We start from the raw sequence: 288,358 nt of genomic DNA, 5'->3' as shown, positions 1-288,358 counted from the left end.
GTTAATGTTGTTTCCTTTGGGTTTTTATACCAGTCAAAATGTTCAAGTCAAAGCTGGTTTTTGTCTTGGACTGGTCCAGACCTGATCTAGATGACTTAGACTCTGCTCCTAGTCTCTTGTGATCCTCATGAATCCCAGCAATCTCTTTGGTTTTGTTAATTAAGCCCGTCTCTGATTTGATTCTTCATTTCTGTTTGTATCTTTGATGGTCACTGCTGTCAGTCAAAAAGGTCACTTTTGTAGCGTGTCACTTTGGAGGGTCGGCATAGTCCTGACTTCAACTGCACAAGTCACTACTAAAACCTCTATTTAAGTTGGTCTGTTACGTTTTTAAAAGAGCGGCGATGCTCCTTACTCTTAGGGTCACGCATTCCTCAAGGTGCCAGGTGACCCGGCGCCAAGACCCGCTCGTAGCTTTCAAGTCGGCCTGAGAGCACTTCAGTCTCTTCGATATGCAAATGAGGTCGGGCCGAGCAAAGTCCGAACAAAACCCGACAGGTGAGACGCCGTTCTCTGTCGTAACGGTGTGCGGTCATCTATATGTAGCGCTGATGTTTGTGTAGCTCCTCAGAGTACCTTAGACCCGTAGCATCCATGTCACCATGAGTTTTCCTGAAGATGTTCCCAAGTTCTGGTCCAAACACCAAAACGAAGTCCACCTCTTTTGTTCGGAGACGTATTTAGCTTTGATTACATCCATTTTGCTAGATTAGGTGTTCTTTCACATGTCAGCGAACCACGAGCATGTTATGCAACTCAACAAATGCTGGACCCCCATCCCTGTAGACCTGTACTGTGGACAAGTGGACCCCCAACTCTGCTGTAGCCTCTTGCCTCACGTCAGAATAAAAACCTGTCAACTCCTCTCAGCATGTATTTGACTTCATCTTGTCGCCAACACAGACGTTTTTTAGAAGAACCGCGTGTGGACTCTGTGTGCACGCGTCACGTCGCTTTATCAGCCCGATTACGTTCGAGCAAACAGAACCAGAATTATTCCCCGCGAGGGCATGTTTGTGGATCAATACGCTGCATTGATGATTTCATTTTGAGCAAACAGCAGGAAGCTAATTAGCGCTCATTAAGGATGTCAACAAGCAGTCGTTGGACCGACGTTTCCTAGAACCGGTCGATGGCGCCACTGGGAAATGTGACTCAGAGGCCGTAAAACGGACCGGGACCAGGTCGATAACCTGAACGCTACAAGAACGGACGCCCCGGAGGTCTGAGCAAAGCTCACAGGCGGTGGTAATCCAGTCCGGACGCTGCAGGTCTCTCCAGTCAAGAACCGAGAAGAGCAGAAGAACTTCAGCAGGTCAGTTTTTACTTCTCTCCTCCACGACTGTTTTTTTTCTGGACTGAGCTGATTTTATTATTGCAACCTCATAGCAAGTATGATGTATACAATCTATGACTACGTACAAACTACTACCAGGTACATGCTACATGGAGGTCATATACAGTTTTTATCTGCATTAAAACTGTGTATTGTTACTGATAAACTGGTTAAACAAGGAAAAATGTCTCCCTCTAGTGGCTGAAGACAATAACCCACATACTTCTTGTACAGTCCTTAAGTGTCAGCATGAAAACAGTAGACCACTGACAGGGTAAAACAAATAACCTACTTCTAAAATGGCGCCAAGGAACAAACTTAACGATTATTAGGTCACTTAAAACATATGCAAATGTTAGCATGCTAATGTTTTACACTAGCATTTTTTGCTAATTTTGTAGTTTTTTAACCAAATCAACGATTTTTGGCGCCGAGCTAATGTTTATTTAGAGCTAAAATCAGTAGACGATGTCACATCGTCTAATAATTTTAGTTACTGTAGCTTTTTGAAGTGTCCCACCGCTTTACATTTCATTCATCCGTTCATATTCATGCTTCCACTTTTCAGCTCTCAAACATTTCCACATTTATTGGGTTGAAATGTATGCTAATGTTAGCATGCTAGCATTTTAGTAAATGTACTTTTTAACCGAATGATCATGGATCTTTATACTCGGTGCTATCTTAGATGTACGCTAGCTGTTCCTCTGTTAGCATGCTAATGTCACTATGCTATCACTTTGCGCTCACATTTTAGCTAGTTTTGTAAGTTTTTACCAAAAAAGTATGGATTTCGTTTCTTGATGCCATCTTTGAAGTATGCTAGCTGTTCCCGTGCTAATGTTATATATGTAGAGCTAAAATTCATAGATTATGTTGCTTTGCAATGTTTTTAAGTCTGCTAACTCTTCTAAGGACACCAGCATTTTGCATTTCTAGATTCATACATATTCATGATTTAGCTTTTCAACTTTCTAACATTTCCATGATGATTAGGTTAAAACATATGCTAACTTTTTATTTAAATTCCTTACTTTTTAACATAACAATCATAGATTTTATTACTTGGTGACCATTTTAGAAGAGCGCTAGCTGTTTGTTAGCATCCTAATGTCTTATGCTTGCATTTTAGCAAATTCCGTACTTTTTAACCTAAAAATCATGGATTTCATTACTTGGCGCCATTCTACAAGTATGCTAGTTGTTTGTTAGCATGCTAAAGTTTTATGCTCGCATTTGAGCAAATTTTGTACTTTTTAACTTAACGATGATAGATTTTATTACTTGGCGCCATTCTACAAGTATTGTAGTTCTTTGTTAGCATGCTAATGTAAACATGCTAATGTTTTATGCTCGTGTTTAGCAAATTCTGTACTTGTTAACTTACCAATCATGGATTTTATTACTTGCCACCATTCTACAAGTATGATAGTTGTTTGTTAGCATGCCAATGTCAACATGGTAATGTTTTATGCTCTCGTTTAGAAAATTCTGTACTTTTTAACCTAACAAGCATGGATTTTATTACTTGGCGCCATTCTAGAAGTATGTTAGTTGTTTGTTAGCATGCTGATGTAAACATGCTAATGTTTTATGCTCGCATTTTAGCAAACTCTGTACTTTTTAACCTGCCAATAATGGATTTTATTACTTGGCGCCATTCAAGAAGTATGCTAGTTGTTTGTTAGCATGCTAATGTAAACATGCTAATTTTTTATGTTCGCGTTTAGCAAATTATGTACGTTTTAACCTAATAATCATGGATTTTATTACTTACCACCATTCTGAGTATGCTAGTTGTTTGTTAGCATGCTAATGTAAACATGCTAATGTTTATGCTTGCGTTTAGCAAATTCTGTACTTTTTAACCTAACATTCATGGATTTTATTACTTGCCACCCTTCTACGAGTATGCTAGTTGTTTGTTAGCATGCTAATGTCAACATGCTAATGTTTTATGCTCGCGTTTAGCAAATTCTGTACTTTTTAACCTAACATTCATGGATTGTATTACTTGCCACCATTCTATGAGTATGCTAGTTGTTTGTTAGCATGCTAATGTCAACATGCTAATGTTTTATGCTCGCGTTTTGCAAATTCTGTACTTTTTAACCTAACAAGCATGGATTTTATTACTTGCCACCATTCTATGAGAATGCTAGTTGTTTGTTAGCATGCTAATGTCAACATGCTAATGTTTTATGCTCGAGTTTTTGCAAATTCTTTACTTTTTAACCTAAAAATCATGGATTTTATTACTTGGCGCCATTATAGAAGTATGCTAGTTGTTTGTTAGCATGCTTTATAAACATGCTAATGTTTTATGCTTGCATTTTAGCAAATTCTGTACTTTTTAACCTGACAATCATGTATTGTATTACTTGGCGCCATTTTAGAAGAATGCTAGTTGTTGATAGCATGGTAATGCAAACATGCTAATGTTTTATGCTTGCATATTAGCAAATTCTGTACTTTTTAACCTAAAAAGCATAGATTGTATTACTTGGCGCCATTCTACAAGTATGCTAGTTGTTTGCTAGCATGCCAATGTAAACATGCTAATGTTATATGCTCGCATTTTAGCGAATTCTGTACTTTTTAACCTAACAATCATGGATTTCATTACTTGGCGCCACTCTACAAGTATGCTAGTTGTTTGTTAGCATGCTAATGTACAAAAATGTGTATGTTTTGTGCTAGCATTTTAGCTAAATGTTATATATTTTAAGAGCTAAAACTGACTTTGTAACCCCTTGAAGGATGCTAACTTCATTTTACATTTCATGTGTTCAGGTCATGGCGGTCATGTTGTCTTCAGTGCCTCGCTTGTTGTTGGTGCTGTCGGTCCTCCTCTACCTGGGCACGTCACTTCCTGTCGGGTAAAGTCACATGACCAAAAGGTCTTCACAGGACAGAGTAGTGCGAGTGAAAATGTTGCCGGCCCTTTAGGGATGAAGACGAAGGCGCGCTGGAGAGTTTCCCGACTGGGAGGAGACGCCTGAAGGCACCGTGTGACGAGTCTGCGGACGACGCCCCGCCGGAGCTCGCCATCAGGTGACCTCACAAACACTCACGGGGAGGTCACTTCTCGCGGGTCAAGGGTCACTCATGGAAGTGATCGGCGTTTCAGGCAGAGCAGGAGGCAGCTGGGCGACATCGAGTTCTCCAACAGGTACGCCGAGTTCCTGCGCTCCAAAGCCAAACACATGTCCATCTGCGCCTTCCTGCGCCGCATGCAGGGCGTCAGCCGGAGGTGAGTCGCGCTCCATTTCTACCCAAATGGGAACCGGTTCGACCTAGCTTGAATATGTTGATTCCGAGTTAAGACCGTTATAGAAAAAAGTGCTGACTCTACGAGTCGTCATAGCAACTGTGGATAGAAAAGGTCTTTTTTATTCACTTAGTTGGAAGTGAAAGTGTTAATCTGGGATTATAATGAGGGGGGGAAGCCATTCATTTAAATATTCAATTAAGTGATAAATACTATAATTACTGACAATACAGTGTGTATGTATATACATATATATATATATATATATACATATATATATATATACACACACACATACAGTGGGACAAAAAAGCATTTAGTCAGCCACCGATTGTGCAAATTCTCCCACTTAAAATGATGACAGAGGTCTGTAATTTTCATCATAGGTACACTTCCACTGTGAGAGACAGAATGTGAAAAAAAAAAATCAAGGAATTTTAAAGAATTTATTTGTAAATTATGGTGGAAAATAAGTATTTGGTCAACCATTCAAAGCTCTCACTGATGGAAAGAGGTTTTGGCTCAAAATCTCACGATATATGGCCCATTCATTCTTTCCTTAACACAGATCAATCATCCTGTCCCCTTAGCAGAAAAACAGCCCCAAAGCATGATGTTTCCACCCCCATGCTTCACAGTAGGTATGGTGTTCTTGGGATGCAACTCAGTATTTTTCTTCCTCCAAACACGACGAGTTGAGTTTATACCAAAATGGATACATGGATGATATAGCAGAGGATTGGTTGAATGTCATGTGGTCACATGAAACCAAAATAGAACTTTTTGGTATAAACTCAACTCGTCGTGTTTGCAGGAAGAAGAATACTGATTTGCATCCCAAGAACACCATACCTACTGTGAAGCATGGGGGTGGAAACATCATGCTTTGGGGCTGTTTTTCTGCTAAGGGGACAGGACAATTGATCCGTGTTAAGGAAAGAATGAATGGGGCCATGTATCGTGAGATTTTCAGCCAAAACCTCCTTCCATCAGTGAAAGCTTTGAATGGTTGACCAAATACTTATTTTCCACCATAATTTACAAATAAATTATTTAAAATTCCTACAATGTGAATTCCTGGATTTTTTTTCACATTCTGTCTCTCACAGTTGAAGTGTACCTATGATGAAAATTACAGACCTTCGTCATCATTTTAAGTGGGAGAACTTGCACAATCGGTGGCTGACTAAATACTTTTTGGCCCCACTGTATATACACATATTCATATATGTATATATACACATATGTAAGTGTGTGTGTATATATAAATACACATATATGTACATATACACACATATATACATATATGTATGTGTATATATACAGTAAACACTTATCTATACATGTATGTATGTGTGTATATATATACGTACTGTACATCTGTATGTGTATATACAGTATATGTATGTAAGTGTATACATTTATACATACATATGTACACATATCTATGTATAAATATGTATACATACATATGTATATATGTATGTGTATTTATTTATACACACACACATATATATATATATAGATAAATAGATAGATACACACATATATATATATATATATATATATATATATATATATATATATATATATATATATATATATATATATATACACACATTATATATATATGTATCAAACCAACATACATAAGGGGTTATTGCATCAACCATATGTTTTTTGTATCCAAACAACACAGCAAGACTGAACTGTCAAAACAAACACTCACACACACAAAAGTCTCTATGGTGTGCTCCAAAGCATTAACCACCATGTTGCTATAATAAAAAACATGTGTCTGGCGAATTTTTGTGGCCTCTTGTGGGCACTGTGGAAGTCTGAGAGTGTGGCAGTGATTAAAGAGCATAGACTCCAGCTCCCAGTCACTGCTAGCGTTAGTAAAAACCAGCGTTGTGCGGCGATCCTTCATATGCTCGTGTCTTCGGCCGGTCCACTTTTTAAACTTCTGGAAACACACGGCAACGCGTGCGCCACCGTGGTGCTTGTGTGCAAGTAGTTCCTGTGTAAGTCCACAGCAAATCTCTCCATCATCGCAGGCCGGAAGGAAACAGACAAAAGTTGCTCTGAGCCGCTTGGGGGCGGACACATTGTTGTGTGTTGTGCTTTGCAGCAATTTGTTCGGAGACACGGAGAAGGTGACGGTGCTGATGAAACAGTTCATGTGTCCCACCTCCGTCCTCGGCTGGCCCTCTGACCTGTGAGCTCGTCCTCCCTCCGGCTGTCCCCTTTCACACATCACCAATAAAGTGTCCTTGGTCACGCCCTGCTGTGTTTGTCATTCACTCTTCCTGCTTGATGTTGTTTACTCGTGGACCCTGCTCTTTAAGGACAAGACCGTAGACTATGACGTCATGTGGCCTGTCAAAATAAAATAAGAAGGGGTGTCCAATTAAATAAAAATAATAAAGATTTTTTCAAAACATTTTTTTACCTCTGGCTCACCGCAAGTTTGGTCCGGGGCACCCAAAAGGATATCAGTCATAAAAATGTAAAAAATAAGTAATATATTATCCATCCATCCATTTCCTACCGCTTGTCCCTTTAGGGGTCGCGGGAGGGTGCTGGAGTATATCTCAGCTGCATTCGGGCGGAAGGCGTCGTACACCTGGACAAGTCGCCATCTCTTCATATAATTTTTTTTAAATTAAAAAAGCTAAATTCTCTGGATCAACCTTAATTAAATCTATCGACATAATGCCTTTTATGTTTTTTAAATGTTTTATATACTTTTGGTCAAAACCCTCTTTTTATTGCAAACACATTAAAAATGTAATATTCCCCATAAAATTTGTTTTAAAGCGGAATATTTGTTGTGAAGTAATTGCTGCCTTAAATATGTCAATAATTTATAGCACTGATTTTAATTTTTTTTTTAAAACACACTAAAATTCTTAAAAGTGTTCAAGTTAAGTCATAACAATTTATTTGATTTTATTTTTATTTTTTTTACTTTAACACTTACGTTTTTATTTTTCTATATTTTTTGTTTTTGTTTTATGTCCTTTTTATCAAATACTTAGTTTTTTCATGTCAAACGCATAAAATATGCAATCCAAATTTTTCCACTAATATATATTTAAAGTGAAATATTTGATGTAAAGTATTTGGACCCAGAATGTGTCAATAATTAATAACAACTTTGATTTTAATTCATTACTATTTAAATGATAAACTATTAATAAGTTTAATAAACTGTTAAAATAACCACACAAGAATTCTGGAGGATCTAAAAGGGTCCCCACTCATAAAAGTGTTAAAAATAGGTCATCATTTTTTTTCTCCATTATCACATCGATTACATACATTTTATTATATATTTTTTGTTTTATGGTCCTTTTGACGAATTAAACTTATTTTTTTCATATGGCAAAAACATAAAATATGCAATATTTTCCCCCAAAAATGTTCAAAGTGTAATATTTGATGTGAAGTAATTGGATACCTGAATATGTCAATAATTAATTACAACATTCATTATTAATTAAAATAATTATAATAATCACACAAAAATTCTGGAGGATCCAAACGGGTTCCACTCATAAAAGTGTTAAAAGTAAGACGTACATTTTTTTCCCATTATTGCATCGATTATTAATTTTTTATTTAAAAAAAAAAAATGTATGCTTCTTTTGACAAAGAAAATTAAGTTCTTTCATTTGTCAAAAACACAAAATATGCAATATTTTCCCCCCAAAAATTTGAAAATGTAGTATTTGATGTGAAGTAATTGGAGCCTTAAATATGACAATAAATCATAATAAAACATTTTTTATTTTTTTTAGATGACTCAAAAAAAAAAAAAAAACACCCACCAAAATTCTCGGGGATCCAAAAGGGTCCCACTCATAAAAGTGTTAAAAATTGGTCATCATTTTTTTTCCCGATTATCACATCGATTATATACATTTCATTATATATATTTTGTTTTTTTTTGTTTTATGGTCCTTTTGACAAATGAAATGCCTTTTCTTAATACGGCAAAAACATAAAATATGCAATATTTTCCCCCAAAAATGTTCAAAGTGTAATATTTGATGTGAAGTAATTGGAGCCCTGAATATGTCAATAATTCATTACAACATTCTTTATTATTACAACAAATTAAAATAATCATACAAAAATTCTGGAGGATCTAAAAGGGTTCCACTCATAAAAGTGTTAAAAGTAAGACATACATTTTTTTCCCTTTACTGCATCGATTATTTTTTATTTTTCTAATGCTTCTTTTGACAAAGAAAAATGAGTTTTTTCATATGTCAAAAACACAAAATATGTAATACTTTCCCCCAAATTTTTTTAAAGTGTAATATTTTATGTGAAGTAATTGAAGCCTTAAATATGTCAATAATTCATAACAACATTGATTTTATTTTTTTTAAATGACTTTAAAAAAAACATCCCACTAAAATTCTCGGGGATCCAAAAGGGTCCCACTCATAAAAGTGCTAAAAATAGGTCATAATTTTTTCCCCATTATCACATAAATTATATATTTTTTTCTATTTTTGTTTGTTCATTTTATGCTCCTTTTGACAATTGAAACTTATTTTCTTTCTATGGCAAAAACATAAAATATGCAATATTTTCCCCCAAAATTTCCAAAGTGTGATATTTGATATGTAGTAATTGGAGCCCTGAATATGTCAATAATTCATTACAACATTCATTATTATTAAAACAATTTAAAATAATCATACAAAAATTCTGGAGGATCCAAAAGGGTTCCACTCATAAAAGTGTTAAAAGTAAGACATAATTTTTTTCCCATTATTGCATCGATTATTTTTTTTTTTTTTTTTTAACGCTTCTTATGACAAAGAAAATTTTGTTTTTTCATATGTCAAAAACACAAAATATGCAATACTTATCCCAAAAAATGTTCAAAGTGTAATATTTGATGTGAAGTAATTGGAGCCTTAAATATGTCAATAATTCACAACAACATTGGTTTAATTTTTTTTAAATGACTTTAAAAACCCAAAAATAAAACGTCCCACTAAAATTCACAGGGATCCAAAAGGGTCCTACTCATAAAAGTATTAAAAATAAGTCATAATTATCTTTTCCCGTTATTGCCATCCATCCATCAATTATATATATATATATATATATATATATATATATATATATATATATATATATTTGTTTTTGTTTTTGTTTCATGCTCCTTTTGACACAGAAAAGTTTGTTTTTTTATACGGCAAAAACACAAAATATGCAATATTTTCCCACCAAAATGTTCAAAGTGTAATATTTGATAAGTAATTGCCGCCTTAAACATGTCAGTAATTAATAACAACAGAGCCTTTATTCACGTTTTTATTTTTTAATGACTTTTAAAAGATTAAAAAAACATCCCACTAAAATTCTCGGGGATCTAAAAGGCTCCCACTCATGAAAGTGTTAAAATTAAGTCATACATTTTATTTTTTTTACTTTAACACTTCAGATATATCCGTCAATTGCGAGTAGTTTTTTTTTTAAATAATTTTTTGGTTTGCTTTTTCATGGCAAACACACAAAATATGCAATATTTTCCCCAAAAAAATATGTCAAAGTGTAATATTTGATTGAAAATTTGAATATGTAAGTAATTCATTACAACATTGATTTTAGCTCATTATAATTAATAAAAATAATAATCACAAAAATTCTGGAGGATCCAAAACGGTTCCACTCATAAAAGTGTTAAAAATAAGTCATACATTTTTGTTCCCCATTATCGCTATCCATCTATCCAATATATATATTTTTAGTATTTTTTCATATTTTTGTTTGTTTGTTTTATGCTATTTTTGACAAAGAAAACGTCGTTTTTTTATATGGCAATATTTGCCTCCTTTAGTCCAAGATTTTTTTTAATTTTTTTTAATGACCTTTTAAAAAACAAAACATTCCACTAAAATTCTTGGGGATCCAAAAGGGTCCGACTCATAAAAGTGTTATAAAATAAGTCATATTTTTTTTATTTCCCATTTTCGCGTAGATTATATATATTTTTTAGTATTTTTTCTTTTTTTTTTTGTTGGTTTTATGCTCCTTTTGACAAAGAAAACTTTGTTTTTTATATGGCAAAAACAAAAAATATGCAAAATTTCCCCCTTTAGCCTAAGATTTAAAAACATTTTTTTTTTTTTGTCTGTGACTTAAAAAAAAAAAACATCCCACTAAAATTCTCGGGGTTCTAAAAGGGTTCCACTCATTAAAGTGTTATGATTAAGTCATACATTTTTTTTTTTTACTTTAACGCTTCAGATATATCCGTCAATTGTAAGTTGTTGTTGTTTTTTTAATAATATTTTGGTTTGCTTTTTCATGCCAAACACAAAATATGTAATATTTTCCCCCCAATATATATCAAACTGTAATATTTGATGTGAAATAATTTAAACCTTGAATATGTAAATAATTCATTACAACATTGATTTTAGTTCATTTTAATGAAAAAATAATAATAATCACACAAAAATTCTGGAGGATCCAAAAGGGTCCCACTCATAAAAATGTTAAAAATAAGTCATCCATTTTAGTTCCCCATTATCGCTTATCCATCTATCCATCATATTTTTTTAGTATTTTTTCATATTTTTGTTTTATGCTCCTTTTGACAAAGAAAACATATTTTCTTAATATGGCAAAAACACAAAATATGCAATATTTCTCTCCTTTAGCCGAAGATTTTTTTAAAATTTTTTTTAATGGCTTTAAAAAAATAAATAAACTTCCCACTAAAATTCTTGGGGATCCAAAAGGGTCCCACTCATAAAAGTGTTAAAATTAGGTCATTCATTTTATTTTTTCACTTTAAAGTTTCAGATCTATCCGTCGATTGTAAGTTTTGATTAAAAAAAAAATTTTGTTTAGTTTTTTTTTCATGACAAACAAACAAAATATGCAATATATACCCCCCGAAATACTTCAAAGTGTAATATTTGATGTGAAATAAATGGATCTTAAATATGTCGATAATTCACAACAACATTGATTTTTATAAATTATTATATTTTAAGCAAAGACAGTTTTTTTAATTAGAGTCAACATTAAATTTTTTTTATTGTTACATATCACCTGTTTGATCTTTTGTATCCACTTTTTTTAATCATTTTTTTCTAATAGTATTTTTAGAATGTGTCCTATGGGCCGTTAAAAAAATGGCAACAATTTGGACACCTCTGTGCTGAGTTAGCATGTTAACAGGTATCATTTGCCAAGTAACAAAATATTTGACACTGAGATGTATACCTGCAAATAAACAAACAAAAAAAAGCTAAGATGCTAACAGTACTACGCTAAAAATACCATTCTTACTCTTAGCATTAGTGAAATACCAACATATATTACACTGATGTGTATACCTGCTAGATTAGCTAAAATTTTTTTTTTTAAAAGCATGCTAATGTTAGCATGCTAAAATGCTAACTGTAACGTGTAGTACCAAGTTCCTGGAACTTTAAATACACAGACATAGTTCCTTCACGGCCTGTGCAAAGAGCGCACATAAATCTGTTGCTCGATGACTAAAATAATCGATAACTTTAGCTCGACAATAGAACGATATCGGTAATTATCGTGATACACACATAATCGATATCAATAAAACCGGAATCAAAGTGACATTTGAAATAATATATTTTTCTCCTAGTCCCTTCCTTTGTCATAAGTCATAGAAAACATCAAGAATTATCGATATTGGTCGATATAAAACAGTGGTATCGTGATACAGTACATCTGCAAAGTCCATTTTTTTTTACCGCCGGCATTAAAGCGTCTTGACGCTTATATGGCTCCGGGCAAACATGTGCACGTCACGCGTTTTATTGCAGGGAAAAGTCCAGAGCGCTCGTAAAGCTGATAAGCCGAGGACACATCCAGAGAGACGGACCAGACCAGGACAACTTGAGGAGTCATGTATGTCGTTCCTGCGAAGACATTCTTGGTATGGCTGCTTCTCGGCGGTCTGCTTGTAAGGACCACCCAGACCCAGGACAGTGAGTACTCGTCTATTTCTTCGGACTAGTGACAGAATGTCTCTAGAGGAAGGTTCTGGCGTCCTCGTTCTTAGGATTTTGTACCGACTGTAGTGGTTCCTGTTATCTCAGAAGGTCTTGGACCGCACTCGTCAAGCAGCTCCGAGTCTTCCTATATTCATGTCCTTCTATGGTTGAAAGGTTCCGTCTACCATCCGGCTGACAAAATAACCTGTGACAGACTTTGGACTTGGCTGATAATAAACTTGTTTGAGAAGAACGAAAGCTATTGAAGTAATCAAAACATCAAAGTCAAACATCTTTGAATTTGGGTCAATCTGAAGTTTCCCTCTTGCCGGTCCCCACTTTGTCTTAACCCTTCCCCTCGGATCTTAGAATCTGGTGCCCTGAAAATAACGTCCCTAGGAATTCGGACCTCAAATCAGATGCAACAAATGTTTGTTTACATTTGTTGTCCCGTCGTTGATTTCTGACATCGTTTCTAGCATCTTAGATCTCAGTATTTAGTGAGGTACCCGAGCTCCCTTGGTTTCTAGGGATGTGCAGACCTAAAACTTGGTCCTTCTCCTTTAGCCGACGGAGGAATGGGACACCACTGGATTGACGTGAAAGTGCAAAACCGAGTGTTGAGGGCTAAGAGACGGGGAAAGGTGAGAATTCGGATTGAGCCTTGAACTTGACCCAAAACCAGTGAAGTTGGCATGTTGTCCATCCATCCATCCATCCATCCATTTTCTACTGCTTGTTACTTTTTGGAGTGGCGGGGGGTGGCTGCAGGAGCCTATCTCAGCTGCATTCGGGCGGTGGGCGGGGTACACCCTGGACAAGTCGCCACCTCATCGCGGGGCGTTGGCACGTTGTGTAAATGGTAAATAAAAACAGAATACAATGATTTGCAAATCCTTTTCAACTTATATTCAATTGAATAGACTGCAAAGACAAGATCCTAAATGTTCACACTGAGAATCATTTTTTTTTTTTTTTGCAAATAGATTAGATTAGATTAGATAGTACTTTATTTATTCCTTCAGGAGAGTTCCTTCCGGAAAATTACAATTTTCAGCACAGTCCTAAATAATCATTAACTTAGAATTTAATGGCAGCAACACATTGAAAAGAAGTTGTCACAGAGGCATTTTTACCACTTTGTTGCATGGCCTTTCCTTTTAACAACACTCAGTAAACGTTTGGGAACTGAGGAGACACATTTCTGAGTGGAATTATTTCCCATTCTTGCTTGATGTACAGCTTAAGTTGTTCAACAATCCGGGGTCTTTGTTGTGGTATTTTAGGCTTCATAATGCGCCACACATTTTTAATGGAGACAGGTCTGGACTACAGGCAGGCCAGTCTAGTACCCACATTCTTTTACTATGAAGCCACGCTGTTGTAACACGTGACTTGGCATTGTCTTGCTGAAATAAGCAGGGGCGTCCATGATAACGTTGCTTGGATGACAACATATGTTGCTCACAAAACCTGTATGTACCTTTCAGCATTAATGGTGCCTTCACAGATGTGTAAGTTACCCATGCCTTGGGCACTAATGCACCCCCGTACCATCACAGATGCTGGCTTTTGAACTTTGCACCTATAACAGTCCGGATGGCTCTTTTCCTCTTCCTCGTCCACAATTACCAAAAGCAATTTCAAATGTGGACTCGTCAGACCACAGAATGCATCAGTCCATCTTAGATGAGCTCAGGCCCAGCGAAGCCGGCGGCGCTTCTGGGTGTTGTTGATAAATGGCTTTGTCTTTGCATAGTAGAGTTATAACTTGCACTTACAGGTGTAGCGACCAACTGTAGTTACTGAACAGTGGTTTTCTGAAGTGTTCCTGAGCCCATGTGGTAATATCCTTTACACACTGATGCCTCTTTTTGATGCAGTACCGCCTGAGGGATCCAAGGTCATGGGCATTCAATGTCATTTCTCCAGATTCTCTGAAGCTTTTAATGAAATTAGGGACCGTAGATGGTGAAATCCCGAAATGTCTTGCAATAGCTGGTTGAGAAATGTTGTTCTTAAACTGTTGGACAATTTGCTCACGCATTTGTTCACAAAGTGGTGACCTTCGCCCCATCCTTGTTTGTGAATGACCGAGCCTTTCATGTAAGCTGCTTTTGTACCCAATTTATGGCACCCACCTCTTCCCAATTAGCCCGTTTACCCGTGGGACGATCCAAACAAGTGTTTGATGAGCATTCCTCAACTTTCTCAGTCTTTTTTGCTACTTGAGTCAGTTTTTTGAAACACATTGCAGGCATGAAACTCCCAAATGAGCTAATATTTGCAAAAAAAAAAAAAACAAAGTTTACCAGTTTGAACGTTAAATATCTTGTCTTTGCAGTCTATTCAATTGAATATAAGTTGGAAAGGATTTGCAAATCATTGTATTCTGTTTTTATTTAGCATTTACATAACGTGCCAACTTCACTGGTTTTGGAGTTTGTAGTAGCCATTGATCTTGGACACCATTCATCAGTCAAGATGGCGCCAGTTGCAAATGACAGATTGCTTCCTTTGTAGGCTGCATTTGAAGACCTAATCCTAAAACTGCTCGCATGTAGACACCTCGCCTAGCGTGAACGATGTAATGGGAAGGGTGGACTTGGCATGACTTCATCAACCGTCTTTATCACTTAAACCGGGCTGACTGAAGGGTGCGGAATAGAGGACCAAGAAAACCGTACTGATACAAGTATTTCATCCGGGTCTTCTACCAGTCTGTGATGCTCGTGAAACGGTGAGCATCAAAGAGAACAACCTCGTGGGAGACCTTGTGGAGACGATCAGACTCAACGAAATCGTAACCCTCTCGTTGGTAACTTCCTCCGACAACTCCTTCACTCTGAACGGCAACCAGCTGTTGGCTGCCAAAGTTCTGGACTACGAGGTAAGCCACGGCTAGGGGGGCTGCCACCGGCCGGGACTCAAGCTTACACTTTGGGTTTGTTTGCAGACTTCCAAAAGTCATGCGGTCAAGTTGGTGTGCTTGCAAGGAGGCACGGGTTTGCAGGTAAGCCACTTCCAGCATTGACCAAGTCCACAAATGTATGCAGGAAGAATACCTGGAATGTTTGTGTCGTTGTCTTAACGGACCACATTGCCATGCAACATAATCAAAGTCCAATGCCAAAGTGACTTTTCAGGGGCGTTGTGGTCTTTGAAGTTGTTCCTTAGAATCTGATGAAGGCTCAGTCGACTTCTGTCATCCATGCTTCTTTAAAAGCAGCTGAAACTGCCAAAGGTCCCTCTCGAGATTCTCGTTGAGGGTCCACAGGAGCTGAATGAGGTTCTTACATGACAGTTTTTGATGTCAAAACGAGGGTTTTGTAACGGAAGCCAGACAGTGTGGCTGGGCCCGGTGTACGTTGGTAAGCCTCACTCCCTGACAACTTCAAAGAGCAATGCTGGCTATCGAGATGATAGCTCAGGCTCGGGCTCGTTTCTCATGCCGGTGACCAAGGTTCAAGTCCCGGGCGGAGCAGAACGCTTAAAGCCAGGGACCGAACCAAGTGGGTAAGAGCTTGACAAAACAAAGTTGTAGGGATAAGGTCCAAAGGTTCCTCAGTAGATAAGTAGAGGTCCTGGGTTTTTGAGAATGCTTTTAGAGGTTTTGTTTTTACTCTTTAAGTTGAGTTTCGGGAGTATCAATGAAATTATGAAGTAACACAAGTTGTATGCCTTTTTACAGCTCACCATCGTCATTGTTATAATCGTGGTTAATGTGAACGACAACCCGCCAACATTCGGAGCAAACACTTACCCGATCAATGTCAACGAGGTAAGCCTCTGATCACTAAACATCATTCATGTTTCGTTGAATTTGAAGTTCATGTTTCTTTCTCAGCTCATTCCTGTAAACACGCCTATTAATGAACAATTTCCAGCCACTGACAAGGACGAGAACACGGAGCTCTTCTACACGCTGGTGTCAAAAACCGTACGTTGTTGTTTTTGATCACACTCCTCCCTCAGTTACTAGGAGGTTAAGAGTGTTAAGCTTTGGATTTTAGTCACCCTGTTTGATGTTTCTGTAGAACTACTTTAGACTGGAGTCACCCACCAACCCAGGACTCGTCATCCAGAATGTTCTGGACTATGACAAAGTCCAACGTGCCGAGATGGTCTTGTATGCCCAGGTGAGGAAGTCTCACTGCTTTTTTTCCTGCTAACTGCTCTCAAAGTTTGTTCAATGAGCTGAGACGACTTTGGCTAAGACTACAAATCCCGTTCTTGTTTTGCTAGGACACACCCTTGGCAGAATCTGGTGGCAAGGAGTCTTTCACCGCTACCACCACCATCCAAGTCACCGTCATTGATGTGGACAACAGGCCGCCTTGGTTCCGGCCTTGCACTGTACACATAATAGCTGGAGCCACCATCTGCCAGAGTGCCGGCTACACCAGTCGAGTAGTCTTAAATGAAATGGAGGTGAGTCGCTCTCAGAAAACCACCCAACTACAAAATACCATAGCATGCCAATCAAAGAACAAGCATTCAGTTTCACATCGGACTTAGATCTTAGATCCGAGGGTCTCAACTAAGGTTTATATCCTCCTGTGTTACTCCTCACACCAGGCTGAACCGTTAACTTTGAAGCCGGGTCCGCTTTACGCCATTGATGGTGACACTGGGATCAATGAAGCCATAAGATACTCATTCCTGAGCGGTAAGGTGATTCCATTCTTGTTAGTACTTTTCAAACCAATGACTGGGGGCTCGGGGTCTATGGCTCACAGGAAACGAAGATGGCCTGTTTGAGATTAACCCAATCACTGGCAACATCAGCATGTCGAGGGCGGCTGATGTGGTGGAGCCGATCTCTCTCACAGTTGTGGTGACGAATGAACACTCACCAGCTTTTTTTAAAACACAAACTGGCTTTCGGGTTTGTGACAGAGTCAAGCATTCAGTTTTATCGTTTTTTTTGTTTGTTTCTCTACCAGGCCGCTCAGACACCAAGCAGCTCTCAATTTTCAACCACCAGCCTCACCATCAGCGTCCAGGTAAAGAGCCTCCACCGTCCACAGTTTCAGAAGGTTGAGTACGAGGGTGTGGTGTCTTCAGTTGGCGCCATGGCAACAGACCCAGCAAACAAGGACGAGCCACTGAGGCTCGTTGCCTTGGACGAGGACTACGCGACTATGGGGGTAAAACAAGGACTTCACACATTTCCTACTACCTCAGTTTTTGTCTGTGCAGATCCATCCAGGTCATATATTTCCCAAAAGGATGAACTGATAAACTCACGTGTATCTCTGATCCTTCCATTCTTGCCACCCTAGGGTATTAACCCCAACGTGGTCTACCACGTTAAAGGAAGTGACGACTTCTCCGTTATCAATGGCTACTTATTTATGACCAAGAACCTACCAGAGGCCCAATTAGCTCTACAGGTGAGTTTGTTTTTACTTTCAAATGAGTTAGAATAACAGGTGCATACCTCAAAAAAAAAAACCTCAACCTGCAGGTGGAGGCGGTGGACACTTCTAATGACGAGAAGGCAACAGCACAGCTCTCAGTGGAGGTGAAATCAGGTACGAAACAAAGCTCTAACGGGAGGTCAACCATCCATTATTGTCAGGTTGTGGTTAGAGGCATCAAGTAAGCTGTCCACCGACCATGCCATCAAAATCTTAGTCCTCTAAATCGACGGGAACACTGATTCCTCAAAGTATACGAAAGAACTGCAACTGGTAGAGTGCTACATAGTCCTGTGGTTGGTTATTCAGAAATACATGTTTTTCAACTCAGTCTTAGGACAGCTCTTGGAACAAGAACTTTAAAAAGCAATTTAGTCCGAATCTACATTAGAACTCTGTTGGTAGGTGTCTGCGGCTGGTCATCAAAGTCATTATAGTCTCAGGGCACGCAATCGGTCTCAACTGGACTGTTTGGTTTGTCCTAGAAGACGATTCGCCTCTCATTCGAGTAGACTCCATCATTTCATCTTTATAGATGTAAATAGGTCAGATCTAGTCTTAGACTTAGATTGTTCACATCTAGTGTTAGATTGTTCAAATTTAGTCTGAGACTAGGATTGTTCACATCTAGTCTTAGATTTGGATTGGTCAGATCTAGTCCAAGGTTTGGATTGGTCACATCTAGTCTTAGATTGGTCAAATCTAGTCTGAGACTAGGATTGTTCACATCTAGTTTTAGATTTAGATTGGTCAGATCTAGTCTAAGGTTTGGATTGGTCACATCTAGTCTTGGATTTGTCAAATTTAGTCTGAGACTTAGATTTCTCACATTGAGTCTTAGATTTAGATTGGTCAGATCTAGTCCAAGGCTTAGAATGGTCACATCTAGTATCTGACTTAGATTGTTCACAGCTAGTCTTAGACTTAGATTGGTCACATCTAGTCTTAGACTTAGATTGTTCACATTTAGTCTTAGATTGTTCACATTTAGTCTGAGACTGAGATTGCTCACATCTAGTCTTAGATTTAGATTTTTCAGATGTAGTCTAAGGCTTAGATTGGTCACATGTAGTCTAAAGGCTTAGATTGGTCACATCTAGTCTAAGGCTTAGATTGGTCACATCTAGTCCAAGGCTTAGATTGGTCACATCTAGTCCAAGGCTTAGATTGGTCACATCTAGTCTTAGACTTAGATTGGTCATATCTAGTCATAGACTTTGATTTGTCACATCTAGTGTTAAATTTCAATTGGTCAGATCTCGCCCAAGGTTTAGATTGGTCACATCTAGTCTTATACTCAGATTGGTCACATCTAGTGTTAGATTTAGATTGGCCAGATCTCGTCTTGTACTCAGATTGGTCACATCTGGTGTTATATTTAGATTAGTCAGATCTAGTCTAAGGTTTAGATTGGTCACATCTAGTCGTATACATAAATTGGGCACATTCAGTCTTGGATTGGCCAAATCTAGTCTGAGACTGAGATTGTTCACAACCAGTCTTAGATTTAGATTGGGTAAAATCGAGTCTAAGACTTAGATAAATCACATCTAAACTTAGACTTAGATTGGTCACATCTAGTCTTAGATTGGTCAAATCTGGTCTGAAACTAAGACTGCTCACATCTAGTCTTAGATTTGGATTAGTCACATCTAGTTTTAGAGTTAGATTTGTCATATCTAGTCTAAGGCTTAGATTGGTCACATCTAGTCGTATACGTAAATTGGTCACATTTAGTCTTGGATTGGTCAAATCTAATCTGAGACTGCTCACAACTAGTCTTAGATTTAGATTGGGTAAGATCGAAACTAAGAATTAGATTGATCACATCTAGACTTGGACTTAGATCGGTCACATCTAGTCTTAGATTGGTCAAATCTAGTCTGAAACTAAGACTGCTCACATTTAGTCTTAGATTTGGATTGATCACATCTAGTCTTAGAGTTAGATTTGTCACATCTAGTCTTGGACTTAGATTGGTCGCATCTGGGCGGTAGAGCAGCCGTGTCAGCAACTTGAGGGTTGCAGGTTCGATTCCCGCTTCCGCCATCCTAGTCACTGCCGTTGTGTCCTTGGGCAAGACACTTTACCCACCTGCTCCCAGTGCCACCCACACTGGTTTAAATGTAACTTAGATATTGGGTTTCACTATGTAAAGCGCTTTGAGTCACTAGAGAAAAGCGCTATATAAATATAATTCACTACTCTTTGGATTGGTCAAATCTAGTCAGAGACTGATATTGCTCACACCTAGTCTTGGATTTATATTGGTCAAATCTAGTCTAAGGCTTAGATTGGTCACATCTAGTTTTAGACTTAGCTTGGTCACATGTACTATTGGGATTTTATTGGTGACATCTAGTATTAGACTTAGATTGGTCACATCTAGCTTTATATGTAGGTTGGTCACATCTAGTTTTGGATTGGTCAAATCTAGTCTGAGACTGAGATTGCTCACATTTAGTATTGGACTTAGATTGGTCACAACTAGTCTGATGATGTCTTCTGGGACAAACCGAACAGTCCAATGGCGATCGATGGATTGCTGAGAATATGTCTGTGGGTCTATTCTTCCCACGCTCCGATTCTCAGTTTTAAACAGGATGGGGTTTTTCTTTGGTTTATGCTGACGGGGCCACAATCCAGTCGGACAAGGGGTGTCACCATTTCGTTCCCGAATCAAAATCACTCCAGAGGAATCCTGCATCCATTTACTTTATCACCTAATCCCAGGATCACAAGGGGAGTGTGGAGTCTACTACAGTTTACGTTGGCTTTACCCAGAACTGAACATATCGGTAGCAGGGGTTCCAGAGGAGTTATGATGACATAAAATCAGTTTGGACCACTTTAACCACAACAAGGATCACCTTTTGTGTCCATGTCGAGAAATTCTCTTAAAAAATATATAAGAAGAAGATGATGAGAAGAAAATATTGTAAAATGAAGACCAAACTCACATGGCATTTGAGGAAAGTAGGGAAGTAGGAAGCTCATGTTGACATACCTCATCGTTACAAAACAAGACAGCTTTACTCTTGGCAAGGACTTGGAGGATGGTGACTCTCCCTGTGCTCAGAAGCTTGGCCAACAGCATTAAGCCTGAACATGTGCTCTCCTCTCAGGTCTCACCACCACAGCTTTGCCTTTGAGCACCACCGACATCATAACCACTGAAGAAGCGGTGTCCACCCCTCACCCCACTACTCCCACCGACGGCAGCATCTCCACTGCCAGCTCGACCACGGACTCCAGTATGTCCACTGAGGGCACCAGTCTAACAACTAGTGTCAGCCCGACTAGCCAAAGCTTCATGTCCACCACAGACCCTTTGGACACGGGTCCAACCACTAATCCCAGCTTGACCAGTGAAGGGAGCACGGCTCACCCTCACACAGGTGTTCACATGTTTTGTCTCACTCGAGAGGTGGTGCCCCACTAAGCAAGACATCCTTATTGTTATAAAATTCATACCACACATAGTTTTCAAAATGTATTCAAGAGCTGCCCAGACTTTAAAGTGACCAACCACAGGACGTTGCTAAGTAGATCAATCTTAAAATAGAACTAACTTTCCAATCTTGTCCACATTTTGCTCATGTCACACAGTCTTTGGGCAGGTTCAACTTCGTCTGGAATCATGGATGTCTTGTCCCAATCTGAAAAAAGTTCTGATATTGTTTCTCCAGAGGTGGTGAAGATCCCTTCAGGGGATTTTAGAACAGAAGACATGGCGGCACTAGGCGCCACGCTGGGAATTCTTCTCTTTGTCTGTCTCGTGGTCATCGGGATGCTTGTCTGCCGCCTTCAGAGGGGTAAATCCGACTGGAGGAAAATCCATGAAGCCAATGTGTTCCGAAGCTCTGTGAGTACAATTATGCCTTGTTTCCACCAAACGGTACAGCCGGTTTGGTACGCTAAACATTTTTTGGACAACTTCATTACAAAAGGTAGTCAAATGGTATGCTTCACCTGTAGGGGCGGACCAACTGTAACAGGGGCCAGCCAGTGTGGCTATGCCAGGTGTACCTTAGTAAACCTCACTCCCTGACAACTACTAGAGTAGTCCAGCCTGGCAGCCAGCTCTGCCTTATAGTTCAGCGCTCAGCATATTGGCCTCTCACAGGAATGACCAGGGTTTGCGTCGCTGTGCCAAATTGGATAAAGACACGGGCTGGACCAGCTGGGTACATTGGTGCCGTGACCCGGATGAGAATGAGGTGTAGGGGGATGGCTGTAACAGGGGCCAGCTGTACGTTAGTAAACCTCACTGCCTGACTTAACCGAACGACCAGGGTTCTCATCCCTCTGTGGAATTGTATAAAGGCAAGGGGCTGAACCAGCTGGGTACATTGGTGCCGTGACCTGGATGAGAGTGAGGTGTAGAGGGGTGGCTATAACAGGGGCCAGGTGTACAGCCGTAAACCTCACTACTCGATTTAGCTGGTGGACCAGGGTTTGCGTCCACCTGCAGAATGGGATATAGGCACGGGGCTGAACCAGTTGGGCAGATTGGTGGTGGGACCCGGATGAGAGTGAGGTGTAGGGGGGAAGGTGTAACAGGGGCCTGGTGTACATTAGTAAACCTCACTGCCCGACTTAGCCGGGCAACCAGGGTTTGCGTCCCCCTGCGGAATGTGATAAAGGCACGTGGCTGAACCAGCTGGGCAGATCGGTGGTGGAACCTGGATGAGAGTGAGGTGTAGGGGGGAAGGTGTAACAGGGGCCAGGTGTACATTAGTAAACCTCACAGACTGACTTGGCCGGAAGACCAGGGTTCGGGTCCCCCTGCGGAATGGGATAAAGGTACGGGGCTGAACCAGCTGGGCAGATTGGTGGGGGGACCCAGATGAGAGTGAGGTGTAGAGGGGTGGCTGTAACAGAGGCCAGGTGTGCAACCGTAAACCTCACTGCCCGACTTAGCCGGTGGACCAGGGTTTGCGTCCACCTGCGGAATGGGATATAGGCACGGGGCTGAACCAGCTGGGCAGATTGGTGGTGGGACCTTGATGAGAGTGAGGTGTAGGGGGGAAGGTGTATCAGGGGCCAGGTGTACATTAGTAAACCTCACTGCCTGACTTAGCCGGAAGACCAGGGTATGCATCCGCCTGCGAAATGGGATATAGGCATGAGGCTGAACCAGCTGGGTACATTGGTGCCGTGACCCGGATAAGAGTGAGGTGTAGGGGGATGGCTGTAACATGGGCCAGGTGTACGTTAGTAAACCTCACTGCCTGACTTAACCGAACGACCAGTGTTCTCATCCCTCTGTGGAATGGTATAAAGGCATGGAGCTGAACCAGCTGAGTACATTGGTGCCATGACCTGGATGAGAGTGAGGTGTAGATGGGTGGCTATAATAGGGGCCAGGTGTACAGTAGTAAACCTCACTGCCCGACTTAGCCGGGCAACCAGGGTTTGCGTCCCCCTGCAGAATGGGATAAAGGCACGGGGCTGAACCAGCTGGGCAGATTGGTGGTGGGACATGAGAGTGAGGTGTAGGGGGCCAGGTGTACATTAGTAAACCTCACTGCCTGATTTAGCCGGAAGACCAGGGTATGCATCCGCCTGCGGAATGGGATAAAGGCACGAGGCTGAACCTGCTGGGTACTTCGATGCCGTGCTCCAGATGTGAGTGAAGTGTAGAGTGGTGAGTGTAAGAGGGGCCAGGTGTACGTTAGTAAACCTCACTCCCTGACAACTTCAAGAGTAGTGCTGGCTAAAAGCACGAGCTGGCAGCTCAGTGGTAAGCACACTCGCCGCTTACACAAACGACCAGGGTTTGCGCCCCCGTCAGGAATGGCATAAAGGAACAGATTACTGTACCGTTAGGTGGAAAGTTGGCTAAAATCTATTAGTTGCGTGATTTTTTTTTTTACCTTTCTTGCTGTTTCCACAGCTGGGCCAAGGCTTAGGAGGCCAGAAGGAGGGCATCCAGTACACCAACGAGGCTTTCGAGCACGATGAAGACGGAGGCAGCGTAGGCTCAGGGGGTCCAGACGTTGTAGTGGGAGAGGAGATTCAAGGAGGAAGTGCCGGTTTTGCCCTCAAGTCTTCCGCAGCACTGAGCAGCCTCCTGGATGATGACCTCAGCCTGACAGGCTCCGACAAGGCCGACAGCGAAAAGGAGGTGAAGCCCATCCTGACCAAGGAGCGGCGCATGGAGGAGGGCTACAAGGCGGTCTGGTTCAAGGAAGACATCGACCCCAACGCTAAGGAGGAGGTGGTCATCATCCCGGACAGCAGGGAGGACGACAGCGAGGAAGAGGACGACGACCCCACCCCAACTAAAAGCTCCAAAGTGGGCTTCACCGAGGCCGACATGGACAGTGGACTCGGGGTGAAAATTGACGACCCGGCGGAAGACTCTGAGGGAGACGAAGTCCTGGACGTTGATCTGTGAGCGCAAGGAGGGCGCAGCAGGAAACGGCCACAATAAAAGCTGATGACTCGTCAGCCGAGTCCTTATCGAGCACGAATCAAAAAGTCTTTGTCATTAAATAGCCTCTGCTGATAGGACGCCATTTTAGGCAACCAGCTGATGTGTTGAAGTCCAATCGAACTAGCAAAGTTTGCTGTCAGGGAAGCAGGAGGTGAGGCACTTATGCTCTTTTTTTTCGCCTTATTTAAGGTTCTAGTAGAGTGTAAAAACATGTTGACTTTATATGCTTAACTGTGTTTCATTGTATCCTTTACTTGTATTTACAATCCGTAGTAAACATAGTCTAAACATCGCAAAATGCCACAAATTAAGTCAGCCATTTAGAATATTCCACTCCCAATACTTGCTGTAATTCCCGTAGATTGACATCACTGTAGTAACGCTTCTTTCTGCACTTTGACCATATTATTAGATCAGTCATTCTGGAAATACGTAAAAATTAAAAATACATTTTTTTTAAAAGAGATGTGCTGTCGAGTGTGGTGAATTCCATTTTCTTATACAATTGTGAGCTAGCATGTATTTCTATTTGGTCACAGAATCCTGCTAAAGAAATATGCCTTTAGATTACTTAAGGTGCAGAAGCCCATTACAGTTTGTCCAAAGAGTGGGGGCCCCTTGCCCCCAGGACATTGGGGAACTTAAAAAGATAGCAGCAGTTGGATGAAGTACTGGCTGTCCAGAGTCGAGACCCAGGATGGACCGCTCGTCGGGACCCAGGATGGACCGCTCGCCTGTATCGGTTGGGGACATCTGTACGCTGCTGATCCGCCTCCGCTTGAGATGGTCTCCTGTGGACGGGACTCTCGCTGCTGTCTTGGATCCGCTTGAACTGAACTCTCGCGGCTGTGTTGGAGCCACTATGGATTGAACTTTCACAGTATCATGTTAGACCCGCTTGACATCCATTGCTTTCGGTCCCCTAGAGGGGGGGGTGGGGGGGGGGGGGGTTGCCCACATCTGAGGTCCTCTCCAAGGTTTCTCATAGTCAGCATTGTCACTGCCGTCCCACTGGATGTGAATTCTCCCTGCCCACTGGGTGTGAGTTTTCCTTGCCCTTTTGTGGGTTCTTCCGAGGATGTTGTAGTCGTGATGATTTGTGCAGTCCTTTGAGACATTTGTGATTTGGGGCTATATAAATAAACATTGATTGATTGATTGATTGATTGATTGGATCTTCCGAAGAAGTGTAAACACAATAACGACAACTGGTAAGAGCCCCCACCGGTAGGAGTAGATATCAGTGGTTGGCGGTCACCCCACTCCATTGAGCGAAGTGACAACGCCCAGGTGTTTCCCCCAGGACATTGGAGAACTTAAAGAATAGCAACAGTTGGATTTTAGGAAGAAGTGTAAACACAATAACATAGCCTATGTTTATGGAAACATAGGCCATAAAAATCTCTCATCTTAGATGATGGCGCCACGGTTTGTAGGTTTGGACAAAAAAATAGCTAAAAAGCTACCATAAAATATTAGCATATTTTCAAGATGGCGCCATGATTTTTAGGTTTAAACATAAAAAAAATGAGCTAAAAAGCTGGCATAAAATGTTAGCATACTTCCAAGATCGCAACATGATCTTTAGGTTTAAACATAAAAAAAATTGCTGAAAAACTACCATAAAATATTACCATATTTTCAAGATCGCGTCATGATCTTTAGGTTTAAACATAAAAATTGAGCTAAAAAGCTAGCATAAAATGTCAGTCTACTTCCAAGATGGCAACATGATTTTTAGGTTTTAACATAATACATTTTCAAGAAAAAATCTACTATAAAATGTTTGCATATTTCCACAATGGTGCCATGATTTTATAAGTTTAAACATAAAATAAATTGCTAAAAAGCTGCCATAAAGAGTCAGCATATTTCCAAGATAGCGCCATGATTTTTAGGTTAAAAAAAAAAAGCTAAAAGCTAGCATAAAATGTTAGCATACTTCCAAGATAGCGACATAATTTTTAGGTTAAAATAAAATAGCTAAAAGCTAGCATAAAATGTTAGCATAGTTCCAAGATCGCGACATGATCTTTAGGTTTAAACATAAAAAATTTGCTAAAAAACTACCATAAAATATTAGCATATTTTCAATATCGCGTCATGATCTTTAGGTTTAAACATTAAAATTGAGTTCAAAAGCTAGCATAAAATGTTAGTCTACTTCCATGTTGGCGACATGATTTTTAGGTTTTAACATAATCATTTTCTAAAAAAAAAACTACCATAAAATGTTTGCATATTTCCACGATGGCGCCATGATTTTATAAGTTTAAACATAAAATAAATTGCTAAAAAGCTACCATAAAGTGTCAGTATATTTCCAAGATAGCGCCATGATTTTTAGGTTCAAACAAAAAAAAAAGCTTAAAACCTAGCATAAAATATTAGCATACTTCCAAGATAGCGCCATGTTTAGGTTACAAAAAAAATAGCTAAAAAGCTAGCATAAAATGTTAGCATAGTTCCAAGCTAGCGCCAGGATTTTTAGGTTCAAACAAAAAAACAAACTAAAAAGCTAGCATAAAATGTTAGCATATTTCCAAGATGGTGCCATAATTTTATAAGTTTAAACATAAAATAAATTGCTAAAAAGCTACCATAAAGTGTCAGCATATTTTCAAGAAGGCGTCATGATTTTTAGGTTCAAACAAAAAAAAAAATAGCTAAAAAGATAGCATAAAATGTCAGCATACTTCCAAGATAGCGCCATGATTTTTAAGTTCAAACAAACAAAAAAAAGCTAGGGAGCTAGCATAAAGTGTTAGCATATTTCCGAGATAGCGCCATGATTTTTAGGATCAAACAGACATGAAGCTGCTAAAAAGAAAAAAGTGTTTTTGAAGAAGTTTGCAAACACGGTCATGGAAAACGAGACTTTATAAACAACAACTTCTATCCACAGCAATCATTTTTATTAGCATTTTATTATCTTATTGAGAAAAATACATTTGTATTCATTTATCTATTCAAAAGACAGTGACTACTGCCCACTACTGACACCAGCAGGAACAATTGAGTACTGCACAAAAACGAGACGCCTATTTTAAAACAGGCGTGTCCACACTTTTTCCACTGAGGAAAAAAATTAACAAAATGAGCTAAAAATCTGGCATGCTAACAGTACTCTGTTAATATGCTAACGATACTTAGTTAACACTAGCAGAATACCAAAATATATTACTCTGAGGTGTATTCCTGCTACATTAGCTTAAAAAGATATCTAGCATGCTAATATTAGCATGCTAAAATGCTAACTGTAACGTGTGTTGAATACCAAAATATATCACTCCGAGGTGTATTCCTGCTAAATTATCTTAAAAAGATAATCTAGCATGTTAATGTTAGCATGCTAAAAATGCTAACTGTAATATGTGTCCAATACCAAAATATATCACTCTGAAGTGTATTCTTGCTAAATTAGCTTCAAAAAATAATATAGCATGTTATTGTTAGCATGCTAAAATGCTCACTAGCGTCTATCGAATACCAAAATATATTACTCCGAGGTGTTTTCCTGCTAAATTAGCTAAAAAAAATAATCCAGCATGTTAATGTTAGCATACTAAAATACTAACTAACGCGTGTCGAATACCAAAATATATTACTCTGAGGTGTTTTCCTGCAAAATTAAATAAAAAAAATAATACAGCATGGTAATGTTAGCATGCTAAAATGCTAACGCGTGTCGAATACAAAAACATATTAGTCCGAGATGTATTCCTGCTAAATTAGCTTCAAAAAATATATCTAGTATGCTAAAATGCTAACTGTAATGCGGGTCGAATACCAAAATATATTACTCTGAGGTGTATTCCTGCTAAATTAGCTTAAAAAAAAATCTTGCATGTTAATGTTAGCATACTAAAATGCTACCTGTATCGTGTGTTGAATACCAAAATATATTACTCTAAGTTGTGTACCTGAAAAATGTGTTTAAAATGCTAGCCTGCTAACATTAGCATGCATCAAATACCAAAATACGACCGAGGTGTACAACTACGAAATTAGCAACACAAGAAAAAGCTAGCATAACAACATTAGCATGCAAACAGGTACCGTTTGTGAAGGTAAAAAATTAACACCTGCAATATTTGCAACAAAAAAAAAAGAATCTAGCATGCTAATATTAGCATACTTTGGACACGCCTGGTTTAAAAGCAGGATTGCACTAAAATAATACAAATGTATTTCATTTTAGCAGCAGCAGGAAGTCTAAAAACACATCATACCATCAGGGAAGATCCCAAGAAGGCCGTTCAAAAACACAATTTGAGAAAAAAAAAAAAGACTTTGCATAAGCTATAAGAAGCTGCATTGTTCTAAAAGTACACACATTAACAATTAAAGTGCTTTTAAAAAGTCCAACCTTGAAAAAGAGTGAACTATATGTTTTGTTCACTTGAAAGTTGAATAAACTCCGAATGTCAATCTTTGGGCAACTAACGATTCAATTTGATTCCGATTCCATTCAGAATCGTTTCTTGATTCAAATCGATTCCGGCATTGTATTATTTGCTATAATAATAACTAGAAAAAATTACAGCGGAAATTGTGATGGCCATTTTTAGGTTTAAATATACGATATTAGCTAAACAAGCTAGCATAAAACGTTAGCATGCCGATTTAAGAGACGTTATCATACTTCTGAGATGGCGCCAAGAATCAAAATGAGTGATTTTTAAGTATAAATGTACAAAATTAGCTAAAAAGCTATCATAAAACATGAACATGCTAACATTAGCATGCATATATAAGACGCGTTAACATACTTGTAAGATTACACCAAGTATCCATGTCCATGATTTTTGGGTGTAAACATACAAATTTAGCTAAAAAGCTAGAATAAAATGCTAGCATGCTGACATTAGCATGATGATTTATGACAAATTAGTGTACTTCTAAGATAGCGCCAAGTATTAAAATGCAGTAGTTTTTAAATGTAAACATACGAAATTAGCTGAACAGCTAGCATAAAACGCTAGTCTGCAGACGTTAGCATATTTACTAGATGGCGCCGAATACATAAAAAACATGATTTTTAGGTATAAACATACAAAATTAGCGAAAAAAGCTAGCATAAAACATTAGCATGCTTATACAAGAGATGTTAACATACTTCCAAGATTGTCCCAAGTATGCAAATCCATGATTTTTGGGTGGACATACATATTTAGCTAAAATGTTAGCATGCTAATGTTAGCATGACGTAAAACAAGTTAATGTAAATGCACCAAATTTTAGGTAAAAACATACAAAATTATTTGAAGAGCTAGCGTTAAATGTTAGCATATTTCCAAGATAGCGCCATGATTTTTAGGTTAAAAAAAAGAAGCTAAAAATCTAGCATAAAATATTAGCATATTTCCAAGATAGCGCCATGATTTTTAGGTAAAAATAGAAAAAATTTGCAAAAAAGCTAGCATTAAATGTTAGCATGCTTTCAAGATGGCACCATGATTTTTAGGTCCAAACAGAAAAAATTTGCAAAAAAAGGTACCATAAAATGTTATCATGCTTTCAAGATAGCGTCATGATTTTTAGGTTTATACAGAAAAAATGAGCAAAAAAGCTACCATAAAATTTTTGCATGCTTCCATCATAGCACCATGATTTTTAGGTTCAAACATAAAAACATTAGCTTAAAAACTACCATAAAATTTTAGCATACTTCCAAAATGGGGACATGATTTTTAGGTTTAAACATAATACATTTTCTAAAAAACTACCATAAAATGTTAGCATATTTACGAGATAGCGCTATGATTTTTAAGTTTAAATATAAAAAAAAATAAAGGGAATAAGTGGTAGAAAATGGATGGATGGATAGCTAAAAAACTACCATGAAATGTCAGCATATTTTCAAGATGGCACCATGATTTAAGGTTCAAAAGAAAAAAAATTGCTAAAACGCTAGCATAAAATATAAGCATATTTTCAAGATAGCGCCATGATTTTTAGGTTAAAAAAAAAAAAAAGCTAAAAAGCTAGCAAAAAATGTTAGCACACTTCCAAGATAGTGCCATGATTTTTAGGTTCAAACAAAAAAAAATTGCTAAAAAGCTAGCATGAAGTCTTAGCATATTTCCAAGATAGCGCCATGATTTTTAGGTTCAAACAGAAAAAATGAGCTCAAAAGCTAACATAAAATGTTAGCATGCTTCTGAGATTGTGCCACAATTTTTAGGTTCAAACAAAAAAAATTGCTAAAAAGCTAGCATAAAGTGTTAGCATATTTCCAAGATAGCGTCATGATTTTTAGGTTCAAACAGAAAAAATGAGCAAAAAAGCTTACATAAAATGTTAGCATGCTTCCAAGATAGCGCCATGATTATAAGGTTCAAACATAAGAAAATGAGCTTAAAAAGCTACCATAAAATGTTAGCATGCTTCCAAGATGGCAACATGATTTTTAGGTTGAAACAAAGCAAAGGGCTAAAATGCCATTAAAGTCCAGAAGAGGTGACTTCCTGTGTGAGAGCTTCCTGGTGTTTGGAGGAGGACCACAGTCCGCTTCCTACGTCTCTGGGATGGCGGCGGTAACCATGGCGACCATCTTCTTGTGCTGGCTGGAGATGAGGTGGAAGGCTTCGTCGCGGTTGGCCATGGCTCCAAACACCAGGGGCTAGCGACACACAAACACACACACACACCGGTTATCATTTGGAATGGGGACCAAGTTTTTGATCATGACTTGTGGGGACCACCCTTTCTACAGGTTGTGGAGGCATAAAAAAAATGAGGTAAAATGGCCACTGCCCAGTTAGCTCATACACGTCTTTAAATCTCTGGATTGATGAAGTAATGTGCTGATCGTACTTACTGGGGACCCTGGGGAAAAAGAGTTAATATGGTTCATGGGGATCACAAAAACTTTTTTAAAATCACTTGGGCATCTCCAGAAAGGATCTGACTATCATTTGAAAATGTTTCCCTTTTAGGGGACCTGTGTTTGTGTCCCCACACCGTCGGAGGTCCCCTAAGGGTGACTGTGTAAACAGAGCGATGTCCCCATTAAGTACGCATTGCCAGAACAAACAGACACACACATAAACACACACACACATAAACACACACACTGGTTATCATTTGGAATGGGGACCAAGTTTTTGATCATGACTTGTGGGGACCACCCTTTCTACAGGTTGTGGAGGCATAAAAAGATGAGGTAAAATGGCCACTGCCCAGTCAGCTCATACACGTCTTTAAATCTCTGGATTGATGAAGGAATGCGCAGTTCATACTTACTGGGGACCCTGCGTAAAAAGAGTTAATATGGTTCCTGGGGATCACAAAAACTTTTTAAAAATCACTTGGGCATCTCCAGAAAGGATCTGACCATCATTTGAAAATGTTTCCTTTTTATGGGACCTGTTTTTGTGTCCCCATACCGTCGGAGGTCCCCTAAAGGTGACTGTGTAAACACAGATATATCCCCATTAAGTCGGCATTGCCAGAACACACACACACACATGCACGCACACACACACACGCATGCACGCACACAAACAGGTTATTATTTGGAATGGGGACCAAGTTGTTGTTCATGACTTGTGGGGACCACCCTTTCTACAGGTTGTGGAGGCATAAAAAAAATGGGGTAAAATGGCCACTGCCCAGTTAGCTCATACACATCTTTAAATTTCTGGATTGATGAAGGAATGCACTGATCATACTTACTGGGGACCCTGGGGAAAAAGAGTTAATATGGTTCATGGGGACCAAATTTAAAACATTTTGCATATTTCACACACATTTGTACGTGACTACTGAGGACCTAAATGACATCTCCTGCAGACAAACCACCGTTGTTATGGGGACCAGGTGGAAGTGATTAACACAATACATGGAAGAAGTGTGAGCAGAGCAGCGAGTGCAGTACCAGCTACATCCCGATGAGGGGGCTGCTGTGCAAATGTCTCGCACTCAAACTAACCAGTAAACATGTTTTATGGGCCTAAGCTTAAAATTCACATAGGCATCTTCAGAATGGATCAGACTATTATTTTAAAAAGGTTTCCCTTCAGGGCAGTCGTCCCCAACCTTTTTGTAGCGGTCAACGCTTGAAAATTTGTCCCACGGATCGGGGGGGTTTGGTTTCATAAATAAATACAACCATGTGTGCTTACGGACTGTATCCCTGCAGACTGTATTGATCTATATCGATATATAATGTATGTATTGTGTTTTTTATGTTGATTTAATGATTTAGAAAAAAAAAAAATGTTTTTGTTTTTTTTTTATTTCTTGATGGGCCCGGTACCAATCGGTCCGGTGGTTGGGGACCACTGCTTTAGGGAACCTGTTTTTTGTCCCCATACCGTCAGAAGTCCCCTAAAGATGACTGTGTAAACAGAGCGATGTCCCCATTAAGTCGGCATTGCCAGAACACACACACACACACACACACACACACACACACACGCACACACACACACACACACACACACACACACACACACACACACACACACACACACACACACATCCAGATGGAGGCTGCAGTGCGGCCTACAAGGTCTCACCTTCTGGGTGGAGGGTGTTGTTATGGAGATGCCCATGCCAAAGCCTTGGAGGACGGACAGGACTTTGTACTGTGGGGGCACAGGACTTGACTTTGATGGTGAAGAAGGAAAGACGGAAAGAATGAAAGGAGACGAGTCCATTACCTTCTGGATGTCCACGATGTCCAGCAGCTTGATGACTTTGTTCCTCTTGGAGGACGAAGACCTGGAGCACTCGAAGCACAGGTGGCTGACGGTCAGAGAGGGGGTGGAAGGGGGTGTTTAGTACTAAATACTTCATAGTATTTAGTAGCACTTGACTGAGTACTTTGTTGTACTACAGTGTTTGTGTCAAGTACTTCTCCGTGACGTAGAGCACGCCATGACGGATGTAGTCTGTGGGCGTCTTCTTATCACGGTTAATCAGGCAGCAGCGCCAACCGCCCTCACACGCTGTCAACACAACAACACTTGACTATTACTCCATCCATCCATCCATCCATCATCTTCCGCTTATCCGAGGTCGGGTCGCGGGTGCAGCAGCCTAAGCAGGGAAGCCCAGACTTCCCTCTCCCCAGCCACTTCGTCTAACTCTTCCCGGGGGATCCTGAGGCGTTCCCAGGCCAGCCGGGAGACATAGTCTTCCCAACGTGTCCTGGGTCTTCCCCGTGGCCTCCTACCGGTTGGACGTGCCCTAAACACCTCCCTAGGGAGGCGTTCGGGTGGCATCCTGACCAGATGCCCGAGCCACCTCATCTGGCTCCTCTCGATGTGGAAAAGCAGTGGCTTTACTTTGAGTTCCTCCCGGATGACAGAGCTTCTCACCCTATCTCTAAGGGAGAGCCCCGCCACCCGGCGGGAGATACTCATTTCGGCCGCCTGTACCCGTGATCTTATCCTTTCGGTCATGACCCAAAGCTCATGACCATAGGTGAGGATGGGAACGTAGATCGACCGGTAAATTGAGAGCTTTGCCTTCCGGCTCAGCTCCTTCTTCACCACAACGGATCGATACAACGTCCGCATTACTGAAGACGCCGCACCGATCCACCTGTCGATCTCACGATCCACTCTTCCCTCACTCGTGAACAAGACTCCTAGGTACTTGAACTCCTCCACTTGACTATTACTATCATTAGTAATAGTATTAGTATCATTACTCTCATTATTAAGAGTATTAGTATCATTAGTACCATTATTAGTATCATTACTATCATTATTAGTAGTATTACTAACATTATTAATATCATTATTAGTATAATTATCATTATTATAATTGAATGTATTCTTCAATATAGTTGTTCATATTGAATGTAATATAATTTATATAATGATTTATGTGTATTATTATTGAATACAATAATTATTTTTGTATTATCATCTAATGTACTAATTGTTATTGAATTTATTATCATTGAATATAATTATAATTATTGAATGTAATACTATTGAAATTCCTATCATCAAATACAATCAATCAATCAATCAATCAATCAATCAATGTTTACTTATATAGCCCTAAATCACTGCTTATGATTTGTATTTATTATTATTATTGATAATAACTATAATATAATTATTAGTATTATCATTGAATACAATTATTAAGGTGTTTATTCTTATTGAATTATTATTGCATTATTATTATTGAATCTAAGCATTATTATTATTGAATGTATTATCTAATATAAATATTACTATTGGAAATAATAATAATAATAATTTTTGGATTTATTAATAATATTGAATATAGTCATTATAATTTAAAATAGTAATTATTGAATGTGTTATCCAATATAATGATTATTAATAAATTCAATAATAATACTTATATTCACTAATGTATATAATGATTGTATTTATCACTATGGAATATAATATTTATTTTTATGTATTATTTTTAAATATAATTATTTGTGCGTGTATTACTATTGAACATACGTATTATTATTATGGAATGTATTTTTATCCAATATGAATAATATTATTGAATATAATATTTATTTATTTATTAGCATTATTGAATATAATGATTATTAATATATTAAATAATCGTTACATTCAGTAATGAATATAATGATTGTATTTATTATTGACTATAATAACAATTGCATTGCATGTATTATTATTCAATGCAATAATGATTTTGTATTATTCTATATAAAAAATATTACTGCATGTTATTATTAAATATCATTATTTGTGTGTATCATTATTGAATATAAGTATTTTTATCATTGCATGTATTATTATCCAATATAATTATTGAAAAATAATAATAATTATTGAACGTATTATCCAATATAATGATTATGAACATGATGGTGTATATTACTATAGAATATAATAATACATATTTTTTATTTATCAGAATTATTGAATATAATTATTATTATCCATTATAATGATTATTAATAAATTAAATAATGGTTACATTTGTTAAAGAATATAATGATTGTATTTATTATTATTGAATATAATAATTTTTGCATGTATTATTTTTCAATGCAATAATTATTTTGTATTATTATTCTATATAATACATTTTAGTGTATTTATTATTACATATCATTATTTGTGTGTATTATTATACAATATAAGTATTTTCATCATTGCATGTATTATCCAATATAATTAATATTGAAAATATTAATTATTATTGAACGTATTATCCTATATAAGAATATGATTGTTTTTATTACTATAGAATATAATAATTCTTTTTGCATTTATTATTCAATGCAATAAATATTTTGTATTTTTTAATATTCTATATAAATATTATTGTATTTATTATTATTACATATAATACTTATTTGTGTGTGTATTATTATTGAATATACTAATTGTTATTATTGTCACCTGTCAGTGGAAGTTCACTCTCTGGCAGGTTGAAGACCTCATGGAAGGCTCCTCTCTTGGTGCTGAAGGACCTTCCTGCTCCCACGTCCTCCCCAGGAGGAACCTAAAGACAACAAAGGGGATTCAACAAGAACCAGAACCGGGCTGGAAGATCCAATAAGGACGTGCACGCCTCCAGCAGGTGCTTCGCTTGTGTCACATGACCACAACACAACCTTACCTGGTCACACTCAGACAGCTAGGAGAGAAAATACAAGTCAGAAAGATGGCCACACAAAAACCAGCGACGTGGACCAGCCTGGACCAGAACCAGGTCACCTGGTCTTTGCCGTTTTGAGGACTGACCCGTCGGGATAGCGAGGGGTCGCCACGCTCCCTCAGCTGCAGGTCTGTGGGCAGGCTGGTCCACACGATGTGAGCCGTGTCGTAACGTTCCCGCAGTTTGGGACAGCTCCTGAAGATGAAGTTGATGATGAAGAACTTGACGCCGGCAACCACACCTGGAAGGAAGGACATCAATCGTCATCCACGTTTTACGCGCACTAATTGACTGAAAGAGAACGCACTTGGCGCCATGATGTCGTGTTTTGGATGGCAAAATGCATTTTTAGACAATATGATTTGCCTGAGCGGCTAGGAGACCCCGAGAGTTACAAGCGGTTGCCTTGTGAAGTGAAGTATATTTATATAGCGCTTTTCTCTAGTGCAGGGGTGTCAAACTCAAATACAGAGTGGGCCAAAATTTTAAACGGAACAAGGTTGGAGAAATTAACCTTTTAATAGGAAACCAAACAAGTTTTGCATTAAATATTGAACAAGCAAGGCTTATATAACTTTAGTGACATGCAAAATCCAGTTTCAAATAATAATAATAATTATAAAAAAATATCAATGGCATATCAAATAAAATTTAAATAAAAATGGTATGCCTTTTTTTCTATTTGCAATCTTCTGAGGTAAATATCAAATTTTTTCCACAGGCTGATCATAAATTTGAAAATAAAATAACAATAATGAATGAACCAAACATTCAAGCCTTGAAGTAGCAAGAGAAAAGGCATGAATAAAAAGTTAATTATTGGTCAGTTTGCTGGAAGTTTCCCGGAAGAGTTAGTGCTGCAAGGGGTTCTGGGTATTTGTTCTGTTGTGTTAAGGTGCGGATGTTCACCTGAAATGTGTTTGTAATTATTGTTTGGTGTGGGTTCACAGTGTGGCGCATAATTGTAACAGTGCTAAAGTTGTTTATACGGCCACCCTCAGTGTGACCTGTATGGCTGTTGACCAAGTATGCATTGCATTCACTTGTGCGTGTGTGGAAAAGCCACAAATATTATGTGACACGCTGTTAATATGGAGGAAAAGTGGACGTGACGACAGGTTGTAGAGAACGCTAAAGGCAGTGCCTTAAACATAGTTGTCCAGGTGGAAATCGGTAGAAATTCGGGAGAATGGTTGCCCCGGGAGATTTTCGGGAGGGGCACTGAACTTCGGGAGTCTACCGGGAAAATTAGGAGGGTTGGCAAGTATGAGTATTAGCAGTGAAGGCGGGCCAGCTCTAATGCTAAATTGATATTGCCTCAAGGGCCAAATTAACTTCCACGGCGGGCCAGATTTGGCTCGCGGGCCAGAGTTTGACACCCATGCTCTAGTGACTCAAAGCACTTTTACATAGTGAAACCCATTATCTAAGTTACATTAAAACCAGTGTGGGTGGCACCGGGAGCAGGTGGATAAAGTATCTTGCCCAAGGACACAACGGAAGTGACTAAGATGGCGGGAGCAGGGATCGAACCTGGAACCCTCAAGTTGCTGGCACGGCCGCTGTACCAACCGAGCTATACCCTGTTGCCTTTCCATTAAGAAAAAGAATGGAAAGTTTGCTGGTTTCAAGAAATATAATGCTGAGCGCATGTCATCATGTCAAGATAATGGCACTGGTATTTACTTCATTTAAGAATATTTTTCAACATATTGCGAAAAAAGGTCTCATTCTTTTTTCTATCAAGAAAAAGTTTTAGTATCAGTGAGAATATACTTATTTTAATGTATTTTTTGGGTTCATTGAGGGGAGCTCATTTTACTTGTTTTTTAAAGTCTTGACAAGCCACATTTTTTTGTTCCATTGGCAGAGATAATTTTCCTTAGTTCCGGTAAAATACCCCTCATTTTATTTTATTTTTTCCTTCTTTTTGAACAGTGACTTATTGCAGTTTATACACGGCAAAAACTGAAATCTAAGTAGAATTAAATATTGTATTTATTTGAATTGCCGCCGGAGCGCTAATTAATTTAAAACCTCTTAGATAGTACTTTATTTAGTACTTTATTTATTCCGTCAGGAGAGTTCCTTCAGGAAAATTAAAAGCACCGTAACACAACAGAACAAATACCCAGAACCCCTTGCAGCACTAACTCTTCCGGGAAACTTCCAGCAAACGAACCAAAAATTAACGTTTTATTCTCACTCCTGCGCTTACCAAAGGCATGGGGTAAAAGTAAGCATGCGCTAATTATTTTAAAACCTCTTCTCACTCCGGCACTTACCAAAGGCATGCAGTAAAAATTTGAGTGCGATGTAAGCTTGGACCTTAAAACCTACTGAATAGCTCTTAATCATCAGCTTCCTCCATTTTAGAAATGATGACAGGGGAAGTGTCACTTGTGAAGTCAGGTGTTGGACCAGGCGGTAATACTAAGCATGCGCTAATTATTTTGCGAAGCGAGTTTGACCCGGCAGTAATTCAAGGCAGGCGCATACTATATGCCCTGCGGCAATTCAAGGAAATACTGTATCTCAAATATGGGTGATATTTGCTTATTTTCTGTCTGATCAGATACTTCTTCTCATAGTGTTTTACTTGTTTTAAGGGTTTTGGTCCGAAATTATCTAAGATATTACAGCTTGTTGCTGAGATTTGATGACTTATATTGAGTCAAACATGCTAGAAACTAGAATATCAACTGATGCAAAGCTGTATCATCAACACTCACAAGTATAAATCTACTTTTTTAAAGTAATTACTTCTTACTTCAAGCATGAAAAAAAAATCATGATGCCGAGCGCATATCATTATGTCAAGATAATGGCACTGGCATTTACATATTTAAGAATATTTTTCAACATATTGAACAAAAAGGTCTATTTTTTTTCTAATAAGAAAAGTGCACTTGTTATTAGTGGGAATACCGTATTTCCTTGAATTGCCGCCAAGTATATAGTATGCGCCTGACTAGAATGACTGCCGGGTCAAACTCGTTTCGCAAAATAATTAGCGCATGCTTAGCATTACCGCCGGCTCAGGATTAACGATGGGTCAAACTTGTTTCGCAAAATATTATTTTTATTAGCGCATGTCTAGAATTTCCGCCGGGTCAAACTCGTTTCGCAAAAATAATTAGCATATGCCTAGAATTTCCACCGGGTCAAACTCGTCACGTCACGAGTGACACTTCACCTGTCATCCTTTTCAAAATGGAAAAGACTGATTTCAATAATTTGAAATCGCATTAAGGGAAGAAGATTAAGAGCTATTCAGTAGGATTTAAGGTCCAAGCTATTGAATAGGCTAAAAAGAACAGTAAGCAGCTATGTTTTATTAATATACCGTAGCTGCGTGTGTCAAATATGAGTCATTAAATGACTCCCGCCTCCTGGTGGTAGAGGGCGCTAGTGATCCTTCTTACGACTACTCGGCTGCAGAAGAAGTGACAACAAGCAGCAAGAGTGAGCAGCAATCTTTTATTTTTTCCTCTAGCTTGCACTTTTAACATGGAGGATTACATATAGAAAATAAAACAGTTTTCGAAACTGGACTTTCAATCGAATCAGGAGGTAATAAAGCAGGAGTAGGGAACCTATGGCTCTAGAGCCAGATGTGGCTCTTTTAAAGACTGCATCTGGCTTTCGGATAAATCTTAGCTGACATTGCTCAACACAATAAGTAATGAATAGTTCCACTGGTAATCAGTGTTAAAAATAACGTTCAAAATATAAAAAACTCTCATGCATTTTTATCCATCCATCCGTTTTATACCGCACCTGTTGAAGAAGTCAAGAATGGTAAGAATTATTTTATTCATTATTAGTTTTCTTCAGAATAAAAATTTTATTAAAAAGAATACCGGACGTGTTATACCCTAATGTTGGTTTTACATAAAAATGCAGACATTTAGTTGTATTCAGTGTTAAAAATATATTATATGGCTCTCACGAAAATACATTTTAAACTATTTGGCTTCCATGGCTCTCTCAGCCAAAAAGGTTCCCGACCCCTGTAATAAAGGAAGATCTCCATCGAGACAGAGAGACTTTTAAAACTGAAGAAAGATAAGGAAGACTTCTATAAACAAGTTATCGATTCTTTTGATCAGAAGGAGCTGCTGAGCATGGACTTCATTTTTAAGTAAAGGTAAGACCATAATAACGTTTTTGTTTTTTTTATTAAATGTGCTTTTCATGATGGTATCCTTACATCACACTCAAATTTATAAGCGCAGGCCTAATTTTACCGCGTGCCTTTGGCAAACGCCGGAGTGAGAAGAGGTTTGGAATTAATTAGCGCTCGGCGGCAATTCAAGGAAATACGGTATACTTATTTTAAGGTATTTTTTGCGTTCATTGAGGTGAGCTCGTTTTACTTGTTTTGGAAAGTCTTGACAAGCCGAATGTTCTTGTTCTATTGGCAGATCATTTTGCTTAGTCCGAGTAAAATACCCCTCATTTTTATTTTGTTTTTTTCTTGTTTTTGAACACTGACTTTTTGCAGTGTATAGTTTGCTGGAAAGGTGTGAGGGAGGAGATAGGGACGTACCGATGATGAGTCCCAGCACTTTGTAAGGCAGCAGGCAGGAGGCGATGAAGAGCACCCACAGAGCCACGTACAGCTTCTTGGTTAACTTAGGCTCCACCCACATGAAGAGACTACACACACACACACACTGTAGAAACGTGACAGGTCAACCGGGTCAGAACCGGAAGCGGAGGCGGGCTCACTTCTTGATCTTCTCCAAGATGTCGGCCATCCTGCCGAAGATGTTCTGAGGAGGAAACAAACAAACAAAAAAAGACGTCAAAAGGTCTTCCGGGCAGTTTGTCACCAGCGAGGGTCACCTGAACTTTCTGGGCCACGTGCAGGACCAGCTGGAATTTCTCCGTGACGGTCAGGTCCTCCCTGGGGGGCTCCTGGAGAAGAGGAGCCGTAACGTCACACACCTGGCGGCTGACAAGCGCGGCTGAGGTGTTCCTACCACGGGTTCTGAGATCTCCGGCACGATGCTCCACTGGATCCGCCAGCCCCTTGAGAGCAGCGCACGCACAGTAAGAACATGACAAGGGGGCTTCTCAAGTGGGCGGGGCTCTGCTAAATCACCTGGCGATGAGGTAATTTAAAGAGAGGCGGAGGACGGCGAGGAACAGGAACATGGAGATGGTCCATCCACGCCACGTTGCATACATGTACATCTGCAGAGAGCACGCACGCGTCAGGCTAGGCCATGTAAGAGCTTGCAGTTTGCAGCTAGGAGTTAGCATGTGGGAGCTAGTAGTTAGCATGCGGGAGCTATCAGTTAGCATGTGAGAGCTATCAGTTAGCATTTGAGAGTTACCAGTAAGCATGTGAGAGCCAGCAGTTAGCATATGAGAGCTAGCAGTTAGCATGCGAGAGCTAGCAGTTAACATGCGGGAGCTAGCAGTTAGCATGTGACAGTTACCAGTAAGCATGTGAGAGATAGCAGTTAGTATGTGGGAGCTAGCAGTTAACATGTGAGAAATGGCAGTTAGCATGTGGGATCTAGCAGTTAACATGTGAGAGGTAGTAGTTAGCATGCGGGAGCTAGCAGTAAGCACGCGAGAGCTAGCAGTTAGCATGCAAGAGCTATCTGTTAGCATGCAAGAGCTAGCAGTTAGCATGCAAGAGCTAGCAGTTAGCATGTGACAGTTAGTAGTTAACATGCGAGAGCTAGCAGTTAGCATGTGGGAGCTAGCAGTTATCATGTGGGAGCTATCAGTTAACATGCGAGAGCTGGCAGTTAGCATGTGGGAGCTATCAGTTAACATACAAGAGCTAGCAGTTAACATGTGAGAGTGAGCAGTGAGAATGTGGGAGCTATCAGTTAACATGCGAGAGCTAGCAGTTAGCATGTGGGAGCTATCAGTTAACATACAAGAGCTAGCAGTTAACATGTGAGAGTGAGCAGTGAGAATGTGGGAGCTATCAGTTAACATGCAAGAGTTAACAGTTAGCATGTGGGAGCTATCAGTTAACATGTGAGAGCTATTGTTTACTATGTGGGAGCTATCTGTTAGCATGTAGAAGGTCTCAATTAGCATGTACGAGCTAGAAGTTAGAATGTAAAAGCTAGCAGTTAACATGTGAGAGCGAGCATTAAACATAAGAGATAGCAGTTAGCATGTAGAAGCTGGCATCTAGCATGTAAGAGATAGCAGTTAGCATGTAGTAGTTGGCAGCTAGCATGTAAGAGCTGGCCGTTATGTACGAGCTGGCATTTAGCATGAAAGGGCTAGCAGTTTACAGCTAGCAGTTAGCATGTGGGAGCTATCAGTTAATATGTGAGAGCTAGCAGTTAGCGTTTGGGAGCTATCAGTTAATATATAAGAGATAGCACTTAGCACGTAGGAGCTGGCAATTAGCACGTGAGAGCTAGTTGTTAGCATGTGAGAGCTAGCAGTTGACGTGTAAGAGCTTACAGTTAGCAGCTAACAGTTAACATGTGGGAGCTATCAGTTAACATGTGAGAGTGAGCAGTTAACATGTGGGAGCTAGCAGTTAGAATGTGGGAGCTAGCAGTTAACATGTGAGAGCTAGCAGTTAGAACGTGGGAACTAGCAGTTAACATGTGAGAGCTATCAGTTAGCATTTGAGAGTTACCAGTAAGCATGTGAGAGCCAGCAGTTAGCATATGAGAGCTAGCAGTTAGCATGCGAGAGCTAGCAGTTAACATGCGGGAGCTAGCAGTTAGCATGTGACAGTTACCAGTAAGCATGTGAGAGATAGCAGTTAGTATGTGGGAGCTAGCAGTTAACATGTGAGAAATGGCAGTTAGCATGTGGGATCTAGCAGTTAACATGTGAGAGGTAATAGTTAGCATGCGGGCGCTAGCAGTAAGCACGCGAGAGCTAGCAGTTAGCATGCAAGAGCTATCTGTTAGCATGCAAGAGCTAGCAGTTAGCATGCAAGAGCTAGCAGTTAGCATGTGACAGTTAGTAGTTAACATGCGAGAGCTAGCAGTTAGCATGTGGGAGCTAGCAGTTATCATGTGGGAGCTATCAGTTAACATGCGAGAGCTGGCAGTTAGCATGTGGGAGCTATCAGTTAACATACAAGAGCTAGCAGTTAACATGTGAGAGTGAGCAGTGAGAATGTGGGAGCTATCAGTTAACATGCGAGAGCTAGCAGTTAGCATGTGGGAGCTATCAGTTAACATACAAGAGCTAGCAGTTAACATGTGAGAGTGAGCAGTGAGAATGTGGGAGCTATCAGTTAACATGCAAGAGTTAACAGTTAGCATGTGGGAGCTATCAGTTAACATGTGAGAGCTATTGTTTACTATGTGGGAGCTATCTGTTAGCATGTAGAAGGTCTCAATTAGCATGTACGAGCTAGAAGTTAGAATGTAAAAGCTAGCAGTTAACATGTGAGAGCGAGCATTAAACATAAGAGATAGCAGTTAGCATGTAGAAGCTGGCATCTAGCATGTAAGAGATAGCAGTTAGCATGTAGTAGTTGGCAGCTAGCATGTAAGAGCTGGCCGTTATGTACGAGCTGGCATTTAGCATGAAAGGGCTAGCAGTTTACAGCTAGCAGTTAGCATGTGGGAGCTATCAGTTAATATGTGAGAGCTAGCAGTTAGCGTTTGGGAGCTATCAGTTAATATATAAGAGATAGCACTTAGCACGTAGGAGCTGGCAATTAGCACGTGAGAGCTAGTTGTTAGCATGTGAGAGCTAGCAGTTGACGTGTAAGAGCTTACAGTTAGCAGCTAACAGTTAACATGTGGGAGCTATCAGTTAACATGTGAGAGTGAGCAGTTAACATGTGGGAGCTAGCAGTTAGAATGTGGGAGCTAGCAGTTAACATGTGAGAGCTAGCAGTTAGAACGTGGGAACTAGCAGTTAACATGTGAGAGCTAGCAGTTACAATGTGGAAGCTAACAGTTAACATGTAGGAGTTAGCCTTTTGGAGCTAGCAGTTAACATGTAGAAGCTAAAAAATAGCATGTAGAAGCTAGATGTTTGCATGTAAGAGGTAGCATTTAGCCTTTTGGAGCTAGCAGTTAGCATGTAGAAGGTATAAATTAGCATGTACAAGCTAGAAGTTAGAATAGGATAGGAGCTGGCAGTTAGCATGTAAGTGCTAGCAGTTAGCATGTAGGAGCTGGCAGTTAGCATGTGAAAGCTAGCAGTAAACATGTAGGAACTAGCAATTAGCATGTAAGAGTTAAAGTTAGCATATAAGAGTTGGCAGGTAACGTGAGAGCTGGCAGTTAACATGTAAACGCTAGTAGTTAGCATTTGAGAGCTAACAGTTAACATGTAAGAGCTAGCAGTTAGCATGTAAGAGCTACCAATTAACATGTAGGAGCTAGCAGTGACCATGTAGGAATGTCCCGATCCAGGTTTTTGCACTTCCGATATGATACCGATGTTGTTTTTGCACTTCCGATCAGATACCGATACTGGCCTATCCGAGCATGTATTAAAGTTTAAAGTTATTTAACCTCGTTAGTTGTCAGATTCATGTTGAAAAGTGGTTTTAGTACTCTTGATAACAACTAGCCAGCAGAATTAGGTGCGTTTGAATGTATTCAAGGATAAACACAAAATAGACAAAATTATACATGACAAACAGAAATGGCATCATTAAACAGTAAATGTTTAAAGTGGAAAATAATGCTTTAAACATTATTTTAAAAAAAGCAAAACACACATACAACCTGAGTGGGATAAAATGTCTATAACTCAGCATCAATACTTGCTCTTGAACAAGTGTAAACTTAAAAAAAAAAAAAAAACTACGGTATCTACACACTCCTTTCAATTGTTTGCCCCAGTCAGAGAGGGCAAACAATTGGAGTCCTAGCATAATGGGGAGATTCTTTCTAACAAAGACGAGCACTTCAAGATGCTCAGGTGTCAGTCTGCTCCTGTGTTCATCAATGATGAGTGAGGCTGTGCTAAAAAGCCTCTCACTCTTAAGAGTCATTAAAATGTCTTACAACTTTACCACCACGCTTTACTTTACTGTGGCATGTTTTGCGCTCCACCTCTTCATTTTTTTCGTTTTGTAGGGTAAAATAATCCCACACATCTGACATTTTTACCAGTAACTTTCACATGGCCGTCTTAACAGTGAGGACACATACATGTGGATGTGTTGAAGGTGTGCTGGAAAATGCGGGACGGAAATTAGGGAGCAGCAGAAAAGTGGAATGTATTATTTAAATCGGTGCGTTGAAAAACACGGACCAGAATTTTTTTTAAAACTGGATCTGGATCGGCATTTTCCCATGCCTTGCCGATACACATTCTTTGGCAAATATCGGCAGCCGATCCGATCCAAATATCGGATCGGGACAACCCTAGTAGTTAGCATTTGAGAGCTAACAGTTGACTTGTAGGAGCTACCAGTTAGCATGTAAGAACTAGCAGTTAACATGTAGAAGCTACCAGTTAGCATGTAGGAGCTAGCAGTTCCCTTTTAGGGTTAGAGTCCGTCTATGTCCTGTCTGACTTTAAAGATCATTCCAAACGTCCCCAGAGGATTACAAAAAAACGAGCTCTGGATCAAAAAAGATCCCCTAAACAACAATTTGGAACAGCAAGAGACCGTAGGTCTTTGGACTCACAGTGAAGGCGATGGCCGACGTGTAGACCGAGTACCAGCTGGAAAGGGCCGACAAGTCCCTCATGAAGTTCGTCACGGGTCTCAGTCCTCTCTCTGCGCACAAGGAGAAGGAGCAGGTCTGACCTGGGTTTATCTCACCTGGTGTCCTGCACACCTTCACACGTTCATGTTGGCCAAATGTGAGGTCATCAAAGTGTGTGAAGATGCACACTCGTTACTCACTGAGACGTCTCATGTTTTCTGTCAGCCTGCAAAGACACAAATAAATCATTTGTTATGACTGTGAAACATCTTCCCCTCATCCCAGGTGGAGTCGCGGAGGCAGCAGCCTAAGCAGAGAAGCCCGGGGGATCCCGAGGCGTTCCCAGGCCAGCTAGGAGACATAGTCTCTCCACCATGTCCCGGGTCTTGTCCGTGAGCTCCTACCAGTCGGAAGTGTCCTAAACTAGGACTCCATACCAGTACTCAACGGTAACAAGTTTTGGTGCTTTTGTGTGTTCATGTGGCAATAAATGTTTGTTCAGCTTATTCCTTATTTTTTCCAAAAGTTTTTTTAATTTTCTCAAGTCTTCTTGTTTTTCCAAAGAATTTTCTTGATTTTCCCTAAAGTTGTCTTTATTTTTCCAATAGTTTGCTTCTTTTTTTATTAATGCTCCTTATTTTCTCTGGTTTTCCATTGTATTTTCCTAATATTTTCTCAATTTGTTCTCAGAAAAAATAAAAAAAATTCTATAATTTTCAATTTTATTTTCACAAAAGTTTTTCTCCTATCAAAAATGCTTCCTTAATTTTGCCCAAAGTTTTTGTTTTAATTTTTCCTCATTTAACCAATTTACATTTTTTATTTTCCCAAATGTTTCTTTAGTTTGCCTGAAAGTTTTCTACATTTTCTCAAAGATTTTCCCTAATTTTCCACAAGTTTCCTATTTTTCTTAAAAGTTTTGCCTTTTTCCCCCCATAATTTTTCCTTATTCTCTTAAAAGTCTTTCTTATTTTCCCACAAGATTCCTGAATTATTCTTAAAGTCTTCCTTATTTTCCCCAAAATGTATCGCAATTTTCCAAAAGGTTCCCCTTTTTTCTCAAAAGTTTTCTTTTTCCCCTCCCAGGTTTCCTGAATTTTTCAAAAGTTGTCTTTAGTTTTCCAAAAGTTTCCTCATTTTTAGCAGGGTTTTTTTCTCCTTAATTTTCGTTAATTTTCCCAAAAGTATTTTTCCCACCAAAAGGTTTCCTTAAATTTCTCGTGAAAGTTTTCCTTATTTTTGCAATAATTTCCTCCTTTTTGGTAAAATATTTACTTATTTTCTCTAATTTTCAAGTTTATTTTCCCAAAACTTTTCTACCCCCCCAGAAGATTCCTTAATTATACCCTAAGTTTCATTTTTTTCCCCAAATTTTACCAAAATTAATACTACATTTTACCAAACATTTTCCCTATTTTTCCACACAAGTTTCCTGTTTTTTTCAAAAAGTTTTACCTTTTTTTTTCTTCTAATTTTCCGTTATTCTCCCGAAAGTTTTCTTTATTTTTCCACAAGATTTCTTATTTTTTCTTAGATTTTTCCTTAATTTCCCAAAATGTATAAGAATTTTCTAAAAGGTTCCCTTGATCTTCTCAAAAGTTTATTTTTTCAATAGTATACTCAATTTTATGAGAGGCTTTTTCCAATTTTCCCTTATTTCCCCAAAAGTTTTCTTTTTTGCCTCAAAACTTTCCCAAAATTATTTTTCCCCAAAAAGGTTTCCTTAAATTTCTCTAAAGTTGTCTTTATTTTTCCAATATTTTCCTTGTTTTTAATAAAACATTTCCTAATTTTCTCAAATTTTTCAACTATTTTCCCAAAAGTCTTCAACCCTTTTAAAGTTTCCTTAATTTTACCCATTTTTTTTTCTAATTTCCCCAAAATGAATCATACATTTTCCCAAAGATTTTCCCTATTTTTCCACAAGTTTCCTGTTTTTCTTGAAAGTTTTACCTTTTTTTCACTAATTTTCCCTTATTCTTTTGTAAGGTTTCCTAAGTTATTCCACGAGATTCCTTATTTTACCTTAAAATTTTCCTTAATTTCCCAAAATTTATCTGAATTTTCCAAAGGTTCCCTTTATATTCTCAAAGGTTTTTTCTATTTTTCCAAGTTTCCTAATTTTTACCAGAGTTTTTTTCCTATTTTCTCAAAAGTTTTCTTTTCCCCCCAAAAGTTTCCTTAATTTTCCCAAAAGTATTTTTTCCCCGAAAAGGTTTCCTTAAATTTTTCGAAAGTATTCCTAATTTCTTCCAGACGTTTTACTTATTGTCCCTAATTTGTCAAAAAAAAAATTTCCTCCAAAAGGTTTCTTTAATGTTCCCAAAAGTTGTCATTATTTTCTTTTTACCAAAACAATTCTTTACTTTTCTAAAAGTTTCCTTAACGTTTCTGTGAGTTTTGTTCTCGTCAGTAAAGTAGTCTTTGCCATTAAATTGAATTTGGCAGGCCTGTCTTTTGTTGCGCCCCACAAAGTGCTAATACGGTAAGCATTGTAGTTATTACACAGTAGCTGTTTGATTGTGACGTACATCTTAGTCGTAATTTTCATTAACACATTTGGAGGTGTTGAAATCGCCATGTAAAATCACTAATGCTAATCAGTAGCATGTGTATGGCAAACCCAATGTAAATTAGCATGGAGCTAGTGGAGCCTAACTCTTGAGTGCTTTCTATCAGGCATGCTTGCTTTGTTGGCATGGAAAATTACAACACGAATACTCTTGTTTACCCGCCAAGTGTTTAGTCTGCAACTAACAACGTATGGTATCGCTTGGTTTGGCGTGAATCAATACCCGTTCAGTACCAAATTGAGTAGTCAAGCCCAGTCAAGATGGGCGCTCACCTCCTGGCACTGAGCTGCTCGTCCGGCTCCGCCACTTCCTCCTCGGGCTGGAAGTTGAAGTCCTGGAAGTCGACGCCCAAATAGCGGAGGAGCCACCTCTGGAAGCGGGAGTACATGTCCTCCTTGTCTTTCTCTGCGGAGAAAATACAAGCAGAAACTTCTCCACCTCGCCAGCATTTCAACTCTGGTGCACCTGAGGCTCACCTGCAGCGCCGAGGGCCTGTGGAGGCGGAGCTATGGGAGCGGCACCCGTGGCATCTTCAAGTCTGACGTGTTGACAGAGAAGGTTGGTTTAGGTCAGAGTCGGACATCGACTAATCTGGCCTTGAAGGCGGCACCTGCGACTCATGTTTTTGATCTTCTGCTCCAGCTCCACGTTCCTGCAGTGCTCTTTCTCCAGCGCCTCACGCAGCGTGTCCACGCTGTTCTCTTCTTCTCGGAGTTTCCTCAGCTCCTCCTCTGTGTTCACAAGGTCACGTGTCACCAAGTCATTGCACAAAGCAGTGGTGTCCAAAGTGGCCCCCGAGCTAATTTTTTAAAACATGTAAAGATGAAAACTTTCTATGTTGACCCGAATCACACAAACCTGCCATGCAGGCTGTTCTTTTTTTAAGCTGTCCTTGCTCAAAAATGTCTTATTTTTAACACTTTTATAAGTGGGACCCGTTTGGATCCCCAGGAGTTTTAGTGTGATTTTTTTTCCCCCCCAAAATTGTCAATGCTCAAACAATAGTAACGAATCAAAATCAATGTTGTTATGAATTATTGACATATTTAAGGAACCAATTATTTCTTTCATTAAATATTCCACTTTGAAATAAATTTTATGCATTATTTTTTTATTTTTTTTTAATTTTGACAAAAAGGGCATAAAAAATACTTATAATTGACCGATGGATCTGAAGTTGATCTAGAAACTGAAGTTTTGAAAGTAAAAAAAATATTTAAAAAACGTATGACTTTTTTTTAACACTTTTATGAGTGGGACCCATTTGGATCCCCAGGACTTTTAGTGTGATTTTTTGTCATTGCTCAAAAAATAATAACGAATCAAAATCAATGTTGTTAAAAATTATTATTTAAGGATCCAATTATTTCACATCAAATATTCCACTTAGAAATTTATTTTATACTTTTTTTTATTTTTTTCTCTTCAACAACAAGGGCATAAAAAACATTAAAAAAAATTTAAATACAAACTTATAATTGACCTATAGATCTGAAGTTGATCTAGGGACTGAAGTGTTGAAAATAAAAAAAATATAATAAAAATGTCTGACTTATTTTTAAATCTTTTATGAGTGGGACCCGTTTGGATCCCCAGGAATTTTAGTGTGATTATTTTTCAAATTGTCATGGCTCAAAAAATAGTAACGAACCAAAATCAATGATGTTATGAATTATTGACATATTTAGGGATCCAATTATTTCACATCAAATATTGTACTTTGAAATATATTTTATACTTTATATTTTTTCTCTTTGACAAAAAAGGGCATAAAAAAACATTTAAAAAATAATAAAATACAAACATATAATTGACCAATAGATCAGAATTTGATCTAGGGACTGAAGTGTTGAAAGTAAAAAAAATATTTTAAAAAAGTATGACTTATTTTGAACACTTTTATGAGTGGGACCCGTTTTGATCCCCAGGAATTTTAGTGTGATTTTTTCCTCAAATTGTCATTGCTCAAAAAATAATAACGAATCAAAATCAATGTTGTTATGAATTATTGACATATTTAAGGATCCAATGATTTCACATCAAATATTATACTTTGAAATATATTTTATACTTTATATTTTTTCTCCTTTACAAAAAGGGCATAAAAAACATATAAAAAAAATAAAATACAAACATATAATTGACCGATAGATCAGAATTTGATCTAGAGACTGAAGAGTTGAAAGTAAAACAAATATTTTTAAAAAGTATGACTTATTTTTAACACTTTTATGAGTGGGACCCATTTGGATCCCCAGGAATTTTAGTTTTAATTTTTTTTTTTCAAATTGTCATTGCTCAAAAAATAATAATGAATCAAAATCAATGTTGTTATGAATTATTGACATATTTAAGGATCCAATTATTTCACATCAAATATTCCACTTTGAAATATACTTTATGCATTATTATTTTTTATTTAATTTTTTATTTTGACAAAAAGGGCATAAAAAAAATATACTTATAATTGACCGATGAATCTGAAGTTGATCTACAAACTGAAGTTTTGAAAGTAAAAAAAAATATTTGAAAAAAGTGAGACTTATTTTTAACACTTTTATGAGTGGGCCCCATTTGGATCCCCAGGAATTTTAGTGTGATTTTTTTTTTTCAAATTGTAATTGCTCAAAAAATAGTAATGAATCAAAATCAATGTTGTTATGAATTATTGACATATTTAAGGATCCAATTGTTTCACATCAAATATTCCACTTTGAAATACATTTTATACTTTACATTTTTTCTCTTTGACAAAATCATGGCTTTTGAAACTTGGCGCCATCTTAGAAGTATGCTAACTCATTTTATGTCAGCATGCTAACATTTTAAGCTTGTTTTTTTCCAATTTAATTTTGTTTGTTTAACCCTGAAAATCATGGCTTTTGAAACTTAGCGCCATCTCTCTTAAATTAGCAACCTATCGTTTTATACTAGCATTTTATCTATTTTTTTTATGATAATTGGGGCTATCTTGAAAGTATGCTAACTTTTCGGATATTTATCATGTTAACATTAGTCAGCTCACATTTTATGCTAGCTCTTATCTGATTTTTAACCTTCGAAACTAAAAATCACGGCTTTTGAAACTCTGCGCCAACTTAAAAGTATTTTATGATGCTAACATTGCACAATAAAGATAGCATTGTAAAATTAGAACAGACTTTGAAATAGACAACCAAAACTCACGTAAGAAGTGTTTCTCTAACAAGGTGATCTCGAGATGACCTTTGACCTCGTTGAGATCGGTTTTGGGGTCCTCCTGGAGGGCAGGGGGTGTTCTGGAAAGGACCTGGGGGACACAACGGGTTCACTACCAAGCACCCTTCCCCCGCCCGCTTGCTAAATTTCACAGGGCCCCGCGAGGAAGGAGCTTGGGTTCCCACCTCCTCGTTGCATTCTGTGTCCGACGTGCTGGGCGACTCGGCCGGGTCGTCCCCCCATCTGTGGCTCCAGTTACGGATCCGGTCCAGACGCCTGCGCATGCTGAGGCCTGGCGCTGGCAGCACGAGCGTCTACCTGCCGAGTCACACGGACAGCAGACTAAAGATGAACACGAATCACCTCCATCCACTTCCGAATTCCTGAACCCCCATGCATCCTACTTTTGAGGTGGGAAGCGAGGCATAACTAAAGTTGTTTTGGTGGAATAAACTCCAGTCCATCCCCGTGTCATCAGCATGTTCCGCCCCGATTCGTGCGTCCATGTTTACAGTAAATACGGTGTCCCGCAGGGGTCAACACTAGGTCTTCTGTTCCTTGGCTTTTGCAGTCTTCCAACGTTTGTTTACACGACATCACAGGTGTCACACTCAAAGCCCGGGGGCCAGATATAGCCTGCCACATCGTTTGAAATTGTCCGTCACTTCATTTAAGTGGACCGCCATGTCATTCAATGTGGCCTTCCGTGTCATTTAATGTGGTCCGTCATGTCATTTATTATGGCCCGCCATCTCATTTATAGTGGTCCGTCATGTCATTTATAGTGGTCCGTCATGTCATTTATTGTGGTCCGTCATGTCATTTACTGTGGTCCGTCATGTCATTTATTATGGCCCACCACCTCATTTATAGTGGTCCGTCATGTCATTTATTGTGGTCCGTCATGTCATTTACTGTGGTCCGTCATGTCATTTATTATGGCCCGCCATCTCATTTATAGTGGTCCGTCATGTCATTTATTATGGCCCACCACCTCATTTATAGTGGTCCGTCATGTCATTTATTGTGGTCCGTCATGTCATTTACTGTGGTCCGTCATGTCATTTATTATGGCCCGCCATCTCATTTATAGTGGTCCGTCATGTCATTTATAGTGGTCCGTCATGTCATTTATTATGGTCCGCCATGTCATTTATTGTGGTCCGTCATGTCATTTACTGTGGTCCGTCATGTCATTTATTGTGGTCCGTCATGTCATTTATTGTGGTCCGTCATGTCATTTATTGTGCGCCGCCAAGTCATTTATAGTGGTCTGTCACGTCATTTATAGTGGTCTATCACGTCATTTATTTTGCCCGCCATCTCATTTATAGTGGTCCGTCATGTCATTTACCGTGGTCCGCCATTAGATTTATTGTGGTCCGGCATGTCATTTATTGTGGCCCGCCATGTTATTTACTGTGGTCCGTCATGTCATTTATTGTGGTCCGTCATGTCATTTATTGTGGGCCGCAATTTCATTTATAGTGGCCCGCCATGTCATGTATTGTGGTCCGTCATGTCATTTATTGTGGTCCATTATGTCATTTACTGTAGTTCGTCATATCATTTATAGTGGTCTGTCATGTCATTTATTGTGCGCCGCCAAGTCATTTATAGTGGTCTGTCACGTCATTTATAGTGGTCTATCACGTCATTTATTTTGCCCGCCATCTCATTTATAGTGGTTCGTCATGTCATTTACCGTGGTCCGCCATTAGATTTATTGTGGTCCGGCATGTCATTTATCGTGGCCCGCCATGTTATTTACTGTGGTCCGTCATGTCATTTATAGTGGTCCGTCATGTCATTTATAGTGGTCCGTCATGTCATTTATAGTGGTCCGTCATGTCATTTATTGTGGTCCGTCATGTCATTTACTGTGGTCCGTCATGTCATTTATTATGGCCCACCATCTCATTTATAGTGGTCCGTCATGTCATTTATAGTGGTCCGTCATGTCATTTATTGTGGTCCGCCATGTCATTTATTGTGGTCCGTCATGTCATTTACTGTGGTCCGTCATGTCATTTATTGTGGTCTGTCATGTCATTTATTGTGGTCCGTCATGTCATTTATTGTGGTCCGTCATGTCATTTATTGTGCGCCGCCAAGTCATTTATAGTGGTCTGTCACGTCATTTATTTTGCCCGCCATCTCATTTATAGTGGTTCGTCATGTCATTTACCGTGGTCCGCCATTAGATTTATTGTGGTCCGGCATGTCATTTATCGTGGCCCGCCATGTTATTTACTGTGGTCCGTCATGTCATTTATAGTGGTCCGTCATGTCATTTATAGTGGTCCGTCATGTCATTTATTGTGGTCCGTCATGTCATTTACTGTGGTCCGTCATGTCATTTACAGTGGTCCGTCATGTCATTTATAGTGGTCCGTCATGTCATTTATTGTGGTCCGTCATGTCATTTATTGTGGTCCGTCATGTCATTTACTGTGGTCCGTCATGTCATTTATTATGGCCCGCCATCTCATTTATAGTGGTCCGTCATGTCATTTATAGTGGTCCGTCATGTCATTTATTGTGGTCCGCCATGTCATTTATTGTGGTCCGTCATGTCATTTACTGTGGTCCGTCATGTCATTTATTGTGGTCTGTCATGTCATTTATTGTGGTCCGTCATGTCATTTATTGTGGTCCGTCATGTCATTTATTGTGCGCCGCCAAGTCATTTATAGTGGTCTGTCACGTCATTTATAGTGGTCTATCACATCATTTATTTTGCCCGCCATCTCATTTATAGTGGTCCGTCATGTCATTTACCGTGGTCCGCCATTAGATTTATTGTGGTCCGGCATGTCATTTATTTTGGCCCGCCATGTTATTTACTGTGGTCCGTCATGTCATTTATTGTGGTCCGTCATGTCATTTATTGTGGGCCGCAATTTCATTTATAGTGGCCCGCCATGTCATGTATTGTGGTCCGTCATGTCATTTATTGTGGTCCATTATGTCATTTACTGTGGTTCGTCATATCATTTATAGTGGTCTGTCATGTCATTTATTGTGCGCCGCCAAGTCATTTATAGTGGTCCGTCACGTCATTTATAGTGGTCTATCACGTCATTTATTTTGCCCGCCATCTCATTTATAGTGGTCCGTCATGTCATTTACCGTGGTCCGCCATTAGATTTATTGTGGTCCGGCATGTCATTTATCGTGGCCCGCCATGTTATTTACTGTGGTCCGTCATGTCATTTATTGTGGTCCGTCATGTCATTTATTGTGGTCCGTCATGTCATTTATTGTGGTCCGTCATGTCATTTATTGTGGTCCGTCATGTCATTTATTGTGGGCCGCAATTTCATTTATAGTGGCCCGCCATGTCATGTATTGTGGTCCGTCATGTCATTTATTGTGGTCCGTTATGTCATTTACTGTGGTTCGTCATATCATTTATAGTGGTCCGTCATGTCATTTATTGTGCGCCGCCAAGTCATTTATAGTGGTCTGTCACGTCATTTATAGTGGTCTATCGCGTCATTTATTTTGCCCGCCATCTCATTTATAGTGGTCCGTCATGTCATTTACCGTGGTCCGCCATTAGATTTATTGTGGTCCGGCATGTCATTTATTGTGGCCCGCCATGTTATTTACTGTGGTCCGTCATGTCATTTATTGTGGTCCGTCATGTCATTTATTGTGGTCCGTCATGTCATTTATTGTGGGCCGCAATTTGATTTATAGTGGCCCGCCATGTCATGTATTGTGGTCCGTCATGTCATTTATTGTGGTTAGTCATGTCATTTATTGTGGTCCGTCATGTCGTTTAATGTGTTCCGTCACATTTGTGTGGTCCGTCACGTCATTTGATTTGGCCCGCCATGTCATTTATCTTGGTCCGTCACGTCATTTATAGTGGGCTGTCACATTTATTGTAGCCTGCCACATTAATTTTAGTGGTCTGTCACGTCATTTATTGTGCCTCGCCAAGTCATTTATAGTGGTCTGCCACGTCATTTATCGTGGCCCACGATGTCATTTATAGTGGTCTGTTACGTCATTTATAGTGATCTGCCACTTCATTTATCGTGGTCATTTATTGGGGTCTGTCACGTCATTTATTGTGGCCGCCATTTCATCCATTGTGGTCCACCGTCTCATTTATCGTGGTCTGCCAAATTCATTTATAGTGGTCTGTCACGTCATTTATTGTGGCCGCCATCTCACTCATCGTGGTCTGTCGTGTCCTTCAATGTGGTCTGCCACATCAGCTATTGATGCCCGCCATATCGATTATAGTAGTCTGTCTCGTCATTTATTGTAGCCTGCGATGTCATTTATAGTGGTCTGTCACGTCATTTATTGTGGCCGCAATTTCTTTCATTGTGGTCCACCGTCTCGTTTATCGTGGTCTGCCAATCCATTTATAGTGGTCTGTCACGTCATTTATTGTGGCCGCCATTTCTTTCATTGTGGTCCACCGTCTCGTTTATCGTGGTCTGCCAAACCATTTATAGTGGTCTGTCACGTCATTTATTGTGGCCGCAATTTCATTCATTGTGGTCCACAGTCTCACTTATAGTGGTCTGTCATGTCATTTATTGTGGCCTGCCAAAGTCAGTTATAGTAGTCTGTTACGTCATTTATTGTGGCCCGCCATCTCATTCATTGTGGTCCGCCATCTCATTTATCGTGGTCTGTCACGTCATTAATTGTGGCCCATGTCAGTTACAGTAGTCTGTCATGTAATTTATTGTGGTCCGCCATTTCACTTATCAGTCTGCCACATCATTTAACGTATTCCGCCACGTAATTGACGGTTGCCCTCATTTCATTGAGGGTGGCCCCCATGTCATTCAACGCGGTCTATCACATCATTTATGTGGTCCGCCACTCTAATTTAGTGGCCCCCTGAAGGCAGCCATTATTGCAAGTGGCCCTCAATAAAAAAGTGAGCTAAATGAACATCTTGAAGTTGCGTTTTAGCCCCAGTTAGCAGTATGGCTACTAGGTTAGCCTCGGTTTTTGTCGCTGCGTTGCCTGCGAACCAAGTCTTAGCATGAAGCTGCCGCTTTATACGCACACAATGTTAGGAATGCACTAGATTGTGTCAGCCTCATGACAATTACCGTATTTCCTTGAATTGCCGCAGGGCATATATTACGCGCCTGCCTTGAATTACTGCCGGATCAAACTAGCTTCGCAAAATAATTAGTGCATGCTTAGTATTACCGCCTGGTCAAACTCGTGACGTCACGAGTGACACTTCCCCTGTCATCATTTTCAAAATAGAGGAGGCTTATTTCAATACCAGTAATTTGAAATCGCATAAAGGGAAGAAGATTAAGAGCTATTCAGTAGGATTTAAGGTCCAAGCTTACATCACACTCCAATTTTTACTGCATGCCTTTGGTAAGTGCCGTAGTGAGAACAGGTTTTAAAATACTTAGCACATGCTTACTTTTACCGCATGCCTTTGGTAAGTGCAGGAGTGACAAGAGGTTTTAAATTAATTAGCGCCCTGGCGGCAATTCAAGGACATACGGTAGCCTTAATGTTAGCAACATTATTAGCACTATAGCTACACAAAAACAAACAGTATTTGAAGTAATACTAGTAGTTTTGCACAAACTCAAAGAACAATAACAAACTTATTTGATAGCGTCAATGCAAAGTTGTCAAGTGTAACAAACGTCGTGGCCTACGTCGGTGTCAGCCAATCACCTTTGAGCTTGACCACCTGGACACACCTGAACTCTCAGAAGCAAAATATGTACCAAAAAAATAGAACAAAAGTACATCGCTCCGTCACACAAAGTTGGGAATTCTTTACCTAAGGCAACCCCCGGACTCTCTGGAGGGAATATTAGTCCTCTGGAAGCAACAAGTCCACGAATGAGTTTGAACAGGACGAGCAGATTCCTGTTTGACCAGTTTCACCGTCAACCATCATGGCAGGGGGCCGGGCTGTGACGTCACACCCACACGGACGTCATCACGTCACTAATAAAACACATTTATTTTTGTTTTTGGGGAAGGCGAATATGTTTATGAAACATAACTTAATTTAACAGCGTTTGAATATATTTTCTAAAATCTAGCAACAAAAACAATACGCGGAGTTATGTTTGACTTCCGGTGAACAGTAGGTGGCGGCGGTGAGCGGACACATTTCAGTCAAGTCAAAGAAGAAAAAGCGGCAAAAAGGCGGAAGTCCTGTTTTTTTTTAATGGACGAACTTTTCATCCGGCGAGTTTGTTTTGAAGTTAAAGTTGGTGTTTGGGAGTGAAGTTACACTTGCAAAAATGGTCTCCACCATCCCCAACTTCGACGTGAGGCAGGTATGATTTAACCTGAAGCGAAATCTTTAATTCCCATTAGAGGCTTCGAAAAAAACGACACAAAAAACATTATCGTCTCTGACTAATGTTTTGTACAATCAAAGTCTATTAAATATGTGTTCACTGTGTTTTTACTATTGTATTAATTGAATAAAAGGCGTACTCGAGTTAAAACATCTTGTTGTTATGTCCACCCGTAGATTTGTAAACCGGAAGTGGTCATAAAAGTTGTCCTACAAAAATACAACTTCCTTCCATCCACAATGAACAATTACAATTAGGGTGGTCTAAACTTTATAGATTTCACTACACTAAAAAACACCTTCAATTTTAATTGGATAAGACACAAATTTAAAGACCCTACTTCAACTTGGAACTTCAATCAATCAATCATCCATCCATCTTCTTCCGCTTATCCGAGGTCGGGTCGTAGGGGCAGCAGCCTAAGCAGGGAAGCCCAGACTTCCCTCTCCCCAGCCACTTCAATCACTCAATCAATATTTATTTATATAGCCCTAAATCACAAGTATCTCAAAGGGCTGCACAAATCACATGCATGCATGATGTGTTGTTGCAATAAAAATAATAAAGATTCTTTTCACAGAAGTTGAGGACATGGTCAAGCCCTCCCTCTGTGTGGCTTCCCCTTTTTTTATAAGCCAGGCAGTAGTTCAGACTTATAGCTAGACCTTATGTGGGCTCGGTGATGACTATGAGAAACCTTGGAGAGGACCGCAATGGATGTCGAGCGGATCTATCATGATATTGTGAAAGTCCAATCCATAGTGGATTTAACATAACCGTGAGAATCCAGACCAAAGTGGATCCAATATAGTAGCGATAGTCCCGTTCAAAGTTGAGCTAGCAGGAAACCATCCCAAGCGGAGGCGGATCAGCAGCGCAGAGATGTCCCCAACCAATACACAGGCGAGCGGTCCATCCGGGGTCCCGCCTCTGGACAGCCAGTACTTCATCCATGGCCACCGGACCGGACCCCCTCCACAAGGGAGGGGGGAACATAGGAGAAAAAGAAAAGAAACGGCAGATCAACTGGTCTATTTGAAGGCTAAAGTATACAAATTAGTTTTAAGATGAGACTTAAATGCTTCTACTGAGGTAGCATCTCAAACTGTTACCGGGGGGGGCATTCCAGAGTACTGGAGCCCGAACGGAGGAAAACGCTCTATAGCCCGCAGACTTTTTTTGGGCTCTGGGAATCACTAATAAGCCGGAGTCTTTTGAACGCAGATTTCTTGCCTGGACATATGGTACAGCAAGATAGGATGGAGCTAGACCGTGTAGTATTTTATATGTAAGTAGTAAAACCTTAAAGTCACATCTTAAGTGCACAGGAAGCCAGTGCAGGTGAGCCAGTATAGACGTAATGTGATCAAACTTTCTTGTTCTTGTCAAAAGTCTAGCAGCCGCATTTTTTACCAACTGTAATCGTTTAATGCTAGACATGGGGGCACCCGAAAATAATCCATCCATCCATTTCTACCGCTTATTCCCTTTGGGGTCGCGGGGGCGCTGGTGCCAATCTCAGCTACAATCGCGTTACAGTAATCGAGACGAGACGTAACAAACGCAAACTTCATTTCTCATCATGTATTTTCTAACCTTGAGCGTTTCCACAGACGCGGAAGGAAATTTTCACAACAAAGTTCTACAGCTGAGTGATGTATCAGATGTATCAGATTGTTGGTGGATTTAATTTGTACCTTTCCCGTTCATATTTCAGTGTTTGTTGCACTCGATTGTAAAATATGTCGATCGAAAAAGGGTGTGATGTTCAAATTGTGTCAATATTCAGTGTTTTATCGTTCATAGAAAAAGTAAAAATTCCGTTACGTTTTTTAAGGCGGTCTGTCATAACGTTTTTAGCGTTCAATCAGACATTATTGTGAGGTTTTGTATTAGTGTTCCTAAAAATAGATATACCGGCCCCAGAACACATTTTTTTCTTTTACTGTTGCCCCCGAGTCAAAATAATTGCCCCGGCGTGGTGAAAATTCAGGAGGGTTGGCAAGTATGCAATAAAGCAGGCTGACAGTATTCTGAAATACCAAAAAGAGGACACATATATGCGTGCCAAGGAAAATTTGCCAATGATACTTGAACTTGTTTTATAAATAATGTATTTATTTAAATAAAGCATTTTTTTTCTCCTCTGTTGACAGCAGTGTTGGCGCTAGGAATTTTCCAAATGGGGGCCCACGGATCCCATCAAGTCATAAAAATGGGGCCCCACAGTAAATTTTTTGGGGTCCCACTTTTTTGTAAGCGTTTTGAAAACAAATGATAAACGTATGCCTTGTCCTGTTATATCTCAGATTCTATATTGTGTTTTGGAAAAAGGTTGTCATAAACATTTCTTAATTCATTAAAAAAAATAATTAAAAAGAACAAGACAAATTTCTATGCATATTTAAATGTATTCAGTTCTAAACATTCATTCACATTTTTCTTTCCTTCATGGATCTAAACTTTACCGCTGCTGGTAGTTTTTTCCATGTTTTTATTTAATAAGTTGTAGGTGTATTTATTTCAGTATAAAAGTGTAAAAAGTGTTTTGCTCAGGTCATGAAATGATGATAATGGTGTGCCAGGGCATATACAGATTTTATATTTAACGCTTTAATCTCTGGAGTCTACATTAACTTCAGATCTATTCCTCCTTTCAAAAATGTTTAGGTTTTTTAACGTTGTTTTGTGTGTGTGTTTGTTTTCTGCCCTTTTTTGTCAAACAAAACTTTTTTTATGGCAAACACACAAAATATGCAAAATCTTTCACAAAAATATTTTTCAAAGTGGAATATTTGATGTGTAATCGGGGTTGAGGTGGAGGGGGGAGTGTAAGGGGTAGCGGGGAGTGTATATTGTAGCGTCCTGGAAGAGTTAGTGCTGCAAGGGGTTCTGGGTATTTATTCTGTTGTGTTTATGTTTTGTTATGGTGTGGATGTTCTCCCGGAATGCGTTTGTCATTCTTGTTTGGTGTGGGTTCACAGTGTGGCGCATATTTGTAACTGTATGAAATTTTTGTGTGCCATTACATCCCTAATATATATATATATATATATTTTTTGTGCATTCTGTTTTAGTTACTTTGAATTTAAAAAAAACTCATGCTGTTTTGTACTGTTTTTGTACTTACTTTGATTATTATTTTCAACTTTTTGTAAATGTTGAAATTTATAAATAAAGGTTTATAATAAAAAAAATAAAAAAACTTCCATCAATCCATCCATTTCCTACCGCTTGTCCCTTTCTACTTACTCGCAACACATGATAGAGTAGTGACCGTCCTAATTTAAGGAAAAGGGAGATGTCATCCTTATGAAAGAATGCCATTCCGAATCATATTTGTGGTATGCTTGTGTGTGCAGGAATTTGGTCAAAGCCTTTCCTCCATAATTAACTTAGAAAAGCTGTTCTATCTTGCAAAATAAGAGAAAATGTGATGTATTATGAAACACTGATGTTTCTACAAAGTAGAAATATTTCTTAATAGTCCGGTTGAGTCATAAGACAAACCCCAAAAAAAAGCTCTAAATGTGCTATTTTTGCAGAAAGATGCCGATCAAGCCTTGGTCGTCGCCATCTCGTCCTCTGCCGTGTTCGAGGCTGCCGATGAAGGTGACGAGGTGCACGGCGTGGGCGTGGCCTTCCTACTGCTGCAGGTGAAAGTTCAACATGGGGTCAGAGGGAATTTATGACTTGTTAACAGGTTTTTGAGGACTGGATGAAGGCAACCTTCGCCGAAATCAGTCGTAGACTCTTTTAATAATTAACGTTTTATTCATGCACTTACTCTTGCTTCTTCAAGGCTTGAATGTTTGATGCATTCATTATTGTCATTTTATTTTCAACTTTATTATTAGCCTTCGGAAAAAGTTTATTTTGATATTTACCTAGGGGGTTTTTCTCAGTCGTTCATAAAACGCCTCTCTCCGTTGATTTCCCCCCCCCCCCCCCCCCCCCCCCACCCCAGGCGTTGCAGAGTGTGAATCGACGTCTTCTGGCGGAAAATCCCGAGGAGTTGCTGCTCTTCGACGTGCTACTGATCACCACCGACAGCAGGGGCCAGCGGCAGAGCGCTCGCATCGTCAACAGCACCAGACATTACGGTCATTCATCGTCATCGATTTTAGAATCTTTCTACTCTGCTGCTCTTCAACTGGCCTCGTAAATCGCAGATTTTGTGCTGTGAAGCAAATTTTCTTCATAAGAAACAATATAAATATGTATAGTTGGTACCACTGCGATGAGGTGGCGACTTGTCCAGGTTGTACCCTGCCTTCCGCCCCATTGTAGCTGAGATAGGCACCAGCGCCCCCCGCAACCCCAAAGGGAATAAGCGGTAGAAAATGGATGGATGGATAGTTGGTACCAGCCTCGACAAATATATTTTATTGAAAGTTTTTACACATTACGATGCTCTGCCCTCACAAATGATCCGAAATCACAAAAATGTCGAACTTTAACGACCACATTGCTACAATAACAAACACTAAAAAAAACATTCAATCTACTAACAGTACATTATAGCAGGGGTTCTTAACCCTTTTGACCTCAGGGCCTAATTGTTCCACTACAGAGGGGTCCGGAGCCCACACAAATATTTATTGTGAATTCGAAATCTTTCTCTTGATTTTAATCACATTCAATAGTTATATCTATTAATTCAACACATTAACGTGGGCTTCACGGTGGCAGAGGGGTTAGTGGGTCTGCCTCACAATACGAAGGTCCTGCAGTCCTGGGTTCAATTCCAGGCTGAGGATCTTTCTGTGTGGAGTTTGCATGTTCTCCCCGTGAATGCGTGGGTTCCCTCCGGGTACTCCGGCTTCCTCCCACTTCCAAAGACATGCACCTGGGGATAAGTTGATTGGCAACACTAAATTGGCCCTAGTGTGTGAATGTGAGTGTGAATGTTGGCCCTGCGATGAGGTGGTGACTTGTCCAGGGTGTACCCCGCCTTCCGCCCGATTGTAGCTGAGATAGGCGCCAGCGCCCCCCGCGACCCCGAAAGGGAATAAGCGGTAGAAAATGGATGGATGGACATTAGGCTCTGGTCAGGCTGATTAGAAAAATTAATAGAAAAAAAAATGTACATACAATTATGTTTAATTTGAATAAATCATACTAAATTAATAAGTTATTTCAATTAACTGTCAATAAAATTCACGTGCAAATGAAAATATAGCTTCACCACTTTGGTCATATTTTTTGCACTTTAGAAACTTCTTTAGCGCCAGACTGCTTCTTTTTGTTGGATATTGTCATTGATGCCACAAGTGGTGGAAAAGTGTATTACAATAATATACCGCTGTGGCCCATACGGACCACAGTTGAGAAATAAGATATTTTTTGGTGGCCCTCTAGGAGGCGCTGTTTTCTAAACCAGAAAAATAATAAAGAACACGGCAATTCCAATAGGGTCCTTGCGGTGATTGCTCCACTGCTCGGGCCCTAAATATAGGTATGACGTTTTGTCCTAGCTTCACAGCTAATTGTTTATGTATACATCTAAAAGTAGTGAAATTTGATACTTGGCGCTATCTTAGAAGTACGCTAACTTGTCCAATGTCATCATGTTGTGTTGTTGTTAGCATGCAAAAGTTTTATGCTAGCTACTTAGCTAAATTTGTATGTTTGAACCAAAAAATCATGGATTTTGATGCTTGGCACTATCTTGGAAGTATTCTAACGTTGCATATTTTAGCACGCTAATATTTGCATTCTAATGTTTAACGATAGCTTAATGGCTTATTTTGGATGTGGCACCATCTTAGAATAATACTCTTGTCTCTTATATTAGCGTGCTAACACTTTTCAGCGAATTGTGTATGTTTACACTTAAAAATAGTGCATTTTTAATACTTGGTGCTATCTTAGAACTTTCTAGAAAAGTCTGGTCATGGCATGCTAATGATTAATGCTAGCTTAATGGCATGCTAACGTTTAGTGCTAGCTTAATAGCTTATTTTGGATGTGGCACCATCTTCGAATAATGCTAATGTCTCTTATATTAGCGTGCTAACACTTTTCAGCGAATTGTGTATGTTTACACTTAAAAATAGTGCATTTTTAATACTCGCTGCCATCTTAGAAGTTTGTAGAAAAGTTTGGTCTTGGAATGCTAACGTTTAATGCTAGCTTAATAGCATGTTACTGTCTCTTATATTAGCGTGCTAACACTTTTCAGCGAATTGTGTATGTTTACTCTTAAAAATACTGCATTTTAATGCTTGGTGCCATCTTAGAAGTTTCTAGAAAAGTCTGGTCATGGCATGCTAACATTTAATGCTAGCTTAGTAGCTTATTTTGGATGTGACACCATCTTAGAATAATGCTAATGTCTCTTATATTAGCGTGCTAACACTTTTCGGCGAATTGTGTATGTTTACACTTAAAAATAGTGCATTTTTAATACTTGGTGCTATCTTAGAAGTTTCTAAAAAAGTCCGGTCATGGCATGCTAACGTTTAATGCTAGCTTAATAGCATGCTAATGTCTCTTATATTAGCGTGCTAACACTTTTCAGCGAAATGTGCATGTTTACACTTAAAAATAGTGCATTTTGATACTTTGTGCCATCTTAGAAGTTTCTAGAAAACTCTGGTCATGGCATGCTAACGTTTAATGCTAGCTTAATAGCATGCTAATGTCTCTTATATTAGCGTGCTAACACTTTTCAGCGAATTGTGTATGTTTACACTTAAAAATAGTGCATTTTGATACTTGGTGCCATCTTAGAAGTTTCTAGAAAAGTCTGGTCATGACATGCTAACGTTTAATGCTAGCTTAATAGCTTATTTTGGATGTGGCACCATCTTCGAATGATGCTAAAGTCTCTGATATTAGCATGCTACACTTTTCAGCGAATTTTGTATGTTTACACTTAAAAACAGTGCATTTTGATGCTTGGCGCTATCTTAAAAGTTTCTAGAAAAGTCTGGTCAAGGCATGCTAACGTTTAATGCTAGCTCAATAGCTTATTTTGGATGTGGCTCCATTTTAGAATAACGCTAATATCTCTTATATTAGCATGCTAACACTTTTCAGCATACTGTGTATATTTACACTTAAAAATAATGCATTTTAATACTTGGTGCTATCTTAGAAGTTTCTAGAAAAGTCTGCAAATGGAGGAGTTTCGGTTTGTAAATGGAGCTTGCACTGTATCTATTGGCCTACATTGGAATGCTTTGAGCGTCTTTAGGACCCCCAGTCTTTACTTTTTTCAGTATATGAAGAAGCAGTTTACATTTATGTGTTTCTGTGGCAGGTTTGGAAGTCAGCAGGTTCTGTTTTGCCAGCCAGGACGACTTCATTGAGAGTTTGCTCCAAAACAAAGTGCAGCTTTTCCTGTCCACACATCAAGATGAGGTTTCACACGCCTCCCAAAGAGGTACCAATGTATGAGGACTACTGAGACTCTCATTTCCAGTAGTCATGAAGGCCACACGGCAAGTGTGTCTCTTTTTTTTAAATCATATTCTGAAGCATTATAGAATTACCTCCCTAAATGTGGTCTGTTACGTCATTTAATGTTGACCTGTCGCTTCATTTAATGTGGTCTGTCACTCCATTTAATATGGTCTGTCATGCATTTAATGTGGTCCGTCACTTCGTTTAATGTTGACCTGTCACTTCATTTATTGTGGTCCGTCACTTTTTTTAATGTGGTCCTTCACTCATTTAATATGGTATGTCACTTCATTTATCGTGTCCCGCCACGTCATTTAATGTGGTCCATCACTTAGTTTACGTGGTCTGTCACTTTTTTAATGTAGTCCGTCACTTAATTTGTGTGGTCCGTCACTTTGTATACGTGGTTGGTCTCTTTACTTAAAGTGGCTCGTCACTTCATTTAACGTGGTCTGTCACCTCATATACGTGGTCCGTCACTTCATATAACGTGATCCTTCACTTCATTTAACGTGGTCCGTCACTTCATTTAACGTAGTCCGTCACTTCATTTAACGTAGTCCGTCACTTCATTTAAAGTGGTCCCTCACTTCATATAACGTGGTCCCTCACTTCATATAACGTGGTCCGTCACTTCATATAACGTGGTCCGTCACTTCATATAACGTGGTCCGTCACTTCATTCATCGTGGTCCGTCACTTCATTCATCGTGGTCCGTCACTTCATTCATTGTGGTCCGTCACTTCATTTATCGTGGTCCGTCACTTCATTCATCGTGGTCCGTCACTTCATATTACGTGGTCCGTTATTTCATATAACGTGGTCCGTCACTTCATTTATCGTGGTCCGTAACTTCATTCATCGTGGTCCGTCTCTTCATATTACGTGGTCTGTAACTTCATATAACGTGGTCCGTCACTTCATTTAACGTCGTCCGTCACTTCATTTAACGTGGTTCGTCACTTCATTTAACTGGTTCGTCACTTCATATAACGTGGTCCGTCACTTCATTTAACGTGGTCCGTCCCTTCATATAACGTGGTCCGTCACTTCATTTAACGTCGTCCGTCACTTCATTTAACGTGGTTCGTCACTTCATTTAACGTGGTTCGTCACTTCATATAACGTGGTCCGTCACTTCATTTAACGTGGTCCGTCCCTTCATACAACGTGGTCCGTCACTTCATTTAACGTGGTCCGTCCCTTCATATAACGTTGTCCGTCACTTCATTTAACGTGGTCAGTCACTTCATTTAACGTCGTCCGTCACTTCATTTAACGTGGTTCATCACTTCATTTAACGTGGTTCGTCACTTCATATAACGTGGTCAGTCACTTCATTTAACGTGGTCCGCCCCTTCATATAACGTGGTCCGTCACTTCATTTAACGTGGTCCGTCCCTTCATATAACGTTGTCCGTCACTTCATTTAACGTGGTCAGTCACTTCATTTAACGTGGTCCGTCACTTCATTTAATGTGGTCCGTCACTTCATTTATCGTGGTCCGTCACTTCATTCATCCTGGTCCGTCACTTCATATTACGTGGTCCGTCACTTCATTTAACGTAGTCCGTCACTTCATTTAAAGTGGGCCGTCACTTCATTTAAAGTGGTCCCTCACTTCATATAACGTGGTCCCTCACTTCATATAACGTGGTCCGTCACTTCATTTATCGTGGTCCGTAACTTCATTCATCGTGGTCCGTCTCTTCATATTACGTGGTCTGTTACTTCATATAACGTGGTCCGTCACTTCATTTAATGTCGTCCGTCACTTCATTTATCGTGGTCCGTAACTTCATTCATCGTGGTCCGTCTCTTCATATTACGTGGTCTGTTACTTCATATAACGTGGTCCGTCACTTCATTTAATGTCGTCCGTCACTTCATTTATCGTGGTCCGTAACTTCATTCATCGTGGTCCGTCTCTTCATATTACGTGGTCTGTTACTTCATATAACGTGGTCCGTCACTTCATTTAATGTCGTCCGTCACTTCATTTAACGTGGTCCGTCACTTCATTTAACGTGGTCCGTCACTTCATTTAACGTGGTCCGTCACTTCATTTAACGTGGTCCGTCACTTCATTTAACGTGGTCCGTCACTTCATTTAACGTGGTTCGTCACTTCATTTAACGTGGTTCGTCACTTCATTTAACGTGGTCCGTCACTTCATTTAACGTGGTCCGTCACTTCATTTAACGTGGTCCGTCACTTCATTCATCGTGGTCCGTCTCTTCATATTACGTGGTCTGTTACTTCATATAACGTGGTCCGTCACTTCATTTAATGTCGTCCGTCACTTCATTTAACGTGGTTCGTCACTTCATTTAACGTGGTCCGTCACTTCATTTAACGTGGTCCGTCACTTCATTTAACGTGGTCCGTCACTTCATTTAACGTGGTCCGTTACTTCATTTAACGTGGTCCGTCACTTCATTTAACGTGGTCGGTCACTTCATTTAACGTGGTCCGTCACTTCATTTAACGTGGTCCGTCACTTCATTTAACGTGGTCCGTTACTTCATTTAACGTGGTCCGTCACTTCATTTAACGTGGTCGGTCACTTCATTTAACGTGGTCCGTCACTTCATTTAACGTGGTCCTTCACTTCATTTAACGTAGTCCGTCACGTTAATTGCGGCCCTCAATAAAAAGGAGTTTGACATCCCCGATGTGCTTGGTCTTGCTCAGGTGTTCTGTCAGCGCTGTTGGACCAGCAGACGTCCTTGTGTCCATCGGAGCAGCTCAGAGTCTTGTTCTGTGGCGACGAAAGCCCGACGCCGGCAGACAGCCAAGCTGCTCAGGTATCGTCACACACCCACGGGCACCTCGACCAGCGTTCACGTTCTGGCGTCCCACAGCATTTCTGGTGTCGGTTGGGGGCCATGCGGCGCCGGTTCGGCGTCTTCGACAGTCCACTCAGCATCATCGCTATGACGTGCCGCGGCGGCAGGGACCGCTGCAGCGACGCGCTGAAGACGCTGCGTTCCCACGACGTCAGCGCAGATGAGGCGTACTGCCTGGCGGGAGCGCCCCGCGGCCCCATCCTGTCTGTGCTGCGTCCTCACTTCCTGCTCGGCGGCCTGCTGTGATGCTGCTGCGTTGTCACGTGAGCACCTGAACACACCACCCCTCAATGTCACATGAGCACCTGAACACACCATGCTCATGCCACATGTTAATACCAATTATGTAATCCTCCAATTCTATTGATTTATGTCCCTATCTTTGAATAAAGCCTCAAGAGGAATATTTGCTCCTTCAAATAATTATTTATGAATATTTCGTCTCATAAAAAACAACATAAAACCATTGCAAACTTTTGAACTCGAAAAATTAAAGATGATCTTTCATGCACATATGCATACATTCTTAAATAATTCAATATTTTTATGTTAATGCAGTCCTTCTCAAATAGTGGGTGGGTGCAGTGCAAAGCCAGGGCGTGCTTTATCAGTATCACGCTTGAAAAAGCTGCACTCCAAAACGTGCTCGTTGTAGCCATTAACCCCGACTTCTTCATTTTGAGTTTGAATTGTATTATTATTTATTGAGTTTATTTAATTAAATTTTTCACTATCAGATAGTTCAAGTCTGTCAAAAATGTTTTAATAGTTTAAAGTGGAAATGCACTTTTTTTTATTTTGCCTATCATTCACAAGCCTTATGTGAGAAAAGAACACATGTTTTTTAATGCATTCTAAATCATAAATAAAGGATAGCAAAAGTCAGCTAACCATTCAGCTAATGGGAGTCACTCTTTTCTGCCCATGAAGCACTTAAAAAACATCCCACAATATTATTATATTAAATTATATACACGCTATAAGTATATATATATATATATATAACGTAGTAACAATAATAATAACATGTAATATTTACATAATTTGATCATTTTAAGCATTCGGCAGTGCATTAATTTCACACAAATAATCACTGCTTAGGGCTCAATGCAGGCTTTTTGAGAAACAACAAACATAATAAAACATCACATACTGTTCAATGTCTGCTCTCACTTGGATGCCGACTGTTAGGATGTTCATATATTCCTGTTAACATGAAGAAGGACTCTGAATCCTCACGCCTTTTCATCTCTTTTTCGCCATTTCCGGCTCCAAATTAGATGCCAAATGTGACCAACTTGTCAGAGTATGTCCTCATCCTTCTACTATCCAGGTGAGAGGCATTATTTTTATAATCGAGAGTAAACTTTCACGAACTCCGATGCGAGAAAGCATCTCACCAGCTCATGATTGCTAATACTTGTTAATATTCAGGTCACAACATGTAAAGTTGTTTGTATTTTTGGCGTCTTTTTTTATGTTTTTTTTAAGGACTTTATGGGCTCAATAGTGTTCTCCATTGTAAGCAAACTTTTATGTAACTCTATTAATGAGTTAGAGTGCAATAAAAAAATATACATCCGTCTTCTTGTCTCTCATACTAATTGTAAACAACAACAGACAAAATAGAAGAAAAAAAGAGCAGTTCCCATTTATTAGATTTTTGTTTTACTTTCAGGGAAATATATGCACTTTAAATATTTTCTGTTACAGACTACAAAAACATGTTAATAAAGGTTTTCTTTGTTATAAATTGATCCATAGTTTTGTCCTTTCTTTTCTTTAGTATACAATGTTATGCTGAGGTGTACCTACAACAATGTTATAGGCAAATTATGCTATTTGTAAATGTTGCTAAAGACACAAATATATGCAGAGGTGTACTTATAACAATGTTAAAGACAAATGATACAATTTATAAATGTCAATAAAGATACAATGTTATGCAGAGGTGTACTTATATCAATTTTATAGACAGATGATACTATTTATAAACGTTAATAAAGATACAATGTTATGCAGAGGTGTACTATTACAATGTTATAGACAAATATTAGTATTTATTGTTAAAGATACAATGTTGTGCAGAGTTGTACTTCTAACAAGGTTATAGACAAATTATACTATTTATAAATGTTAATAAAGATACAATGTTATGCAGAACTGTACTTATAACAATGTTATAGACAAATTATACTATTTATAAATGTTAATAAAGATACAATGTTATGCAGAACTGTACTTATTACAATGTTATAGACAAATATTAGTATTGTTAAAGATACAATGTTGTGCAGAGGTGTACTTATTACAATGTTACAGACAAATATTAGTGTTTATTGTTAAAGATACAATGTTGTGCAAAGTTGTACTTCTAACAATGTTATAGACAAATATTAGTATTTATTGTTAAAGATACAATGTTGTGCAGAGTTGTACTTATTACAATGTTATAGACAAATATTAGTATTTATGTTTAAAGATACAATGTTGTGCAGAGTTGTACTTATTACAATGTTATAGACAAATATTAGTATTTATGTTTAAAGATACAATGTTGTGCAGAGTTGTACTTCTAACAATGTTATAGACAAATTAAACTATAAATGTTGATAAAGATACGATGTTATGCAGAACTGTACTTATTACAATGTTATAGACAAATATTAGTATTTATTGTTAAAGAAACAATGTTACGCAGAGGTGTACTTATTACAATGTTATAGACAAATTATACTATTTATAAATGTTAATAAAGATACAATGTTATGCAGAACTGTACTTATTACAATGTTATAGACAAATATTAGTATTTATTGTTAAAGATACAATGTTGTGCAGAGTTGTACTTATAACAATGTTATAGACAAATTATAGTATTTATAAATGTTAATGAAGATACAATGTTATGCAGAAGTGTACTTATTACAATGTTATAGACAAATATTAGTATTTATTGTTAAAGATACAATGTTGTGCAGAGTTGTACTTATAACAATGTTATACACAAATTATACTATTCATAAATGTTAATAAAGATACAATGTTATGCAGAACTGTACTTGTTACAATGTTATAGACAAATATTATTTATTGTTAAAGATACAATATCACGCAGAGGTGTACTTATTACAATGTTATAGACAAATTATACTATTTATAAATGTTGATAAAGATACAATGTTATGCAGAGGTGTAGTTATAACAATGTTATAGACAAATCATAATTTTTATACAAGTTAATAAAGGTGCAAGTGCTATGCAGAGGTGTACTTATAACAATGTTATAGACAAATGGTAGTATTTATAAATGTTAATAAGTATACAATGAATGCAGAGGTGTACTTATAACTATGTTATGAACAAAATATACCATTTATAAATGTTAATAAAGATACAATGTTAGCAGATATGCGCTTATAGCAATGTTTTAGACAAATTATACTATTTATAAATGTTAATAAGTATACAATGTCATACAGAGGTGTACTTATAAGAATGTTATGGATAAATGATACTATGTATAAATGTTAATAAAGATACCATGTCATGCGGAGGTGTACTTATAGCAATGTAATAGACAAATGATACTATTTGTGGTTGCGGTGGAGAGTTTGGGGGCGTGAAATGTATTTTTCTACGTGACCGAAAATAATTGAGAAGCATCGGACATGTCTTTTACTTTAAACAAAGATGCATCTTTGTTTAAAAGAAGTATCTTTTATAAAGTGAGGTGTTTCTGTGCGTGCGTGCGTCACAGACGATGTCGCACAAATGAAAGCGTGTTTAGTGAAAAGAAGTTCCTCTGGGGCAGACGACCGGATGTTGACTCAAGTGCAATGGCGCCTCTCGTGTGCGCTGCCAGGCCCTGCAGGCTGTGACATTACGACGCCAAACACTGACCACTAAATATGTCTGATGGAGAACACGCGCTTGTTTTCTTTTCTCTCATTGCCTCCATTAAGCCACATTCCTTTGTTGGAGTCTAATGAGATTAGAGAAATTCCATGAAAATCAAATGCCACACGCTGGAAAACCCTGACACAATCATTGACCTTTGGTCGGCCGCGCTTCAAACACCACAATCACACACATTCCGCCTTTGCACACATCATTTTTTAATTAGAAATTATTCTCAGTCTGCGGGATTTTCATGCAAGAAAAGCGCTGCGTCACCAAGATACAATCGTTGCAAACTGTTTATGACGTGCGTTAGTTTATCCAAGTCGACATCCAACCGTTATTCCATTTCATCAATTAGATAAAAGCATTGATTTGTGTTCCGTTAACTTTGGTGAATCGCTTTATAAGTGTACTAATACAAACTGATCAAAACCAAAGACGAATTACGTTATGGTAAAAGATGCTGACAAAAGGTTAAAGAAGGTTAAAAAAAAAAAAAAGGTCAATAGATAGATAGATAGATAGATAGTACTTTATTGATTCCTTCAGGAGAGTTCCTTCAGGAAAATTAAAATTCCAGCAGCAGTGTACAGAGTTGAGATCAATTTAAAGAAAAAAGTAAATAATGGGGGTTTAAAAGGAAACTAAATAGAGAAATATTACAAAAAGAATAAAAACAATGGGAATAACAATATAACAGTAAAATAAGAATATAACAAGACAAAGTAGGCAGTAGTGACCATGTTATGAAAACGTATTGCACTGTTAATGTTTTGCATCCCCTGTCATCCTAATACCCCCCGTCACCCGTCCCAGAGAGGAGTTGTACAGTCTAATGGCGTGTGGGACAAAGGAGTTCTTGAGTCTATTAGTCCTGCACTTGGGATGAAGCAGTCTAGCACTGAACAGGCTCCTCTGGCTACTGATAACGCTATGCAGAGGGTGACTGGCATCATCCAGGATGCTCACTAGTTTGTCCACAGTCCTCCTCTCTGCCACCGTCACCAGTGTGTCCAGTTTCATTCCCATTGTAGAACCGGCCCGCCTGATCAGTTTCTCAAGTCTGGAGCTGTCCTTCTTAGATGTACTGCCCCCCCCCCAGCACACTACCATGTAGAACAGAACACTGGCAACCACAGACTGGTAGTACATCCACAGGAGTTTTCTACAAATGTTCTACAAATGTCTACAATAGAAGGTAAAAGAAGATTTTTTTGAATAGAACGTGTATATAGAAGAAAAAAAAAGTTAAGAAGGTAAATAAAATTGGAGGTGAAATAAGTTTTAAAAGTCAAAAGATGGTAAATAGAAGGTAAAATAAGTTAAAAGGAACGTCAAAAGATAATAGAGGGTAAAATAAGTTAAAGGTAACAGGTAAATAGAAGGTCCATTTTCTACCGCTTATTCCCTTTGGGGTCGCGGGGGACGCTGGCGCCTATCTCAGCTACAACCGGGCGGAAGGCGGGGTACACCCTGGACAAGTCGCCACCTCATGGCAGGGCCAACACATTCACACACTAGGGCCAATTTAGTGTTGCCAATCAACCTATCCCCAGGTGCATGTCTTTGGAATAATACTTCAAGAAAATATGAACCTAAGTTCATAAACTGTGAAAAGAAATGCAACAATGCAATATTCAGTGTTGACAGCTAGATTTTTTTGTGGACATGTTCCATAAATATTGATGTTAAATATTTCTTTTTTTTGTAAAGAAATGTTTAGAATTAAGTTCATGAATCCAGATGGATTTCTATTACAATCCCCAAAGAGGGCACATTAAGTTGATGATTACTTCTATGTGTATATAATTGAATCACCTGGTTATTTTTCAACAAGTTTTTAGTTATTTTTATATCTTTTTTTCCAAATAGTTTGAGAAAGACCACTACAAATGAGCAATATTTTTGCACTGTTATACAATTTAATAAGGTATGAAAGTTAAACAAAGGTAAATAAAATAAAAGGTAAAATGAGTTAAAAATATATATATATAAAAAAAAGGATGAATAAAAGGTAAATAAAATAGAAAGTAATAGTTAAAAAATATTTATGAAAAAAGGCAAGTCGAAGGTCAAAACGTAAATAGGAGGTCGAAAAGTTTGAAAAAAAGTAACAGCTAGATAAATAGAAGGTAAAAGATAAGAAGGTATGAAAGGTAAAATAAGTTTTAAAGAAAAAGGTAAATAGAAGGTAAAAAAAGAATATGGGTAAATGAATATGGGTTGAAAAGGATTCGCAAATCATTGTATTCCGTTTATATTTACAGCTAAAAAAAAAATTCCAACTCATATGGAAACGGGGTTTGTATATTTCTATCGTGTTAGGGATTTTGAAGTAGCTAAACACTGTGGAGGGACGTTAGCCACGAGTTCGCTCGCTTACTCGTCAGTGCATATGTCAGCAGACTAATTAGGAGCCTTTGTTTGTTTACTTACTACTAAAAGACAAGTTGTCTAGTATGTTCACTATTTTATTTAAGGACAAACTTGCAATAATAAACATATGCTTAAAGTACCCTAAGATGTTTTTGTTAAAATAAAGACAATAATGCATTTTTTTTGGTGGTCCCCTTTATTTAGAAAAGTATCGAAATACATTTTGGTACCGGTACCAAAATATTGGTATCGGTACAACACTAGTCCGCGTATTATAATATATGTTAACATATGTAGTGTATTACCATATATCGTATCAAATATGTATATTTCTATCGTCATTGAACACACTTAAGTAGTAGTGATTTAAAAGTAGCTAAACACTGTGGAGGGACGTTAGCCATGAGCTCGCTCGCTTGCTCGTCAGTGCATATGTCAGCAGACTAGTTAGGAGCCTTTGTTGGTTTACTTACTACTAAAAGACAGGTCGTCTTGTATGTTTACTATTTTATTTAAGGACAAACTTGCAATAATAAACATATGCTTAAAGTACACTAAGATTTTTTTGTTAAATTAAAGACAATAATGCATTTTTTTTGTGGTCCCCTTTATTTAGAAAAGTATCGAAATACATTTTGGTACTGGTACCGGTACCAAAATATTGGTATCTGTACAGCACTAGTCCGCGTATTATAATATATGTTAACATATGTAGTGTATTACCATATATCGTATCAAATATGTATATTTCTATCGTCATTGAACACACTCTAAGTGTTAGTGATTTAAAAGTAGCTAAACACTGTGGAGGGACGTTAGCCACGAGCTCGCTCGCTTACTCGTCAGTGCATATGTCAGCAGACTAGTTAGGAGCCTTTGTTTGTGTACTTACTAATAAAAGACATACCGTAAACATGAGCGGAGCTTGTGTCGTTCCTCCTGCAGCTGTCAAAGAGGCAGCTGTGACTTTCTTGGCTCCTCAATGGCTTCCCTCAGAGACACTGGCGGTCATCACACCCCTCCGACTTTCAGGTATGACTATATGATCTCGCTAAAACACTAGTAACACAATAAGCAGATAAGGGATTTTCCATAATTTTCCTAGTAAATGTGTCTAATAACATCTGAATCCCTCCCACTGCCCTCGTCTTTTTTTTTTCTAGTCCTTCACTCTCACTATCCTCATCCACGAATGCACAACGACATCCTCGGTAGAGCCCACATAAGGGCAAGGAAAAACTCACCCCAGTGGGACATCGGTGACAGTGGCAATCATGAGTACGAGAAACTTTGGAGAGGACCGCAAATATGGGCATCACCCCCCCTAGGGGACCGAAAGCAATGGATGTCGAGCGGGTCTAACTGTTGTGAAAGTCCAATACATAGTTGATCTAACATAACGGTGAGAGTCCAGTCCAAAGTGGATCCAATATAGTAGCGAGAGTCCAGTCGTAAGTGGATCCAATATAGTAGCGAGAGTCCAGCCCAAAGTGGATCTAATATAGTAGCGAGAGTCCAGTCCAAAGTGGATCCAATATAGTAGCGAGAGTCCAGTCCAAAGTGGATCTAATATAGTAGCGAGAGTCCAGTCCAAAGTTGATCTAAACTCTAGTAGCGAGAGTCCAGTCCAAAGTGGATCTAATATATAGTAACGAGAGTCCAGTCCAAGGTGGATCCAATATGGTAGCGAGAGTCCAGTCCAAAGTGGATCTAATATATAGTAGCGAGAGTCCAGTCCAAAGTGGATCCAATATAGTAGCGAGAGTCCAGTCCAAAGTTGATCTAATCTCTAGTAGCGAGAGTCCAGTCCAAAGTGGATCTAATAAATAGTAACGAGAGTCCAGTCCAAGGTGGATCCAATATGGTAGCGAGAGTCCCGTCCAAAGTGGATCTAATATAGTAGCGAGAGTCCAGTCCAAAGTGGATCTAATATAGTAGCGAGAGTCCAGTCCAAAGTGGATCCAATATAGTAGCGAGAGTCCAGTCCAAAGTGGATCTAATATATAGTAGCGAGAGTCCAGTCCAAAGTGGATCTAATATAGTAGCGAGAGTCCAGTCCAAAGTGGATCCAATATAGTAGCGAGAGTCCAGTCCAAAGTGGATCTAATATCTAGTAGCGAGAGTCCAGTCCAAAGTGGATCTAATATATAGTAATGAGAGTCCAGTCCAAGGTGGATCCAATATGGTAGCGAGAGTCCCGTCCAAAGTGGATCTAATATAGTGGCGAGAGTCCAGTCCAAAGTGGATCTAATATAGTAGCGAGAGTGCAGTCCAAAGTGGATCCAATATAGTAGCGAGAGTCCAGTCCAAAGTGGATCTAATATAGTAGCGAGAGTCCAGTCCAAAGTGGATCCAATATATTAGCGAGAGTCCAGTCCAAAGTGGATCTAATATATAGTAGCGAGAGTCCGGTCTAAAGTGGATCTAATATAGTAGCGAGAGTCCAGTCCAAAGTGGATCCAATATAGTAGCGAGAGTCCAGTCCAAAGTGGATCTAATATAGTAGCGAGAGTCCAGTCCAAAGTGGATCTAATATAGTAGCGAGAGTCCAGTCCAAAGTGGATCTAATGTAGTAGCGAGAGTCCAGTCCAAAGTGGATCCAATATAGTAGCGAGAGTCCAGTCCAAATTGGATCATCTAATATATAGTAGCGAGAGTCCAGTCCAAAGTGGATCTAATATAGTAGCGGGAGTCCAGTCAAAAGTGGATCCAATATAGTAGCGAAAGTCCTGTCCAAAGTGGATCCAATATAGTAGCGAGAGTCCAGTCCAAAGTGGATCTAATATAGTAGCGAGAGTGCAGTCCAAAGTGGATCCAATATAGTAGCGAGAGTCCAGTCCAAAGTGGATCTAATATAGTAGCGAGAGTCCAGTCCAAAGTGGATCCAATATATTAGCGAGAGTCCAGTCCAAAGTGGATCTAATATATAGTAGCGAGAGTCCAGTCTAAAGTGGATCTAATATAGTAGCGAGAGTCCAGTCCAAAGTGGATCCAATATAGTAGCAAGAGTCCAGTCCAAAGTGGATCTAATATAGTAGCGAGAGTCCAGTCCAAAGTGGATCTAATATAGTAGCGAGAGTCCAGTCCAAAGTGTATCCAATATAGTAGAGAGAGTCCAGTCCAAAGTGGATCTAATATATAGTAGCGAGAGTCCAGTCCAAAGTGGATCTAATATAGTAGCGAGAGTCCAGTCCAAAGTGGATCCAATATAGTAGCGAGAGTCCAGTCCAAAGTGGATCTAATATCTAGTAGCGAGAGTCCAGTCCAAAGTGGATCTAATATATAGTAATGAGAGTCCAGTCCAAGGTGGATCCAATATGGTAGCGAGAGTCCCGTCCAAAGTGGATCTAATATAGTAGCGAGAGTCCAGTCCAAAGTGGATCTAATATAGTAGCGAGAGTGCAGTCCAAAGTGGATCCAATATAGTAGCGAGAGTCCAGTCCAAAGTGGATCTAATATAGTAGCGAGAGTCCAGTCCAAAGTGGATCCAATATATTAGCGAGAGTCCAGTCCAAAGTGGATCTAATATATAGTAGCGAGAGTCCAGTCTAAAGTGGATCTAATATAGTAGCAAGAGTCCAGTCCAAAGTGGATCCAATATAGTAGCGAGAGTCCAGTCCAAAGTGGATCTAATATAGTAGCGAGAGTCCAGTCCAAAGTGGATCTAATATAGTAGCGAGAGTCCAGTCCAAAGTGGATCTAATATAGTAGCGAGAGTCCAGTCCAAAGTGGATCCAATATAATAGCGAGAGTCCAGTCCAAATTGGATCATCTAATATATAGTAGCGAGAGTCCAGTCCAAAGTGGATCTAATATAGTAGCGGGAGTCCAGTCCAAAGTGGATCCAATATAGTAGCGAGAGTCCTGTCCAAAGTGGATCCAATATAGTAGCAAGAGTCCAGTCCAAAGTGGATCTAATATAGTAGCGAGAGTGCAGTCCAAAGTGGATCCAATATAGTAGCGAAAGTCCAGTCCAAAGTGGATCTGATATAGTAGCGAGAGTCCAGTCCAAAGTGGATCCAATATATTAGCGAGAGTCCAGTCCAAAGTGGATCTAATATATAGTAGCGAGAGTCCAGTCTAAAGTGGATCTAATATAGTAGCGAGAGTCCAGTCCAAAATGGATCCAATATAGTAGCGAGAGTCCAGTCCAAAGTGGATCTAATATAGTAGCGAGAGTCCAGTCCAAAGTGGATCCAATATAGTAGCGAGAGTCCAGTCCAAAGTGGATCATCTAATATATAGTAGCGATAGTCCAGTCCAAAGTGGATCTAATATAGTAGCGGGAGTCCAGTCCAAAGTGGATCCAATATAGTAGCGAGAGTCCAGTCCAAAGTGGATCTAATATATAGTAGCGAGAGTCCAGTCCAAAGTGGATCCAATATAGTAGCGAGAGTCCCGTCCAAAGTGGATCTAATATAGTAGCGAGAGTCCAGTCCAAAGTGGATCTAATATAGTAGCGAGAGTCCAGTCCAAAGTGGATCTAATATATAGTAGCGAAAGTCCAGTCCAAAGTGGATCCAATATAGTAGCGAGAGTCCCGTCCAAAGTGGATCTAATATAGTAGCGAGAGTCCAGTCCAAAGTGGATCCAATATAGTAGTGAGAGTCCAGTCCAAAGTGGATCATCTAATATATAGTAGCGGGAGTCCAGTCCAAAGTGGATCCAATATAGTAGCGAGAGTCCAGTCCAAAGTGGATCATCTAATATATAGTAGCGATAGTCCAGTCCAAAGTGGATCTAATATAGTAGCGGGAGTCCAGTCCAAAGTGGATCCAATATAGTGGCGAGAGTCCAGTCCAAAGTGGATCTAATATATAGTAGCGAGAGTCCAGTCCAAAGTGGATTCAATATAGTAGCGAGAGTCCCGTCCAAAGTGGATCTAATATAGTAGCGAGAGTCCAGTCCAAAGTGGATCTAATATAGTAGCGAGAGTCCAGTCCAAAGTGGGTCTAATATATAGTAGCGAGAGTCCAGTCCAAAGTGGATCCAATATAGTAGCGAGAGTCCCGTCCAAAGTGGATCTAATATGGTAGCGAGAGTCCAGTCCAAAGTGGATCCAATATAGTAGTGAGAGTCCAGTCCAAAGTGGATCATCTAATATATAGTAGCGGGAGTCCAGTCCAAAATGGATCCAATATAGTAGCGAGAGTCCAGTCCAAAGTGGATCCAATATATAGTAGCGAGAGTCCAGTCCAAAGTGGATCCAATATAGTAGCAAGAGTCCCGTCCAAAGTGGATCTAATATTGTAGCGAGAGTCCAGTCCAAAGTGGATCCAATATAGTAGCGAGAGTCCAGTCCAAAGTGGATCATCTAATATAGGGTAGCGAGAGTCCAGTCCAAAGTGGATCTAATATAGTCGCGGGAGTCCAGTCCAAAGTGGATCCAATATAGTAGCGAGAGTCCAATCCAAAGTGGATCTAATATATAGTAGCGAGAGTCCAGTCCAAAGTGGATCCAATATAGTAGCGAGAGTCCAGTCCAAAGTGGATCCAATATAGTAGCAAGAGTCCCGTCCAAAGTGGATCTAATATTGTAGCGAGAGTCCAGTCCAAAGTGGATCCAATATAGTAGCGAGAGTCCAGTCCAAAGTGGATCATCTAATATCGGGTAGCGAGAGTCCAGTCCAAAGTGGATCTAATATAGTCGCGGGAGTCCAGTCCAAAGTGGATCCAATATAGTAGCGAGAGTCCAATCCAAAGTGGATCTAATATATACTAGCGAGAGTCCAGTCCAAAGTGGATCCAATATAGTAGCGAGAGTCCAGTCCAAAGTGGATCCAATATAGTAGCAAGAGTCCCGTCCAAAGTGGATCTAATATTGTAGCGAGAGTCCAGTCCAAAGTGGATCCAATATAGTAGCGAGAGTCCAGTCCAAAGTGGATCATCTAATATAGGGTAGCGAGAGTCCAGTCCAAAGTGGATCTAATATAGTCGCGGGAGTCCAGTCCAAAGTGGATCCAATATAGTAGCGAGAGTCCAATCCAAAGTGGATCTAATATATAGTAGCGAGAGTCCAGTCCAAAGTGGATCCAATATAGTAGCGAGAGTCCAGTCCAAAGTGGATCCAATATAGTAGCAAGAGTCCCGTCCAAAGTGGATCTAATATTGTAGCGAGAGTCCAGTCCAAAGTGGATCCAATATAGTAGCGAGAGTCCAGTCCAAAGTGGATAATCTAATATAGGGTAGCGAGAGTCCAGTCCAAAGTGGATCTAATATAGTCGCGGGAGTCCAGTCCAAAGTGGATCCAATATAGTAGCGAGAGTCCAATCCAAAGTGGATCTAATATATAGTAGCGACAGTCCTGTCCAAAGTGGATCCAATATAGTAGCGAGAGTCCAGTCCAAAGTGGATCCAATATAGTAGCAAGAGTCCCGTCCAAAGTGGATCTAATATTGTAGCGAGAGTCCAGTCCAAGGTGGATCCAATATAGTAGTGAGAGTCCAGTCCAAAGTGGATCATCTAATATAGGGTAGTGAGAGTCCAGTCCAAATTTGATCTAATATAGTCGCGAGAGTCCAGTCCAAAGTGGATCATCTAATATAGGGTAGCGAGAGTCCAGTCCAAAGTGGATCTAATATAGTCGCGGGAGTCCAGTCCAAAGTGGATCCAATATAGTAGCGAGAGTCCAATCCAAAGTGGATCTAATATATAGTAGCGAGAGTACTGTCCAAAGTGGATCCAATATAGTAGCGAGAGTCCAGTCCAAAGTGGATCCAATATAGTAGCAAGAGTCCCGTCCAAAGTGGATCTAATATTGTAGCGAGAGTCCAGTCCAAGGTGGATCCAATATAGTAGTGAGAGTCCAGTCCAAAGTGGATCATCTAATATAGGGTAGTGAGAGTCCAGTCCAAATTTGATCTAATATAGTCGCGGGAGTCCAGTCCAAAGTGGATCCAATATAGTAGCGAGAGTCCAATCTAAAGTAGATCTAATATATAGTAGCGAGAGTCCAGTCCAAAGTGGATCCAATATAGTAGCGAGAGTCCAGTCCAAAGTGGATCTAATATATAGTAGCGAGAGTCCAGTCCAAAGTGGATCTAATATAGTAGCGAGAGTCCAGTCCAAAGTGGATCCAATATAGTAGCGAGAGTCCAGTCCAAAGTGGATCTAATATCTAGTAGCGAGAGTCCAGTCCAAAGTGGATCTAATATATAGTAATGAGAATCCAGTCCAAGGTGGATCCAATATGGTAGCGAGAGTCCCGTCCAAAGTGGATCTAATATAGTAGCGAGAGTCCAGTCCAAAGTGGATCTAATATAGTAGCGAGAGTGCAGTCCAAAGTGGATCCAATATAGTAGCGAGAGTCCAGTCCAAAGTGGATCTAATATAGTAGCGAGAGTCCAGTCCAAAGTGGATCCAATATATTGGCGAGAGTCCAGTCCAAAGTGGATCTAATATATAGTAGCGAGAGTCCAGTCTAAAGTGGATCTAATATAGTAGCAAGAGTCCAGTCCAAAGTGGATCTAATATAGTAGCGAGAGTCCAGTCCAAAGTGGATCCAATATAGTAGCGAGAGTCCAGTCCAAAGTGGATCTAATATCTAGTAGCGAGAGTCCAGTCCAAAGTGGATCTAATATATAGTAATGAGAGTCCAGTCCAAGGTGGATCCAATATGGTAGCGAGAGTCCCGTCCAAAGTGGATCTAATATAGTAGCGAGAGTCCAGTCCAAAGTGGATCTAATATAGTAGCGAGAGTGCAGTCCAAAGTGGATCCAATATAGTAGCGAGAGTCCAGTCCAAAGTGGATCTAATATAGTAGCGAGAGTCCAGTCCAAAGTGGATCCAATATATTAGCGAGAGTCCAGTCCAAAGTGGATCTAATATATAGTAGCGAGAGTCCAGTCTAAAGTGGATCTAATATAGTAGCAAGAGTCCAGTCCAAAGTGGATCCAATATAGTAGCGAGAGTCCAGTCCAAAGTGGATCTAATATAGTAGCGAGAGTCCAGTCCAAAGTGGATCTAATATAGTAGCGAGAGTCCAGTCCAAAGTGGATCTAATATAGTAGCGAGAGTCCAGTCCAAAGTGGATCCAATATAATAGCGAGAGTCCAGTCCAAATTGGATCATCTAATATATAGTAGCGAGAGTCCAGTCCAAAGTGGATCTAATATAGTAGCGGGAGTCCAGTCCAAAGTGGATCCAATATAGTAGCGAGAGTCCTGTCCAAAGTGGATCCAATATAGTAGCAAGAGTCCAGTCCAAAGTGGATCTAATATAGTAGCGAGAGTGCAGTCCAAAGTGGATCCAATATAGTAGCGAAAGTCCAGTCCAAAGTGGATCTGATATAGTAGCGAGAGTCCAGTCCAAAGTGGATCCAATATATTAGCGAGAGTCCAGTCCAAAGTGGATCTAATATATAGTAGCGAGAGTCCAGTCTAAAGTGGATCTAATATAGTAGCGAGAGTCCAGTCCAAAATGGATCCAATATAGTAGCGAGAGTCCAGTCCAAAGTGGATCTAATATAGTAGCGAGAGTCCAGTCCAAAGTGGATCCAATATAGTAGCGAGAGTCCAGTCCAAAGTGGATCATCTAATATATAGTAGCGATAGTCCAGTCCAAAGTGGATCTAATATAGTAGCGGGAGTCCAGTCCAAAGTGGATCCAATATAGTAGCGAGAGTCCAGTCCAAAGTGGATCTAATATATAGTAGCGAGAGTCCAGTCCAAAGTGGATCCAATATAGTAGCGAGAGTCCCGTCCAAAGTGGATCTAATATAGTAGCGAGAGTCCAGTCCAAAGTGGATCTAATATAGTAGCGAGAGTCCAGTCCAAAGTGGATCTAATATATAGTAGCGAAAGTCCAGTCCAAAGTGGATCCAATATAGTAGCGAGAGTCCCGTCCAAAGTGGATCTAATATAGTAGCGAGAGTCCAGTCCAAAGTGGATCCAATATAGTAGTGAGAGTCCAGTCCAAAGTGGATCATCTAATATATAGTAGCGGGAGTCCAGTCCAAAGTGGATCCAATATAGTAGCGAGAGTCCAGTCCAAAGTGGATCATCTAATATATAGTAGCGATAGTCCAGTCCAAAGTGGATCTAATATAGTAGCGGGAGTCCAGTCCAAAGTGGATCCAATATAGTGGCGAGAGTCCAGTCCAAAGTGGATCTAACATATAGTAGCGAGAGTCCAGTCCAAAGTGGATCCAATATAGTAGCGAGAGTCCCGTCCAAAGTGGATCTAATATAGTAGCGAGAGTCCAGTCCAAAGTGGATCTAATATAGTAGCGAGAGTCCAGTCCAAAGTGGGTCTAATATATAGTAGCGAGAGTCCAGTCCAAAGTGGATCCAATATAGTAGCGAGAGTCCCGTCCAAAGTGGATCTAATATGGTAGCGAGAGTCCAGTCCAAAGTGGATCCAATATAGTAGTGAGAGTCCAGTCCAAAGTGGATCATCTAATATATAGTAGCGGGAGTCCAGTCCAAAATGGATCCAATATAGTAGCGAGAGTCCAGTCCAAAGTGGATCCAATATATAGTAGCGAGAGTCCAGTCCAAAGTGGATCCAATATAGTAGCAAGAGTCCCGTCCAAAGTGGATCTAATATTGTAGCGAGAGTCCAGTCCAAAGTGGATCCAATATAGTAGCGAGAGTCCAGTCCAAAGTGGATCATCTAATATAGGTTAGCGAGAGTCCAGTCCAAAGTGGATCTAATATAGTCGCGGGAGTCCAGTCCAAAGTGGATCCAATATAGTAGCGAGAGTCCAATCCAAAGTGGATCTAATATATAGTAGCTTGAGTCCAGTCCAAAGTGGATCCAATATAGTAGCGAGAGTCCAGTCCAAAGTGGATCCAATATAGTAGCAAGAGTCCCGTCCAAAGTGGATCTAATATTGTAGCGAGAGTCCAGTCCAAAGTGGATCCAATATAGTAGCGAGAGTCCAGTCCAAAGTGGATCATCTAATATAGGGTAGCGAGAGTCCAGTCCAAAGTGGATCTAATATAGTCGCGGGAGTCCAGTCCAAAGTGGATCCAATATAGTAGCGAGAGTCCAATCCAAAGTGGATCTAATATATACTAGCGAGAGTCCAGTCCAAAGTGGATCCAATATAGTAGCGAGAGTCCAGTCCAAAGTGGATCCAATATAGTAGCAAGAGTCCCGTCCAAAGTGGATCTAATATTGTAGCGAGAGTCCAGTCCAAAGTGGATCCAATATAGTAGCGAGAGTCCAGTCCAAAGTGGATCATCTAATATAGGGTAGCGAGAGTCCAGTCCAAAGTGGATCTAATATAGTCGCGGGAGTCCAGTCCAAAGTGGATCCAATATAGTAGCGAGAGTCCAATCCAAAGTGGATCTAATATATAGTAGCGAGAGTCCAGTCCAAAGTGGATCCAATATAGTAGCGAGAGTCCAGTCCAAAGTGGATCCAATATAGTAGCAAGAGTCCCGTCCAAAGTGGATCTAATATTGTAGCGAGAGTCCAGTCCAAAGTGGATCCAATATAGTAGCGAGAGTCCAGTCCAAAGTGGATAATCTAATATAGGGTAGCGAGAGTCCAGTCCAAAGTGGATCTAATATAGTCGCGGGAGTCCAGTCCAAAGTGGATCCAATATAGTAGCGAGAGTCCAATCCAAAGTGGATCTAATATATAGTAGCGACAGTCCTGTCCAAAGTGGATCCAATATAGTAGCGAGAGTCCAGTCCAAAGTGGATCCAATATAGTAGCAAGAGTCCCGTCCAAAGTGGATCTAATATTGTAGCGAGAGTCCAGTCCAAGGTGGATCCAATATAGTAGTGAGAGTCCAGTCCAAAGTGGATCATCTAATATAGGGTAGTGAGAGTCCAGTCCAAATTTGATCTAATATAGTCGCGAGAGTCCAGTCCAAAGTGGATCATCTAATATAGGGTAGCGAGAGTCCAGTCCAAAGTGGATCTAATATAGTCGCGGGAGTCCAGTCCAAAGTGGATCCAATATAGTAGCGAGAGTCCAATCCAAAGTGGATCTAATATATAGTAGCGAGAGTCCTGTCCAAAGTGGATCCAATATAGTAGCGAGAGTCCAGTCCAAAGTGGATCCAATATAGTAGCAAGAGTCCCGTCCAAAGTGGATCTAATATTGTAGCCAGAGTCCAGTCCAAGGTGGATCCAATATAGTAGTGAGAGTCCAGTCCAAAGTGGATCATCTAATATAGGGTAGTGAGAGTCCAGTCCAAATTTGATCTAATATAGTCGCGGGAGTCCAGTCCAAAGTGGATCCAATATAGTAGCGAGAGTCCAATCTAAAGTAGATCTAATATATAGTAGCGAGAGTCCAGTCCAAAGTGGATCCAATATAGTAGCGAGAGTCCAGTCCAAAGTGGATCTAATATATAGTAGCGAGAGTCCAGTCCAAAGTGGATCTAATATAGTAGCGAGAGTCCAGTCCAAAGTGGATCCAATATAGTAGCGAGAGTCCAGTCCAAAGTGGATCTAATATCTAGTAGCGAGAGTCCAGTCCAAAGTGGATCTAATATATAGTTATGAGAGTCCAGTCCAAGGTGGATCCAATATGGTAGCGAGAGTCCCGTCCAAAGTGGATCTAATATAGTAGCGAGAGTCCAGTCCAAAGTGGATCTAATATAGTAGCGAGAGTGCAGTCCAAAGTGGATCCAATATAGTAGCGAGAGTCCAGTCCAAAGTGGATCTAATATAGTAGCGAGAGTCCAGTCCAAAGTGGATCCAATATATTGGCGAGAGTCCAGTCCAAAGTGGATCTAATATATAGTAGCGAGAGTCCAGTCTAAAGTGGATCTAATATAGTAGCAAGAGTCCAGTCCAAAGTGGATCCAATATAGTAGCGAGAGTCCAGTCCAAAGTGGATCTAATATAGTAGCGAGAGTCCAGTCCAAAGTGGATCTAATATAGTAGCGAGAGTCCAGTCCAAAGTGGATCTAATATAGTAGCGAGAGTCCAGTCCAAATTGGATCCAATATAGTAGCGAGAGTCCAGTCCAAATTGGATCATCTAATATATAGTAGCGAGAGTCCAGTCCAAAGTGGATCTAATATAGTAGCGGGAGTCCAGTCCAAAGTGGATCCAATATAGTAGCGAGAGTCCTGTCCAAAGTGGATCCAATATAGTAGCAAGAGTCCAGTCCAAAGTGGATCTAATATAGTAGCGAGAGTGCAGTCCAAAGTGGATCCAATATAGTAGCGAGAGTCCAGTCCAAAGTGGATCTGATATAGTAGCGAGAGTCCAGTCCAAAGTGGATCCAATATATTCGCGAGAGTCCAGTCCAAAGTGGATCTAATATATAGTAGCGAGAGTCCAGTCTAAAGTGGATCTAATATAGTAGCGAGAGTCCAGTCCAAAATGGATCCAATATAGTAGCGCGAGTCCAGTCCAAAGTGGATCTAATATAGTAGCGAGAGTCCAGTCCAAAGTGGATCCAATATAGTAGCGAGAGTCCAGTCCAAAGTGGATCATCTAATATATAGTAGCGATAGTCCAGTCCAAAGTGGATCTAATATAGTAGCGGGAGTCCAGTCCAAAGTGGATCCAATATAGTAGCGAGAGTCCAGTCCAAAGTGGATCTAATATATAGTAGCGAGAGTCCAGTCCAAAGTGGATCCAATATAGTAGCGAGAGTCCCGTCCAAAGTGGATCTAATATAGTAGCGAGAGTCCAGTCCAAAGTGGATCTAATATAGTAGCGAGAGTCCAGTCCAAAGTGGATCTAATATATAGTAGCGAAAGGCCAGTCCAAAGTGGATCCAATATAGTAGCGAGAGTCCCGTCCAAAGTGGATCTAATGTAGTAGCGAGAGTCCAGTCCAAAGTGGATCCAATATAGTAGTGAGAGTCCAGTCCAAAGTGGATCATCTAATATATAGTAGCGGGAGTCCAGTCCAAAGTGGATCCAATATAGTAGCGAGAGTCCAGTCCAAAGTGGATCATCTAATATATAGTAGCGATAGTCCAGTCCAAAGTGGATCTAATATAGTAGCGGGAGTCCAGTCCAAAGTGGATCCAATATAGTAGCGAGAGTCCAGTCCGAAGTGGATCTAATATATAGTAGCGAGAGTCCAGTCCAAAGTGGATCCAATATAGTAGCGAGAGTCCCGTCCAAAGTGGATCTAATATAGTAGCGAGAGTCCAGTCCAAAGTGGATCTAATATAGTAGCAAGAGTCCAGTCCAAAGTGGATCTAATATATAGTAGCGAGAGTCCAGTCCAAAGTGGATCCAATATAGTAGCGAGAGTCCCGTCCAAAGTGGATCTAATATGGTAGCGAGAGTCCAGTCCAAAGTGGATCCAATATAGTAGCGAGAGTCCAGTCCAAAGTGGATCATCTAATATAGGGTAGCGAGAGTCCAGTCCAAAGTGGATCTAATATAGTCGCGGGAGTCCAGTCCAAAGTGGATCCAATATAGTAGCGAGAGTCCAATCCAAAGTGGATCTAATATATAGTAGCGAGAGTCCAGTCCAAAGTGGATCCAATATAGTAGCGAGAGTCCAGTCCAAAGTGGATCCAATATAGTAGCAAGAGTCCCGTCCAAAGTGGATCTAATATTGTAGCGAGAGTCCAGTCCAAAATGGATCCAATATAGTAGCGAGAGTCCAGTCCAAAGTGGATCATCTAATATAGGGTAGCGAGAGTCCAGTCCAAAGTGGATCTAATATAGTCGCGGGAGTCCAGTCCAAAGTGGATCCAATATAGTAGCGAGAGTCCAATCCAAAGTGGATCCAATATAGTAGCGAGAGTCCAATCCAAAGTGGATCTAATATATAGTAGCGAGAGTCCAGTCCAAAGTGGATCTAATATAGTCGCGGGAGTCCAGTCCAAAGTGGATCCAATATAGTAGCGAGAGTCCAATCCAAAGTGGATCCAATATAGTAGCAAGAGTCCAATCCAAAGTGGATCTAATATATAGTAGCGAGATTCCAGTCCAAAGTGGATCCAATATAGTAGCGAGAGTCCAATCCAAAGTGGATCCAATATAGTAGCGAGAGTCCAATCCAAAGTGGATCTAATATATAGTAGCGAGAGTCCAGTCCAAAGTGGATCCAATATAGTAGCGAGAGTCCAATCCAAAGTGGATCTAATATATAGTAGCGAGAGTCCAGTCCAAAGTGGATCCAATATAGTAGCGAGAGTCCAGTCCAAAGTGGATCCAATATAGTAGCAAGAGTCCCGTCCAAAGTGGATCTAATATTGTAGCGAGAGTCCAGTCCAAAGTGGATCCAATATAGTAGCGAGAGTCCAGTCCAAAGTGGATCATCTAATATAGGGTAGCGAGAGTCCATTCCAAAGTGGATCTAATATAGTCGCGGGAGTCCAGTCCAAAGTGGATCCAATATAGTAGCGAGAGTCCAATCCAAAGTGGATCTAATATATAGTAGCGAGAGTCCAGTCCAAAGTGGATCCAATATAGTAGCGAGAGTCCAGTCCAAAGTGGATCCAATATAGTAGCAAGAGTCCCGTCCAAAGTGGATCTAATATTGTAGCGAGAGTCCAGTCCAAAGTGGATGCAATATAGTAGCGAGAGTCCAGTCCAAAGTGGATCATCTAATATAGGGTAGCGAGAGTCCAGTCCAAAGTGGATCTAATATAGTCGCGGAAGTCCAGTCCAAAGTGGATCCAATATAGTAGCGAGAGTCCAATCCAAAGTGGATCTAATATATAGTAGCGAGAGTCCAGTCCAAAGTGGATCCAATATAGTAGCGAGAGTCCAGTCCAAAGTGGATCCAATATAGTAGCAAGAGTCCCGTCCAAAGTGGATCTAATATTGTAGCGAGAGTCCAGTCCAAAGTGGATCCAATATAGTAGCGAGAGTCCAGTCCAAAGTGGATCATCTAATATAGGGTAGCGAGAGTCCAGTCCAAAGTGGATCTAATATAGTCGCGGGAGTCCAGTCCAAAGTGGATCCAATATAGTAGCGAGAGTCCAAACCAAAGTGGATCTAATATATAGTAGCGAGAGTCCAGTCCAAAGTGGATCCAATATAGTAGCGAGAGTCCAGTCCAAAGTGGATCCAATATAGTAGCAAGAGTCCCGTCCAAAGTGGATCTAATATTGTAGCGAGAGTCCAGTCCAAAGTGGATCCAATATAGTAGCGAGAGTCCAGTCCAAAGTGGATCATCTAATATAGGGTAGCGAGAGTCCAGTCCAAAGTGGATCTAATATAGTCGCGGGAGTCCAGTCCAAAGTGGATCCAATATAGTAGCGAGAGTCCAATCCAAAGTGGATCTAATATATAGTAGCGAGAGTCCAGTCCAAAGTGGATTTAATATAGTAGCGAGAGTCCAGTCCAAAGTGGATCCAATATAGTAGCAAGAGTCCCGTCCAAAGTGGATCCAATATTGTAGCGAGAGTCCAGTCCAAAGTGGATCCAATATAGTAGCGAGAGTCCAGTCCAAAGTGGATCATCTAATATAGGGTAGTGAGAGTCCAGTCCAAATTTGATCTAATATAGTCGCGGGAGTCCAGTCCAAAGTGGATCCAATATAGTAGCGAGAGTCCAAGCCAAAGTGGATCTAATATATAGTAGCGAGAGTCCAGTCCAAAGTGGATCCAATATAGTAGCGAGTCCAGTCCAAAGTGGAGGCGGATCAGCAGCGCAGCGATGTACTTTCAACATACACTTGAAGCGCTATATAAATATAATTCACTTCACTTCACCTGTGTGGCAGTGACTTAAAACAAGGGTTGTCATGGTTACGGATCCTTTCTCACGGTCTCAAAGGAGTTCCGCACCGAAAAAATGAACACCGTGCTCCAATGTCGGATAAAAGTGGCCACTTTCTCAACTGTGTCTCGAGGTGTTCTATCTAATGTGGAAGTTATGCTCCTTTTTTTTCTTTTCTGTTTCATGTTTGACATTTGAGAAGAGAATCCGTGTTTTGTTGTCGTGACCTCTCTCGCGCTCTTGGCCACGTGTGAGTGCGCGCGCAAGCGCAGTAGGGGGTGCAGGTCTGAGGACGGAGGACGCGGCACACGGCAGCTGATAAGCGGCTTTAATTAGGCTCATTTGGCCTCTTTGGGCTCCGTGGGGTGAGTGGTGGAATACACCCGCGTTGGGAGGACTCTCCACCGGACACTTTCCCCTCACACCGCCCGGGGAGGAGCGTCGTCCAGCGGCTTCGGAAACTTTTTTTTCGGCGCTTCGTTAAAATGTCCCTTTTCCCCGCAACCACTTTTCTCCTTTTCGGCCACACGGTGACGCTGTAGCCGCTGTCTTTTTCCCTCACATAAGACCACTTTTAGGGACACTTTTAGGTCCCGGAGGATGAGGCTCCAGCACGGCGGCCACCACCATTATAACCACCACCACCCACCCCGTCCTTCATGAGAGGCCGGGACAGAGGCGAGGAGCCGCGGCCGTCGAGATGACGGTGAACGTGAGCGCGGCCGGAGGGTCCTCGGGGGGACCTCCCCGGGGACACAACGTGGCGGCGCTGGTGTTCGGCGTGCTGCTGATCGTGGTGGTCATCGGGGGGAACCTGCTGGTGTGTGTGAGCGTGTGGATGGAGAAGGCCTTAAAAACCACCACCAACTACTTCATCGTCAGCCTGGCCGTGGCAGACCTCATGCTGGCTGTCCTCGTCCTGCCCCTCTTCGTCTACTCGGAGGTACACACACACACACACACACACACACACACACACACACACACACACACACACACTAAAGTACTAACTCCGTTTCCAAATGAGTTGGGAAATTGTGTTAAATGTAAATATAAACTGAATACAATGATTTGCAAATCCTTTTCAACCCATATTTGGCTGAATATGCTACAAAGACAACATATTTGATGTTCAAACTGATAAACTTTTTTTTTTTGGCAAAAAATCATCAACTTTAGATTTTGATGCCAGCAACACCTGACAAAGAAGTTGGGAAAGGTGGCAATAAATACTGATAAAGTTGAGGAATGCTCATCAAACACTTATTTGTAACATGCCACAGGTTTGCAGGCTAATTGGGAACAGGTGGCTGCCATGATTGGGTATAAAACAGCTTCCCCAAAAAATGCTCAGTCTTTCACAAGAAAGGATGGGGCGAGGTACACCCCTTTGTCCGCAAAACAGTTTAAGAACAACGTTTCTCAAAGTGCAATTGTAAGAAATTTAGGGATGTCAACATCTAGACTCCATAATAACATCAAAAGGTTCAGAGAATCTGGAGAAATCCCTCCACGTAAGCGGCATGGCCAGAAATCAACATTGAATGACCGTGACCTTCCATCCCTCAGACGGCACTGTATCAAAAACCGAGATCAATCTCTAAAGGATATCACCACATGGGCTCAGGAACACTTCAGAAACCCACTGTCACTAAATACAGTTGATCGCTACATCTTTAAGTGCAAGTTAAAGCTCTACTATGCAAAGCCAAAGCCATTTATCAACAACATCCAGAAACGCCGTCGGCTTCTCTGGGCCCGAGCTCATCTAAAATGGACTGATGCAAAGTGGAAAAGTGTTCTGTGGTCTGATGAGTCCTCATTTCAAATTGTTTTTGGAAATATTCGACATCGTGTCATCCGGACCGAAGGGGAAGCGAACCATCCAGACTGTTATTGACGCAAAGTTCAAAAGTCAGCATCTGTGATGGTATGGGGGTGCATTATCAATCAATCAATCAATGTTTATTTATATAGCCCTAAATCACTAGTGTCTCAAAGGGCTGTGCAAACCACAACACAAACCACTAAGACATCCTTGGTAGGCCCACATAAGGGCAAGGAAAACTCACACCCAGTGGGACGTCGGTGACAATGATGACTAAGAACTTTGGAGAGGAGGAAAGCAATGGATGTCGAGCGGGTCTAACATGATACTGTGAAAGTTCAATCCATAGTGGATCCAACACAGCCGCGAGAGTCCAGTCCAAAGCGGATCCAACACAGCAGCGAGAGTCCCGTCCACAGCGGAGCCAGCAGGAAACCATCCCAAGCGGAGGCGGAACAGCAGCGCAGGGATGTCCCCAGCCGATACACAGGCAAGCGGTCCATCCTGGGTCCCGACTCTGGACGAGCGGTCCATCCTGTGTCCCGACTCTGGACAGCCAGTACGTCAGTCATGGCCATCGGACCGGACCCCCTCCACAAGGGAGAGTGGGACATAGGAGAAAAAGAAAAGAAAAACGGCAGATCAACTGGTCTAAAAAGGGAGTCTTTTTAAAGGCTAGAGTATACAAATGAGTTTTAAGGTGAGACTTAAATGCTTCTACTGAGGTGGCATCTCGAACTGTTACCGGGAGGGCATTCCAGAGTACTGGAGCCCGAAATGAAACGCTCTATAGCCCGCAGACTTTTTTTGGGCTTTGGGTTTCACTAATTAGCCGGAGTCCTTTGAACGCAGATTTCTTGACTGGACATATGGTACAATACAATCGGCAAGATAGGATGGAGCTGGACCGTGTAGTATTTTATACGTAAGTAGTAAAACCTTAAAGTCACATCTTAAGTGCACAGGAAGCCAGTGCAGGTGAGCCAGTACAGGCGTAATGTGACCAAACTTTCTTGTTCTTGTCAAAAGTCTAGCAGCCGCATTTTGTACCAACTGTAATCTTTTAATGCTAGACATGGGGAGACCCGAAAATAATACGTTACAGTAATCGAGCCGAGACGTAACAAACGCATGGATAATGATCTCAGCGTCTTTAGTGGACAGAATGGAGCGAATTTTAGCGATAATACGGAGATGAAAGAAGGCCGTTTTAGTAACGCTTTTAATGTGTGACTCAAAGGAGAGAGTTGGGTTGAAGATAATACCCAGATTCTTTACCGAGTTGCCTTGTTTAATTGTTTGGTTGTCAAATGTTAAAGTAGTATTATTAAATAGAGGTCGGTGTCTAGCAGGACCGATAATCAGCATTTCCGTTTTTTTGGCGTTGAGTTGCAAAAAGTTAGCGGACATCCATTGTTTAATTTCATTAAGACACGCCTCCAGCTGACTACAATCCGGCATGTTGGTCAGCTTTAGGGGCATGTAGAGTTGGGTGTCATCAGCATAACAGTGAAAGCTAACACCGTATTTGCGTATGATGTCACCTAGCGGCAGCATGTAGATGCTGAAGAGTGCAGGGCCAAGGACCGAACCCTGGGGAACTCCACACGTTACCATAACGTAGTCCGAGGTCACATTGTTATGGGAGACGCACTGCACCCTGTCAGTAAGATAAGAGTTAAACCAAGACAGGGCTAAGTCTGACATACCAATTCGTGTTTTGATACGTTCTAATAAAATATTATTATGGTATCGAAAGCAGCGCTAAGATCGAGGAGCAGCAACAAAGATGATGCATCAGAATCCATCGTTAGCAATAGATCATTAGTCATTTTTGCGAGGCCTGTCTCCGTGGAGTGATTTGCCCTGAAACCGGATTGAAAGGTTTCACATAGATTGTTAGACGCTAAGTGTTCATTTAGCTGCTCTGCAACAATTTTTTCGAGGATTTTCGAAATAAAGGGAAGGTGAGACACCGGTCGGTAGTTTACCATGAGGTCAGGATCGAGGTTAGGTCTTTTAAGGAGAGGATGAATAACCGCTTTTTTGAATGCAACGGGAACAGTGCCCGAGGAAAGTGATAAGTTTATAATATTTAGCACTGATGGACCTAATAATACAAAGAGCTCCTTGATAAGTTTTCCAGGAAGTGGCTCAAGTAAACATGTTTGTTTCATTCCATTTATACGTTGTAACAATTCCTCTAATGTTATTTCCTCAAAATGAGAGAAACTATTGTGGCGTGCAGTATCCGCCGTATATACAATCGTGTCAGTGTTAATAGAACCCCGTTGTAGCTGGGACGCATTGTCTTTAATCTCCTTTCTAATAACTTCAATTTTCTTATTAAAGAATTGTATAAAGTCATCTACTGAGTGGGTGAAGCTACTGGAAGGGGTCCCTTGTTGGGTTAGCGATGCTACCATACTAAACAAAAATTCTGGGTCGTTTTTATTAAGGTGGATGAGATTTGAGTAATTAGCTTTAGCTAAGGTAAGCATGCGTTTATAATTTATTAAACTATCACTCCTCAAGTTTAGTCGTGCGCCACTTGCGTTCCAGCTTTCTACATAATAATTTCTGAGCTCTAGTTTCTTCTGTAAACCACGGGGTACGCTTTTTTGGAGCCTTTTTTAACTTTAGCAATGTCAGCTAAGATTTATCTGAGAGCCAGATGCAGTCATCAAAAGAGCCACAATTGGCTCGAAAGCCATAGGTTCCCTACCCCTGTTTTAGGGTATTATGTGTAGAATTTTGATGGACAAAATACATTTTTTTTGTTTCCATATTAAATTAAGACTGATATAAGAAAATATACACATGGACTCCGTCAATCCAAAGTCGCTGTTATCTTTAGTGTACCTAATCGATTGTCCGCTGAGTTACGTGTCCTTTGCCTTCCAGTTCCAGGAGGGCGTGTGGACCCTCAGCACGGGCGTGTGCGACGGCCTGATGACAATGGACGTGATGCTGTGCACCGCCTCCATCTTCAACCTGTGCGCCATCAGCGTGGACAGGTGAGTGGAAGCCCAAGAGCATCACGGGTAGTAGGGTATCGTCGACTGCCGATAAAGGCCGTTTTTAATGTGGCGTGGAGTAAGTTAATGAGCAACAGGCGGCTCTTCTTAGCCTTATGTCAGCCCCCCCCCAAGACAAAGAGCTGCAGTGGGCTACAGTGAGGCCTGGCAGCGCCCTCGTTAGTGGCGCCCAATGAGATTAAGCCATGCTAAAGGACGACGCTCCGGGCTCAAAAGCACAGAAAAGCGCCTCAAATCTAATGCATTTCCTCCGTAAAATAAGATTACATCACAGACTGATGGCGGCTAATGTGGTCGCAGCGATACTTGACTTCATTCATCAGCCTGAGCAAAGTAGTCCTTATTTCATCAACGCAGTTGTTCCACAGCAAACATTTCACAAATGTAGTTGTTTTTTTTAAATAATTATATGGTTGTGGTTTAAAGGCCTACTGAAACCCACTACTACCCACCACACAGTCTGATAGTTTATATATCAATGATGAAATATTAACATTGCAACACATGCCAATATGGCCGGTTTAGTTTACTAAATTACAATTTTAAATTTCCCGGGAGTTTCGTCTTCGAAACGTCGTGTAATGACGACGAGTAAGCAAAACGTCACAGGTTTTTAGGAAGTATGAGCGCTGCACACACACACAGCTAAAAGTCGTCTGCTTTAACGGCATACTTACACAGTATTTTGGACATCTGTGTTGCTGAATCTTTTGCAATTTGTCCAATTAATATTGGAGAAGTCACAGTAGAAAGATGGAGTTGGTAAGCTTTAGCCTTTAGCCACACAAACACACGGTGATTCCTTGTTTAAAATTCCTGGAGGTGAAACTTTCCTATGGATCAGAGCACGGTCAAGCCAACATGGATACCTACCAAATGTCAACCAGCAGGTTTCGGTGAGAAAAATTGTGGTTAAAAAGTCAGTTCTTACCGGAGAAAAGCTGAGCTTGTGCCGTCCATAGCTGCCGTCAACTCCCCTGAGACACATGGCGTCAACACACCCGTGGAGACACCCTTCCGACTATCAGGTACTATTAAACTCACTAAAACACTAGCAACACAATAGAAAGATAAGGGGTTTCCCATAATTAACCCAGTAAATGTGTCTAAAAACATCGGAATCCATCCCAACGCAATCGCGTTTTTTTTTTTCTTCTTGTCCGTCGCTATCAATATCCTCAAACACAAATCTTTCATCCTCGCTCAAATTAATGGGGAAATTGTCGTTTTCTCGGTCCGAATAGCATTTTTTGTTGGAGGCTCCCATTGAAAACAATGTGAATATGTGAGGAGCCATCAAACATGTGACGTCATCGTCTGCGACTTCTGGTAAAGGCAGGGCTTTTCTGTTAGCACCGAAAGTTGTGAACTTTATCGTGGATGTTCTCTACTAAATCCTTTCAGCAAAAATATGGCAATATCGCGAAATGATCAAGTATGAGACATAGAATGGACCTGCTATCCCTGTTTAAATACGAACATCTCATTTCTGTAGGCCTTTGGGAACCTAGTCCATCCATCCATTTTCTACCACTTATTCCCTTTTGGAGGCGCTGGCGCCTATCTCAGCTACAATCGGACGGAAGGCGGGGTACACCCTGGACAAGTCGCCACCTCCTCGCAGGGCCAACACAGACAGACAACATTCACACACTAGGGCCAATTTAGTGTTGCCAATCAACCTAAGGAACCTAGTATTTATTAAAAAAAAAAAAGTTTTTATTTAACGAACTTAGTTTTGGTTTAATGAACGTAGGTTTGGTTTAGTGAACATCCATCCATCTATCTTATTCCGCTTATCCGAGGTCGGGTCGCGGGGGCAGCAGTCTAAGCAGAGAAGCCCAGACTTCCCTCTCCCAGCCACTTCGTCCAGCTCTTCCCGGGGTATCCCGAGGCGTTCCCAGGCCAGCCGGGAGACATAGTCCTCCCAACGTGTCCTGGGCCTTGCCCTTCGGACGTGCCCTAAACACCTCCCTAGGGAGACATCCGGGTGGTATCCTGACCAGATGCTCGAACCACCTCCTCTGGTGGTGGACCTAGTTTGGTTTTAATGAAAGTAGTCATGATTTAGTGAACGTCGTTTTTTATTAATTTAGTTTTTATTTAATAAAACCTATTTTGAAAATTTAGTTTTTATTTAATGAACATTGTTTTTGGTAAACAGTTTTTAATTGACTTTTTATTTAATGAACCTACTTTTTATTTGAATAACCTAGTTTTTTATTTAATCAAATTTTTTATTTAATAAACAGTTTTTATTTTCTAAACAGTTTTGTTGGAGTAATTTAGTTTATTTGATGAACATTGTTTTTAATAAACAGTTGTGTTTAATAAACAGTTTTTATTTAATAAGCATAGTTTCTATTTAATAAACAGTTAAGGCAGCTAGAAAGGCTAATAAAAGGGACAAGCGGTGGCAAATGGATGTATTTAATAAGCATAGTTTTAATTTAATAAACAGTTTTGTTGAAGTTATGGAGTTTTATTTAATAAACATCACTTCAATTTAATGAATTTAGTTTCTCTTTAATTTAGTTTGTATTTAATGAACCTAGTTATGTTTTTAAGTACATCGTCGTGATTAGTGAACATAGTTTTTTAAATTCCTTTATTTTTTATTTAATGAGGCACAAGTGAAAGGTGAGCAGGTGTGGTGTGGTTGCTAAAGGTGAGCAGGTGTGGTGTGGTTGCTAAAGGTGAGCAGGTGTGGTTGCCAAAGGTGAAAGGTGAGCAGGTGTGGTGTGGTTGCCAAAGGTGGAAGGTGCGCAGCTGTGGTTTGGTTGCCAAAGGTGAAAGGTGAGCAGGTGTGGTGTGGTTGTGAAAGGTGAGCAGGTGTGGTGTGGTTGCCAAAGGTGGAAGGTGCGCAGCTGTGGTTTGGTTGCCAAAGGTGAAAGGTGAGCAGGTGTGGTGTGGTTGTGAAAGGTGAGCTGGTGGGGTGTGGTTGCTGCAGGTGAAAGGTGAGCAGGTGTGGTGTGGTTGTCAAAGGTGAGCAGGTGTGGTGTGGTTGCTGCAGGTGAAAGGTGAGCAGGTGTGGTGTGGTTGTCAAAGGTGAGCAGGTGTGGTGTGGTTGCCAAAGGTGAGCAGGTGTGGTGTGGTTGCCAAAGGTGAAAAGCGAGCAGGTGTGGTGTGGTTGTCAAAGGTGAGCAGGTGTGGTGTGGTTGTCAAAGGTGAGCAGGTGTGGTGTGGTTGCTGCAGGTGAAAGGTGAGCAGGTGTGGTGTGGTTGTCAAAGGTGAGCAGGTGTGGTGTGGTTGCCAAAGGTGAAAAGCGAGCAGGTGTGGTGTGGTTGCCAAAGGTGAAAAGCAAGCAGGTGTGGTGTGGTTGCTGCAGGGGGAAGGTGAGCAGGTGTGGTGTGGTTGCCAAAGGTGAAAAGTGTACAGGTGTGGTGTGGTTGCCAAAGGTGAAAGGTGAGCAAGTGTGGTGTGGTTGCAGGTTCATCGCCGTGCTGATCCCCCTCAACTACAACAGGAAGCACGTGGACCTGCGGCAGGCTGTGCTGTTGTCGGCCACGTGGATTCTGGCGTTGGCGGTGGCCTCGCCCGTCATGTTCGGCATCAACCAGGTGGCGGGCCGCGACCCCGGCGAGTGCAAGCTGGAGAACGACGACTACGTGTTGTACTCGTCCGTGTGCTCCTTCTTCATCCCGTGTCCCATCATGCTGCTGCTCTACTGCGGAATGTTCCGCGGACTCCGGCGCTGGGAGGAAGCCCGCAAGGCCAAGCTGCGGAGCAGCATCCAGGCCTGCCGCAAGCTGCAGGAGGCCGCCGCCTCCTTGCCGCCGCTGGCCGCCCTGCCCCCGCCCCTCCCCCCCGTCATCCAGCGGGAACCCGCCGACTCGCCGGACGAACTCTCCCCCTTGTCGTCCGCCGAGAGAACTTTCCCCCCCGCCGAGCGCAAGGATAGCAACGTGGCCACCGTCAGCTTGGCGGACATCAACTTCAAGTGTGAGCCTCGCAGCAGGAAGCCAGCCAAGATCAACAGCAGGGAGAGGAAGGCCATGAAGGTCCTGCCCGTGGTCGTAGGTGAGAACTCTTCAAGTACTATTTTACACATGCATAATTATGTAACACCTGGCTTGGCATCGTCTCCCTGAAATAAGCAGGGGCGTCCATAACGTTGCTAGGATGGCAACTTTAAACTGTTTTTAACTTTTCAACTGTTTTTTATCTAACAAATTGTGAAGTGAATTATATTTATATAGCGCTTTTCTCAAATGACTCAAAGCGCTTTACATAGTGAAACCCAATATCTAAGTTACATTTAAACAAGTGAGGGTGGCAAGTGGGTAAAGTGTCTTGCCCAAGGACACAACGGCAGAGACTAGGATGGCGGAAGCGGGGATCAAACCTGCAACCCTCAAGTTGCTGGCACGGCCGCTCTACCAACCGAGCTGTACTGCCCCAATGGTAACAATGTAACAAATATTCTCTCACACACACACTAGGTGTGTTGAAATTATTCTCTGCATTTGACCCATCACCCTTGGTTATCCTCCTGAGAGGTGATGGGAGCAGTGAGCAGCAGCAGTGGCCGCGCCCCGGACTAATTTTTGGTGATTTTAACCCCCAAGTCTAACCCTTGATGCTGAGTGCTTAGCAGGGAGGTAATGGGTCCCGTTTTTATAGTCTTTGGTATGACTCGGCCGGGGTTTGAACTCGCAACCTACCGATCTCAGGGCGGACACTCTAACCACTAGGCCACTGAGCAGGTTTATTAAGGGTGCCTTCACAGATGTGTAAGTTACCCACGCCTTGGGCTCTAATACACCCCCATACCGTCACAGATGCTGGCTTTTGAACTCTGTGCATAGAACAATCTGGATGGTTATTTTCCTCTTTGATCCAGTTTCCAGAAAGTTTGAAATTGTGGACTCGTCAGACCACAGAACACTTTACCACTTTGGATCAGTCCATCTCAGATGAGCTTGGGGGCGTTTCTGGGTGTTGTTGATAAATGGCTTTGCATAGAAGAGTTTTAACTTGCACTTACAGATGTAGCGACCGACAGTGGTTTTCTTAAGTGTTCCTGAGCCCATAGGGTGATATCCTTTATACACTGATGTCGCTTTTTTGATGCAGTACCCCCTGAGGGATCCAAGGTCACAGGCACTCAATGTTGGTTTTCAGCTTTGCTGCTTTATGTGCAGTGATTGTATATGTATGTATAGAGCAGGGGTCACCAACCTTTTTGAAACCAAGAGCTACTTCTTGGGTACTGAATAATGCGAAGGGCTACCAGTTTGATACACACTTAAATAAATTGCCAGAAATAGCCAATTTGCTCAATTTACTTTTAATAAATCTATATATATATATATATATATATATATATATATATATATATATATATATATATATATACATATAAATAAAAATGGGTATTTCTGTCTGTCATTTCGTCGTACATTTTTTTTTCCTTTTTATGGAAAGTTTTTTGTAGAGAATAAATGATGAAAAAAAACACTTAACTGAACGGTTTAAAAGAGGAGAAAACACGAAGAAGATGAAAATTAAATTTTGAAACATAGTTTATCTTCAATTTGTACTCTTTAAAATTCCAAATTCAACCGAAAAAAAGAAGAGAAAAACTAGCTAATTCGAATCTTTTTGAAAAAATAAAATAATTAACATCATTAGTAATTTTTCCTGATCAAGATTAATTTTAGAATTTTGATGACCTGTTTTAAATAGGTTAAAATCCATTCTGCGCTTTGTTAGACCGAGCTATATTTCTAATAAAGACAAATCATTATTTCTTCTAGATTTTCCAGAACAAAAAATCCCCCCCAAAAATTCAAAAGACTTTGAAATAAGATTTAAATTTTATTCTAAAGATTTTCTAGATTTGCCAGAATAATTGTTTTGAATTTTAATCTTAAGTTTAAAGAAATATTTCACGAATATTCTTCGTCGAAAAAACAGAAGCTAAAATACATTTACTTGAACATTGATTTAAATTGTCAGGAAAGAAGAGGAAGGAATTTAAAAGGTAAAAAGGTATATGTGTTTAAAAATCCTAGAATCATTTTTAAGGTGGTATTTTTTTCTCTAAAATGGTCTTTCTGAAAGTTATAGGAAGCAAAGTAAAAAAATAAATGAATTTATTTAAACAAGTGAAGACCAGGTCTTAAAAATATTTTCTTAGATTTTCAAATACTATTTGAGTTTTGTCTCTCTTAGAATTAAAAATGTTGAGCAAAGCGAGACCAGCTTGCTAATAAATAAATACAATTTACAAAATAGAGACAGCTCACTGGTAAGTGCTGCTATTTGAGCTATTTTTAGAACAGGCCAGCGGGCGACTCATCTGGTCCTTACGGGCGACCTGGTGCCCGCGGGCACTGCGTTGGTGACCCCTGGTCTAGAGGTAGAACACCTGAGTGGACAAGAGTGTTGCATAAATAGTCCAGCGTTGGATTCTTCTCACGCAGAGTGAAGAGTTCCTGTGGTTCAACACTCAGCAGATAATCTCGTAACGTCTTATTCTCAAATCCAATTATGGCGTAAAAGCTCTTTGGACCTGACACACATGTAGGGGATCTCCGTTAAGGATGACATCATCTGATGAAGCCAGTGACATTTTATTTTGAAGTCCTTCTCAGCAGATTGCTGACTGTCAAAGCAAGGGTTTGGTTTTATTTTGAAGGAGATCTCGGCGACATGTCGGAGGCGAGTTCCAGAAGATCCCATGTTTGTCTTGACGTTCTCCTCCCGGTTCTTGTCGCCACGCAGGCGTCTTCCTGCTCTGCTGGACGCCCTTCTTCGTCCTCCACACGCTGAGAGCCCGCTGCCCGGGTTGCCGCGTGCCGGCGGCGGCCATGAGCGTGGTGACGTGGTTGGGCTACGTCAACAGCGCCCTCAACCCCGTCATCTACACCGTCTTCAACACCGAGTTCAGGAAGTTCTTCAAGAAGTTCCTCCGCCACTGCTGCTCTTTCCACGCCACGTAAGGCAGGAACTTCTCTCGCAGCCATTCTTTGATTGTGACAAACTATTCAACTTGTGTCCTTCAAGCTCCTGAGATCATTCTAGTCCGCTTGTAGTTCGCCGCCATGGCCACCAGAGGCCGCCGTCTTTGCGCCTCAGGTCCATCTTGGAAATAAATACAAACGTCTCCAGGCTAGCCAGACTTTTTTTGTGCAGGAGTGGGCGGGGCCTGTCCTCACTTCACTTTATCCAGGGTGATTGGCTCCTCCTCCTGGATGGCTCCTCCCCCTCCTGGCTGACAGCAGTGTTGGTGATCTTTCCAGTCCTGCCCGAGAAACCAGCAACACATTTGAAGTAGGACTTATTTTTTACACCTTTTAATGAGTGGCCCCAAGAATTTGAGTGGGATTTTTTTTTCCTTTAAAAGCGTCATTGCTCAAAAAAATAAAAATGTTATGAATTATTGACCTATTCTGCTTTTAAATATTTTTACGGAGAAAATGTTGCTTTTTTTGGGGCAATAAAATAAAAAAACACTATCTTCTACAAAAAAAGCATAAAACTATCATGAAAAATATTTAAAATGGGTAATAAATCTCTACATGAATTTAAGATTTAGTGTTGAAAGTAAAATAAAAGTTACTTACTTTAATGAATGGGACCCTTTTGTGTCCACAATAATTTTGCTGGGATTTTTTTTAAGGGTCATTGCTCAAAAAAAAAAAAATATATATATATATATATATGTGTATGTATATATATCAGTGTTATGACATATTGACCTATTCCCTTATTCAATATTTCGGGGGAGAAAAATGTAGCTTATTTTGCTGCTTTTTGGGCTATAAAAAACATCTACAAAAAGGGAAAAAAACTAGCATGAAAAGTAATACACCTCAAGGTCAACCTAAGATTGTGTTGAAAGTAAAAAAAATAAAAGTATGACTTAAACACTTTTATGAGTGGGACCCCTTTGGGTCCCCAAGAATTTGACTGGGATTTTTTTTTTCCTTTTTAAATGCGTCATTGCTCCAAAAAATAAAAATGTTATGAATTATTGAACTATTCTGCTTTTAAATATTTTTAGGGAGAAAATGTTGCTTTTTTTTTTTTGCCCAAAAAATAAAAAAAACGCTATCTTCTACAAAAAAAGCATAAAACTATCATGAAAAATAATAAAAATGGGTAATAAATCTCATCAATTTAAGATTTAGTGTTGAAAGTAAAATAAAAGTTACTTACTTAAATGAATGGGACCCTTTTGTGTCCACACTAATTTTGCTGGGATTTTTTTCCTCAAAAAGGGTCATTGCTCAAAAAAACTAAAAAAATATATATCAGTGTTATGACATATTGACTATTCCATTATTCAATATTTCGGGGGAGAAAAATGTAGCTTATTTTGCTGCTTTTTTGGCTATAAAAAACATATCTTCGACAAAAAGGGCACAAAACTAGCATGAAAAGTAATACACCTCAAGGTCAACCTAAGATTTAGTGTTGAAAGTTTAAAAAAAGTATGACTTAAACACTTTTATGAGTGGGACCCCTTTGGGTCCCCAAGAGTTTGACTGGGATTTTTTTTCCTTTTAAATTCGTCATTTCTCCAAAAAATAAAAATGTTATGAATTATTGAACTATTCTGCTTTTAAATATTTTTCGGGAGAAAATGTTGCTTTCTTTTGGCAAAACAAAAAAAAAATATCTTCTACAAAAAAGCATAAAAATATCTTGAAAATTAAAAATGGGTAATAAATCTCAACATCAATTTATGATTTAGTGTTGAAAGTAAAATAAAAGTGACTTACTTAAATGAATGGGACCCTTTTGTGTCCACAATAATTTTGCTGGGATTTTTTTTTCTCAAAAAGGGTCATTGCTCAAAAAAAAATAAGAAAATATATATCAGTGTTATGACATTTTGACCTATTCCATTATTCAATATTTCGGGGGAGAAAATGTTTCTTATTTTGCTGCTTTTTTGGCTATAAAAAACATCTACAAAAAGGGCATAAAACTAGCATGAAAAGTAATACACCTCAAGGTCAACCTAAGATTTAGTGTTGAAAGTTAAAAAAAAAAAAAAAGTATGACTTAAACACTTATAAGTGGGACCCAAAAGAATTTGAGTGGGATTTTTTTCTTTTCTTTAAAAGCGTCATTGCTCAAAAAAATAAAAATGTTATGAATTATTGACCTATTCTGCTTTTAAATATTTTCAGGGAGAAAATGTTGCTTTTTTTTTTTTGGCAAAAAAAAAAAACAGAACCCTTCTACAAAAAAAAAGTATAAAACTAGCATGAAAAATAAAAATGCGTGATAAATCTCCATCAATTTAAGATTTAGTGTTGAAAGTAAAAAAAAAAAAAGTTACTTAAATGAATGGGAGCTTTTTATGTCCACAATTTTACTGGGATTTATTTTTGTATTTTTTTTGAAAGGGTCATTGCTCAAAAAAAATAAAAATAAAAAATATATATATATATATATATATATGTTATGACATATTAACCTATTCCATTTTGGAATAGGTTATTCAATATTTTGGGGCAGAAAATGTTGCTTATTTTGCTGCTTTTTTGGCTATAAAAAACATATCTTCTACAAAAAGGGCATAAAACTAACATGAAAAATTATAAAAATGGGTAAAATCTCAAGATCAACTTTAGATTTAAGTGTTAGAAGTAAAAAAAATAAAAGAAAAAGTATGACTTACTTTTAACACTTTTATGAACAGTCCCCAACATTTTTGGGGGATTTTTTCATTAAAACTTTCATCGCTCAAAAAGTATTGAATCCAAATCAATTATTGACAGATTTAAGGCTCTATTAACTTCACATCAAATTTTCCACAAAATAATCTGCTGGAAAATGTTCCATATTTAGTTTTTGGCATAAAGCCTTTTTTTTTTGTTAAGGTAAAGGGCATTAAACATTCCAAAACACAACTTTACATCTACAGATATAACGTCCATCTAGCGATTTAAGCAGAGGGGGACAAAGTGATTGAGACATTTTCTAGTCCTCAGGATCTTTAACATTTACCAAACTTGAGGAGCACTAAAAGTACAAAAAAATCGACATATTGTTTTGCTTTTTAAAATAAAATTAACAAATTTTCCGCCGCATCTTTTGTTGTGGGCGGGCCTCCCACTTTATACGTGTGGCAGCCATCATGTCTCAGCCTGGTAAGTAAGACACATCACATTGCATGTGAATGCCAGCCTATTTCCCATTACACTTCAGTGCATTTAGCTCAGTAGTTAGTTTGTTGCCAGACAGACAGACAGATTGCATTTGCTTTTTACACATTTTTACCTCTTTAATAATTAGTAGAAATAAACTGACATTCATCATTTAGTAGAAATAAACCAAAACATGAATAACTGAGTTGTTTTAATAGCTGCTCTCACCTTGTGTAACTCACAAAGATCTACTGTACTTCATCTTTTATAAGGTTTGGTGTGCCTGCCGTATGTGATATTTGATCGTGTTTGGTGTACCTACTGTACGTGATGTGAAGATCCCTGATGTGGGATGTCGTCGTGGCTTGTGCAGCCCTTTGAGACACTGGTGATTTAGGGCTGTAGAAGTCAACTTTAAATGACTGTTTGGTTTACCTGTGATATTTGATAAAGTTAAGTGAATTTACTGTATGTGATATTTGATCAGCTTTAACGTATCTACTGAACTGGATTTGACAAGGTTTGGTGTACCTACTGAATGTGATATAAAGTTTGATGAAGTGATTAATAAGGTTTGGTGTACCTAGTGTGTGTGGTAAGGTTCGTGTGCCTACTGAATGTGATATAGTTTGATGTACGTGATTTGATGTACCTAACGAACGTGATAGTTTGGTGTAATTAGTGTACGTGATTTGGTGTACCTAGTATACGTGATAAGATTCGGTGTACCTACTAAATATGTGTGATGAGGTTTGGTGTGGCTACAGAATGTGATATAAAGTTTGGTGTACATGACTTGATAAGGTTTGGTGTACCTATTGAACATGATATAAAGTTCAGTGTATGTGATTTACTAAGGTTTGGTGTACTTACTGATTGTGATTTGATAATGTATGTGATAAGGTTTGTGGACATACAAAATGTGATATAGTTTGGTGTACGTGATTTAATGTACCTACTGAACATGATAGTTTGGTGTACTTAGTGTACGCGACTCAAAAAGGTTTGGTGTACCTACTGAATGTGATGTGTGATAAGGTTTGGCGTGCCTACTGAATGTGATATAAAGTTTGGTGTACATGATGTGATAAGGTTTGGTGTACTTGAATGTGATATAAAGTTTGATGCGCGTAATTTAATGAGGTGTGTGTGCTTACTGAATGTGATAGTTTGGTGTATGTGATTTGATAAGATTTGGTGTAACTACTGAACGTGATAGTTTGGTGTACTTAGTGTACGTGATTTAATAAGGTTTGGTGTACCTAGTATACGTAATAAGGTTTGGTGTACCTACTAAATGTGATGTGTGATAGGGTTTGGTGCACATGATTTGATATGATTTGGTGTCCCTAGCGCATATGATTTGATATGGCTTGGCGCACAGTGTACATGATTTGATAAGGTTTGATGTACCTGCTGAATGTGATGTGTGATAAGTTTTGGTGTACTTACTAAATGTGATAATGTTTGGTGTAGGTAGTGTCTGATAATATGTGCTGTGTGTAGCACGTACCTTCCTCTGGCAGAAGGGGGAGCAGTAGTTGACTTTATGACAACCAGTACATTGGTTGAAGGCCAGACGTCCACAGTTGACACACATCTGCTGAGAAACAAACACTTGTCATGTCACATGACTGCGTAACCGTGACAACCACAATGTATCCCAGCATGCATCTGCTGAGGAACGAACACTGGTCATGTCACATAACTGCGTAACCATGACAACCACAATGTATCCCAGCCTGTTGTTACATTTATTTGCATGAAATACAATAGCAAAGTACTGTTGCTTCTTCTACCTGCTAACATCATATTTGATCCCAGTATAAGGTGTGATGCTCCAATAAAAGTAATAAGACATGAGTTTAGTAATCATGCACTACTTTCTTCTATCACTTTTTTAACTCATTCAGTCATCAGATAAAACCATTTAGAGTCAAACCTAATTTAGGGAAAATAAATACAATGTGTTTTACTTACCATAACCTTTATTACCTTATTTAACTTTTGTTTACCTACTTTTACCTTCAACTTATGTATCTTCTTACCTTCTATTAACATTATTTTACCTTATTTATCTTCTTACCTTTTAGTCACCTTATTTGACCTTATTTCAACTGTCGTTTACCAACTTTTATTCATCTTCTATTAACCTTGTTCTAACACACTTTAACTAGTTTACCTTCTATAAACCTTATTTTAACTATTTACCTTCTTTTACACCTCATTCACCCTCTATTGTCCTTATTTTATCTATCATTTACCTTCTTTTACCTTATATTAATCTTCTATTAACCTTATTTTAACTATTTTCCCACTCTTAACCTTATTTGACCTTTTATTCATCTTCTATTAACCCTATTTTAACTTTAACTCATATTTACCTTCTATTAACCTTATGTTACCTTATTTGAACTATCATTTACCTCCTTTTACCTTTTATGCATCTTCTATTAACCTTATTTGAACTATTATTCACCTTCTATTAACCATCGTTGACCTTTTTTTAACTATCGTTTCTTTTACCTTCTATTAACCTTATTTGAACTATCATTTACCTTCTTTTACCTTTTATTCACATTCTATTAATAATATTTTAACTATCATTTACCAGCCTTTTATTCATCTTCTATTAACATTATTTTACCTATTATTTATCTACTAGTTACCTTATTTTAACTATCATTTATCTTTGTTTACATTGTATTAATCTTCTATTAACCTAATTTAACCTTTTATTCATCTATTAACTTTAATTTAACTTAATCTATTATTTACCTTCGATTAACCTTATGTTACCTTATTTGAACTATCATTTACCTCCTTGTACCTTTTATGCATCTTCTATTAACCTTATTTGAACTATTATTCACCTTCTATTAACCATCGTTGACCTTATTTTAACTATTGTTTACATTCTTTTACCATCTATTAACCTTATTTTAACTATCATTTACCTTTTACCTACCTTCTATTAACCTTATTTTAACTTAATTTACCTTCTTTTACCTTTTATTCACCTTATTTTAACTATCATTTACCACCTTTTATTCATCTTCTATTAACCATATTTTACCTATTATTTATCTACTAGTTACTTTATTTTAACTATCATTTATCTACCTTTTATTCATCTATTAACCTTATTTTAACTTACTTTATTATTTACCTTCTATTAACCTTATGTTACCTTATTTGAACTATCATTTACCTCCTTGTACCTTTTATCTTCTATTAACCCTATTTTAACTATTATTCACCATCATTTACCTTTTATTCACCTATTAACCATCGTTTACCTTATTTTAACTATTCTTTAACTTCGTTTACCTTTTATTCACCATCTTTTACCTTTTATTGATCTTCTCTTTACCTTATTTTACCTTATTTACTCTTCCTTTACCTGTTAATCTTCTATGAACTTTATTTAACTATCATTTACCTTCTTTTACCTTGTAATCATCTTTTATTAACCTTATTTTAACTATCATTTACCTCTTATATTTTACTAACCATATTTTAACTATTAACTTTTTTACCTTTTTATTCACCTATTAACCATCATTTACCTTATTTTAACTGTTTACCTTCCTTTACCTGTAATTTATCTTCTATTAACTATTTACCTTCTATTAACCTTGTTTTACCTTTCATTCATCTTCTATTAACCTTATGTTACTTGGTTTTACCTTTTATTCATCTATTAACCTTATGTTACCTTATTTGAACTATCATTTACCTCCTTGTACCTTTTATCTTCTATTAACCTTATTTGAACTATTATTCCACCATCATTTAGCTTTTATTCAACTTCTATTAACCACCTTTTACCTTATTTTAACTATTCTTTAACTTTGTTTACCTCTTATTCACCATCTTTTACCTTTCATTCATCTTCTATTAAACTTATTTTGACTAATCTTTACTCTTCTTTTACCTTTTATTCATCTTCTATTAACCTTATTTAACTATCAATTACCTCCTTCTATTATCTTCTACTAATCATACTATTATTCCCCTTACATCCACCTTATTTGAACTATTAACTGTTTTACCTTTTTATTCACCTTCTATTAACCATACCTTATTTTAACTATTGTTTACCTTCTTTTACCTCTTATTCACCATCTATTAACCTTATTTGAACTATCATTTACCTTTTATTCACCTTCTATTAACCTTATTTGAACTATTATTTACCTTCTGTTCCACATGTATTGTATATCATACGATCCAGGTGTGATCAAATGATATCAGGCACCTTCATGGATGCATGCGACTAAGAGCTTCTCGAAATGGTATCAAATGGAACAATCCACTTCCTGGTGAGGTCACATGACGCCCACGTAGGACACTGATTGGCGGAGCACTGACAGATATCTTACTTTCACTTGGGAAAGAAAAGGGACGTACATTAATGATGAGTTCAGTCATGTCCGCGCTCCGCTTGCCTTCCAGGTCGTCTGATGGGTGGAAACACATCCCGCTGTGGAACGACTGACACACACACACACACACACACACACACACACACACACACACACACACACACACACACACACACACACACACACACACACACACACACAGCGGGTCATGAATATACAGAGTATATCAAAGATGGAATATGTCACAGAAGGAAGAACTGGTGTTGTGTTCAATGTCACCTGGGAATTTACAAAAACAAACTTGTGCCGTTAAAGACTTGACATAGTAAAGTTGTCTTCCAATCATTTATCGTCGTTTGGACAAAATCTGAATGTATTGTTTTTGTTTTTTTCACAAAATATTGTGTTACTGCTTGAAGAGTTCTATTCTCTGACAGTCTTTGAACGCATCGTGACCAAGAGACTGCCATGCTTTAACAAAGCCATCCCACACCAACTGAGAAGTAAGTTTTTCCCAGCATGCATTGCTGTCACGATCATCACTTTTATCATTACTTTAAATCAGGGGTCACCAGATGAGTCGCCCGCTGGCCTGTTCTAAAAATAGCTCAAATAGCAGCACTTACCAGTGAGCTGCCTTTATTTTTTAAATTGTATTTATTTACTAGCAAGCTGGTCTCGCTTTGCTCGACATTTTTGATTTTAGGAGAGACAAAACTCAAATAGAATTTGAAAATCCAAGAAAATATTTTAAAGACTTGGTCTTCACTTGTGCAAATAAATTCATTTATTTTTTTACTTTGCTTCTTATAACTTTCAGAAAGACAATTTTAGAGAAAAAATACAACCTTAAAAATGATTTTAGGATTTTTAAACACATATAGCTTTTTACCTTTTAAATTCCTTCCTCTTCTTTCCTGACAATTTAATTCAATGTTCAAGTAAATGTATTTCTTTTTATTGTAAAGAATAATAATTTCTTTTTAATTTAATTCTTCATTTTAGCTTTTGTTTTTTCGACGAAGAATATTTGTGAAATATTTATTCAAAATTATTATGATTAAATTTCAAAACAATTATTTTGCCAAATCTAGAAAACCTGTCAAATCAAATTTAAATCTTATTTCAAACTCTGTTGAATTTGTTTTAAAAATTTTGTTTCTGGAAAATCTAGAAGAAATAATGATTTGTCTTTGTTAGAACTATAGCTTGGTCCAATTTGTTATATATTCTAACAAAGTGCAGATTGGATTTTAACCTATTTAAAACATGTCATCAAAATTCTAAAATTAATCTTAATCAGGAAATATTACTAATGATGTTCCATAACTCCTTTTTTAACTTTTTTCAAAAAGATTCGAATTAGCTAGTTTTTCTCAACTTTTTTTCGGTTGATTTTAAATTTTAAAGAGTCGAAATTGAAGATAAACTATGTTTCAAAATTTAATTTTACTTTTTTTTCCCCCAGTTTTCTCCTCTTTTAAACCGTTCAATTAAGTGTTTTTTTCATCATTTATTCTCTACAAAAAAACTTGCGTAAAAGGAAAAAAAATTTACGACGGAATGACAGACAGAAATACCCATTTTTTTTAAATATATATATATAGATTTATTTATTAAAGGTAAATTGAGCAAATTGGCTATTTCTGGCAATTTATTTAAGTGTGTATCAAACTGGTAGCCCTTCGCATTAATCAGTACCCAAGAAGTAGCTCTTGGCTTCAAAAAGGTTGATGACCCCTGCTTTAAAGTGAAGTGAATTCTATTTATATAGCGCTTTTCTCTAGTGACTCAAAGAGCTTAACATATACAATTCTGCATTTTAATACTTGGTGCCATCTTGGTAGTATGACAACGTCTCTTATGTTAGCATGCTAATGTTTTATGCTAGAATTTTATCTCATTTTCTATGTTTACACCTAGCGCTAGCTGCGAAAAACACCGTGTCCTAAATCATCATGCTAATGTTAGCATGCTAACGTGTTTTTTTTTGTCAATACCTAAACATTATATATTTTGATACTAGGCAACATTTTAGAAGGATGCTAACGTCTCCTATATTAGCATGCTAATGTTAGCATGCTAACGTGTTTTTTTTGTCAATACCTAAACATTATATATTTTGATACTAGGCAACATTTTAGAAGGATGCTAATGTCTCCTATATTAGCATGCTAACATTCAATGCTGGTTTTCTTGCTAATTTAGTATGTTTTAACTTGATAATCATGGATTTTGATAGTTGGTGCCATCTTGGAAGTATGCTAACATTTTGTGCTAGTTTTTTTAAACCAATTTAATATGTTTTAACCTAAAAATCATGAATTTTGATAGTTGGCGCCATATTGGTAGTATGCCAACGTCTCTTATATTGGCATGCTAACATTTTGTGCTATTTTTTTAAAACAAATTTAGTATGTTTTAACCTAAAAATCATGGATTTTGATAGTTGGCGCCATCTTGGAAGTATGCTAACATCTCATATTAGCATGCTAACATTTTGCGATAGGTTTTTTTAAACTAATTTAGTATATTTTAACCTAACAATCATGGATTTTGATAGTTTGAGCCATCTTGGTATGCTAACATTTTATGCTGGCTTTTTAACTAATTAGTATGTTTTAACCTAGCAGTCATGGATTTTGATAGTTGGCGCCATCTTGGTATTATGAAAACCTCTCATATATTGGCATGTTAACATTTTATGCGGGCTTTTTAACTAATTTAGTATGTTTTAACCTAACAATCATAAATTTTTATAGTTGGCGCAATCTTGGTAGTATGCTAACGTCTCTTATATTGGCATACTATCATTATGTGCTAGGTTTTTTTAAACTAATTTAGTTTGTTTTAACCTAACAATCATGGATTTTGATAGTTGGCGCCATCTTAGAAGTATGCTAACATCTCATATTGGCATGCTAACATTTTATGCTGGCTTTTTAAAGTAATTTAGTATGTTTTAACCTAACAATTATGGATTTTGATAGTTTGCGCCATTTTGGTATGCTAACATTTTATGGTAGCTTTTTAACTAATTTAGTATGTTTTAACCTAACAATTATGGATTTTGATAGTTAGTGCCATCTTGGAAGTATGCTAACATTTTGTGCTAGTTTTTTTTTTAAAACTAATTTAGTATGTTTAAACCTAACAATCATGGATTTTGATAGTTGGCGCCATCTTGGAAGTATGCCAACGTCATTTTATTTTTAGCATGCTACTGTTTGCATGCTACCATGTCATACTTTAACAGTTCAAGTTTTTGGACGTCCAAAAGGTATAACCTTCTCACCTCTTTCTGACCTTTGACCCCAGCGGCGTCCCTCTTGGCCTGGTCGATCAGCACCTTCAGCTGCTGCACGTTGCTCATCAGCGTGTTGGCCAGGTCTTCCAGGCCCTGCCAGGGGTTCTTCTGGACCTCGCTCAACGACGGCACCATGGCCGCCGCCTCCAGCGTCCTGACCAGCGAGGCCGAAGCCGAGGGGGTCGCCAAGCCCATCTTGGCCTGGGGGGACACAGCCAGGGCCGGCAAGGCTGTCAGCACTGGGGAGGGGGGCAGAGAGAAGGATCCAGGTCAGCGTGGTCTACGTTCTGAGCTACTTCTCCCTTGCCTCGTTGCCATGGCGATAATCTTCCGCTCAGCTGTATCTGTGAACCATGAATCCAAGGTCCGCTAAAGTGACTTTGAACCGTCCTCTAACGGTCAAATGTGTCCACGCACATGCTAACAATTTGCATGTGTCATATACTAAGTATAGTGACTAAGGTGTAAGGCTGGGAAATTAGTTAAAAAAGTGTAAAATTATCTAAAAATAAATTAGCATAGTAACTTTAAAAAATTAGCATGCTAACAATATGCATTAATATGACTAAAGTATAAGGCTGGGAATTTAGTTAAAAAAGTTTAAAATTATCTCAAAAAGTTAGCATGCTAACAATTTTTATTAATATGACTAAGGTATAAGGCTGGGAAATTAGTTAAAAAAGTGTAAAATGTACTTTAAAAAGTTAGCAATGTTAACAATTTGCATTCGTATAACTAAGGAATAAGGCTGGGAATTCAGTTAAAAAAGTGTAAAATGTACTTAAAAAAGTTAGCATGCTAACAATTTGCATTAATATGACTAAGGTGTAAGGCTGGGAAATGAGTTAAAAAAGTGTAAAATGTACTTTAAAAAGTTAGCATGCTAACAATTTGCATTAATATGACTAAGGTGTAAGGCTGGGAAATGAGTTAAAAAAGTGTAAAATGTACTTTAAAAAGTTAGCATGCTAACAATTTGCATTAATATGACTAAGGTGTAAGGCTGGGAAATGAGTTAAAAAAGTGTAAAATGTACTTAAAAAAGTTAGCATGCTAACAATTTGCATTAATATGACTAAGGTGTAAGGCTGGGAAATGAGTTAAAAAAGTGTAAAATGTACTTTAAAAAGTTAGCATGCTAACAATTTGCATTAATATGACTAAGGTATAAGGCTGGGAAATTAGTTAAAAAAGTGTAAAATGTACTTTAAAAAGATAGCAATGTTAACAATTTGCATTCGTATAACTAAGGAATAAGGCTGGGAATTCAGTTAAAAAAGTGTAAAATGTACTTAAAAAAGTTAGCATGCTAACAATTTGCATTAATATGACTAAGGTGTAAGGCTGGGAAATGAGTTAAAAAAGTGTAAAATGTACTTTAAAAAGTTAGCATGCTAACAATTTGCATTAATATGACTAAGGAATAAGGCTGGGAATTTAGTTTAAAAAAGTGTAAAATGTACTTAAAAAGCTAGCATGCTAACAATTTGCATTAATATGACTGAAGTGTAAGGCTGGGAAATTAGTTTAAAAAAGTGTAAAATGTACTTAAAAAGCTAGCATGCTAACAATTTGTATTAATATGACTAAGGTATAAGGCTGGGAAATGAGTTAAAAAAGTGTAAAATGTACTTTAAAAAGTTAGCATGCTAACAATTTGCATTAATATGACTAAGGAATAAGGCTGGGAATTTAGTTTTAAAAAGTGTAAAATTTACTTAAAAAGCTAGCATGCTAACAATTTGCATTAATATGACTGAAGTGTAAGGCTGGGAAATTAGTTAAAAAAGTGTAAAATTATCTAAAAAAAAGTTAGCATGCTAACAATTAGCATTAATATGACTGAAGTGTAAGGCTGGGAAATGAGTTTAAAAAAAGTGTAAAATCATCTAAAAAGTTAGCATGCTAACAAGTTGACACAGGTGTCAAAGTGCACCTGACGGCATCAGTACCTGCCGTGCCGGCGAACACGTCACTCGGCGCCGAGGCGTCCGCGATGATGGCGGCGCTGGGGTCGTTGTTGGCGAGGCGCTCAAAGGTCAGCGTGCCGGGGGAGGTGATGTGGCCCGTGGGGTTGACCGTGACTGTGTGGGCGGAGCAAGGGGGTCAGCAGGAGCCAGGGTCCAATCACAGAGCGGCACTGCGGTCACGTGACTCACATGTGATCCCAGAGGTCAGCGTGATGTTCTTGGCCGCAGGAACTTCCTTTTTGCTGGGAAGGGAAGGCGACTCCGCTTCCTTCCGCCTCCTCTTGTAGGGCACGAAGAGGCGGACTGGACCGTTCTGAGGCGGGTCACAAGCATTCTTACCTTGCTACTTATTGACATGTTGCACTAAAGATGCATTTATGTTGCTACTTATTGACATGTGGCACTATAGATGCATTTATATTGCTACTAATTGACATGTGGCACCACAGATGCGTTTTATGTTGCTACCAATTGACATGTTGCACTAAAGATGCATTTTATGTTGCTACTTATTGACATGTTGCACTATAGATGCATTTTATGTTGCTACTTATTGACATGTGGCACTAAAGATGCATTTTATGTTGCTACTTATTGACATGTTGCACTATAGATGCATTTTATGTTGCTACTTATTGACATGTTGCACTATAGAGGCATTTTATGTTGCTACTTATTGACATGTTGCACTATAGAGGCATTTTATGTTGCTACTTATTGACATGTTGCACTATAGAGGCATTTTATGTTGCTACTTATTGACATGTTGCACTATAGAGGCATTTTATGTTGCTACTTATTGACATGTGGCACTAAAGATGCATTTTATGTTGCTACTTATTGCCATGTGTCACTAAAGATGCATTTTATGTTATGTATTGACATGTTGCACTAAAGATGCTTTTTATGTTGCTACTTATTGACATGTTGTTCTATAAATTAATTTTATATTGCTACTTATTGACATGTAGCACTAAAGATGCATTTTATGTTGCTACTTATTGACATGTGACACTAAAGATGCATTTTATGTTGCTACTTATTGACATGTTGCACTATAGATGCATTTAATATTTCTACTTATTGACATGTTGCACTAAAGATGCATTTTATGTTGCTACTTATTGACATGTGACACTAAAGATGCATTTTATGTTGCTACTTATTGACATGTTGCACTATAGATGCATTTTATGTTGCTACTTATTGCCATGTGTCACTAAAGATGCATTTTATGTTATGTATTGACATCTTGCACTAAAGATGCTTTTTATGTTGCTACTTATTGACATGTTGTACTATAAATGAATTTTATATTGCTTCCCATTGACATGTGGCACTAAAGATGCATTTTATGTTGCTACTTATTGACATGTTGCACTAAAGATGCATTTTATGTTGCTACTCATTGATATGTTGCACTAAAGATGCATTTTATGTTGCTACTCATTGATATGTTGCACTAAAGATGCTTTTTTTGACATGTGGCACTAAAGATGCATTTTATGTTGCTACTTATTGACATGTGGCACTAAAGATGCATTTTATGTTGCTACTTATTGACATGTTGCACTAAAGATGCATTTTATGTTGCTACTCATTGATATGTTGCACTAAAGATGTTTTTTTTGACATGTGGCACTAAAGATGCATTTTATGTTGCTACTTATTGACATGTTGCACTAAAGATGCATTTTATGTTGCTACTTATTGACATGTTGCACTACAGATGCATTTTATGTTGCTACTCATTGATATGTTGCACTAAAGATGCTTTTTTTGATATGTGGCACTAAAGATGCATTTTATGTTGCTACTTATTGACATGTTGCACTATAGATGCATTTTATGTTGCTACTTATTGACATGTTGCACTATAGATGCATTTAATATTGCTACTTATTGACATGTGGCACTAAAGATGCATTTTATGTTGCTACTTATTGACATGTTGCACTATAGATGCATTTTATGTTGCTACTTATTGACATGTTGCACTATAGATGCATTTAATATTGCTACTTATTGACATGTTGCACTAAAGATGCATTTTATGTTGCTACTTATTGACATGTTGCACTATAGAGGCATTTTATGTTGCTACTTATTGACATGTGGCACTAAAGATGCATTTTATGTTGCTACTTATTGCCATGTGTCACTAAAGATGCATTTTATGTTATGTATTGACATGTTGCACTAAAGATGCTTTTTATGTTGCTACTTATTGACATGTTGTTCTATAAATTAATTTTATATTGCTACTTATTGACATGTAGCACTAAAGATGCATTTTATGTTGCTACTTATTGACATGTGACACTAAAGATGCATTTTATGTTGCTACTTATTGACATGTTGCACTATAGATGCATTTAATATTGCTACTTATTGACATGTAGCACTAAAGATGCATTTTATGTTGCTACTTATTGACATGTGGCTCTAAAGATGCATTTTATGTTGCTACTTATTGCCATGTGTCACTAAAGATGAATTTTGTGTTATGTATTGACATCTTGCACTAAAGATGCATTTTATGTTGCTACTTATTGACATGTTGTACTATAAATGAATTTTATATTGCTTCCCATTGACATGTGGCACTAAAGATGCATTTTATGTTGCTACTCATTGATATGTTGCACTAAAGATGCATTTTATGTTGCTACTCATTGATATGTTGCATTAAAGATGCTTTTTTTGACATGTGGCACTAAAGATGCATTTTATGTTGCTACTTATTGACATGTGGCACTAAAGATGCATTTTATGTTGCTACTTATTGACATGTTGCACTAAAGATGCATTTTATGTTGCTACTCATTGATATGTTGCACTAAAGATGCTTTTTTTGACATGTGGCACTAAAGATGCATTTTATGTTGCTACTTATTGACATGTGGCACTAAAGATGCATTTTATGTTGCTACTTATTGACATGTTGCACTAAAGATGCATTTTATGTTGCTACTCATTGATATGTTGCACTAAAGATGCTTTTTTTGACATGTGGCACTAAAGATGCATTTTATGATGCTACTTATTGACATGTTGCACTAAAGATGCATTTTATGTTGCTACTTATTGACATGTTTCACTACAGATGCATTTTATGTTGCTACTCATTGATATGTTGCACTAAAGATGCTTTTTTTGACATGTGGCACTAAAGATGCATTTTATGTTGCTACTTATTGACATGTTGCACTAAATATGCATTTTATGTTGCTACTTATTGACATAAATAAATAAATGGGTTGTACTTGTATAGCGCTTTTCTACCTTCAAGGTACTCAAAGCGCTTCGACACTACTTCCACATTTACCCATTCACACACACATTCACACACTGATGGAGGGAGCTGCCATGCAAGGCGCCAACCAGTACCCATCAGGAGCAAGGGTGAAGTGTCTTGCTCAGGACACAACGGACGTGACGACTAAAGATGCATTTTATGTAGCTACTTATTGCCATGTGTCACTAAACATGAATTTTATGTTATGTATTGACATCTTGCACTAAAGATGCTTTTTGTGTTGCTACTTATTGACATGTTGTACTATAAATGAATTTTATATTACTACTTATTGACATGTGGCACTAAAGATGCATTTTATGTTGCTACTTATTGCCATGTGTCACTAAAGATGCATTTAATGTAGCTATTTATTGACATGTTGCACTAAAGATGCATTTTATGTTGCTACTCATTGACATGTTGCACTATAGAGATATTTTATGTTGCTACTTATTGCCATGTGTCACTAAAGATGCATTTTATGTTATGTATTGACATGTTGCACTAAAGATGCTTTTTATGTTGCTACTTATTGACATGTGGCACTAAAGATGCATTTTATGTTGCTACTTATTGACATGTTGCACTAATGATGCATTTTATGTTGCTACTTATTGACATGTGGCACTAAAGATGCATTTTATGTTGCTACTTATTGACATGTGGCACTAAAGATGCATTTTATGTTGCTACTTATTGACATGTGGCACTAAAGATGCATTTTATGTTGCTACTTATTGACATGTTGCACTAAAGATGCATTTTATGTTGCTACTCATTGACATGTTGCACTATAGAGATATTTTATGTTGCTACTTATTGCCATGTGTCACTAAAGATGCATTTTATGTTATGTATTGACATGTTGCACTAAAGATGTTTTTTATGTTGCTACTTATTGACATGTGACACTAAAGATGCATTTTATGTTGCTACTTATTGACATGTGACACTAAAGATGAACTTTATGTTGCTACTTATTGACATGTGGCACTAAAGATGCATTTTATGTTGCTACTCTTTCACATGTTGCACTAAAGATGCATTTTATGTTGCTACTTATTGACATGTTGCACTAAAGATGCATTTTATGTTGCTACTCATTGACATGTTGCACTATAGAGATATTTTATGTTGCTACTTATTGCCATGTGTCACTAAAGATGCATTTTATGTTATGTATTGACATGTTGCACTAAAGATGCTTTTTATGTTGCTACTTATTGACATGTGACACTAAAGATGCATTTTATGTTGCTACTTATTGACATGTGACACTAAAGATGCACTTTATGTTGCTACTTATTGACATGTGGCACTAAAGATGCATTTTATGTTGCTACTCTTTCACATGTTGCACTAAAGATGCATTTTATGTTGCTACTTATTGACATGTTGCACTAAATATGCATTTTATTGACATGTGGCACTAAAGATACATTTTATGTTGCTATTAATTGACATGTTGCACTAAAGATGCATTTATGTTGCTACTTATTGACATGTGGCACTGAAGAGACAAGACACCAGTCATTTACCATGGTGATGGCTTCTGCTTCCACACTCTCGCCCTCCTTGGAACACTGGACACAACAACACAGTCCTGAACCACAACCAGAAGCAGTACCAGAACCACGGCCGCTTCTGGTCACTCACCAAAGTGATGTCGTCACAGCAGGCGGAGCAGGTGCACGAGGCAGCGTGGGGGTTCAACATGCGGTCCTGGAATTAAACACACCAGGAGTTAGATAGACACCAACCTCACCTAGTGGTACCAACACATACCAGTACTAACAAATACTGACAAAGTGGTACCAATACATACCAGTACCATATACGTGTTGGTACTAACATAACAGTATCAACACATACCAGTACCAACATATATTGACATAGTGGTACCAACACATACTAGTACCAACATATATTGACATAGTGGTACCAACACATACCAGTACCAACATATATCAACATAGTGGTACCAACACATACGAGTATCAACACATACCAGTACCAACATTTATCGACATAGTGGTACCAACATATGTCGACATAGTGGTACCAAGACATACAAGTATCAATACATACCAGTACAAACATATATCGACAAAGTGGTACTAACACATACCAGTACCAACATATCGACAAAACGGTACCAACACATACCAGTACCAACATATACATGTTTATATGCTAGTACCAACATATACATGTTGGTACTAGCATATACCAGTATCAAAACATACCAGTACCAATACATACTTGTACCAACAGATACATATATGTGTTGCTACTAACATACACCAACATATACCAGTACCAACACATTCCAGCACCAACATATATTGACATAGTGGTACAAACACATACTAGTACCAACATATATCGACATAGTGGTACCAACACATACCAGTACCAACATGTATTGACATAGTGGTATCAACACAAACCAGTACCAACATGTATCGACATAATGGTACCAACACACCCAAGTACCTACATATCGACATAGTGGTACCAACACATACCATTACCAACATATATCGACATAGTGGTACCAACACATAAGAGTATCAATACATGCCAGTACAAACATATCGACAAAGTGTTACTAACGCATACCAGTACCATTAAATATCAGTACTAACATATACATCAAAAAGTTATATTTTGGTTTCATCTGACCACATGACATCCTCCCAATCCTCTGCTGTATCATCCATGTATCCATTTTGGTATAAACTCAACTTGTCGTGTTTGGAGGAAAAAGAATACTGAGTTGCATCCCAAGAACACCACACCTACTGTGAAGCATGGGGGTGGAAATATCATGCTTTGGGGCTGTTTTTCTGCTAAGGGGACAAGATGATTGATCCGTGTTAAGGAAAGAATGAATGGGGCCTTGTATCGTTAGATTTTGAGCCAAAACCTCCTCCCATCAGTGAGAGCTTTGAATGGTTGACCAAATACTTATTTTCCACCATAATTTACAAATAAATTATTTAAAATTCCTACAATGTGATTTCCTGGATTTTTTTTCACATTCTGTCTCTCACAGTTGAAGTGTACCTATGATGAAAATTACAGACCTCTGTCATCATTTTAAGTGGGAGAACTTGCACAATCGGTGGCTGACTAAATACTTTTTTGCCCCACTGTATCAACATAATGGTACCAACACATACCAGTACCAACATATCGACGTAGTGGTACCAACACATACCAGAACCAACACATACCATTACCAACATATCGACATGGTGGTAACCGACACATACCAGTACCAACATATATCGACATAGTGGTATATACTAGGACTGCAACAACTAATCGATTAAGTCGATTATAAAAATAGTTGGCGATCAATTCAGTCATCGATTCGTTGGATGTATGCAATGCACATGCGCTGAGGTTCTTTTTTTTTTTTTCCCCCTAAACCTTTATTTTTAAACTGCAACATTTACAAACAGCTGAGAAACAATAATCAAAATAAGTAAAAAAAACAGTACAAAACAGCCAATGATGTGTCGTGTGCAGCTCACGTGACCACGCCGTCTCATTTGCTTGGAAACATTGGAAAAATGGCGGAAAACAGTATCGATAAATCGGTGCAGAAACACCTGGGGGTTAATCTCGCATTGGAGAAAAGTGTACGACTTAAGTCGTCAAAAGTGTGGGAATATTTCACTTCAAACACGGCAAAGAAGACAGTTTCCTGCAAAATGTGCAGCATGGACCTTGCGTGGCATGGAAGTACGAGATCGCTTCAGGAGCACCTGAACAGGAATCATGTTGGATCCATGGATGAAGAGAAGAACTCACGGTACGTAACTTTTTCAGTCCATAGTCAAAGTATATTGATCCGTTGTGTCCGTCTTTGTGTGTTTTTAATCTTTTGTTAACGAGGAGATTTTTTTCAGGAAGCCCAGCAGCAACTGTTGTGTATTAACTTTCAGAGCGTTCGGAACATTTTGGAGATTGTGAGGTCTTCATTTTCCATGTTGTTAAGAGCGGCAACAGCTTTTTTGTGAGTAACGTTAACGTTATGTCTTTGTTGCAACGCGGGACTAATAATGTGTCTCTGGCGCATTTGACTCCGTTTACAGAGAGAAAACGCATGGTTACCAATTTGGAAATGAACATAACTGACAGAAATATCTCAGGCTAGTTTCATAATGCATCAATGTAGCCGGGCCCAATAAAGCTATAAAAATATATTTAGATTTGAGTGACGCTTTAGTATAACTAAACATTATGAAGGTGCTGGAATATTTCATGCTATCATTCACAGGCAGCCCAAAATGAATCCTTTATTATTCACAACAGAAACGTGTACAATATCTGACCCAGTTCTGATCAGAGTTACATTTCTGTGTTGTTATTGGTGTATTCTGCAACTCCAATGTCCATTTAATTTAGCTTTTTTTTTAATGTGGTCGCGTATTTGTCTTTTACGTCAGAAATTATTAATAAAATCAACTGGGTATGTATTGAGTTACATGTAAATGATGCTACTATGTACGTTCATAATATGGTGTCTCTCATTTCAGATAGAAACAAGCCAGCATTATAAACTTGGTACAAAGGAAGATCTGCACTGACTAAAGCTATCCGGAGTATGTTGCTAACTGACATGAGGCTACTATCAATGGTGGAGGATGAAGGTTTTAGACAAATGATTCACGTCCTTAACCCTGGTTACACTCTTCCCTCGAGGACCCATTTTTACCAAACTGATGGAGAGGAAGTACGAGCAGACATTCAATGCAGTGTAGACTGGCATAAAAGCCACCCATAGCAAAATTGCTTTCACTACTAATGTGTGGACAAGTGTAGCCACCTTGGCAATACATGCCGTTACATTGGAGACGAGGAAAGAAATTCAGCATCCAACATTGCAGAATGGTTGGAATAAGTAATAGCCAGGTGTAAAATTCCCCTAAGCAAATTTATTGTTATTGTGCATGACAATGGTGCACTTTATAAAAAAAAAAAAAAAAAAATTGTAACACTTGCCTTGTTTTATTTGGCAAGTCAAAAGAACAAAGTGCTTTTTAAGTAAAGTATTGGAAAGGATAGAAATGTAGTATGTCTCTTTTTATCGGATTATTAATCGATTAATCAAAGTAATAATCGACAGATTATTCGATTATCAAATTAATCGTTAGTTGCAGCCTTAGTACCAACGTATATTGAAATAGTGGTACCAACTCATACCAGTATCAACACATATCGACATAGTGGTACCAACGCGGCATAGCTCGGTTGGTAGAGTGGCCGTGTCAGCAATTTGAGGGTTGCAGGTTCGATTCCCGCTTGTGCCATCCTAGGTACTGCCGTTGTGTCCTTGGGCAAGACACTTTACCACCTGCTCCCAGTGCCACCCACACTGGTTTAAATGTAACTTAGATATTGGGTGTCACTATGTAAAGCGCTTTGAGTCACTTGAGAAAAGCGCTATATAAATATAATTCACGTCACTTCACAATACATACCAGTACCAACATACACTGACGTGGTGGCACCAACACATTCCAATACCAAGATGATGGTACCAACAGAAACCAGTATCAGCACATAGGTACCTGGATGAGGCAGAGCAAAGGTCTTCCTGCATATCTGATGCTCCTCTTCCAGTCTTTGCTGCTCGCCCGGCCTGCCAGACCCTCGAACTCCGTGGGCGTCAACCACTGCTGCTCGTGTTTGATGCAGCGACCTCGACCCCCTAGACACACCACACTCCAGTAAGTTCTGCTCCAGTCCGTCAGAACAACATGTGGTCCAGTAAGTCCTGCTCTAGTTTGTCAGAACAACATGTGGTCCAGTAAGTCCTGCTCTAGTCCGTCAGAACAACATGTGATCCAGTAAGTCCTGCTCTAGTCCGTTGGAACATGTGGTTCAGTAAGTCCTGCTCCAGTCCATCAAAACAACTTGGTGTCCAGTAAGTCCTGCTACAGTCTGTCAGAACAACATGTGGTCCGGCTCACCTGAACCCAGGCGGTTCTTGTAGAGAACCCCGCTGGTGTTTCTGCATCGCACAGGAAGCTCGTTGTTGTACACTGAAGGATCCCAGTTGTACTTGGAGGTGGAGTCTTTGTCTTGGGGAGGAGTCAGTGGGGTGGGCGGAGTCGGTGGGTCTGTAAATTGGAACAGGTGAACACAAAACACACTTTATACAAAAACAATAAAATGAAATGGTGCATGGTGGAGGTGGACTTGAGGCGACCATGGTCCATGTTGTAGTACCGACATGTAGTATTGACTTGGAGCAGTGACATGTAGTATTCTAGGATGTAGTACCCGAGATAGTGGAGGTGGACTTGAGGCAGGCTTCGTCCATGATGCCAGAGTCTCTGTGGACCACGATCAAAGTTGTCTTCTGGCTGCTGAGAGGGTCCGTCTGCAGTTCAAGGGTGGTCCTCCCGCTCTTTGATCAACACAAGTATTTAGAGGAGATAGTTTATACTTTATATATATGTATTTATATGAGATGTTAAATAGTGTATATGTATGTACATATACATATATATTAGTTTCAGTGTATTATATACTGTATTTATATATATATATATATAATATTTTATAGTGTTTATGTATATATATATATATATATATATATATATATATATATATATATATGTAGTTTTCGTGTATGATATAGTGTATATGTATACACAGTATATATTAGTTTTGGTGTATTGTATAGTGTATATGTATGGACTCATAGACACACACACACACACACACAGTATATATATATGTATATATATATATATATATATATACACCCTGCTATTTTGCAAGTTCTCCCACTTAGAAATCATGGAGGGGTCTGAATTTTTTACGGTAGGTGCATGTCCACTGTATGAGATATAACCTAAAAAGAAAAATCCAGAAATCACAATATATGATTTTTTAACAATTTATTCTTGTGATACAGCTGAAAATAAGTATTTGAACACCTGTCTATCAGCTAGAATTTTGACCCTCAAAGACCTGTTAGTCCGCCATTAAAAGTCCTCCTCCACTCCACTGTATGATCTTGAATCAGATGCACCTGTGTGAGGTCGTTAACTGCATAAAAACACCTGTCCGCCCCATAGAATCAGTAAGACCCAAACATTCAGCATGGCTAAGAGCAAAGAGCTGTCCAAAGACACCAGAGACAAAATTGTACAACTCCACAAGGATGGAAAGGCCTTTGGAGAAATTGCCAAGCAGCTTGGTGAAAAAAGGTCCACTGTTGGAGCAATCATTACAAAATGGAAGAAGCTAAACATGACGGTGAATCTCAATGGGAGTGGAGCCCCATGCAAGATATCACCTCGTGGAGTCTCAATGATGCTAAGAAAGGTGAGGAATCAGCCCAGGACTATGCGGCAGGACTTGGTCAATGACCTGAAAAGAGCTGGGACCACTGTTTCCATGGTCACTGTTGGTAATAGTCATGGTTTGAAATCATGCATGGCACGGAAGGTTCCCCTGCTTAAACCAGCACACATTAAGGCCCGTCTTAAGTTTGCCAATGACCATTTGGATGATCCAGAGGAGTCATGGGAGTAGGTTTTGTGGACAGATGAGACCAAAATTGACCTTTTTGGTCATAATTCCACTATGCGTGTTTGGGGGAAGAAGAATGATGCATACCATCCCAAGAACACCATCCCTACTGTGAAGCATGAGGGTGGTAGCATCATGCTTTGGGGGTGTTTTTCTGCTCATGGGACAGGATGGCTGTACTGTATTAAGGAAAGGATGACTGCAGCAATGTATTGTGAGATTTTGGCCAAAAACCTCCTTCCCTCAGTCAGATAATTGAAAATGAGTCGTGGCTGGATCTTCCAACATGACAATGACCCAAAGCACACAGCCAGGAAAACCAAGAAGTGGCTTCGTAAGAACCATATCAAGGTTTTGGAGTGGCCTAGCCAGTCTCCAGACCTAAATCCAATTGAAAATCTTTGGAGGGAGCTGAAAGTCTGTGTTACTCAGCGACAGCCCAGAAAGCTGACTGATCTAGAGAAGATCTGTGTGCAGGAGTGGGCCAAAATCCCTCCTGCAGTCTGTGCAAACCTGGTGCAGAACTACAGGAAACGTTTGACTTCTGTAATTGCAGACAAAGGCTACTCTACCAAATATTAATGTTGGTGTTCAAATACTTATTTTCAGCTGTATCACAAGAATAAATTGTTAAAAAAATCATAGATTGTGATTTCTGGATTTTTCTTTTCAGGTTCTCTCTCATACAGTGGACATGCACCTACTGAGAAAATTTCAGACCCCTCCATGGGGCAAGTGGGAGAACTTGCAAAATAGCAGATTGTTCAAATACTTATTTTCTTCCCTGTATGTATATATATATACATACAGGGAAGAAAATAAGTATATACTGTGGGGGTGTGTATGTATATATATCATACACCAAAACTACATATATACATACATATACACTACAATACAACAAAACTAAAATATACTGTGTGTGTATATATATATATATATATATATATATATATATACACACACAGTATATTTTAGTTTTGTTGTAGTGTATATGTATGTATATATGTATATATATCATACACCAAAACTACATATATACATACATATACACTACAATACAACAAAACTAAAATATACTGTGTGTGTATATATATATATATATATACATATATATATATATATATATATATAAATGTATATATACACACAGTATATTTTAGTTTTGTTGTATTGTAGTGTAAATGTATGTATATATGTAGTTTTGGTGTATGATATATATACATACACATACACACAGTATATATTAGTTTTGGTTTATTGTATAGCGTATATGTATGTATTTATAAGAGATCTTTTAAAGTGTATATGTATGTATATATGTCATTTTGGTGTATTATATAGTGTATATGTATGTATATATGTAGTGTTGGTGTATTATATAGTGTATATGTATATACATGTGTAGTTTTGGGTGTACCAGCACGTGTTCAGGGAGGTTGGCAGCGGCGTCCACTGTGGTGTTGAAAACGCTGTCGTCATCATCGGCCTGAACGTCTGACACTGTTACCGTGGAAACGTCTGCACAACAACAACACTTAATACAAATATACATGTACATCTAATCCTATATAGGTTGTAACATCAGAAGTTATGAAATACTTGTATCAAATATAGATGGTGATATATGTATATTGCAGCCTCCTGCGATAATGTATTTGGAATACAAATGATATCAGATTTACAGGTTACAAATGCTCCTTATTTAGTTGCACTAACATATGACATCATTTCCTGTTGCATTGTTTTGTCAAAACTTAATAAAATTATATAATGTTTCTATCTACACTTCTGTTAAAATAAAATAATCACTTATTCTTCTGTTGTTTAGTACTTTACAAAAGTTTTGGACAATACGACAAATGTGGATGTTGATTTGATACCAACCAGTTACAGGGTCATCAGTATCGGCCATACCAATGCTTTACATTTTTAATATCTTTGAATCACTACATTTTTAGTTACGATTATAATCAGGCAAAAACATGTGATGGAATGGATTCTCAATATTTGTTAGCAAAAAATGCACTAAGATTAATTTTGAACATCTTGAAGTGCCGTATTTCCCCCCAAGTTGGAAAAACCAGGGTCGGGTGGTTTGTTTTGTTGTTTTTTTGTTGCTAAACACAATTGTGTGATTTGTTTGCTTTACTGCCTCTGACAATTGTACTTCATGTTTTTTAATGCCTTTAAAACCTGAATTTTCACACTTTCCATTTAATGACTTTTAAAACGAATATAAGTGACGTTAGCATCCTTCCAAGATGGCGCCAAGTATCAAAATTCATGATTTTTAACTTCAAACACTCATAATTGGCTTAAAAGCTTGCAAAAAAAAAAATGTTAGCATGGTAACGTTTTCACAAGTATGACCCACAAAAACCCTGTATGCACAAAATACTAATTACAGTAAAAGAGATAAATAGATCTATTAGTTTGTTTTTTTAATGTGTTAAAAGTTGATTTTGAACATCTTGAAGTGCCGTATTTACCCCCCGGTTGGAAAAACTGGGAGAGGTGGTTTGTTTTGTTGTCTTTTTTTGTTGCCAATTGTTTGATTTGTTTAATTGCTTTACTGCCTCTGACAATTGTATTTCATGTTTTTTTAATGCCATTTAAAACCTGAATTTTCGCACTATCCATTTAATGACTTTTAAAACGAATATAAGTGATGTTAGAGTCTTTCCAAGATGCTGCCAAGTACCAAAAGTTACGATTTTTAGCTTCAAACATACATAATTGGCATTTAGGTAGCCCTTTTTGTCATCTATTATTATTATTTCCATCCATCCATCATCTTCCGCTTATCCGAGGTCAGGTCGCGGGGGCAACAGCCTAAGCAGGGAAACCCAGACTTCCCTCTCCCCAGCCACTTCGTCTAGCTCTTCCCGGGGGATCCCGAGGCGTTCCCAGGCCAGCCGGGAGACATAGTCTTCCCAACGAGTCCTGGGTCTTCCCCGTGGCCTCCTACCGGTTGGACGTGCCCTAAACACCTCCCTAGGGAGGCGTTCGGGTGGCATCCTGACCAGATGCCCGAACCACCTCATCTGGCTCCTCTCGATGTGAAGGAGCAGCGGCTTTACTTTGAGTCCCTCCCGGATGGCTGAGCTTCTCACCCTATCTCTAAGGGAGAGACCCGCCACACGGCGGAGGAAACTCATTTCGGCCGCTTGTACCCGTGATCTTATCCTTTCGGTCATGACCCAAAGCTCATGACCATAGGTGAGGATGGGAACGTAGATCGACCGGTAAATTGAGAGCTTTGCCTTCCGGCTCAGCTCCTTCTTCACCACAACGGATCGGTACAACGTCCGCATTACTGAAGACGCCGCACCGATCCGCCTGTCGATCTCACGATCCACTCTTCCCTCACTCGTGAACAAGACTCCTAGGTACTTGAACTCCTCCACTTGGGGCAGGGTCTCCTCCCCAACCCGGAGATGGCACTCCACCCTTTTCCGGGCGAGAACCATGGACTCGGACTTGGAGGTGCTGATTCTCATTCCGGTCGCTTCACACTCGGCTGCGAACCGATCCAGCGAGAGCTGAAGATCCCGGTCAGATGAAGCCATCAGGACCACATCATCTGCAAAAAGCAGAGACCTAATCCTGCAGTTACCAAACCGGAACCCCTCAACGCCTTGACTGCGCCTAGAAATTCTGTCCATAAAAGTTATGAACAGAATCGGTGACAAAGGACAGCCTTGGCGGAGTCCAACCCTCACTGGAAATGTGTTCGACTTACTGCCGGCAATGCGGACCAAGCTCTGGCACTGATCGTACAGGGAACGGACCGCCACAATAAGACAGTCCGATACCCCATACTCTCTGAGCACTCCCCACAGGACTTCCCGAGGGACACGGTCGAATGCCTTCTCCAAGTCCACAAAGCACATGTAGACTGGTTGGGAAAACTCCCATGCACCCTCAAGAACCCTGCCGAGAGTATAGAGCTGGTCCACAGTTCCACGACCAGGACGAAAACCACACTGTTCCTCCTGAATCCGAGGTTCGACTATCCGACGTAGCCTCCTCTCCAGTACACCTGAATAAACCTTACCGGGAAGGCTGAGGAGTGTGATCCCACGATAGTTGGAACACACCCTCCGGTCCCCCTTCTTAAAGAGAGGAACCACCACCCCGGTCTGCCAATCCAGAGGTACCGCCCCCGATGTCCACGCGATGCTGCAAAGTCTTGTCAACCAAGACAGCCCCACAGCATCCAGAGCCTTAAGGAACTCCGGGCGGATCTCGTCCACCCCTGGGGCCTTGCCACCGAGGAGCTTTTTAACTACCTCAGCGACCTCAGCCCCAGAAATAGGAGAGTCCACCACAGATTCCCCAGGCACTGCTTCCTCATAGGAAGACGTGTTGGTGGGATTGAGGAGGTCTTCGAAGTATTCCTTCCACCTATCCACAACATCCGCAGTCGAGGTCAGCAGAACACCATCCGCACCATACACGGTGTTGATAGTGCACTGCTTCCTCTTCCTGAGGCGGCGGACGGTGGTCCAGAATCGCTTCGAAGCCGTCCGGAAGTCGTTTTCCATGGCTTCCCCGAACTCTTCCCATGTCCGAGTTTTTGCCTTCGCGACCGCTGAAGCTGCACACCGCTTGGCCTGTCGGTACCTGTTCACTGCCTCCGGAGTCCTATGAGCCAAAAGGACCCGATAGGACTCCTTCTTCAGCTTGACGGCATCCCTCACCGCTGGTGTCCACCAAGGGGTTTTAGGATTGCCGCCCCGACAGGCACCAACTACCTTGCGGCCACAGCTCCGATCTGCCGCCTCGACAATAGAGGTGCGGAACATGGTCCACTCGGACTCAATGTCCAGCACCTCCCTCGTGACATGTTCAAAGTTCTTCCGGAGGTGGGAATTGAAACTTTGTCTGACAGGAGACTCTGCCAGACGTTCCCAGCAGACCCTCACAATGCGTTTGGGCCTGCCAGGTCTGTCCGGCATCCTCCCCCACCATCGCAGCCAACTCACCACCAGGTGGTGATCGGTAGAAAGCTCCGCCCCTCTCTTCACCCGAGTGTCCAAAACATAAGGCCGCAAATCCGATGACACAACTACAAAGTCGATCATGGAACTGCGGCCTAGGGTGTCCTGGTGCCAAGTGCACATATGGACACCCTTATGTTTGAACATGGTGTTTGTTATGGACAATCCGTGACGAGCACAAAAGTCCAATAACAAAACACCACTCGGGTTCAGATCCGGGCGGCCATTCTTCCCAATCACGCCTCTCCAGGTTTCACTGTCGTTGCCAACGTGAGCGTTGAAGTCTCCCAGTAGGACAAGGGAATCACCCGGGGGAGCACTTTCCAGTACTCCCTCGAGTGTGCCCAAAAAGGGTGGGTATTCTGAACTGCTGTTTGGTGCGTAAGCACAAACAACTTATTATTATTTATTAATATTTAATACTCTCTCTGTATTTTCTTTAGTTTTCTTTCCTATTTGAAAGTGCCTTGACTGTTGAGTAAATTATAAATGTATGTTTGTTGTTCAATGACAAAAATTTTAAATAGAAATAATTGCCTAAAAAGCTAGCATGCTAACGTTCTCATAAGTATGACCCACAAAAACCCTGCATGCACAAAATACTAAATATACTAAAAGATAGAAATTACATCCATAATTTTTTTGGAAAAGGTGTTAAAACATCCATCCATTTACTACCGCTTGTCCCTTCCGGGGTCGCGGTTGAGTAGAAAAGTGGTTCTCCAACTTTTTTCAGTGATGTACCCCCTGTGAACATTTTTTTAATTCAAGTACCCCCTAATCAGAGCAAAGCATTTTTGGTTGAAAAAAAGGGGTAAAAAAGTAAAATACAGCACTATGTCATCAGTTTCTGATTTATTAAATTGTATAACAGTGCAAAATATTGCTGATTTGTAGTGGTCTTTCTTGTACTATTTGGAAAAAAAATATATAAAAATAACTAAAAACTTGTTGAAAAATAATAAATTGGCCCTAGTGTGGGAATGTGAGTGTGAATGTTGTTTGTCTATCTGTGTTGGCTCTGCGATGAGGTGGCGACTTGTCCAAGGTGTACCCCGCCTTCCGCCCGATTGTAGCAGAGATAGGCGCCAGCGCCCCCCGCTACCCTAATAGGGAATAAGCGGTAGAAATGGATGGATGGATGGATGGATTGTTGAAAAATAAACAAGTGATTCAATTATAAATAAAGATTTCAATACATAGAAGTAATCATCAACTTAAAGTGCCCTCTTTGGGGATTGTAATAGAGATCCATCTGGATTCATGAACTTAATTTTAAACATTTCTTCACAAAAAAAGAAATCTTTAACATCAATATTAATGGAACATGTCCACAAAAAATCTAGCTGTCAACACTGAATATTGCATTGTTGCATTTCTTTTCACAGTTTATGAACTTACATTCATATTTTGTTGAAGTATTATTCAATAAATATATTTATAAAGGATTTCTGAATTGTTGCTATTTTTAGAATATTTTTGAAAAATCTCACGTACCCCTTGGCATACCTTCAAGTACCCCCAGGGGTACGCATACCCCCATTTGAGAACCACTGGAGTAGAATACAACTATCTTAGTATTTTCAATCAATATCACATAAACAACGTAATTAACCACATTTTTGTTGATGCCGACCAACTGTCCATGTAATGTAATGTGGAATTGTGTGCACTTTAGTTAGTTTAGTTGTGGTTCCGAGCGGTTAAATTGGTGCAAAGTTAAAACATTGAACAAAGTGAATGAAGTTTGGAGAACCTTCCAACAGAATGGCGTGCTTGTGCAAATGCTTGAGTAACGGACGTTCAATGTGAGAAAAGCTACGTTGGTAGGTTTAAATAAATCAATTTTACCCTAAAATGTGTTTAAAATAGAAGTATAGATTAATACTGTGTAGTTTTGGCCCGCTTGCTAGCTTAAAACCCGCCTTGCCTGCAAAAGCCGAGTCGGCCTCGTCGGAGTTCGGCAGGGACTCGGCTTCCAGGTCGATGTTTCCCGGCGCCGCCATTACCGCCATTGTGGCAACTTCGGCGTCCGACTCGGTATCCGAGCCGACCGCCGAGGGCCCGCCGACGATGGGCGGTTCGTGCAGCCCGAGCGCCTTCGTCGCCGACTCCGTCTCGTCCATTCCTCCGGCGAACGACAACAGCCGAATTGACCCGAAGAGTCCCGGGACGACGAGCACAAGCGTTCGGGACTCGAGAAGACTCGGCAACGCCAATAAACACACCCGAGTATAACACAGACTGTTGTCCTTTCAAACGAAAGAGCCGCCGAAGAAATAATGGCCTCTCCTCGTGCTTTGTTTTGCTACAAGTCCTCGCGCCGGATAAAGCCGAGTGGATACGAGTGCAGCCGAAGCGTTCCACGAAGGCCAAAAGAAAACGCGCGCGGGTTACGTCATAGTTTTTAAACACCTGCCATACAAACACTCGCGTTATATTTCAAAAGTACTTTTTTAAAAATATACATTTGACACTATTTTCTAAGATGGGCGTGGTTTCAAACAATCTGGGATCGACCCCAAAAACGACTCTGGCAAAATGCACGAAAATTTAAACTCAACGCTTGTTCAAACCAGGACGGATCCTAAATGTAAAAATAACAACAAAAAACATTTAAAATGATTAATTGCATTCGTAAAAGTCAAAGTATATGCCATGTGCGTTACATTCTACAAATACTATTACAAAAAAAACAAACATAAAAAAGTGCAATAAAACAACAAACGGGTAGCATGTAACAAAAAAAATTTGCATTGTTGACTCTGATAACACAAAGCTCTTTAAAACTGTCATTGGTCAAAAATAATGAAGTAAAATGCTGTTCATAATTATTGACATATTAAGGCTTCAGTGCCTTCCCATCAAATATTACGCTTAAAAATATTTGGGGGGCAAATATTGCATATTTTGTGTTTTTGCCATTAAAAAACAAGTTTTATTTAACAAAACACATGAAAAAAATAACTATATATATAATATATATATTAGGGCTGCGAATCTTTGGGTGTCCTACGATTCGATTCAAGATCGATTATTGGGGTCGCGATTCGATTATATATCGATTTTTCCGATTCAACGCGATTCTTGATTCAAAAACGATATTTTTACGATTCAAAGCGGTTCTGTATTCATTCAATACATAGGATTTCACCAGGATCTACCACAGTCTGCTGACATGCAAGCAGAGTACTAGATTTTTTTTTTTTTAAAAGCTTTTATGATTGTAAAGGACAATGTTTTATCAACTGATTGCAATAATGTAAATGTTTTAACTATTAAAGAAACTTATTTTATCTTTGTGAAAACATTGGACACAGTGTGTTGTCAAGCTTATGAGATGCGATGCAAGTGTAAGCCACTGTTATACAATCCTTTTTTTATTTTTATAAATGTCTAACGATAATGTCAATGAGGGATTTTTAATCACTGCTATGCTGAAATTATAACTAATATTGATACTGTTGTTGATAATATTCATTTTTGTTTCACTACTTTTGGTTTGTTCTGTGTCATGTTTGTGTCTCCTCAATTGCAGTTCTGAGTGTTGCTGGGCCAGTTTTGGTTTTGGAATTGGATTGCATTGTTATGGTATTGCTGTGTATTGTTTTGTTGGATTGATAAAATAAATAAATAAATCGATTAAAAAAAAAAGAGAATCGATTCTGAATCGCACAACATGAGAATCGCGATTCATATTCGAATCTATTTTTTTCCATACCACTAATATATATATTACACGTACACACACATATATATACAAACCCCGTTTCCATATGAGTTGGGAAATTGTGTTAGATGTAAATATAAATAGAATACAATGATTTGCAAATCCATTTCAACCCATATTCAGTTGAATGCACTACAAAGACAAGATATTTGATGTTCAAACTCATAAACCTTATTTTGTTTTGCAAATAATAATTAACTTTGAATTTCATGGCTGCAACACGTGCTAAAGTAGTTGGGAAAGGGCATGTTCACCACTGTGTTACATCACCTTTTCTTTTAACGACACTCAACAAACGTTTGGGAACTGAGGAAACTAATTGTTGAAGCTTTGAAAGTGGAATTCTTTCCCATTCTTGTTTTATGTAGCGCTTCAGTCGTTCAACATTCCTTGGTCTCCGCTGTCATATTTTACGCTTCATAATGCGCCACACATTTTCGATGGGAGACGGGTCTGGACTGCAGGCGGGCCAGGAAAGTACCCACACTCTTTTTTTACAAAGCCACGCTGTTGTAAGACTTGTCTGGCTGAAATAAGCAGGGGCGTCCATGATAACGTTGCTTGGATGACAACATATGTTGCTCCAAAACCTGTATGGACCTTTCAGTATTAATGGCGCCTTCACAGATGTGTAAGTTACCCATGCCTTGGGCACTAATACACCCCCATACCATCACAGATGCTGGCTTTTGAACTGTGCACCTATAACAATCCGAATGTTTTTTTCCTCTTTGTTCTGGAGGACACCACGTCCTCTGTTACCAAATATAATTTCAAATGTGGACTCAACAGACCGCAGAACACCTTTCCACTTTGCATCAGTCCATCTTAGATGAGCTCGGGCCTAGTTGATAAATGGCTTTTGCTTTGCATAGTAGTTTTAACTTACTAAAGATGTTGCGACCAACTGTAGTTACTGACAGTGGTTTTATGAAGATTTCCTGAGCCCATGTGGTGATATCCTTTACACACGGATGTCGTTTTTTTTTAATGCAGTACCGCCTGAGGGATCAAAGGTCAGTAATATCATCACTTACATGCAGTGATTTTTTCCAGATTCTCTGAACCTTTGGATGATTTTATGGGCCGTAGATGGTAAAATCCCTAAATTCCTTGCAATAGCTCGTTAAGAAATGTTGTTCTAAAACTGTTCGACGATTTTCTGAATTACTTAGCATTTCATGGAAGCTGTTTTTATACCCAATCATGGCACCCAACTGTTCCCAATTAGCCTGCACACATGTGGGACGTTCCAAATAAGTGTTTGATGAGCATTCCTCAACTTTATCAGTATTTATTGCCACCTTTCCCATGTTTTCTGTGTAACAAGTTGCTGGCATCAAAATCTAAAGTTAATGATTATTTGCAAAAAACAAAATGTTTATCAGTTTGAACATCAAATATGTTGTCTTTGTAGCATATTCAACTGAATATGGGTTGAAAACAATTTGCAAATCATTGTATTCCGTTTATATTTACATCTAACACTATTTCCCAGCTCATATGGAAATAGGGTTTGTACATGTACATATATACGTATACACACACGCATACATATATATATATATATATATATACATACATATGTATATATACATACATATATATATATATATATACACACATACATATATATATATATATATATATATATATATACACACATACATATATATAACATTTGTATACAGTGGGGCAAAAAAGTATTTAGTCAGCCACCGATTGTGCAAGTTCTCCCACTTAAAATGATGACAGAGGTCTGTAAGTTTCCACATAGGTACACTTCAACTGTGAAAGACAGAATAGGAAAAAAAAAAATCCAGGACTTAACATTGTAGGAATTTTAAATAATTTATTTGTAAATTATGGTGGAAAATACGTATTTGGTCAACCATTCAAAGCTCTCACTGATGGAAGGAGGTTTTGGTTCAAAATCTCACGATACATGGCCCCATTCATTCTTTCCTTAACACCGATCGATCGTCCTGTCCCCTTAGCATAAAAACAGCCCCAAAGCATGGTGTTTCTACCCCCATGCTTCACAGTAGGTATGGTGTTCTTGGGATGCAACTCAGTATTCTTCTTCCTCCAAACACGACAAGTTGAGTTTATACCAAAAAGTTCTAATTTACTTTCATCTGACCACATGAAATTCTCCCAATCCCCTGCTGTATCATCCATGTATCAATTTTGGTATAAACTCAACTCGTCGTGTTTGGAGGAAGAATACTGAGTTGCATCCCAAGTGTATATACATATATATATATATAGACTATATACATATATGTATATATACACTATATATACACATACATATATATGTATATATAGTATATGCATATGTATATACACATATGTACATATACATGTACAATACGTGTACATATAAATATATATATACACATATTTTTTACTACTTATACTTCTTTCTCTGACAAAAAGGGCTTAAAAAATACAAAAAATTTAAAACTTTAAACTGATAGATCTAAAGCTGATCTCGAGACTAAAGTATTACAAGTATAAAAAATAATTTTAAAAAAGTACATTTTTTTCTTAAACACTTATGAGAGGGATATTTTGGGATCCCCGATAAATATAGTGGGATTTTCTTTATATCTATGAAACTGTTTTTGCAAAAAAAATGTTTTAAAAATTACTAATTAAATCAATGTAGTTATGAATCATTGACCTATTAAGGCTCCGATTATTTCACACCAAATATTCTACTTTAAACAGTTTTTGTGGGGAAAATATTGCATATTTTGTGTTTTTGCTGCAAAAAAAAAAAAAGTTATGACAAAAGACCTTAAAACAGATTAAAACAAACCTTGATCGCAACAGATAAATATGAAAATGAGCTCGAGATTTAAGCGTTTAATAAATAAGAAAAAAATAAATGTATGACTTTTTTATGACGAATACCCTTCCCGGTTCTTGGGACCAAACTTGAGGGGAGACCTACAAGTAAAAAACAACAACAAACACATATACATATATATAATATATATACATATTTATATCCATCCATCCATTCATTTTCTACCCTATGTGTGTAGATAGATAGATAGATAGATAGATAAGATAGATAGATAGACAGACGAATATAAAACATATGAAAATGGTCTCCAGATGCTTAGATTTCTGTGTAAAAAGTTTGGACACCCCTGCTACAAAGTACCATAAGGCAGAAAAAACTCATAATTGTTCCCTGTAAATATTGAGAAAGGTGAACGTAAAAATCATAAGCATGAACAAACAATATCAAAAGAGAAATATGTACCAATTAGTCTTTGCAGTTAAACTTGTGTGTATGCTAAGAAGAGTTCCAAGCTAATGCATGTAAGGCAACTCTATTACAACTTTGACTTAACTTCGAATTATTTCCAAAATATGATTGACTTGATCCTTGAGTCACCAGCAAAGTCTAATAAAGCATATTTGTCCTTCCTTTGAACTTTAAGAAGTTTAGTTACTGATGACATTTCATATTCTAAATTCTAGCATGAAAACAAGAGTCATTGACGTCTTTCCCCATTAAAAATGTCACACCCCAATTCTCCAGATACACCCAGCTCTTCTGATGCACTTACAGCGCTAGGAAGTTGGGTTTTTGGTTTAAAGCTGCTCCTACGCCCCCTGCTGGTCACTTCCACGCCCCTTTCCTTTCGTCCTGGTGCAAAGTCTTGCAGACATGATGTTCTAGAGTCCGGCCTCAGTGGACGTCAGCGCTGGATCCTGGAGACCAGGTAGTAGAGCAGGAAGAAGGCCAGGACCAGGCCCACGGAGACGTAGCAGAGGATGCGGCGGTTGTCTCGGCTGGAGCGCACCATGCTGGAGAAACGCTTGACGCTGCCGCTCAGCAGGCCGGTGGCGCTCAGGAAGTTGGAGTCCTGCAGGGAGAGGAGGAGGTTCTTAACCTTGGACCGATCACCAAATGGGTGGTGGACTGAACGAGAACTAGACCTGGGCCAATAACACGTTCTGCTGGACGATATACTCACCTACGAATTATTACCGATGTTAACGTCGACATTGTTTTGGGACCAAAAAGATTAAATAAATCATCAGTATTATTATGTAAACAACAGTCTATATTTTAGTGACGTAAAATTTATGAAATGATAATAAAATATACTCTGTCTGTGAGCAAATCACAACTAAAAGCAATACAACAGGTTCTGTCTTTTCTCTTTGTTCCAGAGGACACAACCTCCACAGTTCCCAAAAACAATTTGAAATGTGGACTCGTCAGACCACAGAACACTTTTCCACTTTGCATCAGTCCATCTTAGATGAGCTCGGGCCGAACGCGTTTCCGGGTGTTGTTGATATATGGCTTTCGCTTTGTAAAGTAGAGTTTTAACTTTATTTTACAGATGTAGCGACCGACTGTTGTTACGGAATCTGGTTTTCTGAAGTTTTCCTGAGCCCGTGTGGTGATATCCTTTACACACTGATGTCGCTTTTTGATGCAGTACCGCCTGAGGGATCCAAGGTCACGGACATTCAATGTTAATGGAGTGATTTTGTCCAGATTCTCTGAACCTTTTGATGATATTACGGACCGTGGATGGTGAAATCCCTAAATTATTTGCAATAGCTCGTTGAGAAATGTTGTTCTTTAACTGTTGAACAAATTCGCTCACGCATTTGTTCAGAAAGTGGTGACCCTCGCCCCATCCTTGTTTGTGAATAACTGAGCATTTCATGGAAGCTGCTTTTATACCCAATCATGGCACCCACCTGTTCCCAAGTAGCTTGTTCACCTGTGGGATGTTCCAAATAAGTGTTTTGATGAGCATTCCTCAACTTTCTCAGTCTTTTTTGACACTCGTGCCAGCTTTTTTGAAACCTGTGGCAGGCATCAATTCCAAATGAGCTAATATTTGCAAAAACTAACAAAGTTCTCCAGTTCGAAGGTTAAATATCTTGTTTTTGCAGTCTATTCAATTAAACATAAGTTGAAAAGGATTTGCAAATCATTGTATTCTGTTTTTATTTACGATTTACACAACGCGCCAACTTCACTGGTTTTGGGTTTTGTAGATAGACACACAATATACTATCTTAGCAGAGGAAACCTTAAATATTGTTCATAAGACCCATATTATTTTTATTTTTGTGTTTAAATATGTTTATTTTCATCTGTTTTCATTCTAATGGTGGTATGAAATTTGTTTTTAACGGGTAAAGACGTGAAAGTCTCTTGTTTTCATGCTAGCATTGAAGCCATCTAGCAAGCGAACGCTAGTCAGTCCATAATTTAATCAGCGTGTGATCATCAATCACAGTCTTTTCCCGATAATGTCAAGTTATAGCACATGTAGATAAGGTAATACTAAACGTCGGGAGTTTTACTTCAATTATACATTTTTAAAATTTCATTCATTTTTGGTCAAACCCAAAAAACAATGAACTAAACATTAAAATCAATCATAAATGAAGAGGAGCAGAAGTAAGTAAAAATTCACACTGTTACAATATTTGTACAATTTGTTTTTTATATTCATAACATACAACTAAATAACTCAACATATTTATTACAGTGGCTACAATTTAGAAGGCTTTTGGGGATTGTTTATTACATATTCATACTCAATAAAGCTTAGCTTAGAATGTATTTCAGTGTTGCTTGTATAATGAGCATGCTTCTTAAGTATAGCATTTATTATCCTGACAATTATATACGAGATGAACCTATGATTGAACTACCGGAGCGGCTAATTTGAGGATTTTTCTTTGCTTACGACCGTAATTAAAATAATTGTATCAAAAAAACACAACAAAAACACAGAGAGGGTGTTTTATTGTTTGTGCTATGCCGCCATCTGCAGGTGCTGCAGTCTCCTTTAATTCTGTGCTTTCAACCGGAAGTAAAAGTGCCGTCTAGTGTTCTAGCTGTCCATAGCGTTTCTACTCGTATGGATTCTTCATTCATCACTCCGAGCAGCGTTTGTAAGTTCTACAATATAACTAAAACACTTACTTATTAAAGCGTCCCATGTGTGATGTCTGTAGGAATGTTTTCATGTGCTGTTAGCATTAGCTAATATGCTAACACATTTACGAGTGTCTGTGTTAGTATTATTAAGTTACAATGGAATTCTTTCTGTGTTGTTTCACAAATTCCGCAGTAAATTCACCAACATGTCACTGTTGAGTTATTGAGTCTGTTTAGCTGATTGGAGAGCTCGCTTCCGCAGCTAGTGGGTCCATGACGGTGACTTATGTTTTGTTTGATCAGCAGTTTTACTGCCGTGTAACAGGTTTACAAATGTCTGTGTAATCATTATTAACTTACAATGGCATTCCTTGTGTTGTTTCACAAATTCTTCAGTAAATTCACCAAAATGTCACCGTAGAGTTATTGAGTCTGTTTAGTTGATTAGAGAGCTAGCTTTAACAGCTCGTGGGTCCAAGACGATGACTTCTGTTTTCTTTGATCAGCCGTTTTACTGCCGTGTTACAGGTTTATAAATGTCCGTGTTTGTGTTGACTTACAATAGCATTCTTTTTGTGTTGTTTCACAAATTCCTCAGTAAATTCATTTAAAAGGTCATAGTGGAGTTATTGAGTCTGTTTAATAACAATATTAAGAATAATACATTTACTTAAAAGCCACATTTCTGGGCACTCAAGGACACCGTACAGAATCAAAACAATAAAATCAATTGTTTAACTGATTGGAGAGCTAGCTTGTGCAGCTAATGGGTCCATGACGATAACTTCTGTTTTGTTTGACCAGCTATTTTACTGCTGCGTTACAGACAACATTTGGAAACAATTTCAGAATGTAAATACATTTTCTGTGTAAATAACTCTAAATTTAGTGGGTGCGGCTAATATACCGGTGCTCTGTATAGTTCGGAAAATACGGTCGTTACGCTGAACCCGAACAATGACTAGGCGGATGATAAAACCTTTGAGTAACCTTTAAGGTGACGTGTGATATCCTGTCGTTTAACGTGCTATAGTGGTGAAAAAGGGGGAGGAGCAAGACCAAGGCTTTTTGAGATGAGTAATAGACTGCCAACAGTGTTAATGGTTGAAGGACTCTGAAGAATATCAAGAAAGAGACATAGTTAACAGATACAGACCTAGAAAGGTCAGCCAAACCTTATGAAACTCCCTCGACTCACTATCAAAGCCCAAAGAACAACCGCGGTTCTCTTCTTTACGCCCTCCGAGAGCGTGCTTGGTGACTGTGTCCACCACAACCCAGGAAGCCTCTGGAAGTATATGTCCTTGTGTTGGTGCAACTGATGAATATTGAAAACAATGTGTGGTCACCAGTGGACCCAGTCCAGGTCATTGGGACCCGTCGGCGAACGCAGTTTATGTACACGTAAAGTACCAACGCCTGCAGCTGCAGACTCATTGGATGTCGGCCCAGGTCTAAAGTCAACCATGTTGTATGAACTCACCATGCCGTCCAAATACTCATTCTGGTCTTCGGCCTCTCTGTCGATCTCGTACGCCAGCTGTCACAGAACCACATGGGTAAACAGAGCTCACATTACAAAACAATCAGTTCATTTTATATATATATATATATATATATATATATATACACACACATATATATATATATATACACACACATATATATATATATATATATATACACATATACATACATATATACATATACATATATATATATACACATATATACATATACATATATACATATATACACATACATATATACACATACATATATATACATATATACATACATACACATATACAGTGGGGCAAAAAAGTATTTAGTCACCCGCCGATTGTGCAAGTTCTCCCACTTAAAATGATGACAGAGGTCTGTAATTTTCATCATAGGTACACTTCAATTGTGAGAGACAGAATGTGAAAAAAAAATCCAGGAATTCACATTGTATAAAATTTTAAAGAATTTATTTGTAAATTATGGTGGAAAATAAGTATTTGGTCAACCATTCAAAGCTCTCACTAATGGAAGGAGGTTTTGGCTCAAAATCACACGATACATGGCCCCATTCATTCTTTCCTTAACACCGATCGATCGTCCTGTCCCCTTAGCAGAAAAACAGCCCCAAAGCATGATGTGTCCACCCCCATGCTTCACAGTAGGTATGGTGTTCTTGGGATGCAACTCAGTATTCTTCTTCCTCTAAACACGACGAGTTGACTTTTTATACCGAAATGGATACATGGATGATACAGCAGAGGATTGGGAGAATGTCATGTTGTCAGATGAAACAAAAATAAAACTTTTTGGTACAAACTCAACTCGTCGTGTTTGGAGGAAGAAGAATACTGAGTTGCATCCCAAGAACACCATATCTACTGTGAAGCAAGGGGGTGGAAACATCATGCTTTGGGGCTGTTTTTCTGCTAAGGGGACAGGACGATTGATTCGTGTTAAGAAAAGAATGAATGGGGCCATGTATCGTGAGATTTTGAGCCAAAACCTCCTTCCATCAGTGAGAGCTTTGAATTGTTGACCAAATACATATTTTCCAGCACAATTTACAAATACATTCTTTAAAATTCCTACAATGTGAATTCCTGGATTTTTTCCCCACATTCTGTCTCTCACAGTTGAAGTGTACCTATGATGAAAATTACAGACCTCTGTCATCATTTTAAGTGGGAGAACTTGCACAATCGGTGGCTGACCAAATACTTTTTTGCCCTACTGTATAAATATATATATATATATATATATATATATATATATATATATATATATATATATACATACTAATAACACACTTGCATGATTTAAAGCAGGGGTGTCAAACGTATGGCCCGAGGGCCGGATCAGGCCCGCGAACAGGTTCTATCCATCCTGCGAGATGAGTTTGAATTAACCTGAAATTTTTGAATGAGCCCTCTGATGAGGTGGCGACTTGTCCAGGGTGTACACTGCCTTCTGCCTGAAACGCAGCTGAGATTGGCTCCAGCAACCCCCTCGCAACTCCGAAAGGGACAAGTGGTAGTAAATGGACGGATGGATGGGTTATACTTTGACACTATCTCCCCATTCACCCATTCACACACACATGGCGGGAGCTGCCATACAAGGTGCTAACCAGGACCCATCAGGAGCAAGTTGCGCACTGAAACTTTCTTAATACTCCAAATATTGCACTTATTACGCACCAGTTGTTTGATTGCAACGTGCATCTTAGACGTAGTTTTCATGAACACATTTGGAGGTGTTGAAATCGCCATGTAAAATCGCTAATGTGAATCAGTAGGAATATCATTAGCAAAGCCAATGTAAGTTAGCATTAAGCTTACACCTTTTTGGAAAAGTTGAGCCTTACTGACGTTAGATAGTTTTTGAGTCAATTTCTTTGTTGGCATGTAAAATGTCAACATTACCTAGAGCACAGGTGTCAAATTCGAGGCCCGGGGGCCACTTCTGGCCCGTAACATCATTTTATGTGTCCAGCGAAAGCCTGAAAAAAAGGGGTTTCTTTCTTCTTTTTTTTATTTTATATTAATCAGTCCAACAAAATAATACACAATAATACCATAATAATACAATTCCAATACCAAACTCGGCCCAGCAACATTCAGAATAGCAATCAACAAAGAAATTTAAAAGACACACAAACATGACACAAAAAAATCCAAAAGTAGTCAAACAAAAATTATAATAATATCAACAACAGTTCCAACATAGCAGTGATTAGAAATCCCTCATTTGTAAAATGGGTATCAATAAAATATGTTTTTAACTAAATGCATTTGTTCTTTCAATTTTGACGGACAAAAAAATGCATATTTCAAACTTCAATATTATCTGACCATGCCAATTTTATTATTATATACTGTAAAAAAATAAAAATAAAAATAAAATATACATACTGTATTGCAAAACTATTTTTGTGAGATAAAAACAAGTAATATCTGCTTGTCACCTTTATTTTACCTTTATTTTAAAGCAAGTTATACATTAAAAAAATCCAATAATCAAATAAGTATGCATTTTGATTAATCATAGGTTTCAAAGCCCATCTGAAAGCAGAACATTACGCGGCCCTCAATGAAAATGAGTTGGTGACACCCCTGACCTAGAGGTTGTTTTGCCGAGTTGGCTCTCAGTGCTGCTGGAGTGATTGCCAAGTTCCAAAGTGTGTCCAGGTACCGACAGGTGGCACCATTAGATTTTACGCGAATCAGACTGGCGGGATTCACCCGGTGCTGGAAAAATCCACTACCCAGCCCTACTTGGAACCAATTAACAAACGAGGGACGATTGTCCACCAAAGAAAATGTGTTTACCCAACACACTCTTCAGCACTCAACGTGTCTCAGGAATCATTGGGGATTGATTTACTATTATCTACTGATTTCTTTATTTGGCTTGTTGTGACTTACAGATTTCAGCCTCGAGACTTTGGTGGCCAGGTTCTCGGACAGACGTTTATTCTCGACATCCAGCATGTCTTCCACGGATCCGTGGCCTGCAAGGATAGAAATATCAAATATATGACATTTTGATAACACTCCTGTTATGTTTAGAGCAATCTCTTACTGGAATCAACTTCCAGAATATCTGCTAACAATCACCAGCATAGTGGGTTTTAAGAATAGACTGAGAGGAGAAGTCTTGCGGAAAGAGATTATTCTAGATCAGTGGTTCTTAACCTGGGTTCGATCGAACCCTAGGTGTTCTGGGGGGGGTCAAAACACACCCGACTCCTATCGGCGTATTATGGATACGGCAACAGCTGACTGATTTGCAGGTGTGTAATTTGTTGTGAGCGTATGCACTGTGTTGGTTCTCTTATTTGAACAAGGTGATGATCATGCATGGTTCATTTTGTGCGCCAGTAAAAAAAAAACATGGTAACACTGTAGTATGGGGAACATATTCACCATTAATTAGTTAACATGCAAATTAGTAACCTATTGGCTCTTAACTAGTCATTATTAGGTACTTATTAATGGCCTTATTATATAACCCTAACCCTCTAACCCTGACCCTAACCAAATAACTCTAAATTAAGTCTTTATTACTTAGAATATCTTCCCATAGTGTCCAAATAACTCTAAATTAAGTCTTCGTTACTCAGAATTTGTTCCCCATACTAAAGTGTGACCAAAAACATATCAATTTGTCTTGAATTTGAAAAAAAAACACATTTTATTTTTCACTAAAGAAGGGTTTGGTGGATGCGCATATGAAACTGGTGGGGTTTGTTACCTCCAACAAGGTTAAGAACCACTGTTCTAGATTGTAACTAATGTGATGACTGGTTTTTATTGATTATTGACTATTTTATTGATTATGGGACAAGCAGTAGAAAATGGATGGATGGAACTTTTTCCTCAGTTTTTGTTTGTCTTTGGTACACTTATGTGTATATTTTAGGCCATTGGTTATTAGTTTTATTTTTGCGAATATATATATATTTATATATATATACATATATATTTTTTTTACATTGCTCTTTTTTTTTCTGGTATGAAAATGATTATGTAAACTAAGTTATTGTTTTTTTTTCGGCTCTTTGTTGATGCTATTTTTGTATTACAACATTTTACTATTTGATCATGTTGGACTGCATTGTAATCTTTTGTTTTGTGATTGTGTGATGTTTTTTTGCCTGGAACTATGGCTGGGCGATATGGCCTTTTATTGATATCTCGATATTTATACGCCATAACACGATATATATCACGATATTTTGCCTTAGCCTTGAATGAACACACGAGGCATATAATCACAACAGTATGATGATTCTATGTGTCTACATTAAAACATTCTTGTTCATACTGCATTAATATATGCTCATTTTAAACTTACATGCAGAGAGGGAAATCACAACAAAGTCAATTGACCAAAACTGTATTTATTAAACAGTTATTAAGCAGTAGCACAAACATTCATGTCATTTCACAACAGAGACATTTTAAAACAAAGCATTTAGTGCACTTTTGTGCATGATGTCACTAAGATGACATATAAAAGCAACACTAAATTGAAGTGTACTTTTTGTACAGAACGAAACTACAATGGTTTAAAATAAATTAAGTGCACTGATGTCACACAAGATATTTCAATAACTGTCAAATAAAAATGAGCTGCATAACAGGAAATCAAATAGTGTAAGTCCTTCGCTATGTGGCAGGTTACTACGGACTAGGGCTGCGAATCTTTAGGTGTCCCAAGATTTGATTCAACATCGATTCTTGGGGTCGCGATTCGATAATATATCGATTTTTTTCGATTCAACGCGATTCTCGATTCAAAAACGATATTTTTCCGATTCAAAATGATTCTGTATTCATTCAATACATAGGATTTCAGCAGGATCTACCCCAGTCTGCTGACATGCAACCATAGTAGATTTTTTTTTAAAAAGCTTTTATAACTATAAAGGACAATGTTTTATCAACTGATTGCAATAATATAAATTTGTTAGAACTATTAAACGAACCAAAAATATGACTTATTTTATCTTTGTGAAAATATTGGACACAGTGTGTTGTCAAGCTTATGAGATGCGATGCATTGGATTGATTAAAAAAAAACAAAAACAAAAAAAAAACAAAAAATAATAGATTTTTTTTAAAAATGAGGTTCGATTCGATTTTTCCCCACATCCCTACTATGGACGTTATTAAATTCTGTTGTTGACTATTTTTTTCATACTACCTGGAAATGATTGCTTCGGCATTTTGTGGGTGTGGCACCGAACGGAGATGTTGACATGCAGTGTCAAGCACTCTTAATTCTCTAGCGGGGGACTTTTCAAATGATGCTACATATTAGCAGTAGGTGCTACTTTTTGCAACAACGCTTTTGCCGCAAACTTGATCGACATATTCCCGTTTGAAGCCAAACCACCGCCAGACAATGGACCCTGTGCTGTTTTTCTTAGGAATTAATTCTTCCTTCATTTGTTACCAGATTGGCACCTTCTTTCTCTCGTATTACCACTCGCACTACTCCTCTAGCATCACGGCTAATGTTACCCATGCTGCTACCTCACATGCGAGGGCGATAACGCAACAGTATGTGACGTATGTAAAAAGGTGCGCTTGTCTGTGAGAAGTGGTGCCACGTGTCGGTACCTGGGACGGCGTGGCGAAGTTGGTAGAGTGGCCGTGCCAGCAATCTGAGGGTTACTGGTTCGATTCCCACCTTCTACCATCATAGTCACGTCCGTTGTGTCCTTGGGCAAGACACTTCACCCTTACTCCTGATGGGTCCTGGTTAGCGCCTTGCATGGCAGCTGCCGCCATTAGTGTGTGAATGTGTGTGTGAAAGGGTGAATGTGGAAATACTGTCAAAGCGCTTTGGGCTCCTTAAAAAGGGGTAGAAAAGCGCTATACAAGTACAACCGTTTACCATTCAATTTACCAAGGAGAGACAAGAGTGAAAAGAGCATGTAGTGTAATGCCCGAGGCTAAAAGCAACTGCGTGAGAATGTAAAAAGACAAAGTTAAATGCCTACTGAAACCCACTATTACCGACCACACAGTCTGATAGTTTATATATCAATGACGAAATATTAACATTGCAACACATGCCAATACGGCCTTTTTAGTTTACTAAATTGCAATTTTAAATTTCCCGCGAAGTATCCTGTTGAAAACGCGGCGGAATGATGACGCGTGCGTGTGACGTCACCGGTTGTAGCGGACATGTTCTCCCCGCTAAAAGTCGTCTGCTTTAATCGCATAATTACACGCTATTCTGGACATCTGTGTTGCTGAATCTTTTGCAATTTGTAGATGGGAAGTGGTGTATTGCAGCTGCCTTTAGCAACACAAACACTGCCGGTGTTTCCTTGTTTACATTCCCGAAGGTGAAGCTTTACTATGGAACAGAGCGGTCAAGCAAACACGGTTCTCTACCACATGCCAACCGGCAGGTTTCGGTGAGAAAATTGTGGTAATAAGTCGGCTCTTACCGTAGACATGAGCGGAGCTTGCGTCCTCCTGCAGCTGTGGACTTTACCTCCTCCCACCGGAGACACTGGCGGTCACCACACCCGTGGCCACACCCCTCCGACTTTCAGGTACCATATAATCTCACTAAAACACTAGTAACCCAATAAGCAGATAATGGATTTTCCAGAATTATCCTAGTAAATGTGTCTAATATCATCTGAATTGCTCCCACTGCCCTCGCCTTTTTTTTTTTTTCCCCCTAGTCGTTCACTCTCACTATCCTCATCCATGAAGCTTTCATCCTCGCTCAAATTAATGGGGAAATCGTCGCTTTCTCGGTCCGAATCGCTCTCGCTGCTGGTGGCTATGATTATAAACAATGTGAGGAGCTCCACAACCCGTGACATCACACGCACATCGTCTGCTACTTCCGGTACATGCAAGGATTTTTCATTAGCGACCAAAAGTTGCGAACTTTATAATTTTGATTGATTGATTGATACTTTTATTAGTAGATTGCACAGTACAGTACATATTCCGTACAATTGACCACTAAATGGTAACACCCGAATAAGTTTTTCAACTTGTTTAAGTCGGGGTCCACGTTAATCAATTCATGGTACAAATATATACTATCAACATAATACAGTCATCACACAAGTTAATCATCATAGTATGTACATTGAATTATTTACATTATTTACAATCCGGGGGGTGGGATGAGGAGCTTTGGTTGATATCAGAACTTCAGTCATCAACAATTGCATCAACAGAGAAACTGTTGATGTTCTCTACTAAATCCTTTCAGGAAAAATATGGTAATATTGCAAAATGATCAAGTATGACACATAGAATGGACCTGCTATCCCCGTTTAAATAAGAAAATCTAATTTCAGTAGGCCTTTAAAGTACCATTGATTGTACCATTTAGGTGTGGCGAAATTATTCTCTGCATTTGACCCATCACCCTTGATCACCTCCTGGGAGGTGAGGGGAGCAGTGGGCAGCAGCGGTGCTGCGCCCGGGAATCATTTTTGGGGATTTAACCCCCAATTCCAACCCTTGATGCTGAGTGCCAAGCAGGGAGATAATGGGTCCCATTTTTATAGTCTTTGGTATGACTCGGCCGGGGTTTGAACTCCTAACCTACCGATCTCAGGGCGGACACTCTAACAACTAGGCCACTGACTAGGTATATTCAAATACCACAATATATCAATCAATCAATCAATCAATCAATGATTATTTATATAGCCCTAAATCACTAGTGTCTCAAAGGGCTGCACAAACCACAACGACATCCTCGGTAAGGGCAAGGAAAACTCACACCCAGTGGAACGTCAGTGACAATGATGACTATGAGAAACCTTGGAGAGGACCGCATAGTCATTTTCTATACTACACAGCAGTTGTTCTCAACCTTTTTTCAGTGATGTACCCCCTGTGAACATTTTTTTTTATTCAAGTACCCCCTAATCAGAGCAAAGCATTTTTGGGTGAAAAAAACTGATAAAGTAAAATACAGCACTATGTCAAATATTGCTTATTTGCAGTGGTCTTTCTTGAACTATTTGGAAAATAAGATGTAAGAATAACTAAAAACTTGTTAAAAAAATAAAAATTGATTCAATTATAAATACATATTTCTACACGTAGAAGGAGTGAAGTGAATTATATTTACATAGCGCTTTTCTCCAGGGACTCAAAGCATTTTACGTTGTGAAATAAATCTATCAATGTTTATTTATATAACCCTAAATCACAACGACATCCTCGGTACAGAGCCCACATAAAGGCAAGGAAAAACGCACCGCAGTGGGACGTCGGTGACAGTGACTATGAGAAACCTTGGAGAGGACCGCATATGTGGACAACCTCCCATTATCTAAGTTACATTTAAACCACTGTGGGTGGCACTGGGAGCAGGTGGGCAAAGTGTTTTACCTAAGGACACAACAGCATTAACTAGGATGGCAGAAGCGAGGATTGAACCTGGAACCCTCAAGTTGCTGGCACGGCCACCAGAGCTATACCGCCCGGTTACTTAAAGTGCTGATTGTAATAGAGATCCATCTGGATTCATGAAATTAATTTTAAACATTTCTTCACAAAAAAAGAAATCTTTAACATCAATATTTATGGAACATGTCCACAAAAAAAATCTAGCTGTCAAGACTGCATTGTTGCATTTCTTTTTACAGTTTATGAACTTACATTCATTTTTTGTTGTAGTATTATTCAAAAAATATATTTATAAAGGATTTTTGAATTGTTGCTATTTTTAAAATATTAAAAAAAAACATCTCACGTACCCCTTGGCATACCTTCAAGTACCCCCAGGGGTACGCGTACCCTCATTTGAGAACCACTGGCTTATTAAGCCAGCTCGCAAAGCTTCGAGTCTCATTTTCGGCACTGCGCGGGTCAAAAAAACGAAACAACTCTAATCACCAACTTGTCCTTAAAGACTTAAACGACGAAACACGACAATTTCGGTGTCGTTAGTTGGCTGTTTTCACTATCAAAGTTGGCAATTGACGTGTCAAAACAAACACGGTTACCTCCGTTCCAGTCCGCCATGTTGGAAAGTGACGTCACGATCAGCTGCGCGGAAGTGACTTTCATTCCCCCGCTTTGTTTTAAAACGCCCTTTCACAATAAAATAGATCACATTTTGTGTTTTTATAAACAACTGTAACGTAGAATTTTTTTTCAACATCATTATGCTCCAGGCGAGATGTTTTCCACATAAATGTCGATTTATGAAAGTAATGAATTGATAAAATATAAAAAAATAAAAAATAAATAAAAATAAAAAATAAAAATGGCTTCAAGGTAGCAGAGGGGTTAGTACGTCTGCCTCACAATACGAAGGTCCTGCAGTCCTGGGTTCAAATCCAGGACTGCAGGATCTTTGTGTGTGGAGTTTGCATGTTCTCCCCGTGAATGCGTGGGTTCCCTCCGGGTGATCCGGCTTCCTCCCACCTCCAAAAAACATGCACCTGGGGATAGGTTGATTGGCAACACTAAATTGGCCCTAGTGTGTGAATGTGAGTGTGAATGTTGTCTGTCTATCTGTGTTGGCCCTGCGATGAGGTGGCGACTTGTCCAGGGTGTACCCCGCCTTCCGCCCGATTGTAGCTGAGATAGGTGCCAGCGCCCCCCGCGACCCCAAAAGGGAATAAGCGATAGAAATGGATGGATGGATGGACGTACAGTCATGCCGAATAGTAGCAATATAATCGTGAATGATTAGGTTATTATTATTATTATTAATATTATTATTATTATTATCATTATCAAGAGTATTATTATTATTTATTTATTTATTTATTTTATTTATTTTTTGTATAGTCATTAATTTGTCACCGGAAGCGGATGTTGAACCACGCGTCTGACGTCACGAACCCAAACAGGAAGTGGCTTCGATCAAGTTTGTGTTTCATGGCTTTTGGCTTCTAAACTTGAGTTAAAACGTTAAATATGGACTTTGTCTCTTTTAAGTTAATGTTATTAGGTTTTTGTAGCGTTGTACAACCGCTGGAACAATATGTCCGAATTCCAACTAACAATGTAACTTTAATGTATGCGTGGTTATTATAAGCCCCCTGTTGCATTATTGTTGTATTGCGACATTTATATATAATATTATTATTTTATTTTATCATGGACAAGCTATTATTATTTTATTTTATCATGGACAAGCGGTAGAAAATGGATGGATTATAGTAGTGAAGGCAACGAGATAAATAACTAGGTTTTCTTTAGCTTGTGATGTGCAAAACAACCGCGAGATGGCGACAGATCGCTGCAGGCTGATCCCAGGTCAGCAGTACTCGGACACCTTTATCAAAGGTCAAGGGTCACAGCAGGGGGTCGTTACAAGCAATAGTCGTTTTGTGAATTTTTCTGGCCTGGACCTTATCCTTGTAACACATGGCTATATATGTTTTTAGAAGATATAGACCAGGACCATGTAGACCTTGTCTATATAGCTCCAAACCTGGGTAGCTCAGGACCATGTGGACCAGGACCATCTCTCCCTGTTGACCTGGGCTGTACATCTCTATATCATGTAGACCTGGACCATTTAGACCTGGTCCTAAAAGCTTTGCCGCCGATTCCTGGTCCTAAAGCTTAACTTCATAGCACTCGTCTAAGTAGACTTAGTCCATCTAGACCTGCTGGTCTTATATCTCTGATCCATGTCCCATAATCTCTATAGTACTCTTCTAAGTAGCCTCAGTCCATCTAGTCCTGGTCCTATAGCTCTGATCCCTGTCACAACCTTTATAGTAGTTGTCTAAGTGGCCCTGGTCCATCTGGACCTGGTCCTATAGCCCTTATCCCTGTCTCTGACCTTTACAGTACTGGTTTAAGTAGCCTTAGTCCATCTAACCCAGGTCTTATTGCTCAAGATCCCTGTCCCTGATCTTTACAGTACTGGTCTAAGTAGCCTTAGTCCACCTAGACCTGTAGGTCGTATATCTCTGATCTGTGTTCCATGAACTTTATAGTACTGGCTTAAGTAGCCTTACTCCATCTTGCCCTGTTCTTATCGCTCTGATCCCTGTCCCTGACCTTTTTGGTACTGGTATAAGTACCCTAGTCCATCTAAACCTAGTCATATAACATTGATCAATGCCCCTGGCCTTTACAGTACTTGTCTAAGTACCCTAGGTCTACCTAGGCCTAGTCCTATAGCTCTGATCCCTGTCCCTGACCTCTAAAGTACTGGTGTAAGTATCCTCGGTCCTTTTAGTCCTAGTCCTGTAGCTTTGGTCCATGTACCTGACCCTTACAGTACTGGTCTAAGTAGCCTTGGTCCAACTAGAGGTAGTTCTATAGCTCTGATCCATGTCTCTGACCTTTATAATCCTAGTATAAGTAGTGTTGTTGCATCTAAACCAGGTCATAAAGCTCTGAACTCTCTCCCTGACCTTTATAGTCCTAGCCTAAGTAGTCTCGGTCCATCCAGACATGGTCATACAACTCTGATCCATGCCTCAGACCTCTATAGTACTGGTCTAAGTAGCCTTAGTCCAACTGAGACTTGGTACTATAGCTCTGATTCCTGTCACTGACCGTTATTGTACTGGGCTAAGTATCCTTAGTCTATCTTGACCTGCAGGTCTTATATCCCTGATCCATGCCCCATATTCTTTATAGTACTTGTCTAAATAGCCTTAGTCCATCTAGACTTGGTCCTATGGTGCTGATTCCTGTCACTGATCTTTATAGTACTGGTATAAGTATCCTTAGTCCATCTAGGCCTGCAAGTGTTATATTACTGATCCATGTCCCATAATCCTAATAGTACTGGTCTAAGTATCCTCGGTCCATTCAGTCCCAGTCCCATAGCTCTGGTCCATATACGTAACCTTTGCAGTACTGGTCTAAGTAGCCTTAGTCCATCTAGCCCTGTTCTTATAGCTCTGATCCTTGTCCCTGGCATTTTTGGTACTTGTCTAAGGAGCCTTAGTCCATCTAGCCCGAGTCCTATAACCCATGAACTTCAAAGTATTTGTTCAAGTACCCTTGGTCCATCTATACCTAGTCCTATAGCTCTGATCCCTGTCCCTGACCTCTGAAGTACTGGTCTAAGTATCCTCGGTCCATTTAGTCCTAGTCCTATAGCCCTTGTCCATGTACCTGATCTTTACAGTACTAGCCTAGGTAGCCTTGGTGCATCTAGACCTAGTCCTATAGCTCTGATCCATGTCCCTGACCTCTGAAGACCTGGTCTAAGTATCCTCGGTCCATTTAGTCTTAGTCCTATAGCTCTGATCCATGTCCCTGACCTCTGAAGTACTGGTCTAAGTATCCTCGGTCCATTTAGTCCTAGTCCTATATCTTTGATCAATGCCCCTGACCTCTAAAGTACTTGACTAAGTACCCTTGGTCCATCTAGCCTTAGTCCTATAGCTCTGATCCCTGTCCCTGACCTTTATAGGAATTGTCTAAGTACCCTAGGTCCATTTAATCCTAGTCTTATAGCCCTGGTCCACGTACCTGACCGTTATAATCCTAGTCTAAGCAGTCTTGGTGCATCCAAACCTGGTCCTACAGCTCTGATCCCTGTCCCTGACCTTTATAGTACTTGTCTAAGTACCCTAGCTCTATTTAGTCCTAGTCCTATAGCCCTGGTCCATGTACCTGACCCCTATAATCATAGTCTAAGCAGACTTGGTTCATCTAAACCAGGCCTTACAAATCTGATCCCTCTCCCTGTCCCTCTCTAGTCCTAGCCTAAGTAGCCTTGGTCCAACTAGGCATGGTTGTACATCTCTGATCCATGCCCCTGACCTCTATAGTACTGGTCTAAGTAGCCTTAGTCTATCTCGACTTGGTCCCACAGCCCCATGCTCCTGACCTGGACAGTACGGGTCCAAGCAGCCTGGGTTCGTCCAGACCTGGTCCTACACCTTTGATCCATGCCCCCTGACCTGAACAGTACTAGTCCAAGCAGCCTGGGTTCGTCCAGGCCTGGTCCTATAGCCCTGTTCCATGCCCCTGACCTGGACAGTACTTTCCAAGCAGCCTGGATTCGTCCAGACCTGGTCCTGCAAGCCCTGATCCATGCCCCCGACCCTTATAGTCCTGGTCTAGGTAGCCTTGGTCCATCAAGATCTGACCTCACAGCTCTGACCTATGTATCCACGGTCCATGCAGCCCTGATGCGTAAAGACCTTGTAGACAAGAACCACGTACACCGCCTCCACCCCACTCCCAAAGGTGTTGCACGTGCATGTGGGCGGAGCTCCCGGGTGGGCGGAGCTCCCAGGGGGGGGGGGGGGGGGGCGGAGCTCAGTAGTGTGGCCACAGATTGTCTAATTAGATTAGGCACGGCTTTCCTCAGATAATCATGTAGCAAGCTCCTGTTTTTTCCTGCCGTGGAAAGAAGCCTGCGAGCTCGCTGAAAGACAAACCGCCTCTCTGACCCGTGCGCCGCTTCGAGGACGCCAATGTGTGTGTTGCGTGTGTGTGTGCGTGCGTGAGTGTGTGTGTGCGTGTGTGTGTGTGTGTGTGTGTGTGTGTGTACATAATGGCCACTTTCAGGAGGCGCTAAGACCCGCTGCTCACTAGAGGCCATGGAGGAAGTTCATGTAAGTATTATTATTATTTCTATTATCATCCATCTTTTTCTGCTTGTCCAAAGTCAGGTTGCGGGGGCAGCAGCCTAAGCAGAGAAATCTCGACTCCCCTCACTATTGTTATTATTATTATTATTGCTGTTGTTATTATTAGTTATTGCTAGTCATTGTTTGTAGAGGATTGTGTGTCATCAGCTGCTTTGTTTACTAGACATTGTCCTATTCTCATCTACGCTTTAATACCTTTTTGTTTTAATTTAAAAAAATAAAAAACAATTGTTGAATTTTTTTTTTCACATTTTAAAAATGTTTATGTATTTTTTTTATTTTATGATAATTTGTAAAAAAAATATTTTATATTCACAATGTACTACCTTTTTACATTACTACTGCATACAGTGTCTTATTTGCATGTATTTTGTGGGAGTCAGCACAGGGTTCGCCATCCGAGCTTTGTGACGTGTGTGTGAGTGTGTGTGTGTGTGTGTGCGTGCGTGCGTGCGTGTGTGTGTGTCGTGACTTCTGCTCGGTCCGTTCCCCTTCCTCCTATTCCATACGTCCGATTCTCCCTCGCTCAGATTAAGGCTGTGCTGACTGATTGACACAGATTATGCCGGAGGTCACCGCTTGCCAGCAACACACACACACACACACAGAAACACACACACACACACACACACACACGCATACATGCACGCACACACACACGCACACACATACACGCATACGCACGCATAGACAGCGTCCGTGCTCCCAAAATCCGAAACATTTGGATAGTAGTCCGTTCCAAATGGATCCAACGAAAACCAAAGTGTACAAAACCCAAAACCGGTGAAGTTGGCACGTTGTGTAAACGGTAAATAAAAACAGAATACAATGATTTGCAAATTATTTTCAACTTATATTCAATTGAACTGCAAAGACAAGATATTTAACGTTCCAACTGTAAAACTTTGTTGTTTTTTGCAAATATTAGCCTGCAACATGTTTCAAAAAATCTGGCACAAGTGGCAAAAAAGACTGAGAAAGTTGAGGAATGCTCATTTAAACACTTTATTTGGAACATCCCACGAGTGAACAGGCTAATTGGGAACAGGTGGGTGCCATGATTGGGTATAAAAGCAGCTTCCATGAAACGTTCAGTCATTCACAAACAAGGATAGGGCGAGGGTCACCACTTTGTCAACAAATGCGTGAGCAAATTGTTTAAGAACAACATTTCTCAACCAGCTATTGCAAGGAATTTAGGGACTTCTTCATCTACGGTCCGTAATATCATCAAAAGGTTCAGAGAATCTGTAAGCACCAAGGCTGAAAAGCAACATTGAATGCCCATGACCTTCGATCCCTCAGGCTGTACTGCACCAAAAAGCGACATCAGCGTGTAAAGGATATCATCATGTGGGCTCAGGAACACTTCAGAAAAGCACTGTCAGTAACTACAATTGGTCTCTACATCTGTAAGTGCAAGTTAAAACAATACTATGAAAAGCGAAAGCCATTTATCAACAACACCCAGAAACGCTGGGCCTGAGTTCATCTAAGATGGACTGATGCAAGGTGGAAAAGTGTTCTGTGGTCTGACAAGTCCACATTTAAAATAGTTTTTGGGAACTGTGGAGATTTTGTCCTCCGGAACAAAGAGGTAAAGAACCATCCGGATTGTTCTAGGCGCAAAGTTGAAAAGCCAGCATCTGTGATGGTATGGGGGTGTATTAGTGCCCAAGGCATGGGTAGCTTACACATCTGTGAATGCACCATTAATGCTGAAAGGTACATACAGGTTTTGGAGCAACATATGTTGCCATCCAAGCAACGTTATCATGGACGCCCCTGCTTATTACAGCAGAAAAATTTAATTCGGGCTCGGCTGAAAACTGTATCATGATATGTGTGTTTTATATCGATAAGTGTTGATATTTTTTATGACTTATTTTAGCGAGTAGCCCCTCAAGTACCACCTTAATGAGCAACATTAAAACACAGTAGCGTAGTAGGCCTACGTATGCATTAAAACAAGATTTTATTGAACAACATTGGATTTTTTGGGCCACTGTAACGTTACACAGTTTGAAGAGTAACACTGAGTTTGAATATTTGGTGTACCGCTAGATGGAGCCACAGTTTGAGAACCCCAGTTTGATTCAATGTCAGGTTTATGATCCAACAAGACAGCAAAAACATTTTATGAAGTAACATGATTTGTTTTTTGCAAATATTAGCCTGCAACATGTTTCAAAAAACCTGGCACAAGTGGCAAAAAAGACTGAGAAAGTTAAGGAATGCTCATTTAAACAATTTATTTGGAACATATCGATAAGTATTGATATTTTTTATGACCTATTTTACGAAGTAGCCCCTCAAGTACCACCTTAATGAGCAACATTAAAACACAGTAGCGTAGTAGGCCTACGTATTCATTAAAACAAGATTTTATTTCACAACATTAAATTTTTTGGGCTACTGTAACGTTACACAGTTTGAAGAGTAACACTGAGTTTGAATATTTGGTGTACCACTAGATGGAGCCACAGTTTGAGAACCCCAGTTTGATTCAATGTCAGGTTTATGATCCAACAAGACAGCAAAAACATTTTATGAAGTAACATGATTAAAAAATGATCTGTCCCAGGGTCAAGCTGTGGCTTCTAACCCTGTTCAAGTGTAAAAAGAAGTGCGACTGATTAAATATCCACTGCAGTCTGATGACGTTGCTTCCCACGTTTGATCCACAGTCACAGAGTCCAGGCCAGACCAGGGCGGCGCCCCGGGCCGAACACTGAGTGCGCGTTCTTCCCGCTAGGCCTGAGTGGCGCACGGAAGGCGACATGGCCAACAGCTCTTTCCGCGACGCCAAACATGGCCGCCGCGGCGAGGCCTACCTGGACGCGGAGTTCAGCTGCTCGCTGAAGGAGCTGCGCTCGCTCATGGAGCTGAGAGGGGCCGAGGCCGCCGCCAGGATCCAGGAGGTCTACGGAGACGTGAACGGACTTTGTGCCAGACTCAGAACCTCCCCAGTTGAAGGTAAGGTCAATCAGACCTTGTTGGACAGTTGTATGCTTCTACAAACCCCGTTTCCATATGAGTTGGGAAATTGTGTTAGATGAAGTGAAGTGAAGTGAATTATATTTATATAGCGCTTTTCTCTAGTGACTCAAAGCGCTTTACATAGTGAAACCCAATATCTAAGTTACATTTAAACCAGTGTGGGTGGCACTGGGAGGAGGTGGGTAAAGTGTTTTGCCCAAGGACACAACATCAGAGACTAGGATGGGGGAAGCGGGAATCGAACCTGCAACCCTCGAGTTGCTGGCACGGCCGCTCTACCAACCGAGCTGTATCGCCCCTGATGTAAATGTAAACAGAATACAATGATTTGCAAATCATTTTCAACCCATATGCAGTTGAATATGCTACAAAGACAACATATATGGTCCGTCACTTCATTTAATGTGGTCCGTCGTTTCATTTATCGTGGTCCGTCACCTCATTTAATGTGACCCACCACGTCATTTAATGTGGTCTGTCACCTCATTTATTGTGGTCCGTCACCTCATTTAATGTGACCCACTACATCATTTAATGTGGTCTGTCACCTCATTTATCGTGACCCACCACATCATTAATGTGGTCTGTCACCTCATTTATACTGGTCCGTCACCTCATTTAATGTGACCCACCACATCATTTATCATGGTCTGTCACTTCATTTAATGTGGTCCGTCACCTCATTTATCGTAGTCCGTCACTTCATTTATAGTGGTCCGTCACCTCATTTAATGTGACCCACAACATCATTTAATGTGGTCTGTCACCTCATTTATCGTGGTCCGTCACCTCATTTATCGTGGTCCGTCACCTCATTTAATGTGGTCTGTCACCTCATTTATCGTGGTCCATCACTTCATTTATAGGGGTCCGTCACCTCATTTAATGTGACCCACCACATCATTTATCATGGTCTGTCACTTCATTTAATGTGGTCCGTCACCTCATTTATCGTAGTCCGTCACTTCATTTATAGTGGTCCGTCACCTCATTTAATGTGACCCACAACATCATTTAATGTGGTCTGTCACCTCATTTATCGTGGTCCGTCACTTCATTTATCGTGGTCCGTCACCTCATTTAATGTGGTCTGTCACCTCATTTATCGTGGTCCATCACTTCATTTATAGGGGTCCGTCACCTCATTTAATGTGACCCACCACATCATTTATTGTGGTACGTCACCTCATTTATTGTGGTCCGTCACCTCATTTAGTGTTACCCACAACATCATTTAATGTGGTCTGTCACCTCATTTATCGTGGTCCGTCACTTCATTTATTGTGGTCTGTCACCTCATTTAACGTGACCCACCACTTCATTTATTGTGGTCCGTCACCTCATTTAATGTGACCCACCACATCATTTAATGTGAGCTATCCCCTCATTTATCGTGGTCCGTCACCTCATTTATTGTGGTCCGTCACCTCATTTAATGTGACCCACCACATCATTTAACGTGGTCTATCACCTCATTTATTGTGGTCCGTCACCTCATTTAACGTGGTCTGTCACTTCATTTAATGTGGTCTGTCACTTCATTTATCGTGGTCCGTCACCTCATTTAATGTGAGCCACCTCATCATTTAATGTGGTCTGTCACCTCATTTATCGTGGTCCGTCACTTCATTTACTGTGGTCCGTCACCTCATTTAACGTGTCCCACCACGTCATTTAATGTGGTCTGTCACCTCATTTATCGTGGTCCGTCACTTCATTTATTGTGGACCGTCACATCATTTAATGTGACCCACCACATAATTTAATGTGGTCTGTCACCTCATTTATCATGGTCCGTCACTTCATTTATTGTGGACCGTCACCTCATTTAATGTGACCCACCACGTCATTTATTGTGGTCTGTGACCTCATTTATCGTGGTCCGTCACTTAATTTATTGTGGTCCGTCACCTCATTTAATGTGACCCACCACATCATTTAATGTGGTCTGTCACCTCATTTAATTTGACCCACCACATCATTTAACGTGGTCTGTCGCCTCATTTATCGTGGTCCGTCACTTAATGTATTGTGGTCCGTCACCTCATTTAATGTGACCCACCACATCATTTAATGTGGTCTGTCACCCCATTTATCGTGGTCCGTCACTTAATTTATTGGGGTCCGTCACATCATTTAATGTGACCCACCACATCATTTAACGTGGTCTGTCACCTCATTTATTGTGGTCTGTCACCTCATATAATGTGACCCACCACATCATTTAATGTGGTCTGTCACCTCATTAGTTGTTTCTCCTGTCCGAGAAAGACTCTTTTGGGTTATACTTGTATAGCGCTTTTCTACCTTCAAGTTACTCAAAGCGCTTTGACACTATTTCCACATTCACCCATTCACACACTGATGGCGCGAGCTGCCATGCAAGGCGCTAACCGGCACCCATCAGGAGCAAGGGTGAAGTGTCTTGCTCAGGACACAACGGACGTGACGAGGTTGGTACTAGGTGGGATTTGAACCAGGGACCCTCGGGTTGCGCATGGCCACTCTCCCAACCTCTTGTGTTCCTGCAGCACACAGAAGGAATATGGTCCAACATCAGTTACCCCTGACCTTATTTCCAGCAATGACTCACAGGCTCCTCCCCCTGGCGTGTCCCTCATTAGTAAACCCGGTCCGGCACTTAAGTCTGGACTCTGGTCCTGCCTGAAGGACTGTAGATGTGCGACGGTCAAAGTCGACCGACACCGGAAGCTTCTGTTGGTCCTGCGTTTCCGGTTCACCTTCCCGAGGCAAACTCCACTTTACGTAATGTTCATGAAGGCAGCGTTTCCTACAGACTGAGTAGTCCTCAGAGGATTTATTAGAAAAGTGTAATGTTATGTTAAATACATTCATAATATGATCCTATAGAAATCTTATTGCAATATTTTAGTGAAATTGTATTTAATTTCGGTCCCAAATGTAAAATGAGGACAAACACATTTAAAACATACAAACATTGTACATGAATACATAAAATCATCCATAAAATAAATATTTCATAATATACACTTTCAATTGAGGCGACTGTATTATGTTTATGACAATGTAGTACTCTAAAATGGTTACTTTTAAAACATATGTCAAAGGTCTGACTTTTACTAAAAAAGTATGCAGAGCTAATGATGCTATAACTGCATTTGAAATATACCCGTCATTTTTTTTTTTATTGCGCCTCACACACAGAACTTACAAACAGAAACAGTGTGGAAACAGAAGAGGGATAATGGACGTATTTTGGCGTCAAAACTAACAATAAAGCTGGCGCTCATCAGCTGGTGCTTCTTAACTGTCTATGTGACGTCAAGGCTTGGTTATCCCAGAATTTTTTAATAATGAATGAGGGAAAAACGGAAATTTTTGTTTTTGGTCCGGCCCTTACTGACTTGGGACCATTGCAAAATCATGTGCGTCCCAAAGTCACCAGCCTTGGCGTCACTATAGACAGCGATTTGAAAACTAGACAAACAAGTCAATGGCGTTTTAAAATCGTGTTTTTATCACCTTCGTCTTTTAGTAAAGGTTAAACCGTTTTTATCTTTTAACCTTTTTGAACAAGTCGTGCATGCTTTTATTTCAAGTCAACCTGGACTACTGCAATGCACTTTATGCTGGCATTAGCCAAAAAGCTCTCTCCCGGTTGCAGTTAGTCCAGAACGCGGCAGCAAGACTTTTAACAGGGGCCAGGAAACGCCAGCATATAACCCCAATTCTTCAGAGTTTGCACTGGCTCCCTGTTCATTTTAGAATTGAATTTAAAACATTGCTGTTTGTTTTTAAATCTTTACATGGACTGGCACCTCAATATATCTCGGACCTCATCCAAATTTACATCCCTGCGCGCGCTCTGAGGTCCGAGAGCCAGCTCCAGCTCGTGGTGCCCAAGACCAGACTTAAGACCAGGGGAGACAGGACCTTCTCTGTGGTCGGCCCTAAGCTCTGGAACACTCTGCCGCTCCATGTTCAAACTGCTTCCACAGTGGAGTGTTTTAAGTCTCGTCTTAAGACCCACTTTTATTCTTTGGCTTTTAACACTACGTGAGTTGTGTGGTCCTCTGTTCTCTGTTGTCCTCTGTGTTTTTTATACAATTTGATTTTTATTTTACTGTTTTAATTGATTTTACCTTTTAAAATAGTTTTTAATCATATTTGTTTTTATATTGTTTTTATCGGTTTTATTTTTATTCATTTTTTGTTTTATTCAGTCATTGGTGGAGCATAATATTGTTTTTAACATGGCTGTGCAGCACTTTGGAAACTTTATTGTTGTTTAAATGTGCTATATAAATAAAGTGGATTGGATTGGATTGGATTAAAACATAGCTAGCTCATAGCGGTTGGCTAGCTATTACTTATCTACTGGTTAATATCCGTTTACAGTGTTTTAGCTACTTCTAAATAAAAAATTCTGGCCTCCGTGGCGACAAATAAAGTGAGTTTCTTACAAGTATCATCCCTGCAGGACGAGGAATAGCTAAACTTGCTTCACCGTATAAGGATACAATAGCTAACCGCTAACATCAAGCTAGCGGTGAATGTAAACAAATGGTTGGATCCGTGTGAATTTATAAAAATAGTAATATTTGTAAAGAGAGACAACGTTGATGTCTAACGTTGGATTTAGTTTGTTGGTTGGGAAATTACCAAAATCTCAATTGTCAAAATCAACGTCACAACCTGACATTGAAAAAAACGTCAAAAGCTATGTTGTTTCAACGTTGTATTTGTGTTGTACAATATTGGTTGGAAAATGACTGAATTTCAATGGTCAAATCAACATCAGAATCCAACATTGATTAAACGTCGTCAAAAAGCATTTTGTTTCAATGATGTAATAACGTTGTAGAATAATAGTTGGGAAATGACCAAATTTCAATGGTCAAATCAACGTCACAACCCGACACTGATTAAATGTCGTCAAAATCAATGTTGTTTCAAGGTTGTATTTGTGTTGTACAATATTGGTTGGAAAATGACCAATATTCAATGCTCAAATCAACGTCAGAATCTGACATTGATTAAGGGTCGTCAAAAAGCATGTTGTTTCAATGATGTAATAATGTTGTAGAATATTGGTTATGAAATGACTAAATTTCAATGGTCAAATCAAGGTGAGAATCCAACATTGATTAAACGTTGTAATAAAGCATGTTTCTTTCAATGTTGTATTATTGTTGTAGAATATTGGTTGGGAAAGGACCAAAATTCAATGTCAATGAATCAATGTCACAACATGACATTAATTAAACGTCGTCACAAAGCATGTTGCTTCAACGTTGTATTTGTGTTGTAGAATATTGGATGGAAAAATAACCAAATATCAATGGTCAAATCAACGTCACAACCCGACATTGATTAAACGTTGTCAAAAAGCATGTTTCTTTCAACGTTGCATTTGTGTTGTAGAATATTGGTTAGAAAAATGACCACATTTCAATGGTTTTCATTTCAACGTCACAACCCGACATTGAATAAACTTTGTCAAAAAGCATGTAGTTTTAACGTTGTATTTGTGTTGTACAATATTGGTTGGAAAATAACCAAAATTCAATGATCAAATCAACGTCACAACCTGAAATTAATTAAACGTCGTCAAAAGCCTTGCTGTTTCAACATTGTATTTCTAATATTGGTTCGAAAATGACCAAAATTCAATGGTCAAATCAACGTCAGAATCCAACATTGATTAAACGTCGTCAGAAAGCATGTAGTTTCATCCATCCATCCATCCATCATCTTCCGCTTATCCGAGGTCGGGTCGCGGGGGCAACAGCCTAAGCAGGGAAACCCAGACTTCCCTCTCCCCAGCCACTTCGTCTAGCTCTTCCCGGGGGATCCCGAGGCGCTCCCAGGCCAGCCGGGAGACATAGTCTTCCCAACGTGTCCTGGGTCTTCCCCGTGGCCTCCTACCGGTTGGACGTGCCCTAAACACCTCCCTAGGGAGGCGTTCGGGTGGCATCCTGACCAGATGCCCGAACCACCTCATCTGGCTCCTCTCGATGTGAAGGAGCAGCGGCTTTACTTTGAGTTCCTCCCGGATGGCAGAGCTTCTCACCCTATCTCTAAGGGAGAGCCCCGCCACACGGCGGAGGAAACTCATTTCGGCCGCTTGTACCCGTGATCTTATCCTTTCGGTCATGACCCAAAGCTCATGACCATAGGTGAGGATGGGAACGTAGATCGACCGGTAAATTGAGAGCTTTGCCTTCCGGCTCAGCTCCTTCTTCACCACAACGGACCGGTACAACGTCCGCATTACTGAAGACGCCGCACCGATCCGCCTGTCGATCTCCCGATCCACTCTTCCCTCACTCGTGAACAAGACTCCTAGGTACTTGAACTCCTCCACTTGGGGCATGGTCTCCTCCCCAACCCGGAGATGGCACTCCACCCTTTTCCGGGCGAGAACCATGGACTCGGACTTGGAGGTGCTGATTCTCATTCCGGTCGCTTCACACTCGGCTGCGAACCGATCCAGCGAGAGCTGAAGATCCCGGTCAGATGAAGCCATCAGGACCACATCATCTGCAAAAAGCAGAGACCTAATCCTGCGGTTACCAAACCGGAACCCCTCAACGCCTTGACTGCGCCTAGAAATTCTGTCCATAAAAGTTATGAACAGAATCGGTGACAAAGGACAGCCTTGGCGGAGTCCAACCCTCACTGGAAATGTGTTCGACTTACTGCCGGCAATGCGGACCAAGCTCTGGCACTGATCGTACAGGGAACGGACCGCCGCAATAAGACAGTCCGATACCCCATACTCTCTGAGCACTCCCCACAGGACTTCCCGAGGGACACGGTCGAATGCCTTCTCCAAGTCCACAAAGCACATGTAGACTGGTTGGGCAAACTCCCATGCACCCTCAAGAACCCTGCCGAGAGTATAGAGCTGGTCCACAGTTCCACGACCAGGACGAAAACCACACTGTTCCTCCTGAATCCGAGGTTCGACTATCCGACGTAGCCTCCTCTCCAGTACACCTGAATAAACCTTACCGGGAAGGCTGAGGAGTGTGATCCCACGATAGTTGGAACACACCCTCCGGTCCCCCTTCTTAAAGAGAGGAACCACCACCCCGGTCTGCCAATCCAGAGGTACCGCCCCCGATGTCCACGCGATGCTGCAAAGTCTTGTCAACCAAGACAGCCCCACAGCATCCAGAGCCTTAAGGAACTCCGGGCGGATCTCGTCCACCCCTGGGGCCTTGCCACCGAGGAGCTTTTTAACTACCTCAGCGACCTCAGCCCCAGAAATAGGTGAGTCCACCACAGATTCCCCAGGCACTGCTTCCTCATAGGAAGACGTGTTGGTGGGATTGAGGAGGTCTTCGAAGTATTCCTTCCACCTATCCACAACATCCGCAGTCGAGGTCAGCAGAACACCATCCGCACCATACACGGTGTTGATAGTGCACTGCTTCCCCTTCCTGAGGCGGCGGGCGGTGGTCCAGAATCGCTTCGAAGCTGTCCGGAAGTCGTTTTCCATGGCTTCCCCGAACTCTTCCCATGTCCGAGTTTTTGCCTCCGCGACCGCTGAAGCTGCACACCGCTTGGCCTGTCGGTACCTGTCCACGGCCTCCGGAGTCCTATGAGCCAAAAGGACCCGATAGGACTCCTTCTTCAGCTTGACGGCATCCCTCACCGCTGGTGTCCACCAAGGGGTTTTAGGATTGCCGCCCCGACAGGCACCAACTACCTTGCGGCCACAGCTCCGATCTGCCGCCTCGACAATAGAGGTGCGGAACATGGTCCACTCGGACTCAATGTCCAGCACCTCCCTCGTGACATGTTCAAAGTTCTTCCGGAGGTGGGAATTGAAACTTTGTCTGACAGGAGACTCTGCCAGACGTTCCCAGCAGACCCTCACAATGCGTTTGGGCCTCCCAGGTCTGTCCGGCATCCTCCCCCACCATCGCAGCCAACTCACCACCAGGTGGTGATCGGTAGAAAGCTCCGCCCCTCTCTTCACCCGAGTGTCCATAACATGAGGCCGCAAATCCGATGACACAACTACAAAGTCGATCATGGAACTGCGGCCTAGGGTGTCCTGGTGCCAAGTGCACATATGGGCACCCTTATGTTTGAACATGGTGTTTGTTATGGACAAACTGTGACGAGCACAAAAGTCCAATAACAAAACACCACTCGGGTTCAGATCCGGGCGGCCATTCTTCCCAATCACGCCTCTCCAGGTTTCACTGTCGTTGCCAACGTGAGCGTTGAAGTCTCCCAGTAGGACAAGGGAATCACCCGGGGGAGCACTTTCCAGTACTCCCTCGAGCGCTTCCAAAAAGGGTGGGTACTCTGAACTGCTGTTTGGTGCGTAAGCACAAACAACAGTCAGGACCCGTCCCCCCACCCGAAGGCGGAGGGAGGCTACCCTTTCGTCCACCGGGTTGAACTCCAACGTACAGGCTTTGAGCCGGGGGGAAACAAGAATTGCCACCCCAGCCCGTCGCCTCTCACTGCCGGCAACGCCAGAGTGGAAGAGGGTCCAATCCCTCTCGAGAGAAGTGGTTCCAGAGCCCTTGCTGTGCGTCGAAGTGAGTCCGACTATATCCAGCCGGAATTTCTCGACTTCGCGCACTAGCTCAGGCTCTTTCCCCCCCAGTGACGTGACGTTCCACGTCCCAAGAGCTAGCTTCTGTAGCCGAGGATCGGACCGCCAAGTGCCCTGCCTTCGGCTGTCGCCCAGCTCACAATGCACCCGACCTCTATGGCCCCTGCTATGGGTGGTGAGCCCATTGGAGGGGTGACCCACGTTGCCTCTTCGGGCTGTGCCCGGCCGGGCCCCATGGGAACAGGCCCGGCCACCAGGCGCTCGCCATCGTGCCCCACCTCCGGGCCTGGCTCCAGAGGGGGGGCCCCGGTGACCCGCGTCCGGGCGAGGGAAATCTGGGTCCATGATGTTTCTTCTTCATAAAGGTCTTCGAGCTGCTCTTTGTCTGATCCCTCACCTAGAACCTGTTTGCCTTGGGAGACCCTACCAGGGGGCTTTATGCCGCCGGACAACATAGCTCCTAGGATCATTGGGACACGCAAACTCCTCTACCACGATAAGGTTGCAGCTCAGAGAGGAGTTTCATGTAGTTTCATGTAGTTTCAATTATGTAATAATGTTGTAGATTGATAGTTGGGAAATGACCAAATTTCAATGGTCAAATCAACTTCACAACACAACATTGATTAAATGTCGTCAAAAAGAATGTTGTTTCAACATTGTATTTGTGTTGTATAATATTGGTTGGAAAAATGGCCAAAATTCAGATGTCAAATAAACGTCACAACCTGACATTAATTAAACGTCGTCAAAAAGCATGTTGTTTCAACGTTGTATTTGTTTTGTAGAAGATTGGTTGGAAAAAGGACAAAATTTCAATGGTCAAATCAACGTCACAACCACACATTAATTAAACGTTTCAAGGTTGTATTTTTGTTGTAGAATACTGGTTCAAAAATGACTGAAATTCAATGGTCAAATTAACGTCAGAATCCAACATTGATTGAACGTCGTCAAAAAGCATGTTGTTTCAATGATGTAATAATGTTGTAGAATATTGGTTGGAATAATAACCACATTTCAAAGGTCAAATCAACGTCACAACCCGTCATTGATTAAACATCGTCAAAAAGCATGTTGTTTCTTCAACGATGAAATTAATGTTGTAGAATATTGGTTGGAAAAATTACCAAAATTCAATGGACAAAATGAATGTCACAACCCGACATCGAATAAACATTGTCAAAAAGCATGTTGTTTCAACGTTGCATTTGTGTTGTAGAATATTGGTTAGAAAAATGACCAAATTTCAATAGTTTTCATTTCAACGTCACAACCCGACATTAATTAAACTTTGTCAAAAGGAATTTTGTTTCAACGTTGTATTTGTGTTGTAGAATACTGGTTCGAAAATGAGCAAAATTCAATGGTCAAATAAAGGTCAGAATCCAACATTGATTAAACGTCGTCAAAAAGCAAGTTGTTTCAACGTTGCATTTGTGTTGTAGAATATTGGTTAGAAAAATGACCAAATTTCAATAGTTTTCATTTCAATGTCACAACCCGACATTAATTAAACTTTGTCAAAAGGAATTTTGTTTCAACGTTGTATTCGTGTTGTAGAAAACTGGTTCGAAAATGACCAAAATTCAATGGTCAAATCAAGGTCAGAATCCAACATTGATTAAACGTCGTCAAAAAGCAAGTTGTTTCAACGTTGCATTTGTGTTGTAGAATATTGGTTAGAAAAATAACCAAATTTCAATGGTTTTCATTTCAACGTCACAACCCGACATTAATTAAACTTTGTCAAAAGGAATTTTGTTTCAACGTTGTATTCGTGTTGTAGAAAACTGGTTCGAAAATGACCAAAATTCAATGGTCAAATCAAGGTCAGAATCCAACATTGATTAAACGTCGTCAAAAAGCAAGTTGTTTCAACGTTGCATTTGTGTTGTAGAATATTGGTTAGAAAAATAACCAAATTTCAATGGTTTTCATTTCAACGTCACAACCCGACATTAATTAAACGTTGTCAAAAGGAATTATGTTTCAACGTTTTATATGTGTTGTAGAATACTGGTTCAAAAATGACCAAAATTCAATGGTCAAATCAACGTCACAATCCAAAATTTATTAAACGTCGTCAAAAAGCATGTTGTTTCAATGATGTAATAATGTTGTAGAATAATGGTTGGAAAAATTACCAAAATTCAATGGACAAAATGAACGTCACAACCCGACATTGAATAAACGTCGTCAAAAAGCATGTTGTTTCAACGTTGTATTTGTGTTGTAGAAGATTGGTTGGAAAAATGACGAAATTTCAATGGTCAAATCAACGTCACAAACCGACATTAATTAAACGTTGTCAAAAGGAATTTTGTTTCAACGTTGTATTTGTGTTGTAGAATACTGGTTCGAAAATGACCAACATTCAATGGTCAAATCAACGTCAGAATCCGTCATTGATTAAACGTCGTCAAAAAGCATGTTGTTTCAATGATGTAATAATGTTGTAGAATATTGGTTGGAAAAATAACCAAATTTCAATTGTCAAATCAACATCATAACCCGTCATTGATTAAACGTCGTCAAAAAAAATGTTGTTTCTTCCACGATGTATTAATGTTGTAGAATATTGGTTGGAAAAATGACCAAAATTCAATGGACAAAATGAACGTCACAACCCGACATTGAATAAACGTCGTCAAAAAGCATGTTGTTTCAACGTTGTATTTGTGTTGTACAATATTGGTTGGAAAAATGACCAAAATTCAATGGTCAAATCAACGTCAGAATCCAACATTGATTAAACGTCGTCAAAAAGCATGTTGTTTCAATTATGTAATAATGTCGTAGAATAATAGTTGTGAATGACCAAATTTGAATGGTCAAATCAACGTCAGAATCCGACATCATCAAATAGCATGTTGTTTCAACGTTATGTTTGAGTTGCTCAACGTCAGGACCTAATTCAACAAATTCTCAACGTTGTTTCAATGTCTTGTGCCTGCTGGGATTGGTACCAAAATGTTGGTAGAGCAACGTACCTTAGTGCTCTTACTTTGACTTTTTGCAAACTGTGCTTACCCTGAGGTGGAGGATGTTTTTTTGTGTTATAGCTTGCTTATGTCCAATGACATTTGCCCACCCTCATTATTAATTCAGTGTGTGTGTGTGTGTGTGTGCGTGTGTGTGCGTGTGTGCGTGTGTGTGTGTGTGCGTGGTAAGTAAACACCTCCACAGATGCCACAGGGTGCTAAAATGTCAGCAGTATGATGAAAAATCAATGTACTTCCTTCCTTGGTGTGAAGTCACTGAGTTGAGTATCAATAATAAAGTTCATGTATACAATTTGCAATTGCGATAAGTATTGCGTGTGTAAATTTTCTGTGTGCAAGCTGCCGATAAGTGTGAGCGGAACTGAAATGGTTGAGTGGAGTGTGTGGAAGTTGGAACAACGAGGTTTGGGGAGTAGATGTTGTCAGGTTCAAACACTGATGACATCTATTAAACCAGACAAGAAGCAAGGAATTAAACAGAGACATAATTAAATTTAGCTCAATTGAGGAGAGACGTATGGGCTGTACTCTTGTACAATCTCCATCACGCTCTGGCAAAAGATTGTAGGCCTCCTCTTTTATTTGGACTTTCCCTGATTACATGGCAAGACCTGTTTGGGGTCATAAACAGCCATCGCTGTTTATTACATACAGTTAAAAAAAGTTTGGTTAAAGAAAAGGTCGTAAAAGAGTTCAAAGACAAAGTCCCTGGAGGGGAGTCGGGTCCTTTTTCCTCTTCGCTTTGTAGTTCTTGGGTCAAGACAACGTCTTTTTGTGGATTATAATAGGAGAAAGAAACCGAACACCTTCATGTTGCTTCCCATCCTACACAGTGGCGTTTTACAAGCCTTTTGTTTGGTAGGATCAATGACAGCATTTGTCTGCTCGCCGGGAACACATTGAAACACAACATTTTGTGATAACTTAGATACAATAATTCTAACAGATATGGAGATGTAAAGCTGGAGGTGTAGAAATGGAGGTGTACAGATGGACGTGTAAAGATGGAGGTGTAAAGATGGAGGTGTAAAGATGGAGGTGTAAAGATGGAGGTGTGGAGATGGAGGTGTAAAGATGGAGGTGTAGAGAAGAAGGTGTAGAGATGGAGATGTAAAGATGGAGGTGTAAAGATGGAGGTGTAGAGATCGAGATGTAAAGATGGAGGTGTAGAGATGGAGGTGTGGAGGTGGAGGTGTAGAGATGGAGGTGTAAAGATGTAGGTGTGGAGATGGAGGTGTAGAGATGGAGGTGTAAAGATGGAGGTGTGGAGATGGAGGTGTAGAGATGGAGGTGTAAAGATGGAGCTGTAAAGATGGAGATGGAGGTGTGGAGATGGGGGTGAAAAGCTGGAGATGTGTGTAGAGATGGAGGTGTAAAGATGGAGGTGTAAAGATGGAGGTGTGAGATGGATGTGTAAAGATGGAGGTGTAGAGATGGAGATGTAAAGTTGGAGGTGAAGAGTTGGAGCTATAAAGATGGAGGTGTGGAGATGGAGGTGTAGAGATGGAGATGTGAAGTTGGAGGTGTAGAGATGGAGGTGTGGAGATGGAGGTGTAGAGATGGGGTGTAAAGACAGAGGTGTGAGATGGAGGTGTAAAGACAGAGGTGTGAGATGGAGGTGTAAAGATGGTGGTGTAAAGATGGAGATATGGAGGTGTAAAGATGGAGGTGTGAGATGGAGGTGTAAAGATGGAGGTGTAAAGACAGAGGTGTGAGATGAAGGTGTAAAGATGGAGGTGTGGAGATGGTGGTGTAAAGATGGAGATATTGAGGTGCAAAGATGGAGGTGTGACACAGAGGTGTAAAGATGGAGGTGTACAGATGGAGGTGTAAAGATGGAGGTGTGACATGGAGGTGTAAAGATGGAGGTGTAGAGATGGAGGTGTCGAGATGGAGTTGTAAAGATGGAGGTGTAGAGATGGAGGTGTAAAGATGGAGGTGTAAAGATTGAGGTATGGAGATGGAGGTGCAAAGATAGAGGTGGAGAGACGGAGCTGTAGAGATGGAGGTGTGTAGATGGAGGTGTAGAGATGGAGTTGTAAAAATGGAGGTTTAAAGTTGGAGGTGTAAAGATGGAGGTGTAGAGATGGAGTTGTAAAGATGGAGGTTTTAAGTTGGAGGTGTAATGATGGAGGTGTAGAGATGGAGGTGTAGAGAATGGAGTTCTAAAGATGGAGGTGTAGAGATGGAAGTGTGGAGATGGAGGTGTAGCGGTGGAGTTGTGAAGATGGAGGTTTAAAGACGGGGGTGTAGAGGCGGAGAATTGGAGGTGTAGAGATGGAGATGTAAATATGGAGGTGTAAAGATGGAGGTGGAGAGATGGAGGTGTAAAGATGGAGGTATAATGATGGAAGTGTGGATATGGAGATGTAAAGATGGAGGTGTAGAGATGGAGATGTAAAGTTGGAGGTGTAGAGTTGGAGGTATAAAGATGGAGGTGTGGAGATGGAGGTGTAGAGATGGAGATGTGAAGTTGGAGGTGTAGAGATGGAGCTGTAGAGATGGAGGTGTAAAGATGGAAGTGTAAAGACAGAGGTGTGAGATGGAGGTGTAAAGATGGTGGTGTAAAGATGGAGATATGGAGGTGTAAAGATGGAGGTGTGAGATGGAGGTGTAAAGATGGAGGTGTAAAGACAGAGATGTGAGATGAAGGTGTAAAGATGGAGGTGTGGAGATGGTGGTGTAAAGATGGAGGTGTAAAGACAGAGGTGTGAGATGGAGGTGCAAAGATGGAGGTGTGACACAGGTGTAAAGATGGAGGTGTACAGATGGAGGTGTAAAGATGGAGGTGTGACATGGAGGTGTAAAGATGGAGGTGTAGAGATGGAGGTGTCGAGATGGAGGTGTAAAGATGGAGGTGTAGAGATGGAGGTTTGGAGATGGAGGTGTGGAGATGGAGGTGTAGAGATGGAGGTGTAAAGATGGAGGTGTAAAGATTGAGGTATGGAGATGGAGGTGCAAAGATAGAGGTGGAGAGACGGAGCTGTAGAGATGGAGGTGTGTAGATGGAGGTGTAAAGATGGAGGTGTAGAGATGGAGTTGTAAAGATGGAGGTTTTAAGTTGGAGGTGTAATGATGGAGGTGTAGAGATGGAGGTGTAGAGAATGGAGGTCTAAAGATGGAGGTGTAAATATGGAAGTGTGGAGATGGAGGTGTAGAGATGGAGGAGTAGAGGTGGAGTTGTGAAGATGGAGGTGTAGCGATGGAGGTGTGAGATGGAGGTGTAAAGACGGGGGTGTAAAGGTGGAGGTGGAGAATTGGAGGTGTAGAGATGGAGATGTAAATATGGAGGTGTAAAGATGGAGGTGGAGAGATGGAGGTGTAAAGATGGAGGTGTGAGATAGAGGTGTAAAGATGGAGGTGGAGAGATGGAGGTGTAAAGATGGAGGTATAATGATGGCGGTGTAGAGATGGAGGTGTAAAGATGGAGGTGTAGAAATGGAGCTGTAGAGATGGAGGTGTGTAGATGGAGGTGTATAGATTGTGTAGAGGTGGAGGTGTGGAGATGGAGGTGTAAAGATGGAGGTGTAGGGATGGAGTTGTAAAAATGGAGGTTTAAAGTTGGAGGTGTAATGATGGAGGTGTAGAGAATGGAGGTCTAAAGATGGAGGTGTAAAAATGGAAGTGTTGAGATGGAGGTGTAGAGATGGAGGTGTAGAGGTGGAGTTGTGAAGATGGAGGTGTAGAGATGGAAGTGTAAAGACGGGGGTGTAAAGGTGGAGGTGGAGAATTGGAGGTGTAAAGATGGAGGTGTGAGATGGAGGTGTAAAGATGGAGGTGGAGAGATGGAGGTGTAAAGATGGAGGTATAATGATGGCGGTGTATAGATGGAGGTGTAGAAATGGAGGTGTGGAGATGGAGGTGTAAAGACAGAGGTGTAAAGATGGAGGTGTCGAAATGGAGGTGTAGAGATAGAGGTGTATGATGGAAGTGTAAAGATGGAGGTGGAGAGATGGAGGTGTGAAGATGGAGGTGTAAAAAGGTTAGTTGGGGAAAAAAAGATGGAGTGGAGCACCTGACAGCAACATCGGATCTTTGTCCTGACTCTTCTTCATGTGATCTGGTGTGGCCAGGCAGCCAATCAGCTGCAGGTGAGGGGAAACAGCTTTCAGGGAGACAAGCAGGAAACAGAACCAAAATAAGAGCGCTGACAGGAAATGAAACAAACACAGAGGAAAAAGTCTCACCTAACCAACCTGTCAGTAGGAAGATGTTATTGTAATGATGGTGATGATGTGTTGCAGGTGTGGATGGAACGTGGGAGGACCTGGACAGAAGGAAGCAGGTGTTCGGACAGAACATCATCCCCCCCAAAAAGCCAAAAACCTTTGTGCAGTTAGTGTGGGAGGCGCTGCAGGATGTGACGCTCATCATCCTGGAAGTGGCCGCCGTCGTCTCTCTTGGCCTTTCTTTCTACAGACCGCCAGACGTGGACAGACAGAGTGAGTGAGTCGCCTCTGACCTCTGACCTCTCACCCCCCTACCCCCCCTATAATAATGATAAATTAATGATATGTTTATATGAATAATTTAATTAAATGTAATGATATTTTGCCGTATTTTATTTTGACTCTCTAACAAACTACACAAACTACAAATGCTATAATAATAATAAATTAATGATATATTTATATTAATAATTTAATTAAATCTAATGATATTTTTGCCGTATTTTATTTTGACTCTCCAACAAACTACACAAACTTTAAATGCTATAATAATAATAAATTCATGATAAATGTATATGAATAATGTAATTAAATTTAAGGATATTTTGTTGTATTTTATTTTGACTCTCCAACAAACTACATAAACTATAAATGCAATAATAATGATAAAATAATGATATATTTATATTAATAATTTAATTAAATTTAATGATATTTTGCCATATTTTATTTTGACTCTCCAACAAACTACACAAACTATAAATGCTATTTTAATAATAAATTAATGATAAATGTATATGAATAATGTAATTAAATTTAAGGATATTTTGTTGTATTTTATTCTGACTCTCTAACAAACTACACAAACTATAAATGCTATAATAATGATAAATGAATGATACATTTATACAAATAATTTAATTCAATTGAAAGATATTTTGCCGTATTTTATTTTGACTCTCCAACAAACTACACAAACTATAAATGCTATTTTAATAATAAATTAATGATACATTTATATTAATAATTTAATTACATTTTTGTTTGTATTTTATTCTGACTCTCCAACAAATTACACAAACTATAAATGCTATAATGATAAATTAATGCAAAATGTATATAATTAATTTAATTACATTTAATGATATTTTGCTGTATTTTATTTTTACTCTCCAACAAACTACACAAACTAGAAACACAATAATGATCAATTTATATGAATAATTGCAGTAAGCTATATGATATTTTGTTGTATTCAATTTTGACTCTCGAACAAACTACACAATCTATGAATGCTATAATAATGATATATTGATATGAATAATTTGATTAAATGTAATTATATTTTGCCGTATTTTATTTGGACTCTCCAACAAACTACACAAACTATAAATGCTATAGTAATAATAAATTAATGATAAATTTATATGAATAATTTAATTACATTTAAGGATATTTTGTTTGTATTTTATTTTGACTCTCCAACAAATTACACAAACTATAAATGCTATAATGATAAATTAATGCAAAATGTATATAATTAATTTAGATACATTTAATGATATTTTGTTGTATTTTATTTTAACTCTTCAACAAACTACACAAACTATAAATGCATTAATAATGATAAATTAATGATACATTTATATGAATAATTTAATTAAATGTAATGATAATTTGCTGTATTTTATTTTGACTCTCCAACAAACTATACAAACTATAAATGCTTTAATGATAAACTAATGCTAAATGTATATGATTAGTTTAGTTAAATACAATTATATTTTGCTGTATTTTATTCTGACTCTCCAACAAACTAAACAAACTATAGATGCTTTAATAATGATAAATTAATGCTATTTTTTATGATTAATTTGTTTAATTTTAATATTTTGTTGCATTTTATTTTGACTCTCCAACAAACTACACAAACTATAAATGCATTAATAATGATAAAGTAATGATACATTTATATAAATCATTTCATTAAATGTAATGATAATTTGCTGTATTTTATTTTGACTCTCCAACAAACTACACAAACTACAATACAAATAATAAAATGGATGAGTGAATATTATAATATAATAAATTAATGATAAATTTATATGAATAATATCATTACATTTAAGGATATTTTGTTGTATTTTATTCTGACTCTCCAAAAAACTACACAAACTATAAATGCTATAATGATAAACTAATGCTGAATTTATATGATTAATTTCATTTAATTCAATTATATTTTGATGTATTTTATTCTGACTCTCCAACAAAGTACACAAACTATAAATGCTATAATAATGATACATTTATGGTAATGTTTTATGATTAATTTAGAACATTTTAATGATTTTTTGTTGTATTTTATTTTGACTCTCCAACTATAAACTACACAAACTACCATACAAATAATAAAATGAATGAGTGAATATTATAATACATTATAAAGGAGTGTGTACCTAATAAAGTGGGTTATTATTCATCAACACTTTGGATGTATTATTGGGGTCACTCTGTGTTGATTATAAACAGTATTTCTGTCCCAGTAAAGTCTGAATAAAGGAGGTTTTGTAATCTGGGGTCAGGTTGCGGCAAGGCGGCGGGCGGCGGGGGCGAGGAGGGCGAGGCGGAGGCGGGCTGGATCGAGGGCGCGGCCATCCTGTTATCGGTGGTGTGTGTGGTCCTGGTGACCGCCTTCAACGACTGGAGCAAAGAGAAACAGTTCCGTGGTCTGCAGACTCGCATCGAGCAGGAGCAGAAGTTCTCTGTGGTCAGGGCGGGTCAGCTGACCCACATCAACGTGGCCGACATTGTGGTCGGCGACATCGCCCAGGTCAAATACGGTGAGCGTGTGTGTGTGTGTGTGTGTGTGTGTGTGTGTGTGCGTGTGTGTGTGTGTGTGTGTGTGTGTGTGTGTGTGTGTGTGTGTGTCTTATGCACCACCTGTCCTTCCAGGTGATCTGCTCCCCGCTGACGGCATCCTGATCCAAGGCAACGACCTGAAGATCGACGAGAGCTCGCTGACGGGAGAGTCGGATCACGTGAAGAAGAATCAGGACAAAGATCCTATGTTGCTGTCAGGTGCTCCACTCCATCTTTTGTTTTCCCCCCAACTCACCTCTTTACACCTCCATCTCTACACCTCCATATTTATACCTCCATCTTTACGCCTCGATCTCCACACCTCCATCTCTACACCTCCATCTCTATACCGCCATCTTTACACCTCCATCTCTACTTCGCCATCTTTACACCTCCATCTACACCTCCATCTCTACACCTCCATCTCTATACCGCCATCTTTACACCTCCATCTCTACTTCGCCATCTTTACACCTCCATCTTTACACCTCCATCTACACCGTCATCTCTACACCTCCATCTTTATACCTCCATCTTTACACCTCCATATTTATACCTCCATCTTTACACTTCCATCTCCACACCTCCATCTTTACACCTCCATCTCTACACCTCCATATTTATACCTCCATCTCTACACCTCCATATTTATACCTCCATCTTTACACTTCCATCTCCACACCTCCATCTTTACACCTCCATCTCTACACCTCCATATTTATACCTCCATCTCTACACCTCCATATTTATACCTCCATCTTTACACTTCCATCTCCACACCTCCATCTTTACACCTCCATCTCTACACCTCCATATTTATACCTCCATCTCTACACCTCCATATTTATACCTCCATCTCTACACTTCCATCTTTACACCTCCATCTCTACACTTCCATCTTTACACCTCCATCTCTACACCTTCATCTTTACACCTCCATCTTTACACCTCCATATTTATACCTCCATCTCTACACTTCCATCTTTACACCTCCATCTCTACACTTCCATCTTTACACCTCCATCTCTACACCTTCATCTTTACACCTCCATCTTTACACCTCCATCTCCACACCTCCATCTCTACACCTCCATCTTTACACCTCCATCTCTCCACCTCCATATTTATACCTCCATCTCCACACCTCCATCTCTACACCTCCATCTCTACACCTCCATATTTATACCTCCATCTCTACACTTCCATCTTTACACCTCCATCTCTACACCTCCATCTCTACACCTCCATATTTATACCTCCATCTTTACACCTCCATCTTTACACCTCCATCTCTCCACCTCCATATTTATACCTCCATCTCTACACCTCCATCTTTACATCTCCATCTAGACCTCCATCTTTACACCTCCATCTCCACACCTCCATCTCTACACCTCCATCTCTACACCTCCATATTTATACTTCCATCTTTACACCTCCATCTCCACACCTCCATCTCCACACCTCCATCTCTACACCTCCATCTCTACACCTCCATATTTATACCTCCATCTCTACACTTCCATCTTTACACCTCCATCTCTACACCTCCATATTTATACCTCCATCTCTACACTTCCATCTTTACACCTCCATCTCTACACCTCCATCTCTATACCGCCATCTTTACACCTCCCTCTCTACTTCGCCATCTTTACACCTCCATCTACACCGTCATCTCTTCACCTCCATCTTTACACCTCCATCTAAACCTCCATCTAGACCTCCATCTTTACACCTCCATCTTTATACGTCCATCTTTACACCTCCATCTCTACTTCGCCATCTTTACACCTCCATCTACACCGACATCTCTACACTTCCATCTTCACACCTCCATCTAAACCTCCATCTAGACCTCCATCATTACACCTCCATCTTTGCACCGATCGCACTGGTACCCCATTTGTGTGTACTTTTTGGTAGCCTACTGCAGTGTACTTTTTAGTACCTTCCTGCTGTGTATGTTTTTGGTACCCTATTGCTGAGTACTTTTTAGTATCCCATCAGTGGGTACTTTTTTGGTACCCTACTGCAATGTACTTTTTTAGTACTTTCTTCTGGGTACTTTTTAGGTACCCATTGCTAGGTACTTTTTTGGTACCCTCTGCTGCAAAATTCTTTGGCACCCTACTGCATCGTTCTTTTTTAGTACCCTGTTGCTGGGTACTTTTTGGTACCCTACTGCTAGGTACTTTTTGGTACCCTACTGCAATGTACTTTTTTAGTACTTTCTTCTGGGTACTTTTTTGGTACCCTATTGCTAGGTACTTTTTTGGTACCCTTTGCTGCAAAAATTTTTGGCACCCTACTGCATCGTACTTTTGTAGTACCCTCTTGCCGGGTACTTTTTGGTACCCTACTGCAGTGTACTTTTTGGTACCCTACTACTGGGGTCATGTTTCCTCACGTTTCCTCTCATGTCATCTCATAGCTTGTGTTTGTAAAAAAAACATTTTAAATATTTTTTTTTATTTTTTATAATATAGCGTTAACAAAACGTCTGTATTTTTATAATATAGCGTTATATTTTTATAACACAGCGTTAACAAAACGTCTGTATTAATCGGACAAATTAACTTGAGGACTATTTGCAAATGACAAATGAGAAGGAATAGAGATTTTTTTTATCGTGTTAATCGAGTTCTTCAGACTCTAGCAGCAAAGTATCCTTCCAGCGACAGCCAGTCAAAGCCGAAGTGTGACATAAAAGGAAACATGTGTGACGTAAGAGGGAACATGACCCCGGAAGTAAATGGGGGGATTGAGGTTTTTGTAGGGGGGAAGAAATTTGGCGTGACAGTAGCCTTCTGTTGGGTACTTTTTTTGGTACTCTACTGCTGGTTATTTTTCGATAAGCCTTTTGTTGGATAATTTTTTGGTACCCTTCTGCTGCATACTTTTTGGTACCCTATTGCTGGGTAGTTTTTGGCCCAATAAACCAGGAAGTACCTAACAGACAAACACATGTTGTGGGGCGCCCGCAGGCACGCACGTGATGGAGGGCTCGGGCAAGATGGTGGTGACGGCGGTGGGGGTCAACTCTCAGACGGGCATCATCTTTGCCCTGCTGGGCGCCGGCGAGGACGGCGAGGGCGGCGACGAGGACAAGGCGGAGAAGGAGAAGAAGAAGAGGAGCAAAAGGAAAGAGGAGCTCAAGAAGAGGAAGAAAGACAAGAAAGGTACGTCTTGTTTGTTGTCGGCATACCTCATAATAACAATATTTACATAATGATATAATATATTATAATATCATTTTAAATCATATTATATAATATACTGTATTATATTGTATGATATGATATATTATTATATAATATATTATAATAATAAGATATGATATGATAATGTAATATAACATATTATAGTATAAATTTCATGTCATTTGATATAAGATATTATGATACAATATATTGTAAGTTATTATGATATGATATAATATACCGTTATAATATAATAAAATAATATAATATGATATGATATAATATCATATATTATAATATATTAGAATATAATATCAAATGATATAATAAAATATAGTATAATATAAAAAATTTAAATAATACGATATGATATAATGTAATATAACATATTATAATATTATATAATACCATATAATATATGTCAATATGATATGAAATGATAAGTGTCAGAGCTTGGTCCGCATTGCTGGCAGTAAGTCGGACACGTTTCCAGTGAGGGTTGGACTCCGCCAAGGCTGTCCTTTGTCACCGATTCTGTTCATAACTTTTATGGACAGAATTTCTAGGCGCAGCCAAGGCGTTGAGGGGTTCCGGTTTGGTGGCCACGGGATTAGGTCTCTGCTTTTTGCAGATGATGTAGTCCTGATGGCTTCATCTGGCCGGGATCTTCAGCTCTCACTGGATCGGTTCGCAGCCGAGTGTGAAGCGACCGGAATGAGAATCAGCACCTCCAAGTCCGAGTCCATGGTTCTCGCCCGGAAAAGGGTGGAGTGCCATCTCCGGGTTGGGGAGGGGACCCTGCCCCAAGTGGAGGAGTTCAAGTACCTAGGAGTCTTGTTCACGAGTGGGGGAAGAGTGGATCGTGAGATCGACAGGCGGATCGGTGCGGCGTCTTCAGTAATGCGGACGTTGTATCGATCCGTTGTGGTGAAGAAGGAGCTGAGCCGGAAGGCAAAGCTCTCAATTTACCGGTCGATCTACGTTCCCATCCTCACCTATGGTCATGAGCTTTGGGTCATGACCGAAAGGATAAGATCACGGGTACAAGCGGCCGAAATGAGTTTCCTCCGCCGGGTGGCGGGGCTCTCCCTTAGAGATAGGGTGAGAAGCTCTGCCATCCGGGAGGAACTCAACGTAAAGCCGCTGCTCCTCCACATCGAGAGGAGCCAGATGAAGTGGTTCGGGCATCTGGTCAGGATGCCACCCGAACGCCTCCCTAGGGATGTGTTTATGGCACGTCCAGCTGGTAGGAGGCCACGGGGAAGACCCAGGACACGTTGGGAAGACTATGTCTCCCGGCTGGCCTGGGAACGCCTCGGGATCCCCCGGGAAGAGCTAGACGAAGTGGCTGGAGATAGGGAAGTCTGGGCTTCCCTGCTTAGGCTGCTGCCCCCGCGACCCGACCTCGGATAAGCGGAAGATGATGGATGGATGGATGGATATGAAATAATATAATAAAATATAACATAATATAATTCAATATAATATAATGAATTATTATATATATATATATATATATATATATATATATATATATATATATATATATATATATATATATATACATATACGTATACATATATATATTACATAATAGTATAGTATAATATAATATATAATAATATAATGTATTGTAACTGAGCTAATACAAAAATCAATCATCAGCTGTTACGCTTTTACAGCCAAGGAGAAAAAAGCCAAGAAAGGTAAGCGACATCTAGCTGCTTCTTTCAGCTTTTTACTGCTTTTTAATGGCTCTAACTGCTTTTTAGTGATTTTATTGGCCTCTGTCAGCTTCTAATTGGCTCTGAAGGCTTTTAACTGCTTCTATTTGGTTCTAAATGCTTCTGTCGCCTTCGAACTGGTTCTGTAGGCTTTTAACTGGTCCTGAAGGCTTCTAACTGCTTTTGTAACTACTTCTAATTGGTTCTAAAGGCTTCTAACTACTTCTAATAGTATTTAATTGCTTCTGCCAGCTTCTAACTGATCATATAGGCTTTTAGTAGGTTCTAAGTGCTTTGAACTACTTCTAATGGCTTTTAACTGGTTCTTTTGGCTTCTAAATGCTTCTAATTGGTTCTTAATTCTGTCAGCTTCTAACTGATTCTTATTCGCTCTAATGAGTTTCAACAGTTCCTATAGGCTTCTGTCAGCTTCTGCTTTTGTAACTGCTTCTAATGGCTTTTAAATGTTCTAAAGGGTTCTAGCTGCTCATGTCAGCTTCTAACTGGTTCGGAAAGCTTCTAACTACTTCTAAGGTGTATAGGCTTCTAACCTCTACTAGGTTCTAAAGGCTTCTAGCGTCTTATAAGTTCTAAAGGCTTCTAAGTACTTCTACGTTCCAAAAACGACTAACTACTTCTAATTGCTTCTAAAAGCTTCTAATGGCTTTTAGCTGGTTCTAAAGACTCCTAACTACTTCTAATTGGTTCTAAATGCTTCTGTCGCCTTCGAACTGGTTCTTACTCGCTGTAGCGGATTTTAACTGGGATTACAGGCTTTTGTTAGCTTCTTAGGTTATAATGGCTTCTAACTGCCTTTGTAACTGCTTTTAATTGGTTATAATGGCTTCTAACTGCCTTTGTAACTGCTTGTAAATGGTTTAATGGCTTCTAAATGTTCTAAAGGGTTCTAGCTGCTCCTGGCAGCTTCTAACTGGTTCTAAAGGGTTCTAACTACTTCCAAGTTCTAAAGGCTTCTAACTACTTCAAAGTTCTGAAGGCTTTTAACTACTTTTACGTTGTAAAGGCTTCTAACTACTTCTAATTGGTACTAAAGGCTTCTATCTACTTCTAGGCTTCTAACTACTCCTATGTTCTAAAGGCTTCTAACTACTTTTAATTGGTACTATAGGCTTCTAACTACTTCTAATTGGTACTAAAGGCTTCTAACTATTTGTAATTGTATCTAAATGCTTCTGTCAGCTTCTAGCTGGTGTAAATTAGATAAAAAAGGTAGCATGCTAATGTTAATACACTAAAATACTAACAGTAACATGCGTCAAGTACCAAAATACATCAATCTGTGATGCATACCTGAATAAAACGTTTAGAAAGTTAGTATGCTAATGTTAGAATACATCAAGTACCAAAAAATACGACTGAATTGTTAGCATGCTAACAGGTAGCATTTGTCAAGTAATACAATATTTAATGCTGTGGTGTATACTTGTAAAAGTAGCAAAAAAGCCAACATGCTAATATAAAAATTTTGTGTGGATGTTGACGAGTCAAAGCCCACCTGAAATTCTGACAGTTAGCACACTGGTCTGATAGCGTCATGTAACAAAAAATATGAGCTAAATGATCAAAAAAAGCTAGCATGTTAACAGTAGAATGCTAACACTATTATGCTTACCGTTAGCATCAGTGAAATACCAAAATATATTACACTGTGGTGTAAATTTTCAAAAAAAAAAAAAGCTATCATGCTAATGTCAACAGGCTAAAATACTAACTGTAACATGCGTCAAGTACCAAAATATATCACTGCGTGATGCATACCTGAATAATATGTTTGGAAAGTTAGTATGCTAATGTTAGAATACATCAAGTACCTAAATATATGGCTGAAGCCTACTAAAGTTAGCATGCTAACAGATAGCATTTGCCAAGTAATAAAATGTTTGACGCTGAGTTGTATACCTGTAAAAGTAGCATAAAAGCCAACATACTAATATACAAATTTTGTGTGTATGTTGACGTGTCAAAGCCCAACTGAAATTCTGACAGTTAGCACACTGGCTGGATAGCGTCAAGTAACAAAAAATATGAGCTAAATGATCTAAAAAAAGCTAGCATGCTAGCGGTATTATGCTAACAATATTATGCTTACCGTTACCATCAGTGAAATACCAAAATGTTTTACACTGAGGTGTAAATTTTCTGAAAAAAAAAAAGAAAAGCTATTATGATCATGTTAACAGGCTAAAATACTAACTGTAACATGCGTCAAGTACCAAAATATATCACTCCGTGATGCATACCTGAATAATATGTTTAGAAAGTTAGTATGCTAATGTAAGAATACATCAAGTACCTAAAAATATGACTGAAGCCTACTAAAGTTAGCTTGCTAAAAGATAGCTTTTGCCAAGTAATAAAATATTTGACGCTGTGGTGTATACCTGTAAAAGTAGCAAAAAAGCCAACATGCTAATGTACAAATTTTGTGTGGAAGTTGACGTGTCAAAGCCCAACTGAAAGTCTGACAGTTAGCACACTGGCTTGATAGCGTCATGTAACAAAAAATATGAGCTCAATGATCTAAAAAAGCTAGCATGCTAGCAGTGTTATGCTAACAATTTTATGCTTACCGTTAGCATCAGTGAAATACCAGCATATATGACACTGACGTGTACATTTGCTAAAGAAAAGCTATCATGCTAATCTTAATACGTTACAATACTAACTGTAACATGCGTTAAGTACCAAAATATATCACTCTGCGATGCATACCTGAATAAAATGTTTAGAAAGTTAGTATGCTAATGTTACAATACATCAAGTACCGAAAAATATGAGTGTACTTATAAATTTAGCTTAAAAAGCTAGCCTATCGTTCGCATGCTAACAGGTAGCATTTGTCAAGTAACAAAACATTTGACGCTGAGGTGTGTACCTGTAAAAGTAGCAAACGAAAGCTGCCATGCTAACGTCCAGGTGAGTCCATGGCTCTAGTGGTCCCCTCATGGCCCCACGTCCCCCACAGACCCTCCCCCTCTGTGGGCGGAGCAACAGCAGGTGCTCCTGACTCTGTTGATGCTGATTAGCAGCAAGCAGATTAGCCTTCTTAAGCTGGCCAGCTTCTTTCTTCTACCTGCTGCTTCTGCCCCCATGTCCACTAAGAACCACCTTACTGAGCTCAGATCAGCATGCCCGCACACACACACACACACACACACACACACACACACACACACACACACACACACACACACACACACACATACTGGGTATCATTTGGAATGGGGACCAAGTTTTTGATCATGACTTGTGGGGACCACCCTTTCAACAGGTTGTGGAGGCATAAAAAAATTTGGTAAAATGGCCACTGGCCAGTTAGCTCATACACTTCTTTAAATGTCTGGATTGATGAAGTAATGCGCTGTTCATACTTACTGGGGACCCTGGGGAAAAAGAGTTAATATGGTTCATGGGGATCACAAAAACGTTTTAAAAAAATCACTTGGGCATCTTCAGAATGGATCCGACTATTTTTAAAAAGGTTTCCCTCTAGGGGACCTGTTTTTGTGTCCTCATACCGTCAGAGGTCCCCGGAAGGTGACTGTGTAAACAGAGCAATGTCCCCATTAAGTAAGCATTGCCAGAACACACATGCATACACACACACACATGGTATCATTTGGAATGGGGACCAAGTTTTTGATCATGACTTGTGGGGACCACCCTTTCTACAGGTTGTGGAGGCATAAAAAATGAGGTAAAATGGCCACTGCCCAGTTAGCTCATACACGTCTTTAAATCTCTGGATTGATGAAGTAATGCGCTGTTCATACTTACTGGGGACCCTGCGGGAAAAAGAGTTAATATGGTTCATGGGATCACAAAAACTTTTTAAAAAATCACTTTGGCATCTTTAGAATGGATCTGACTATCATTTAAAAAGGTTTTCCTCTAGGGGACCTGTTTTTTTGTCCCCATACCGTCAGAGGTCCTCGAAGGGTGACTGTGTAAACACAGCGATGTCCCCATTAAGTCAGCATTGCCAGAACACACACACACACACACACACGCACGCACACACACACACACACACACACACACACTTTCCACTGCCAGTTGGTGCTTTGACCTGCTTCTTGTCGTTCAAGCAAAGGATTGTTTGTTTAACTTGATGCTTAATTGTTTGCATTCAGCAGCGCCTCACATACACACTCACTCTAAGGATTAGACACACACACACAAGCACACATGTGCCCGCACACACACACCAGCTGTCCTGTCACGCGTTGTTAGCACGTCTTGGCCAATTCATTAGGTACACACACTCTAATGGGATTCGTTCCAAATCGGCACCAACAGCTGTTTCTAATTATCTTGATCTTGTCCAAGCCAAATATTACGAACATGATTTTGGATCATTTGGATATGAGTGTTTGGACTCTCAACACGCAAACACCGCGAACACCCGCCAAGGAAACACGGTGAAGAGGAAGCCAGGCGAACAGGGAGTTAGCAACGATAGGAGAGAGATAGCCAGGCTACCAGGAAGAAGTTAGCCAGGCTACAAGGGAGTTAGCCAAATTACTAGGAAGTTTGCTTGGCTACTAGAAAGTTAGCCAAGTTACCAGTAAGTTTGACAAGTTACTAGGAAGTTAGCTAGGCGACAAATAAGCTAATCAAGTTACCAGGAAGTTATCTAACTTACAGGAAAGTTCACCAAGATACCAGTAAGATGTTAGCCAGGCAGTTAGCCAAGTTACAAAGACTTTAGCCAGGCTACCAGACAGTCAGTCAGGCTGCCAGGGAGTTAGTCGGGCTACCAGGGAGTTAGCCGAAATACAAATAAGTTAGTCAGGCTACAAGGAAGTTGGTGAGGTTACCAGGGAGTTAGCCATGTTACCATGAAATCAGCCTGGTTAACCGGGAGCGAGCTAAGAGTAGTAGGAAGTAAGCAAGGTTACTAAGAAGTTAGGCAAGTTACTTGGAAGTTAGCCAAGCTACATGGAAGTTGGCCAAGTTACCAAGGAGCTAGCCAGGCTACCAGGACGAAGTTAGGCAGGCGACAAGGGAGTTAACCAAATTACAAGGAAGTTAGAAGTTACTAGGAAGTAGCCTGGCTACTAGAAAGTTAGCCCAGCTACTAGAAAGTTAGCCAGGCGACATATAAGCTAAGTAGCTTACCAGAAAGTTATCTAGTTTTCCCGGAAATTTCACCAATATACGAGTAAGAAGTTAGCCAAGCACCAAGGCAATTAGCCAAGTTACAAAGACGTCATCCAGACTCCCGGAGAGTTATTCAGGCTACCAGGGAGTTGGTCAAGCTACCAGGGAGTTAGCCAAAATACAAAGAAGTTAGTCCGGCTACAAGAAAGTTGGCAAGGTTACCAGGGAGATATCCAAGATACTAGGAAGTTAGCACAGTTACCATGGAGTAAGCCAAGTTAGCAAGTCAGCAAGGTTACTAAGGAGTTAGGTGAGTTACTTGGAAGTTAGCTGGGTTACCAGGGAGTATGCCAGGTTACCAGTGAGTAATCAAGTTGTTCTTAAATTAGCCAGGTTACCAGGGAGAAAGCCAAGTTACCATGACGTTAGCCAGGTAACCAGGAAGATAGCCAAGATACTCGGACGTTCGCCAAGCTACAAGCAAGTTAGCTAAGTTACCAGGACATAAGTTACAAAGAAGTTAGCCAGGTAACCAGGAAGTTAGCCAAGTTACTAGGAAGTTTGCCAGGTTACTAAGGAGTTAGGCAAGTTACTTGGGCGATTGCCAAGCTACAAGGAAGTTTGTCAGGCTACCATGGAGTTAGCCACAATATAAGAAAGTTAGTCAGGCTACAAATAAGTTGGCAAAGTAAACCAGGGAGTAAGCCAAGTTACCAGGAAGTTAGCCCAGTTACCTGGAAGTAAGCCAAGTTACTAGGAAATTATCCAGGTTACTAAGGAGATAGACAAGTTACTGAGATGTTATCCACACTACAAGGAAGTTAGTTAGGCGAACAGGAAGCTATCCAGGTTACCAGGGAGTAAGCCAGGTTACCAGGATGTTAGCCAAGGTACTCTGAAGTTCGACAAGCTACAAAGGAAGGTAGCCAGGTTAGCAGGGAGTAAGCCGAGTGACGAGGAAGTTAGCCCGCTAACCAGCAAGTTAGCCAAGTTACTCTGAAGTTCACCAAGCTATAAGGAAGTTAGTCAGGCTACAAGAAGTTAGACAAAATACTAGGAAGTTAGCCAGGCTACAAGGAATTTGGTGAGGTTACCAGAGAGTAAGCCAAGTTACAAGGAAGTCAGCCAGGTGACAAAAGGGCTAACTAGGGGGTTACCAGGAAGTCATCTAAGTTACAGGAAAGTTCACCAAGATACCAGTAAGATGTTAGCCAGGCACCAAGACAATTAGCAAAGTTACAAAGACATTAGTCAGGCTACCAGGAAGTTAGTCAGGCTACCATGGAGTGAGCCAAAATACAAAAAAGTTAGTCAGGCTACTAGGAAGTTGGCAAGGTTACCAGGGAGTTGGCCAAGTTACAAGGAAGATATCCAGGTTACCAGGGAGTAAGCCAAGTTACTAGAGAGTAAGCCAAGTTACTAGGAAGTTAGCCAGGTAATGAGGAAGTTAGCCATGTTGCCAGGAATTTTGTCAGGTTACGAAGGAGTTAGGCAAGTTGCTTGGTAGTTAGCCACGCTACAAGAAAGTTAACCAGGCTACAAAAAAGTTGGAAAGGTTACCAGGGAGTAAGCCAAGTTACCAGGAAGTAAGCCCGGTTACCAGGTTGTAAGCCATGTTGCTAGAAAGTTAGCCAGGTTACTAAGGAGTTAGGCAAGTTACTTAGAAGTTAGCCAAGGAACTTAGCTAGGGTAGCTAACTTTGGTTACCAAGGAGTAACCAAGTTACTAGTAAGTTAGTCAGGTCACCAGGAGGTTAGCCATGTTACAAGAAAGTTAACCAGGTAACCAGGAAGTCAGCCATGTTACCCAGAAGTTCACCATGCTACAAGGGAGTTAGTCAGGCTACAAAGAAGTTAGCCAAGTTACCACAGAGTAATCCAAGTTACTAAGAAGTTAGCCAGGTAACAAGGAAGTTAGCCATGTTACTTTGACGTTCACAAAGCTACAAGGAAGTTATACAGGCTACAACGAAGTTAGCCAAGTTACCACAGAGTAAGCCAAGTTACTAAGAAGTTAGCCTGATAACCAGGAAGTTAGCCAAATAACTCAGAAGTTCACCAAGCGACAAGGAAGTTAGCCGGGTTACTAGGGAGTAAGCCAAGTTACTAGGAAGTTAGCCAAGCTACAAGGAAGTTAGTCAGGCTACCAGAGACTTAGCCAAACTATAAGGAAGTTAGTAGGGCTACGAGGAAGTTGGCGAGGTTACCAGTGAGTAAGCCAAGTTACTAAGAAGTTAGCCAGGTTACCAGGGAGTAACCCAAGTTATTAGGAAGTTTGCAAGGTTACTAAAGAGTTAGGCAAGTTACTTGTAAGATAGTGAGGTCAGTAAGGAGTTAGAAAAGTTACTTGGAAATTAGCCAGGTTACCATGGAGTAACCAAGTTACTAGTAAATTAGCCAGCTTACAAGGAAGTTAGTCGACTTACATGGAAGTTAGCCAGGCTACAAAGAAGTTGTCAAGGTTACCAAAGAGTTAGCCAAGTTAAAAAATATATATATTAACATAAGTTTATTCATATACAGCCCTTAATTATAAATGTCTCAAAGGGCTGCACAAGCGACAACATCATCCTCGGGTCTGAACTCACATCCGGCCAAGAAAAAACTCAACCTAATGGGACAACAATTAGAAACCTTCACCAAGGCCAGCAGGGGATCCTCTTGCAAGTCAGCAGCGCAGGGAAGTCACCAACTGATGCATGAGGAGTGGTCCACCCTGGTTCACAATTTAATCTGAAAGTCCAGTCCATTGCGAGACCAGCAGGGGATCCTCTTGCATGTAGACAAGTCAGCAGCGCAAAGACGTCACCGACTGATGCAAAGAGGAGTGGTCCATCTTGGGTACCCACTTGGAAAAGCTAGCATGTCCTCCGTGGCCACCTGTTAACCTCTAAACACAGGCGAGAGCGGCAGAGCAGAAAAGATAAGCAGCAGATCAACTGGTCTAAAAAGGGATATATTCAAAGGCTAGGGTGTATAAATGAATTTTAAAATGGGACTAAAATGCTTCTACTGAGGTAGCATCTCTAACTGTTACCGGTAGAACATGGCTAACTTTGTATAGTAAGCTGGCTAACTTTGTATAGTAACTTTGCTAACTTTGTACAGTAAATTTGCTAACTTCGTATAGTAACCTGGCTAACTTTGTATAATAACCTTGCTCACTTTGTATAGTATCCTGGCTAACTTTATGTAGTAACCTGGCTAGCTTAAGTTTTGTTGCGTGTCCGTGTACCACTCTCGGATAGTTTCTGTGATCATTTCTTTGAATTCATAGAATGACATTAAAATACGGGAGATCCGATTGTCGACGTATTCCTGTACAGAAAGGAACAAAGATGGCGCCACCGTGGAGATGCAGCCTCTCAACGAGGAAGCAGAGCATGAGAAGAAGAAGAACAGCCCGAGGAAGAAGGACAAGTCCGTCCTCCAAGGGAAGCTCACCAAACTGGCTGTGCAGATTGGCAAAGCAGGTAGGTGTCAAATAACTCCTGGTCCACAGGAGACAGCAGAGTCACTGACGGTGTTAGGGGTTCACAAAAGTGGATCTAACATGTCGCTTTGTCCGCCGATAGGTCTCTTCATGTCGGCGCTCACTGTCCTCATCCTCATCACGCGCTTCTTGATCGACACCTTCTGGATGCAGGGCATCCTGTGGACCAGCGACTGCGTGCCCATCTACATTCAGTTCCTGGTCAAGTTCTTCATAATCGGCGTGACCGTGCTGGTGGTGGCCGTGCCTGAAGGTCTGCCTCTGGCCGTCACCATCTCCCTGGCCTACTCTGTCAAGGTGTGTCTTCTAGAAGCCCTTGAAACCCACAGGTTGGACACCAAGGCTGACAGTCTCTTCTTCTGTGTTAGAAAATGATGAAGGACAACAACCTGGTCCGCCACCTGGATGCCTGCGAGACCATGGGCAACGCCACCGCCATCTGCTCGGACAAGACGGGCACGCTGACCATGAACCGCATGACGGTGGTTCAGGCCTACATCACTGGCTGCTACCACAAGAAGGTGCCCGAGTCCGACCTCATCCCCGCAAAGGTTCTGGACCTGCTGGTTCTGGGGATTGGGGTCAACTGCGCCTACACCACCAAGATTATGGTGAGATGTAAAAATAGCCGTGTGTGTTTCGGGCCAAGTTGATGTTGGAGGGAAGCCACAGCGGCTTAGAGAGATATCTGTCTGATTGACCAACACTGATCAGATGAGATGGTTCTGGACACAAGTGCTTTGGTTCCGTCTACGTTTTTCCACTAAGCACTATCCTATGGTTCAGTTCAGGTCAGATATCTCCGTAAGGGTTCCTAAAACACAATCAGAACACTTGGACATCCCGTTCTGAACCAAACCGTTCATGAACCAAACCATTCTGAACCAAAGTTTTAATGATCTAAACTGTTCTGAACCCAACTGTCCTGAACCATTCTGATCCAAACTGTTCATGAACTAAACCGTTATGAATTAAACTGTTCACGAACCAAACCGTTATGAACCAAACTGTTCATGAACCAAACCCTTCATGAACTAAACTGTTCTGAACCAAACCGTTCATGAATTAAATCGTTATGAACTAAACTGTTCATGAACAGTTCTAAAACAATACCATTCAGAACCAAACTGTTTATGAACTAAACGGCTCTGAACCAATTTTCCCTCCAATTTTTCATATGTGTGAGCAAACGCCAAAACTCCGTGAGCATTCAGTGGTGCACATGTGAGCAACGGCAGACGTGCACACTGTTATGCGCTTATCTTTTTATTTGATTTTGTGCGCGGCCTAGATTTGCTGTGCGCAGAGGACGCGTGAGCAGTGTGCAATTGCACAGGCGCGTACTTTAGAGGGAACGTTACTCTGAACCAAATCGTTAATGAACCAAACGGCTGTAAACCGTTCTGAACCAAACTCCTCTAAACTGTTGTAAACCAAACTGTTCTGGACCAAATTGTTTATGAACTAAACCATTCTTAACCCAACCGTTCATATTACAAACCGTTTGAAACCAAACTGTTCATGAACTTAACTGTTATTGAACTAAACTGTTAATGAACTAAACTGTTCTGAACCCACATGTTCATAAAGTGTTTTAAAACAAAACCATTGAGATCCAAACTGTTTATGAACTAAACCATTCTGATCCCAATGTTTATGAAACAAACCGTTCATATAATTAAAGGTTCTTAACCAAACTGTTCGGAACTATACTGTGATGAACCGAATCGTTCATGGTCCAAACTGTTCTAAACCAAACTGTTCATGAACTGAACTGTTAATTGACTAAACCGTTCTGAACCAACCTGTTCATTAACCGTTCTGAAGCAAAACCATTCAGTATAAAACTTTTTATGAACTAAACCGGTCTGAACCAAACCGTAAATGAACCAAACTGCTCTAAACTGTACTAAACCAAACTGTTTTGGACCACACTGTTCATGAACTAAAACATTCTCAACCCAAACGTTCATATACTAAACGGTTCTGAACCAAACTGTTCGGAACCATACTGTGATGAACCAAATCGTTAACAGTCTAAACGGTTCGAAACCAAACCGTTCATGAACTTAACTGTTATGAACTAAACTGTTAATGAACTAAACCATTATGAACCAAACCGTTCATGAACATTACCGTTCTGTACCAACCTGTTCATGAACCGTTCTGAAACAAAACCATTCAGAACTGAACTGTTTATGAACTAAACCGTTCTGAACCACAATGTTCATGAACTGTTCTGAAACAAAACCATTCAGAACCGAATTGTTTATGAACTAAATCGTTCTGAACCAAACCGTTGATAAACCAAACTGCTCTAAACTGTTTTGAACCAAACTGTTCTAGACCAAATTGTTCATAAACTAATTTGCGGTCTCATGTTTTGGACACTCGGGTGAAGAGAGGGGTGGAGCTGGCTTGATGGTGGGGGAGGATGCCGGTCGGAACTGGCACGTCCAAACGCATTGTGAGGGTTTGCTGGGAATGTCTAGCAAAGTCTCTCTTCAGAGAGAATTTTAATTTCCACTAATGGAAGGACTTTGAACGGGCAACGAGGGTGCGCTGGACATTGAGTCCGAGTGGACCATGTTCCGTACCTTTTTTGTCGAGGCGTACCATCAAAGCTGTGGACGCGAGGTGGTTGATGCCTATCGTGGTGGTAATTCCAGAGGGATGCTGTCAAGCTGAAGAAGGAGTTCTATCATGGCTCATGGGACCTTGTAGGTAGTGGACAGGCCAAACGGTGTGTGGCTTTGGCGGTCGACTGTGCAACATTGCATGGTGATCGAGGTGGTGCCTCTGGATTAGCAACCCGATGTTGAGGTTCTTCTCTTCAAGAAGGGGAAGCAGAGGGTGTGTTCCAACTATGGTGAGATCACACTCCTCAACCTTCCTGCTAAGGTCTACTTAGGTGTACTGGAGTGGAGTCTAAGCCGGATAGTCGAACCTCAGATTCAGGAGGAACCGTGTGGTTTTCATTTTGGTCGTGGAACTGCTGACCAGCTCAACTCTTGGCAGGGTCCTCAAGTGTGCATGAGAGTTTGCCCAACCAGTCGACATGTTCATTGTGGACTTGGAGAAGGCATTTGACAGTGTCCCTCCAGACGTCCTGTGGGAAGTGCCCAGAGAGTATGGGGTATTGGATCGCCTGATTGTGGCGGTCCATTACCTGTATGATCAGTGTCAGAGCTTGGTCCCCATTTCCGGCAGTAAGTTGTACCCGTTTCCAGTAAGGGTTGGACTCCATCAGGGCTGCCCTTTGTCACCGGTTCTTTTCATAACTTTTATGGACAGAATTTCTAGGCGCTGAGTTTGAGGGGATCCGGTTTTGTGACTATAGGATAAGGTCTCTGCTTTTTGATGTGGCCCTGATTGTTGTACTGGCCAGGATCCTTAGTGCTCACGGGATCGATTCGTAGCTGAGTGTGAAGCAAGTGGGATGAGAATCAACACCTCCAAGTCAGAGTCCATGATCCTTGTCCGGAAAAGGGTGGAGTGCCATCTCCGGGTTGGGGAGGACGTCTTGCCTCAGGTGGAATTTCGTTCCTGAGAAGTGAAGTGTGGATTGTGAGATCGACAAGAAGTTTAATGCGGCGTCTGCAGTGATGCGGAACCTGTATCAATCCGTCATGGTAAAGAAGTAGCTGGCAAAGCTCTCAATTTACTGGTCAATCTACGTCCCCACCCTCACCTATGGTCATGAGCTTTGGGTTATGACCAAAAAAAAAAAAAAGATCCAGGGTTTCCTCCGTCTGGTGGCGGGGCTCTCGCTTAGAGATAGGGTGTGAAGCTCTGTCATTCGGGAGGAGCTCAAAGTAAAGCGCTGCTTCTCCACATCAGGAGGTGCCAGATGAGGGGGTTTGGGCATCTGGTCAGAATGACCCCCCCCCACACACAGCTCTCGGACACCCCTCTGGGTAAGTGTTTAAGGCACGTCTGACCGGTAGGAGGCCATGGGGAAGACCCAGGGCAAGTTAGAAAGACTTTGAATACTAGTGGGCCTGGGAAAGCCTCGGAATCCCCCAGGTGAAGCTGGACAAAGTGGCTGGGGAGATCGAAGTCTGGGCTTTTCTGCTTAGGCTGCTGCCCCCGCGACACGACCTCGGATAAGCGAAAGAAAATGGATGGATTAATATTATATATTTTTGGTTTGTTTTTGTTTACAGACACCGTAAACAAAAATCTTTAGATTTTACAGTAAAAAAAAACTGTCAACTCAGGCGCAATTATTTTACTTTAAAATGTTCTGTGGTTTTAACAACATATTACTTGAAATGGAAGAACAGTACCACAGTTTTTTTTTTGTACTTTCTGTTTTACTGTGAAAAAAAACCCTGCAGTACCACTTACAGCAATACACCGTAAAAACACCAACTGTAGACTTTACGGCAAAAACTGTTTTAAACTATTATTGTTTACTTCAGCACCAGCCCAACCCACACATTCAACCGGTAGAAACTAAATTACTCCTTCCCGCCTCCAGTCCCCCGACAAGGAGGGCGGTCTGCCTCGCCAGGTGGGCAACAAAACCGAGTGTGCCTTACTGGGACTCACCTTGGACCTGCGGCGGGACTACCAGAGCGTCCGTAACGACATCCCGGAGGAGAAGCTCTTCAAGGTGTACACCTTCAACTCCGTCCGGAAGTCCATGAGCACCGTGCTGAAGAACCACGACGGCAGCTACCGAATGTTCAGCAAGGGCGCCTCCGAGATCCTCCTCAGGAAGTAAGACCCCGGCCACTCCCCCTCGTACTGGCAGACCCCGCCCTCCTTTACCTGTGCGTTCACTCCAGGTGCTGCAGGATCCTGATGGAAAACGGCACGGCCAAAGCCTTCAAACCTCGCGACAGAGAGAAGCTGATGAAGACGGTGATCGAGCCCATGGCGTCCGAGGGTCTGAGGACCATCTGCCTGGCCTACAAGGACTTCACCCCCGCTGACGAGCCCGACTGGGACAACGAGAGCGACATCCTGGCTGGACTCACCTGTATCGCCGTGGTTGGCATCGAGGATCCCGTACGACCGGAGGTACACGTGTCCACACATTTACATTTCCTCACCTTGACTCTCATGACTCGGGCTTCACGGTGGCAGAGGGGTTAGTGCGTCTGCCTCACAATACAAAGTTCCTGCAGTCCTGGGTTCAAATCCAGGCTCGGGATCTTTCTGTGTGGAGTTTGCATGTTCTCCCTGTGAATGCGTGGGTTCCCTCCGGGTACTCCGGCTTCCTCCCACTTCCAAAGACATGCACCTGGGGATAGGTTGATTGGCAACACTAAATTGGCCCTAGTGTGTGAATGTGAGTGTGAATGTTGTCCGTCTATCTGTGTTGGCCCTGCGATGAGGTGGCGACTTGTCCAGGGTGTACCCTGCCTTCCGCCCAATTGTAGCTGAGATAGGCGCCAGCGCCCCCCGCGACCCCGAAAGGGAATAAGCGGTAGAAAATGGATGGATGGATGGATGGGTTGATACCTCATAATGATACATGATAATGATACTTGATAACAATATTTGATAATAATACTTGACGATGATACTTAATTAAAATACTTGAAAAAGATCCCTAAAAATGATACTGTTCCGTCTTGCCTCTGGTGAGGGCGATCGCATTTTTCTCCGCTCCCTCCTCTCCCAGCTTGCTCTCTTCGTTTTTGTCTTGTCTGAACTTTTTTGAAGCCTCTTTCTTTGCGCTGTCCTCAAATCTAAATACCAGACATGAATATGATCAGCTGGACTCTCGATGCAATTGACCAAGTCTTTTCGACGAGGAAAAGGGGGTTCGGGGGAGCGTGGCTGCCCTGATGCAACCATTGCTGGGGGGTACATGAGAGACTCCTGGGATAAATGGAGAATCTTGTGCCTCTCAGTCCTTTCCATCGAGGACGTGGAAGACTTCTACCTATTTGGAACCGTGATCGCGGGGCACCTGCTGGTTGGGCTGGGCATTGCTCTGGTGTATCGTCAAATTTGTAAGACAATGGCAGCCACTCAAGGAGCCCAAAGGCTGTTCGTCGCAATGGAAGGTTTGGGCAGGGCTGTGGGAACACAGACTGTGGCGATTTCTGAACTAAATTGCAAGATGGATCACATCATGGAGAAGTTTGCTGAAAAGTAAGATTGAATTGAATTTGAGAACAGACTGAGAACAGACAAGCCATTATTTTGTCTGTTCGGGAAAAACAAACATCCTAATCTCCGATTCGACTCCTTCAAATGGCCTTGAGGCGGACCAGGCTGTTCTGAAAAACACCCCCAAGGACACCTCAATGATGGACGCTTTTGACCTCCCTCCCTTCTCAACGACACCTGGAGTCAAACTTTTTCAGATCGGCTTCAGTCTACAAAAACATTACACCATCACACCCAAGACAATTGGGCACACACCTCTCCTCCCCCATCCCACGCCGTCACCACCGCTTGTTTTTCCCCTCGGGGTCTTCCGGGGCTCCAACTACCCCCAAATGAGGTTGTTTCCCTTGTACTCAGCCTGGACTCCCTCCCGTGGGTCCAGCCTTTGACTGATATTTTTTTACTCTTCCTCCCTTTCCCAATATCACCTTGTTCCCACCTTTTTTAAGGAGCGCCGTAAAAATGGATGATCCATTCGCGGTCCCGTCTTGTTTCCTTCTAACGTATGTCTGCTCTTAGTGGGACTGTGCCAAAAATGTACTTTTCAGTTCTTATGTGTCTTGTGCATGTTAAGAATTGACAATAAATCATTTTCATTCCACTTGACAAAGATCCTTTTAAATGATAGTAGATGATGGTAGTTGATATTTGATAACAGTACTTGATGATGATAGTTGACAATGATCCTTAAAGATGATACTTGATAATGATACTTGGCGATTATACTTGATGATATTTGATAATAATACTTGATGATGATACTTGATTAGGATACTTGACAATGATACTTTACTTGACAATGATCCTTAATAATGATATGTGACAATGATACTTGATGATGATACTTGACGATGATAGTTGATGATATTTGATAACAATACTTGATGATGCTTGATAAGGATACTTGACAATGATACTTGATGATGATACTTAATTAAAATACTTGATAATGATACCTGATAATAATACTTGACGATGATACTTGATGATGATACTTGATGATGATACTTGATGATGATACTTGATATTTGATAATAATACTTGATGATAATGATACTTAATGATACTTGATAAAACTTGATAATACTACTTAATGATGATACTAGATATTGATACCTCATAACGATACTTGATAATAATACCTCATAATGATATTTGATAATGATACTAAATGATATTCGATAATAATACTTGATGATGATACTTGATGACGATACTTGACAATGATACTTGATGATGTTACTTAATAAAATACTTGATAAAGATCCTTGACAATTATACTTGATAATGATACTTGACGATGATACTTGATATTTGATAATAATACTTGATGATGATACTTAATAACGATACTTGATGATACTTGATAATACTTGCTAATAATACTTGATGATCCTTGATAATGATACTTGATATTGATACCTCATAATGATACCTGATAATGGTACCTTATAATATTTGATAATGATACTTCATAATGACACTTGATTATCCATCCATCCATCCATTTCCTACCGCTTGTCCTTCTAGGGGTCGTGGGGGGTGCTGGAGCCTATCTCAGCTGCATTCGGGTGTAATCACGTGATACTTGATTATGATACTTGATAATACTTGATAATAATACTTGATATTGATACTTGGTAATGATACCTGATAATGATACTCGAAAATGACACTTGATATTGATATTTGACAATGATACTTGATAACAATACTTGATAAATATACCAAATAATAATAATTGATAATGATGCCTCGTGTTGTTACTTGACAATGATTACTCATAATGATATTTGATAATATCTCATAATGATACTTAATAATGATACTTGATTGAGACTTGATAATACTTGATGATTATACTTGATAACAATTCTTGATAATGATACCTGATATTGATACTTGATAATGATACTTGATGATGATACCTCATAATGATACTTGATAATGATACCTCATGATGATACTTGGTTATGATACTTGATAGTACTTGATGATGATGCTTGATAATAATACTTGATATTGATACTTGATGTTGATAATGATAGTTGATAATGGTGCTTGATAATACCACATATTGATGATACCACATATTGCTACCTCATATTGGTACTTGATAATGATGCTTGATAATGATAAGTGATATTGATACTTGATAATGATACTTGATAACGATACTTGAGAATGATACCACGAAATAATACTTTATAATGACACCACATAATGATACGTCAAATTGGTACTTGATAAGGATACTTTATAATTGATAATGTTACTTGATGATGATACTTAATATCGTTACTTGATAACGATACTTGATAATGATATTTGATATTGATACTTGGTAATGATACTTGATAATGATACTTGATATCGATACTAGACAATGGTACTTGATTTTGATACTGTACCTCATGATGATACTTGATAATGATACCTCATATTAATACTTGATAATGAGAACGCATAATGATACTTGATAATAATACTTGATATAATAATACTTGATAATGGTGCCTGATAATGATACCTGGTAATGATATTTGATATTGATGCTTGACAATGTTTCTTGATATTGATACTTGACAATGGTACTGGACAGTGATACTTTACCTCATGATGATACTTGATAATAATACTTAATTATACTTGACAATAATACTTCGTATTGATACTTAATAATACCTCATAACGATACTTGATAATGATACCTGATGACAACATTTGATAATTATACTTGACAATGATACTTGATAATGATGTCTGATAATGATACTACATATTTTATAACTATACCACATATTGATACCTCATAATGACACTTGATATTGATACTTGATAATGACACCTCATAATGATACTTGATAGTGACACCTGGTAATAATACCACATTATGATACTTGATTATGATACCTCACAATGAGACTTGATATTGATACTTGATAATGATACCTCATAATGATACTTGATAGTGATACTTGATAATGATACCACAAAATGATATTTAATGATGATACTTCTTTGCATTTTGTCACAATGTTTCGCGGCAACAGAGAAATTGACGATGGTGTTTGTGATGGACATCAATGCCGATCACATAGAAATGGGCCGATACTGATCGCTGTCTGGTCGATAAGTACATCCCTGCCTGTGCTAATCCTTAATGCTAGCAAGCAGTGAATGCAAATATTTGTTTATTTATTCCATATTGACAAAAAAAGGATTGCTATCCGAATCCCGATTATTTATTTAAACTCTAAACCAACTCAACATTTTCATGAATGGATTTTTAAAGATTTTTTTTTTCTTAAAACCCTTTTAACCCTGAAGCACTAAATTATTTACAGAAAATCCAGCTTTTATTTATACTTATTTGATTGCCGCGGTTTGAGATTGAGTATGTTTGGTGTCAAACGTTCAACTTCCTGTGCTGCCTTCAGGTGCCCGACGCCATCAGGAAGTGCCAGCGCGCGGGCATCACCGTGCGCATGGTGACCGGCGACAACATCAACACGGCGCGGGCCATCGCCACCAAGTGTGGCATCCTGCAGCCCGGCGACGACTTCCTGTGTATGGAAGGCAAGGAGTTCAACCGACGCATTCGTAACCAGCTGGGAGAGGTGGGTGTGGCGCTCGCAGGCGCCCCTGCAGGACGACAATAAGACGCCTCGCTCCGCATGTTTCAGATCGAACAGGAGCGCATCGACAAGATCTGGCCCAAACTGAGAGTCCTCGCCAGGTCGTCTCCCACGGACAAACACACTCTGGTCAAAGGTCAGACACACACCTCCGCTCAAAGTGCTCCCTGAATGCATCATCATGTGGCGCACAATCGGGAAGTAGCTGTAAAGAAGTCCAGGAGTGGTTCACATCATGGCCCAGAGCAGGGGTAGGGAACCTACGGCTCGCGAGCCAGATGTGGCTCTTTTGATGACTGCATCTGGCTCTCGGATAAATCTGAGCTCACACCGCGTAATGAATAGTTCCACTTGTAATCAAAGTGTTAAAAATAACGTTCAAAATATAAAACACGCTCATGCATTTGAATCCATCCATCCTTTTCTACCGCACTTGTTCAAGAAGTTGCATTAAGGGTAAGAAGTGATTTATTTATTATTGGTTAGTTTAGGGCTTGCCCTCCCAGGGGTTCTTCCAACCACCAAGCACCGACATGAGAGCCTGTTTCAGGGTTGCAATATTTTTTATTTTTCAATAAGTCTCTCCGTTGCTTTCCAGCAATTGTCTTTTTCTCTTTCGTTCTCGCTCCCACTCTGGCTCCAGCCCCAACCCTGTCTCTCCTCCTGGCTGCTGCTCATAACAGGGCGACAGGTGATTAGATAACAAGGCCCAGGTGGGCCGTCTACGCACCTGTCGCTGATTTCGAGGCCGGCCCTGGCACACCCCGCTTCGCTGCAGGCCCGCATACCACGCCCCCTCCACAGCTAGCTCCAGAATAACAATGTTATTAAAAAGAATAAGAGACTTATTATACTGTAGAAATTGGTCTCACTTAAAAATGCACATGTTCAGTTGTGTTCAGTGTTGAAACAAATATTATATGGCTCTTGCAGAAATATATTTTAAAATATTTGGATTCTTGGCTCTCTCAGCCAAAAAGGTTCCCGACCCCTGGCCCAGGGTGTCCAAACTTTTTCCACTGAGAAATTTAAACGTGCAGCGGCCGATTTGATAGTTTTCATTTTAATACCCTAGTGTGTGAATGTGAGTGTGAATGTTGTCTGTCTGTCTGTGTTGGCCCGGCGATGAGGTGGCGACTTGTCCAGGGTGTACCCCGCCTACCGCCGGAATGCAGCTGAGATAGACTCCAGCACCCCCTGTGACCCCAAAAGGGACAAGCGGTAGAAAATAGATGGATGGATGGATGGATGGATATATACATACAGTACAGGCCAAAAGTTTGGACACACTTTCTCATTCAATGCGTTTTCTTTATTTTCATGACTATTTACATTGTGGCTTGTTACTAAGGGCGTCAAAACTATGAATGAACACGTGGAGTTTTGTACTTAATATATATATATATATATATATATATATATATATATATATATATATATATATATATATATATATATATATATATATATATATATATATATATATATACATATATATATATATATATATATATATATATATATATATATATATATATATATATATATTAAATACTTTTTGGTGCCATTTGCGTTTAACAAAATAAATCAAGTATTGTGAGTGTATATTACCTTTCTGTATTTGTATCTGAAGCAGCAATAGCTATCCTCCATGAAAACATACTTTGTATGATCGCATTCCTTTTGTCTTAAAGACCAGTTTAGAGAAGTATTTAATCTTGGATACAGTACATAATCCTCCATATTAGCAAAAATATTCATTTAATTCAATTTCATTCCAAGAAATTAAACAATATTTTTGCATCTGACAAAAAACACCCACAAACGCTGCCTTACTCTAATAAAAATGCCATGTTTGTTATAAATACAGTTAAAAAAAAAAAAAATGCTGGCTTCCGCTGGAGAGACCTGTGTCTGCTAGCTTGAGTGACCCCACTTCTCCCAGTGTGGCGAGTCAGAGTACTGCTGAGGCATTGAACTGCAAGTTGACAATATATTGCCCCCTACCTTGAGGCAGAGGTACTTGCTGCCTCAACACCTGCCTTTTCCACGTGGTAACAAGCATGCGCCCCCACACACGCACGCCCAATACACACTGTGTGTAGTCTCGGAGGCACTGCCTGTGTCTGCCTCACTTCTCATCTGCTGCATTGTTTTGATCAGGAAACATGGAATTTCCGCGATTTTGACCATGAAAATTATCAAAATATACAGGAGCCACACCAAAATCACATAGAAAGCAGAAACCAAAAGAGAAATATCAAAACTTTTTTTTATTTTATTACTTCGTTTTGGAACATCTCATGGTTAAGCCACCTGCTGGCAGGGGAGGCACTGCCTCACTTGCCTCCCCTGACAGCACATCACTGATACAGTATATATCCAGTAAAATATGGCAGAAAAGGGATGTATATATATATATATATATATATATATATATATATATATATATATATATATATATATATATATATGTATATGTATGTCTTGATTGGATTATCCAGAGAATAGTGCTCGATACCGTGGTAGAGCGCAATATGTATGTGTGGGAAAAACCCCTCATGAAACAGTTCTGTAGAGATGAAGTAGTCTTGTGATTTTTCCCACACACACACACACATATATATATATATATATATATATATATATATATATATACACCGTATTTCCTTGAATTGCCGCCGGGGCGCTAATTAAGTTAAAACCTCTTCTCATTCCTGCGCTTACCAAAGGCATGTGGTAAAAGTAAGCATGCGCAAATTATTTCAAAACCTCTTCTCACTCCGGCACTTACCAAAGGCATGTAGTACAAATTTGAGTGTGATGTAAGCTTGGACCTTAAATCCTACTGAATAGCTCTTAATCTTCTTCCCTTTATGCGATTTCAAATTACCGGTATTGAAATCAGCCTCCTCCATTTTGAAAATGATGACAGGGGAAGTGTCACTCGTGACGTCACGAGTTTGACCAGGCGGTAATACTAAGCATGCGCTAATTATTTTGCGAAGCGAGTTTGACCCGGCAGTAATTCAAGGCAGGCGCATACTATATGCCCTGCGGCAATTCAAGGAAATTCGATATATGAATATGTTGAATATGTCAAGACCGGGGTGGTGGTCCCTCTCTTTAAGAAGGGGGACCGGAGGGTGTGTTCCAACTATCGTGGGATCACACTCCTCAGCCTTACCGGTAAGGTTTATTCAGGTGTACTGGAGAGGAGGCTACGCCGGATAGTCGAACCTCGGATTCAGGAGGAACAGTGTGGTTTTCGTCCTGGTCGTGGAACTGTGGACCAGTGGGAGAGTGGCCGTGCGCAACCCGAGGGGCCCTGGTTCAAATCCCACCTAATACCAACCTCGTCACGTCCATGGTGTCCTGAGCAAGACACTTCACCCTTGCTCCTGATGGGTGCTGGTTGGCGCCTTGCATGGCAGCTCCCTCCATCAGTGTGTGAATGTGTGTGTGAATGGGTAAATGTGGAAGTAGTGTCAAAGCCCTTTGACTACCTTGAAGGTAGAAAAGCGCTATACAAGTACAACCCATTTATTTATTTTTATTTATACTCTCGGCAGGGTTTTTGAGGGTGCATGGGAGTTTGCCCAACCAGTCTACATGTGCTTTGTGGACTTGGAGAAGGCATTCGACCGTGTCCCTCGGGAAGTCCTGTGGGGAGTGCTCAGAGAGTATGGGGTACCGGACTGTCTTATTATGGCGGTCCGTTCCCTGTACGATCAGTGTCAGAGCTTGGTCCGCATTGCTGGCAGTAAGTCGGACACGTTTCCAGTGAGGGTTGGACTCCGCCAAGGCTGTCTTTTGTCACCAATTGATTCTGTTCATAACTTTTATGGACAGAATTTCTAAGCGCAGCCAAGGCATTGAGGGGATCCGGTTTGGTGGCCACGGGATTAGGTCTCTGCTTTTTGCAGATGATGTGGTCCTGATGGCTTCATCTGACCGGGATCTTCAGCTCTCACTGGATCGGTTCGCAGCCGAGTGTGAAGCGACCGGAATGAGAATCAGCACCTCCAAGTCCGAGTCCATGGTTCTCGCCCGGAAAAGTGTGGAGTGCCATCTCCGGGTTGGGGAGGAGACCCTGCCCCAAGTGGAGGAGTTCAAGTACCTAGGAGTCTTGTTCACGAGTGGGGGAAGAGTGGATCGTGAGATCAACAGGCGGATCGGTGCGGCGTCTTCAGTAATGTGGACGTTGTATCGATCCGTTGTGGTGAAGAAGGAACTGAGCCGGAAGGCAAAGCTCTCAATTTACCAGTCGATCTACGTTCCCATCCTCACCTATGGTCATGAGCTTTGGGTCATGACTGAAAGGATAAGATCACGGGTACAAGCGGCCGAAATGAGTTTCCTCCACCGGGTGGCGGGGCTCTCCCTTAGAGATAGGGTGAGAAGCTCTGCCATCCGGGAGGAACTCAAAGTAAAGACGCTGCTCCTCCACATCGAGAGGAGCCAGATGAGGTGGTTCGGGCATCTGGTCAGGATGCCACCCGAACGCCTCCCTAGGGATGTGTTTAGGGCACGTCTAGCTGGTAGGAGGCCACGGGGAAGACCCAGGACACGTTGGGAAGACTATGTCTCCCGGCTGGCCTGGGAACGCCTCGGGATCCCCCGGGAAGAGCTAGACGAAGTGGCTGGGGAGAGGGAAGTCTGGGCTTCCCTGCTTAGGCTGCTGCCCCCGCGACCCGACCTCGGATAAGCGGAAGATAATGGATGGATGGATGGATGAATATGTCAACGTTGATTTTGATTCGTTATTATTTTATATATTCCACCATATTTTGGAGTAATACTAACTCTAGAATGTGCCGTTAAAAATGTCCGCACTTTGGAGCTCCTGACAAAGCTGAAAGAAGGCGTGTCCTCTCAGGCATCATCGACAGCACCGTGTTGGAGCGCAGGCAGGTCGTCGCGGTAACGGGAGACGGCACCAACGACGGCCCCGCCCTGAAGAAAGCCGACGTGGGCTTCGCCATGGTAACCGCTGTCGATGCGTCTGTCGGCCGGCCGGCGAAAAGTCGCTGACGGGGTGTCTCCGTCCTCCGGCAGGGCATCGCCGGCACGGACGTGGCGAAGGAGGCGTCCGACATCATTCTGACGGACGACAACTTCAGCAGCATCGTGAAGGCGGTCATGTGGGGCCGGAACGTCTACGACAGCATCTCCAAGTTCCTGCAGTTCCAGCTCACCGTCAACGTGGTGGCCGTGGTGGTGGCGTTCACGGGCGCCTGCATCACGCAGGTCAGGACCGTCTTCCTCGGCTCTTTGAGCTCGTGCTCTCCTTAACGCCCCTTTCCCCCCTCACCGCCACCAGGACTCCCCCCTGAAGGCGGTGCAGATGCTGTGGGTCAACCTGATCATGGACACCTTCGCCTCGCTGGCGCTCGCCACGGAGCCGCCCACCGAGGCGCTGCTCCTCCGCAGCCCGTACGGACGCAACAAGCCGCTCATCTCGCGCACCATGATGAAGAACATCCTGGGCCACGCCGTCTACCAGCTGACCGTCATCTTCACGCTGCTCTTTGTGGGTCAGTGAACGCACCACCACCAACAACTCTTGACACAAACGTTTACTCTCTTAACTTTTTATTTTCGGTAGTCGGACAGTCTGCTTCAAAAACAACCAGTCACGCTGTTCCCATGGCAACTTGGCTTCATCACATGGTTGGCAATCCAACAACATGGCAAAAACACACCAAATAAATCCAAAAATGTACTGCAAGGATTATAAAATAATTATATAATAATTATGATTCAATTTATACATCATTTTTAACATGTGATCGTCACAAAATATATACTTATATACAAAAGCCAAAACCGGTGAAGTTGGCACGTTGTGTAAATCAGTGGTCCCCAACCTTTTTGTGTCCGCGGACCGGTCAACGCTTAATAATTTGTCCCGCGGCCCGGGAAGGGGGGGGGGTCCTTTTTTTTTGTTTTTTGTTTCTTTGTCATGAAAAAGGGGCGTTTTTGTCATGAAAAAGGGGGGTTTTTGTGGTTGGTGCACTAATTGTAAGTGTATAAAGTGTTTTTTATGTTGATTTAATAAAAAATATAAAATATTATTATTATTTGTATTTTTTTATTTTTTTATTTTTTTAAATAAAAATTAATAAAAAAATTATTCTGCGGCCCGGTACCAATCGGGGGATTGGGGACCACTGGTGTAAATGGTAAAAAAAACAAAAAACAGAATACAATGATTTAACTTATATTCAATTAAATAAACTGCAAAGAAAATATATTTAATGTTCACACTGAGAAACTTTGTTTTTTTTGGCAAATAATCATTAACTTTGAATTTAAAGGCCTACTGAAATGAGATTTTTTATTCAAACGGCGATAGCAGGTCCATTCTATGTGTCATACTTGATCATTTCGCGATATTGCCATATTTTTGCTGAAAGGATTTAGTAGAGAACATCCACGATAAAGTTCGCAACTTTCGGTGCTGATAAGAAAGCCTCGCCTTTACCGGAAGTCGCAGACGATGACGTCACAAGGGTGAGGGCTCCTCACGTCCTCACATTGTTTTTAAAGGGAGCTTCCAGCATCAAGAGCTATTCGGACCGAGAAAATGCCAATTTCCCCATTAATTTGAGCGAGGATGAAAGATTCGTGGCTGAGGATATTGATAGCGAAGGACTAGAAAGAAAAAAAAAATAAAGTAAAAAAAAAAAAAGGCGATTGCATTGGGACAGATTCAGATGTTTTTAGACACATTTACTGGGATAATTCTGGGAAATCCCTTATCTTTCTATTGTGTTGCTAGTGTTTCAGTGAGATTAAATAGTACCTGATAGTCGGAGGGGTGTGTCCACGGGTGTCTTGAGGCCAGTGTCTGAGGGAAGTCGACGGCAGATATAAGGACGGCGCAAACTCCACAGATCTCCGGTAAGAGCCGACTTTTTACCACAATTTTCTCACCGAAACCTGCCGGTTAACAAGTGGTCGGGATCCATGTTCGCTTGACCGCTCTGATCCATAGTAAAGCCTCACCTCCGGGAATTTTAAACAAGGAATCACCGTGTGTTTGTGTGGCTAAAGGCTAAAGCTTACCAACTCCATCTTTCTAGTTTGACTTCTCCAATATTAATCGAACAAATTGCAAAAGATTCAGCAACACAGATATCTAGAATACTGTTTAATTGCGCGATGAAAAGAGACGACTTTTAGCCGCAAATAGTGATGCGCTAATATTTCCCTACAATCCGTGACGTTACGCGCACGCGTCATCATTCCGTGACGTTTTCAACAAGAAACTCCGCGGGAAATTTAAAATTGTAATTTAGTAAACTAAAAAGGCCGTATTGGCATGTGTTGCAATGTTAATATTTCATCATTGATATATAAACTATCAGACTGCGTGGTGGGTAGTAGTGGGTTTCAGTAGGCCTTTAAAGGCAGCAAATATTGCAAAAAAGTTGACACAGGGGTATTTTTACCACTGTGTTACATGGCATTTCCTTTTATTGACACTCAGTAAACGTTTGGGAACTGAGGAGACACATTTTTGAAGCTTTTCAGGTGGAATTCTTTCCCATTCTTGCTTGATGTTCAGCTTAAGTTGTTAGGCTTCATAAGGCGCCACACATTTGCAGTGGGAGACAGGTCTGGACTACAGGGAGGCCAGTCTAGTACCTGCACTCTTTTACCACGAAGCCACGCTGTTGTAACACGTGGCTTGGCATTGTCTTGCTGAAATAAGCAGGGGCGTCCATGATAACGTTGCTTGGATGTCAACTCCAAAACCGGTTTGTTTTATATTTGACTGTGGGGTAAACGGTTGCAAAACTAGCTCAAAAATTTAGCATGTTAGCAAGCAAACGTTAGCATGTTATCAGTTAGCACGTGTCATATGACTGCAAGGTGTAGGGGTTTTAAATTTTAAGTCTTTTTAATTCATGATATTACAAACCAAATCATAGTGTTATTATGAACTTTATATTTAATACATAGTTATAAAACAGGTTATATTTTATAGAATAATCATCAAATCTGGGCTTCACGGTGGAAGAGGGGTTAGTGCGTCTGCCTCACAATACGAAGGTCCTGCAGTCCCGGGTTCAATCCCAGGCTCGGATCTTTCTGTGTGGAGTTTGCATGTTCTCCCCGTGAATGCGTGGGTTCCCTCCGGGTACTCCGGCTTCCTCCCACTTCCAAAGACATGCACCTGGGGATAGGTTGATTGGCAACACTAAATTGGCCCTAGTGTGTGAATGTGAGTGTGAATGTTGTCTGTCTATCTGTGTTGGCCCTGCGATGAGGTGGCGACTTGTCCAGGGTGTACCCCGCCTTCCGCCCGATTGTAGCTGAGATAAGCGCCAGCGCGCCCCGCGACCCCAAAAAGGGAATAAGCGGTAGAAAATGGATGGATGGAATCATCAAATCTACTCAGTGGCCGAGTGGTTTGAGTGTCCGCCCTGAGATCGGTAGGTCATGAGTTCAAACCCCGGACTGAGTCATACCAAAGACTATAAAAACGGAACCCATTACCTCCCTGCTTGGCACTCAGAATCAAGGGTTGGAATTGGGGGTTAAATCACCAAAAATGATTCCTGGGCGTGGCCACCGCTGCTGCCCACTGCTCCCCTCACCTTCAAGGGGGTAATCAAGGGGTGATGGGTCAAATACAGAGAATAATTTCGCCACACCTAGTGTGTGTGTGACAATCTTTGGAAGGGGCGGTATAGCTATAGGTGACGGAGCGGCCGTGCCAGCAACATGAGGGTTCCAGGTTCGATCCCCGCTTCCGCCATCCTAGTCACTGCCGTTGTGTCCTTGGGCAAGACGCTTTACCCACCTGCTCCCAATGCCACCCACACTGGTTTAAATGTAACTTAGATATTGGGTTTCACTATGTAAAAGCGCTTTGAGTCACTAGAGAAAAGCGCTATATAAATATAATTCACTTCACCACTTTAATCTGTCATAGTTATATTACCTCACTGTTTGCTTTTGTGAGCCGGCTCTGTATGAAGTATAAAGTGCGACTATTCGGTGGTTCTGCGCGGCACAGGTGAGTCTCTGTTGGACATGGACAGCGGCAGAGACGCGCCGCTGCACGCCCCGCCCTCCGAGCACTACACCGTGGTCTTCAACACCTTCGTCCTCATGCAGCTCTTCAACGAGCTCAACGCCCGCAAGATCCACGGCGAGAGGAACGTCTTCCAGGGCGTCTTCAAGAACCCCATCTTCTGCTCCATCGTGCTGGGCACCTTCCTGTTGCAGGTAGGGTGGGGGTAGGGGGCGGAGCCCGGGTATGCCAAACGAGCGACGTGCGCCGACGTCCTTGCAGGTGCTGATCGTGCAGTTCGGAGGCAAACCTTTCAGCTGCGTGAGTCTGAACGTGGAACAGTGGCTCTGGTGCGTCCTGCTGGGCTTCGGCAGCCTCCTGTGGGGACAGGTGAGTCGGGCTCCGCCCCCTTCGACGTACCCCCCGCCGACCCCTCCCCCACCTTTCTCTCTCTCTCAGCTGGTGTCCAGCGTCCCCACCAGCTGGCTGAAGTTCCTGAAGACGGCGGGGCACGGCACCAAGCAGGAGGAGATCCCCGAGGAGGAGCTGGAGGAGATGAAGGACCAGGACGAGATCGACCATGCCGAGATGGAGCTGAGGCGGGGACAGGTGCTGTGGTGCCGCGGCCTCCAGCGCATACAGACTCAGGTGCGCCTGTCCAATCCGTCCATGCCAGCACCAATTTCTAGAGTTTTATGTGTGTTGATCAATATTAGTGGTTTTTTCATGAGAAATGTGTTCATCGTGTGTTTTTTTTGTTGTTGTTGTTGTTGTTGCGCCCCAAAAAGTGTTAATAATGTACAGTGGGGCAAAAAAGTATTTAGTCAGCCACCGATTGTGCAAGTTCTCCCACTTAAAATGATGACAAAGTCTGTAATTTTCATCATAGGTACACTTCAACTGTGAGAGACAGAATGTGAAAAAAAATTCCAGGAATTCACATTGTAGGAATTTTAAAGAATTTATTCGTAAATTATGGTGGAAAATAAGTATTTGGTCAACCATTCAAAGCTCTCACTGATGGAAGGAGGTTTTGGCTCAAAATCTCACGATACATGTCCCCATTTCAATCGTCCTGTCCCCTTAGCAGAAAAACAGCCCCAAAGCATGATGTTTCCACCCCCATGCTTCACAGTAGGGATGGTGTTCTTGGGATGCAACTCAGTATTCTTCTTCCTCCAAACACGACGAGTTGAGTTTATACCAAAACGTTCTATTTTGGTTTCATCTGACCACATGACATTCTCCCAATCATCTGCTGTATCATCCATGTATCCATTTTGGTATAAACTCAACTCCTCGTGTTTGGAGTTAGGTTAAAATATAACCTATTATATAACTATGTCATTCTTGTATATGTATATATATACATACAAATAATCCGTTCATGAATGAGTATATCCGTTCGGCCACCGTGTTCAATGGAGAAGTCTGATCTACAAAATTTGCAGGCAGCATACCTCTTCCCCTTCGAGCTGTCCTAGATGAACTAAAATAATTTATATTTATATATATATATATATATATATATACATATATATATATATATATATATGTATATGTATGTATATATATATATATATATATTTATAAATATATATATGTATGTATATAGACTTGAAAATATATACACATCCTCTACCCCCCTCCCACCTCAACCCCGCCCACATATCGGAATTTGGAGGTCTCAAGGTTGGTAAGTTATTTTTATATATATATATATATATATATATATATATATATATATATATATCTATATATATATATATATATATATGTATATATATATATATATATATATAGATATATATATATATATATGTCTATATATATATATATATATATATATGTATATATATATATATATATATATATGTATATATATATATATATATATGTATATATATATATATATATGTGTGTGTGTGTGTGTATAGTCGAGGTTACTGTGGTTTATCCGTCATACAGTGCTAAATTCCGGGGTAGAGCGGACTGTACGTTAGGTCAGGGAAAAAACACAAAAGCTATTTTTTCGCCAGTTTCACTACACTTCGGGGATTTAAAATAACTAAAAAAAAAAAACTCCTGAAGAGCAGGGAAACCTGCAATGCAGGCTTGTCGGGATGAAATAGCCTCTGCCGGGGTTGAGTGGACTATACGTTAGGTCAGGAAACGTATAGTCCACTCTACCCCGGCAGAGGCTATTTCATCCCGACATGCCTGTTTTGCGGGTTTCCCTGCTCTTCAAGCGACATCCCTACAAGCTTGTTTCGCAGTTTTTCCTACTCTTCAGGGGATTTTTTTTATTATTTTAAATCCCCCGAAGCGCAGGGAAACCGGCGAAACAGTAATTTTGTGATTTAAAATCCCCTGAATAGCAGGGAAACCTGCGAAACAAGCTTGTTGGGATAAAGTGGCCTCTTTTTTTCTTCCTGACCGAACGTACAGTCATCTCTACTCCGGTAGAGGCTATTTCAACCCGACAAGGCTGTTTCGCTGGGTTCCCTGCTCTTCTGGGGACATCCCTACAAGCCCCTTTCGCAGGTTTCCCTGCTCTTCAGGGGATTTTTATTATTTTTAAATCCCCCGAAGCGCAGGGAAACCGACGAAACAGTAATTTTATAATTTATAATCGCCTATGGAGCAGGGAAACCTGTGAAACAGGCTTGTCGGGATGAAATAGCCTCTCTGTTTTTTTCTGACCTAACGTATAGTCCACTCTACCCCGGTATTGAGCACTGTATAACGGATAAACCACTGTAACCTCGACTACTTTTATATATACATACATATTTATATATATACAGTCGCGGTCAAAAGTTTACATACACTTGTAAAGAACATAATGTCATTGCTGTATTGAGTTTCCGTTAATTTATGGGGCGGCATAGCTCGGTTGGTAGAGTGGCCGTGCCAGCAACTTGAGGGTTGCAGGTTTGATTCCCGCTTGTGACATCCTAGTTACTGCCGTTTTGTCCTTGGGCAAGACACTTTACCCACCTGCTCCCAGTGCCAGCCACGCTGGTTTAAATGTAACTTAGATATTGGGTGTCACTATGTAAAGCGCTTTGAGTCACTTGAGAAAAGCGCTATATAAATATAATTCACAATTCACATAACTCTTTTTTTTTGTGATTGAAAACATTGGTTTGGTTCTTTTATGGATTTATTTAATAGTATACATACAGCAACATACATCACTTCATGTGAGTGATTATGATTGACGACCCCTGTTGACTTCTCTGAGCCCTGCTCTTCAGGGGATGTTAAATGATAAAATTCCCCTGAAGAGCAGTCAATGCCAGTGCTACCTCCTGTTCCATGTTTATCATCATCGTGTCCCTCTTCCTCCATACAAGTCAAAAAGCAAACCAGGTTTTGACCTCTGCCCATGTCCCAGATCCGGGTGGTGAACGCCTTCAGGGACAGCGTGTCCCCGTACGAGAACCTGGAGACCCCCGAGTCCCGCAACTCCATCCACAATTTCATGACCCACCCTGAGTTCCGCATCGAAGACTCGGAGACTCAGATCCCACTCATCGACGAGCTGGAGGGCGAGGACGACTCGCCCACCAAGCGCAACTCCATAGCGGTGGCGCCGCTGCCGCCCGTCCACGCCTCGTCGGGCCAGAACAACAGCGCGGCGGAGCACCCCTTGCCGCCACTCAAAGATGGCCCCCGGGCTCCCGGTCTGATCTCCGCCAACTCTGCGGGCCTGCCGCCCTGTCCGGGGAGCCCCCTGCACAGCCTGGAGACGTCGCTGTAAAGGCCCCGCCCCTCTTTCACGACCACTCCCTGCGGCGTCCCGGGATGCGACAAAACATTTTAAAGGACACGCCCGGAAGCACTCGCAGCTTCCAACACGGCCGCCTCACGCAGACGCTCCCCGGCTACGTTCAATGGCGATCAATAAGCAATAATCAGGTGTACACTCGGTTAAACGTAGACGTAGATTGATCAATCGACCAGCTGTGACTTTTTGTTTGTAGACTCGTGCACGTTCATCTTTGAACTTTTGCTTGTAGGTCGTGTTTTCAAAATGGCAAGTCAGAAGAAAAGATAACCGGAACCTTCCAAGATTATTTTCATTTAGTCATTCATCATTATTGGCATTTATACATATATACATACATATATATAATAAATATACACATATATATAGATATTATATATATGTATGTATGTATAAATATTAGATGTATAATATATATATATATATATATATATATATATATATATATATATATATATATATATATATATATATATATATATATATATATATATACCTACCCCGTTTCCATATGAGTTGGCAAATTGTGTTAGATGTAAATATAAACCGAATACAATGATTTGCAAATCATTTTCAACCCATATTCAGTTGAATGCACTACAAAAACAACATATGTGATGTTCAAACTCATACACTTTATTTTTTTTTTGCAAATAATATTTAACTTAGAATTTCACGGCTGCAACACGTGCCAAAGTAGTTGGGAAAGGGCATGTTGACCACTGTGTTACGACACCTTTTCTTTTAACAACACTCAATAAACGTTTGGGAACTGAGGAAACTAATTGTTGAAGCTTTGAAAGTTCAAATTCTTTCCCATTCTTGTTTTATGTGGAGCTTCAGTCGTTCAACGGGGTCTCCGCTGTCGTATTTTACGCTTCATAATGCGCCATACATTTTCGATGGGAGACAGGTCTGGACTGCAGGCGGGCCAGGAAAGTACCCGCAACCTTTTACTACGAAACCACGCTGTTGTAACACGTGGCTTGGCATTGTCTTGCTGAAATAAGCAGGGGCGTCCATGATAACGTTGCTTGGATGACAACATATGTTGCTCTAAAACTTGTATGGACCATTCAGCATTGATGGTGCCTTCACAGATGTGTAAGTTACCCATGCCTTGGGCACTAATACACCCCCATACCATCACAGATGCTGGCTTTTGAACTTTGCGCCTATAACAATCCGGATGGTTATTTTCCTCATTGTTCCGGAGGACACCACGTGCACAGTTTCCAAATATAATTTGAAATGTGGAGTCGTCAGACCATAGAACACTTTTCTACTTTGCATCAGTCCATCTTAGATGAGCTCGGACCCAACGAAGCCAGCGGCGTTCCTTGGTATTGATGATAAATGGGTTTGGCTTTGTATGACAGAGTTTTAACTTGCACTTACAGATGTAGCAACCAACTGTAGTTACTGACAGTGATTTTATGAAGTGTTCCTGAGCCCAGTCGGTGATATCCTTTACACAGTGATATCGGTTTTTGATGCAGTACCGCCTGAGGGATCAAAGGTCCATAATATAATCGCTTACGTACGGTGATTTCTCCAGATTCTCTGAACCTTTTGATGATTTTACGGACTGTAGATGGTAAAATCCCTAAATTCCTTGCAATAGCTCGTTGAGAAATGTTGTTCTAGAACTGTTCAAAATTACAAATTGGTGACCCTCTACCCATCCTTGTTTGTGAATTACTTAACATTTCATGGAAGCCGCTTTCATACCCAATCATGGCACCCACCTGTTCCCAATTAGCCTGGGATGTTCCAAATAAGTGTTTGATGAGCATTCCTCAACTTTATCAGTATTTATTGCCACCTTTCCCAACTTCTTTGTCATTTGTTGCTGGCATTAAATTCTAAAGTTAATGATTATTTGCAACAAAAAAAACAGTTTATCAGTTTAAACATCCAATATGTTGTCTTTGTAGCATATTCGACAGAATATGGGTTGAAAATGATTTGCAAATCAATGTATTCCGTTTATATTTACATCTAACACAATTTCCCAACTCATATAGAAATAGGGTTTGTATGTATATATATACATACATACATACATATTTATATAAATATATATGTATATATATATGTATATATGTATATATATATGTATATATGTATATATATATATATATGTATATATATATATATATATATATATATATATATATATATATATATATATATATATATATATATATATATATATATATATAATATGAAATGCCTGTAAAGTGGGTAATGTTAAATTTGAATTTTGCAAAAAAATTTCCTGTTGTTTTTGTTTTTAATTGATTGAATGTTTGTTTTTAAATAGTAGTTTTGTTTGCTCTAAAATGATGGAATATTTTTGCTCAAGTAAATTTTTATTACTGTTAAAATAAATAAATAATTGGGAGGTTACCAAAAAGAAGAAGCTTCAACTGGACCTCTGCTCCCCACTAGTGGATTAAATGGGTATTACGTCACAAAACTTTGTCCCAGTTTTTGTGTGCACAGGAATCATTTGGTGTGTTCACCATCAGAGGTAAGTAAAGTACCGTTACTTTAATATAGTATGACTCAAGTAAAAGTAAAAAGTAGTCATCAAAATGATTAAATAGAGTAAGTAAGTATTGCTTGAAAAACTACTCAGGCATTGAGTAACTTCTGATTTTCTAGTGGCTATTTTTTAATGGTTAGTTGAATACAACTGTAGTTGGGGTGAACATTTCTACTGACACGCATGACAGCACATGATATAAATGTTATAAATTAGTTTGAAAGTATTTATTTATTGCTACTTTGTCTGACGTCATGTCACTTTTCTCAGTCAGTACGTTTCTATGCACTTAAATTAGTCAGATTTGTCAAATAATTCAGTTTCTTCTCTTTTCACAGCGACATGTGAAGTTGGTAGGTTCCACATTATCTCCAATGTGACTGACGGCCGCACGCAGTGTGCCTCTCGTACACTAGGGGGCGATTGTGGTCATTTCAGCGTGTATAGCTACGTTAAAACAAAGTAGAAGAAGAGAATGCTGCATGCTAATAGGCTAGCACTAGCAGCTTTTAAGCTCCGGACCTAACAGATAAGTACAACTTCCCACTGCTATTTGACGTTTTAGTTGACACTTTAATGTGTTTAAATGACACTTGTGGCTGTATTCAGATCACAAGAACGCTTTTTTTGTGAATTGTTTTAGGTTGTTTCTGCTTACCGGTTGTCTTAAAACAGCCGGGATTTTGCTGACGTCACGTCATGTGATTAAAAATGTCTTCTTTTCGGGAACATTCTTACACTTATTATCAATTATGGGCCGACTCGAACCGGTCGACGAACCCAAACATATGTTAAACCGTCGGAAAGGTCTCATTCGAGCCGACGGCTGTACTTTTTAAGTTGGGGGACATTTCTTGTTGCCATGGCGACGCTATTCCGAAAACTAACCGTTAAGGCGGACCTGGGCAAATTAAAGGCCTACTGAAATGAGATGTTCTTATTTAAACGGAGATTACAGGTCCATTCTATGTGTCATACTTGATCATTTCGCGATATTGACATATTTTTGCTGAAAGGATTTAGTAGATTACATCGACGATAAAGTTCACAACTTTTGGTCGCTAATAAAAAAAAGCCTTGCCTTTACCGGAAGTAGCAGACGATGTGCGCGTGACGTCACCGGTGTGAGGGCTCCTCACATCCTCACATTGTTTATAATGTGAGCCTCCAGCAGCAAGAGCTATTCTGACTGAGAAAGTGACAATTTCCCCATTAATTTGAGCGAGGATGAAGGATTCGTGGATGAGGAAAGTTAGAGGGAAGCACACAAAAAAAAAAATCGACGGCTCCGGGCAGCGGCAGTGGGACCGTTTCAGATGTAATTAGACACATTTACTAGGATAATTCTGGAAGATCCCTTATCTGCTTATTGTTTTAATAGTGTTTTAGTGAGATTTGAAAGTCATACCTGAAAGTCGGATGGCTGCGGTGAACGCCAGTGTCTCTCAGAGAAGCCAATGCAGGAGCCAAGATCACAGCTGCCTTTTTGAGCTGCAGGAGGAAGTCGCATAATCCGCTGATGTCACCAGTAAGAGCCGACTTAATATCACAATTTTCCCATCCAAAATCTTGCTGGTTGACGTAGAGAAACATGTTCGCTTGACCGCTCTGTGTTAAAGCTTCACAACTAAAGGCAGCTGCAATCCACCGCTTTCCACCAACAGCATTCTTATTTATAGCCTCCATTATTAATTGAACAAATTGCAAAAGATTCAGCAACACAGATGTCCAAATTACTGTGTAATTATGCGATGAAAAGAGACGACTTTTAGCCATGTGTGGTGCTGGGCTAATATGTCCGATACAACCCGAGACGTCACAAACACGTGTCATCATTCTGCGACGTTTTCATCAAGAAACTCCGGGGAAAATTTAAAATTGTAATTTAGTAAACTAAACCGGCCGTATTGGCATGTGTTGCAATGTTAATATTTCATCATTGATATATAAACTATCAGACTGCGTGGTCGGTAGTAGTGGGTTTCAGTAGGCCTTTAATCTAATTAGTTACTATGGTCATGTAGTTAGTTACTATGGTAATCTACGTCACAGCAGCTCAGACGAGGTACCAAGCAGTGTGGGTGGGGAGCGTTTCCACAGACGCGGAAGGAGATTTTCACAACAAAGTTCTAAAGCTTAGTGATATATCAGATTGTAGGTGGGGTTTATTTTGTACCCTTCACGTTCATATTTCACTGTTTGTTGCATTTTGGTTGCGTTTCACTAGATTGTAAAATATGTCTGTGAACGGCTTCCTGCCGTCATGGTGCGGGTTGCATGGACCATCAAGGAAGGACATTGCTTTTGCAGGTTTGACTCTTGTTTATTTTTCAATAAAGCTTTGTCTTTTCTTCGGATCGCTTTTCAGCTGGTCTTCTCCTGCTCGCTCGTCTCTCGCCTTCAATCTTCGTCGCTGTGTTCAGCTTGCTCTCAGTCGTTCTCGCTCGTCCGGTTTGTCTACTCCTTCTGCCTCCCTCTTTCCTCCTACTCCCCTTTTATATACTGCTAGGAGATAGGCAGATTTGGAGCCGGTGTGTGTGTCCCGCACCTGATTCAGATTGTGGCGGCGTCGCTCCCAGCAAGCCCCGCCTCTCCACTCCGCCGCATCCTCCGCCTCCTGGCCGCCACCTTGAGTAGGACTATGGCTTGCCCTACCCCGCCGTCGGCTCCGCCTCTCCACAATGTCGATGAAAAGGGGGTGTGACGTTCATATTTTGTCATTATTCAGTGTTTTATTGTTCATAGAAACGATTATAAATTCCATTACGTTTTTTAAGGCGGCTGTCCTAACGTTTTTAGCATTCAATCAGAAATTATTGTGGGGTTTTGTATTAGTTTCCCTAAAAATAGATATACCGGCCCCCAGACACATTTATTTCTCTAAATGTGGCCCCCCGAGTCGAAATAATAGACCAGGCCTGCGTTAGGGCCAATTAAATATGTACGCAACCTTTACAATGGCGGATATTGCCAGCAGAACCGCTCCAACCTGCGGGATTACCTCCTCTTGTAGCGCAGTCAAAACTTTCACGTAACGTCTCATTTTGTTCACACACTTGTCTACTTTAACCCCGGCTTAAAGGTTTTAATGTCCAATGTTTGGTTTTGGATGGGTGGCCATCGGAAGGAAGCGAGAGCCATCAGTCTGCCTCCATTAAAGCGGATGGCGTACACTCTTTATTTACTAGAAGCCCTGAAAATTAATTTTTCCTTTTGGCGAACAACCTGTTCTCACAGCCGCATTTTTTTATGCCGCCGTCATGTGTTTCGCTGAAAAATGTTGACACACATGCCCCCTCTCAGAAAATGTCAACTTTTATGGAGGTTTTGTGTCCCGTTGTGTCCCTCAAAGCCAAGAAAGTCAGCTAAGTCTCTCATTGACTCCAATGTTAATGTCGGTGCCAAAAAACACAAATATTCTTATTTTCCTGATTGCTCTAACTCGGCCATTTCTCCACCTAATTTTACACTTTTTCTATTTCCATAGCCATAGACCTTTAATTTTCCTGAGGGAACTCTCCTGAAGGAATCAATAAAGTATCAATCAATCAATGTTTATTTATATAGCCATAAATCACAAGTGTCTCAACATGGACCCCGACTTAAACAAGTTGAAAAACGTATTCGGGCGTTACCATTTAGTGGTCAATTGTACGGAATATGTACTGTACTGTGCAGTCCACTAATAAGTTTCAATCAATCAATCACTTAAAGGGCTGCACAAGCCACAACGACATCCTGGGTTCAGAGCCCACATAAGGGCAAGGAAAAACTCACAACCCAGTGGGACGTCGATGTGAATGACTTATGAGAACCTTTGGAGAGGACTGCAGATGTGGGTGAGCCCCCCCCCCCCCCCCCCCCCCCCCCCCCCAGGGGAGACCGAATGCAGTGAACGTTGAGTGGGTCTAACATAATATTGCGAAAATCCAGTCCATAGTGGATCTAACATAATAGTGAGAGTCCAGTCCATAGTGGGGCCAGCAGGACACCATCCCGAGCGGAGACGGGTCAGCACCGCAGTGATGTCCCCAACCGATGCACAGGTGAGTGGTCCACCCCGAGTCCCGACTCTGGACAGCCAGCACTTCATCCATGGCCACCGGACCTGTGCCCCCCTCATCCCTCCACAAGGGAGAGGGGGGCAGAGGAGAAAAGAAACGGCAGATCAACTGGTCTAAAAGGGGGGTCTATTTAAAGGCTGGAGCAGGGGTAGGGAACCTGTGGCTCTAGAGCCAGATGTGGCTCCTTTGATGACTGCACCTGGCTCTCAGATAAATCTTAGCTGACATTGCTTTACACAATATTTAATGAATAATTCCGCCGGTAATCACAGTGTCAAAAATAACGTTCAAAATATAAAACATTCTTATGCATTTTAATCCATCCATCCGGTTTCTACCAATGGTGAGAAGTATTTTATTGTTGGTTAGCTTCAGAATAACAATGTTGTTAAAAATAATAAGAGGCTTATTATACTTTAAAAATGTTGGTCTTCCTTAAAAAATGCACGCATTTAGTTGTATTCAGTCCTAAAAAAAATATTATATGCCTCTCACGGAAATACTTTTTAAAATATTTGGCTTGTATGGCTCTCTAAGCCAAAAAGGTTCCAGACCCCTGGGCTAGAGTATACAAATGAGTTTTACGATGGGACTTAAATGGAGCCCGAATAGAAAACGCTCTATAGCCCGCAGACTTTTTTGGGGGCTCTTGGAATCACTAATAAGCCGTAGTTCTTTGAACACAGATTTCTTGCCGGGACATATGGTACAATACAATGGGCAAGATAGGCTGGAGCTAGACCGTGTAGTATTTTATGCGTAAGTAGTAAAACCTTAAAGTCACATCTTAAGTGCACAGGAAGCCAGTGCAGGTGAGCCAGTATAGGCATAATATCATCAAACTTTTTTTTCTCGTCAAAATTCTAGCAGCCGCATTTTGTACCAACTGTAATCTTTTAATGCTAGACATAGGGAGACCCGAAAATAATACGTTAATTGAAACGCGACGTAACGAATGCATGAATAAAGATCTCAGCGTCGCTAGTGGACAAAATGGAACAAATTTTAGCGATATTACAGAGATGAAAGAAGGCCGTTTAGTAACACTCTGAATGCGTGACTCAAACGAGAGTTGGATCAAAGATACTATTCATGCATCTATAACTTGGTATATGAAACGCATGTTATTATGCTATCGCTAGCACACATGCTAAGTGTTAGCATTTTTATGTGAACATGCTACTGTTTTAGGCTACCTCTGTGGCTTATTTTGTCCATTTACACCTAAAATCCACCAATTCAGACACTCGGCACCATGTATTAAGTACGGCGGCTTCCGGCAGTCCCCGGCCAGATAGCAGGCCAATCAAAATTTCCGCAGGAATTTTGTACTTCATCATAAACTTTAAACACACTCACCTATTTTAGCTTCCTGCAGCTGTTCTTTGTGCTTGTTTGATTGGTGAAATGGTTTCAGCGCCATTAAAGCTTACGTCGGATTGGTCTTAGAGTCAAGTGACAGCTTTCCGGAAGAAGGCCCGCAGACAAATGATTTTGTCGTCGCAAGCCGTACATTATTAATGGATTATAAATAATTGTGATATAAATAAATGTAATGATCGGAATGGAACTCAATGTAACAGAGTAAATGTAGCGTTTTTTTTTTTACAAAAACAAAGTAAAAAAATAAAGGCACTTTCAAAACATGTCAACAAATGTCAAATAAAGGACAATAAAAAATGGGCTAACCTAAAGCAACCTAAATGTATCCAATAAAAACAATAATTCAAGGGGTTTTACCATTTTCCTCAATTAAACAAAATGTGGGAATTTGGGTTTCACTTTCAGAAATTGACTTTTGTGTATGAAGAATGTGGTTTGCAATGTTATTATTAATAGTGGTGCATCACAGGGATAAATGATATTAGTAAAGTTACAAAATATTTAAAGTTAGTATCATTCGTGGATGATACAACAGCGTTTTGTTCATGAGACAACACACAGAAGCTAAAACAAATAACAGAAGAAATTTTAAAAATTAAAAACATGTTTTGACAAAAACAGACTATCTTTGGATCTCAGTAAAACTGAATTAATACTATTCGGAGTCAAACACAAATACACGTATACGGAGTAGACATTGAAAGAGTAAATGAAACCAAATTTCTAGGTATAATAGATAAAATTAACTCAAATATCATAACAAATATACAACACAAATTTCTAGGTATAATAGATAAAATTAACTCAAATATCATAACAAATATACAACACAAAGTAGCAAGAAACAAGTCAATAATGAATAAAGCAAAACATGTTCCAGACCAAAAATCACTTCGTATTCTCTACTGCTCGCTAGTGTTAGCATACCTGAGTTATTGTGCAGAAATATGGGAAATACCTACAAACGTATTACAAAAAAGATCCGTTAGAATAATACATAATGTTGGATATTGACAACATTCAAACCCTTTATTTATTGAATCGAAAATATTGAAATTCTACAACATAGTGAATTTGCAAACAGCTAAAATTATGCACAAAGTAAACTATAACCTGCTAGCCAAGAATATACAACAATTTTCAACAAAACAGGAGAAATATAACTTTAGACAATTCTTCTCATCGTGAAACTTAAATTACGCGATTTAGAGGCGTCTGGCGCAGACTCACTGGTGGCTGACCGGGCCGATCCATGACAGCCAGAGTCAGCCACAGCAGCAGCAGAGGAGATAAATCTGTGCTGTGGCAACACGGTTCATCCGACTGCGCTTCTCCTCAAGGGCAGCCCTACGGTTGCTCTCAGAAGGAGGTGACTGACCGGAGAACTGCGTGTCGCCACGCAAGAGTCTTTGGTGGAGGGTACTTCATTATTTGTGATGTCGTCGCTCCAGTGGATGTTGAGGATGGAGCAGAGACACCAATGGTGGAAACGTAGGTGTCTGTAGGTGACTCATGACTCTGAGCCACACAGGAGGGTGGTTTAGTACCACAACTCTGTACACACTGATCTTTGTGGCTGTCTTCGCATGCTTGTTCCTGACACGACTGCGCAGCCTGCTAGCAGCACTGCTTGTCTTGGCCAGCTTGTTGTCCACCTTTTTGTTGATTCTTGCATCAGTAGAGATGGTACATCGAAGGTTTTTCCTTTGTGGGGCGGGCAGTACGCTTGTTTAGGCTAATTTCGATACCAAAAAAGCTGGGATGCCTCTACGAAGCAGGATGTTATATGCTGCAGGGCAGTCTCTGGGTGGGTTACGAGGGCGGCATTGTCAGCAAAGAGTCCCAAATTAATTGCTGTAGGTTCTTGCTTCACCCCGTTGATGAACGGGAAAGGTTCCGAGAGGTTGTTGCGGTATCTGACCTGACTCAGCTAATCTTCATGCAGCTGCAGACCATGCTGAGGAACTTCCGGGGTCAGACAAGACACTCCAAGATCTGCCACAAGCCTTTTCTGCTCACAGCATCGAAAGCCTTCGTCACTGCCTGAGCACTTCAGGGATATGTGAGGCATTCTCAACATTCTCAATTGGAAGTTGGGGTGCACTTCAGCGGACTTCAGGCCACCCACCTGGAGTTTCATGCTGAGAGATACTTAATTAATGTGTGCAAAACATCACTACACTAGGACATAGCTTTCTGGGCTTCAGAATCTTAGCCCATCCTGGCACTGAAGTTGCCAAGGATAACAACCTTGTCATCTGCACACTAGATTGTGCAGGTCTGTATTGAATTTGTCTTTGTCTGCAGGGTCTGCTTGAGGGTCGGAGCTTACACGCTGAAGAGGGTGACAAACTGCTTCTTTTTCAGTAGATGGCGCATGGAAATACTGCGACCGGAATGACCTGATGGCAAGTTCTCCAGCTTTTGAGACTACGGTGTTCTTCATCATGAAGCCCACATCTGAAGGGTGTGTCGTTCTTCCTGGGGGTTACCTGACTAGTAGGGGTGTAGTCTGCGCCTTGCTTTTTGAGGCTGTCTGGTAAACAGACTTTTCAGGCGGGAGAGTTCACGCGCGACTGTTTTCAAGGACGGTTGCTGTTTGCTATATCTAGATGTCCATGAATTATACCATGAATTGATTAACGTGGACCCCAACTTAAACAACTTGAAAACTTTTTCGGGTTTTACCATTTAGTGTTCAACTGTACGGAATATGTACTGTACTGTGCAATCTACTAATAAAAGTTTCAATCAAACAATCAATGTTCCAGCATGTCCAGTTGCACCTTTAGGGGCAGGTGCTAAGCCCCTACTTCTAAGTCAATCTTCCGCTTGGGAAAATGCCCGTTGACCTTGACAGGCCAACATGAGCTTTCGGCCACTTTTTCTAGGGCCGTATCCATGTCGGGCAAGCAGTGTTGTCCCTAAAGAGGGCTGCTTGGTCGTTCAGAGTCCTCTCCAGGTCAACAATCAGACCAAGATCCTGAACCGCCTGCATGCGGGATTGGAGCCGCGTCTTCCAGTGACATCTGTCAGGTACCGTATTCGCCCTTTCCCTATCGCTACAGATCTTGGGGATAGGAAATTAGGGGTGGAACCTGGCCTTTTTAGGTGCGAGATGCATCCTTTACACCCTAAGTTCATCTGTCATAGCCTAGCAAGCTGTGATTGTGACAGCGAGACCTTCGGGTTGTAGGTTTTAGATGGACTGCCTGTCGAGCTCCATCCACCCTGAGAAGTTAGTTATTTGACACTTGAGGTGGTGTTAGGAAACCTTAGTGGCTAACCTCGGCCTAACCCTGAAGCCAAGCTTGACCTTATTGCCTTGTTCACTGGCACTTTAAGGCACTCGCCCGAGGGCGTTACCGGCCTGAACATAACTCACAAGAGACTCTAATAAGGCGGCCCGTATCAAAGCCTCAGGAGGTCTCCAAACTAGTGACCCGTTGAACGCTGCTATTCGCCGGACAGAAACTGCACGACGCTGACTGTACTCGTCTACGGCATTACGGAAGCAGCCTGTCTGAGATCTTAGGATCCTAAAGACCGACTGACCAGACATGTACATCAGTAATTTACAACCCAATGTAGATATCGCCATCATTTTAACAATCTTTAGCTAATATCTTTGCTTGCATTCATTGATGAAAATATTTGACTTTTCTATCATTGCTGGTTAATACTTAGTTGATTTCTGTTTTTCATATTAATGTATTTCTCATTTACATATTATGTAATGTCTCAGTGGATGTGGACAAAATCTGTGATTTGGGAATTGTCCGTTTCCGAAATGTCAAAGTTGTTTTGGCTTTTTTTGTGTGTTTTCTCAAAATTTAATTTAAATCAATATAAAGCAGATGTATTTTCTAATTCAGGCCTCAATGTGAAAAAGCAAGCAACGGGAGTTGTGAGAAAAATTTTGCCATGAGCGAATAAGAAGTTTAAAATGTGGCGATGGAGATGATTCATGTTGCTATGGTGACACGTATGTCACTCCAGCGCGTTAAACCAGCAGAGCCACGATGGCGGCCACCACCAGGAACAGGAGGGAGTCGCCGGCCTGGCGGGAAGTAGAGCACGTCAGGGTCTGGAAGGCCGCGTTGCAGTTTTCCGTCTTGCACAGCTGGACCAGATCTCCATCAATGGTCTCGCTGGCTATATCGCTGTTAATCAAGCAGCCTGTGAAGATGGTGTTGTCCGCTAGTATCGATAAAAAAGTTGGCATCAGTATCAGCTTGATCCTGGCAATTGTTTGTTTTCACAAATATATTTTTGTTGTGTAAATTACTGCTCATAAAAATCACGAAATATTTAATGATGTAAAGCAGGGGTCACCAACATGGTGCCCGTAAGGACCAGATGAGTCGCCCGCTGGCCTGTTCTAAAATTAGCTCAAATAGCAGCACTTACCAGTGAGCTGCCTCTATTTTATTTGTATTTATTTTTATTTACTAGCAAGCTGGTCTTGCTTTGCTCGACATTTTTAATTCTAAGAGAGACAAAACTCAAATAGAATTTGAAAATCCAAGAAAATATTTTAAAGACTTGGTCTTCACTTGTTTGAATAAATTCTTTTTTTTTTTTATTACTTTGCTTCTTATAACGTTCAGAACGACAATTTTAGAGAAAAAAATACAACCTTAAAAATTATTTTAGGATTTTTAAACACATATACCTTTTTACCTTTTAAATTCCTTCCTCTTCTTTCCTGACAATTTAAATCAATGATTAAGTATTTTTTTTCTTTATTGTAAAGAATAATAAATACATTTTAATTTAATTCTTCATTTTAGCTTCTGTTTTTTCAACGAATAATATTTGTGAAATATTTATTCAAACTTATTATGATTAAAATTCAAAAAAAATATTCTGGCAAATCTAGAAAATCCGTAGAATCAAATTTAAATCTTATTTCAAAGTCTTTTGAATTTTTTTTTTTATTTTTGTACTGGAAAATATGGAAGAAATAATGATTTGTCTTTGTTAGAAATATAGCTTGGTCCAATTTGTTATATATTCTAACAAAGTGCAGATTGGATTTTAACCTATTTAAAACATGTCATCAAAAGTCTAAAATTAATCTTAATCAGGAAAAATTACTAATGATGTTCCATACATTTTGTTTTTTATTTTTTCAAAAAGATTCGAATTAGCTAGTTTTTGTCTTCTTTTTTCGGTTGAATTTTGAATTTTAAAGAGTCGAAATTGAAGATAAACTATGTTTCAAAATTAAATTTTCATTTTTTTTCCTGTTTTCTCCTCTTTTAAACCGTTCAATTAAGTGTTTTTTTCATCATTTATTCTCTACGAAAAAAACTTCCGTAAAAGGAAAAAAAATATACGACGGAATGACAGACACAAATACCCATTTTTTAAAAATATATATAGATTTATTTATTAAAGGTAAATTGAGCAAATTGGCTATTTCTGGCAATTTATTTAAGTGTGTATCAAACTGGTAGCCCTTTGCATTAATCAATACCCAAGAAGTAGCTCTTGGTTTCAAAAAGGTTGGAGACCCCTGATGTAAAAGATGAGAGTTGGTTACCCTTCTTAGTGATGTAGCACCATCCTTGAGACTCTTGGATCACGCAGATGTCAGAATTGTTTATGTGACAAATGTTTCCAGTTGCGTTACATACGCATTGCAGTACAGCTGCGAACAGAAAAAAGAGGCAAAGACCTTGATTTCTGATTGGATGATGAACGAAAAGCACACCTGCACACCTTCCATCTTTTAGCAAGCACAAACCGACTCAAAGTAGAAACCAAGCACGCTCGCGCTTTATCACTTTCTGCAGTCAAGCCGCAGGCGCTACGACAAGAGCGAGGCAGCTGACCGAATCTATTTGTGCAACAGTCGTACTCGGCGACGTCCCAAGTGGGCTAAGCGGGGAGGTTGCAGCCCATAATCATGGTGCGTTCAAGGACCCTCCAGGGCTTCACGGTGGCAGAGGGGTTAGTGAGTCTGCCTCACAATACGAAGGTCCTGCAGTCCTGGGTTCAAATCCAGGCTGTGGATCTTTCTGTGTGGAGTTTGCATGTTCTCCCCGTGAATGCGTGGGTTCCCTCCGGGTACTCCGGCTTCCTCCCAATTCCAAAGACATGCACCTGGAGATAGGTTGATTGGCAACACTAAATTGGCCCTAGTGTGTGAATGTGAGTGTGAATGTTGTCTATCTGTGTTGGCCCTGCGATGAGGTGGCGACTTGTCCAGAGTGTACCCCGCCTTCCGCCCGATTGTAGCTGAGATAGGCGCCAGCGCCCCTCGCGACCCCGAAAGGGAATAAGCGGTAGAAAATGGATGGATGGATGGAAGGACCCTCCATTCAAGTTGCAAGGTGATTATAATTCCCCCAACGCTAGATGCGCTGATATATGTGTTCTATGGCTATGAGTTGTTTTTTTCCCTTGGCCTCAGTCTGCACCCCCTCTCCAGGACCCAGGCTAAGACCCATTTTTTTAATTTTATTTTTATTTTCTATTTTTTTCTCCCTTTCACCCCACCTTGTTTCCCTGTATCTCATCTTTTTTGTAAGGGGCGCTGGAAGCCAGCAGACCCGTCAGCGATCCTGTTCTGTCTCCCTGTAATGTTTGTCTGATCTTGAATGGGATTGTGCTGAAAATTTAAATTTTCCTGAAGGAACTCTCCTGATGGAATAAATAAAGTACTATCTAATCTAATCTAATCTAATTTGGAGGTGTACAAAAAAAAATCGATTCACATCCGAATTGCGATTCTTCCTTTCAATTCATCCATCCATCCATCCATTTTCTTCCGCTTATTCCCTTTCGGGGTCGCGGGCGGCGCTGGCGCCTATCTCAGCTACAATCGGGCAGAAGGCAGGGTACACCCTGGACAAGTCGCCACCTCATTGCAGGGCCAACACAGATAGACAGACAACATTCACACTCACATTCACACACTAGGGCCAATTTTAGTATTGTTAATCAACCTATCCCCAGGTGCATATCTTTGGAAGTTCTAAAAAACAAAAACATTTTTAATATATTTTTTTTTTTATAGAAATGCATCTTTAAAACAACGTTGTAGTAAATGAAACCGGAAACAACAACAACAACAAAAAAATCGATTTACCTCCGGATTGCACATTTTTTGTTCCGATTTTAAATCGATTAATCATTTTCAAAAATCCTTAAAAAAACAAAAAGTTACTTTTTTTTTTAATAGGAATATATCTTTACAACACATTTTATTCTATGAAACCGGAAACAAAAAAAATCAATTCACAACCGAATAGCAAAGTTTTTGTTCCGATTCTAAATCCATCAATAATTTATCCCCGTTTAAATAATGAAAATCTCATTTCAGTAGGCTTTTAAACACAATCGTTTTGAGATCAACTTCAGATCCATCTGTCAATTATAACTTTTATTGTTGTTTATGTTTTTTGTTCGTTCTTTTTAGGCCCTTCTTTGGAAAAAAAAAACTTAGTTTTTTATATGGCAATCACAAAATATGCAACATTTCCCCCCAAAAATATATCAAAATGGAATATTTAATGTGACATTGATTTTGATTACTGTATTTCCTTGAATTGCCGCAGGGCATATAGTATGCGCCTGCCTTGAATTACTGCCGGGTCAAACTCGCTTCGCAAAATAATTAGCGCATGCTTAGTATTACCGCCTGGTCAAACTCGTGACACTTCCCCTGTCATCATTTTCAAATGGAGGAGGCTGATTTCAATACCGGTAATTTGAAATCGCATGGAGCGAAAGGTAAGGAGATATTCAGTAGGATTTAAGGTCCAAGCTTACATCACACTCAAATGTTTACTGCATGCCTTTGGTAAGTGCCAAAGTGAGAAGAGGTTTTAAATTAATTACCGCCCTGGCGGCAATTCAAGGACATACGGTTATTTTTATTTTTTTTAAAGAAAATAACAGCCTGCATGGCAGCTTTGTGTTATTAGAGTAAAAAATGCAACATTTTCTTGTCACATTTCACCCATTTACTGTTTTGTACCACTTTTTCAATGTTTTATTTTTTTTATCGTATTTTTATAATGTGCTTATAGGGCCGTTAAAAAAAATACCGCAAATGGCCCCCGCACCGCACTTTGGACATCTCTGCCTTACAGCCATTGTTTTGTGAGGCGCTTAAAGCCTAAAAACCAAAGTTACAGACTCGGAAAACTAATTTCCCATCATGCACTGCAACTTCCACAGACAAAACAACAGTTTTCCCCTTACAAGTTCTGGTATTGTCCTGTGACCTGAGTAACCAATATATTACAAATACAAGTTTCATCTTACTGTCAAACAAACATTACATTTAATTCAGTTCGATTTAAAAACCGTCCACGTTCATAAAAAAAAAATCGCCGTGTCTCTGGGATCATCGGCAACGTACGTACAACTTTATACTCCACAATTTACGTCACTTCCCCTCCCTTTTCCGGAAGTCCCGCCTCCAAGTCACAGCCATTGGCCACCGCAAAAAAACATGATTCCAAACATTTTTTTTAATTGTTTTTTTAGTATTTAAATTGTTTCACTGATTGGCTGAGCATATTTTAATATTTCATGAAAAGTCATATTCAACAAAATGATTGTGACATTCAATAAATCGTTGTATTTATGAAGCATTTATGACTATAAAAGGAACCAACAGTGTTGAAAAAGAACGATTTTCTTACTGGTATAAACGGTGACTCCCATGGCCAAAAGTAGAGCTAGAGTTAACTTCATGCTGGAAACGAAGCTGGCGTGAAGAAAACTCTCAGCAAGTAGAAGGCGGTGTCAAGTGGAAGGCAGAGACGTCCCAATGAATGTCCACCTTTACGCACAGTGACGTCACGGCAATGTCATCCAATCCAAGCGAGCCTGATAACCTGTGACGTCACTGAGTCGCTCGCAATCTCTCTGTTATGATGTGTGGACAGAAGACAATGTTACACTTTGTGGTCATCAGACATGATCAAAGAGACAACATGCCAATCCCTTTCTTAATTCAAACAATACAAATGTAAACATTTTGTATTCAAAACAACAGCAATTTAATTATCCATCCATCCATTTCCTACCGCTAGTCCCTTTTGGGGTAGCTAGGGGGTGCCAGAGCCTATCTCAGCTGCGTTCGGGTGGAAGGCTGTGTAAACCATGGACAAGTCACCACCTCATTGCAGGGCCATTATTTATTCAAAACAATAGCAATGTAAACAATATGTATTCAATCAATCAATCAATCAATGTTTATTTATATAGCCCCAAATCACAAATGTCTCAAAGGACTGCACAAATCATTACGACTACAACATCCTCGGAAGAACCCACAAAAGGGCAAGGAAAACTCACACCCAATGGGCAGGGAGAATTCACATTCAGTGGGACGCCAGCGACAATGCTGACTATGAGAAACCTTGGAGAGGACCTCAGATGTGGGCAACCCCCCCCCTCTAGGGGACCGAAAGCAATGGATGTCGAGCGGGTCCAACATGATACTGTGAAAGTTCAATCCATAGTGGCTCCAAGACAGCAGCGAGAGTCCCGTCCACAGGAAACCATCTGAAGCGGATCAGCAGCGTAGAGATGTCCCCAACCGATACAGGCGAGCGGTCCATCCTGGGTCCCGACGAGCGGTCCATCCTGGGTCTCGACTCTGGACAGTCAGTACTTCATCCATGGTCATCGGACCGGACCCCCTCCACAAGGGAGGGGGGGACATAGGAGAAAGAAAAGAAGCGGCAGATCAACTGGTCTAAAAAGGAGGTCTATTTAAAGGCTAGAGTATACAAATGAGTTTTAAGATGAGACTTAAATGCTTCTACTGAGGTAGCATCTCGAACTGTTACCGGGAGGGCATTCCAGAGTACTGGAGCCCGAACGGAAAACGCTCTATAGCCCGCAGACTTTTTTTGAGCTCTAGGAATCACTAATAAGCCGGAGTCTTTTGAACGCAGATTTCTTGCCGGGACATACGGTACAATACAAATCGGCAAGATAGGCTGGAGCTAGACCGTGTAGTATTTTATACGTAAGTAATAAAACCTTAAAGTCACATCTTAAGTGCACAGGAAGCCAGTGCAGGTGAGCCAGTACAGGCGTAATGTGATCAAACTTTCTTGTTCTTGTCAAAAGTCTAGCAGCCGCATTTTGTACCAACTGTAATCTTTTAATGCTAGACATGGGGAGACCCGAAAATAATACGTTACAGTAATCGAGACGAGACGTAACAAACGCATGGATAATGATCTCGGCGTCTCCAGTGGACAAAATGGAGCGAATTTTTGCGATATTACGGAGATGAAAGAAGGCCGTTATAGTAACGCTTTTAATGTGTGACTCAAAGGAGAGAGCTGGGTCGAAGATAATACCCAGATTTTTTACAGAGTCACCTTGTTTTATTATTTGGTTGTCAAATGTTAAAGTTGTATTATTAAATAGAGGTCAAAATAATACAAATGTAAACAATATTTATTCCAAAAAACACAAATGTCAACATTTTTCATTCAAAACAATACAAATGTAAAGACATTTTATTCAAAACAATACAAATGGAAGCATTATTTATTCAAATCAATACAAAAATAAACATTATTTGTTCAAAACAATAGAAAAGGAAACAATTTGTATTCAAAACAATTCAAATATAAACATTATTTATTCAAAACAATACAAATGTAAACATTATTTATTAAAAAAAACACAAATGTAAACATTATTTATTCAAAACAATACAAATGTAAACAAAATGTGTTCAAAACAATACAAATGACAACATTGTTTAATCAAAACAATACCAATGTAAACAATATTCATTCAAAACAATACGAACGTAAACAATATGTATTCAAAATAATACAAATGTAAACAGTATTTATTAAAAAAACACAAATGTCAACATTATTCATCCAAAACAATACAAATGTAAACACATTTTTTTCAAAAAAATACAAATGGAAACATTATTTATTCAAAACAATTCAAAAATATAAACATTATTTGTTCAAAACAATACAAATGGAAACCATTTGTATTCAAAACAATACAAATATAAACATTATTTTTTCAAAACAATATAAATGTAAACATTATTTATTCAAAACAATACAAATGTAAACACTTTTTATTCAAAACAATACAAATGTAAACAATATTAATTAAAAACAATACAAATGTAAAACTATATTCAAAACAATACAAATGTAAACAATATTCATTTAAAACAATACAAATGAAAATATTATTTATTTAAATAAATACAAATGTAAACCATATTTATTCAAAACAATACAAATATAAACATTTTTTGTTCAAAGCAATAGAAATTTAAATAATTTGTATTCAAAACAATACAAATATAAAGATCATTTATTCAAAACAATACAAGTTTAAACATTATTTATTAAATAAACACAAATGTAAACACTTAGCGTTTAACAATCTATGTGAAACCTTTCAATCCGGTTTCAGGGCAAATCACTCGACTGAGACAGCCCTCGCAAAATTGACTAATGATCTATTGCTAACGATGGACTCTGATGCGTCATCTATGTTGCTGCTCCTCGATCTTAGCGCTGCTTTCGATACCGTCGATCATAATATTTTATTAGAGCGTATCAAAACACGAATTGGTATGTCAGACTTAGCCCTCTCATGGTTTAACTCTTATCTTACTGATAGGATGCAGTGCGTCTCCCATAACAGTGTGACCTCGGACTATGTTAAGGTAACGTGTGGAGTTCCCCAGGGTTCGGTCCTTGGCCCTGTACTCTTCAGCATCTACATGCTGCCGCTAGGTGACATCATACGCAAATACGGTGTTAGCTTTCACTGTTATGCTGATGACACCCAACTCTACATGCCCCTAAAGCTGACCAACACGCCGGACTGTAGTCAGTTGGAAGTGTGTCTTAATGAAATTAAACAATGGATGTCCGCTAACTTTTTGCAACTTAATGTCAAAAAAACGGAAATGCTGATTATCGGTCCTGCTAGACACCGACCTCTATTTAATAATACAACTTTAACATTTGACAACCAAATAATAAAACAAGATGACTCTGTAAAAAATCTGGGTATTATCTTCGACCCAACTCTCTCCTTTGAGTCACACATTAAAAGCGTTACTAAAACGGCCTTCTTTCATCTCCGTAATATCGCTAAAATTCGCTCCATTCTGTCCACTAAAGACGCTGAGATCATTATCCATGCGTTTGTCACGTCTCGTCTCGACTACTGTAACGTATTCTTTTCGGGTCTCCCCATGTCTAGCATTAAAAGATTACAGCTGGTACAAAATGCGGCTGCTAGACTTTTGACAAGAACAAGAAAGTTTGATCATATTATGCCTGTACTGGCTCACCTGCACTGGCTTCCTGTGCACTTAGGATGTGACTTTAAGGTTTTACTACTTACGTATAAAATACTACACGGTCTAGCTCCAGCCTATCTTGCCGATTGTATTGTACCGTATGTCCCGGCAAGAAATCTGCGTTCAAAAGACTCCGGCTTATTAGTGATTCCTAGAGCCCAAAAAAAGTCTGCGGGCTATAGAGCGTTTTCCGTTCGGGCTCCAGTACTGTGGAATGCCCTCCCGGTAACAGTTCGAGATGCTACCTCAGTAGAAGCATTTAAGTCTCACCTTAAAACTCATCTGTATACTGTAGCCTTTAAATAGACCTCCTTTTTAGACCAGTTGATCTGCCGCTTCTTTTCTTTCTCCTATGTCCCCCCCTCCCTTGTGGAGGGGGTCCGGTCCGATGACCATGGATGAAGTACTGGCTGTCCAGAGTCGAGACCCAGGATGGATCGCTCGTCGGGACCCAGGATGGACCGCTCGCCTGTATCGGTTGGGGACATCTCTACGCTGCTGATCCGCTTGAGATGGTTTCCTGTGGACGGGACTCTCGCTGCTGTCTTGGATCCACTTGAACTGAACTCTCGCGGCTGTGTTGGAGCCACTATGGATTGAACTTTCACAGTATCATGTTAGACCCGCTCGACATCCATTGCTTTCGGTCCCCTAGAGAGGGGGGGGTTGCCCACATCTGAGGTCCTCTCCAAGGTTTCTCATAGTCAGCATTGTCACTGGCGTCCCGCTGGATGTGAATTCTCTCTGCCCACTGGGTGTGAGTTTTCCTTGCCCTTTTGTGGGTTCTTCCGAGGATGTTGTAGTCGTAATGATTTGTGCAGTCCTTTGAGACATTTGTGATTTGGGGCTATATAAATAAACATTGATTGATTGATTGATTGATAAACATTATTTATTAAAAAAATACAAATATAAACACTATTTATTCAAAACAATACAAATGTAAACAATATGTATTCAAAACAATACAAATGTAAACATTATCAATTAAAAACAATACAAATGTAAACACTATTTATTCAAAACAATACAAATGTAAATAATATTAATTCAAGCAATACAAATTTAAACAATATTTATTCAAAACAATACAATGCCTTGGAGACGTTGTATGTGTATTAATATTTATTTAATTTTTATTTAGGTTTGTAAATGTCATGTTTAAACTGCATGAAGTATATTAATGATGTATTTCTAGCTCTCGCTGATCCGACACCTTTATTTCGCTTGTATCGAACTGATATCACATCGAAACCCCCTCAGTGGTTAGCATCAAATCAAAGTTTTTTTTCTCACTACCTTATGTCTTTTTGCTCTTTTTTTCCCTGGGGACCAATAAAACCGGAGCTGCAGGCCACAAATATTCCCCGAGGCCACGCTTTGGACACCTCTAGTTGAACGCATCGGATTTTACTGTGCGATACCAACAACTATTTTCGATTTCCGATAAATTCAGGCTGGTATCAGGGATACTGTATGATCAGATACTTCCGCTAAAATTAAGAAAATGTTATTTCAAATAATAATAATAATAATAATACAAACCCCGTTTCCATATGAGTTGGGAAATTGTGTTAGATGTAAATATAAACGGAATACAATGATTTGCAAATCCTTTTCAATCCATATTCAGTTGAATGCACTACAAAGACAAGATATTTGATGTTCAAACTCATAAACTTTCTTTTTTTTTTGCAAATAATAATTAACTTAGAATTTCATGGCTGCAACACGTGCCAAAGTAGTTGGGAAAGGGCATGTTCACCACTGTGTTACATCACCTTTTCTTTTAACAACACTCAATAAACGTTTGGGAACTGAGGAAACTAATTGTTGAAGCTTTGAAAGTGGAATTCTTTCCCATTGTTGCTTGATGTACAGCTTAAGTTGTTCAACAGTCCAGGGTCTTGTTGTCGTATTTTATGCTTCATAATGTGCCACACATTTTCCATGGGAGACAGGTCTGGACTGCAGGCGGGCCAGGAAAGTACCCGCACTATTTTACTACGAAGCCACGCTGTTGTAACATGTGGCTTGGCATGGTTTTGCTGAAATAAACGTTGCAATGATAACGTTGCTTGGATGACAACATATGTTGCTCCAAAAACTGTATGGGCCATTCAGCATTAATGGTGCCTTCACAGATGTGTAAGTTACCCATGCCTTGGGCACTAATACACCCCCATACCATCACAGATGCTGGCTTTTGAACTTTGCACCTATAACAATCCGGATAGTTCTTTTCCTATTTGTTCCGGAGGACACAACGTCCACAGTTTCCTAATATAATTTGAAATGTAGACTCGTCAGACCACATAACACTTTTCCACTTTGCATCAGTCCATCTTAGATGAGCTCGGGCCCAGCGAAGCCGGCGGCGTTCCTTTGTGTTGTTGAGAAATGGCTTTCGCTTTGCATAATAGAGTTTTAACTTGCACTTACAGATATAGCGACCATCTGTAGTTACTGACAGTGGTTTTATGAAGTTTTCCTGAGCCCATGTGGTGATATCCTTTACACACTGATGTCTGTTTTTGATGCAGTACCGCCTGATGGATCAAAGGTCCGTAATATCATCGCTTACGTGCAGTGATTTCTCCAGATCCTCTGAACCTTTTGATGATTTTACGGACCGTAGATAGTAAAATCCCTAAATTCCTTGCAATAGCTCGTTGAGAAATGTTGTTCTAAAACTGTTCAAAAATTTGCTTACAAATTGGTGACCCTCGCCCCATCCTTGTTTGTTAATTACTTAGCATTTCATGGAAGCTGCTTTTATACTCAATCATGGCACCCACCTGTTCCCAATTAGCCTGCACACCTGTGGGATGTTCCAAATAAGTGTTTGATGAGCATGCCTCAACTTTTTCACTATTTATTGCTGTCTTTCCCAACTTCTTTTTCACGTGTTGCTGGCATCAAATTCTAAAGTTAATTATTATTTGCACACACAAAAAAAATGTCTTATCAGTTTTAACATCAAATATGTTGTCTTTGTAGCATATTCAACTGATTGAAAAGGATTTGCAATTCATTGTATTCCGTTTATATTTACATCTAACACAACTTCCCAACTCATATAGAAACGGGGTTTGTATGAAAATTCAATTATTTGTTAATTATTATTGTTTATTGTATATCATTTATTCAATTTTGTTATCATTATTATTATTAATGTCTTACATATTATATGTTATTATTATATATTATTTAATATTAATTATTTCAAACACTGAAGTATGTATTTTTTTTAATGTGAATTAATGATGGGATTGCGTGTTGTCTGTTTGATCACGTGTAACATTGTCTTCTGTCATAATAAAGAGATGGCGGGAGACTCAGTGACGTCACGAACAGGAGACTTGGTAGTTGTAGTGAAGTGCTTGAAGGTGGACATTCATTGGGACATCTCTACCTTCCACTAGATGTCGCTTTCTACTTTCTGGGAGTTTTCTTCACGCCAGCTTCGTTTTCCAGGATGAAGTTGACTATTGGACTACTCTTGGCCATGGCAGTAACCGTTTTTGCCAGTAAGAAATTCGTTCTCTTTTTCCAAACTTTGCAGTATAAAATGTTTCCAAATATTTATTTTGAATCTGTATATTTTTTGTTTTCAGATATTTAAAAAAAAAAAAAACAAAGGCAGAAAAATGTTTGCGATTTATAATTTTTATTTTATTTTGCTGGACTTGGAGGCGGGATTTCCGGCACAATGATGGGAAGTGACGTAGGTTTTGCGGCGATAAGTTGCTTGATCATTGTTGAAGACATTGCTTAGACACGGCGATTTTTTTGAACCTGAAATGGCTTTTGTACTTTTTAAAATCAAACTGCATTAATTTTGTTTAGTTTTTTACTGTAAGTTCCAAATTTTATGTTTATTTGAACCATAGACCTCTTATAAGTAGACGCAGCATTGACTGCTGTGATGCGAGAAATTGGGCCGCCATCTTGAAGTGGTGATGAGGAGCTGTGGAGCAGCCTAAACTGACAGTTGACAGTTAGAAAACAAAGATGCCGGGCTGGTGTTCAGCGTCTTCCTGCTCAAATGAGTGGACTGTTGAAAATAGGAATCAGGAGATTACTTTTCACAAGCAAAATTTAACATTAACGTACTATTGGTTGTATTTTGTTAAAAAGAATTACACAGAGTTGAGTGATTGATTGATTGAAACTTTTATTAGTAGATTACACAGTTCAGTACATATTCTTTACAATTGACCACTAAATGGTAACACCCGAATAAATTTTTCAACTTGTTTAAGTTGGGGTCCATGTTAATCAATTCATGAGAGGGAACAAAGAAGGAACAAAGGTAGTACTGAAATCGTAGCCGCTAGCAAACAACAGTATGGCAATAATAAAATTGCCTGTCAATTAAATTAATTACATTTAAAAATGTCATACTTGAATAACATAAAGTTGAAACTTATGGTGGCATCATGCCTTCAGTGTGCATATTGCAGGATTTCCCGACTTAAACAAGTTGAAAAACTTCTCCAAAGTGGGCTGGCTCAGGGTGGAGGACAGAGTAAAACAACTTGCACTGAGCCTAGTCTATAAAATCCGCTACACCTCCTTGATACCGAAGTACATGTCAAATTACTTCCTTAACGTAAATGACCGCCATAACCACAACACCAGGGGGAGCTCCACAAACCACGTTAAACCCAGATTTCGATCTAACAAAGGTCTTAACTCATTCTCTTTCTATGCCACATCAATGTGGAATGCACTCCCAACAGGTATAAAAGTAAGTGCATCTCTATATTCCTTCAAACCCGCTCTAAAACACCTCCAGGCAACTTCAACACTTTACTAATACCCTCCTCCATTCACATCCCATCTCCCCGGATTATAAACAACTCAAATGTACTTCTAATGTATATACTTGTTCTTATGCTATCTGAACTCACTATGTTCTCTGTTGGCTGTACATATCCTACTAAATAAGACCTACACTGTTTCAATGTCCACATTTCTCTGTTGATGCAATTGTTGATGACTGAAGTTCTGATATCAACCAAAGCTCCTCATCCCACCCCCCGGATTGTAAATAATGTAAATAATTCAATGTACATACTATGATGATTAACCTGTGTGATGACTGTATTATTTTGATAGTATATATTTGTACCATGAATTGATTAACGTGGACCCCGACTTAAACAAGTTGAAAAACTTATTCGGGTGTTACCATTTAGTGGTCAATTGTACGGAATATGTACTGAACTGTGCAATCTACTAATAAAAGTATCAATCAATTAATCAATCAATCAATCAATATTCGGGTGTTACCATTTAGTGGTCAATTGTAAGGAATATGTACTGTACTGTGCAATCTACTAATAAAAGTATCAATAAATCAATCAAAAAGGGTTGGCAACCCAAAATGCTGAAACATCCACATTCGACCAAAAATGTAAAAAAAAAAAATCTTTGTGGAGCCGCAAAAAAATTAAAAGCCTTATAATGAAGGTCTGAATTAGCTATATTGGCCTACTATACTGACGCAAATCTTCGTTGACAGAAATGTTGTATTTTAACTTTTATGCTACACAATTTTGCAACATTGAAAAAAAAAAAGTAAAATGGAGCCTTCTGACAGGATGAGATAACTTCTGGTAAGGACTGACTCAGAATGGCCAAAGGTATAAATGTTTGTGTCCGAGTTAAACGAAACGGCCGGCTGTCTTCTTCTAATGGATTTATAACAATCTTTGCAAGCTGTGTAACGTTGGCTCTTGCCTGGAACAACATGGCCCACAAACAACTATGAGAAATACTGCCAATATTACATACAGATAATGTGTCATGAGACAAAGGACATAAGTAAAGGAAATTAATTGAGCTCAAATATACCTACACACCAGGCATAATGATGCAATATCAATCAATCAATCAATCAATGTTTATTTATATAGCCCTAAATCACAAATGTCTCAAAGGACTGTACAAACCACTACGACATCCTAGGAAGAACCCACATAAGGGCAAGGAAAACTCACACCCAGTGGGACGCCAGTGACAATGATGAGTATGAGAAACCTTGGAGAGGACCTCAAATGTGGGCAAACTACTTGGTATGTGACACGTGCTAATTGCTCATGCTAATTGCATGCATGCATTCGCTAGCAATTCCTGCCAGAATTGCACAGATTCTGGTTATTTTACCACAAGCGACGTGAATATATGAACATCTAACCATTTGATCCGATTCCTGGGGTCACGATGATTTGATTCAGAATCGATTCCGGGGGTGGGGGGGGGATTAAGTAAGGAGGGTCCTTGAACGCACCACAGTTCTAAGTTACGTACGTTTCCCCTACGCTGCTACAGTTAGACCTTCTTCGTCACTCAACTTTAATGTCTTTATATTTTTTCAAGCATTTGATTTTAAACAAAAGCCCAGGGGCCCCTTGTGCTTGTGGCCCCTGCACAACATCCCCACATGGACAGTTTGCACAAATGGATTCGGTCAGCTGCCTGGTTCTTGTGGTGGCGCACGCCGTTTATGCCTGCAGAAAGTGACAAAACACTACTTTGAATCTTTTTGCCAACGAGATGAAAGGTGTGCAGGTGTGCTTTTCGCTCAGCAGCCAATCAAAATCCACAACTTCTTTGCTTCTTTTTCTGCTAGCGTCTGACCTGCAGTGCGCCTGTAACGCACCCGCAAGCGGCGCCTGTGACACCAGCGACACGACCACCTGCAAGATCACAGAGTCTAAAGGATGGTGCTACACCGCCAAGAAGGGTAAACAACTCTTTGTTCTGTGTCAGTCCTGAGACATAATAGTGTAGCGAGAATCATATGTGACACACTAGTGGAGCAGGAAGCATATACGGCATATTAGTGTAGCAAGAATCATATATGGCATTATATTAGTGTAGCAAGAATCATATATGGCATTATATTAGTGTAGCGAGAATCATATGTGACACACTAGTGGAGCAGGAAGCATATACGGCATATTAGTGTAGCAAGAATCATATATGGCATTATATTAGTGTAGCAAGAATCATATATGGCATTATATTAGTGTAGCGAGAATCATATATGGCATTATATTAGTGTAGCGAGAATCATATGTGACACACTAGTGGAGCAGGAAGCATATACGGCATATTAGTGTAGCAAGAATCATATATGGCATTATATTAGTGTAGCAAGAATCATATATGGCATTATATTAGTGTAGCGAGAATCATATGTGACACACTAGTGGAGCAGGAAGCATATACGGCATATTAGTGTAGCAAGAATCATATATGGCATTATATTAGTGTAGCAAGAATCATATATGGCATTATATTAGTGTAGCGAGAATCATATATGGCATTATATTAGTGTAGCGAGAATCATATGTGACACACTAGTGGAGCAGGAAGCATATACGGCATATTAGTGTAGCAAGAATCATATATGGCATTATATTAGTGTAGCGAGAATCATATGTGACACACTAGTGGAGCAGGAAGCATATACGGCATATTAGTGTAGCAAGAATCATATATGGTATTATATTAGTGTAGCAAGAATCATATATGGCATTATATTAGTGTAGCGAGAATCATACATGACATACTAATGTAGCGAGAACCATTTATGGCATAATATTAGTGTAGCGAGAATCATATATGGCATTATATTAATGTAGCGAGAATTATATATGGCATTATATTAGTGTAGCGAGAATCATACATGACATACTAATGTAGCGAGAAGCATTTATGGCATAATATTAGTGGAGCAGGAAGCATATACGGCATATTAGTGTAGCAAGAATCATATATGGCATTATATTAGTGTAGCAAGAATCATATATGGCATTATATTAGTGTAGCAAGAATCATATATGGCATTATATTAGTGTAGCGAGAATCATACATGACATACTAATGTAGCGAGAACCATTTATGGCATAATATTAGTGTAGCGAGAATCATATATGGCATTATATTAATGTAGCGAGAATTATATATGGCATTATATTAGTGTAGCGAGAATCATACATGACATACTAATGTAGCTTGAAGCATTTATGGCATAATATTAGTGGAGCAGGAAGCATATACGGCATATTAGTGTAGCAAGAATCATATATGGCATTATATTAGTGTAGCGAGAATCATATATGGCATTATATTAGTGTAGCGAGAATCATACGTGACATACTAATGTAGCGAGAAGCATTTATGGCATAATATTAGTGTAGCAAGAATCATATATGGCATTATATTAGTGTAGCGAGAATCATATATGGCATTATATTTGTGTAGCAAGAATCATATATGGCATTATATTAGTGTAGCGAGAATCATACATGACATGCTAATGTAGCGAAAAGCATTTATGGCATAATATTAGTGTAGCAAGAATCATATATGGCATTATATTAGTGTAGCGAGAATCATATAAGACATTATATTTGTGTAGCAAGAATCATATATGGCATTATATTAGTGTAGCGAGAATCATACATGACATACTAATGTAGCGAGAAGCATTTATGGCATAATATTAGTGTAGCAAGAAGCATTTGACATAATAGGGTAGTGAGAATCATATGTGACATAAAACTAGTGAAGCAAAAAGAATATATGGCATAATAGTGTTGCGAAAATCATGTACTAGTGTAGCAGCAAGCACACTGTATATGGCATTTTAGCGTAGCGAAAAGCATATATGACATACTAACGTAGCGAGAAGCATTTATGGCATAATATTAATGTAGCAAGAAGCATTTGACATAAAAGAGTAGCGAGAATCATATATGGCATTATATTAGTGTAGCGAGAATCATACATGACATACTAATGTAGCGAGAAGCATTTATGGCATAATATTAGTGTAGCAAGAATCATATATGGCATTATATTAGTGTAGCGAGAATCATACATGACATACTAATGTAGCGAGAAGCATTTATGGCATAATATTAGTGTAGCAAGAATCATATATGGCATTATATTAGTGTAGCGAGAATCATATATGACATTATATTTGGGCAGCAATAATCATATAGGCACTATATTAGTGTAGCGAGAATCATACATGACATACTAATGTAGCGAGAAGCATTTATGGCATAATATTAGTGTAGCAAGAAGAATTTGACATAATAGGGTAGCGAGAATCATATGTGACATAAAACTACTGAAGCAAAAAGAATATATGGCATAATAGTGTTGCGAAAATCATATACTAGTGTAGCAGCAAGCATACTGTATATGGCATTATATTAGCATGGCGAAAAGCATATATGACATACTAACGTAGCGAGAAGCATTTATGGCATAATATTAATGTAGCAAGAAGAATTTGACATAAAAGAGTAGCGAGAATCATATATGGCATTATATTAGTGTAGCGAGAATCATACATGACATACTAATGTAGCGAGAAGCATTTATGGCATAATATTAGTGTAGCAAGAATCATATATGGCATTATATTAGTGTAGCGAGAATCATACGTGACATACTAATGTAGCGAGAAGCATTTATGGCATAATATTAGTGTAGCAGGAATCATATATGGCATTATATTAGTGTAGCGAGAATCATATATGGCATTATATTTGTGTAGCAAGAATCATATATGGCATTATATTAGTGTAGCGAGAATCATACATGACATGCTAATGTAGCGAGAAGCATTTATGGCATAATATTACTGTAGCAAGAATCATATATGGCATTATATTAGTGTAGCGAGAATCATATATGACATTATATTTGTGTAGCAAGAATCATATATGGCATTATATTAGTGTAGCGAGAATCATACATGACATACTAATGTAGCGAGAAGCATTTATGGCATAATATTAGTGTAGCAAGAAGCATTTGACATAATAGGGTAGTGAGAATCATATGTGACATAAAACTAGTGAAGCAAAAATAATATATGGCATAATAGTGTTGCGAAAATCATATACTAGTGTAGCAGCAAGCACACTGTATATGGCATTTTAGCGTAGCGAAAAGCATATATGACATACTAACGTAGCGAGAAGCATTTATGGCATAATATTAATGTAGCAAGAAGCATTTGACATAAAAGAGTAGCGAGAATCATATATGGCATTATATTAGTGTAGCGAGAATCATACATGACATACTAATGTAGCGAGAAGCATTTATGGCATAATATTAGTGTAGCAAGAATCATATATGGCATTATATTAGTGTAGCGAGAATCATACATGACATACTAATGTAGCGAGAAGCATTTATGGCATAATATTAGTGTAGCAAGAATCATATATGGCATTATATTAGTGTAGCGAGAATCATATATGACATTATATTTGTGTAGCAATAATCATATATGGCACTATATTAGTGTAGCGAGAATCATACATGACATACTAATGTAGCGAGAAGCATTTATGGCATAATATTAGTGTAGCAAGAAGAATTTGACATAATAGGGTAGCGAGAATCATATGTGACATAAAACTACTGAAGCAAAAAGAATATATGGCATAATAGTGTTGCGAAAATCATATACTAGTGTAGCAGCAAGCATACTGTATATGGCATTATATTAGCATGGCGAAAAGCATATATGACATACTAACGTAGCGAGAAGCATTTATGGCATAATATTAATGTAGCAAGAAGAATTTGACATAAAAGAGTAGCGAGAATCATATATGGCATTATATTAGTGTAGCGAGAATCATACATGACATACTAATGTAGCGAGAAGCATTTATGGCATAATATTAGTGTAGCAAGAATCATATATGGCATTATATTAGTGTAGCGAGAATCATACATGACATACTAATGTAGCGAGAAGCATTTATGGCATAATATTAGTGTAGCAAGAATCATACATGGCATTATATTAGTGTAGCGAGAATCATATATGGCGTTATATTTGTGTAGCAAGAATCATATATGGCATTATATTAGTGTAGCGAGAATCATACATGACATACTAATGTAGCGAGAAGCATTTATGGCATAATATTAGTGTAGCAAGAAGCATTTGACATAATAGACTAGCGAGAATCATATATGACATAAAATTAGTGTAGCAAAAAGAATATATGGCATAATAGTGTTGCGAAAATCATATATTAGTGTAGCAGGAAGCATATATGGCATTATATTAGCGTAGCGAGAAGCAAATATGACATACAAATGTTGCGGGAAGCATATATGGCATATTAGTGTAGCAGGAAGCATAAGGCATAATAGTGTTGCGAGAATCATATATGACATAAAACTAGTGTAGCAAAAAGCATATGTGGCAAAATATTATACCGAGAATCATATATGACATACTAGTGTAGCAGGAAGCATATATGGCATTATATTAGTGTAGCGAGAATCATATATGACATACTAGTGTAGCAAGAATCATATATGACATAAAACTAGTGTAGCAAAAAGCATATATGGCATAATATTGTAGCGAGAATCATATATGACATACTAGTGTAGCAGCAAACCTATACGACATATTAGTGTAGCAAGAATCATATATGGCAGTACATTAGTGAAGCAAAAATCATATATGGCATTATATTAGTGTAGCGAGAATCATATACGACATACTAATGTAGCGAGAATCATACATGGCATATTAGTGTAGCAAGAAGCATATGGTATAATAGTGTTGCGAGAATCATATATGACATAAAACTAGTGTAGAAAAAAACATATATGGCCATAATTGTGTAGCGAGAATCATATGTGACATACTAGTGTAGCAGGAAGAAAATATGACATACTATTATTGTAGCAGGAAGTATATATGGCATTATATTAGTGTAGCGAGAATCATATATGACATACTGATGTAGCGAGAAGCATTTATGGCATATTAGTGTAGCAAGATGCATATGGCATAATAGTGTAGCGAGAATCATATATGACACACTAGTGTAGCAGGAAGCATATATGGCAAAATATTAGTGTAGCAAGAAACATATGGCCATAATAGTGTAGCGAGGATCATATATAACACACTAGTGTAGCAGGAATTATATACGGCATACTATTAGTGTAGCAGGAAGCATATATGGCATTATAGTTGTGTAGCAAAAATCATATATGGCATTATGTTAGTGTAGCGAGAATCATACATGACATACTAATGTAGCGAGACGCATATATGGCAAAATATTAGTGTTGCGAGAATCATTAATGACATAAAACTGGTGTAGCAAAAATCATATGTGGCATTATATTAGTGTAGCGAGAATCATATATGACATACTAGTGTAGCGAGAATCATATATGACATAAAACTAGTGTAGCAAAAAGCATACATGGCATAATATTGTAGCGAGAATCATATATGACATACTAGTGTAGCAGGAAACCTATACGACATATTAGTGTAGCAAGAATCATATATGGCAGTACATGGCAGCAGTACATTAGTGAAGCAAAAATCATACATGGCATTATATTAGTGTAGTGAGAATCATATATGACATACTAATGTAGCGAGAATCATACATGGCATATTAGTGTAGCAAGAAGCATATGGTATAATAGTGTTGCGAGAATCATATATGACATAAAACTAGTGTAGAAAAAAACATATATGACCATAATTGTGTAGCGAGAATCATATGTGACATACTAGTGTAGCAGGAAGAAAATACGGCATACTATTAGTGTAGCAGGAAGTATATATGGCATTATATTAGTGTAGCGAGAATCATATATGACATACTAATGTAGCGAGAAGCATTTGTGGTATATTAGTGTAGCAAGATGCATATGGCATAATAGTGTAGCGAGAATCATATATGACATACTAGTGTAGCAGGAAGCATATATGGCAAAATATTAGTGTAGCAAGAAACATATGACCATAATAGTGTAGCGAGGATCATATATGACACACTAGTGTAGCAGGAATTATATACGGCATACTATTAGTGTAGCAGGAAGCATATATGGCAAAATATTTGTGTAGCAAAAATAATATATGGCATTATGTTAGTGTAGCGAGAATCATACATGATATACTAATGTAGCGAGACGCATATATGGCAAAATATTAGTGTAGCGAGAATCATTAATGACATAAAACTAGTGTAGCAAAAATTATATATGGCATTATATTAGTGTAGCGAGAATCATTAATGACATAAAACTAGTGTAGCAAAAATCATAAATGGCATAATATTAGTGTAGCGAGAAGCATATGGCATAATAGTGTGGCGAGAATCATATATGTCATAAAACTAGTGTAGCAAAAATCATATGTGGCATCATATCAGTGTAGCGGGAATCATATATGGCAAATTAATGTAGCGAGGCGCATATATGGCATAATATTAGTGTAGCGAGAAGCATATGGCATAATAGTGTAGCGAGAATCATAAATGACATACTAGTGTAGCAGGAAGCATATATGGCAAAATATTAGTGCAGCAAGAAACATATGGCCTTAATAGTGTAGCGAGGATCATATATGACACACTAGTGTAGCAGGAATTATACAAGGCATACTATGAGTGTAGCAGGAAGCATATATGGCATTATATTTGTGTAGCAAAAATCATATATGGCATTATGTTAGTGTAGCGAGAATCATACATCACATACTAATGTAGCGAGACGCATATATGGCAAAATATTAGTGTTACGAGAATCATTAATGACATAAAACTAGTGTAGCAAAAATCATATATGGCATTATATTAGTGTAGCGGGAATCATATATGACAAATTAATGTAGCGAGACGCATAAATGGCATAATATTAGTGTAGCGAGAAGCATATGGCATAATAGTGTGGCGAGAATCATATATGTCATAAAACTAGTGTAGCAAAAATCATATATGTCATTATATTAGTGTAGCGGGAATCATATATGACAAATTAATGTAGCGAGGCGCATATATGGCATAATATTAGTGTAGCGAGAAGCATATGATATAATAGTGTAGCGAGAATCATATATGACATACTAGTGTAGCAGGAAGCATATATGGCAAAATATTAGTGTAGCAAGAAACATATGGCCATAATAGTGAAGCGAGGATCATATATGACACAATAGTGTAGCAGGAATTATATACGGCATACTATTAGTGTAGCAGGAAGCATATATGGCATTATATTTGTGCAGCAAAAATCATAAATGGCATTATGTTAGTGTAACGAGAATCATACATGACATACTAATGTAGCGAGACGCATATATGGCAAAATATTAGTGTTGCGAGAATCATTAATGACATAAAACTAGTGTAGCAAAAATCATATATGGCATTATATTAGTGTAGCGAGAATCATATAGGACAAATTAATGTAGCGAGACGCATAAATGGCATAATATTAGTGTAGCGAGAAGCATATGGCATAATAGTGTGGCGAGAATCATATATGTCATAAAACTAGTGCAGCAAAAATCATATATGGCATTATATTAGTGTAGCGGGAATCATATATGACAAATTAATGTAGCGAGGCGCATATATGGCATAATATTAGTGTAGCGAGAAGCATATGGCATAATAATGTGGCGAGAATCACATATGTCATAAAATTAGTGTAGCAAAAATCTTATATGGCATTATATTAGTGTAGCGGGAATCATATATGACAAATTAATGTAGCGAGGCGCATATATGGCATAATATTAGTGTAGCGAGAAGCATATGGCATAATAGTGTGGCGAGAATCACATATGTCATAAAATTAGTGTAGCAAAAATCATATATGGCATTATATTAGTGTAGCGGGAATCATACATGACAAATTAATGTAGCGAGGCGCATAAATGGCATAATAGTGTAGCGAGAAGCATATGGCATAATAGCGTGGCGAGAATCATATATGTCATAAAACTAGTGTAGCAAAAATCATATATGGCATTATATTAGTGTAGCGGGAATCATATATGACAAATTAATGTAGCGAGACGCATAAATGGCATAATATTAGTGTAGCGAGAAGCATATGGCATAATTGTGTGGCAGGAATCACATATGTCATAAAATTAGTGTAGCAAAAATCACATATGGCATTATATTAGTGTAGCGGGAATCATATATGACAAATTAATGTAGCGAGGCGCATATATGGCATAATATTAGTGTAGCGAGAAGCATATGGCATAATAGTGTGGCGAGAATCACATATGTCATAAAATTAGTGTAGCAAAAATCATATATGGCATTATATTAGTGTAGCGGGAATCATATATGACAAATTAATGTAGCGAGGCGCATATATGGCATAATATTTGTGTAGCGAGAAGCATATGGCATAATAGTGTGGCGAGAATCACATATGTCATAAAATTAGTGTAGCAAAAATCATATATGGCATTATAGTAGAAGCATTTAAGTCTCCCCTTAAAACTCATTTGTATACTCTAGCCTTTAAATAGACTCCCTTTTTAGACCAGTTGATCTGCCGTTTCTTTTCTTTTTCTTCCATGTCCCACTCTCCCGTGTGGAGGGGGTCCGGTCCGATCCGGTGGCCATGTACTGCTCGCCTGTGTATCGGCTGGGGACATCTCTGCGCTGCTGGTCCGCCTACGCTTGGGATGGTTTCCTGCTGGCTCCGCTGTGAACGGGACTCTCGCTGCTGTGTCTTGGATCCTCTTTGGACTGGACTCTCGCGACTGTGTTGTATCCATTGTGGATTGAACTTTCACAGTATCATGTTAGATCCGCTCGAAATCCATTGCTTTCCTCCTCTCTAAGGTTCTCATAGTCATCATTGTCACCGACGTCCCACTGGGTCATTATTGTCACCAATGTCCCACTGGGTGTGAGTTTTCCTACCGAGGATGTCGTGGTGGTTTGTGCAGCCCTTTGAGACACTAGTGATTTAGGGCTATATAAGTAAACATTGATTGATTGATTGATATATTAGTGTAGCGGGAATCATATATGACAAATTAATGTAGCGAGGCGCATATATGGCATAATGTTAGTGTAGCGAGAAGCATATGGCATAATAGTGTGGCGAGAATCATATATGTCATAAAACTAGTGTAGCAAAAATCATATATGGCATTATGTTAGTGTAGCGAGAATCATACATGACATACTAATGTAGCGAGAAGCATTTATGGCACATTAGTGTAGCAAGATGCATATGGCCTAATAGTGTAGCGAGAATCATATATGACATACTAGTGTAGCAGGAAGCATATATGGCAAAATATTAGTGTAGCAAGAAACATATGGCCATAATAGTGTAGCGAGGATCATATATGACACACTAGTGTAGCAGGAATTATATACGGCATACTATTAGTGTAGCAGGAAGCATATATGGCATTATATTTGTGTGGCAAAAATCATATATGGCATTATGTTACTGTAGCGAGAATCATACATGACATACTAATGTAGCGAGACGCATATATGGTAAAATATTAGTGTTGCGAGAATCATTAATGACATAAAACTAGTGTAGCAAAAATCATATATGGCATTATATTAGTGTAGCGAGAATCATATATGACAAATTAATGTAGCGAGACGCATAAATGGCATAATATTAGTGTAGCGAGAAGCATATGGCATAATAGTGTGGCGAGAATCACATACGTCATAAAATTAGTGTAGCAAAAATCATATATGGCATTATATTAGTGTAGCGGGAATCATATGACAAATTAATGTAGCGAGGCGCATATATGGCATAATATTAGTGTAGCGAGAAGCATATGGCATAATAGTAGTGTGGCGAAAATTCACATATGTCATAAAATTAGTGTAGCAAAAATCATATATGGCATTATATTAGTGTAGCGAGAATCATATATGACAAATTAATTTAGCGAGACGCATAAATGGCATAATATTAGTGTAGCGAGAAGCATATGGCATAATAGTGTAGCGAGAAGCATATATGTCATAAAATTAGTGTAGCGAAAATCATATATGGCATTATATTAGTGTAGCGGGAATCATAAATGACAAATTAATGTAGCGAGGCGCATATATGGCATAATATTAGTGTAGCGAGAAGCATATGGCATAATAGTGTGGCGAGAATCACATATGTCATAAAATTAGTGTAGCAAAAATCATATATGGCATTATATTAGTGTAGCGGGAATCATATATGACAAATTAATGTAGCGAGGCGCATATAGGGCATAATATTAGTGTAGCGAGAAGCATATGGCATAATAGTGTGGCGAGAATCATATATGTCATAAAACTAGTGTAGCAAAAAGAATCCATCCATCTTCTTCCGCTTATCCGAGGTTGGGTCGCGGGGGCAGCAGCCTAAGCAGGGAAGTCTGGGCTTCCCTCTCCCCAGCCACTTGGTCTAGCTCTTCCCGGGGGATCCCGAGGCGTTCCCAGGCCAGCCGGGAGACTTAGTCTTCCCAACGTGTCCTGGGTGTTCCCCGTGGCCTCCTACCGGTTGGGCGTGCCCTGAACACCTCCCCCGGGAGGCCTTCGGGTGGCAAAAAGAATATACGGCATAATAGTATTGCGAGAATTATATTTGACATTCTAGTGTAGCAGGAAGCATACTCAATAGTATGCTGTATAAGAAGTAAACACCTTTTATTTAGTAGATTCCATAGCAAGCAGATAGAGGGTCAGAATGCTGATATCATAATGTTGATATTTTTAATTTACATCAAAAACTTACGTCATTAAATATTTAGTGAGTTTATAATGGCTATAAAATAGCAGTATGTACACACAACAAAATAATGTTTGTGAAAACAGACAATTGCCAGGTTTAAGCTGATACTGATCCCAACTTTTTTATCGATACTAGCGGACAAGACCATGGTCACAGGCTGCTCCGCGGACGCCGCTGCAGGCAGCAAAACCATAGACGGAGACCTGGTCCGGCTGTGCAAGACGGAGAACTGCAACATGGCTTTTGTGAAGTGCGCCGCTTCCCGCCAGGCCGGCGCCTCGGTCCTGCTCATAGTGGTGGCCGCCATCCTGGCTCTGCTGGTGTAAACGTGCTGGAGTGAAGCATCTCCATCGCCACTTTTTAAACTTCTTATTCGCTCACTGCAAACTTTTCCTCTCAACTCCCATTGGTTGCTTTTTCACATTTAGGCCTGAATTAGAAAATAAGTCTGCTTTGTGTTGCTTCAATGTTTCAAATGACACAAAACAATTGACAAATTCCGACTTTATAAAGCACAAAAAAAGCCAAAACAACTCTGAGACATTACATGATATGTAAATGAGGAATAAATTAATATATAAGTATTAACCAGCAATGATATAAACCAGGGCTGTCAAACTCACATACAGAGTGGGACAAAATTCTAAACTGAACAAAGCCGCGGGCCAAAGTTGAACAACTTAACCTTTTAATAGCGACCCAAACAAGTTTTGCATTGAATATTGAACAAGCAAGGCTTATATAACTTTATAGTGACATGCAAAATCGAGGTTTGTTGGTATCGGGGGTTTTTGTTGTAGTGTCCCGGAAGAGTTAGTGCTGCAAGGGGTTCTGGGTATTTGTTCTGTTGTGTTACGTGCGGATGTTCTCCCGAAATCAATCAATCAATCAATCAATGTTTACTTATATAGCCCTAAATCACTAGTGTCTCAAAGGGCTGCACAAACCACTACGACATCCTCGGTAGGCCCACATAAGAGCAAGGAAAACTCACACCCAGTGGGACGTCGGTGACAATGATGACTATGAGAACCTTGGAGAGGAGGAAAGCAATGGATGTCGAGCGGGTCTAACATGATACTGTGAAAGTTCAATCCATAATGGATCCAACACAGTCGCGAGAGTCCAGTCCAAAGCGGATCCAACACAGCAGCAAGAGTCCCGTTCACAGCGGAGCCAGCAGGAAACCATCCCAAGCGTAGGCGGCTCAGCAGCGCAGAGATATCCCCAGCCGATACACAGGCGAGGAGTACATGGCCACCGGATCGGACCGGACCCCCTCCACAAGGGAGAGTGGGACATAGAAGAAAAAGAAAAGAAACGGCAGATCAACTGGTCTAAAAAGGGAGTCTATTTAAAGTCTAGAGTATACAAATGAGTTTTAAGGTGGGACTTAAATGCTTCTATTGAGGTGGCATCTCGAACTGTTACCGGGAGGGCATTCCAGAGTACTGGAGCCCGAACGGAAAAAGCTCTATAGCCCGCAGACTTTTTTTGGGCTTTGGGAATCACTAATAAGCCGGAGTCCTTTGAACGCAGATTTCTTGCCGGGACATATGGTACAATACAATCGGCAAGATAGGCTGGAGCTAGACCGTGTAGTATTTTATACGTAAGTAGTAAAACCTTAAAGTCACATCTTAAGTGCACAGGAAGCCAGTGCAGGTGAGCCAGTACAGGCGTAATGTGATCAAACTTTCTTGTTCATGTCAAAAGTCTAGCAGCCGCATTTTGTACCAACTGTAATCTTTTAATGCTAGACATGGGGAGACCCGAAAATAATACGTTACAGTAATCGAGGCGAGACGTAACAAACGCATGGATAATGATCTCGGCGTCTTTAGTGGACAAAATGGAGCGAACTTTAGCGATATTACGGAGATGAAAGAAGGCCGTTTTAGTAACGCTTTTAATGTGTGACTCAAAGGAGAGAGTTGGGTCGAAGATAATACCCAGATTCTTTACCGAGTCGCCTTGTTTAATTGTTTGGTTGTCAAATGTTAGAGTTGTATTATTAAATAGAGTTCGGTGTCTAGCAGGACCGATAATCAGCATTTCCGTTTTTTTGGCGTTGAGTTGCAAAAAGTTAGTGGACATCCATTGTTTAATTTCATTAAGACACGCCTCCAGCTGACTACAGTCCGGCGTGTTGGTTAGCTTTAGTTTGTCATTCTTTTACTACTTACGTATAAAATATTACACGGTCTAGCTCCAGCCTATCTTGCCGATTGTATTGCACCATATGTCCCGGCAAGAAATCTGCGTTCAAAGGACTCCGGCTTATTAGTGATTCCTAGAGCCCAAAAAAAGTCTGCGGGCTATAGAGCGTTTTCCGTTCGGGCTCCAGTACTCTGGAATGCCCTCCCGGTAACAGTTCGAGATGCTACCTCAGTAGAAGCATTTAAGTCTCACCTCAAAACTCATCTGTATACTCTAGCCTTTAAATAGACCTCCTTTTTAGACCAGTTGATCTGCCGCTTCTTTTCTTTCTCCTATGTCCCCCCCTCCCTTGTGGAGGGGGTCCGGTCCGATGACCATGGATGAAGTACTGGCTGTCCAGAGTCGAGACCCAGGATGGACCGCTCGTCGGGACCCAGGATGGACCGCTCGCCTGTATCGATTGGGGACATCTCTACGCTGCTGGTCCGCCTCCGCTTGAGATGGTCTCCTGTGGACGGGACTCTCGCTGCTGTCTTGGATCCGCTTTTAACTGAACTCTCGCGACTGTGTTGGAGCCACTATGGATTGAACTTTCACAGCATCATGTTAGACCCGCTCGACATCCATTGCTTTCGGTCACCTAGAGGGGGGGGGGTTGCCCACATCTGAGGTCCTCTCCAAGGTTTCTCATAGTCAGCATTGTCACTGGCGTCCCACTGGATGTGAATTCTCCCTGCCCACTGGGTGTGAGTTTTCCTTGCCCTTTTGTGGGTTCTTCCGAGGATGTTGTAGTCGTAATGATTTGTGCAGTCCTTTGAGACATTTGTGATTTGGGGCTATATAAATAAACATTGATTGATTGATTGATTCTTGTTTGGTGTGGGTTCACAGTGTGGTGCATATTTGTAACAGTGTTAAGGTTGTTTTTAAGGCCACCCTCAGTGTGACCTGTATGGCTGTTGACCAAGTATGCTTTGCATTCACTCGTGTGTGTGTGTAGAATCCGCATATATTACGTGACTGGGCCGGCATGCTGATTGTATGGCGGAAAAGCGGACATGGCAACAGGTTTTAGAGGACGCTAAAAACAGTACCTTTAAGGCACGCCGCCGATATTGTTGTCCGAGTGGAAATCGGGAGAAATTCGGTAGAATGGTTGCCCCGGTAGATTTTCGGGGGGAACTGAAATTTGGGAGTCTCCTGGGAAAATCGTGAGGGTTGGCAAGTATTAGAATTAGCGGTGAATGCACTGCCGCTGTATAATAACGGCGGGCCAGCTCTAATGTTAATTTAATATTGTCTCAAGGGCCAAAATAAATTACATGGCGGGCCAGAGTTTGACACCCATGATGTAAACCCATCAATCCATCCATCTTCTTCCGCTTATCCGAGGTCGGGTCGTGGGGGCAGCAGCCTAAGCAGGGAAGCCCAGACTTCCCTCTCCCCGGCCACTTCGTCTAGCTCTTCCCGGGGCATCCCGAGGCGTTCCCAGGCCAGCCGGGAGACATAGTCTTCCCAACGTGTCCTGGGTCTTCCCCGTGGCCTCCTACCGGTTGGACGTGCCCTAAACACCTCCCTCGTGAGGCGTTCGGGTGGCATCCTGACCAGAAGATCCCGGCCAGATGAAGTCAACAGGACCACATCGTCTGCAAAAAGCAGAGACCTAATCCCGCGGCCACCAAACCGGAGCCCCTCAATGCCTTGACTGCGCCTAGAAATTCTGTCCATAAAAGTTATGAACAGAATGGGTGACAAAGGACAGCCTTGGCGGAGTCCAACCCTCACTGGAAACGTGACCGACTTACTGCCAGCAATGCGGACCAAGCTCTGGCACTGATCGTACAGGGAGCGGACCGCCACAATAAGACAGTCCGGTACCCCATACTCTCTGAGCACTCCCCACAGGACTTCCCGAGGGACACGGTCGAATGCCTTCTCCAAGTCCACAAAGCACATGTAGACTGGTTGGGCAAACTCCCATGCACCCTCAAGAACCCTGCCGAGAGTATAGAGCTGGTCCACAGTTCCACGACCAGGACGAAAACCACACTGTTCCTCCTGAATCCGAGGTTCGACTATCCGGCGTAGCCCCCTCTCCAGTACACCTGAATAAACCTTACCGGGAAGGGTGAGGAGTGCGATCCCACGATAGTTGGAACACACCCTCCGGTCCCCCTTCTTAAAGAGAGGAACCACCACCCCGGTCTGCCAATCCAGAGGTACCGCCCCCGATTTCCACGCGATGCTGCAGAGTCTTGTCAACCAAGACAGCCCCACAGCATCCAGAGCCTTAAGGAACTCCGGGCGGATCTCATCCAACCCTGGGGCCTTGTCACCGAGGAGCTTTTTAACTACCTCGGCAACCTCAGACCCAGAAATAGGAGAGTCCACCACAGATTCCCCAGGCACTGCTTCCTCATAGGAAGACGTGTTGGTGGGATTGAGGAGGTCTTCGAAGTATTCCTTCCACCTATCCACAACATCCGCAGTTGAGGTCAGCAGAACACCATCCGCACCATACACTGTGTTGACAGTGCACTGCTTCCCCTTCCTGAGGCGGCGGATGGTGGTCCAGAATTGCTTCGAAGCCATCCGGAAGTCATTTTCCATGGCTTCCCCAAACTCTTCCCATGTCCGAGTTTTTGCCTCTGCGACCGCTGAAGCTGCCATTAGGTAAAATATTTTCATCAGTGGATGCAAACAAAAACAATGATATACATCAATTCCATCCATCCATCTTCTTCCGCTTATCCAAGGTCATGTCGCGGGGGCAGCAGCCTAAGCAGGGAATCCCAGACTTCCCTCTCCCCAGCCACTTCGTCCAGCTCCTCCCGGTGGATTCCAAGGCGTTCCCAGGCCAGCCGGGAGAGATAGTCTTCCCAACGTGTCCTGGGTCTTCCCCGTGACCTCCGACCGGTCGGACGTGCCCGAAACACCTTCCTAGGGAACATAGTGAGTTGTATGTGTTCATTACAATCTGCCATTACTGCTTCATATGGTTTGGAGGTTTCGAGTTAAAGTTGGTGAGATTCTGTCAACATGAACCCTGTATATAAAGTTTTTTTAATTAAAATCCTCAGACAGCAGTTTCTTGGTCTTCATCACTCAGGTTTTTGGTGCGATAGCGGGCTTGGACTTATTATCTGGACTAGAGAGCTCCCCAGTATTTAAGGCGCACTCACAAAATGTCAGAAGTAACAAATGTTTACATAAATTACTCGCAACGTACTATAAATCACATATATTGTTTCCAAACGGTGTCTGAAACACGGCAGTAAAACGGCTGAGCAATCAAAACAGAAGTCATGGTCATGGACCCACTGGCTGCGCAAGTTAGCTCCAATCAGCTAAAAAGACTCAATAACTCCAGTGACGTTTTGGTGAGTTTACTGAGGAAATACAAAAATAATGCAATTGTAAGTTGATACTAACACACATTCGTAAACGTGTAGCATAGTAGCTAATAACGAGCTTGTTACCATAGCACGAGCGAATATGCAGACAGTACAAACATTGCTAGAACGCTACAAATGGTTATACGAAACCAGAAGTTAATGTGCAACCTGCGGTGAGTGAACTCTATCCAAAAGATAGTGCCATAGCACACACAATAACACAATTTCGATGTCTTATGTCAGTGTAATATGGAACTATTTGTTGAAAGCGCAAAAAATATGACCAAATAGGTGAGGCTGTGTTTTCATTTGCACTTTCATTTTATTGACAGTTTAGTTAAAACAAGTATTTTTACTATCAACTACAAGTATTTTTCACCTTTTTTTCCCAGCATATTTTATTGGTATTTTGTAATCAGCCTGAACTAAAAAAAACAAACATAAAAGCACCACAGGTAATTGTTATGTTAGTAGAAGCCTTGTTGCTTGGGATGTGACGTTGGTGAACGAATCGATTCTTTTGAAGAGCTCTTTAAGGTGAAAGATGACACCAAGTCCCACTTGTTAGCATTACATATATATATAAATATATATAAATATATATAAATATATACATATATATAATAAACATCACATGTGTGTGTATATATGTACATATGTGTACATATATATGCATATATACATATATATACATTAATATGTGTGTATATATACATTATATACATATATAAACACATATACATAAATGTACACACATATATACAAATATATGTGTGTATATACATATGTGTGTGTGTGTGTGTGTGTGTGTGTGTGTGTATATATATATATATATATATATATATATATATATATATAATGTTTTTGGTTTTTCATTTTTTGGGTTCTCTTTTCTGTTTCATTGTTCTTATTTTTATTTTAGTTGTATTTATATTTGTATACCCATTAATGCATTTTATTGTTATTATTTGTGTGTATTCTTTTTTTTTTTTAGTATAGGGAATATTCAAATTAGTGATGTCACTGCCAAAGCATGGAAATATGGCACGCCTTATGAATCTATGCAATAAAAACACAACAAACACAATTATAACCAATGATTTCATAATTCACAAATTATTGTTATCCACATAATATCTTATGAAAAAAAATTGTGATTGTCTCCTTGATTTAAAAAAGTTAAACACAACGGTTCCTCGCCAACTTCAAATAGCCGTAAAAATTGCCTTGCGCATGCGCAAACGGATCCGGCAGAGACGTGTCAAAGTGAAACACAATGTCAACCTCTGTCAGGGTATTCGGTTGATCAAAACTGGACTGATCGGGCGTCTTAGCAGACAAAGTAGTAAGACAGACCAAATGTCTTCTGAAATAAACCAGTTGCGATCGACTGAATGCCTTGAGAGGTGAGAATAATAACCCGAATGAACGTCCATAATCATAATCAACTACATTACCCACAAGTCACTGGATGGTGACGTCACCCTTTTCTGCCCAATGACGGCGTCTCCAGTCACGTGACCAGCAGCGCAGCAGATTTGAATTGTTATGTGTTGTCGCGTCCGGACATTTGAATGCGTGACTGATAAAAAAAACAAGTTTTGTTTGCAGCTGTCGAAAGAAAAGGTTAGTTTTTCCCGAGCTTATTAAAACAACTTGTACTCGAGTCCACTAGTCAATAAAAGCTTTCGCCCTTGGGAGGCTAAGCTAACATGCTAGCCTGTGTAATAGTGATGCTAGCCTATCTTAGCTTAGCTTAGCCTGAACTTTACAAAGTATTTATATTTGCATTCACTAATAATTGTCGAGTATTTAAAGTCCCGTCGCGCTAATAGTTTTATGTCCCGCAGAGGAGAAACTGCAGCGAGATGGAACGTGGGGCTAACAGCGGTCAGTCATTAACGAAACTGTCTTTATCATCATTGCCAATTCATACTTTAATGTTGCATTTTTGTCTTTCACTTCAGATATCTTTTCTCTGCTGGACGAGAAGTTCGATTTCGATGTTTCTCTGTCACCTGAAAGGTAGGAAGTCTCACGAAAAAACATCTTACTTCGCGATATGTCACAAAACCTATATCGCGATACGTATCGCGGCCTACATCACCATACAACGTTCAGCGTATGAATGTAATTATTAACATTTCAAGACGGGTTGTAAAGGCTCCAAATAATGGCAAGGAAAAACTCAACCTAATGGGCGAAAATGAGAAACCTTGGAGGAGACCGCAGATGTGGGGACCCCCCCCCCCCCCTCCCCACCCCCCCCTGAGGGACTGGGCCAATGGACTTCAAGTTGATCTAGTTAATAGTGTGAGAGTCCAGTCCATAGTGGATCTAACATAATAGTGAGAGTCCAGTTCATATTGGATCTAGTTAAATAGTGTGAGGGTCCAGTCCATAGTGAGTCTAGTTAATAATGTGAGAGTCCAGTCCATAGTGGATTTAACCATAGTGTGAGAGTCCAGTCCGTAGTGGATCTAACAAAATAGTGTAAGTCCAGTCCATCGTGGATATAACATAATAGTGTGAGAGTCCAGTCCATAGTGGATGTAGTTAATAGTGTGAGAGTCCCATCCATAGAGGATCTAGTTAATAGTGTGAGAGTCCACTCCATAGTGGATCTAACATAACAGTGAGAGTCCAGTTCATAGTGGATCTAGTTAAATAGTGTGAGGGTCTACTCCATAGTGAATCTAGTTAATAATGTGAGAGTCCAGTCCATTGTGGATCTAACCATAGTGTGAGAGTCCAGTCCATAGTGGATGTAGTTAATAGTGTGAGAGTCCAATCCATAGTGGATCTAGTTAATAGTGTGAGAGTCCACTCCGTAGTGGATCTAACAGTAGTGTGAGAGTCCCGTCCATAGTGGATCCAACAAAATAGTGTGAGTCCAGTCCATAGTGGATCTAGTTAATAGTGTGAGAGTCCAATCCATAGTGGATCTAATTAATAGTGTGAGAGTCCACTCCATAGTGGATCTAACAGTAGTGTGAGAGTCCCGTCCATAGTGGATCTAACAAAATAGTGTGAGTCCAGTCCATAGTCTCCTCTCTGAGCTGCTACCTTACCGTGGTAGAGGAGTTTGCGTGTCCCAATGATCCTAGGAGCTCCGTTGTCTGGGGGCTTTCATGCCCCCTGGTAGGGTCTCCCAAGACAAACAGGTCCTAGGTGAGTGATCAGACAAAGAGCAGCTCAAAGACTTCTATGGAATTACAACAAAATGAACTCAGATTTCCCTTGCCCGGACGCGGGTCACCGGGGCCCCGCTCTGGAGCCAGGCCCGGAGTTGGGGCACGATGGCGAGCGCCTGTTGTTTGTGCTTATGCACCAAACAGCAGTTCAGAGTACCCACCCTTTTTGGGTACACTCGAGGGAGTACTGGAAAGTGTTCCCCCGGGCGATTCCCTTGTCCTACTGGGGGACTTCAACGCTCATGTTGGCAACGACAGTGAAACCTGGAGAGGCGTGATTGGGAAGAATGGTCGCCCGGATCTAAACCCGAGTGGTGTTTTGTTATTGGACTTTTGTGCTCGTCATGGATTGTCCATAACGAACACCATGTTCAAACATAAGGGTGTCCATATGTGCACTTGGCACCAGGACACCCTAGGCCGCAGTTCCATGATCGACTTTGTAGTTGTGTCATCGGATTTGCGGCCTCATGTTTTGGACACTCGGGTGAAGAGAGGGGCGGAGCTTTCTACCGATCACCACCTGGTGGTGAGTTGGCTGCGATGGTGGGGGAGGATGCCGGACAGACCTGGCAGGCCCAAGCGCATTGTGAGGGTCTGCTGGGAACGTCTGGCAGAGTCTCCTGTCAGAGAGAGTTTCAATTCACACCTCCGGGAGAACTTTGAACATGTCACGAGGGAGGTGCGGGACATTGAGTCCGAGTGGACCATGTTCCGAACCTCTATTGTCGAGGCAGCTGATTGGAGCTGTGGCCGCAAGGTTGTTGGTGCCTGTTGTGGCGGTAATCCCAGAACTCGTTGGTAGACACCAGCAGTGAGGGATGCCGTCAAGCTGAAGAAGGAGTCCTATCGGGTTCTTTTGGCTCATAGGACTCCGGAGACAGTGGACGGGTACCGACGGGCCAAGCGGTGTGCAGCTTTAGCGGTCGCGGAAGCAAAAACTCGGACATGGGAAGAGTTCGGGGAAGCCATGGAAAACGACTTCCGGACGGCTTCGAAGCGATTCCGGACCGCCATACGCCGCCTCAGGAAGGGGAAGCAGTGCACTATGGTGCGGATGGTGTTCTGCTGACTTCGACTGCGGATGTTGTGGATCGATGGAAGGAATACTTCGAAGATCTCCTCAATCCCACCAACACGTCTTCCTTTGAGGAAGCGGTGCCTGGGGAATCTGTGGTGGACTCTCCTATTTCTGGGGATGAGGTTGCTGAGGTAGTCAAAAAGCTCCTCGGCGGCAAGGCCCCGGGGGTAGATGAGATCCGCCCGGAGTTCCTTAAGGCTCTGGATGCTGTGGGGCTGTCTTGGTTGACAAGACTCTGCAGCATCGCGTGGACATCGGGGGCGGTACCTCTGGATTCGCAGACCGGGGTGGTGGTCCCTCTCTTTAAGAAGGGGGACCGGAGGGTGTGTTCCAACTATCGTGGGATCACACTCCTCAGCCTTCCCGGTAAGGTTTATTCAGGTGTACTGGAGAGGAGGCTACGCCGGATAGTTGAACCTCGGATCCAGGAGGAACAGTCTGGTTTTCGTCCTGGTCGTGGAACTGTGGACCAGCTCTTTACTCTCGGCAGGGTTCTTGAGGGTGCATGGGAGTTTGCCCAACCAGTCTACATGTGCTTTGTGGACTTGGAGAAGGCATTCGACCGTGTCCCTCGGGAAGTCCTGTGGGGAGTGCTCAGAGAGTATGGGGTACCGGACTGTCTTATTGTGGCGGTCCGCTCCCTATATGATCAGTGTCAGAGCTTGGTCCGCATTGCTGACAGTAAGTCAGACACGTTTCCAGTGAGGGTTGGACTCCGCCAAGGCTGTCCTTTGTCACCGATTCTGTTCATAACTTTTATGGACAGAATCTCTAGGCGCAGTCAAGGCGTTGAGGGGTTCCGGTTTGGTGGCCGCGGGATTGGGTCTCTGCTTTTTGCAGATGTTGTGGTCCTGATGGCTTCATCTGGCCGGGATCTTCAGCTCTCACTGGATCGGTTCGCAGCCGAGTGTGAAGCGACCGGAATGAGAATCAGCACCTCCAAGTCCGAGTCCATGGTTCTCGCCCGGAAAAGGGTGGAGTGCCATCTCCGGGTTGGGGAGGAGACCCTGCCCCAAGTGGAGGAGTTCAAGTACCTAGGAGTCTTGTTCACGAGTGGGGGAAGAGTGGATCGTGAGATCGACAGGCGGATCGGTGCGGCGTCTTCAGTAATGCGGACGTTGTATCGATCCGTTGTGGGGAAGAAGGAGCTAAGCCGGAAGGCAAATCTCTCAATTTACCGGTCGATCTACGTTCCCATCCTCACCTATGCTCATGAGCTTTGGGTCATGACCGAAAGGATAAGATCACGGGAACAAGCGGCCGAAATGAGTTTCCTCCGCCGGGTGGCGGGGCTCTCCCTTAGAGATAGGGTGAGAAGCTCTGCCATCCGGGAGGAACTCAAAGTAAAGCCGCTGCTCCTCCGCATCGAGAGGAGCCAGATGAGGTGGCTCGGGCATCTGGTCAGGATGCCACCCGAACGCCTCCTTAGGGAGGTTTAGGGCACGTCCAGTCGGCAGGAGGCCACGGGGAAGACCCAGGACACGTTGGGAAGACTATGTCTCCCGGCTGGCCTGGGAACGCCTCGGGATCCCCCGGGAAGAGCTAGACGAAGTGGCTGGTGAGAGGGAAGTCTGGGCTTCCCTGCTTAGGCTGCTGCCCCCGCGACCTGACCTCGGATAAGCAGAAGATGATGGATGGATGGAGGGCAGTCCCTAGTGGATCTAACAAAATAGTGTGAGAGTCCAGTCCATAGGGGATCTAACAGTAGTGTGAGACTCTAGTCCATAGTGAATCTAACAAAATAGTGTGTGAGTCCAGTCCATAGTGGGTCTAGTTAATAGTGTGAGAGTCCAGTTCATAGTGGATCTAACAAAATAGTGTGTGAGTCCAGTCCATAGTGGATCCAACAAAATAGTGTGTGAGTCCAGTCCATAGTGGGTCTAGTTAATAGTGTGAGAGTCCAGTTCATAGTGGATCTAACAAAATAGTGTGTGAGTCCAGTCCATAGTGGATATAACAAAATAGTGAGAGTCCAGTCCATAGTGGATATAACAAAATAGTGAGAGTCCAGTCCATAGTGGATCTAACAAAATAGTGTGAGTCCAGTCCATAGTGGATACAACAAAATAGTGAGAGTCCAGTCCATAGTGGATCTAACAAAATAGTGTGAGTCCAGTCCATAGTGGAGCTAACAAAATAGTGTGATAGTCCAGTTCATAGTGGATCCAACAAAATAGTGTGTGAGTCCAGTCCATAGTGGATCCAACAAAATAGTGTGTGAGTCCAGTCCATAGTGGGTCTAGTTAATAGTGTGAGAGTCCAGTCCATAGTGGATCTAACAAAATAGTGTGAGAGTCCAGTTCATAGTGGATCTAGTTAATAGTGTGAGTCCAATCCATAGTGAATCTAACAAAATAGTGTGAGAGTCCAGTTCATAGTGGATCTAACACAATAGTATGAGATTCCAGTCCATAGTGGATCCAACAGTAGTGTGAGATTCCAGTCCATAGTGGATCTAACAAAAGAGTGTGTGAGTCCAGTCCATAGTGGTTCTAGTTAATAGTGTGAGAGTCCAGTCCATAGTGGATCTAACAAAATAGTGTGAGTGTTCCGTCCATAGTGTGTCTAGTTAATAATGTGAGAGTCCAGTTCATAGTGGATCTAACAAAATAGTGTGTGAGTCCAGTCCATAGTGGATCCAACAAAATAGTGTGTGAGTCCAGTCCATAGTGGATCCAACAAAATAGTGTGTGAGTCCAGTCCATAGTGGATCCAACAAAATAGTGTGTGAGTCCAGTCCATAGTGGGTCTAGTTAATAGTGTGAGAGTCCAGTCCATAGTGGATCGAACAAAATAGTGTGAGAGTCCAGTTCATAGTGGATCTAACAATAGTGTGAGAGTCCAATCCACAGTGGATCTAACAAAATAGTGTGAGAGTCCAGTCCATAGTGGATCTAACAAAATAGTATGAGATTCCAGTCCATAGTGGATCTAACAAAATAGTGAGAGTCCAGTCCATAGTGGATATAACAAAATAGTGAGAGTCCAGTCCATAGTGGAGCTAACAAAATAGTGTGAGTCCAGTCCATAGTGGAGCTAACAAAATAGTGTGATAGTCCAGTTCATAGTGGATCTAACAAAATAGTGTGTGAGTCCAGTCCATAGTGTGTCTAGTTAATAATGTGAGAGTCCAGTTCATAGTGGATCTAACAAAATAGTGTGTGAGTCCAGTCCATAGTGGATCCAACACCATAGTGTGTGAGTCCAGTCCATAGTGGGTCTAGTTAATAGTGTGAGAGTCCAGTCCATAGTAGATCTAACAAAATAGTGTGAGAGTCCAGTTCATAGTGGATCTAGTTAATAGTGTGAGAGTCCAATCCATAGTGAATCTAACAAAATAGTGTGAGAGTCCAGTTCATAGTGGATCTAACAATAGTGTGAGAGTCTAGTCCATAGTGGATCTAACAAAATAGTATGAGATTCCAGTCCATAGTGGATCTAACAAAAGAGTGTGTGAGTCCAGTCCATAGTGGATCTAGTTAATAGTGTGAGAGTCCAGTCCATAGTGGATCTAACAAAATAGTGTGAGTGTTCAGTCTATAGTGGATCTAACAAAATAGTGTGTGAGTCCAGTCCATAGTGAGTCTAGTTAATAATGTGAGAGTCCAGTCCATACTGGATCTAACAAAATAGTGAGAGTCCAGTCCATAGCGGATCTAACAATAGTGTGAGAGTCCATTCCATATAGTGGATCTAACAAAATAGTGAGAGTCCAGTCCATAGTGGATATAACAAAATAGTGAGAGTCCAGTCCATAGTGGATCTAACAAAATAGTGAGAGTCCAGTCCATAGTGGATATAACAAAATAGTGAGCGTCCAGTCCATAGTGGATCTAACAAAATAGTGAGAGTCCAGTCCATAGTGGATATAACAAAATAGTGAGAGTCCAGTCCATGGTGGATCCAATAAAATAGTGTGAGTCCAGTCCATAGTGGATCTGACAAAATAGTATGAGATTCTAGTCCATAGTGGATCTAACAGTAGTGTGAGATTCCAGTCCATAGTGGATCTAACAGAAGAGTGTGTGAGTTCAGTCCATAGTGGATCCAACAAAATAGTGTGAGAGTTCAGTCTATAGTGGATCTAACCAGATAGTGTGTGAGTCCAGTCCATAGTGGGTTTAGTTAATAGTGTGAGAGTCCAGTCCATAGTGGATCTAACAAAATAGTGAGAGTCCAGTCCATAGTGGATATAACAAAATAGTGAGAGTCCAGTCCATAGTGGATCTAACAAAATAGTGTGAGTCCAGTCCATAGTGGATCCAACAAAATAGTGAGAGTCCAGTCCATGGTGGATCCAACAAAATAGTGTGAGTCCAGTCCATAGTGGATCTGACAAAATAGTATGAGATTCTAGTCCATAGTGGATCTAACAGTAGTGTGAGATTCCAGTCCATAGTGGATCTAACCAAAGAGTGTGTGAGTTCAGTCCATAGTGGATCCAACAAAATAGTGTGAGAGTTCAGTCTATAGTGGATCTAACAAAATAGTGTGTGAGTCCAGTCCATAGTGAGTCTAGTTAATAATGTGAGAATCCAGTCCATAGTGGATCTAACAAAATAGTGAGAGTCCAGTCCATAGCGGATCTAACAGTAGTGTGAGAGTCCAGTCCATAGTGGATCTAACCAAATAGTGTTTGAGTCCAGTCCATAGTGCGTCTAGTTAATAGTGTGAGAGTCCAGTCCATAGTGGATCTAACAAAATAGTGAGAGTCCAGTCCATGGTGGATATAACAAAATAGTGAGAGTCCAGTCCATAGGGGGTCTAACAAAATAGTGTGAGTCCAGTCCATAGTGGATCTAGTCAATCAGAATCAGACATACTGTATTAATCCCCGAGGGGAAATTAAAATTTTCAGCACAATCCCATTGTGCTGAAAACATTACAGGGAGACAGAACAGGATCGCTGACGGGTCTGCCAACTTCCGGCGCCTCTTACAAAAAAGGTGAAATGCAGGTAAACAAGTGGGGGGGAGAAAAAAATAAAAGATTAAAATGAAATAAAATTAAAAAATCGGTCTAAGCCTGGGCCCCTGGAGAGGGGGTCCAGACTAAGGCCAAGGGAAAAAAACAACTCATAGCCATAGTACACATATCTCTTACATATGTGTAAGAGGAAAACATCAACGAACACAAAGGACATTAAAGTAGCGGAGCTGATGCAACCAGACACTTCTACATACAGCTATGAATAAAAAGTAAAAGAAACATATACACTGTGGTGGCCTCTGCGGTGTTCCACACCGTCGTCTGCTGGGGTGTAGAGAGCATGGCCAGAGACAGGAGCAGACCCAACAAAGCAACCAAGAGAACCGACTCCAACCCTGGCTGCCCACTTACTCTCGACCAGTGTCCAGTCTGCATGAATGAGCGAGGATACGCCCGAGGAGACTGAGGTGTCCGATACCTGCTCATAGTGTGAGAGTCCAGTCCATAGTGGATCTTAGAAAATAGTGTGAGTCCAGTCCATAGTGGATCTAGTTAATAGTGTGAGAGTCCAGTCCATAGTGGATCTAACATAATAGTGGGAGTCCAGTCTATAGTGGATCTAACAAAATAGTGTGTGAGTCCAGTCCATAGTGAGTCTAGTTAATAATGTGAGAGTCCAGTCCATAGTGGATCTAACAAAATAGTGAGAGTCCAGTCCATAGCGGATCTAACAATAGTGTGAGAGTCCATTCCATAGTGGATCTAACCAAATAGTGTGTGAGTCCAGTCCATAGTGGGTTTAGTTAATAGTGTGAGAGTCCAGTCCATAGTGGATCTAACAAAATAGTGAGAGTCCAGTCCATAGTGGATATAACAAAATAGTGAGAGTCCAGTCCATAGTGGATCCAACAAAATAGTGTGAGTCCAGTCCATAGTGGATCTAACAAAATAGTGAGAGTCCAGTCCATAGTGGATCTAACAAAATAGTGAGAGTCCAGTCCATAGTGGATATAACAAAATAGTGAGAGTCCAGTCCATAGTGGATATAACAAAATAGTGAGAGTCCAGTCCATAGTGGATCTAACAAAATAGTGAGAGTCCAGTCCATGGTGGATCTGACAAAATAGTATGAGATTCCAGTCCATAGTGGATCTAACAGTAGTGTGAGATGTCAGTCCATAGTGGATCTAACAAAAGAGTGTGTGAGTTCAGTCCATAGTGGATCTAGTTAATAGTGTGAGAGTCCAGTCCATAGTGGATCTAACAAAATAGTGTGAGAGTTCAGTCTATAGTGGATCTAACAAAATAGTGTGTGAGTCCAGTCCATAGTGAGTCTAGTTAATAATGTGAGAGTCCAGTCCATAGTGGATCTAACAAAATAGTGAGAGTCCAGTCCATAGCGGATCTAACAGTAGTGTGAGAGTCCAGTCCATAGTGGATCTAACCAAATAGTGTTTGAGTCCAGTCCATAGTGCGTCTAGTTAATAGTGTGAGAGTCCAGTCCATAGTGGATCTAACAAAATAGTGAGAGTCCAGTCCATGGTGGATATAACAAAATAGTGAGAGTCCAGTCCATAGGGGGTCTAACAAAATAGTGTGAGTCCAGTCCATAGTGGATCTAGTCAATCAGAATCAGACATACTGTATTAATCCCCGAGGGGAAATTAAAATTTTCAGCACAATCCCATTGTGCTGAAAACATTACAGGGAGACAGAACAGGATCGCTGACGGGTCTGCCAACTTCCGGCGCCTCTTACAAAAAAGGTGAAATGCAGGTAAACAAGTGGGGGGGAGAAAAAAATAAAAGATTAAAATGAAATAAAATTAAAAAATCGGTCTAAGCCTGGGCCCCTGGAGAGGGGGTCCAGACCAAGGCCAAGGGAAAAAAACAACTCATAGCCATAGTACACATATCTCTTACATATGTGTAAGAGGAAAACATCAACGAACACAAAGGACATTAAAGTAGCGGAGCTGATGCAACCAGACACTTCTACATACAGCTATGAATAAAAAGTAAAAGAAACATATACACTGTGGTGGCCTCTGCGGTGTTCCACACCGTCGTCTGCTGGGGTGTAGAGAGCATGGCCAGAGACAGGAGCAGACCCAACAAAGCAACCAAGAGAACCGACTCCAACCCTGGCTGCCCACTTATTCTCGACCAGTGTCCAGTCTGCATGAATGAGCGAGGATACGCCCGAGGAGACTGAGGTGTCCGATACCTGCTCATAGTGTGAGAGTCCAGTCCATAGTGGATCTTAGAAAATAGTGTGAGTCCAGTCCATAGTGGATCTAGTTAATAGTGTGAGAGTCCAGTCCATAGTGGATCTAACATAATAGTGGGAGTCCAGTCTATAGTGGATCTAACAAAATAGTGTGTGAGTCCAGTCCATAGTGAGTCTAGTTAATAATGTGAGAGTCCAGTCCATAGTGGATCTAACAAAATAGTGAGAGTCCAGTCCATAGCGGATCTAACTATAGTGTGAGAGTCAATTCCATAGTGGATCTAACCAAATAGTGTGTGAGTCCAGTCCATAGTGGGTTTAGTTAATAGTGTGAGAGTCCAGTCCATAGTGGATCGAACAATATAGTGTGAGTCCAGGCCATAGTGGGTCTAGTTAATAGTGTGAGAGTCCAGTCCATAGTGGATCGAACAATATAGTGTGAGTCCAGTCCATAGTGGGTCTAGTTAATAGTGTGAGAGTCCAGGCCATAGTGGGTCTAACAAAATAGTGTGAGAGTCCAGTCCATAGTAGATCTATGTAGTTAAGTGTGAAAGTCCAGTCCATTGTTGATCTAACAAAATAGTGAGAGTCCATTCCATAGTGGATCTAGTTAATAGTGTGAGAGTCCAGTCCATAGTGGATCTAGTTAATAGTGTGAGAGTCCAGTCCATAGTGGATCTAGTTAATAGTGTGAGAGTCCAGTCCATAGTGGATCTAGTTAATAGTGTGAGAGTCCAGTCCATAGTGGATCTAGTTAATAGTGTGAGAGTCTAGTCCATAGTGGATCTGGTTAATAGTGTGAGAGTCCAGTCCATAGTGAAGCCAGAAGCAATTTAAGTTATACATCAAATATTCACCTAAAAATCTCCTATGTACGGGGACCTGGTTTAGTTTGTAAACAATAACAAAAAACACAATAAAAAAGAAAATGTTATAATTAAAAAATACCAATCAATTTAAATTAGGGCTGGGCGATATGGCCTTTTTTTTAATATCTCGATATTTTTATGCCATATCGCGATACACGATATATATCTTGATATTTTGCCTTGGACTTCAATGAACACTTGATGCATATAATCACAGCAGTATGATGATTCTATGTGTCTACATTAAAACATTCTTCTTCATACTGCATTGATATATGCTACTTTTAAACTTTTATGCAGAGAAGGAAATCACAACTAAGTTAATTGACCACAACTGTATTTATTAAAGTTATTAAGCAGTGTCACAAAGATTCATGTCATTTCTAAAACAAAGTGCAAGATTGTCAGAGACATTTTAAGTTTCAAATAAAAATGAGCTGCATAATAGGAAATCAAGTAGTGTTCGTCCTTCTCTATGTGGTAGGTTACTACGGACGGTATTAAAATAAAAAATGTTTCTACGGTTTTGATGTGGAAATGTTTGCCTCTGAATTTTGATGGTGTGGGTGTGTGGCACAGAACGGAAATGTTGACATGCAGTTTCAAGCACTCTAGCAGGTGACTTTTCAAATGATGCTACAAATTAGCAGTAATGCTACTTTTTGTAGCAAAGCTTGTGCCGCATGCTTGACTTATTACGGTTGTCTGTTCGACATATTCCCACTTGAAGCCAAACCACCGCCAGACCATGGACCAACCGCTGTTTTTCTTGGGAATTACTTCTTTCTTCATTCGCACCTTCTGTCTCTCGTATTACCACTCGCACGGCTCCACTAGCATCACAGCTAACTTGGCCCATGCTGCTACAGCTCTGGTCCGCGAGGGCGTATACGTATGTGACGTATGTAAGAAGGTGCGCTTTCTGTCTGTGAGAAAGGAGAAACAGGAAAGAGTAGGAAGTGCATGTAATATAATGCCCGCAGCTAAAATCAACTGCGTGAGAATGTATACTTGAATATCACGATTAAGTCATTTTCTGTATCGCACAGGGTGATATATCGTGTATATCGATATATCGCCCAGCCCTAATTTAAATTATACTTTAAAAAAAATCAGTAATAAAAAATATCAATCAAATGAATTTAAATTATACATGCAATTTTTACTTAAAATTCTTCGATGTAAAGGTACCTTGTTTAGTTTTTCAACAATAATAACATGTAAAAAAAATGTTAAAATAAAACAACAATCAAATCAATTTAACTTACACATCAGATTTTCACTTCCTATGTACAGGGACCTTGTTTAGTTTGTAAACAATAACTAAAAATACATTTAGAAGAAAAAAAAGTTCCAATAAAAAATACCAATTGCATCTATTTAAATTATACATAAAAATGTTCGTTATATTAAAAACACCCATCTAATCAATTTAAATTATGCATACATTTTTCATTTAAAATTCTATGTACATGGACCTTGTTTAGTTTGTCAACAATGACAAAAAACACAATAAAAAAAAAAGATATATTAAAAAATGCCAATCAATTTACATTTGACATCAAATTTTTGTTGTAATAAAAAATATCAATCACATCAATTTCAATTATACATCAAATTTTAATTAACTTCTTTTTACACTTGAATGAGAATAATTTATTAAATGTTAACACTAGTTGACTTCTTTTTTCACTTGAATGACAATCATTTATTGAATGTTAACACTAGTTGACTTCTTTTTACACTTGAATGACAATCATTTTCACTTAAAATTCTCCTATGTACGGGGACCTTATTTAGTTTATAAACAATAACAAAAAACATAATAAAAAAATTGTTATTAAAAAAAAATCCCAATCAAGTTAAATTATACATCAAATTTCGTTGTTATAAAAAACATCTATCAAATTAATGTAAATTATATATCAAATGTTCACTTAGAATTTTCCTATGTACGGGGACCTTGTTCAGTCTGATTAAAAATAACAAAAAAACACAATTTAAAAGAAAATTGTGATGGTAAAAAATACCGATCAAATCAATGTAATATCAATACTGATACCATAATGGGTATTCTTACTGTCGATACCTGAATCGACCACTGTTTGTATCGTAGATCTCTAGCTTAGCGATTAGCAGAGCTCCTTGTATCCTCCTATGGTGTGTATTGTGGCATGTTGGGTCTTATAAACAGGATGTTACTTCTCTCCCAAATGGCCGCGCAATAGAGGTTCCACTGTACACTGTTATTTTACAGATGGTGATCGAGTTCCGCCCCCTACTGGCCTGGCTCCCTTTTCCTCTTCACTAGTTGTCATCATTGTTGTGTGTCCACGCAGCTTCAAGGGTGAAGACGCGGATGACGTGTTCCTGGAACCGTGCGTCAATGGCGTCATGTGTGCGCCTGTGAAACCGGTCCACCGCCTCGAGGTGATCGCCGCTGATGTGCGGACGAGCTGGAGCCCGCTCTCCGGGGACCAGCTGGACGCCGTGTGCCTTGAAGCTCAAAGACTGGCCGACCGGCTTCAGAAAAGTTCCGGTCCCCCGGACGGCGAACGCTTCGTCCAGGACTTCGCGGCCAAACTGGGCGCGCTCTCTCATCCCCCCGACATGTGTACGCCGGTGAAACGGCACACCTTCCTGATGCAGGACAGTCCCATGAAGGACCTGCCCCCCGCCATCCAGCACCGCCTGCAGAGAGGAAGCGGCGCCACTCGCTCCTCCCACCTCGCGTCGTCGTCCAGCAGACTCAGATCTTCCAGCCCGGCCGGCGCCGCCAACACCAAGGTGGCGCTCCGTGGCAAAGCCGTGCTGGGCGCGGTTCTTCCCAGCAAGCCGTCGGCGCCCAAGACTTCCTGTGCGGCGGAGCGAAGTCGATTGCATGCCTCCAGCAAGGTTTGGACTTTCTTTATTTCTCCCAACCGCTCGAGCGATGATGTCACCTTCCTTCACGTACAGGTTTCAGCGCCTCGGAAGGTGAGTCCGAGTCCCGGTCTTGCCAGCCGGGCGCGGTCCTGCGAGGATCTACTGTCGGATTGGGCGAGCGTGGCCTCGGATGTCAGCGACTCCTCGCTCAACTCCAGCATGGTGGGGAAGCGAGCACTGGCCCCGCCCACAAAGGTGCCGCACTAACCGTACACGCTTTTTTCCCATCTGGCTGCATGTAAAGTAACACAATATGTAGCCTGCTGTAAATCCTGCCTCCTTTTTTCCTACGCTTTTTACCCTGCGGCTTAAAAAATGGGGTGGCTAATTTATAGATTTTTCTTAGCCAACGGCTGTAATACCAATAGTTAGAAAATGACAAATACACTAAAATAGGTGTTTTATTGTTTGTTCTAGGGCTGGGCGATATTGCCTATTTTTAATACCGCAATATTTTTAGGCCATATTGCGATATTCGATATATTTCTCAGTATTTTGCCTTAGCCTTGAATGAACACTGGATACATAGAATCATCATACTGCTGTGATTATATGTGTCTGCATTAAAACATTCTTCTTCATACTGCACTAATATATGCTCCTTCTAAACTTTCATGCAGAGAAGGAAATCACAACTAAGTCAATTTACCAAAACTGTATTTATTAAAGTTATTAGCAGGTGACTTTTCAAATGATGCTACATATTAACAGTAATGCTACTTTTGGTAGCAACGCTTGTGCCCCACACATGATAAATTAAAGTTGTCTATTCGACATATTCCCGCTTGAAGCCGAACCACCTCCAGACGATGGGCCCCGTGCTGTTTTTATTGGGAATTAATTCTTCCTTCATGTGTTACGAGATTCGCACCTTCTTTCTCTCGCAACAACCCGCTAGCATCACAGCTAACGTTTGCCACGACGCTACCTCTCTGCTGGGTAGGGCGTGTACGTATGTGACGTATGACGTGACAGTATGTGACGTATGTAAGAATGTGCGCCTGCTTGTCTGTGAGAAGGCCACACAGGAAAGAGCAAGGAGATTCTGTGGTGTAATGCCCGCAGCTAAAAACAACTGCGTGAGAATGTCTACTCGAATATAACGATATAGTCATTTTCTATATCGCACAGAGACAAACCCGCGATTTATATCGTATATCGATATATCGCCCAGCCCTAGTTTGTGCTATGGCGCCGTCCTTTGGTTTCAACCGGAAGTACACGTGCCGTTCAGTCTTCTAGCCGTCAATATGATACAATATAACTAAAACAGTTCTTACGTACTCCACTGTCCCGTGTGTGATGTCTGTAGGAGTGTTATCATGCATATTTGCACGTGCTATCGTAACGTAGATAATATGTTAACACGTTTACGAGTGTTAACTTTCGACAGCGTTCTTTTTGTGTTGTTTTCAGTTCCACGAATTCCCAAGAATAGTTCTTAAACCCTTTCAGTGCCATGTTGCCCTGGTGATGTTGACAGCCGCAAACGAGAATGTGACTCCTGCGTCTTTACGCGTCGTCGCAGAAGTCTCGCAAGATTAGCACGGCCATATTTTGTAACAGATCCCCAGTCTGTGGCATAGTGGTCAGAGCAGTGGTCCCCAACCTTTTTGTAGCTGCGGACCGGTCAATGCTTGATCAATTGTCCCGCGGCCCTTCATGAAAAAGGGAGTGGTGCACGTATTGTAAGTGTTTCTTGTGTTTTTTATGTTGATTAAATAAAATAAAGAAATGAATAAATAAATAAAAATTAATTAAAAATCCTTCTGCGGCCCGGTGGTTGGGGACCACTGGATTAGAGTGTCCGCCCTGATATTGGTAGGTTGTGAGTTTAAACCCCGGCCGAGTAATACCAAAGACTATAAAAATGGGAGCCATTACCTCCCTGCTCGGCACTCAGCATCAAGGGTTGGAATTGGGGGTTATATCACCAAAAATGATCCCCGGTCGTGGCCACCGCTGCTGCTCACTGCTCCCCTCACCTCCCAGGGGGTGATCAAGGGTGATGGGTCAAATGCAGAGAATAATTTTGCCACATTTAGTGTGTGTGACAATCATTGGTACTTTAACTGTCAAGTAAAATCGGTTATCAATTTGTACCGATTGTTGCATTATTTGCATTTTTCCCATCATCCATTGGTGTGGATTTAAAATTGTTGTAATTTTGAATTACGTGTTGTGCTTGGACATTTTTAGGGAATATCCACAAGGCTCAGGTGGTCACGTGCGGCCGTGTGTGTTGGGGCAGGTTGTTTGGATTGGGTCGTATAGGTGAATACTGTGCTGTGTGTACGCTTCAATTTGTGGTCATTGACCTGATATACTGACCATTTTGCCATTCCTTTTTTAACTTATTGACGTCTGGCGGGCCACGCGGAAGATTGTGTGGTCATTAGGATTATCAAAAAGTGAGGGTTGAAACGTTGGTGTGTTCTGAAGGTCGTGAAGAAGCAGCAAGCTCCGCCCCCTCCCAGCAGGAGGCTGACGGAGAGAAGGATGACATCGTCGTCCTCGTCCTCCGTGTCCAGCGTCAACTCCAGCATGTCCTTGTCGCCGGGCAAAGGTGTGCTGACGACCAGCTGTTGTTAGCGGGTAGATGCTAACGACTATCCCCCCCACCCCCAGGTAAGCCCAACCCCTCGCTGGGCCGCAGCCTCAGCGCCTCCACCGCTAATGTCGGCCGGCCCGCCAGTCGAAGCACGCGCCGCTCGGGCCTCGCCGTCCCGGCGGACCCTCCTTCTTGCGCCCGCAGCCGCCTCACGCTGTCCGGTCAGACGGGGGCGACTTCCAAGGCCGTCAGGTCCACGCCGCTGAAGAGGGCCGAGGCCACGCCCCTACAGTCGCCGTCTTCCCGAAGGACCTCAGCGAAGGCCACGCCCGTCCCACCCGTGGCCGCCACTCCGGCTCGGCTAACCAAACTTCCGGCTTTGGCCACGCCCACACAGAGCCGAGGGGCGAGTGTGGCCGGTGAGGGAAATGGTCCAATCAGAGTGACTTCCTGTGTGGAATCAGGAAGTGCTGATCTACCTGTGCTTGCTTGCTCTGCAGGTGTGTCACAGGTGCTGAAACCAAAGCGGCTGGTGTCCTTGGCGGGCGTGGACAGGTGAGTCACGCCAGGTGGCTACATGTTGGCGTGTCCTCATCCTCTTTGTCTTGGCCACGCCCACTTTTAGTCTGCCTCAAAAGGCGCCGCCAGGCCCCTTCACCCCTCCCAGGGCGCCGCGTCCCTCCGGCCTCCCCACCCCGCTCAAGCGCAGGATGTCCGCCATCCCTACGGCCACGCCCACCAACCAGGCCAGGGCCGCGAGACGGTCCCCCCCTCGCAGGTGAGCCAATAGGAATGCTGCCTTGTCTTGTCAATTAAGATATGTGCTTTATTTTTGTCTGTAGCCCCGCCCCCGCTGACCCTATCAGGGCGGGGCCTGTATTCTCCCTGGAGGAGGCAGAGCCTACTTCTGTCCCGCCTCCTGCTGAACCCAGCCCCCACCAATCAGAGAGCCCAGAGACACCGAGCCAATCAGAGCCCGGGAAAGACCTCATCGACCTGGGGAACCACAAGCTGATACCAGAGGTCAGAGGTCACATGACAGCCGAAAGCCCCCACCTGACCTTTTCTTGTGACTCCGCCCCCTCCCTCAGGTCCTCCTCCTCGACCTCCCCGCCCCGTCTCCGCGGCCTCACGAGAAACTGCTCATCGACCTGAGGAACACACCTGACTTTATCAGGACCAGCAGCAAGGGCGGGGCCCCCGCGCAGGTACTACTTCCTGCTGTTGGCCACACCCCCAGGAAGTGCCACATGGCTTGCCCAAAATTAGGGCAAGCTCTGAATGTTAACATTAATACTAGTTAACTTCTTTTTGCACTTTAATGACAATCATTTATTTAAGTTTAATACTAATTAACTTCTTTTTACACTTGAAAAACAATCATGTATTTAAGTTTAATACTGGTCAACTTCTTTTTACACTTGAATGACAATCATTTTAGTTTAATACTATTTAAGTTCTTTTTACACTTGAATGACATTTATTTAAGTTTAATACTATCTAACTTCTTTTTACACTTGAATGACAATCATTTATTCAAGTTTGGTATTAATGAACTTATTTTTACACTTGAATGACAATCATTTATTAAATGTTAACACTAACTTATTTTTACACTATAATGACAATCATTTATTAAATGGTAACACTAATTAACTTCTTTTTACACTTGAATGACAATCATTTATTCAAGTTTGGTATTAATGAACTTATTTTTACACTTGAATGACAATCATGTATTTAAGTTTAATACTGGTCAACTTCTTTTTACACTTGAATGACAATCATTTAAGTTTAATACTATTTAAGTTCTTTTTACACTTGAATGACATTTATTTAAGTTTAATACTATCTAACTTCTTTTTACACTTGAATGACTATCATTTATTCAAGTTTGGTATTCATGAACTTATTTTTACACTTGAATGACAATCATTTATTAAATGTTAACACTAACTTATTTTTACACTATAATGACAATCATTTATTCAATGGTAACACTAATTAACTTCTTTTTACACTTGAATGACAATCATTTATTTGAATTTAATGCTAATTAACTTTTTACACTTGAATGACAATCATTTATTTAAATTTAATACTAATTAACTTATTTTTCCACTTGAATGACAATCATTTATTTAAGTTTAATACTAACTTCTTTTTACACTTGAATGACACTAATTTATTAAATTTTGATATTAAGTTATTTTTACACTTAAATGACAATCATTTAAGTTTAATACTAACTTATTTTTACATTTGAATGACACTCATTTATTAAATTTTGATATGAACTTCTTTTTACACTTGAATGACAATCATTTATTTAAGTTTAATACTAATTAACTTCTTTTTACACTTAAATGACAATCATTTATTCAAGTTTAATGAGAGTTAACTTCTTTCTACACTTGAATGACAATCATTTATTTGTTCAATTTTAATACTAATTAACTTATTTTACACTTGATTGACAATTTTTTGTTCAAGATTGATATTAACCTATTTTTACACTTGAATGACAATCATTTATTAAATGTTAACACTAATTAACTTATTTTTACACTTGAATGACAATCATTTTTTCAAGTTTAATACTAATCAACTTCTTTTTGCACTTGAATGAATCATTTATTCAAGTTTAATGAGAGTTAACTCCTTTTTCCACTTGAATGACGACTGCTGCTGTTGATGAAGGTGTTTGGGTGGCCTGGAACAGCTTTGACAGAGTTTTAAAATGGAGTCTGGTGTGTTTGTGACCTTCCTGTGCAGCTGATCGACTTGACTTCTCCGCTCATCAAGTGGAGTCCAGAAGACAAGAAAGAGAACAACGCTCCGCTCATCAACTTGTCCTTCTGAGCGCCACCCTGGCCACGCCCCCTTTGTGAACTGTCCAAAACATGAAGTTGTTTGTTGTCTTGCTGCTCTTTTTACTCCTTCTTGTCCAAATAAATGTTCAACATTTAAGTCTCTCTGTTTCCCCCAAAGTAATAATAATAATAATGAATCAAACACAAGGATGTTTTATTGTTTTATGTGCATGTTTCATTACTAATGATATGTGAAACTATTGAAGGCTGCACCACACTTCTCTTACTATTCAACCCACAAGGGCGGTCCAAACTGAAGTGTATGAAGCACAGCATTTAGATATATGACTCAATTCAAGCAACCTTTCACACTCACGCTGCAAAACACATTTTGGATATTTTTGATTGATTACAAAACTTTAAGGTCGACACAAGTAAACAATATAAGAATCCAGCTTTCACATACTTTTAATATCCATTTATATTCAGTATATCTGTTTGTGTGTACATATATATATATATATATACACATTCATATACATATGTATGTACTTTTTAATTTTTTGCTGGACTAAACATTTTTAACGGGCCTGCTGTGTGTGTAGGTATGTATATATATATATATATATATATATATATATTGGTTGATATATATATATATGTGTGTGTGTAAATACACATATAGGTATATATATACATACATATATAGGTTTGCATATATAGGTGTATGTATACATATATGTATAAATGTTTATATAGGTGTGTGTGTATAAATGATAAATAAATGGGTTGTATTTGTATAGCGCTTTTCTACCTTCAAGGTACTCAAAGCGCTTTGACACTACTTCCACATTTACCCATTCACACACTGATGGAGGGAGCTGCCATGCAAGGCGCTAACCAGCACCCATCAGGAGCAAGGGTGAAGTGTCTTGCTCAGGACACAACGGACGTGACGAGGTTGGTGCTAGGTGGGGATTGAACCAGGTACCCTCGGGTTGCGCACAGCCACTCTGCCACTGCGTCACGCCGTATATATATAAATGTATATATATATATGTGTGTGTATATGTATATATATACAGTATGCATATATAGGTGCGTATATATATATATATATATATATATGGGCTGGGAATCTTTGGATGTCCCACAATTCGATTCAATATCGATTCTTGGGGTCGCGATTCGATAATTAAATTCGATTTTTTTCGATTCAACACGATTCTCGATTCAAAAACGATATTTTTCAGATTCAAAACTATTCTGTATTCATTCAATACATAGGATTTCAGCAGGATCTACCCCAGTCTGCTGACATGCTAGCAGAGTAGTAGATTTTTTTCATAAAGCTTTTATAATTGTAAAGGACAATGTTTTATCAACTGATTGCAATAATGTACATTTTTTTAACTATTAAACTAACTTATTTTATCTTTGTGAAAACATTGGACACAGTGTGTTGTCAATCTTATGAGATGCGATGCAAGTGTAAGCCACTGTGACACTATTCTTTTTTTACATTTTTTATAAATGTCTAATGATAATGTCAGTGAGGGATTTTTAATCACTGCTATGCTGAAATTATAACTAATATTGATACTGTTGTTGATAATATTCATTTTTTGTTTCACTACTTTTGGTTTGTTCTGTGTCGTGTTTGTGTCTCCTCTCAATTGCTCTGTTTATTGCAGTTCTGAGTGTTGCTGGGTCAGGTTTGGTTTTGGAATTGGATTGCATTGTTATGGTATTGCTGTGTATTGTTTTGTTGGATTGATATAAAAATAAATAAAAATAAATAGTTTTTGAAAAAATGAGAATCGATTCTGAATCACACAACGTATTCGAATCGATTTTTTCCTACACCCCTTGTATATAAGCGGTAGAAAATGGATGGGATGGATATATATATATATATATATATATATATATATAGAGTGTGTGTGAATGTGAGTGTGAATGTTGTCTGTCTATCTGTGTTGGCCCTGCGATGAGGTGGCGACTTGTCCAGGGTGTACCCCGCCTTCCGCCCGATTGTAGCTGAGATAGGCGCCAGCGCCCCCCGCGACCCCAAAAGGGAATAAGCGGTAGAAAATGGATGGATGGGCTTGTACAGCGGTGTGATAGATGATGTGTCATGGTGGTATCAAACCCGTATCACAATTGGTCCTGCACGGTATCAAAGTGGACGATGGAGCGGCCCCACGACACCAAATCCGCGTTGCTCTGCTTAAATAAATGACACTTGATTTCTGCAAAACATTTTTGGACAATCAACTACTCGAGTTTTGGCGAGGAAGAACTTGTACGAACCTCTGACCTCCCGGGGCTTCTTTTTTATTTTTTTTTATTTTACTGTTTATGAAGGTCAAACACCTGCATCAGGGACACGCCTTTCATCAGCTTGCATCAGGTGTACCCGCTTGTCCTAACGATACACACACACTCACACACACACACACACACACACACACACACACACACACACACACACAAAGGCACATAAGCGCGGCTGGACGACAACAGGAAGTGACACACAGACAATTGTCACACACAGACAACAGGAAGTGAAGATACATCCTAGAGTTTCTGACACAGGTGTGGACGACCAAAGATGGTGGACAGCGAGGTCAGGCTGGAGGCCCTCTCGGCGCTGTGCCACGTCCCCGTCACCTCTTACCAGTCTCCGGCCTGCGAGGATCTCCCCTACCTGTCCATAAGGGGCTTCATCTCTGCCACTCTGGGCCGGTAAGAACCAAAGACCCGTGTGGACCCTGAGTCCCCTGCAATCATGTTTGTATGCACCTTTAAGGATCACTTCGTTGATCCTAACGATTGAAGAAAGCGTCACATCAATGGGAAAGTATGACCCCGTTCGTTTACCTGACACCCGAAACGTGACAAATGTCCACTTTAGCTAAAATGTGTTTTTTTGTGGCAGTTGTTATGTAGGATGGCGCGTGCCATCATTTTCAACAGCCCGCATTGCGAAATGATTAAACCCCGCCCTCTTCCTCTCACGCGAGAATGAGAAATTTTTTTTAACATTTGGTAGTGATGTATATTTCTGATTTTGTGGATTTATTTTATTTTTTATTTTTATACATTGTACACAATTTTTTACTTTTTCCTATGTTTTTTTGTTATCTCGGATCAATACTGAAAGGTCGATACCGCGGATACCAGCATTTTATCGACTCTTAAATGAAAATATTGCTACTTTAATTCAATAGTGTCCAAGCGTTTGCCATCAAGGGCCACATAGTGAAAAGTCAAAGTATGTGGGGGCCACACTGAAGAAGCTTTGTGTTATTGGTGACTACGTTTATAAAAAGAAATTTAAATGGATTATTAGTTTAAAATATTTCAGCTTTTTTTCTCATGATTTTTTATAATTTCCTGGTGTAAAAACGGGATAAAAATATGAATAATCCAAGAACTAATACATCAATAATAGTACATAAAAATATTTCAGTTGCACGTTTAAAAGTGTTTATTATAGTTGTTGTGGTATTTCAAAAGAATATCATTTGTTCATTTTATTTCGTTTTATTTTAGATCAGGGGTGTCCAAACCTTTCCATCATACTGAAGTGTGTGTGGGGGGGGGCAATTGTGATATTTTTTTTTATTTGGGGGAAGAATAAAAAATGCTAGAAGTATATTTAAAGACAAAAAATTGTGTTGTACGGGTGACTTAAGTAGATTATTTTTAGTGGAAATATTTCAGCATTTTCTCATTATAAATTCCAATATACTGTGTTTTTTTTGTTTTTTTTTAAATTAGATTTGTTAATTGAAATTTTTTTAAATGTTTTTTCACAAAGTGTTTGGCTCGATATTGCTTTTTGTTAAAAATGTTGTATGTCAACATAAGCTCGCTATCCGCGCATATTGTGAAATTTTTTATTCTGCATCAGTGAATTTTATTTGACATAATGAATAAAAAATGTCCCTCCTGCTGCACTTTAACACACTTTAAAACTCATTAAAAAAAAAAACATTTAAAGCCTGCTGTATTCTTAAAATCTTTGTTACATGTTGAGTGCGGTGTAGTGTTTTCACCATTGTTGTTAGTATTAGCAGTAGCAGTCATGAAATAATTTTAAATGTCTTTTATAGAAAAATGAATAAAAATTTAGTATTTTGGACAAATAAGTAGATTTTTTTCTTTCTTCTTAACGCAACAGTTGTTTTAATTTCTGACAAGAACTATGTGAGTGCAGCATGTCACCATCATTATTATTATTATTATTTTTAGTAGTAGTAGTACTAATATGATTGCTACTTTTGTTATTAGCATCAGCAGTAGCAGTCATGTAATAATTGTAAGTGCAACGTAACGCGACACAACGTAACGCGACACAACGTAATATATGTGACACAACGTAGTATTGCAAATATACGCACCGTAACGCAACGGGATGTAGCGTATTATGCACGACACAACATATTGTGACGTAACGCAATAGAAAATAACGCGACACAACGTAACGCGACACAACGTAACGCGACACAACGTAGTATTGCAAATATACGAACCATAACGTAACGCGACGGGATGTAGCGTATTATGCGCGACACAACATATTGTGACGTAACGCGATAGAAAATAACGCGACACAACGTAACGCGACACAACGTAACGTGACACAACGTAATATATGTGACACAACGTAGTATTGCAAATATACGCACCATAACGTAACGCGACGGGATGTAGCGTATTATGCATGACACAACATATTGTGACGTAACGCGACACAACGTAACGCGACACAACGTAACGCGACACAACGTAACGCGACACAACGCAATATATGTGACACAACATAGTATTGCAAATATACGCACCGTAACGCGACGGGATGTAGCGTATTATGCGCGACGCAACATATTGTGACGTAACGCGATAGAAAATTACGCGACACGACGTAACGCGACGCGACACAACGTAACGCGAGACAATGTAATATACGCGACAACGTAACGCGGCGTACCGCAACATAACACGCGACATAATGCGTAATATAACGGAATACAACACGACATAACGTGACACAACGCAATATACGTAAAATAACATAATGCGACATAATTTAATATGACATAATGTAACGCGGAATATTGTTACGCGACACAACGTAGTATAACGTAGCGCGACATGATGTAATGTGACACAATTAATGCGACAATGTAACTCAGCATAATGTAACGTGACACATCATAACAAAACATAATGTATCTAAAATAACGTAGCGTGGCCCAACGTAGCGTGACACAACATAACGTATGTAAAGTAACGTAACGCGGCATAACAATATAGCAACGTAATATACGCAATGTGACAAAGTAGCGCGACACAACGTAACGTAACATGACACAATGTAACGTGAAACAACATAATATACGTAAAATAACGTAATGTGACATAATATAATAATGTAACATAACGTAACGCAGGATATTTTTACGCAACACAACGTAATAAAACATGATGCGACGGAACTTACCATATGTTAAATAATGTAACGCAGCATAATGTAACGTGACACATCATAACAAAACATAATGTATCTAAAATAACGTAGCGCGGCCCAACGTAGCGTGACACAACATAACGTATGTAAAGTAACGTAACGCGGCATATCATAATATAGGAACGTAATATACGCAACGCGACAAAGTAGCGCGACACGTGACGTAACGCGACACGACGTAACGCGACACGACGTAACGCGACACGACGTAACGCGACACAACGTAACGTAACATGACACAATGTAACGTGAAACAACATAATATATGTAAAATAACGTAATGTGACATAATATGATATAACAATGTAACGTAACGCAGGATATTTTTACGCAACACAACATAATAAAACATGATGCGACGGAACTTATCATATGTTAAATAATGTAACGTGACGTAACGTGACACATCATAACAAAACATAATGTATCTAAAATAACGTAGCGCGGCCCAACGTAGCGCGACACAACATAACGTATGTAAAGTAACGTAACGCGGCATATCATAATATAGCAACGTAATATACGCAACGCGACACAAAGTAGCGCGACACAACGTAGCGCGACACAACGTGACGTAACATGACACAATGTAACGTGAAACAACATAATATACGTAAAATAACGTAATGTGACATAATATAATATAACAATGTAACATAACGTAACGCAGGATATTTTTACGCAACACAACGTAATAAAACATGATGCGACGGAAATTATCATATGTTAAATAATGTAACGCAGCATAATGTAACGTGACGTAACGTGACACATCATAACAAAACATAATGTATCTAAAATAACGTAGCGCGGCCCAACGCAGCGCAACACAACATAACGTATGTAAAGTAACGGAGCGCGGCATAACATAATATAGCAACGTAATATACGCAACACGACACAACGTGACGTAACGCGACACGACGTAACATAACATGACACAATGTAACGTGAAACAACATAATATACGTAAAATAACGTAATGTGACATAATATAACAATGTAACATAACGTAACGCAGGATATTTTTACGCAACACAACGTAATAAAACATGATGCGACGGAACTTATCATATGTTAAATAATTTAACGCAGCATAATGTAACGTAACGTGATACATCATAACAAAACATAATGTATCTAAAATAACGTAGCGCGGCCCAACGTAGCGCGACACAACATAACGTATGTAAAGTAACGTAACGCGGCATAACATAATATAGCAACGTAATATACGCAACGCGACACAAAGTAGCGCGACACGACGTAAGGCGACACAACGTAACGTAACATGACACAATGTAACGTGAAACAACATAATATACGTAAAATAACGTAATGTGACATAATATAATATAACAATGTAACAACGTAACGCAGGATATTTTTACGCAACACAACGTAATAAAACATGATGCGACGAAACTTATCATATGTTAAATAATGTAACGTAATGTGACATAAATAATGCGACAATGTACCGCGGCATGATGTAACGTGACATAACGTGACACAGCATAACTAAAAAAACAACATAATATATCTAAAATAACTTAGCGCGGCCCAAAGTAGCGTGACACGACATTGTAACGGGGCATATCGTAACAGGGCATATCGTAACGCGACATAACATAATATGACATAACGTAACATACGCGACACGACGTAACGCGACACAATGTAGTGTGAAACAACGTAATATACGTAAAATAACATAATGTAATATAATGTAATGTAACATAACGTAACGCGGAATTTTGCTACGCGACACAACGTTATAAAACGTAACATATGTTAAATAATGTAACGCAACATAATGTAATGTGACAATTAATGCGACAATGTAACATGAAATAATGTAACGAGACACAAACACGCAACAACGTAACATATGTAAAAGATCGTAACGCGGCACAACGTAACGCAACTCACACAACGTACATTAGTAAAGTAATGTAACACGACATTACATAACATAGCGTAATACATTCGACACAACGTAACGTGGCACGAACCAATGTAGCGCGACACAATGTACGACAGCAAAAAGTACTACAACACAACGTAACGCAACATAACGTGATACACCTAAAATATTTGGGTGTACTTAAGTTTTTTTGTCGCAGTAACGCGGGACAAACGGGACTTCTGATCGACGAGTACGAGTTCTTCGACCGTCGCTACGACTTCGACTTCACTCACATCAGTGACCAGCAAACTTTCTACCGAGGTGGGGAATTGTACCAACGACCTTGTGGATGGCTGCGCATCGCTCTCAAGGTACCCGCTACTCTATTGTTAATATCACATTGCCATTGTTTAAAAACGGGTTCCCAAACTAGGAATTGTTCTTGGTGCAATCCTGCAACATACATCACAGAATAAGTAATATTAATAACGTAATGTTCATATTAAAAAACACATCTACATCAGGAGGTCGCCTACAGCCGCAGCTGAGTCAGCGTAAAAAGCGCTTATGGTAAACTATGACACTATATAGCGCATGCAGAGCAGCTGGATGACCGCTCGTCATACTTCTAACGCAGCGATTCATTTCAAATACATCAGGAGGTCGCCTACATCCACAGCTGTCGCAGCTGAGTCAGCGTAAATAGTGCTGATGGTAAACCGTATATTTTATAGCGCACGCAGAGCACGATTAAGCAACTGAATGCTCGTTATGCTTCTCATGAAAACACAATATTTCGAGTTCAATTTTAATGCATCTGGAGGTTGCCTACAGCCTCAGCAAACATGATTTTCCCGGTTTTTCATGAAGCTGCTGAACACTAATACTTCCAATGTCAACGCTGCCATCTGGGGGCGTAAAAAAAAAAAAATACATCAGGAGGTCGCCTACAGCCGCAGCTGAGTCAGCATAAATAGTACTGATGGTAAACCGTACAACATTTTATAGTGCATGCAGAGCTCGATTAAGCAGCTCAATGCTCTTAAAGGCTTCTAATGAAAAAATAATTTGAGTTATTTTATAATGCATCCGGAGGTTGCCTACAGCCACAGCAAACTGCTCAGTGAGCATCAATAGTAAACATGTCTTTCCGAGTTTTTGATGAAGCTGCTGAAGTCTCATACTTCCAATGTAGACACTGCCATCTGGTGAAGTAAAAACAACAACTACATCAGGAGGTCGCCTACAGCCGCAGCTGAGTCAGCATAAATAGTACTGATGGTAAACCGTACAACAGTTTGTAGCGCATTCAGAGCTCTATTAAGCAGCTCGATGCTCTTAAAGGCTTCTAATGTAAAAATGGAGTTCATTTATAATGCATCCGGAGGTTGCCTACAGCCGCAGCTGAGTCAGCATAAATAGTACTGATGGTAAACCGTACAACATTTATAGTGCATGCAGAGCTTTATTAAGCAGCTGGATGCTCTTAAAGGCTTCTAATGAAAAAATAATTTGAGTTATTTTATAATGCATCCGGAGGTTGCCTACAGCCACGGCAAACTGCTGAGTCAGCATCAATAGTAAACATGACTTTCCCAGTTTTTGATGAAGCCGCTGAACACTCATACTTCCAATGTAGACACTGCCATCTGGTGGAGTAAAACAAAACTACATCTGGAGGTCGCCTACAGCCGCAGCTGAGTCAGCATAAATAGTACTGATGGTAAACCGTACAACATTTTGTAGCGCATGCAGAGCTCTATTAAGCAGCTCGATGCTCTTAAAGGCTTTTAATGTAAAAATGGAGTTCATTTATAATGCATCCGGAGGTTGCCTACAGCCACAGCAAACTGCAGAGTCGGCATCATTAGTAAACACATGACAATCCCAGTGTTTGATGAAGCTGCTGAAGTCTCATACTTCCAATGTAGACACTGCCATCTGGTGGAGTAAAACAAAACTACATCAGGAGGTCGCCTACAGCCACGGTTTACATAGTACTGATGGTAAACCGTACAACATTTTATAGCGCATGCAGAGCAGCTGTATGACCACTCGTCATACTTCTAATGCAGCGATTCGTTTCAAATACATCAGGAGGTCGCCTACAGCCACAGCTGTCGCCGCCGAGTCAGCGTAAATAGTGCTGATGGTAAACTGTACACAATTTTGTAGCGCATGCAGAGCGCGATTAAGCAGTTCGTTATGCTTCTCATGAAAGCTAAATATTTTTAGTTCAATTATAATGCATCTGGAGGTTGCCTACAGCCACATTTAAAATGCGGAGTCGGCATCAATTGTAAACACATGACAATCCCAGTTTTTACGAAGCTGCTGAACACTTATACTTCCAATGTCAATACTGCCATCTGGTGGAGTAAAAAAAAAAAAAAAAACTACACCAGGAGGTCGCCTACAGCCACAGCCAGTAAGCCTTTGACATGGTGACTGTTACTGACGTACAAACGCAGGTTGGCGACAAATACCCAGACGGTAATGCCTGGCTGGGCGAGCGAGGTTACTCCACCACCACCTGCTCCGTGACGGGGGAGTGGCCCGTGTCCTACCACGGCACGTCCAAGAAGGGCGCTCAGGGCATCATCCTGTGTGCCTACCAGGTAAGACCTCTTCCTTTTCTTCATGCAAGTGGCGACCGTGGCTGGCAGCTACTCAGCAGCCAAGCACACAATAGCACACGCGCTAGACGTGGGTAAAATGTGTCTATAGCGGTAACTCTGACAATGCATGATGGGTAAGGATGTAAAAACAGTCGAAACTAGGATAGAGGCCGCATTTTGACCCCGGAACAGACGAGCTGACCTCATTGTTTGGGCCGGTAGGCGGGGCCGGGTCAGAAGTACGGCAGAGGGATCTATTCCACGCCCTACGTGGACCACGCCGTGGAGTACAGCACCACCTTCGCGTCCAAGAAGACCGGCAAGAAGTACCAAGTGGTTCTGCAGAACCGGGTCAACCCGGCGTACCGGCAGAAGTACAACAAGGGAAAGTACTGGCTGGTACCGGTCCCTAGAGGCCTGACCCCGGCACAGGAGCAGCAGCTGGTGGACAAGGCCATCCGTCCTTACGCCGTACTCATCAAGCAGATCTAACACTTGTGTGCTACAATATCTGTACTGTGAAAATATACCACGTCTAACGCTTGACTGAAGTCATCCTTTTTAGTACTAAACTGAAAACTTTACCTAGCTACCTAACTTGCTACCTACTTTACCTACCGTACCAAGCTTAACTTCTTACCTGCTACACTTAAAAATCCCTATCTACCTCCTTACTTACCAACCTAGCTCCCTACTTCCTTATTTACTCTACCGACCTAGTACCTATCTACATCCTAACATACCTAGGTAGGTAAGTAGCTATATATCTTAACTCCCTACCTCCTTATCTACTTAGTACCAATCTCCTTACTTACCTACCTATCTTAATTCCCTACCTACTGTACTTCTTTACCAACCTAGTACCTACTTTCTTATCTACTCATCTTAACTCCCTACATAGTATTTACTTCCTTACCCACCCAACTAAACTCCCAACATAGTACCTACTTTCCTACCTACCAAGCCTAACTCCCTACCTAGTACCTACTTCTTTACCCACCCAACTAAACTCCCAACATAGTACCTACTTTCCTACCTACCAAGCCTAACTCTCTACCTAGTACCTACTTCCTTACCTACTCAACTAAACTCCCAACATAGTACCTACTTTCCTACCTACCAAGCCTAACTCCCTACCTAGTACCTACTTCCTTACCTACCCATCTAAACTCCCAACATAGCACCTACTTTCCTACCTACCAAGCCTAACTCCC

The 288,358-nt window shown here is 40.3% G+C and overlaps 10 protein-coding genes across 16 annotated transcripts in view; 7 read left to right on the top strand and 3 right to left on the bottom strand.

The window, feature by feature from the left end:
* Nucleotides 1-869, top strand: part of LOC133549167 (ceramide kinase-like) — a 17,541-nt gene extending 16,672 nt beyond the window's left edge. Inside the window, exon 13 of the mRNA XM_061894335.1 lies at nt 1-869. This exon is cut by the window's left edge and continues 1,514 nt beyond it. The gene's annotated coding sequence lies outside the window, so the exon portion shown is untranslated.
* An 11,591-nt stretch (nt 870-12,460) lies between these two features.
* On the top strand, nt 12,461-24,931 carry cdhr5b (cadherin-related family member 5b). Of its 2 annotated transcripts, XM_061893686.1 has the most exons (15): nt 12,461-12,616; nt 15,343-15,512; nt 15,579-15,635; nt 16,314-16,403; nt 16,470-16,562; nt 16,660-16,761; nt 16,868-17,053; nt 17,201-17,291; nt 17,362-17,459; nt 17,569-17,772; nt 17,908-18,018; nt 18,093-18,159; nt 21,171-21,443; nt 21,735-21,910; nt 23,945-24,931. In XM_061893686.1, the coding sequence occupies exons 1-15, from the start codon at nt 12,535-12,537 to the stop codon at nt 24,446-24,448; spliced, it is 2,304 nt and encodes a 767-aa protein (XP_061749670.1). In that variant the 5' UTR covers nt 12,461-12,534; the 3' UTR covers nt 24,449-24,931. The 2 variants fall into 2 exon arrangements, with proteins under 2 accessions (XP_061749670.1, XP_061749671.1); XM_061893687.1 differs by lacking the exon at nt 21,171-21,443 and having other exon boundaries at nt 12,462-12,616.
* Nucleotides 24,932-27,395: 2,464 nt separating this feature from the next.
* Nucleotides 27,396-57,431, bottom strand: LOC133549166 (GRAM domain-containing protein 4-like). Of its 3 annotated transcripts, none has more exons than XM_061894332.1 (20): nt 57,304-57,431; nt 51,695-51,827; nt 51,498-51,600; nt 48,922-49,042; nt 48,788-48,849; nt 48,584-48,716; nt 45,939-45,964; nt 45,718-45,809; nt 41,223-41,314; nt 41,101-41,149; nt 40,964-41,035; nt 40,847-40,890; nt 40,665-40,774; nt 36,199-36,353; nt 36,074-36,091; nt 35,854-35,956; nt 33,351-33,444; nt 33,157-33,241; nt 33,013-33,081; nt 27,396-31,112 (listed from the first exon to the last, which is right to left on the bottom strand). In XM_061894332.1, exons 2-20 carry the CDS (start codon nt 51,791-51,793, stop codon nt 31,005-31,007), a joined length of 1,635 nt encoding a protein of 544 aa, XP_061750316.1. In that variant the 5' UTR covers nt 51,794-51,827; nt 57,304-57,431; the 3' UTR covers nt 27,396-31,004. The 3 variants fall into 3 exon arrangements, with proteins under 3 accessions (XP_061750316.1, XP_061750317.1, XP_061750318.1); XM_061894333.1 differs by having other exon boundaries at nt 57,195-57,343; XM_061894334.1 differs by lacking the exon at nt 36,074-36,091.
* Nucleotides 57,432-57,637: 206 nt separating this feature from the next.
* Nucleotides 57,638-69,853, top strand: LOC133549165 (cytosolic 5'-nucleotidase 1A). The gene is made up of 6 exons (XM_061894330.1): nt 57,638-57,811; nt 61,381-61,491; nt 61,803-61,938; nt 65,103-65,225; nt 67,942-68,054; nt 68,112-69,853. Exons 1-6 carry the CDS (start codon nt 57,776-57,778, stop codon nt 68,340-68,342), a joined length of 750 nt encoding a protein of 249 aa, XP_061750314.1. The 5' UTR covers nt 57,638-57,775; the 3' UTR covers nt 68,343-69,853.
* A 19,709-nt stretch (nt 69,854-89,562) lies between these two features.
* Nucleotides 89,563-101,965, top strand: LOC133549164 (D(4) dopamine receptor-like). The gene is made up of 5 exons (XM_061894329.1): nt 89,563-90,922; nt 94,712-94,824; nt 98,276-98,865; nt 101,575-101,788; nt 101,857-101,965. The coding sequence occupies exons 1-5, from the start codon at nt 90,680-90,682 to the stop codon at nt 101,861-101,863; spliced, it is 1,167 nt and encodes a 388-aa protein (XP_061750313.1). The 5' UTR covers nt 89,563-90,679; the 3' UTR covers nt 101,864-101,965.
* Nucleotides 101,405-132,878, bottom strand: deaf1 (DEAF1 transcription factor). Of its 2 annotated transcripts, none has more exons than XM_061894327.1 (13): nt 132,417-132,878; nt 126,901-127,001; nt 124,221-124,347; nt 123,908-124,057; nt 123,506-123,645; nt 119,577-119,642; nt 119,459-119,503; nt 114,809-114,932; nt 114,602-114,733; nt 112,638-112,888; nt 109,368-109,451; nt 106,468-106,557; nt 101,405-102,094 (listed from the first exon to the last, which is right to left on the bottom strand). In XM_061894327.1, exons 1-13 carry the CDS (start codon nt 132,610-132,612, stop codon nt 102,005-102,007), a joined length of 1,596 nt encoding a protein of 531 aa, XP_061750311.1. In that variant the 5' UTR covers nt 132,613-132,878; the 3' UTR covers nt 101,405-102,004. The 2 variants fall into 2 exon arrangements, with proteins under 2 accessions (XP_061750311.1, XP_061750312.1); XM_061894328.1 differs by having other exon boundaries at nt 106,468-106,554; nt 132,417-132,877.
* Nucleotides 132,879-137,077: 4,199 nt separating this feature from the next.
* Nucleotides 137,078-150,741, bottom strand: bet1l (Bet1 golgi vesicular membrane trafficking protein-like). Of its 2 annotated transcripts, none has more exons than XM_061894325.1 (4): nt 150,674-150,741; nt 144,588-144,673; nt 141,641-141,697; nt 137,078-138,106 (listed from the first exon to the last, which is right to left on the bottom strand). In XM_061894325.1, the coding sequence occupies exons 1-4, from the start codon at nt 150,735-150,737 to the stop codon at nt 137,939-137,941; spliced, it is 375 nt and encodes a 124-aa protein (XP_061750309.1). In that variant the 5' UTR covers nt 150,738-150,741; the 3' UTR covers nt 137,078-137,938. The 2 variants fall into 2 exon arrangements, with proteins under 2 accessions (XP_061750309.1, XP_061750310.1); XM_061894326.1 differs by lacking the exon at nt 150,674-150,741 and adding an exon at nt 150,425-150,612.
* Nucleotides 150,742-154,962: 4,221 nt separating this feature from the next.
* On the top strand, nt 154,963-213,398 carry LOC133549160 (plasma membrane calcium-transporting ATPase 1-like). Of its 2 annotated transcripts, XM_061894323.1 has the most exons (21): nt 154,963-155,218; nt 157,942-158,230; nt 174,067-174,264; nt 176,580-176,837; nt 176,950-177,075; nt 179,844-180,038; nt 181,742-181,765; nt 190,233-190,379; nt 190,482-190,696; nt 190,768-191,010; nt 194,883-195,124; nt 195,193-195,427; nt 199,969-200,148; nt 200,215-200,302; nt 205,046-205,152; nt 205,225-205,416; nt 205,490-205,703; nt 209,198-209,409; nt 209,477-209,584; nt 209,654-209,842; nt 212,595-213,398. In XM_061894323.1, exons 2-21 carry the CDS (start codon nt 158,035-158,037, stop codon nt 212,958-212,960), a joined length of 3,735 nt encoding a protein of 1,244 aa, XP_061750307.1. In that variant the 5' UTR covers nt 154,963-155,218; nt 157,942-158,034; the 3' UTR covers nt 212,961-213,398. The 2 variants fall into 2 exon arrangements, with proteins under 2 accessions (XP_061750307.1, XP_061750308.1); XM_061894324.1 differs by lacking the exon at nt 181,742-181,765.
* A 44,566-nt stretch (nt 213,399-257,964) lies between these two features.
* On the top strand, nt 257,965-277,235 carry gtse1 (G-2 and S-phase expressed 1). The gene is made up of 12 exons (XM_061894322.1): nt 257,965-258,113; nt 258,338-258,377; nt 258,455-258,512; nt 271,129-271,684; nt 271,748-271,909; nt 274,157-274,280; nt 274,343-274,684; nt 274,766-274,820; nt 274,891-275,043; nt 275,108-275,288; nt 275,357-275,473; nt 277,041-277,235. Exons 1-12 carry the CDS (start codon nt 258,036-258,038, stop codon nt 277,125-277,127), a joined length of 1,953 nt encoding a protein of 650 aa, XP_061750306.1. The 5' UTR covers nt 257,965-258,035; the 3' UTR covers nt 277,128-277,235.
* Nucleotides 277,236-279,561: 2,326 nt separating this feature from the next.
* On the top strand, nt 279,562-287,687 carry LOC133549158 (uncharacterized). Its single transcript, XM_061894321.1, has 4 exons — nt 279,562-279,826; nt 284,744-284,897; nt 286,998-287,144; nt 287,367-287,687. The coding sequence occupies exons 1-4, from the start codon at nt 279,693-279,695 to the stop codon at nt 287,634-287,636; spliced, it is 705 nt and encodes a 234-aa protein (XP_061750305.1). The 5' UTR covers nt 279,562-279,692; the 3' UTR covers nt 287,637-287,687.
* Nucleotides 287,688-288,358: the final 671 nt, after the last annotated feature.

The sequence above is a fragment of the Nerophis ophidion genome, linkage group LG03 (genome assembly GCF_033978795.1).
Source record: "Nerophis ophidion isolate RoL-2023_Sa linkage group LG03, RoL_Noph_v1.0, whole genome shotgun sequence".
In the NCBI taxonomy this organism is placed as follows: domain Eukaryota; kingdom Metazoa; phylum Chordata; class Actinopteri; order Syngnathiformes; family Syngnathidae; genus Nerophis; species Nerophis ophidion.
This window is presented reverse-complemented; position numbering and strand designations above follow the sequence as displayed.

Coding starts and splice junctions, on each gene's coding strand:
- cdhr5b (XM_061893686.1), top strand. CDS start 12,535: ATGTATGTCGTTCCTGCGAAGACATTCTTGGTATGGCTGCTTCTCGGC. Junction 16,762..16,867: donor AGATGGTCTTGTATGCCCAG/GTGAGGAAGTCT, acceptor TTGTTTTGCTAG/GACACACCCTTGGCAGAATC. Junction 17,292..17,361: donor AAGATACTCATTCCTGAGCG/GTAAGGTGATTC, acceptor TATGGCTCACAG/GAAACGAAGATGGCCTGTTT.
- LOC133549166 (XM_061894332.1), bottom strand. CDS start 51,793: ATGCGCAGGCGTCTGGACCGGATCCGTAACTGGAGCCACAGATGGGGG. Junction 40,891..40,963: donor ACGTGGCCCAGAAAGTTCAG/GTGACCCTCGCT, acceptor TTTCCTCCTCAG/AACATCTTCGGCAGGATGGC. Junction 33,445..35,853: donor GAGTGAACTTCCACTGACAG/GTGACAATAATA, acceptor TTGTGTTGACAG/CGTGTGAGGGCGGTTGGCGC.
- LOC133549165 (XM_061894330.1), top strand. CDS start 57,776: ATGGTCTCCACCATCCCCAACTTCGACGTGAGGCAG. Junction 65,226..67,941: donor TTCACACGCCTCCCAAAGAG/GTACCAATGTAT, acceptor GGTCTTGCTCAG/GTGTTCTGTCAGCGCTGTTG. Junction 68,055..68,111: donor CAGACAGCCAAGCTGCTCAG/GTATCGTCACAC, acceptor GGCGTCCCACAG/CATTTCTGGTGTCGGTTGGG.
- LOC133549164 (XM_061894329.1), top strand. CDS start 90,680: ATGACGGTGAACGTGAGCGCGGCCGGAGGGTCCTCGGGGGGACCTCCC. Junction 90,923..94,711: donor CCCTCTTCGTCTACTCGGAG/GTACACACACAC, acceptor TTTGCCTTCCAG/TTCCAGGAGGGCGTGTGGAC. Junction 98,866..101,574: donor GGTCCTGCCCGTGGTCGTAG/GTGAGAACTCTT, acceptor GTCGCCACGCAG/GCGTCTTCCTGCTCTGCTGG.
- deaf1 (XM_061894327.1), bottom strand. CDS start 132,612: ATGGACGAGACGGAGTCGGCGACGAAGGCGCTCGGGCTGCACGAACCG. Junction 114,933..119,458: donor AAGCAGAAGCCATCACCATG/GTAAATGACTGG, acceptor GACCCGCCTCAG/AACGGTCCAGTCCGCCTCTT. Junction 114,734..114,808: donor GCTGACCTCTGGGATCACAT/GTGAGTCACGTG, acceptor CCGCCCACACAG/TCACGGTCAACCCCACGGGC.
- bet1l (XM_061894325.1), bottom strand. CDS start 150,737: ATGAAAGTCACTTCCGCGCAGCTGATCGTGACGTCACTTTCCAACATG. Junction 144,674..150,673: donor CATGGCGGACTGGAACGGAG/GTAACCGTGTTT, acceptor CTATCCTTGCAG/GCCACGGATCCGTGGAAGAC. Junction 138,107..141,640: donor ATGAGTATTTGGACGGCATG/GTGAGTTCATAC, acceptor CTCTCCCTGCAG/GACTCCAACTTCCTGAGCGC.
- LOC133549160 (XM_061894323.1), top strand. CDS start 158,035: ATGGCCAACAGCTCTTTCCGCGACGCCAAACATGGCCGCCGCGGCGAG. Junction 177,076..179,843: donor AGATCCTATGTTGCTGTCAG/GTGCTCCACTCC, acceptor GGGCGCCCGCAG/GCACGCACGTGATGGAGGGC. Junction 180,039..181,741: donor GAGGAAGAAAGACAAGAAAG/GTACGTCTTGTT, acceptor ACGCTTTTACAG/CCAAGGAGAAAAAAGCCAAG.
- gtse1 (XM_061894322.1), top strand. CDS start 258,036: ATGTGTTGTCGCGTCCGGACATTTGAATGCGTGACTGATAAAAAAAAC. Junction 274,821..274,890: donor TCCTTGGCGGGCGTGGACAG/GTGAGTCACGCC, acceptor GCCCACTTTTAG/TCTGCCTCAAAAGGCGCCGC. Junction 275,289..275,356: donor ACCACAAGCTGATACCAGAG/GTCAGAGGTCAC, acceptor CCCCTCCCTCAG/GTCCTCCTCCTCGACCTCCC.
- LOC133549158 (XM_061894321.1), top strand. CDS start 279,693: ATGGTGGACAGCGAGGTCAGGCTGGAGGCCCTCTCGGCGCTGTGCCAC. Junction 284,898..286,997: donor GGCTGCGCATCGCTCTCAAG/GTACCCGCTACT, acceptor GTACAAACGCAG/GTTGGCGACAAATACCCAGA. Junction 287,145..287,366: donor TCATCCTGTGTGCCTACCAG/GTAAGACCTCTT, acceptor TTGGGCCGGTAG/GCGGGGCCGGGTCAGAAGTA.